Here is a 288,358-nt window from a genome sequence, read left to right as displayed (position 1 = left end):
AGTCTCACAGAGGTAGGTACTCTTTGTCTTCAGGAGCAAGCAGGCTCAGAATGACCTTCAGTTCTCAACAATTGTCATGAGCTCACACTCACTCAAGTCTTTGCCCTCCACTGGAATGCCACAGTGTCCAACACTGTTTATGTAGCTACACACTGCAAGCGTCAAGAGACAAAACGCCACTAGTATTTATTTTCCAAAGGTCATCATCCTAGTCTGCTCCACAACTCAAAAATAGTTTTTCACAACTTCATAAGTATTCATTGGCTGGCATCTGTTGACCAGGTTGCCACATCCCAAAGGACCATCCATCCTGACATTCTTGTCCTATAACTAGTAAAGTGGCTGAAACCACATAAGAAATTTAAAAATACATTCCTGTTTGGTAGAGGGCGTATGATCACTACCATTGTCACTGTCTTACATTGAAACCACAGCAGCAGCTGACCATTGTCTGTGGATCACCATCCAGTCAAGCCATCATGGATCATGGAAAGCTGTTATTCATAATCAGATACACCACATATCTGAGGCGTGCCAGCCTCTAACATTACTCGTCTATGTTAAGAATCAACTTGAACTCTGTCATCATCATCATTGTTAGCTTTATTTCGGTAACACACAAGTACCATAAAAGCACATCACAAATTCACAATTTTACAAAAATAAACTATGTATAAAAATCCTAGAATATAAAACATTTTCCCTTAAAAATCGTGCCATATTATAGATCATGCAAAAATGCGAAATTTTTCATAATAAATATCATAGATCAAATGTATTGCTAGCTAAAAACAATAAATAGGATAAAAATACAAAGCATTCCCATTGTAGGCTCCTATTTATGAAATTACTTTACATTTTTTGTTCTAACTCGCCAAATTTCATCTAAGTAGCTGGCTAAGGCAAATGCCACCACGCCCTGGGCATTAGACCTAAAAATTCTAAGGGCAGCAAACCAATTTTGGAAGCCCATGATTCTACAAAGAGGTACAATCCATTTGATTCGTTGTTTATCATAAGCAGGACAATGGAATAGTACGTGTGTGCTAGATTCTGGAAGGCCGCAGCCCATCGGGCAGAAATTGGCATGAGGATCATCTTTAGACCAAGTGCAGGTGAAGGAACTTAGCGTTAACGAGCCTAGCCTGAATCTGATGTAAAGGGCGCGGGCTCGAGGGAATGTGATCAAATCCATATACGATTCGAACTCGTAATGAAATTTGACTGATGTAAACTTATCTGTCAGACTACCTAAGGGGACCTCTGCAAATTTTCCCAATTTTAGCCACCGCCAATATACATCCTTTGCAATATGTACCGCATTTTTGGGTAAATCATAAGGGACCATCGAAAAGTGGGCCAACCCCAGTTTGGTCAGACTAGCTCTAACGTAATTGCACCAAGGGATTTTTCCTGCGTAGTTCTCAGTGATCAGAGCTTTCAACCATGTCCTATATGGGCTAAGTGTGTTCTGATCCACTATAATATTGGTTTCAGCGCTGCTATATGTGCAATAGAATCTAAATTCACGTCCATACGGGCAGGCATCGTAGGGGAACTAGTGGGTATTCTGAGGATAGACTTTATAAAAGAGTTTTCAGCAATCTCCTTTCGGTAAAGATTTTCTTTCTTACTTTGTGTTTGTTGTCACCGAAGATCATATACTTTTTTTTCGTAGAATTAACTTCAAGACCGTGATCATTACAGAAGGACGTGAATTTTTTTAGTAAATTTGTTAAGCCAGAAGCAGTTTGATATAACAATAATGTATCATCCGCAAAGAGCAGGAATGGTGTCTTCACCCCCCCTTGTTTGGGGGCATCATTGTCGCAGGCAAATAGATAAGGAATACAAGCATTTATAAATATTAAAAAGAGGGTTGGGGCCAAAACGCACCCTTGTCTCACTCCCCTTTTAATTGGGATCTCTTTTGTTACTTCCCCATTTGCTCCCCATCTGATTTTATCAAAGGTCTTATTATACAAGCTTTTGATTGTATTTAATAGCGTTCATGGGAGTCCTACTCTATCCAGTACCTCCCACAGCTTTTGGCGTGGGACCAAGTCAAATGCGGATCTAAGATCCACAAAAGCTATGAATAGCTTCCCTCCTTCCAGATCCACAGACTTCCATTTAATTGTGAGGAATCTGAATATCTGGTCGATTGTGCCAATTTTTTCCCTAAAGCCTGCTTGAAAATCTCTCAAGATTTGTGATTCTTGCATCCATTCCTTGGTTCTTGTCAGAATCTGGTGGCAGAATATTTTTGGGATGTTATCCAAAAGGCTAATTGGCCTGCAATTTATTGGATCAGATCTGGTTCCCTTTTTATAAATAGGTATGATAATAGCACCCCTCCAGGTGCGGGGATAATTTCCGGTGGCCAAGACTGCGTTTGATACTTTGTTTATGTATGGGACCCATGTCTCTGGGTCAGATTTATATAAATCAGCCGGAATGCCGTCGAGACCAGGAGCCTTTCCCGCTTTTTGGGACAAATGGCCTTTCTCGTTTCGGATTGTGAAAATGGCGTAGGATTATTCTTGGAGAGAGAACCCGTTTTGTACACCTCAAGATCACAAACTTCCTCTTCGTATAGTTTAGTGAAATTATCAGCCCAAGTATCAGAGGGGATATGGCAGTCAAGTCTATGGTCCTGGTTTCGCCCATTGGAAGCTACCAGGGACCAAAAGCATTTTGTGTGCTTTTCCCTGGCTGCTGTCAATAGCTTCTGCCAGGACGCTATTTCCCAATTATTTTTGGCACGCTTTATTGTTAGCGCATAATCTCGCCTGGCGTTAGTTATCAAGATTTTATCTCTAGATTTAATTGCTTTAATCAGGGCGTTTTTAGCATCCCTACATGTTTTGTCAAACCACCTGTGGCAGAAGCGCACTGGGGGTTTGGCTTCTTTACTAGTTTTTAGGCAAAGGTCCCGTAGGGTGACAAATAGGGCCATGTGGAGGCTCAGGATCTCGTTAGGAGAATGAAAAGAAAGGGTTTCCACTAGCTGATGTGTTGATACTATATCATGCATAGACCTCCGCAATTTGGTTTACTTTTGGAAACACTCCCATTTCAGGGTACGGTTGTTGGAGGAGACTGTTAGGGGCAGGGAAGCTCTCTTGCTACAATGGGTGTCCTTTCTTTTTTAAATTAGGCCCTCGTCAGTGACTAGAATTGGGGCATGGTCGCTAGTGTACTGGTTTCCTACGTGCATGTCGTGTATGCTATTCCAAATTCTTGTATCAATTACCGCATATTCCAATGTACTACTATACTGGCCTCTAACAAAAGTGGGCTTTGCAGGTGTATCCGAGGGAAAGCGCCCGTTCCCAGGGCGAAGGCCATGGCCGATCATGAAATTTATAAATTGGAGCGCTCTACCATTTGAATTGGCCTGTTTCTTTAGAGAGGAAAAAGGCGGAATGTTCCATGCGATGTCTTCTAGTTGGGTTACCTCCGAAAAAGCACAGTTTGGTTCAAGCGTTACATTTAGATCCCCTGCAATAAAAATGAAGTGCGAACTTATGTGTTCTGAAACTACAGCATTCAATGCATGGAAGGTTTTGGACAATTTGTTTGGGGGACCTGATCTATTGTAAATGTTCACGCATAATAGAAGGGAACCGCACTTCTGCTGTATGGATAACGCCAATATATCCTCTGAGTCCACTTCAATTTCTTTGATTTTCCCCTTAACTGTGATCTTTAGCCATGTAATAAGCCCTCCAGCAGCTCTCCCCATTGGGGAAGGGCTTGCTGATTTGCAGTAAGATTTGAAACCTTGCCTAAATACATTATCGATCATCCATGTTTCTTTGAAAAAGCAAATGTCAAAGTTGTCAATGTAGACCCCCCAATCTGGATCAACTAATTTAGTGCAAATTCCTGCCAAATTCCATGAGAGGAGATTAGGAGTTAAATACCCCTCACTTACATTCCTCTTCGGTGGAAGTGTAAGACTACACATGTTACCATTAAAGTTTTTAGAGGTAGAATCATGTGGAACTTTTTTTATGACTGACAGTAGAAATTTCTCCCTCCCTTGAGCGGGAGGCTCTAGTGGGGCCCCCTTTTCACCAGAAAATGTGGTATAGGGGGACTCCCTATGGTCCCGTTCAGGAATAAGTCAGTCAGACTCATCTGCCAGGAATAATTGGGCAGGACTCTTTAGTGTTGATAAAACGTTCTCGGGTGGACTATCCTGGTTGTTGGGCTGGTCCAAGGCTCTCTTTGGAGCTAGTAAATTCATAATTGGCACATGGTCATCTTCAGGCCAGCAAGTTTTGAAGTGGATCTTCGAACCATTTTGCAAAGGGTTACGTGTTTCTAAGGATAGAAGCCCTTTACCAGATCTGGGGTGAATAATGTCAGCTTTATTGTATCAGATTGACCCTCCAATGAGGGATATCCCTGAGCAAGGATTATGTCTGGGTATATTACAGAGCTGCATTGGCGAGTGTGCTGAATCCAATGTATGACTTTATTTTTTAGGGACATCATGTCTTCTTTAGTGTTTATTGCTAAGGAGGGAACTCTGCACATGTAAATTGAGTGTCCACAGTCTCTGAACTGGTGTGCATTTTCTCTCACTAATTGTGTATTTTAGGTGGCCTGCGCAAGTCACCGTGGGTAGTGAAGAACAAAACTGTGATTAAGGGGCAATTTCTAGTCCTCTCAACATGATGATATGGTAGAGAAAATGATACAAGAATAAAGATTATGCTAAGCCGGAAAACCACCTAATCTTCAGATCCTGCCATTACTGAATACATTCCACCTCATCCATGGTCTAAGCCAATGCTGATTTCAGTTTTCTTTCTTACTGGAGACATTTCCAAATTATCAATCAATGACTATTCTAAGCATCCAGAAATATTGGTACTCTTAACCACCTGAGCAGAAGAGGTCATTCTGAAATAAAATAGATCGTGGCCATTTGTGGTTTGCTGAAAGAACAATGCACTGACAATGGCCCTCCTTTTCAAATTCGAAGGATAGCAGACTACCTGCGTCCACACCTGCGTCCACTCAAGCATATCAGGCGAAACAGGGGGGCTTCCCTGTGACTTCAGGAAAAGGCAAGGCCAAAAGGTTTATAAGCACTCTAACCCAAGCTCCTTACATAGCTCATGTTGTTGGACACATTCCTGAATGGGCCTCGTACTAATTTCTGAGGAACCATTAAATGCCCGTCACATGACCACTCGAAACCCCTTTCACAATTCTGCATCTGCAGGACAGTTTCGGATACCAACCCACATCATCTGATCTGGAGTCCCTCTCCACCCGATGAGCAAGGAAGTCTGCAAAGATGATGGATCAACAATAATTGTGTCTGGTCGTGTGCTTGTAGAGAGCAGTTCTCCAGGGAGTAAAATCATATTCACTCATTGCAGAGATGGTGACAAAGTCACAAGAAATATGTTATTTAGGTCGCACTGGCCTATAGGGCTATCAAGGCAGTGACTGACTGGCTAGTCTGACAGGTAAGCGTCTGGGCCAGTGTTTTAATTGTTTGCGGGCCTGTTTTAGAGTTTGCTGGGTCAGTTTTTACTGTTGATTTTTTTAAAATATTAAAACAAAGATTCCTGCAGCAAACTCAAATGCATGGAGGCCACTTTTATTTTGGTGCATGGACTTATTTTCGGTCAGAGTCTGACCAAGATATTCTTTTTTAAAGAGTTCTATGGAGCAGTGGAATGTTAAATATACATTTATCAAGAGGGCTCTCACACATATTCACATTGCTGCACATCCCAGGCTCTGACAACACGTGCTTGCAATGTGAAGCACAACAAACAAGATGTCAAATGGTCATTAAAGCTGATGCTGCTACTGTTGCACCTGGATTCCACTGGAGATAGCAACAAAGATAGACGTTTGGCACCTTCAGTGATGTTATATCAAGGTACCTATCTGGTACCCTGCCCCACAGACGTATCTATCAATGGTGTATTGAGTGCTGTTTGCAGTGGGACCCAGGGGCATGAAGGGGGACTACTTATTATTACCGTATTTTATTACCCAAACAGCAGTCAATGGGGAGCCATTTTATTTGCTTGTACTAGGGCCTGTTGCTCCCTTTCTACTTCTCTGATCTTCCCTTCTTCTTCAAACAGCTGAGGCAAAAAGACTCCAAACCAACATATAAAATAAACCCATGTATTGTATCTAGTTTATCATCTGATAGTTGTGTATGGCTCTCATAGAAAGCCTCCATTGTTTATTTCAGTTTCTGAATCTCATAAGCCATTGCTATGACATAGGCACAGAATGTAGTGCAGGTGGGTTATAGGAGACCTTGTATTATTTTTTAATTTTGGATCAGGAGAACATTTCAGGTTATGTATGGCTCCCTCATTTCCCCTCTGCCACTGCTTAGCTGTTGATTGCAGGACAGAAGATTTTGGGGTCCTTACATAATATAAAATTATAGGTGGGTAACAAGTGATTTACAGGGATGTTTTTCACCTCATGGTTCCGAATGACTTCATAGACAACTCAAGCTTCACTCTCATTGTCTATTTGATATCACTCAGAACCTGTGCAAAAAAAGGGAGCACACTGCCTCACACTCCAGCAAAAAGTTGGCCCCAATGCATCTTGGTAAATGAAGTCAAATTCGTTTCACATTAACAAAAGTAATCAAAGACTTTCACCTTAGTAGGTGCAGCAAGTGCTGTGTATATCTGGACACGTGTTTCTGGGTTTTGCCCGTCATCAGCAGAGAGCGGCATATTTTGTGGGGTTGCTTGAAATGCCACCAAACGTCTTCTCAGGTTTATGTACCACTCTGGTGCGCAGGTGCCTCACCAAGGCTCGTAAGCCCGTTAGCTCAAGGGAGCCGTCATTCGACAAAGTGCAAAAAAAAGGGAGCACACTGCCTCACACTCCAGCAAAAAGTTGGCCCCAATGCATCTTGGTAAATGCAGTCAGATTCGTTTCACATTAACAAAAGTAATCAAAGTCTTTCACCTTAGTAGGTGCAGCAAGTGCTGTGTATCTCTGGACACGTGTTTCTGGGTTTTGCCCGTCATCAGCTGAGAGCGGCACTCAGAACCTCTTGGTGAAAAACATCTCTGTGACTCACTGTTACCCATCTATAATTCGAAAAGTAAATTTTGTGTAAAATAGTGACTACTTAATAGTGCTCACCTTTCTGCAGTTCTTTGTACCTGCTCTCCTTACTTAGGAACAAGTGAAAAAACACAAACTAACAGCTATGTACCAAAGAGTTTATTATTGAAAATTAAAAATTGTAAAATGTTAGTGATAACGATCATAATGTTACTTCACCAGTTCAGAATTAGTTGGCCTTATTAGTACTGAACCACATAATAGAATAGGGCATTTAAGACTATGATGAGGAAACTCATCAGGAAAGTCAGCAAACAAAATGTGACAGCGGACTTAAGACAGACATGGACAGAGATCTAGACTGGCATGGACTGATTTTAACAATACTAACTAAAGAACTGACTCCAAACTCCACATTTCTCACTAATTAGAATAACCACAATCCGTTCAATTGGTCCATCAGGTTGGCACACTTCGGACGTCAGATTCAGCATCCAATCACTGCAGTTGGCACCACCAAATTCCAATACATTTAAGAATCTTCTCAGAAAAAGTGCTTTGTTAGCTGAATTACTTCATACAATTCTGCCGAAATATTACATTTTCTGATAATTTGTTACATGAGATCCTTTCTCATGACACAAAATAAAATAAGCTAATTCATTTCACATGAGAACTACACATTTCCTGTCCTGTTCGACAGCTAGACCACATAATGTAACATTGTTTCTTCTAAAACATGTCTCTTGCCTACAGTACAATAGAACATTCAACATTCGCAACCTAGGAAAAGAATTCAGGTAGAGGGAACAGAATAAACAAGTGATTTTCCATTATTGCTGCAAAACACATTTCTTCAGGCCTAATAAAGCCAAGGATGTCTTAATACACATTAAATTTTTTAATACTTTTGCAAACCTATTGCGCACCTTACAATTCAAAGGAAATTCTTTATTCGTAAACATCATTTGTAATATGTGAGAACTAATTTTAAACCTGCATTTATTTTTCTCCACACAAAAAATCATTAATTCAGTATTAATCTATATTTTAATAAAACATTTTTATTGTACTTTCAGTTAATATGAATTTAAACTCTTGTGTTAAAATGTGGTGCACAATACGAATGGTGGCCACATGGCTCATCCTAATTCAAACGTGCACATTTACAACTCATGTTACTTTCTGTGTTAGGCTTTTAAATGCAGGTTAATTCATCACCAACTGCAAACTTCTATGCCACTAATTTATTAACAAAATGTGATCTTTGTTAGAACAAAACCACCTAATCTCATGAAATAACAAATATGCCAGTGACCAAATGATTGCTTAACCATAATGATGTAAATGATTGTTGGATATGGCCCTTTCTACAGGGTCACTGTGAAGGTCTTCTTCAATAAATATAAGCAGATGAGAAGGTCAAATTCAGGTTTATTCAAGTCTTAAGTAAAGGTCAAAGTCAAGACCTCATCCAGCCTTAAGTCCACCTGCTCTCTCTCTCCCCCACGCATTCCAGAACCTCCATGCCACATTCCAGCTCCACATTCCCTCTCTAACATCAGCTAGATACCACACACCTTCCCCCCAATAATAACCCACAGCAACAAAACCATAAAAGCCCACCAAACCAGATATGGCAAAACTCCACTGTGCACATTCTATAAGGAAATCACAGTATCATTTAAAACTCGTCAAACATAAAATCCACAAAGGAGGAAATATGAGGGATATAGCTACATAATCAAATGTAATCCTTCAAATAAGACGCTCTCTTTGCAGTACTGAGACTCTTCCTTTCTGTAGACGTGGAACAAGGATACCTCTTTCCTGTTTTAATAACTGATAATTGAGCACAGCAGAACAGGGGTTATCATTGTCCAAACAATGAAAAGAACATTTTACAAATCTACTTAAATTACAAATACTGTTATCTTCCATTTTGATCTCATTATTTTTTTAAAAATCTTTATTTAAGATATTTTCAAAAAGCAAAACATACAGAAGAACATAAAGGCTCAAGGGTAAAAGTACTGCAGATTGGTACATGACTAAGCATTGATAAAGGACCTTTCGTAGAGGATTTTCCATATGGGTGAACTGAAATAGTGCCTAATAGATGAAAGGATCACAGAAGCCAAAAGGGTGAAGGGGTACAATTCTACAACACATGATGTTGTGAATATTATCAGTAGTGAGGTCAATCCTGCAGGCTATGTATTGAAAAGGGTGATGGGGAGGGTGTGGAGGGGTGGAGTCTGTAGTCCTTATGGATATCGGCTAGTCTGAATCATCAAGTTCCAGGGATAACAAATTTTCTTGTAAAGGTGACCATGTGTCTTTGGGCCATGAAGTGTGAGGTTGCAGATGGCCATTTTCTTCAACAACCTTTTTGCATGGTTACATGTGCTTCAGCTAGTCAGAGTCTCTGGGTGGGGGGTTGCCTTTTGTCCCAGTGGAATGCTATTTCCCGCTTCGTCAGTAGAAGGCCAATGATGTGAATGTTCAGGTAGTTCATTGCACGATTTGGTGTACTCTAGTAGTGCCGTCTGGTGTGAGAGTGGTGCCAATCATGGTGGAAAAAAGGGATTAAATGGTAGCACAGAACTGGCTAATTAGTGGGCATGTCCTGGTAAAATGAGCAAAATCTGAAACCTAGGGCCTGGCATTTGGAGCATTGGGAGGAATGAGCAGGGTCGAAATGTGCTAAGGCCTTGAACATCATTTTGGCTCTTTGGAGGAATTTAAAATTCAGTACTTTATTTTTATGGTTCAGGGTCCATGGCAATAATGAAGAGTAGAGGGTAATGTGGACAGCCTTGCCTGGTCTCTCCAGCTATAGGGAAGGGGCTCATGAGGGAGCCATTCACCTGGAGGCAAGCTATTGATGAGGAATGGTGAAGCACGACCAGTGATATAAAATTACATGGGAGGCCTAGTTTAGTAACGCTTGCCCTCAGGAATGCCCATGCAAGAGAGACAAATGGCCTCTTGGCATCCAACAACACCACCGCCACAAGGACTGTGGGGGAAATTTTGCTAAACACAGCAAAGATCATTTGTAAATTAAGAGAGGTGGATCTATGAGGGACGAAGCCGGACTGAACGGGGGAAATTATCTGTTCCATAAAAAAGAAAGGCAAGTGGCGAGGACCTTACCTTAAATTTTGTTATCAAAATTAAGAAAAGAGAGGAAACTGTAGGAGGGACAAAGTTGAGGGTCTTTACCAGGTTTTAGTTGAAGCATAAGTACAGCTTCTGGTAAGGTAGGCGGCAAAAGGCCTGCTTCGAGAGATTCAGTATAAACAGCTATAAGACTGGGTGCTAACAGGTGCTTATGGCCTTTATAGAAAGCACTGATGAGGCCTTCCAAGCCAGGGGCTTTTGATCCATCAAGGGAGTCTATGGCCTGTATAATTTCCTCACTAGTAACTGGTACGTTTAAGAAGTGCCATTTGCCATTTGCCACTAGAGAGCCAAGCCATCATGATTTCTGCGAAAGTAATTTGCAATCTCATCTGGGTCGCCAGCGAGGGGGGAAGAATAGAGTTGGCTATAATAGTATGGCAGCTCAGCCAATATACCACTGTTATAGTAAACAATGTCGCCAGTAGTAGATCATAATTGGGTTATATATCCACTGAAACGGTTGGGGCAAAGCAGCCATGCAAGAGTGTGACTGTGGCGCTCCCCCTCACCATTTTGTCTAGCTATGGCATGCTTACTCAAAAACACCACCTCTCTATCTGCAAGGTCCAGAAAGTCAAACATAAGAGCCAAGTGCCGGTGAAGTTGCAGAGGGCCATTAAGTCTGCACAGTCTAACTCCTGTAGTTCCAATTCAACTCGGGAAAGTTGATGTTGTGTAAGATGCCAGTGTGTTTAGAAATGCATACACCATGAATGTACTCCTTGAATGCTTCCCAAAGAGTGGCCTAGTTTGTAACCAATCCAACATTGAGAGTAAAATACACAACAACAGTGTCCCAAAGCTCCCAACGGACAACTGGATCATGGAGAACCTCACTCGGGAAATACCAAAAGCGCTCTAAGCCGCAGTTGTAGGGGATGTGTAGTGTTAATCGAACTGGGCAGTCATCTGATAGTGTGTGAGGCAAATGTGTGATGTCTGTCATCTAGGTCATGACATTAGCACTGAGAAGCGAATAATTAAGGGGGTGATTCTGACCCCGGCGGTACTAGACCGCCGGGGCCAGGGTCGGCGGGAGCACCGCCAACAGGCTGGCGGTGCCCCGCAGGGCATTCTGACCGCGGCGGTTCAGCCACGGTCAGTAGAGGAAAACCGGCGGTCTCCCGCCGGTTTTCCGCTGCCCTTCTGAATCCTCCATGGCAGCGCAGCTCGCTGCGCCGCCATGGGGATTCAGACACCCCTTACCGCCATCCTGTTCCTGGCGGTTCGCCCGCCAGGAACAGGATGGCGGTATGGGGTGTTGTGGGGCCCCTGGGGGCCCCTGCAGTGCCCATGCCAATGGCATGGGCACTGCAGGGGCCCCCGTAAGCGGGCCCCACTTTGAATTTCACTGTCTGCATTGCAGACAGTGAAATTCGCGACGGGTGCAACTGCACCCGTCGCACCTTCCCACTCCGCCGGCTCAATTCTGAGCCGGCGTCCTCGTGGGAAGGGTTTTTGCACTGGGCTGGCGGGCGGCCTTTTGGCGGTCGCCCGCCAGCCTAGTGCAAAAGCCAAAATACCCTCAGCGGTCTTGCGACCGCGGAGCGGTATTTTGGAGGGGGGAAGTCTGGCGGGCGGCCTCCGCCGCCCTCCAGACTCAGAATGACCCCCTAAGTCTCTTCCAGGTGTTATTGGGGGAAGGATAAAACGTAAAATCAGAGGCAATGGGGTGTTGCACGTGCCAGGCATCATGAAGTATGTAGGTTTCAATGATATCACAAAGACCTGATACCCCGGAGCCTGCAGCTTACCAGCTTACCAATGACTTGTATGCTGTTAATGCCCGCCCGAGGTTCCTGTATCAGACTGAAGTCTCCTCTCATAAGGATAATGTCTGCTTCAACCCGCCCCATAGGAGAGTATACAGTCTGATAGAAATTAACCATAAACATTTGTCAATGGGACACAGTGGTACGCCAGCATGCCAGTCAGTAGGAGATAGCGGGCTGCAAAGTCTATGAAGCTGGCTGAGAGAGAGAAGGTGACACTCTTGTGGATGAGAATGCATACCCCCCTTGAGGAGCTGTAACAAGACAAATAGCAATGTGTACGAAGGGCAGGGAGAAAGGTGGGTCTCCTGAAGAAACTCTACCTTGGCTCTGAGAATGGAAGAGATAACAGAGAACTTGTTTCCCCTGACGTGGGTTGTTAAGGCCATGCATATTCCATGTAAGCAGGGTGATGTCTGTCAGATTCTTCCGGGTGTCGCGTGGTGTCCTTCAAGGAAACGAAGAAGAGGGAGTCATGCCATGTGAATAACAAATAGGATAAATACCAGTGAGCAATACAGTACAAACAAAACAGATAGCATCTAAATGCGAAATCCCGCCACCCACACCTGATGAAAGAACATCCAGCGAATTCCCAGACCATTCAAAACAAATACAAACATCCCAACAATAAACATAACGATGTACACCTCTGGGGTGAGGCAAAGCTCCAGAGACACACAGTCTCTCTAGGAGTACCTGAAAAAAAGGATTGGTAGCAAGATCCCAAGTATAAAACAGTAAGTAAATATGTCAGAGAGATTGCAAAGGAGCCCAATGGGGATAAACAACTACGGCCCTCCTACTAATGTAGGGGATCAATAGGCCTGTCACTCATGAGGTAAATGCAACGAGGACAAGAAGGAGTTAACCATCAAGTAGTTGAAGGCTGTCGATGAGGATGATGAGTGGGAGCACTCTGGTGTAGAACACCTAGAGGAGACACCATTTGCTGAAAATTGTTTACAGAAGGCCATAACGTCTGCAGGTGTATCAAACAGCCGAGGATGTCTGCTGATGTCAGCACAGAGTCACTCAAGGTACAACATAGTATATTTGAGGCCCAATTTATGCAAAGTATTTTTAGCATTAGAGTATTTGTGATGTGCATCCTGAATGGCGATTGTGAAGTCAGGATATAGTGAAATAGCAGAGCCGTGGTTCTGTAGTTCGTCACGCTCACAATCCAGGCAGAGCACATTGTTGATCTCATTCTTAAACAATTTTTTCACTTCAATGACTGAGACACTTTAAACGACTGGGTTGTTTTCCCTTAAAAAGCTCAAAGGAGATCTTCCAAAAGTGGAGTGCGGAGTTAAACTGTTTATTCTTCCTTTCTCCTTCAGTTCCTCCATCCAACTTTTGCCATAGATAATTGCATGCTGAATGTGCTCCTTTAAAACTTTGTTAAGTCTCTTAATCATCCCCTTGGCTTGGGGATGATAATGAGCCACCGCCTGTGAGTTATCGCCTCATCCAGCACATACTCTTTCATCTTACTTGAAGTTAACTGAACACCATTATATGTTGGCAAGGAAGAGGGATAACTTTCCCTATCATACAGATGATATCACTTGTCTCAATGGAATTCACAAATTTCACCTCTGGCCACCTTGAGTACATCTCAATGCATCTCAGCATATAGCGATCTACACTACACTACACTACACTACACTACTCATGGGACCCACAATATCCAGTGCTATTTCTTCCTAGCAATCAGAAGGCAACTTGTTTAACTTCATGGGCTTGGTGCAACATTTCAAGACTGTATCACTACTTAAACACTCTCTGCAATCCCTTAGCATCCTTTAAACCAGCAAATCTATACCAGCCCACCAATAATCTTCACAGATTCTCTCCTTGGTCTTGGAAATTCCTAAATGACTTTAATGAGCTCTGACAACTATCGACTCTCTCAGACATGTAGGGGGCACCAACCTACTGCCTCTCAACAGAATTAGGTCCTTCCAACAAAGTTAGGCTTTTGCATTCCAAAAAGACTTCAGTTTTTCATCACACTCATTTTCTGAACACCACCAACCGCTTACCATACGCTCCACCTTTTGTAATGCCTGATCAGTTTGTACTTCTTTTAACCAATCCTCTTCCTGAATGATTTTATTAATAATTTCACAACCTTTCCACTCATCCTCATCAAATTCTTCATCTAAAACATCTCCTTCAACAGTATCCTTCTTCTTCTTACTATTGTCACAAAGTCTTGAAAACCAGTCTGCTATTGAATTCTTAATCCCTGGTACATATAAAATAGTGAAGTCAATTTCTTGGAGATCTACCACCCTTTTACAAATTCTATTGGAAATACAGTCAGTGCCTTTTGGAGTAAAACTCTCCTGTGAAGGTTTATGGTCAGTCTTAAATTCAAAACAATTTCCCCACAAAAATGTTCTCCAATGTCTTACAGCCCAATGTATGGCCAGGGACATCTTTTCAATTACAGAGTAAATTAGCTCTGCCCCCTTTAAAGCTCTTAAGATAAACAGTGCAGATCCGTCTTGGCCATCGAACACTTGCAGAAGCACTGCCCGAAGTCCCTTAGAGTCTAGCATCAGTCATTAAGTTGGTCCTTCGAGCAGGTTCAAAATTACTCATACTCGGAGCTCCTCTCAAACAAGACTTCAAACATAATTATTCCCACTGTAGGATGGGTTCTCCTGGAGAAGATAAAAAGAAGGGAGGAGCATTAACATTCTACATAAATAATTAATAAGACTAAAATAACATATTGCAGAGACAAAGATATTAAAACAGAACAATTGGCTGAGGTATATGTATAAAATATATATGTAATCTTTCTTTCTTTTATTGCATTTCCTTTTTCTTTTTTTCTTTTTTTAGAAAACATTACTGTAAGCTTGATATACTGGTCCATGCAGTGTAATCCATTCTGGTATTCAAAGTAATACCCGAGGGTTGCTGTGAGCAGCAGGATATCCTGCAATACACACTACCAAAGATGATGGCTGTGATGCGTCTCAATGAGAAATGCCACCCCAAACAAAGATGGTGCAGCTTTGTGTGATCCAGTCAGAAGCAACCTGAAGAACGTTGTGGTGATGCTGAGTGCAAGCCCTAGCAGAATGAGGAAACAAAGCTGCTGATGTGAACAGTGCGGGCTGGCAGTATGTTGGAAGATGACAGGATACGCGGTGAAGGCGCGTGACCTTTAGAGTGCAGATCAGCTCAGAATTTGGAATTGCTTGCTGAGGTGAAGCCTGTCATGCAGAAGCAACCGCAAGTTAAGCCTCTAAATAAGTTGCGCTTAAAAAGGCAGAACGTGAGGGAGCAAGTGAGGCGTGTGAGGTGAGTTTCGGCTCGCAAAATGTTAGGCAGCTGGGCAGTTTGTGAAGCTGCTTGTGGGGTCTTGCACGAGGCTAACGGTGATGTATAGGGGACCAACACAAAGCATCCCAAAATATCCCCCAAAGTGTTGAAATACTGACTGGGTGGTATAGATGATGACCACATCCTGTTTTAAGTTGCATGATGGTGATTCCCACCTTCTGTTTAGAATTGTACGGTTCAGATTCAATTAATTTGGGTGGAAACACATAGGGCCTCATTATGACCCTGGTGGTCTTAAGACTGACAGGGTCGGGGTGGTGCTTTGCAGACATTGAACATCGCTACTGGTGCACCTTACGCACTACGGCATTGTCGCCGGCTTCATTACAAGCCGGCGCACAATGCTGTAGTGCATTTCCGGCTCGGCCAGCGGGCAAAAACACTGTTTTCGACCGTTGACCCAGCAGGAAACCCAGAATGGGGCCCAAGGGGAGGTGGCCACACTGGCGACAACCTGCCCATCGGGACTTCGGCGGCTGATGTAACCCATCCGCCGAAGTCATAATGACCCCCATAGTCAGGCTTTTGAGGTCCAGGTTCTTTCCTCATCATCGCCAATGTGAAATTCCTTCTTCAATAATACATTTAGATGAGAAAGTCAAACAGAGGTTTATTCAAGTCCTAAGATCTCATCCAGCTGCTAAATCCAAATGCTCTCTCTCTCTCTCTTTCTCTCTCTCCCCCATGCATTCCAGAACATCTACAGCACATTTCAGTTCCATATTCCCTCTCTAACATCAGCTAGATACCACAGACACTCCAGATTATTGCCCTCCTCTGCTTTTCTTTGCTGAACTGGTTTTTGTTGGCTTCTAGGACTCTGTGCCTGTTTTCCCAGCTAAGCAGTGGTAAAGTGCTTGTGGTCTCCCTTGTAAAATATGGTAAAATTGTCTTCTGCCTAATTGGCACATTTAATTTTCTTGTAAGTTCCTAGCAGATGGTACAACATGCTCCAAGGGCCAGTAAATTAAATGCTACTAGAGGGCTGCAGCACTCATTGTGACGCCCATTAAAGTTGACTTTTTAAAACATGCCTCAGACTTGCCACTGCAGGCTGTAGTGAGGTTTTAAAATACAATTTAAAAAAAAACTTTTGTCAGGCTGAGAACTTCCTTTTTAATACCTCAGGTAGGCCCTAAAGGCTCATAGGACAAGAAGCATGGTGTTAGAAATGGAGTCTCTAGTTGGCAGTCAGTTTGCACCCTCTCCAAGTAGGGACCCTCACTCTAGTCAGGATAAGGGAGATACCCGCTCAGACAACCCCTGCTCACCCCCTTGGTAGCTTGGCACGAGCAGTCAGGCTTATCTCAGAAGCAATGTGTAAAGCATTTGCACATAACACACAGTAATAAGTGAAAACACTACGAAAGGACACCCCACCAGTTTTAGAAAATAGCCAATATTTATCTATATAAAACAAGACCAAATACGATATGAATCCAACATACAGTAAGAAAAATATGAATTATGCAAGATTTACTCAAAACTACAGTTCCTTGAAGTCGATAGCTCCACCTGGGGCTATCACGGCGTCGTGATCAACAAAACCAACAGTTCAGGCCGGCCGCGGCGTTGTGGGCCAGCTACGGTGTCGGGAAAACCCGCAAACAGTACCTTGGATTTGCAGGACGTCGCGATCCTCGCGGTGAGCTCCGGAGGGCGGTGTCACTGACGTTGTGGTGCCGATCCGGAGTCATGCAGGAGTCGTCGGGCCCTTGAGGTCACACGTGTTGCAGATCGAACTCCAAGCTGATGAAGTCAGGTGCGCTGGCGTGGATGGCATTGGGGCTGCGGTGCGAAGTGGGACGATGCAACGTGCAGTGCCCACAGGTCATGGTGCAGGCAGCGGCTCGGTGACGGTGTCCAGCGGTGTCGGTGAGACCAGGGCTGCGGTGTGAAGCGGGGGGTGCGACATGCAGTGTTCACAGGTCACGGTGCAGGCAGCGTCGTCGTAGTTGCTGAAGCGCTGTCATCGGTAGGCCCAAGCCAGCGGTGCAGGACGGGACGGTGCTTCGTGACCCTCACAAGCGGTGTCCAGAGGCCACGGTGCAGGCAGGATGCTTGGGGGACGACACAGGAGTCGATGGTGCTGGCGTCGGTGGACCGGGGCTGCGGTGCAGGATGCGACGGTGCTTCGTGTACCTCACGAGCGGTGTCCACATGCCACAGTGCAGGCAGCGGCGACGGTGTCAGCAGGATCGTCGTCGTCGGGGATGCACAGGCTGCAGTGTGAGCAGGCGATGCCGGAGTGCGGGGCCCACAGGTCGCGGTGCGAGCAGCGGCTCGGTGAAGTCGTCCGATGATGGCGTCGGTGAGACCGGGGTCGCGGTGCAAAGTGGGGCAATGCGACTCCGTGTGGCGTCGGCAGGTCACGGTGCAGGCCAGTGGCGTCGTTGGCGGCGTCGCAGTGGTTTCTCCTCTTGAACAGCACAAAACACACAGTTCCCAGGGCTGCAGGTTGAGGAAACTGAAGTCTTTGGTGTCCCTGAGACTTCCAACAGGAGGCAAGCTCTACTCCAAGCCCTTGGAGAATTTTCTCAAGCAGGACACACAGCAAAGTTCACCCTTTGCTCTCTTTTCAGGCAGAAGCAGCAACTGCAGGCCAGTCCAGCAAAGCAAAACAGCAAAGGCACAGTACTCCTCCTTCAGCTCTTCAGTTCTTCTCCTGGGCAGAGGTTCCTCTTGATTCCAGAAAGATTCTGAAAGTCTGGGGTTTTGGGTCTTCTTCTTATACCCAGTTCTGCCTTTGAAGTTGGCAAACTTCAAAGCAAAGTCTCAAGTGTTTGCAAGATCCTTCCTTGTTCAGGCCAGGCCCCAGACGCACACCAGAGGGTCGGAGACTGCATTGTGTGAGGGCAGGCACAGTCCTTTCAGGTGTGAACGACCACTCCTCCCTCCTCTCTAGCTCAGATGGCTCATCAGGATATGCAGGCTACATCCCCGCTCCCTTTTGTGTCACTGTCTAGAGGAGAGGTGTGAACAGCCCAACTGTCAAACTGACCCAGACAGACAAAACACAAACAGGCAGAGTCACAGAATGGTATAAGCAAGAAAATGCCTACTTTCTAAAAGTGGTATTTTCAAACAGACAATTTAAAAACCAACTTCACTAAAAGATGTATTTTTAAATTGTGAGTTCAGAGACCCTCAACTCCACATTTCTATCTACTCTCAAAGGGAATCTGCGCTTTAAGGATATTTAAAGTCAGCCCCCATATTAACCTATGAGAGAGATAGGCCTTGCACAGTGAATACCGAATTTGGCAGTATTTCACTGTTAGGACATATAAAACACACTAGTATATGTCCTACCTTAAACATACACTGCACGCTGCCCATAAGGCTACCTAGGGGTTCCTTACATGTAGTAAAAGGGAAGGTTGAGGCCTGGCAAGTGGGTACACTTGCCAAGTCGAATTGGCAGTTTAAAACTGCACACACAGACACTTGCAATGGCGTGTCTGAGTCATGTTTACACAGCTACAAATGTGGGAGGCACAACCACTGCTGCAGGCCCACTAGTAGCATTTGATTTACAGGCCCTGGGCACCTCTCGTGCACTTTACTAGTAAATCAAATATGCCAGTCATGGATAAACCAATCAACAGTACAATTTCTATAGGAAAGACTTGCACTTTAGCACTGATTAGCAGTGGTAAAGTGCGCAGAGATAATAAACCAGCAAAAACAGACCTAAAAAAAATAGGAGGAAGAAGGCAAAAAGTTTGGGGATAACCCTGCAAAAAAGGGCCATTTCCAACCCATGGTATTTAGAAAGTAGGACATGTTTTACATGTCATGGCAATGGCAAATCCCTAATATTGTTTTTCACTTCAACACTAGCTCTCCCGTGGACTAACACTGGGCTACCTTATTACAGTTAATAAGTGCTAACTTCAGTTTGGGACCGGATAGGGAAATGCTATGCACACTCAAATGAATAGTAATTGAAAATCCACCTTATTGCAAAAGTTGGATTGTAAGATACTATTCTGAAAATGGCAGTTTTAGAAACATTGCATTTTTTTACCTAAGCAAATGTGCCTTTCTACTTGTGTCCAGGGTCACATGATTGTGAATTGTTCTCCTGTGATGTTGTGTGTATGCCTTCCAGGCATAGGAACAAAGGGCGCCTACCTGTAGACAGGTCTTCCTAGCAGGATGGCTGAAAGGAGTTGTGCCCTTCCTTCTGTTTTCACCCTTCCAGGACCCTGTCCGCAGCACACACAAAGAAATTAAATACCAGGCCTGCACTTTGTCACTGTAGACAATTTGGAGTGAATCCAAGGCAAATGGGAAGGACTGACCAGAACCAGTTTTAGGAATAAGCTAGGAAATGTCCCACACAAAGGCTGGCACCAAGTATATATGTAGCATCTTCAGAGCCTCTCATCAGAGAACTCCTGGACCTATGGAAGATTCAGAAGAAGAACTGCCCTGCTGTCTGAGAAAGAGGGTCTGTCTTGCTGACTAAAGAAGAAATATTGGGGCTGCTTGCCTTGAACCCAGCCTACCCAGAGTCTACTCATAGTGACTCTAAGGGTCAGTTGGCTGACCTGCTGTGTGAGAAATAGGGACACAACAAACTTCCAGAGTCCTCACTGCAACTGCCCAGCTGACTAGCACCAACTATCCCGGCCTGATCCTTGCATCTGGCCTCTGCTGGAGTGAGTCCTGATCCCCAAGAGGTGCCCCCAGGTCCTGGATCCTTGGTTGGTGTCATTGTGAAGGCCTCCTGAAGAAAGGGTGAAGATACAGATGTTTTGGGATCCTCGCAACCGCAAAGTAACCTCTTCACGCCGAGAATCGACAACCTGCGACGAGTGCCAATGCGAAGAGCCAGCAGGATCTGTTCTTCGCAAGTGACAATGACAGTCTGCGATGACCGCCAACACAAAGCTCTAGTGATACCTGCTCCGTCCACCAACTGCAACAGCCAAAGAGAATTCTTAGTGATGACCGCTCTTTGCACTACAGCAATAACTGTCTGCGATGCCCGGCATCCAGCACTCTCAACTAATAACCTAATTTCGTACAATTATAAGATGACATTTGGTGTCACAAGTGATATAATTATAATCAGCGTTGTGCACCTTGTATGAGTGCAATGTGGGTGAGTTATGGTTTATGCAGCTATATATAATTGGACAATTTCTATGTAATTTTGCTTCATTTCATGACCATATCATCACTCTCACTGTTTTTCACAGGAAATTTGTGATTTTTTTGACATGTGTTAATGATTATGATCAAAACTAACCATAATTTACAGTCAACAAAGATTGCTAATGAATTTATTATTTTTCACCCATATACAACATCCAGACTCCCATCTTTCTATATTCTACTATTCCTACACAATAAATGATCATTGGTTGTGAGCAGCAGAGATTGGCCACAGGGCCTGCACCCAACCAAGTACCAAACCCTGCCTGTCTACAGCATTTTGGCTGTGTGCATCAGGGTTTAGGTGTAGGATGTGGCCTGTAGTTAAGCACTGTTCTTTTCCCACCAGGAATCCAAACACCACTGCACATGGCCTTCAAACTTCCATCACTACTGTGCCCTGGCCATTCACCTGACCACGTGTGTGATCCACCTCTACTTCGTATGTGTGAGGCAGAGTTTGGCTAATGGGCCCACACACATCTACAAATGTGACCAAAAGCCTTCATCAGTTAAAAGTGAGGATTGTCCCTAGGCTTTTGTTATGAGGCTGTGTCACACGAATACAGTTGACTAAACCTTCAAAGTCTGTCTGAGGCCATTTTGCAATTCAAATATCTCAAAAAGTACAGAAATGATTAATGCCAAACCTCAAAAAGGCCATTTTCTGAGTGAAGTTTTAAGTTCAATTTTCTTATTATTTCATTCAGCATTTGTTGGCGTAGTAGTGAACAACAAGTCCTGTGGAACCTTGACTCCCTGAACTTTCACCCCCAGGAATTGATGTACCCCAAACTTTACCTGATGAAATTAGCCTGATGAAAAAGCGATTGTCAAATGTCATGCAGATTTGTCTAATGGCCCCAAACCAAAAACGTCCTTTTCAATGGAAATTTAGACTGTACTGATCACTCTTGTAGAAGAGATCAGGGTACAATAGAAAATGTTTCATATTTACACTGTCTCATTTATTTAATTCAAAATTGTCTTGCACCCATTTTTATATGAATCATATTTGTACATAAAACATGTATTTGATTCCACCACAGTCATAACAGTGAGGTAAGCAATTCTGGATATGGAAATTATATCATGATAGAAAGAAATTGTAATTTCCATGAATGATCTTAGTGGCTGAGTGAGGCGCTGTTTGATGCAAGATTCAGCTTAATCCTCAAAAAGCCATCGCACAGTATTTATTTAGATTTCAAATTAGCTGGTCTATTGTCAAATAAATGTCTGCTACACAGCGTGACTCAAAATCTGCATTAGCACTGCTCCTTCCCAAACCTGGAGATTCAGAACAAAACTGAACACTTTATTTCATCTTCCTTTCCTTTTTCGGTCTGGTTTTCTGGGTACTTATTGTCTCTAGTTTTCAAACTGTTTAGAAATGTAGGGACCTTTGGCAAAGAGTTCTTTTCTGACCAGCATGTTATTGTGAGTTTGGTGTATCACCCTCCCTCCAAGGAAGTGCTATTTCAATGCAAGAGATGTAGTTTTCACAGGAACAACAGATGATTACAGGCACTTTTTGTGAAAGCAAAAGCCACTGTAGAAAATCTTTCCCCACTAAAAGCAACACTTTCTGCACGCTTACCAAATAATAGCTTAATGTAGATAAATGCACTGAAATCTTTTTTCAGGTGTCAGTTTTTGTGCAAAAGAAACACAGTTTCAAGTAAATGAAAATCGTTATTTAAAAAAAAAATGCAATTTGCAAGTCTTAAATGCATTTGCCTTGAAGATTATACTTCAAATAGTCCTTTGGTTTTGTTTTGTTTTCTGCTTCTTCAGTACAGAGGGGCAGATGTATACTTTCTGCAAGGTAGTTTTCCCCATGCAAAAAATGACGTTACTCCAATATTTTGGAGCTAGACATGTCTAGCGGCAAAATATAAATATGGAGATAAGCTTGCGCTGGATTTACGTAAAAAAAAATGACGCAAATCCGGTGCAAACAGAGTATAAATATGGGCCAGAATGCATTCTGTAGAAACTGGCTTCTTCGCACCTCGTTTTGGTGGGGACACTCCTTACCAATCACCAAATGCGCTTTCTCAGCCTTCACTTGATCACTACAGGAGCTTGCTCATTCTGTGGCACCTGGGACCTCAAGCAAAGGTGCACTTGCCACCATCAGAGTTTGCAGTATACTTTCCAGCCCAACCCTTCTCCCCAGCAGTGCACTGCAGTACAGAATAGTCAGATTTTTTTTTTCAAAATTGTTTCACACAGATTGCCATTGCCCAGGTGATGTTACCCCTGTAACCACTAATTACAACATGGCCTAACTGAGAACAAATTCAGTTTTCAGAACATAAGTAATATCAGATTGGTGTCAGATCATTTTGATGTGAAACTTCTTTCCCCAAGTCTGTTTCACTTTCCAGTAAAATGGATACTTCCACCACCGGGCAGTCCTGCAGTGGGGGACATCCATGCATACTTTCACATTGGCATGATGTAAAACTTGGTATTGTTTAACAGATGTGCATGTTATTGAGATGGAAACAGAATTAAGGAATTAAGGTGTAATAAAGAATACACATTCCCATCTGACGTTAAAATATGGCACCACTTTTTCACACAAACAGACCACAAACTGGATATCAACATCTTCCACAGGGCACATGATATACTGTTAAATCATGGAAAGTGGAACATGATGTCTCTATAAAGGGACCATTCCAGATGGTCTTAACAAAAACAGTATTTTATACAATGACAAGGTGGGACATGTCAAATCTTATTCCATCATAGCTTTTTATTCTTTCTACCGAGAGTGGGGAAAAGATCGCAGATCATGAGCTCTGTGTTTAAAAAAAAAAAAAATCTTCTCCATATGTAACAACTGTTGCTAGAACTTATTGCTTTAACTACGAAAACACACACCACTCTCATATAAGACCATATTTATGGCTTCAAGCCACAAGACACATTCCATAAAAATGCATGACGCCACTCTGTGTGGAAGTGCTTGGTTGAAAGAGTGTTGAATGGCCATGTGCCTCTGTGGAGACTCTTGGTGCTTTGTATGAATGACCAGACTGGTGCCCTTGCCTTGCCTTGGGTCACAGCACCTAGGCGTGTAATGTTAGTAAGAGGAGTGAGAGCTAGGATATACACTCTGCGTTGGACAATTATTGAAAATGATTGAGTGGGTTCCTATAGAATACTCTCAGAGGTGACAGTGGAGCAGATTAGTGCACATACTTCATATAAGGATAGCAAGGGCAGATGTTCTTTATAATTCTTGAACCAAGAAGCGGGAGACCCAGAGGCATGCACTCTATTCATTGAGCCAAGGTTAAGGTATCAGCAAGAAGAAACCTGCAGGCAAGCACAGGAGAAATGCAGACTTAGTAAATGTCCTTTAAGAGTGACCTAGAAGAGTGCACTGATTACAGGTTAAATCTAGGAGCAACAGGAGAGATGCCTTGGCCAGTGACCTTGCTACACACAACAACTGTACATGCCCTAAAGCAGGGTTTCTTAACTTGTGACCTGGGGTCTCCTGGGGAACTGCTATGTCTTCTCAGGGGGTCCATGACTGTTTGGAAAATTAAATAATATTATTAGATTAATAAGGTGTATATAAATAAATGATGCAAAAGGTAAACTTGACTTTTTAAAACCATTGTATGAATGTGAAGGGAATTGGAATTGGAGGATAAAGATTGCCTTGATGACCTCAGATTGACTTGTGGGAGCAGTGCAACCGCATCAGGCAGAATACAGTATGGGTAATGAGTGGCCTCAGTTAAATTTAGAAAAGCCCCAAACTTTCCATAAAATGACAATTTAGATTTTTCACATTTGTGAATTAAATACATTTTTTTTATCACGTATGTATTTCTATATTTGCTGGGGTCTTCTTTTTTCGGCAATGACGCAGTAGGGCTCCCCATAGTCCAATAATTGTTCAGTAGGGATCCTTGATTTCAGTAATGATTAAGTGGGGGTCCACAGAGGCCTAAAGGTTAAGAAGCACTACTTTAAAGGGTATTTCTAGGAGTAACTGGCAACAGCATGCTCTGGGCAGTGACTGTAATTATTTAACTAGCCAGTTTATAAATTCCTACTAGTGTCCATCATGGACCTTCTAAAAAGAAGCCCACGGCATGCAGTGGACACATGCAGCGATCATGAATTATCTAAAGTGTGTTTTCGGGAGTGGTAAAGTATAACCTACAGGCGGGAGCAAGAGAAATGCAACCATAGTCAATGACATTTAAAGGCTTCTCAAGAGCAGTAAAGGGGCAGTAAATCAGCAGACATGCACTGGTTACAGACAGCCAGGTTCCTAAGGTCACAATCAGGGATGTGGCTCAACAAAGAATTTAGACAAAACTAGATAGATAAATTTAGCAAGTCAATGATCAATGAGGCTTTGAACTTGTATATAACTCTTACAAATACTATGTGCCCTTATATGCTCAGAAAACAGCAGATATCAGACTTAGTTTGCCAGAGATCATCCAGGAATGCTAGTAGGGCATTGCATGTAATGCACAAGTTAGAGGTAGTAAGGATAAATGTTCTGCAGGGTTCATCCAGGCAACTCAGAGGCGTGCACTGGAGACAGTCAGCCATGTTACTTGCTATGTACAGCTCACCATGGAATGAGAGGGCAGCAACCCATAGGAATGTGCTGGAGGCAGACAGCAGTGTTAGATGTTCTGTAGAGGTCCTGATAAGTGATGGAGCAGCAACTATTGTCATGTACTGAAGACACGGCCAAGACCCGCAACATACAAATCAGGCTGACACAAACAAAGCAGCTCACTCGGATGGTGTGCAAAATGCGTATCACTTGATTGGAATTAGGGACTCCAATTATTGTAATCACCAAAGCTTCACAGGATTTGAGACTATAAATTATGTTAGCCTTATCACACTGGGTAATTATGGGCATAATAAAGTCTGACCCTGGTATTAAATGTAAAAATGTCAAAACTGCTGGAATTTCACGTGGGAAAAATGTCCAGCAATTAGGTTACATGTGGATGCTGTTGCAGTAAGCTCCAAAATCGACATGCGATTCCCCATTAGTGGGGAAGAACCTTTTTTCCTAGGTGATATTTAATGCAACCAATAAAGGATCCCCAGTGTATCAGTATTTATCACATTTGCTGCATTTAAAATCAAGCAATATGAGGGCCTTTTAAGTCTCTTCGCGTACACTGTACACACCTTGAAGTATGACGTTGACTGCTAGCAAAGTGGGCAAAACAAACACAAAATGTCACCAATAAATTGGCATGCGCATACAATATTAAGTATCCAAACCTATTGGCTTTGCCAATGCTTGCCTTGACGTGTTGTTAAGAGGTGGCACGCATAACGAGTACAAACATAATCAAATGAAATACATAAAAAAGTATATATATATATATATATAAATATATATATACTGTATATACATATATATATATGTATATGTATATATATATATTCCCTTCACATATGTTACAAAGATTGGCCAGTTTTCTGTGCTTATACCAAAGAATGGTACTTCCTGCCCAGGTAGCACCAGCCTTGCCACTAAAAGATTTTGGATGCTGGCACTCTAGCCACTTACTGCTGCATCTGGATTGGGCAGCACATGGCACCATTTTCTACGCAAATGTCAAGACAGAGCTTCCTTTATGTAGCGGTCGCAGCAATTTCCAAGATGACCGACATTTTACCAAATTAGCACTCAGTACTAGGATGCTCCATTGTGAGTCGCGGTGCGCTTTGTAAGTTTCAAATCCATTAATTAATTAATTCATTCATTCTGTGGGTCTGTATCCTGGTTCAGTGGACTGTCTTTTACGCATCGATTCAGGGAGTGGTTTACAGCGCAATAGGGTGCGTTACAGGAATACTGATGCATTCCTCATACAGTTTGATCCTGAGCAGCCTTCTTGTATCATCTACTTTGACTAGTATAAAAAGAGTAGGCGAGCAAGGTTGGAGAACTTTTTAACAATCATTCTCATAGAGCTTCCATCACAAGGACTTGTAACCTAAGCACTGCAGCCATACATTGAGCAGATATGGAGAAAAGGAACATCTGGTTGCATAATACTGGTTGCAAACTGTTTTTGCGATCAGTAAAGGTTTTCAAGAATCAAACTACTAATAGGTCAGTTCTTGGAAATTGGAATCATAGTAGGTAGGAATCCGGGCAACCTCATGAATATTAATGAAGTAGGCCTCAAATTGAAATTCACTAACATTAGATGCCATCACAGAGATGGCGGCCTGCTGGGGGCAGAAGACCACCATGTCTGTGATCGCATTTCAATAAAGTAACCTTTTTTTTTATGCAGTCCTCTTCCTTAACGGAAACCAGGCTGCATTTAAAAACAAAAGTTTACGTTTTTTGTTTGTTTTGGAGTTTGCAGTGAACTCACAGACCCTTACCTACTCCAAATCTTTTTTAACACTCACAAAGGGGAAATGCTCCCGCTGGAACCCCTTCCCTTATTCAGGTGGGCTACCACCCTAACTTGGGGTCGGTAACTTTTCAGTGGCTTACAACTACTATGGTTAGCAGTTGCTATTCGAAGGGGGTGCCTGCAACAGCCCCAATGGAAATTGCAAATCCTTATACATTTTTAAAACCATTTTAGGAGCCTGTAAAAGCTACCAACTCCTGAAATAGGCTTAGTACATTCCTAAATGCAGTGTCTTTGGTTGCAGACTCCTATTGGAGTTTTTGTGACTGCAAAGCTGCTTGGTACATCTGGCCGAATGTCGTGGCATCCAGGCATTTATGGAGAGGATAGAGAGAAAAATGCTTAGTGCTGTTACTGTAATTTGTCATTATTAGTCCTGAGGCTGGGGGATGCACAGTCAAGGTTGGGAGGCTTGGAGTCTCTGAGTGGAGACTTTCAATGATATGGTTATAAGCCCAGAATCTGGAGAGATGGAGGCTACATTAGTGGAAACACACATGGTAACATTTAGGCATATTTTCATTTTTCTGTGGACTTGCATGATTTTGAGATATATTATAATAGGATCCATTAGGTAATAAAACAAATGCTGTATACAGTACAATACCATACACCCGTAGACCTATTGTATTTACTTATACTACACTTAATGCAAATTGCCCCTATTCGCAGGGAACCAGAAACATAAACACAAGGGAGATGACAAGAAGTGGTTGGTCCAATCGGAGAAGAGAATCAGCTATAAAAGGTGAGAGTATATGTACAAGATGGGTCTACTATGATTCTTTATGGATGGTGTCTTTATGATGCAACTAACCTTTACATCAGTTGCAGAACAAAACTGTGGCTGAGTCGCAAAGCGGCCTCTGTTCAAAAATAGCAACCCTTTTACCTCCTGACATTTGTACATCTGGCATTTTGCTAATAAACAGGTGACTTTGCTTTAGCTACATTCGGTAAAAGATGAAGGTTTGAGTCATTGCGTCAATTTGTCTATCAAAGGAGAGTGTGGCAACCGAGATGGCATTCAAAATACAAACCTTTCTATTGTGGTATTTAAGTGTCTTTAAAGGATGGCTAGAATTAAAAAGCAGAACATCAGTTTTTGTGCCCACATACATATAGCTAGATGTGAGCATTATCTACATTGCGATAACAGTGCAGATTTGGCAGACTAAATATGAAAAATATGAGCTTGATGAAGATATTAAACAGGACTAGTGAGTGGCTTGAGGCGGCAAGCACAGCACACAACAACGGCTTGCATTCTTCCATAGAGGAAGATTCTAAACTACCAAAGGGTTGACTCAGATACACACATCACAGACTTAAGGAATGGAAATAGATATGTTTAGTGCATCAAATTCCATAGACCTATTCAACATAACAAGTTCCTTTAACCTGCCACAGCTAGAATGTCATCAAAACTGTTATGTATTGGCCTCTGTGCTATGAACTGGGTGGCACAGAGAATGATTGCTAACTAGATGAATCAAAATGTCCAGAAATCTGAATACAGAACATCTCCAAATCTAGGGTGCCGTGAAAGACCAACAACTAGACTGTAGTTTGTAATACATTAAAGTCAAGAGAAGCTTTTTAAAGAAATTGGTTAATCTCTGTATTAAGTAATGGTTGGTGGGAAAACTGATTTTGATCATAGATTTACAATATCTAAGATAAGAGAAGATCTAAAATCTGTTTTGCCAGTAATGCTGCTAAGACATCAAAATCTGACAATTTAAGTCGAAGTTCGTTAAGCCACTAAGCAGTCTGAAAGACTGATCACTGAGAAGGAAAATGTGTAATTCTCATAAAACCGAGTTTTCTTAAGGTGTGGAAATCTTGCACTCAAGATCTAATAGCAGTAACCTGTGCTTCCACACTTTGATGAACCGCTGCCAGTGATACACAGATAATATGTAGGTTAGAAGTAGACCTCGGGAAAGGATAATGGGACAAGAGAGAGAAAGATAGACGGTGAATATAGTCACAGTGCCTTACTGCACAGCTGGGTTTGATCTGCACTGCAGGTGCATTGATAACTGAAGGCAAGAGGAGTCTTTTAGTATTGTTATTATAAAAGCTCTGATATCTAACCTCTTTTCTTCAGTTTAAAAAGTTTATTAATGAACAAAATAATGCAATAGATATAATTTTACATAGTAAGAATTGATTACTAAAATTTGAAATATTGAATAGAAACAATTTATTAAATACAATTTAAGTGAGAAAATGTAATGTAATGAAATAATAAATAGGGCTGGCAAGAAGAATAACCTTTTAAATTAAATAAATAAGAAATGTTTAAAGTCGAAGATATCAATAGAATGATTTAAGGTGGTTTGATACTTTCTTCAGAAACAACATCCTTACTTTCACCTGATAAACTTCATTTATTTGGAAACATTGTATCTTTTGATAGCTAATGATACAGGTGCTAGATAGTTTCTGTACAATCTATGAATAAAACAAGCACCATAACAGCAACACTGAAAATTGACATTTATTCGCAAGTTTATGACCATTGTCAACCCAACGTGGTGAAAGACTTCCAAGAACAATGTTTAAGAGGGTGAAAAGAATATAATCACAAACATCTTTAATTTGAAATTTCCCCCCCAAAAAACTATTTATATTAGAATACATAAATTACTCTTTGAATAAGCACAAGGCTAACAGGATATTTGTGCATCTTTGTTCAGTTTAGTTAAAAAGAGTAGTGTGAGCAACAGATGGTGATAAACAAAATACAATAATGATATCGTATTGGCAACTCAGGGTGACTCGTGAATTTTAATCCAAATTTTATTCCATAAGCCAATAGGACAAGAAACATTGAGATCAACCTTCCAAACCAAGGGCCTGATTATGACCTTGGCAGAGGGGATTAATCCGTCACAAATGAGATGGATATCCCACCCACCGTATTATAAATTCCATTTTATCCTATGGAATTTGTAATATTCCCCTCCACCACGGTCGTAATCAGTCCCTAATTTTGGTTTTGATTTTAATCTATCATCTTCTGAATTTAGAGTTTTATAAACTTGAGAAGCATTTGAGTGTGAGGATAATAACTTAATAACTCTGGTTGAAGCCCAACCGCTGATATCGTGTACAATACATCATTTGAGAATCTCTGTATTTCTAAATCTGTACAACCAAATGAACCTCTTTGCTTATCTAGAGCAAAAACATATTTTGAATGTATATAATGTATGCAAATAATAATTTGCTCTATTAGGTGTTGTTTGATCAAGAGAACTACCTTCCAAGTTATTTGATAATGTTCTGTGGTTTGGATTATTTACAGCATGAGTGGCTCAGAAATTGTAGCATGATAAGGCTTCTTTAATATCTGAATCTTCTAAACAACCAGGAATCATATACTCCTCTAAAGTAATACCTTAATACCACAGGTTTTCTAAGAAGGATAGAACAGTATGTAAAAGCTGAGGTTTCTATTGTTCCTCTAGCAGAATGCAAAACAAATGAAATATAGAGTTTTCATTCCCAAATAAATGATACCTTGCCACAACAAGAGCAATGCAAAAGTTTGTAATCCTAATAGATGGAATCCATGTGAAAACAAATAGGTGCAATATGACAGTTGGCAGTCCAAAATGCATGACTCTTTCAGTAATGATGAAAATGCAAGGTCTATATCAGCTGACGCAAATTCTATACTAGAATACTTCTTTGATTTCAGTTAGTTCTTTTGTAGACTTAAAAGAATAACAGATTTTAAGTTTTCCAAAATTCCAACAAAATCCCTGCTATTGCAACTTTGTACTTGCATGGCAAGGCAGTTATGACGTCTGTGAACCCTGGCTCACCCTTTGCTTCCCCTGGCACTGCCTTTGTGATCCCTGGCCTCAGAGGTGGTAAATTAAGTGCCAGGAACACAGGAGCAGCTCATCCATATGGAGTTCAGTTGGGGCTCCCCTCTGTTTGTTTTCTATTACACTGATAGAGGATAGTAAAATATTATTCACTATTAGTGTAATAAAAATTGAATATAATTAGATGGCCTATACCCCTCTATAGAAGCTGAGGTAAGTACAAAATGTTTTTAAATGAATGTTGTAGGTGTGTTTCTGGGTGAGAGTGTATCTATGTGAAAGAGAGTATGTAAGTGTGAATTTTTGTGTATATGTATGTGTGCGTGAGTGAAAGTGGAGGCGAAATGACATGGAATGTCACTTCCACTATGCCTGACAGTTCGGTGAATTGCCATCTATGTTCCTTGCAAGAACACCATGGATCATGAGAAATTTATACTCTAAGCATTCAGGATAGCACCACTATTTGCAAGGGTTGTGAACGTCACATGGCTTCATGGGCACGCAGCCATTCCTCTCTTCACTCGTGTGCTTAGGATAGCTTACCCATTGAGATGCAAAACTTCTTTCCAGGCAGTACCACACGCTGTGCACTCCCTCACTCTTTTCTATCCCTGAAATGTGTATGTTCAAGAGGCTTGGAGAAACAAGTCTCTGTGTGGACCCACCCGTAAGTGCACCCTGCGCATCCCTACAGTTGTTTAACTACTGAAGAACAGAGCAGTTCTGGTCCATTATTCAGCAATGGACTTCTGAATGTCTCATACTTTACTGATGAAGAAGATATTAAAAGCTTCATCTAATGACAGTTTGGTTTTAAACTGTGGGAAAATTAATTACGATTTCAGAAAAAATAGTTAGCCGAGAAAAGGTCTCTTGAACAACTGATGGCTTGAGTTAATTTTCCATTGAGGATGCTTATTTTTCAATGGAAAGCCAAGTAATTTTTAATTGGTTTGAAATGATTTTAAAGTCTTCAAATCACTATCCAAGTTGAAGTGACATCATGTGAACTCTAATTCGTACACAGACTGTCAAGGGAATCATTCAAAATTAGGGGTTTGTGATTCTACCAATTCTATTTGAAATGTACACAAAAATGCACAAGATGAGTGTGCTTTTTCCATAGTCATAATTGAAAGTCTCTCACATACATGTGGCAAAATTCTCAAAGAATAATACATGTTTTTGGAGCTAGATGAACATTAATTTGGAAGAGGGTAGGTTGCGTTCTCTGTCAGCATCTTGATCGTAAAGTAACACATATTCTCAGAGCATTCTAACTGAATGTCATGATGAAAAGGGTTGGCATTCATGGAACTGAGGTCGCTATTTCTTTTAAAATAAGATCAATTCAGTGTCATTAAACATGTGAGGGAGAGTTGGCTGTATGGAGGTTATGAGCAGCAGTCATTTGAAATCTCCCAACTGTACATTGAAATTTGATGGGATCAACAGGTGAGGGGCTAAAAGGGTCAATGAGGAAATTTGGTTCTGGAAACCATAACAGAAGCCATCAACATGCCCTGTGTGCTGTACCAACAAATGGTCTTCAGCACATATTGAGCAACCAAAAACATTAAAAAATAACAATTTAGATTATGAGATTGGTTCCTATTATGTTATGCTAGGTTATCTCTGTTTTCATAGTATGTTAATCACCAGTGTGGATACCCAGGTGCTCTGTAGTGGGTGTGTGAGGCCAGTTTTAAGGGCTTATTTTGAAAGGTTAGGTATTAAGCTTCTTGTGAAAGTGAAGAAGAGAGGAGGAGGCTTTGATTGTTGTGAGATTTTGTTCCAGGCTTTAGGGGCCAAGTGCAATACATTACAGTCCACTGCTCTGCTTTTGTGTATGCTTGGGTGTGTGCTAGTGAGAGACTGGCATAGTGGGGTTGTAAGGAGATTGGCGGAAGTGAATGTGGCTGTTCAGGTAGGCCAGGAGAGTGTTGGGGAGAGCTTTGTAGGTGTGGGTTAGGAGTGTGAAGTGTAAGTGCTTGTGTATCGGAAGCCAGTGGAGTTCCCTAAAGTGTGGTGTGATGTGGGGTCAGCATGGGAGGTGGAGGATTAGTCTGGCTGCTATATTTTGGATGCACTTCCGACTTCTTGTGAGCTAGTTGGCAATCCCTGCATACAGGGTGATTCCATTGTCTAGTCTGCAGGTGTTGAGGGTTTGGGTGATCATTTTCCTGGTGTTCCTGGGTAAGGATGACATTAAATAACACTTAAGTTACTCTGTATCTCCTCCCATACCTCTCTTGCATTATCTTCCCACACACCTTTGTCCCTATTTCTGTAATTAAGGACTTGTACTTTGTCCTATGCAGGCCTTTGGGCTTTGTGGGAGTTTCTGGCACTGTCCAGTTTTCTGATTGTAGGACCAACACAAAGAAGATAGCTATTATTCTTTGCATTGAAGCCCTTGTTTGACTGAACTTGCCTATCTGGGTATGAGATGCAAATCCCACTGAGCAACCTTTGAACGAGTGAGGTGTTCTTCCGCTGTTGATGGCAGACTTGCCCGTTGTGTCAGCCCCCAGTACCAAGCAACGTATCTGAAACGGTAACTGTGATGTTCAGGTAATAAAGAGAAGATGGATTCCATTACCCAATCATGGTAGTGTGACATCTGTTTTTTAAAGGTATGTAACTGGTTATGAACATGAGAAGAGAAAAAAACTTTTTTCTGAAGTTACAGTTGGATCTGCAGGATTTAAAATCTGAAAACTTCATCATTTCCATTCCCATGAAGAGTGCACATTACTGCTCAAATATGTAGAACGTGCCTGAGAACCATGAAAAACTAGGGTCACATGCAAGCTTTAATATGTGAAGGATAAAACCTTTGGTAGCTGTGAACTGAACATCAGCTCCCCCAGCGACAGGACTCCGACACTGCAACTTCTGCATATGTCTCTGCTGTCTTCACCCTCCGTCTCTGCTACCCAGGATTCAGCTCTATCTTGACTAGTCGCCTCTTTGCCTTTTTATTCCGCTTTAACCTCTGTGCTGCCTCTTCAACTGTGTTTTTAAATACCTCTGGTTGTGCCCCTTTTTCCGTCCTTCTGTTCCTTTTGCGGTTTCTTCCACTTTAACCTCTCTTTTTGCCCCTTTTTCCTGCTCTGACCTCTGTTTCTGCTTCTTTGCCCTTGTTTTTTTTCATTCTTGCCAACCTCATTGCCCCACTAGCCATCAACTCCGATCACTACATCCTACTTAGCAACCTCAGCTTCCACCTCGCCGATACCAATGATGCCTATTCTGCCACCCTCCTGGAGAACATGCACAACATCAGCCTCACCCAATTGGTCACCAAACCCCTGCACAAAGCTGGACACACACTCAACCCTGTCTTCACCTCCAGTGACAGAATCAAATTCAGCCACATCATAGAACTCACCTTGTCTGACCACAGCATCATCCTTTTCATGCACAGCATACCAATAACCATGCACCACAACTCCTCCCACTACACCTGGAGCAAAGCAGCAGAAACAAAATGGATGCAGGCCCTCAGCACCATGCAACATAAAGTCTCATCAGACCGAGAGCAAGCCGTCCAGAACTTCTCCATGTGGATCACCAAATGCGCTGATAGAATCGCCTCTCTGAAGCCAGCAAGATCCACCAAAACATCAAGACAACCTAGCTAGTACACCCCAGACGTCAGATTCAACAAGCGCAACTGCTACCGACTCAAGAAACAATGGTGCTCCTCCACAAATCCCTCCAACAGAGCCGCTCACAAAGCAGCCCTAAGCAAATACCACCTGCTCATCACATCCTGCATCAACACAGCAGCCAACTACACAAAGAACTAGTCAAAATAGTCAAGGAATACTCTAACCTGGCAGTCACAGAGAACACAATCCATCCTTCCCAAGAATTATGCAACCCCCCCTCGGACTCTTTCCACAACAGGATTGCCACCATCTTCAACTACTTCAACCCCTTGCACACAGCTCTCGACCTAAATACCCTCGGACAACCAGTTGCATGATCACTGATTGTTCCCAGATCACCACACAGACCACAATGACCATCATGTCATCTATCCACTCCAGGGCACCCACTGACCCACTCTCCCACTATCTTTTCAACCGCAGAGCCTACCACATCAGCTCAGAACTCACTAGCATCCTCAATGCCTCCAATACCAGAGTATCCTACCTGGACAGCTGGAAATGCACGGTGGTTAGACCCCTCCTAGCAAACCCTCCTCCGATCCCATCAAACTCAAATATATATATCTGTAGTGTGTAATCTTAAGTGTATATGTTCATGGACAAAAGAGATTCAGAGCCCTCTAACAACAAATACTAAGTCACACAGAACTGATCGCTGCCAGAAAACATAATCCTCGTGTAATGCGCAGGTAGTTCATGGGTTGCAGATGGTAAGTTCACATTGAGCCTATGCTTTCACCAGAGGATCTAGTAAACATTAGATTGAGATGTATTTTATATGAAAGCTGTCACATCAAAGTTTAGATCTAAGCCCAAAGGTAACTTTGTCTAGTGTGCAAAGTCCTGTCCTGTCACATGCACTTGCATGACATTCTAGCTTTGACCCAGTTCCCTCTAAAAAGTCCCATGCAGACATGATCTTTTTTTTGACTGACATTTAAATATTTCCTGAGACAACACTGAAGTGCTCAAACCTATACTTTTCCCAGTTGCCCTTTTTGAACCATTTATTTTTGTGATAGTGATCTAATACCATTTTACTTTTATTGAACTTGATTTAATTCTATTTAATTAATTTATGTTGTTAATCCGTGCATATCTCATCTCATCTGCATGAATACGCCGTTAGTCAGGAGATGTAACTAAATGGTGAAACAGGATACTTCATGGAGTTCTTTGGTTTGATTTTGTTAAACTTGCCTCAACAAGGTATTATGGGAGCATCACTCTAAAACATCCGCCTCAGCCTTTCAGGTTAATGTTTTGCAATATTACATTTTTGTATGTTCTCTAGTCTATTATCAACTGAGAGTCCAGACGCAAAACAAATATAATACATTGCAGTTAGGAGCAGCTGCAGGAGAAGGCAGGAATATATTTTCTATTGCCATTAGTTTGATGCACAGCCCATCCTGCCCTCTTTATCCTCCAAAGATTACCATGAGCAGAGCTAGAAACTGTTGCGGTAACGATAACCACGATGTTAGCCACACAGCCTGACCTTGGAAATTGCTTCGTTGTAAATGAATGATATTATTTCGGAATAATTAAAGCGGCAAGTGATCAGTTATCTTTAAAGACAAGTAAGGATAATAATAATCTCCATTAATGTAGGAATGGCTACAATTGATTTTCAAATAAAGTAATATGGTCAGAACAAGTATTATCTGTCAATTAAGCATCTTTTAAGAGACATATCTTTAGGACGTTCCAGAAATCCATGATAGACAGAAGTGATGGGAAGTGTCCAATGTGTTGTGGACGTGGTTCCATATTCTGCTTTTCTATCACGGTTTCTTTCTTTCTTACTGTATTTCATCTCTAATCTGATGATGTCCTGGTTTCTTGTGATGCAGTTACCCTGTAAATGGTCCATTTCTCTGCCAGGTAGGTGGAACAGTCCTCCGTTACCAATGTGTATGTGATGCAGCAGGCTTCAAGGGTGATGCTGGATTCAATTGCTAGTCATGGTAGGGTTTTCACGCTGGGTGATCCGGAACTCTTATGAGTTGGTTGTTGTCACCGTTCACATGGGGGGACTAAGGTTTGTCCTGTGATTCTGAAAGTTGCTTTAGGGAGGTGGGGGTTAAACTTTTGCCTTGATCTGGACTTGCTGGACTTGGCTGCTACCAGCTGCTTTGTGATTTGTTGGAAGTGAAAGCAAAAGCTTAAAAGAGAATATACCTTTCATCCAGTGAAAGGAAAACTAAAACCCAGGCAGCATGCCTATTCTGCACACAACAGTGAGACTTCATTAGATCATGTAAGCCTGTGTCCCGCACAAGCAATACATACATGCATAAAGAACTACATCACTCAGCAGAATGTTCTAAAGCCATTTGCATTACACCGACATATGCAGGAGGCTTTGCAAAGGTGGCCCTCACTTAAAGCTTCCTTTTGTTTGGCCTAGTTCAAAAGGTCTGCAAGACCTGTTGTCACCAATTCTATCAAATATATGTAGTGTGACCACTGGCCTGCTTAAAGGATCATTTCTCTCTTGAAAGTGCAAATATGCATCCTTTTGATTGCAAGAAACTATTTTACATTGTAATGTGCATCAATTTTCACGTGTGCATTCAGCTCGCTCTCATATCCACATTCTAGAGCGAAAGCAATCATTTTTGCAACATTTGCCCCAATATTGTCAAAGCCAATAAGCGTGCTTTAATTTGCTAAACAGCATTGCTGCAGGACAGTATTTGCATACATCAGCACGTGAAAGCTTTGCCAATACTTGTTTAAAGATCAAACATTGTATGATGCCTAACTACAGGATCTAAAATGAGGAAGAAAAGATAATACTGATCTGTATTTCTTCTTAGTATACTACAGCATGCATTATTGAAATTGTCAATACTAAACTTCACACAATTTTGGGAAATTGAGCCTAATTATTATTATTTTTTTAAATTAACAAATTTGCATTGATGTTACTGACAAAGAGCTCCCTTATCTGCATACAGAACATTACAACTGCTTATAGAATATTACAATTGATAAAAAAAATATATACCTTTTAACCGAAAGAGGAAATTACGATCTAGTACCCACAACAGGAACAATTCAAAACAAGGACCTTGAGAAGTCTATTTCCTCTTTGCATTATGCCTGATTGTTTCCATTCCTGTTGTGATTGGTGGACTCAGGCACACAAGTTGGTTACCATTTTTATCGAGAGATGTATTGGGAACGTAAGTGGTAGGAGTTTTGTGCTTTCAAAGAAATGCAAGGAAAATGGGTGTTTGAATCTAAAGTTTGAGGTTTGCAAACCCTTCTGGGTAAAACAAACATCATGGGCTACACACAAGTCACATCAACAGGTACTACCCCAGGTGTCTAATTTTCAGAAATGTTTGGACTTGTTGGGTTTCCCGGGGTGGCAGCTGAGCATGGGCACAAATATCCCAGTTCCCACTATAGACAAATGAGGCAATATATGACAGTAAATGTTGAAGTCTCAATGTTCCATTTTTTTGGACAGATGCTAGGCCAAGCCACATAAGATGGTTGGGTTTTTCTCTGGAGACGTTTTCGAATACAGCATAGTAGGAATTATAGAGCTCCACAAAGATTATGAAGCTTTCCCTCGCAGAAATAAGAGGGACATGCATATTTTTGTCAAGGGTTAAGGTTTGAAAGGGATTCTGGGTAAGAAATCATTGTATAATCCATGCAAGCCAGATCATCCTGGATTCACTGTGTCTCTCTGGTCTTCAGAAATATCTGGATTTCGTATGTATCCTGGTTGGCTGCCAGGTGTTTTGGGGCCTTTCCTTCTGTGGGCGTTGGACCTACTCACACAAATGGGGCACTGTTATTATTGGGACAAAGGTGGAAATGCTGGGTAACAGTAAATTCATGGATCTCTGCACATTTCAAAACATTGTAACACAGAAACATAAGGAAAATGTGTTTTCTTTAGCTAAAGTTTCAAAGTTGCAAATGCTTTTGGGTAGGAATTTTTGGCAATCCATGCAAGCCAGACCACCGGGGACTCCACGGGGTGGACTGTTTTTCAGAATTGTGTGGGTTCAGTAGATTTCCTTGCATGGCAGCCTAGGCCAGGCCAAAAATCCACAGCTACCCACATTGCAAATAAGGGTTGGTTTTGAGTCGAAAATGATGATATTTACATGTTGTATTTTAGGCCTTTCCTGTCATGGGTACTATGACGATCCTCACAGGGGGAGGGGGTACTGTTTTTATCTGCACGAGTATGGGAATTCTGGGTTGTAGGAACTTTGCAGAGCACCACAGATTTTGGAACTTTGCCTCAAAGAAATGTGAGGAAAGTGCATGTTTTAGCCAAAGTTTAAAGTTTGCAAGGGCTTTTGCGTTAGAAACCATGTGTGATCCACTCACGTCAGATCACCCTGAACTCCCCTGGGTGGCCAGTTTTCAGAAAGGTATAGGTTCCGTAGGTTTGTCTGGGTGACAGCCAAGCCCACCCAAAATCCACAGCTAGCCACATTGCATAAAAGGCTTGGCTTTGATTGGAAAAATATAATTTTTCCATGTTGTGTTTTTGGGCCTTTTCTGTCACGGGCACAGTGCCCACCCTCACATAGGGGAGTATTGTTTTTATATGGGAATCCATGGGAACGATTGGTGGCTGGGACCTTGCAGATCCCAGCAGATTACGCACATTTTCCACACATAAGGGTGCAGGAAAATGCATTTTTCAAGCAAACTTTTACATTTTCAAGGGCGTTTGAGTAAGAAATCATTTGTAATCTTCCTAAGCCAGATACCCATGAACTACCCTGGGTGTCCAGTGTTCATAAATGTGTGGGTTTGGTAGGTTTGCCTGGGTGGCAGCCAAGCCAGACCCAAAACCCACATCAACCAACATTGCATAAAAATGGTTGGTTTGGAGTGGAAAAATGTTTGTCCATGTTGCGTTTTGAGGTCTTTGATGTTGTAGGTGCCGTGTCCCACACAAGTGGAGTACCAGTTTTATTTTGACGAAGGTGGGAATATTGGGTAGTAGGAAATTTGTGGATTCCTGCACATTCCAGAACATACCCTCACAGAAACATGAGAAAAATGTCTATTTTTTTAGACAAAGTTTTAAGTTTGCAAGGGCTTTTGGGTAGGAATCGTTTTGCAATCCACTCAAGCCAGACCACTCTGGATTCCACTGGCTGGCTTGTTTTCAGGAATGTCTGGGTTTGGTAGGACTCACTGCATGGCAGTTGTGTCCAGGTCCAAATTCCACAGCTACCCACATTGCCTAAAAAGGTTGGTTTGGTTCTGAGTAGAAAATATGATCTTTCCATGTTGTATTTTGGGGCTTTTCCTCTCATGGGCACTGTGCCCACCCTCACGGATTTTTACCTGGTGAAGTGTTATCTGTTTTTTTATCTGGAGAAGTAAGGGAACGCTGGGTGGTAGGAACTTTGCAGATCCCCACAGATTTGCAAATTTCCCTTGAAGAAATGAGAGGAAAATGAATGTTTTAGCCAAAGTTTTAAGTTTGCAAGGGTTTTTGGGTAAGAAAACTTGGGTGGGAAAACGTTTGTGAACCACGCAAGCATGATCACCTTGAACTCCCCCAGGTGTCTAGTATTCAGAAATGTCTCGATTTGGTAGGTTTATCCAGGTGGTGGCCAAGCCCAGACCCAAAATTCACAGCTACCGACATTGCATAAAAATGGTCAGTTTTGAGTAAAAAAATGTGATCTGTTCATGTTGCGTTTTGGAGTGTTTCCTGTTGGAGGCGCAACACATGTGGGGTACTGTTTTTATCAGAACAAGTGTAGGAACACTGAGTGGTAGGAAATTTGCAGATTCTGAAACTTTTCCTCACAAAAATGTGCCAAATATGCGTATTTGTAGCCAAGGTTTTAGGTTTGCAAGGTCTTCAGGGTCAAAAATGTTGTTTGATCCATACAAGCCAGACCTCTCTGGACTCCATTTGCTGTATAGTGTTCTGAAATTTCTGGGTTTGTTAGGTTTTGTTTGGTGGCGGCTGACACAAGCGGGCTACCATTTTTATCAGAACAAGTGTGGGGACACTAACTGGTAGGAACTTTACAGATAGTAGCAGATTCTGAAACATCCCCATAAAGCAATAGGAGAAAAATACATGTTTTAAGCCTAAGTTTTAGATCTGCAAGGACTTCTGGGCAACAAAAAGCTCTGCAATCTGTGCAAACAAAACCACCCTGGACTCCATTTGCTCTATAGTGTTCAGAAATATGTTGGTTTGATAGATTTTCGTGGGTAGCAGCCGAGCATAGGCATACGCAAGGGGGTATTTATTTTTATGGCAAGACGTATGGGTACATAGAGTAGTAGATCATTTGTTATTAACATCAGGATTTCCTTGCACTTTTGACTTCCACGTATAAAGCAATGTGAAAAACTTAAAACATTTTGCAAAATGCACTCTGAATCACATAATAGCACGTGTAACCTCAAATTGAGAGGTGTACAAAAATTGCCTGCTCCTAAACGCAGTATCTTGTGCACATCTCAGAAGGACATAGGATTCTTTCATTATATGTTACCATACAAATTGTTTGGTACAAAATTAAAAATCATTATAAGCTGCAGCTCAGTTGTTGGCTCTGATTTCAAGTGCTGTTAGAGAACCCTATGACCAGAAGAGTACATTCAACATAACGGTATATTGTTTTTGTAAATTGGCCATTGTTACAAAAAAATATAGGTGAAAAGTATGGATTTATTTCTCTACCTATTTTCTTTATGTTTAATTTTAGTTTTAGTTGTTAGTTTCTTTGGTAAAACCTAGGGAAATCTATGCACATGACCCTTGATGAATTCATGATTTTATATTTTTTTCCATAAATGTATAGCTTTCCATAATAACCCTTAGGTTTCACACCTGTTTCCACCACAGACTGCAAGTAGGTTGAAACCACAGCAATTAGGAAAATAGACTTTCTCTTAGAAAAATACAAAAAATGTTTTTGGCACAGCTCTACTTATTTCTGAAAGTTAGGAAGATAGTGATTGTATTGCAGCAAACCATTTATAGATGTAATTTTAGGTAAACAATTATGCTTTTTCATACAGCACTTCCTCCTATTTTTCACAGAAACCCACCAAAATGTAGATATATTTTGACTATTTTTTCAGTTCCCTCAACGGGAAATCTACAAATCCCGGGTACCTTTGAAATCACCAGGCGGTTGGGAGAAAGGGACGCTAATTTGGCATGGATAACCTATGTGAAAATGTTTTATTCAGGTGTAACACAAAGTAGCCCAAATTTAAAAAATGGCTCAGCGATGGGTGTGGACAAATCTCACCACTTAAGGGGTTAAAGTACATTATTAAGAATGTTTTGGCTCGAAATCAACTATAAACAAACATTTGAATGGTGTGTGGTACCAATCATTCACTGATACATTCTTCGCTGGTTAAACTGAGAGTGCATTTTAAATGAAAATGTAATGCACGGCATGGGTGGCAGAACCTGTGAAGGTATGGCCGACATCCAAGCTGACAAAACAAAAACTGAGAAACACTTGTCAGCAATCGAACTTTCTTAAATATCCTCCCATGGCAAACTACATAACACACAATAGGAAACACCTGGGCGCTGTAAGATGTGTCCTTCTCATGCCTGGCACCAAAATCTTACCGTCCAGATGTTTAACTTAGACAGTCTCAGAAGCTTAAATGAGGAATTTGTATTTGAAACCCAGAGTGCATTGAAGAAAACAGATGTTTACTTTACATTGATCAACTTTTCAACCCAAAAGAAAGCATGTACTATCCCCATTCGCAAACCAAAAGATGTGCAAATTGCTAAACGACTGGTTTGTAAGTGAAGATGGAATTTGCGAAGTGACTTATGTACTAATAGACTTCCTGTGATTGGCTGTGAATGCAGGGTACAGTAGTCCACCGTTATGCATTCCATTCCTCAAAGGGGAAGCTGTGTTTTTTAAGTATCCTATGCCCATTAAAAGAATAGGCAGGGCAAAATGAAATGTTTCACATTTGGAAATAAATGGGGGAAGCACGATACGGTAGCCTGGACCAATTCCTGCTACCCCCAAGGCTGCCTGCCATGGATCTCGAAGGGGAGGGTGCCCCAAAGGGACAGTTTCCCCTTTGCGAATCAGGTACCACAATAATTTGGGGATTGGTTGGTAACTGATCAATGCTCTACGGCTTCAATTATGAACATAGACCATTGATAGATATTTCCCACATCGGAAATAAAAGGGAGATGTACCTTTCAGGCAGGGGCATAACAAAGACCCCCGCAGCCCCTCTGGTGCGGGGGAGGACCCCGAGCTCCAGAGACCCCTTCAGCACAGTACTCTGGCCCGAGAGCTTCTGCAAGTCTGGAGTGGCGCCCTCCCTGTTCTGTGTAGGGAGGCCCCCTCAAGTTTTGTTACGCTGCTGCTTTCAGGTTCCCTTCTAGTAGAACTCAGAAAGGACTGTAGAAGCCTTTTTGCAAGTTGGATAGATTGTTGGACCGAAAAAATGACTTTAGTAAACTTTAGTCCCAAACCCTGTCATTTAGTGAATCATAGGGGTTGTGACCGTTAAAGGGATTTACCAGTGAGCCTCTGTATTTGTATCTGTCCTCTAATATATGTTGTACTACTGATATCACAAGTCTGATATCATTCCTTTTTTCTCATGTTAGCTCATATCATGCACGTGGGTTGTGATTAGTGATCAGTGTTCCTTATTTTATTCCTATAAGTTTAGCTCTAATTATCTTCACGTTTTTCGAAAAGTAAATTTATAGGGCAAGTTCACAAAATAATAATTTCAATCCGAAATTGTCAAATTTATTACTAGATTATAATGTAGTGCATTTTGGGCATGGTCTAACTATCACTTTGGAATGTTCGTACTATTCCATAGAGTGTGCACAGGTTACATTGTGCTCTCAAAGACAAGCTATGTGAAAATGTGGGGCACGAGGGCCTACGCAGGGGTGTAGTGGGAACAGATAAAGGAATATCCTTGCCCTATTCTCACCCTGGCCTTCCCCTCTAGTGCAGCATCCTCCAGCTGGAGCATTGACCTTGGTTGGTGGTGGGAACCAGGGAATATACAAAAGATGGCATATTTCTTCCTGGTACAGTGATACTTGTGCTCAACTGGTAAAATATAAGCACAGGGGTTTTAGGAGGGATGCCACCATATCTGCAGAATGCCATGGTTGCCGAAGACCTAGGCTGACTAGTTGCACTTCTACCCCTTGCATCTTCTTTAAACCCCACCCACATTTGTTGTTTATTAATCTATCTCCTATCTTTCCTTTTCTTCATCTTTGTCCCCTTTTTATCTTTTTTTTCTGTGTTGCTCTGAGTCAAAGAATAATGATGAACAATATGTCTTGGTCTCCAAACATGAGTGCAGGTACCAGCACCGGCACAAACACGAAAACATAAAGCACTGAGTGCTGCCACTTACATAATTACATCACAGTCACCCTAGTTGAGATCAAGTGTCTTTGTCCCACACCAGCTGCGATCATTCCAGTGCAATGAACACCAACACTAATATTTTGTGGAAAATACTTTGGTTGGATTTTTATTGAAGGCTAGCTCATGGGAAGAGTCTCTCTTTGTTAAAAAAATCTCAAAATTCAAAGTTGAAATTTATCTCTTATTGTTTGACAAAATATCATTGCTATAAAAAAATAAGCATCCCTTTTTTGCCTGTAAAGGGCCATCTGAAATATTAATGTACAAGAGATTCCCTACAAGCTCTCAAGCACCCACTTTGGGTCTGGGTTCTGGACATCAAAGCCAGTGCATGTACTCCATTGCCCAAATACATCTCCCTCACCTCAAGGATCTGACAAGGACTGGTTGCAGGGTGGAAAAGTGAAGAGAATATTGTTAACAGAGCAGCCCAAGATCGCACAGGGAGTGAGAGGTGAAAAGGATTCAATAGGATGCTTTGCAAAAGGCAATAAGAAAGTGAACTACAGAGAGTACAGGTGCTCATCAGGCAATTCTGCTGTCAGAACACCTGTCAGGGCATGGCAGACATACAGACAACAACACATGATACAGAGAGTAATGGGTAAAGCAGCCTAGAGCTGCACACTGCAATACTGGGGTTATGTATATTCCTCAATCAGAACTGCTGTAGTGGATAACGTCTGGAAATATCAACATGTAAGACAACAGACAAAGGTAGGTTCTGTGGAGCTGATATCTATGATGATGTTATAAAGGGCAACATAAACAATAATCAGAGTGGACAAAAAATACCACCAAGGTTGTCAGATGTGCTCCCAAATGTTGACAAACACATTAGAACGTTTAAGGCAGTAACAGCAAGGTTGCAAAACCAAATACACAGCCACAGTAGACAAGGAGCTGTAGAGGACTGTTGCTGAACAAGGAAGAAACAAACCTAAGGGAAACACTTGGTGGAATGGAAGCAAACTAATCACACTAACAAAAAGGGATCTAAGGCAGCAGGGTTAAGAATGTAGCACAATATAAGGTGGGAACTAAGGAAGTGGGAAAGGGAGACAGGGACTGAGAAAGAAAGTAACTTGAAACAGTGGAAGTTCAAGAAACAGGGGAATCAAGGAAACAAGGAGATTGCAGGGCAGGGCTGAGTGAAACAAAGATGTATCTATAGTTTAGCAATCTTCTGGAAACAGAGGATAGCGATAGCTCATCGATCAGGGACTCTGAAACCAAACATGGACACCGCTACAATGGCCAAATCAGGACTGAAGAGATCACTAGTGATCATGTGTTAGCAAGCTAGCACTTGTCAGCCACACGTGTGCTGGTTTCTCTGCCCACCTAGGCCTGCAAGGGTAGAAACAGAGCAGTGAGCAGGAAATTTAATGAATTAAAGGCCTTGGCAGGAAAAGCTTAGAAAAAGCAACATAACCTGGTTTTCCTGGAAGCTGTAATTCAGGGCTGGTATATGCCAACATCTTAACGTTCTGAAAAATGTAGTCTTTACAAGGAATAGCATGCTGGCTATTGTAAAACATGGCATGGCAATAAAATGAATGGGAAAATCAAAATATTGTTCAAGAGGTTAAAACAGTATCTGGATATAGCAGAAGGTCCAGAAGCTTGGTGGAACACTGGCAAATCCTGAAGTTAGTCCTCTTAGGTGTGGGTATACAATCACAGGAAGTGAATCGTGACACTGTGGTGGATACTACCCAGCATTAATAGTTCCTGAAAACCTACCGCATACAGCTCAAAGAGGAGATGTTGAAGCGGGTCAATGTTTTCATGGAAACTAATTGAACAAAATTGGGTTACAATGTGCATTTAGAGAACAATTTTCAAATGAAATGGCTAACAAAGGGATTGTTTTTGCTAGCTTTTTTGAAGGGTACTAATTAGCAAGATCAGGCTTTTTCAATCCAGGAATATTGGTGTGGAGTGCTCAACCAATCAATTTTTCTTTCTTTCTCTTCATTTTTCTGACCTTTCTTTCATTATTTAGTCCCTTCTTCTTATTTTCATTCCTTTGTTTTTTCATCTTTCATTTTTGTTTCCATCCCTCCATCTTTTTTACGTCTTCATTTGCATCTTTTTTCTTTTTTAACCTTTCATTCCTCCTTCACTTTTATACATCTTTCTTCCTTCTTTGCTTCTTATCTTTCTTTTAATTTTACTTTACAATTTTCCTTCATTCCATCCTAATTTTTTTCCTTTGTATCTATTATCTTTCATTTCTATTCCTGTTTCCCTCTGTTTCCATCTTATCGTCCTTGTTTACTTCATTACTTATTTCTTTCCATTTTGGTTTCCTTCTTTCTCTTCATCTGTTTTCTGCTTGCCTTTCCATCTTTTTCTCCTGCTTTCATTCCCTTTTTCTTCTTTATCTTTCCTTCATCTTTTCTCTTCTCTTCATCTCCTCTGTCTTTGTTAATATAGCCCTCCTTCTCAAAATCCCTTTTTTGTCATTTTCGAGATTTTGTTTAATTACTTAATTCCATCGCTTAATTCTTCTTTCTTTTTTTCCTTCCACTCACCCTTCCTTCATTCCTCCTTCTTTGATTTTTTTATCTATCCATCCTTGCTGCTCTCACCCCTTTTGTCTTTTCCTTTGATTTCTGATCAACACTTTCTTTCCTTCATTCTCTCCATTCATCTTCCCATCCATTCATCACCCATCCTTCCTTCCCTCATTATCCATCAGTCCAACTTGCTCCCCGTCTTTTTTTCTATCCATCCTTCTGTTCACCATCCACCATCCTTTTCTCCATATTTAAATGTGTGTATTCCTGTGAATCCATCTTTCCATCCACACCTCTCTCTATCATACCTTTCTCCATCCATCCATCCATCCATCTTGTCTTTTCCCATCCTTTATTCTCTCATTCATTCATCATCATCATCTATCCTTCTCTTAATCCATCCTTCTTTTGTTTCCCTTTCCCCTCCCTTCCTTCTCTCTGTCCACCAGTTCATTAATCACCTCACCTTCTTTCTTTCCATCCATCAATCTACTATACATCTTTCTCCTTTTCCATCATCCTTTTCTTCAGTCTGTCATGATTTCATCCATCCATCCTTCATTCTCCATCCATTCTTTCTCTATCCTTTTATCCATCCTTTTCTCCACCAATCTCTCCATCCACCATTCACTCATTTATTCTTCTATTTACATTCTCTTCATCCACCCTTCTCTCCATTCATCAATCCTAGCATACCTTCCTTTCTTGCTCTGGTTCCATTTGTTCTTTCCCCCAGACCCCCACCATACTATTCTCTTGCAATTGCATCTATGAGATTTGTTTGGAGACAAGATCTCAGATAAAAGTCAAAGGATCCTTAATCATCAGTTTAAAGTTTTTAATATTGCACAAACCTGCCCAACAAGGACTACTTCCCGCTAAAGCGCCGTAGAATGACTTCGTAACATACCTCACTTCATACAATAATTAGTTTATTGATCCTTCTTAGACAATCGTAGCACACTTACCAACACACAGTGAGATTATTAAATTCTTTATATACATTTTACAAGTTGAGGTATCCAAAATAATCGTTTTATTTAGAAAACATCATTAACCACCTTACGGTACAACACTTTATTAGTTTCTACAAGATCCATCTCCAGTGATTTGTTTTTTTCTATAAAGAAATATATTTCCCAACAAGACCTGACACCAGTGATCTGGTTTTCTATAGAAGCACAGTTCCTATCAACATGCTTTTAAGAACAATAAACATCATCAGTTCTAGATTTATACAACTAAGCACTAGTGTCTTCTGTTCAATGTGTTAAGATTGAGTGTGTTAATTGTTGTTAATGACCTGTTCCATGATTACAGGCAGGGTGACCTGAAATATGTGGTTAAGGAGGACCCAATGATGCAGTATAGTGTGGAACATTAAGTGACGGAATTAATTGGCTGTTTTGTCATTTTACATACATTTATACAGTTTGGGAAAACAGTTCACCTAGGGCCTATGTATCATTAATTCCAATAACGATTACCAAATTGCTATTTTTTGCAAATCACAATTAAGTAATCACTATTGGAATTTTTGAAAATCTAGGAGTTTCATATAGCGATTCGCATGGGCTCGCAAATGGACCTACCTCATTATTATTCATGAGGTAGGTCTCAATTTGCAAGCCATTGCGATGTCTACAATCACAAGGATGGTGGTCTGCAGGGCTCAGCAGACCACCATGTCTGTGATTGCTTTTAAATAAAGCATTTTTTTTAAAATGCAGCCCGTTTTCCTTAAAGAAAAACGGGATGCGTTTAAAAAATAAAAATAAAAAGTTTTCTTGTTATTTTTTCAGAACAGGCTGTGGTCCGTGGGCCAACTGCCTACTGTTAAAAAAATGTTTTCACATGTATTCACAATGGGGAAGGGATCCACCCTTTCCACTTTGTAAATGGGTTAGCACCAATTTTAATTTGGTGTTAACAAGTACCGTAAATCTCTAACTTTGCAGAAAACCCAAATGCTGCCCAATTGCATAATTCTAGTGGCCCTAAACCTGGCTCCAGAATCATAGACAGGGCATTAAAAAGAAAGTTAAATATTAACTGTTAACACCCACAGAAACTGAAGAATAAGATTGTATACATTTTACTGAAAACAAGCCAGATTTGCATATATGTCTTCTGTAGAAGATTATCACTAAAAGTTGAATAAAGTGGAAACAGTACTTAATGCCACCATTCTAAGCATTTTGGTTGGCAGCACCAATCTCAGTCTTCCATACAGTGTGCTTGCAAGTCCTAAGATGCTTCTGAAATGTATTATACGTAATAAACATAAGTCAGCTCCTGTTCCATCATTGCTTTAAAGGTCCAATAACAATTAGTCCTATTCTCGTTCTGCTTCTGAACTCGAGCCGAGCATCACTGATGCCAAATATGGCTGAAATAAATCTGGAACTACAAGTCTTTCCCTGCAGAGGGCACATGAACTCGAGTTCATGCAGAGCGGCTGCTCTTCGCTATGGCCAAAATTTATATTCATGTGGTTTGTCCCCTTTTTTGATGGCTGAACATAAAGTCATGGAAGGTTAACCATTTGAAGTCCCATTGGTAAGGAAGTGCTGGCTCAAGCATTTGAATCCATCACTTTTTGGCAGTCTCACGATCAGAAGTGAAACACAGTGGTCCTGTAGACAGAGGTTTATAGCTGGATTGTACATTAGTTAGCTATTGACGTATTTCAGGCCTGTTTATGCACTCATGGGTTTATATGACCTAAAAAGATGCTTTGAATGAAGATGAGCGGGACACACCAGTTAATCGATGTGCTTTCCACATTGCTAAGTGATCTGCCATGTAACAAGGTGGTGTATCTGCAGAAGGAACCCTCTGGTGGGCAAGTACCACATTACCGTTAACCTAGTCTGACAGTGTGATGAAAAACCTTATGTGAGCTGCAGTTCCCAAAGTCTGCATTAAAAGGGTCTGTGGAGAAGTGCCTAACAATTCACTTAGGGGTGTGTAGCTAAGCAATGCATCCACCCCTTTCTTTTGGGGAGCACAAGCCCTTGCTGCTGCAGATACAAGTGTAAAAAGAACAGATGATGGATGGAATGCTGAACAATGTAAACATTTACCCCCAGTTACAAAGATCTGGGTTTAATCCATTGTTTGTTTGGCCACCACGCCACCCCTGTTTGGACCCAGTCAAATGCAAATCAGCCTTGACCCTTCTCCCCATGGGAACAGTCAAGCCTGAACTGCCAAGCCTGGTCCTCCCTGGATCAAAAACAAGAATCCTGGGATCGGTTTTGGGGTATCACCCCTCATAAGCCAGTGGGCCCACTGGATTCAAGCTAGCCTGGCTGATGAGGAGTGACACCCTGAATACGGTACCAGGATTCTTGTTTCCTGTCCAGGAAGGTCCTGGCCTGGCAGTTCGGGCTGGACTGTTCCCATGGGGAGGAGGTTCGAGACTGATGTGCATATGGCTAGGTCCAAATTCGGGTGGTGTGGTGGGCAAAACAGACAATGAATTAAACCCAGATCTTTGTGACTGGAGTGAATGTTTGCATTGTTCAGCATTCCAACCATCATCTATTCTTTTTGCTTTTGTCACCCTAATTGGGAAGGGTCTGTCCAGACGTGGGTCGCCTGCTAACTGCACCACTAGATTTAAGTTAGTCTGGCTGATGAGGGATGATACCCCCAAATTGGTCACAGGATGCCTGTTTCTGGGAGGACCTGGCTTGGCATTTTGGGCTGTACTGTTCCCATGGGGAGCAGGGCTATGACTGAATTGCATATGGCTGGGTCCAAACTTAAGTGGTGTGGTGGGCAAAAAAATGATGGATTAAACCCAGTTCTTTATGCCCAGGGGTGAATGTTTGTATTGCTCAGCATTACGCCCATCATCTGTTCTTTTTGCAGATACAAAACCAGCATTCTGAGCCACTCTACACTACCTTTTCAAAGGTCAGACCTTGACTAGTCCTGAAGAAAACCTCTGATTGCCTCCAAGGGATCCTAGTGCCACGTGTAGCACGGTAATTTTGAAGTACAACCTATCAGTGCAGGCTCAGGGGCAGGTCGGCCACACATGCAGGCGTTTCATACATATTCACACATCTACATGCACATTCACTGACACCGTTATATTCACAAGCATTCACACATACACCCCCATTCACAAGCACATACACTCATATGCATTCTCAGCATGCAAACAGTAATATACATGCATTTATACATACACAAATGCACATGTGCACTTCTCATTTAAAAAAAAGGAAATCTTACCAGGCAGCAGTGGTGATCTCGAGTGGCGGGTGGTAAGCCTTCAAGTTTCTTGGAGGATTTGAACTGCCCCGGATGAGCCAATCAGAGGAGGCATCATTTCCTTGCTCATCAAAGAGCAGGATGGGGGTCAGTGAGAGTTGATGATCACACTCCACTTTGTGCAGAGTCCCTGACAGGCTCTCAGCCCTGGGCACTTCAGGGCTTAAAACTGAAGTGCCCTTGTCGCACCCCTGTTCATGAGGGGAGGACGTCCAAGCACTTTTTGTGGCTGATGAGGTCATGCCTACAGGGCTTTAAAACCTCACCCCCAGCAAAGTTCAGCTCAGGCAACTTGGCACCCATACTGTTAGCACACATACAGCACCTGGCTGCCAGACCTGAACATGAAGAGTGTCCATCAGGCTGACCTCCGCTCTGCCTAACAGACACTCTTCCTGTTTGCGAAAAGGTGAGAGGACAGGGTCTCTTAGCCCTTAAGGAGGGTGAGCCACACCTGCAACCTATCCAGACCACCTATCACCATGTGGTAAAATAGTGAATGCCAAACCCACCCAGAGATTATATTCCATCACAGTTAAAGGGAAGTAGAAGCAGAAGCTGTATAGTTTACAGTGAGGTGTGCACAAACAAAATTCCTAGGTATTGGACACACCATATACTGTACTACTAACTTCATCACTGGGTCAATTGATTGCATGAAATGTTGAAGATTTCCTTTAGCTAGAAAAGTAACAGGGTTTGGCTTGGCTACTGCATCAAATGTTTGCGCTTTGAGGAACTCTGTCTCCACCCGGTTAGTGACTGACTTTTCAACAAGGATAACAAGTGAGCTGTGAATTTGCTGTATTGAGGCTTTGGGCTATTGGCTGTGCCGGACAGTATGCTTTATGATTTTTTTAGTGTCTGCATACAGATTCTGTTTTAGTTTAAGTGTTCTTGATAGATGAGGCGGTCACAGTGGCCATTTTGCATGTCAGCATGCACTTTTAATTTAATATTGCACATTTAAGAAAACTTCAGTTGGAGATCTGCTCATCATTTGAAAGTGTTTGAAGATTGCTCTCCCTTCTGTTTCTACCTACAAAGAAGGTATACTACATAATGATATTTTTTAGATACTGCTTATTTCACTATTTATTCTCAGAGTGTATTTATAAATTTGATACTTTTGGCATATTCTTCTGCTGCAACGATTCAGACTGGATTATTTCCAGGGCCAAGTAAAAACAGCTGCTTAAATTTCTCTCTTGGTATTCAAAAGTTCGACCTACATTACATATAGATTGCAGCATTGGGGTGGAGACTGGAGAATCCTAGCACTATTAAAATTAAAGGGAATGCTCAATGTAGGAAATTGGATTATTTTTGGGGTGCGTGTCTACCCATATCAAGGAATGATCACAAACCTTGTCAGGGTGAACCCTAAAAACCACTGACTTAATCTGAGGTCAGTCCCCTCGTTGCTATAGCACACAGCAGACAGTCTTAATTAGGGCAATATATAAAGTATTTATGCAGTACCAAAACAGTAATAAAGTCAAAATGCAAAACTATAATAACTCCAAGTTGAATTAGAAAAATAGAATAGAATTGAATAAAAATGACATTAAGAGGTAGAAATTCCATTTAGGGAACCAGGGGATACATAGTGTTTACGTTTTAAGAAGAGATAGTGCTATAAAGCACATAGTGCAGTTGATAGTCAAAAGTCACAGTGGGCAGAGTTCTGTCTCACTGTGGTTCCTGGTGGTTTCTTAAAAAATATAGCACGTGTAAATGCAGGAAGCTGGCCTGGTGAGCACCTATGGTGCTATCATCTTATACCAGGGATCCCCTGTTAGCGAGGTGTAGTCAGTGTCTAGGAAGCCGGGCTCGCTAGAGGTAGCTGTGGATGAGCAGCCAAGACTTATCTAGGGGTCATGCAAAACTCATGCAATACGACTGTAGTCACACAGCACTTGCACACATGAAAGAACCACACCCTGTTACAAAAATTAAGGTAGTTTTTTTAGTGACACAAATACTAATAGGCAATACCCCAACTGGAGGTAAGTAAACACACTATTATATGTACAGTAGCAGTCAGGAATTAGCATAAAATGCAATAAAAACCAGTGAAAGCAATAGACAAATACTGAAGGCCTGGGTGGGGCCAAACCATATACGAAGAAAGTGGAATGAGAAAGTCATGCCCCCACCCAAGGAAGTAAAATTGGTAGAGGGGAGCTGGAGGAAATAGAAAACCCACAAGGTAGGTACCAGAGTGCCCCCCAGCGACCAGGAGAAAAGAGCTAAGTATCTGGTTCTCCCCAAACCCACCAAGAGGACTTCAGAGAACGATATTGCAAGACGTGACTCTAAGAATCCAAAGGTGGATCCTGGAAGAAGAGGGCTTGGAAAAGAAGGGGACCAAGTCCAGTTTACGTTATAGTGTCAGGTGGTTGCAGGAGCAGGTTGATGGTGGATGAAGAGAGTCAGCAGAGCAGCCTTGGAGCATCTGAAGAGTTCCTGGTGTGATGCAGTTGACGTACCACGCCGGAAGAGGTATTGCAGTTGGGTAGTGGTGTGGAAAAACCACCATCAAGCCTTGGCAAAGACAAATATTGTGGATGAAGAAAAGTGGAGCTGCCGAGGACCAGCAAGGTCCAGGGGGACTCAGCCTACAGAAGGGTGATCCTTAGCACTGAGGAGAGTCACAGGAAGAGGAGGCATCCCCCACAGGCGACCCACAGGCAGCAAGCACAGGAATCGAGATGAGGCTCATGCAGCACACCTAGAAAGGAGTCCCAAGTCACTGGAGAAGCATGCAGAAAGATATGTGCCGCAGAGAATAGTGCTGCAGGCTGGGGCTACATGGAGCCTGAAGATTCCTTGGAGGAGATGTCAACAAGCCTTGGTAACTGCAAGAGACGCGATGCATGGGGGTACTGTCATGCGGGGAGTGGCAAGGACTTACCGTCTCCAAACTTGAACAGCTGGCAGAGAGGACAAAAGGGACCACTCCAGACCACCACCCATGATGCAGGATCCACAGAACTCTGAAGAAGAGGAGATCCACGCAGCCAGTCATCATTGCAGTTGGTGCCTGCAGATGCAGGGGAGTGACTCCTTCACTCCGAAGGAGATTCCTTCATGCTCCTTGTGCAGACTGAAGACTTGCCTCCCTCAGAGGATACACAGCCAGGAAAATGTTGCAGTTGCTGGAAAGATCCAGGGAAACAATGTTGCAGAGCAGAGTCGTCACTGTAGCTGCAGATTGTAGGTTACTGTTGAGTCCAGTCTAGGTTCCAGTAGCCAGAAGTCAAAGTAAACATTGCAGAGGAGTCCTGCTGGAGTCTTGTACGTCGAATCTGAGGACCCATCCAAGAGGGAGACCATAAATAGCTCTGCAAGGGGGATTGGTCACCTAGCAAGGTGACCACAAAGCAGGAGGGGGCTGAGACGTCACCTGTCTGACCTGGCCACTCAGATGCTCCCAGAGGCCTCTGCATATCTTGGATTTAAGATGGCAGAATCAAGTGGCCACCTGGAGGAGCTCTGGGCACCACCCCAGGGTGGTGATAGACAGCCAGCTTCGTGTCAGAGCAGTGGACTGGAAGTCCTTGATCCAGTGCAGACTGGGTTATGCAATGAGGGCACCAAATGTGCCCTTCAAAGCATACCAGTGGCTGGGGGAAGCTACCCTTCCCAAGCCATGTAAAGCCTATTTCAAAAGGGAAAGGGTGTTGCCTCCCTCTCCCAAAGGAAATCGTTTGTTCTGTCTTCCCAGACTTGAGTTGGTCAAGCAGAAGGAGGGCAGAAACTTGTCTGAGTGGTGGCAGCAGCGTGGGCTGCCTGGAAAAAACATGAAAACTGGTAGGAGAAATTCTGGGAGTCCTCCAGGGAACCCCCAGAGTACATGGACTCATATAGTCAATACTGGCAACAGTATTGGGATATGATTCCAACATGTTTGATACCAAAAATGCCTAGGTTTGGAGTCCCATTATGTAGCTGGACATAGGTAGTGACCCATGTCCAGTATACGCCTAAAATGGTGTCCCGCACTCACGAAGACCAGGAAAATGGAGCTGATGTTTGTGTGGGCACCTCTGCTCATGCAGGGGTGCCCTCACACAGGTACCTGCACCTTGTCCTCTGGGCTAAGAGGGCCTACCATAGGCAGTGGCCTGGTGTAGTGACCTGAAGTGAAAGAGTGCATGCACCTTTTCACGCAGGCTGGAATGGCAGGCCTGCAGACACATTTTACGTGGGCTCCCATGGGTGCCATAATACATGTTGCGGCCCATGGGGAGCCCCTGGTGCCCTAATGCCCTGGGTACCTATGTACCATATACTAGGTACTTAAATGGGGGCACCAGTATGCCAAATGTGGGGTGCGTGAAGTCCCAGCAACCAAATTTAGAGGGAGAGAGCACAGTCACTGGGGTCCTTGTTAGAAGGATCCCAGTGAACACAGTCAAAACACACTGTCATCAGGTCAAAGTGGGGGTAACCATGCTAAAAAGATCCTACTTTCCTACAGTAGAGAGCTGCGAATTTACAGTATTGAAGCTTCAGAGTATTGGAGGTGCTGGACAGTATGTTTTCTATTTTTTTACTGTGTGCATTCAGCTTCTATTTTAGTCTCAGTGTTCTTGATAGATGCGGTGGTCATGGGGGCCATTTTAGGTGCCATTGTGTGCTCTCAATTTAATAATAAACATTCTAGAAAACCTCAGTTGAAGATTTGTTTCTTCTGTTGAACGTGTTTGGGGACTACTTATACTTTTCTTTCTACTCAAGAAGAAAGTCTACTACTAACTATATTTTCTATATACTGCTTGCTGTACTATTTATGCTCAGAGTGCATTTATAAAGTTTTGACATATTTATATGCCTCAATATTTCAAAGAGGATTGTTTGCAGGACCAAAAGAACATCTGGTTAACATTCTTTTGTGGCAGCCATAAGTTCTACCTCTTCCAGATAAAGAGTCTGCAACATTGAAGTGGAGAGTGGATAGTCCTAATATCATCAAAATTCAAATGGATGCTCATTTTAAGAAATGTGATTATAATTTGGGTTTGATGACTACCCACTTCAAGGGGTAATCCCAACATTTGCTATGGCGAACCCTCAAAGTCACTAAATTAACCTGAGCTCAAGTCCCTGGTAACTATGGCACAGAGCAGACAGGAATAATTTACAGCAATATCTAACATATGTTTACTGTACCAAAATAGTAATAAAGTCAAAATGCATAACAGTAACAATCCCAAGCTGAATTTGAAAACTAGAGTCAAATTATATAAACAAAGCAACCTGAAAATGAAAAAAATCCATTAAGAGGGATTGGAGATGTAAACAGTTTAAAGTGTTTGGAGTAGGAATAATACCAAGAGGAACATAGTGCCAATGATAGTCAATGGTTGCAGTAGATTATGATCTAGGCACAGTTTGAGGCTGGCAACAATGAAGTGTGAGTTGAATACACAGCTATGTTCCACCTTGCCAAAGAGTTTACTATCTGATTTAGTCCTTTAAGTCCTAATCCGCCACAGTAGTACACTTCTAATGCCCCAGGAGCTCAGGGTATGCCCTTGAAAACTCAGAGGGTGCAGGCAGAAGCCAAGAGCAAAGCCCAGTCCAGGTCCATTTGCCACTGGTCAGCTGAGTACTTTCAGGAAAAGGTCTCTTGCAACTAGATGTATCCCTGTAGCTTGAACAGGAGGTCAGCCTTGGAGCCATCTTAATAGTCCTGGATACAAGAGGGGGCAGGTCCAGTCATTAGGGTCTCCTCCCAGGTTACAGACAGGTTGAGTCATCTTCCTTTCTTCCTCAGATACAGTAGTGTTGCCAAGTGGATTCCTAGAGATGCCACATTTATGCCTGGCACACCCTAGTGTGTGGGAATGAATCCTGGGCATGTCCTAACCAATGGGGGAAACTTTCCAGGGCCACCTCTAACCACTTTTGGCATTGTCAAGATGGCAGACATCTTCTGCCACCAAAAATGGGCTCAAAGGGCTCTATGTGTGTATGTGTGTGTGTGTGTGTGTGTGTGAGTGAGCGTGTGCGCGCGTGTGTGTGTGGGTGTGTGTGTGTGTGTGTGGAGTGCACTTTGGTAATCCCATTTTACTCTCACATCTAATACTAAAATCCAGTTTGAAGTAGGTGTGGGACCAGTACCCAGTTGTCACAATACCAGGCACAATAAACTTAGAGGTAGAAGTCTGGGTGGGCAAAGGCAGGAATTTTCAGCAACCAGACAATGAATATACAAGAAATGTCTTTGCATCCTATTCCCTCCTTGTCAAGGGCATCCCGTGTGTTATATGTAAAACCTAAAGACAGAAGTGTGGTAGGGAGAAGCAGGGTCCTTCAGCAACCAGAAAGTGGATACACAAGAATGTCTTGGCATTGTGTTTCCTTCCTTACAAATGCACCCAAGTATTATATTTAAATCCAGCAGACCTGTCAAGCTGGATTTGACAATCATGCAGGATTTGACACTGCAGTGTCAAAAAGGATATCCACAGCCTCTACATAGTCTGTCGTGCTCACAGGAGTCATCGTGCTTTTTAGGTCAGCTTCCTGGGAGGCATTTCAGTCATCTTTTACACCTATCCACATGCTAATTACTGACTGGGTGACGTTGGAGGGTAAATGCAAATTAGCCTTCATGAACCTCAGGCAGGAAAAGGTGACTTTATAAAAGTTACTTTTTGGTAATGTTTATTGAACATCAGACTTCATCATTGAATTGAATGTTTAATAATTATAAAAAATGTATGATTGATTTTTCTTGCTAGTTCCATTCTAAAAAAAAATATTAGGATTTTAGTCTGCAACTCTAGTTTTATACATAGGACAATTGGGGCCTGACTCAGTGAAAAGAGCTTTTGGGTGCTAGTCACTGTGAGTACATGTTACCAATACATTTTCAAGTGTCCTACTTTTAAATACTATGCACCCTGCCCCTTCAAAGGCAAATGTCAGAGCTTATTATTAGCTTACTGTTAGCTAATATGTTACAGTTAATAACCATGTACTGGAGCCTGGTATTGTACTTTTTAGATAGTCCTGTTGAACGGTATTTGCCACTGTTATTGACTTGATAGGTTAAATGTTTCTTCATTGGCTTAATCAGCTAGGAGGGATTAATTGTGGTCCAACTTGACCTCTGTTGTACCTAAATCTATACACTGTGACAACATAAGGAATATTTTCCAATTAAATACAGCAGTTTGTAAATCTAAATACAATTATTAGTTTTGACATTGTCAAAATGCTTATCCTTGTCAACTATGTTACAAAATTCCTCTTACTTTTTATAGTAAATCAGAGGTATTTACTGAATTTAAACACCAGTTTTCCCCTCCACTTTCCATGCTATGTCCATTGGTTTGAATTTCTTTTAAAGAGAAAACCTTAAACGCTTATACTTTCTATATGGTACCTTGTAATGGGTATTTATTTATATTTGAACACCCAACAATAATTGCAATTGTTCTTGTTTAAAAAGAAAATACCATGTAAAAGGCTGGGTTAACAGAATGGACACCACAATTTTTCTACCACCATGGGATCTTCCCTGAACACATCAAAAGTAAAAATCTCCAGCTCATAGGTTTAGGAACAACTTGCAAATGTTAATTAGCTTGTATCATTGCTATAGATTGACTGAACTTTCTAAGAGATTTTGTTACTTCAAAATGTACATGTACTTACTAAAGTGGAAAAGTTAGTTTGGCTCTCACGTGAACGTGCATCAACCATTCCCCCCTTTGTGGCTAGCCACCAACTTCAACATTTTGGGTAAACAGGAAAAGGAGTCTCACTTCTCATCAAGGAAGGGATCAACCATTTGAATACTTATATACCTGCCACTCCCAGAGGCTAGTGTGTCTGACTCCAAGAGCTATAACCTGCCACATATTGGACTTTTCAATTGTTATAATCATGAGGGCGACATTCTTGGTCTCATCAGTTATTTTTTTAACTTACCCCACTTTGCCTTGCACATGCATCTTGGGGATGGACAACACCTTCTGTCTTTCCTCTAACTCCTTGTTGTTTAATACAGAGGAAACACTATCCATAAAGCATTTGGTTGCACACATTTCATGTGTTATTAATTGAATGTTACAACACTAGACAGATTTGCGGAGTCTGTCTCCTAACACCAATTACGCATGAATAAACGACTTCTCTTAATGGCCCCTTATTTACATTCTCAAGGGACCGGAGGAGAAAAAATCTTCAACCATTACTTCAAACCACCAGGTCGGTATGCCCCTTTGGAGTTCTCTTTTAGTTTCCCTTGTGGTATCCTGGGGGCATCCAGGTTTATCTAATATGGGCCATATGAATTTTTTCTTGGTTTTTAGGGTATAGTTAAAAAAAGGCGCATCTCACAACAGTAATAAGAAACCATTTCATTAGAGTTATCATACATTTCATCAAGAAAGTACATAGAACTGCTTCATCTTGGCCTGTTCACCAAGAATGGCGGATGCCACTTGGGTTGTGTAAGCTGTCCATGTTCAGTTCCTCGTTGCATCAATGTGGACAAGAATGTCTGCTGTTCATGCTGCTCTATTTGTATCCCACTTCTGGGACCGCTTCATCAGTATCTTGTCAAACCAGTACCTGCTAATCAGACACCAGTTCCAAGAAGCATCCATATTTTTGTAACATATTACCAGTGCCGCACAATGTTTGTATTTGCTCATTTACTGTGATTTTCACAAGCTCACTTTTCACTTGGAGTGGGAAGCAAACTGAGGGGTAAGATAACGCAAATTCCTTTTGGGAAACTAGACTCAGACCAATACTAGCCGACTCCAGTGTAGCATGAAATAAATAAAAAACAATTGCAACACCCACGGCACACTTGTCAATGTTGTGTTGTACATAACATAGAATCTCAAGGCCATCCTCTGTATTTCATAGATTTATAAAGATACCATATTCAAAACAGCAGAACAGAGGTGAAGGCAGACCCATAGGGGCCAATTCACCATTGGATCCATGAGCAAGGGAAGTCGTACTACAGGAGTATTCTTTTATGTAGTCTTACATGCCTTCGCGAATCAGCCCTAAAATGCCCAACTCACTAATAGTAAAAGGGCACAGTCCTTTTTATGTGTACTAACTGTATATGTAAATTTGAAAATATTCCCATTTTAGATGTTTTGGACCAATTCACAACACTATGTAAGAGTACTTGTGGTGGGAGGGCAACCAGGATGACATTGAGCAATCAAACTTCTCAAACCCTTGTGTTTTTGTTTTCCTTGTTTTCACATACATTTCACATCCTGACAATCACAGATGCAGTATAGGCTAGTGTTGGTCTGTGCTATTATGCCCCTGTGAACATGTTGCCTGTGCCTTTGAAGTTGTCAGCAACACATGACACCAACCATGTAGGGTTAGCACATCAGTGGGTGAGGGACTACCAGATACAATGACTGGAGTGTTCACAAAAATAAATAATTTCTCAAAATGCGCGCAATCATACTCAAGTGCAAGCCTCTCCCGTGGTCTCCACATGACAGGGTGTTATGATCAAATGAAGAATTTTCCACACGATGAATGTGTTCACTATGCGTTTATTTCTTCACGATACAGAGCCACCTCAAAAGAGTGCTGACATCCGCCCCAACCGCCGTCTTCTCAACTCTTCACTCCGTCCGCCTCGTCATTCCCCCAACATTCCAAACTCCCGTCATTCTCCCACGAGCCCCGCATTCCACACACCAGGTTCCAAACACAACATACCATCTTCCCCTTTTTTTTTTTCTTTTTTTTTTTAAAACAAAAAAATACAGAGAATAAAAAACAAAATACTCCCTAAAACACACAAACACGAAAGGTACAACAAAATCGAAAGAACTAGTGCTCAGGTCTTAATTTCCATGGTAAAAATCTTTCACGGGAAGATCGGCGTGGAAAGTCTACCAATCCATCTGAAGCAGCCTTATGAGAATCCACTTTATGTGAATCTTGGGCATATAAATTAAAATTCCCACCATAGCTCCTTTCTCCATCCACACTGTCATCACGCTCACTACAAGCCCCCGAATCTGAATCTTCAGAAAGTTTTACAACTTTGGATAGATTCCACCAACGACCATCACCAACCATAACTGCATTCCCATAAACTTTTCTCACTCTGACTGGATTACTGAAACAAACATCACCTTTTTTAACAGTTACACTTTTCTTTATACGCACCCAGTCTCCAGGATTAACCATACACAATTTGGTGGCTTTAATAGTATCAAATCTTCTTTTCATGCGCTCTTGTCCTGACCTCACATTTTCCCACTCAACCACACTCATACCTCCACTGGATGTTTTGTTTTTCAAATTACTCGCTAACCACGACGGGAACAGGACAGTATTAGGTTTTCGACCTCTTAGTGCCTCAAACGGTGAGATATTAGTCAATGAATGAGGTGTTGAACGATATACCCACAACATAGTGCTCACAGCCTTAGCAACGTCATAATTATTGCATCTCGCCCATTTTATACAGTCACCAACCACTCTATTCATCCTCTCAACCAAACCATTAGTTTGGGGGTGATATAAAGAACTCTTCAAATGTATAATACCAGATTGTCTTAAGAAATCTTCCATCTCAGAACTCACGAACTGTACCCCATTGTCTGAGATAATAGTTTCTGGAAATCCCTCACGCATAAACACTTCTTTAAGAAACAAAACAGCATTGGACGTTGAAGGTACAGCACAAAAGCGAACGTCAGGCCATCTACTGTGATAATCCATAAGAACAAAAGCATATCGTAAGTTGTGGGGAAGAAAATTAAACGGCCCAACCATGTCTATTCCCACCTTAGACCACGGTCTTTCTGGCACTTCAATGGGATGCAAAGGTGGCGTACGTACTTTCAGACCCTTTTCCGCAGAATTGCATACCACACACCTTTTGACCACAGCATCCACCTCTTTATCCATGGGAGGCCACCAATAACTTTCCCTCAATCTCCTCTTGGTCATAGTCGCTCCAAAGTGTCCTTCATGTGCCAACTCTATCAGACCCGAACGTATGTCATAGGGAGGAATACACCTCTCACCCCTCAAAAGAATCTGATCTTCTATTGAGATTTCACTCGCAACTTTACAAAATGGTTGTAGTGTTAAAGCAACATTCTTTTCTCTCGGCCAACCATTGACGACAAATTCTCTAACTTGGACCAACACTGGATCCTTCCGAAAAGCCTCTTCCCAATCAGCTTTGCTAAAGGCTTTGGACGCTGGAAGATCCACAGTGGCAACAAAACAATCCTCTCTATCATCTTCAGAGTCAAAATCATCAAAAGTCGTTACAGGAAACCTAGATAGAAAATCCGCTCTCACATTGAATTTCCCGGGCAAAAATTTGACCTCCACATCATATTGTAACAATTTAGTAGTTAGGCGGGCGATGCGTGGTGTAGTATAGTTGGTTTTATCTCCACTAATAATATAAATTAGAGGTTTATGATCTGTCACAATGACAAACCTTCAGCCCCATATATAACTCCTAAACTTTTCACTCGCCCAGACACAAGCCAATAACTCTTTCTCTATTACCGAGTAGTTCAACTCAGCTTCTCTCAATACTCTAGAGGCATAACTGATGATAGCTTCACCACATTCAGTGTCCTGCACAAGGACAGCACCCAAACCGTACTTACTAGCGTCAACCATTATTTTACACCTCAATGCTGGATCATATGGACGTAATGCCTTAGCCTTAATCATTTCAGATTTTACCAAATCAAACGTGTCCTGACACCCCGCATCCCACATAAATTCAACCCTTTCCTTCAACATATTGGATAAAGATTTCATTTTGGAAGCGTAATTAGGAATAAACCTAGAATAAAATTCGCACAACCCAACAAAAGAGCGAAGCTCGTCCTTGTTCTTTGGCTGAGGACACTCTCGAATAGCATCCACCAACCCAGGTCTCGGCTTCACCCCTTCCGCAGAAACCACATGTCCCAAAAATTAAATCTCTTTTTTCCAAAATTCACACTTGTCCTCTTTAACCACCTCCCCATTCTCCTCAAAAATCAGTAAAACAGACTTAAGCACAGTGTCATGTTCAAATAGCTGTTTGGCAAAAATCAACACATTGTCCTGAAATACCAGGACCCCGTCAATATCTCTAAGGAGATGTGACATGATACGCTGGAAAACTGCAGCCGCCGAGGCCAGACCAAACGGCATCCTACAAAATTGAAAAGTACCAAAAGGTGTGTTAAAGGCCGTGAGATGTCTGGAATCTTCATCAAGGACAACTTGGTGATAAGCCGACGCTAAATCAATTTTAGAAAACCATACTGCCCCATTCAATTTCTCAAGCAAATCATTGATTCTGGGTAGCGGAAAGGAGTCGACCCAAATCTCTTTGTTGAGACTCCTCAAATCAACACACAAACGCATCTCGCCATTGCGTTTGCGTGCGACGACAATGAGAGATAACCATAAGCTAGACTCAATCGGCTCAATTACACCTGACACTTGTAATTTCTCTATTTCTGACTTCAGGTCATCCTTCAAACTGAAAGGTACTGCTCTTAATTTGTGCTTAATGGGTATGGCGTCACATTTGATTTTGATACTATGTTTAAAACCTTTGATACACCCTAATTTTTTCTCAAAAACACAAGGGAACATCTTATGAAGAGTCGATAAATCAAAATCACTATGATCTTTAACTACCATCACCTGTTCCGAAGTACCTGGTCTCAGTACCATACCAAAAAGACCTTGGTGGAACCAACCTAAAATATAAAGACCCTTGACCGCCACATATACCTTTCCACAAATTTTGCGCCCCTTAAACTCCAACACATCATAGATGAAACCCTCCAACTCAATCTTCCTTCCCTCATAGGAAACTGGTGCTCTGTCAGGAGGAAACAACTTCCTAGTACCCCACGTTTTCTTAAACAGGTCTGAGGTTATCATTGTGATGCGTGCCCCAGAATCCACCAGAAGATGGAGTGTTTTACCCCCCACACGAATATCCACATACGGATCCACACACTCCTCCGAATCTCCCGAAAGAACTTGTTCATCTGTGACTACCACAATCATGTCACGAAATTCATTCTCCAAACATTGAACAGACATTTCTTTGTCATCACACACACTGCTGATTTTAGCATTCTTATTTCCAGGATTCTGACACACCCTAGCGAAATGTCCTGTCCTGCCACATTTGTGACACACCACATTCTTGGCAGGACAACCTTTAGAGTCTTTTGGATGTGGAAAATTCCCACATCTAAAACATATATTGCTACATTTGAAAAATTGATTATTGCTGGTCCTAAGATCCTTTCGAGAAGAAACAACATTGATACAAGGTTTCTCTTCTTCCTTGCGTTGAGCCGAAAGTTCCTTAAGAGAGGCTTGAGCCAGTTCAATACTCTAATTACATCATCAAGCAACGGATCACCCATGGTAAGAAGTCTTTGTTGGATGTGTTTATCAAAACAATTCCCTATGAGCTGGTCTCTTATCAACTGATCACGAAATGTACCAAATTGACATTGTGCACACAATTTACGGAGAGCGCTGACAAACTCATCAATTGATTCACTCTGTAGCTGAACTCTCTTAAAAAATTTGTGGCGTAATACTACAATACTCAGCAGTTTATCAAATCTCAAAATAAGTTTTTTTACTGTCTCTTGATATTCGTCCAGTTCCTCTCCATCCACCACTTCGACATCCGGAAGGTGTTTCAAAGTCTCTCGTCCTTCAAAACCCAATGAGTATAGTAATAGAAATTTTTTCCTCTCTGGTCTAAAACGTGATGCTCCAATAGCTCCTAAATAAGTTTCAAACGCATCAAACCATTGAGGCCAAGACACCGGTGGTTCACCAGGTGTGTCAAGAAATGGAGGGGGGGCAGCCACAGATTGCATAGCGTTCAGTACAAAAATATCCCAAAAATTGCCTGGATTGGAGAATGATAAAACTTGCTGCCAACCAAAAATTGGTATCAAAGATAACAAACACGTACAGGCGCAGAGGAGTAGTCACTTAAAAGTGTGTTTCACACAAATACCCTCGTTAACCAGGTTACTATGTAACGCGATTGAACAGACTCACCCGGAAAATCTCCAACAGAGATATTGTGCACACGCACACCTTGCTCGTGAAGTACTGAGACGTGAGGCAATTCCAGCGCTGAACAGACTGAGATCTCGACTCGCGTGCAGGCTGTATTCAGTTGGGGGCCGCACAACCAATTTCTGAGGTCTCAACTCGCGCGCAGGCTGCGTTCAGTTGGGGGCCGCACATACCAATTTCTGAAAATATAGACACCAGGACGGTCGCTGCGTCAGCACATATCTCACCTTAATGGGAGAAGAAACGCTAACAGATGGTGAAGTGTCCAGCCCGAAAATGGCCGAAAATCCGAACGTGAGTTCCGAGGTGGCTCTTCAAGTACCACTCGTCGCCAAAATATGTTATGATCAAACGAAGAATTTTCCACACGATGAATGTGTTCACTATGCGTTTATTTCTTCACGATACAGAGCCACCTCAAAAGAGTGCTGACATCCGCCCCAACCGCCGTCTTCTCAACTCTTCACTCCGTCCGCCTCGTCATTCCCCCAACATTCCAACCTCCCGTCATTCTCCCACGAGCCCCGCATTCCACACACCAGGTTCCAAACACAACACAGGGACTACAAGGGAGACCTGAGCCTTTTAAAATTACACTGAGCTGGAATGGTCCCACACCACATCCCCTGCCCCACTTACTCTGAGATCCTCACAAGGGTCCTCTTTTTGCTTCCTAGCTCCCAGACCTGCACTTAGCAATGTGCTGGGTGCAGGGCTTCACTTTAACCTTCTAAGAGAGTACATGCAGCTGCACTGAGAATATCTTGAGCATTCTCAAACCCTAAACAATGGTAGACAAATCCACAAATAAACCATTTGTTCAACAGCTGCTTAGGTCATTTGGTCTTGTGTAAATGGAAATTTGACATTAGAACTCTCAGGAATCAAACACCATCAATGTATAATAGTTTGCAAACATCAGAATATTACCAAGCAATGCATGTGGATGAAGAAAGTATCAGTATACATGCTTTAGTTCATGTGAGTTTATTTTTCAGAAGCAATGTCTTTTGCTTTAGGGCTTGGGGGCATGAGTGGTCCTTTAAGAACATTGGCAATGGCCTCACAATGAGAATTGTCATCGTAATACATCGCAATAATTGGCATGTCAAGTGCATATCAATTGCCACAATATAAACTGAAATCCAGAGAAAGGCACCAATTATTCTGAACAGAGAGAAAAACAGAGAATAATAAGACCCTCATAAACAAGCTAAAACCTAAAAGTTTGCCAGCGTCGCTGCAACATCCATGGCAACTTCACAGGAAGATCCCCCTGTGAGGTTATAACTTGGGAAAAATATTTTACATTATGGCTTATGGGGGGTGATTTAATTGTTCAAATATGCACACACCTATAATTAGCTCTGTTTTATGAATTTACTCTTCTCTGTATTTCGTTTATAATAGTCTATTACAATTATTGTTTCATGGCTATACATTTTACACACTTTGTATTTGTTATCGTATATGCGATAGCAAACTAGGGCCATTCTTGAAGAACTCAGCATAAAAAGAGAAAAGTATATTAAAAAAAATAAGAAGAACGTGACCTTCGAGCTCCTGAAATGTTTCAGCCAAAATATGTTAGTTTCAGACTGTTAGCATCCTTTCATCATTGTTTTTTTGTTTGACATGCTTTTCAAAAATGACAAACATCATAAAATTAACCCATTCTAAATCCCATCAACACATATTTCATGGCTGCCTTTTTAACAATTCTGTTTTCATTTCATGTTGAAGGGTATTTGCAGTGCAACATATGAACTCAGCAAAGGTGAGCCAATGGATTTTTCATGCATCACATATGTATCCTTTACATTTTTATTTTCAATTGCTCCTTCAAGCTAGTTTTATTTGGCACATCACAGGGAAATCGGTTTCAGTATACTGCCTTCTGCTTTCACTTATTGCCCTGGGCAACAGTGGGGCATCAATAAATGTGTCTAGATTAAGACCTCTGTACAAATCCACCTAAAATCTTGTTTGAAGGTCAAATGTATAAGGTTGAGTTGTATTTTAACATGCCATGTGTTTCAAGGGCGAGAATTAATACCTCCCCAGACTGTTATATTGACATGTTGAAGTCTGTGAACGCTTTAGTGTTGTAATCACCCCATTATTATCAATAGCTCGAATCATAAATCTGTCACCATCTAGTTGGCTTACATGCTCCCCACTTATTGAGTGCACTTGTTCTTTAGAAGCTGCGCATGGCCAACTCAGAGTGCATTACCAGAGTACTTGTTACATGTGCATGTGGAAGCAGGGTTTATTGATGTGTGGAGAACACTGTCAAACAGAGCTCTGTTAAATCCCCACCTGCTGATCAAAAAGGGTTACCAGAACTGCTGTAACTACATTCATCACTGAAACTGATCCTGAAATGTGATGGAATAATATTTACTGACAAACCCACCCATTCCTACATATGAATGAGTAATACCGCTATTAGTTGCATAGACAGCAATAAACAAACATTGCCAAGGCCACTCTTTTTGGCTTTTGCATTTAAAAAGATGTTCACAAACTTGAGCAATGCACAGCAAAGATGGGAAGAGGATGTTTATTTCTATACATGGACAATCTTGAACTACTCCTGTGTGTGTGTGTGTGTGTGTGTGTGTGTGCTGAAGACACTGCTGCCTCCTGTATTATAAATGCTCTGGGTATGAGTGAAGCATGCACAGCTGTCTCCGTACTGTACCTATGTTGAATGAAGCGTGGTGACCTCCTTACCGAAGAACAGGCGCTATCAAGGGGAGGGGCAAGAGTTCAATTGGGTTAAATGGGGTGAGGCACGTAGGGTGCAGTTGGAAGGGAGCACAAAGGTGATGTGGACCAAATTATGGAAGGGCAGAGTAACATTGCGCCAGGGCAAGAGATCATGGGTCGCAAAGGTTGACTTCAGGGGACAAGGAGCCTATCAGATTGGGAACCGCAGTACAGGGGTTAGTGCAGGGTCTCAGTTGGAGTAAGTGTCAATTGAACACACAGAACAAGTACAAGCATGGTACCAGCAACAGTGTTATTTTTTAATACGTGGAATTTGATACTAACAACCAATTCGGCTTGCTGGAGATGTAAATCAAAAATGTGAACTTATCTCAAACTTTGGTTTGTAGTTCTATAGCCCAAGAGCTCCGAAAATAAGTCTATAATTTGAATGCACAGGTCCCGAAAAAGTCAAGTAGTGAATCCACATATTAATTGTTCAATGATGTTTCATCAACAAAACTTGTAAATTCTTTTGAGAAATCAATATTAATGTTATCCCTAAAGATCTTACCTTCTCAAGATCTGGCTAGCCACTACAAAAATCTATTTGACAATTGATAATGGAGATGTCATCAATACCTGTTCTGAAAAGAAAGTTTTTCGAATTTATGGCAAGCAAGACTTTTCTGAGAACATTAGGAGTACATTTATTAATAGCAAACATTAATATTCATAGTAGACATTTATCAATGATCTAAAGTTCAACCTAAAATGCAGTGTTTCACACATCCTACATTTGTGCTTCCCTCTATACCTTTTCAATATATTCCTTCAATATATCTCCTTTTGTGATGTGATTGAGCAATTGACTTAGTTAATGCATGTGTGTAATGTTCAACTTTAACATCACCAACAGTAGGGACAAAGAATCCCAGCTGAAAAGCTGCTGCAGAGTTTAGTCCAGTCAGAATGAGAAGCACATGAGTAAATTCACATGGGCTCACCAGGGCCTGTGTGTGACCCGACTGTAGTGTTCTCAGACAGAGATGCTCCTGAGGAAATCTCATGCTTATTCCCTTTACACATCCGTGGTCACCACACTTTCCCAGCACTAACATTATATGCATATATTTACCTGACAGGTTTTGAATCTGGATACCACAAGCATTAGCTCTGTCCTCAGTAAACAATAATAAAAATCATTTTGTCACCAATGTTATATTCATACGAGTAACTCATCAACTTCCAAAAGTTTTACAAATATATTTAAAATGTTGAAGCGAAACGCAAATTATTTAATCTTTAATGGCAAACAATAATTTCAGTCTCATTATAGTAATGACCGTTTTTAATACAAGGAGTACAGACTTCTGCAACAGTCTTCCACTTCAGTAGTAAGTGAACAGCTGATGAAGTGTTTACTAAAAGGCACCGTTTTCGGAGGCAGCATTAGTTAGATGCAGTTAACCAGCCGATCACAGAAAGCTAGCATCAATTTACATCTATGAATAGGAGTACATGCTTGTACCCACAAGCAACACATCAGGAGGCATACTTTGTATGTAGTGACCGAGTGCTAAGCATCCAAGCTTTCCAAGGCCCTACTCTAAGCCACTGTGAACCAGCCTCCCTCATTGGCATTAAAGTGACACCATGTCAAAGCGTAGCTTGTGTGAGCTAGTAACTTGTTTTAAGGAATTCTCATGTTCTTTATCTCAGCAAGTCAATATATTGTTAGGGTCGAGCCTGTGTCACATGCGCTTGCGCATGCATTTCACTTGCGAGTCGCTTTAGGAGCAGAAAAGGGCACGGAGCCCCGTTGACGTCACGTCAGTGTCTTTCATTGGTTCATGAGCTTGCCTGTTGAAATCTGCTTGCTTTCATTAGTGGAAGGCACGCATACGTCATGCCTTTTCCGGTGGTTAGCCCTCCTCGAGCGCAGTGACCAAGTACTGAAAACATGCGAGGCTCGCTGTTTTCCGTCAGGTTTGTGGACTACTTTTTAGGGTCGAGTCTGCGTCGCATGCGCTTGCGCATGCGCTTCGCATGCGAGACGCTTTAGGACTTAGAAAAGGACTTGGAGCCCCGTTGACGTCACGTCAGTTGTCTTTCATTGGTTTGTGGGCTTGCCTGTTAAAATCTGCTTGCTTTCATTAGTGGAAGGCACGCATTCGTCATGCCTTTTCTGGTGGTTAGCCCTCCTCGAGTGCAGCAACCAAGTACTGAAAACATGTGAGGCTCGCTGTTTCCCATCAGGTTTGTGGACTACTTTCTATCTTTTGTTCGCAGCGCGATCTTACTTAACAGAAGTTGAGCGCTTTGCATAACATCGACCCTGTTACATAGTTAGTTGCACTTTTGCCGGTTACCTAGATAATTGCACTTTTGTCAAAGGTTTCATTACGAGTGAACTGTAGCAGCGCGGTCGCGCTGTTTTTTTCTTTCAATGTGGAAAGAAAAATCGGGTTGGGAGTACTGATTAATTGCTAATAGCTGTAACTCGGAGAAATGCGAGACCCTAGTGCATTGCAAATGCTTGTTTTTAACTGTGTCACTCTGATATTGAACGCCCTACCCAGGGCCGGCTTTAGACTGGTGGTGTCTGGTGCGACAATCTTGTTTTGGCGCCCACCTCAATGACCTCCTAAACGGATTCCTTCCTATCACAGAGAGACCCTCGTCTCTCCGTAGCGCCTCTCTCTCTCACATACATTTTATTTTGTTTTGTAACACTAGTCCAGTGCTTAATTTGTGCTTGTTGTTTCCGGTGCGGAGCACCGGCACTTAATTCTGAGGGCCGGCTCTTTGTCTTCTGTCTCAAGCGTTTACTGCGAGCAAAAGACACATGGGAAAGACGGAGGAAGAGAAAAAACGAAAAAGCGTCAGAAAGGGGAAAAGCAGGAAACTTGACAGAGTGAGCTGAAGGGGTAGGGAGTGGCTATAAATGGACGAAGAGGCCCGAGGTGGCTTCTGGATTAGCTGCCTCAGTACTATGTGCTCGCACTTTTAATTGCAGCAGCCGCGTATTTAAAAGGAGAGCTGTGAGCACCGGCACCTTTTTATTTACAAATTAAGCACGGCACTAGTCATAATTTACGCACACGCAGTACAGTGATCTGCATGGGACAAGCTCTTTGCTGCAGGTTTATTAACCCTCTGCGCTACAGTATGAGTCAAACTACCACCAGACTGAATTGTAATCACTCTCCAGCAGAAACATTAATCATCAGAGTTATCATGACATTTTCATTGTTGCCTGAATTCTGCTGGGCTCACCAGGAGCTCTGCAGCATGTAATGGCAGCTGTCATAGTGGTGGGGGAAGTGGGCCTGTTCTGGGTGTGTAGGTCAGCGCTGAGGGAGCCCCATATGTCTCTGGGTTGGGAGCATGTCAGCATGAGGTCCCAATGTGTGTCTAACTGTTCTTGGTTGTATATAATGTCGCACAGCCAGGTGGGAGCTGTAGAGGCAGGACGGCTTCCCCAGTGCATGGCAACTCTCCTTTTTGCTAACAGGAGTAGCATAGCTGTAAGGCATCTGCTTTCAACAGGTACCTTCCCCACGTGGCTTAATAATGCCACCAATGGCATCTGGGATGGGTTGTGTCCAGTTATTTTGTGTGTGATTCTATAGACCTCCTCCCAAAATGACATTAGTTGCGGACAGAACCATGCCAGGTGCACAAAGGAGGCTTGCACATCTCCACATCTAATGCACTTCACATCTGAGACCAAGCCTACTTTAAATAATTGTAAGGGGTATCGGTAAAGGCGATGCAAATAGTTAAAGAGTATGAGGCGGAGTCTGTAATTGGAGGAAAGATATTCCACTTGGCTACAGCAATAGCCCCATTGTTCATCAGAGAGTGTAGTGGAGAGGTCTTTATCCTACCCAGCTCGGGCTCTAGATGCAGAGCTTGGGGCAGAAGCCTGAGTGGAGGTATAGAAGCGGGTGATCAGGTGCCTCGGTGATGGGGACGTGAAAATGATTTCTAGGGATGGCAGTGTGGGCGGTGCAACTGGGAAAGTGGGGTGTAGAGTGCGGCATGTTGCCCAAAGTTGGTAGTACATCAGTGCGTCCAGCAGGCTATGACATATCCCCTCTGCCTCGGGCTTTTGCGCAATAAAATGACCATCAGGGTATAAATCTGCAAAGTGAAATATATGGTATTTAAGAGCACAGGCTCTGGTGCCTGGTTCCTGAAGGGGCAAGATTGTTGGCTTCTTAAACAGTGGGATAGATGAGGCATACAGTGAGGACAATCCAGTTTGTTCAGGCAACCCTTCCCAAGCCCAGCTAACACAAGCAACTGTGTCAATTTCAGCTCTGGGTGTCTGAATAATGCCATCCTGAGAGGTCACAGCACTGCTCTATCCGCCTCAATAGCGGTATGTGGTTGATATGGGGTAGGATGCACTAGAAAGTGCAGATTCTGAGCTTGTGTGCAGTATGCGTAAAGAGCCATGTCTGGCGCACCCACACCTCTCTTAGTCGGCGGTAAAGTAAGTAGTTCCCAGGATATCCTAGGTTGTTCGCTCACCACAAACTAGGGTACTCAAGTTGGATTTTAGATGTTTGAAGAAGGTTGCAGTCAGAGGGATCAGAATGTTGAGGAAAAGATAAAGGAATTGTGGAGGACCACCATCTTCGCAATGGAAATACGGCCTGTGAGGGAGACCGGAAGCCAGTTCCATAATGGTATCCTCTCCTCTAACCAGGACATAGCCCTGCCACAATTTGCTAGCCATAAAGTGGTGACATCTCAGGTACGCCAAATGCCAAGATAACATCCAGCTTTACTGCCCATTGAAGGGGATATTCGGAGGTCAAAGGCAGGGTCTCAACTGTAAGGGGAACCAGCACCGATTTCCCCCAGTTTATCTGATTACCTGAGTAGCATCCTAATCGAATCTCCTCCTGTATCATAGGATTCAGATTTTCCTGTGGATCACGAGTATAAAGCACAATATCATCAGTGTACATTGAGACCGCCAGGGCTCTGGAAGTAAGATGCCCGTGTCGGCGTGGTGCTGCCTAAGTCGTGCCGCTAGTGGGTCCATCGCGATGGCGAATAAGAGGGGTGAGAGCAGGTAGCCCTGTCTCATCTCCCTAGTGATCAGAAAGGGACCCGAAACAGACCCATTTGTGCATACTCTTGACAATGGGAGGGTGTACAGTAGACGGATCTGTTTTATGAATAGTGGACTGTATCAAACACCTTGGTGGCGGGAACCATCCTTGATTGCCAAATGTATTGCCTTTTGCTTTGCAGCCATATTTTTTAGAGTAGGTTAACAGCAATCTGGATACAATATGCAGGGAGGTCGATGCAAATGTAGCATGTTAAGTTAGAGCTATTGGCATTGTAAATTCATAACTGGACTTTTCTTGCCACATACATTGGTCATTCCTCATAATTTTGTCTTTTCCTGCTATATAATTCCAGTGGCACTGCATGTTAATAAAGCATTTACCTTCTTCTTCTATCTGCAGCAAAAAATGTAACTGTTGCTGTAAATGTAAATGTTGCCATTTTACATCCTAATTTCAATCTGCCATTCCAATAGAATATCACTTTCACCACCCCACCATCAGAGTTGCTGGCTGGCTAACACAATTCCCCCAAAAAGACACAAGACAGCAACAGAGGAAAAATAAACCCGAAGTGTAACTCAAACATATCATGAGTGTTCAAACAGTCTTAATGTAATAAGGATGTTAAGTTAGCCTGAAGCATGGTCATAATTGTAATAAGGAGAGATTATCAAAACATATACAAATATCATATAAACCTTCAGAAATAAACTTTTGGTATTAGACTGTAATGCTCAAAACATCCCCTAGAGGGCACCATAACAAAAATATCATTTATAAAACATATGGTCATGTAACCATATTGTTAGCTCTTAGAGGGCATAACCCAATAGAAAAAAAACAGGAAAAAATAATGCAGTGTAGCCATATACTTAGCCCATAGAGGGCGTTTTTAAGGCTAGCCGGCCTACTGCAATGATATTACAAACAAGGCCTTTAAAACAATACTTCTTCCAGGTGTAAAACAAAGGTTCTAACCATGAGAAGGCTTAAAACACACTGAATGGTGGGAGGGGTTATTATTTTGGGGTCTCACTAACCTAGTGTGGGGACTCAGAGATGATGTAGGAAAAAAGAGGGTTTTGAAGGTGCTCCTATTTTCCTAGGACCACCACCGGCTGAGTTATGAGCAAAAATATTTTATAAAAGTAAATCTCTGCAATGCATTATGGGGCAACTTTCTGTGCCACAAATATTTTAGTATATTGATATAACTGTAATGCTTAGAACAGCCCCGAGAGGACACCATACTGAGAATTGGATTTGTAAGAAACTTTGTTATGTAACTATATAATTAGCCTCTAGGGGGCATAAATACACTAAAGGAAAATGGCAGAAAGTAATGCAGTGTAACCATATATTTAGTCCCCAGAGGGTGAAGTGCATTACACATTTTAAGGGGTAACATGTCTATAACAACAATATTACAAACAAGGCCCTTAAAACACAAGCTATTCCCCATTGTGAAACAAAAGTTCTAACTCTGAGAGCACTTAAAAAGACACTGAATGGTAGGAGGGGTTATTATGTTGGGGTTCCCACTAAACCAGTGTGGGGACCCAGAAAGGACCTGCCATTTCTTCTCTCTCCTTGCTTGTGGGTGCCTACAATTGGACATCACCCACTCTATTTTCTTTTCTTCAGCACAGTGCTACTGAGAAAAGATCTCCGGCAAAGAGCCCCCTTTTAGGGGTGCCCGTCAGACATTGCAGCGCCGGTATGACGAGGAGCTCGCCCGATGATGAAGCATGACATCCATTGGGATGTGTGAGGGCATTAGCTTCTAACCTAAGGGTTGCCCTGTGTTTTCTTTCACTATTAGGAACAGTGTATTTGTGTTTTGTTTCAGTAGGTTTGGGAGAACATACACTGGACCTTTAACCTCCCTGTCCCTCATTTTTTGCTTATTCTTGTCAATCTCTGTCTCTTTGATTCTTTGCACAAGTACGTTTTGACTCCTGCTACTGTGCTCCTGACACCCTGTGTCCACCACCCTCCAGGGGCAAGATGCATTTATAATATTAGGGGTGGTCATGCAGACACCCCCGGGCCCCAGGGACCACCACCTCCATGGGGCTATGTTTGTATATTATGTGAGGGGGCCACTACCTCCCTGGGCAAAATGTCCCACCAGGCCCTGGGGACCACCACCTCTCCGGGGCTTAAATTATAGTACAGCAGGGGGGGCCATCACAGAACACAACCTCCCTAGGGCTAAATTCTAAAGATGGAGGGGGTTGGCATGGCTCTCCTCATGGAGCCATTGAGGGCCCTGGGGAATAGCATCCCCAGGGCCAGCTCCTGCTACTTCTCGGGGTACCCACCCTTGGGATGTAGCTGTTTGCTTTTGCCTGGTGGGAAATAACAGCACTGCAGTTCCACCATGAACATTATCTGATGAAGACGATCGAGAAAAATCACAATAGCAGTTTATAAACACACCAGGTCACTGGATACATTTAATAAACATCCTTTACACAGCTGTAATGTAGGAGATGCACTATGCTATTACCTAAAGCGGTAGCACACACCAGCCAGTAAAAGGAATTCCAGTTGGGTAGAAATTTTGCAGAAAATGGTGGCCTCTTCTTAGAGAGCTACCCTTGGCAAGATTCATTCTGGCTTGATGCTCATTTTACAGAAATTAAATGTCAGTGTCAAGCACTTTCAGATATAAACAAAGCTGGTTCCCATGCTGAAGCTCCACTTCTGTAAAGTACTAATCAGCCTAACTTTGTGCGCATGGCCAAGGCAAAGCAAGTGTGTTGTCTTTGCATGTCCACCTTGAAAGCTTACCTGTAATCCTTGATGGAGGTATTTGCAGTCTTGCCTTTTTGAAGCACAATATGTCATGTAGTGACTGTGATGAGTGGGTTCTTTTTTGTCAGCTTCTGCTTAAACCCAACCCTGTCGTTGCGTCGTGGGTTTTGGTGGTTACAGGGGATTGGCTGCAGGGCCTAGCCTTTACATAAAAAAAACATAGAAAGTAACTGAAAAAACAAAGGTTTCAGGAACGTTATAGTTAGGTTTTGAATTTACTCGTACAAAACCATACAAACTTCAGCAGTTATAGTTACAGTTATTTCAAGTAACTATAACTCGTGCCCTAAGGTAACTATAACATGCTCTTGCCATGCACTGCTAATTACCCCAGATATTACATCACTCATGACAACTTCTATAACATCATTGAAAATATAAATGAAACATTAGCAGTCAAATGATTGGAGAAAAAACTATACATCGGTTGGGCGCAAGTTACAGTCACCTTAGGGCATACCTTAGGTTTATGTCCCTGTAACCCTTTGTTTTTTCAGCGAATTATATATATATATATATATATATATATATATATATATATATATAGTCATGGTTCAAGGTAAGTGTGCAGTTATATATTTTGAAGGTAGATGTTAAGTATGGTAAATACATACTTTCCATTATATTTATACTCACCTTCACAATATTTTTGTTGTATATATTCTTGCTGCGACATTTGGGACTCGAAATTCTGGTAATAAACCAGGCTACCATGCCTGCTGTTGGCATCAGAGACTGTGAGCTCCCTTGTTGATGTTAAAGATACTTAACCCAAATGCTATTATAATAGGCTCTGAGGCTCCTCTCTGGATGGAGGGTTTATGAAACCTGCTGGTGAAGTGAAAAGGATTTTGAATAGGAGCAACGTGATTTTATTTACCAGGGAGATATTCAAATGGTGGTTTTGTCATATTTTCCACGTTTCAGATTTTCCTTTCATGCAAGCATTTAAAGAAAAATCCCAAAATAGCCTCACATTTTCCAGTCAGAAATTATTATACTTAAACATCAGGCGTTCAAGTGAAGTAAAATGACTGTTGTACGATTAGGAGTTATTTTTTCTGACTGCTTCCATTCCGTGCATCCCCATTTCAATTCTTATTTATTTACTTATGGACAAATGAACAAAGTCATTTTATGATTGTAATCTCTGTGATTAGCGAAATCACAGAGTCTGCAATCTTAAAATGGCCTTTTTCCTGTTTACTAAACCCGTAAAAACCTTTCCAACTCGCATAATCAATTTTGATGCCCACACCAAATCCCTATTAGAAAAGGGTTAAAAAAGGGTGCAAAAGGGGCATTGATTCCTAACTGATTAGTGACCGAAGCCTCAAAAGAAGTGGTAACTTATTGGCAAATTGTCCTCTTTGTGACTAATGGCAAGTGACCTCAGGGGTAGCAGCCAGTGGTACATACAACTACTGTCTCCATCCCTGATGTTTCCAAATGGAAGCCTGGGTTGAAATGATTTTTATTAGTGTTGATAGATACATTATTTTATCATTTTTTATGAACAAAACGTTATTATCATTTTTGTACAGATACTGAACTCTGGGGGTAAAACCTTACAGTGCTACATAAATTGGGCATGTTATTCCTGATATCACAAAAATAGATATTCTACTTCTCTAACAGGTAATATGCATCCTGTAGTTAGAACCTTAGTTTCTGTCTTTTGAAAGGCTGAAATTGGTTTAGGAAAGTGTACTTAACTACAAGGTAATTTTCCTGAGGAATTATGTCTTAATGTGGAGGATGGGTATCTGAGGCCTGCATCTAATTGCATAAACGTCGGGTCATGACAGTAAGGTTTCACTGACATCACAACTTGCCAATTACATTGTAATTGGTCGGTTGCAATGCTAGAACTAAAGAATTCTAAAGAGTTTGGGGTAATGGGGTATGGGTGCATAGCTTCGGAACAACTCCAATTCTAGGGTTGAATGAGGTGGTGGGTATGATAGGTTTATAGTGGCTCGAAATGCCTGCAGTGGAAACCTTGAGTATTATGATCATCAGACTTCAGTACATTGTTAGCATCAACAGAGCCCTTGCAGTCAGAGATGACAATAACTGCCCCTGTGCTGCATCCCATTTGGCTGCAGGTCCACCTGGCAGCCGATTGAACAGCCACCCTGTGTTGGGAGAGCTGCCAGACATTTTGCAGGAACCAGAGCCATGTATACTACTATTTGGAGTACCCAGGAGTAAAGTGGAACTGTTAGGTGATGGGCCATATCCCATCATCCCAACATGGCGATTGAGTGAGCTGGGAAACTTTCTCAGAGGAAATATATTCCAAGACTTAAGACCCAGATGACACTTAGTTGATAACAACATACATAGGTTACACATTCCGAGACCAGTTAATCATCCATAGTCATCCCAACAATTGCATGATATGTGGGATCTATAACAATATTCTGATTGCAAAATATATTCTGAAGACAACAAACTTAAAAGAGCTTGAGAGAAAGAGTTTTTTTTCTTGCTGTGTCCAATACACTTTTACCAGCAACTCAGAGAGACAGGAGAAGCAGAGGACTCCTGTGGTATGGAGAGTTACTGAAATTATAATGTATTGGTTTTATTGAGATCTTAAATTGTAATGTAAGGGTGAGTGATTGCCTTGTTCCCCTTTGAAACTGTGTTTGATGTGTTTTGTTTGTACTAAAAGATAAGAAGTACACATAAAGAGGTTAAATCCAATGGCTATTATTAGTATTAAGTAAGTATGATATTTCAACATTATATTAACTCAAACTAGAAGGCCATTACACAAGCATGAAGTTTGAAAATCAAAGTAAAATATCAATTCATTTTGGGAAACAATACAATATGTTCACACATAGTAGAAGAGGATTGGGTATCACAATGCTACCAATTACACAAAACCTAAACTATTCCTCTTCATCGTCATTAACTTTATTAGGCTATAGGAGGTGGCACAAAAGGATGATCCAGCGAGTACCCTGTTTGCTGAATGCACAACAGAAGAACAAAAGGTGCTTGTGTTTCTCCACTGTCAGACACCCCATGGGCAGAGTTTGGAGGAGTTAACGATACTCCTCCGCAAGGCAGTAAACCAGGCAGTAGGTGAGATCCCCAATATACATTTGATGTAAAGAGATCTTAACTTAAGGGTATTCAGATAGTCCAAAAACATCTTCAAAGAAAGAACCACATTTAAAAGACAAATATTGGTCCGTTAGGCTACCTGTGGAACAGCATACGTTTTAAGGTCCAGAACAGCAATCCAATAATGATCTTTCATAAGACCTCGGGAACTGCTGGTCAGTAAAGTTGCTTGAAGTCAGAATTCAGACAATCCTGGCTTAACCAGCCATGATTTAACATAGGCTGTCTTTGGGATCCTAAGCACCAGTTGTTGGGCTAACATGTTGGTAAGGCGCTCTCTATAAGGGACAAGTTGCTCAGATGACCATAACCTTGCCAGAGTAAGATAGATTTAAGATGTGCTATGTCTGAAATCAGCCTCAAGTTTAGGTCAAGCCTTCAAGGAAGTAGTAGTGTGCCATTGGGTAGCTTCAATAGGGATCTTAAGAAGGAATTTTCACCTTTGTCTAGCACATCAAGGTTACAATATCCCCACAAATCAGAACCATTGAGAGCGGCACTGTCCCTTGGGCCCTATATACTTCCATAGCTGATCACCTATGGCAGTGGTTGCCAACCTGTGGTCCGGGGACCTCTGGGGGTCCGCGAAGCCTCCTCAGGGGATTGCTCAGAAAATTAAATAATATTAACAGATTAGGTCCCCAGCTTTCAGTAATGACTCAGTTGGGGGGTCCCCAGATTCCAATAATGATTCAGTGGGGGTCCCTGGGTTCCAGTAATGATAAAGTGGGGGTCCACAGAAGTCAAAAGGTTGGAAACCACTGATATAGGATAAAAGGAGGCTTTACTTGCACATCTAACAATAGACCCGGCTTTATGCTTAAGCGACAGAGAGCTTTTTCCTATCTGCACTGACCAACTGATGGCGTTTGACAATCTCACCCCTAGATAATCAAATTGTAGAACCCTTTGCTCTGGACACATTCCCTTTGACTTCCTTACTTTGTGTGAATATCATGTATTTTGTTTTAGACTTATTTATTTCAAAGCCATGGCTAAATTGGTTGAACTGCCCCAAACGCACGTTAAGACTCACAACAGTATTAGATAAGAGAAGTGTGACATCTGCGCATAGCAGACATGGTACTTTGGACCCAGCTATTTTGGGGAATCATACAAATTCATCAAATAAGGGATGCTTTCATTGATGAATAATAGGAATAGAGTGGGAGCAAGGATGCACCCTTGCCGTACACTATACCTTACTGGAGAATTCTCTGTGGTCCACCCACCCACAAACCCCCCGGGGGTCACCAGCAATGAACTTGTGGATCCCTGAACCAAAGTCTTCTAATACAGTGTTACGAATATCTAAAGTGTGCGACTACTTATTAAAAGGTGCAGACCTGAAATACACATTCACCAGAAGGTAGGGGATGCCCTGCTTAGGGGACAATTTAAGTGCAAGGAAGTCGGGGGAGTCAGTATCACCTTCATCAAACAATCAAACAATTAAGGGAAGCTTTAACACAAATGAGCAGACTGCCCAACGATCTACCTACGGTAGAGGAGAGGGAGTCAACATTATATATAGAACAGCCTTGCTTGTAGTGCTTATCAACTGCCCAAGTTTCTTGGAACATACAAATTTGAACCCCTCCAAAAAGCAGCCCCAATCCGTATCCATATACCTGTTACAATTCAACCAGCAACACATACTTTGGTTTTTGATGTGTTTAAAAGAATACAAATAGCATCACATCATATGGTCGCTATTAGAAATCAGAAACAAAGAAGACTTAATAGGGAGAAACCCCTGTTTCAAAGCCATTATGCATTGCTGATACTCTAATAAAGGACTGCATAAAATCCTCACTGTTCTGGAAATCTAATCAAAATAACTCTCTTCTTGCCTTCCTGGGAGTCATGGTATGAGCAGCTTTGAGTCCACAGAGGGAGACAAAACTCCTCTACCAAATCAATATTGAAGACTATCCTCAAGGTCTTTAAAAGTATCAACCAGGTACAAATTGATCAGGGGCCACAGATGGAGACACTGACAAGGAAAGTTGATGCAATGATGCAATAGAAGATTAGCTTAGGACCTTCAATAAGAAATCGACTGCCATCTAACATGTGGAAGACCAAGTAAAAACAATGTTAGATATACAGATTTCCAGTTTGTCCTGGAGGTGTGAGGATCTGGAAGACAGTTCTCAATGTTCTATTATCTCCATAATAGGGATACCTAAAGGAAGGAAGTGAAACAGGGGTTCAAGAAACATATTGGTCTCATACCTGCTGAATGACAATACGGGAGATGAGCTTAGATAGAAGTAAGCTATTTTGGATCTCCTGATCACCAGGTGCTTAGAGTGCCCACCGTAGCTATTAGATATAAACCCAAATCCATAATTTCCTACTTAAAGAACTTCAGGATCGTACTGACTACCAGGTGTTTCATTCTAAATAAAAAATGCAAAAAAATTGATTTTTTAGTAATTTTAAGTGTGCTTTAAAACCATTTGTTTTTCGATTGTTTAGTTAGACTTCCTGTAAAGTAGAAATGTGTCTGGCAGGTCCACTGCAACAAAACCAGCCCCCACACTCAGGTGCCTGCTAGCCAGTAGCCAGACTGGCCCTGCAGCACTACGGAATCAAGGAAACAGTGCTCTCTGCTGCTCACCAGAGAAAGAGGATTTCAATCAAGGAAGGGCTTTATTTCACTGTTTTTCCTGTTAAACAACAGGCCATATTCCCTGAGTTTAAAGCCTTGTTTATTCCTGCCACTATGATGGGATAATGTTTAATAATCAAATGGTGGGGGCTTTCTGAGATTTTGAATTTATCTGGATTTACACAGTTCCCCCAGCATTAAAAAACTCTTGCTAGTTAAATGCATTAAGTATTTAAGTATTTTTTTCTACCACTGGAAGATAATTGAATTCCTTTCAGGAAAACAGGCTGCATTGAAAACAGTTTGCCTTATTTAAAATCAATCACAGACATGGTGGTCTGTTGACCCCAGCAGGCCACCACTCACAGTGAGTCACAATTTGCAGCATACCTCATTCATATTCTTAAGGTAGGTCTGGTTGCAGGAATACCAGTAATTTGCTACCAGATATTTGTACATTGGGCCCTAAATTCTGCTCTGTGCTCCTACCGTATTTGAGTAAAGTGACCACTCACTATGATCCAGGAGCTTAAGGGGTATATCTATACTTGTTTTGTGCTGAATTTGCATCATTTTTTTAATGCAAATTCGGTGCAAAACTAACTCCATATTTATACTTTGGCGCTAGACCTGTCTAGCGTCAAAGTTATGGAGTTACTCATTTTTTGGGACGTGGAAACCTACTTTGCATCAATGAGATGCAAAGTAGGCGTTCCCGTGCAAAAAAGTACTCTATGGCCTTAGTGCCATATTTTTCCCCCCCTGCTAAAATCACGCATGGGGGAGGAGGGGTCAGATAATGGTGCAAAGCTTGCTTTGCACCATTATTTAACGCCTGGGTCAGGGCAGGCATTAGGGGACCTGTGGGCCTATTTCCATTGTGGAACACCATAGAATCAGCCCACAGGTGCCATCCCCAGGGACACCTCCACCCACACCAGAGGGGCAGTGAAAGATGGGGGACCCCATCCCAGGTAAGTATAGGTAAGAACAGGTAAGTATATATATATTTTTTTAAGGTGCAACTGGGGGCCCTGAAATGGGTCCCCCTACATGGCACTGGGTGCAGGGGCCATGCCCAGGGGACCCTGGTCCCCTGCGCTGGCCTTTAGGGCGGTGGGCATGACTCCTGTCTTTTCTAAGACAGGAGTCATGTGGTATGGATAGTTTTGTGTCAGAAAATTACGCTAGGCTGGTTAGAGTCATTTTTTTTACTGTAACCAGCCTAACGTCATTTTTTGGTGCAAAACCCCCTTCTTCCATACCAGCACCCCCACCCGGCTAACGTCCTTTTTTTACGTTAGCCTACCCTTTGCACCGGCTTGCAACATTTCATAAATATGGTTCCTGGATGGTGCTCAGAAATGGTGCAAGCCGGTGCTAACATTTTTGGTGCAAAACTGTGTTAGTGCAATTTTTCACCAAAAAGTATAAATCAGGGCGTAGGTTTATCCACTGCATGCTTGATCTCACAAGAACCTACAAATGGCAGAAAATTGAGGGCCCAGTGTTGTGTAACGACAAGACCCCAAGCTTGATGTCTTAATTAAACTACATTTGCTTCAGGAAGAATTTGAAAACAACTGTTTTTAAAGTTTACCTTAAATTGATCTCAACTTCCTTGATGGTTGGAATGTACAGCGCCAGATATCTGATCAGACTTTGCCCTCCCTGTAACCTTTGGATCTTTTCTGATTCTATTTAGTGCTCTGAAGTAACCTGAGGTTACACACAGCGAATTACATAACTCTTAATAAATAGCTTGCTTCAACTGGTGATAAATGCTATTTAACGAGGACATACATTTCCTGCAATTTCATAAATGAGAACGCCTGCAAGATAGAGATAACTTTAGCGCCTTCTATATGTGCCTCTTTTAAATTCCCACTGAAGTTTCGTGCAGAAATAAATCCCAATTTTAACAGCGCTTTTCGGCAAAACTGTGCAACTGAAAGAGCATAAGAGTATGCACAATCAGTGTGAAATATAAACGAAAAATAACTTGGCATTGTTGAATTTTTGGAGCATCACCTTGAGGCATGATGCAGTGATAATGATGATTTTCCCTGGTAAATACACATACCTTGACGCTGAATTTTTTGCCTTGAAACAAAAGTTCAACCGCAAATCTTCCAAATGCCAACATTAAATTCCTCTTTCCAACTTTTGTTCATTCCTCTTTCTGGACATAATTGGAGACATTTTCGTTTCTTCATCCCTATATTTTGATTTCATATAATGGAGACGCAAGATGAGCACATTTCAGATGGACCATAGTCTGAGTGTTCTGGTAATACTACTTCTAGCAGCTAATGTTGCCTTAAAAATGTTGTTCTTTCAAAGTGTTTCAAGAACGCTGATGCACAAATATGCATTTGTTTCCACAAGTGAAGCATTCCCAAGGTGTGAAGTCCATTTTTTGACACACCCCAGCAATATGGAAGGGGTCCATGCTTTTTCCATCCCCATCTTAACCACTCAGGCCCAGATTCAAGAGGGCCTAGCGCCTCCTCTCGCCACATTAGCGTCATTTGTTTTACTCTAGTGTGGTCCAAATAGGTCAAAATCGCCGCAACATATTTAGAAAGTGGTGCAATGCATACATTGCACCACTTTGTATCCCCTTGCGCCACATTATGCCTGCACCAGGCATAATGTATGCAAGGGAGGCGTTCCCCCTTTATGGGGGGACGGGGGGGGGCAAAAAAATGGCACAATGAAATCTAAAAGATTTCTTTGAGCAATTTTTAGGGCCATTTTTATTTCCTACACAGAGCAGGCGCTAAAAGGGGGCACCCCATTGTTTTAAATGGGCCTCAATGTGCTTTGCAGGATTAGCATAATTTGTTTTGCGCTAATGCTGCAAAGCGCCAAGCTAGCATAACATTTTTTGATGCTAGTTCCCTAACTACCGCCATGGAGCATCTTATGTTAAATACCGCTCACACAGGGTGGAGTTAGATGGGTGCGAAGCGGTGCAAGAAACTTGGCCCTTAGTTCTCTCTTTTTTAGTTGTAAGTTTACTGATGTAAAATGTACTGCACATGTTTGTGAATAATGTTGGATGCTCAGCATTTCTGCTAAAGGACCTCCATGGGATGTTCCCAAAATACCTAATTACTTGTCCCACAACGCACTTCGAACCATTTCAAAGTAGTAATGCCACGCACACCTGTAAATAACAGCAGAGCCTGATTTTGTGAATCATAGTGTGTAAGGAGCAGACACATATGGTGTATTTCAGTGTAACATAGTTGTTCAAAAGGTTTGTCAATATAGCCTCCATCTTTATAAGTGACAATATTGAAGCCAAAAACCTTGATGATAGTGAATGAAAATGATGTGAGTTGCTCAGTGAGAAATTTGGAATTATGTAGTTCTTAAACCTCATTTCTTTTTTAATATATTTAAAAATCATAGGAACCCACTAGAACATACTGTAGGGTACACATTTTGACAATTTTAATGAGCAAACAATTGATGAATGACATATTCATCCTATCTAATAATTGGACCCTTTGACGTTTGCATTACACCAGTGGTAATTTCACATGACACTTGTTATGTGAAATTCCTGAAATGTTGAATTTTTTGTACATTGTGTAATTTCATGGCAAAAATTTAGTACCAGCGCCCAGGCACTGTACAAAAGACCAGAATGCAAGCATCTGGTGTTTATGGTTTGCAATACATTTTCAGCAGCAAATGCATCCTCGTGTACATATATGTATATACACAAACACACATATATAAATATATATATATATGATTTCACTGAAAAAAAAGGTTAAAGTAAAGTTGTACTTAGGTGAATTTGTAACATGTTTTGAATTAAAAACACAGTAGTTCACCAGTTATAGTTAGCAGACCTAACTATAACTTGTGCTCCTGCCATGCACTGCTTATGACCTCACACATGACACCACTCATGACATGTTCTATGACATCATTTACGACATCACTGATGACATCTTAAATTACATCTCTGTGGCTAACCCTCGTAAGGGCGGAGGCGAGATGGTCCAACGGAAATTAAGCACCTTGGACCAATCAAACTCTCTATTTTTAGATTGCTTCTCCCACAAGAATCTCTTGAGTCTCTTGTTGACCCAGCCATCCAGATATACAATTATATTTCAACCTTAATTTCTCAGAAGCTACTTAACAGACTTCCACCACATCCAAAAGATCATTCTGTGGATCAAGATCTAGCTTCCTGCTAAATTTGGTTCAATTCCGTTCAGCAGTTTTTGCCGTAGTCCTGCCTAAAGAAGTTTATTGAAAATGCATGGGGATTTTGTGGTTGGGACCCCCTTTTTTCTCTGCCTCCGCTTAAAAGATCATCACAAAACTTTCCAGGCACAAACTTGTCAAAAAGAAGCACCTTTTTGGAAAGTTTAGTGGATGTACGTCAAATGGTGTTAAGTTATTAGCAACGCAAAAAAACGCATTTCCTTAGGGAAAAGCAGACCTATTACTACCTAGTGGCGACCATCACTGGGTGATATATATATGAAAGAAGTACACACAATATATTAAAAATAGGGTAACAAAACATAAGGTCCCAAGCCCCTGTTATAGAAAAATGGTGGGGAATTACAGAACCCTACTTTGTGTGGTTCTCATCTGGATGGAAGTACAGAACAAACCTTTTTTCAGACTTGTCTATCTAAGCTAACACGTTTTAAGCATCAGTGAAGCTATTAGTACCACCACTGTCCACAAGATTGCAACAAGAGATGGAGTTGATTGTGGCTAGAATTAGGCCAGGTGTATTTTGCAATTGTAGCATTGTCTGATTTGTTCTAAGATCAAAAACACCAGTTCATATTGTTCATATTGACATATTGTCAATGTTTCAAGAGATGTGTGGAGCTGTGTATCACACCTGGGGCTATATCTTTGGTGTCATGAAGCTCACAGAGTCTGAAATCCCTGCTCAAAATCTTTGCTGCAAAAAGCTCCTGACCAATAATAATGGTAGAAACATGAAAAGAATAGTAGTTTCTGCTTCAGGGCATATGGAAGAAGACAGCATAGACAATGTTTAGACAATTCAATGTATCATTTTAGAGTGACTGCAGCTGCTGAATCTCAGTGTTCGTTTTGTACTGCTAGAGGAAGCAGCAACCTACGTCTTTGGGCAATTTCAAGAATAGTCCATGCTTAGCTAATTGCCTACATTTTTGTGTGTGTTTAATTTCTCTAAGAAACTATATCATGTAATTCTTGGTGAGAAAAGCAAGGAAATATTTGCTGGCATTTGCATCATGCAGAATAACCACAGGCATCGTTTCCAATCATTTACATGAATCACAAGTTGGCCCTGCAGCAACCTGTGCAAGAGATGCCCACAAGGTGTTTGAAAGATTACAAGCTCAAATGAATGAGTGCAACACTCCATCACGCATTATATAGTGGCAGGCGTTGTTAGTCTTGCATAACCGCAGTGCAGCATGATGAAACGTCTTACAGCAAATGTGGGACTCTTTGTAGGAGTGACTCAGCACATCTGCAGGGGCCATACAGTGCTGAGAGAAGATATACCACCGACTATACAGCTTAAATATAAACTGAGAAGGAAGCAGTGTGGTCGCTTTCGTAGCACAGGAAATATTTGGCATAACTGTATTTAGTTATGTATTTATTTCATTATTAAGACGCTTCGAAGAGAAATTCACGTTGTTTTTGCAGTCATAAGGTTTGATCACAAAAGCTCCATCTGTAAATGTGTTTACAGATGAGCAGTTAATGTTTTGCTGTAAACCTTTCTCTAAGGCAAACGTAGGTTGGTTAAAATATCAGGCTTGGATTCCACAACCTCGATCCCTGGATTTGAATGGCCATGCCTCCATATTTGAGGTGTTTGAATACTGTGGATGGAAAGCTTCTTCAGATGGTCCAAGGGTACTGAGGCCTCCAGAGCACGTACATTACAATGCATGTCTTTTTTAGGGTCGCTGTTATATTGACTTTTTTTCTTGACCATTAAATCCAAGATAAATCTGGCGGTATAGGACTGAAAAAATACTAATGACCCCCAAACCCTAGGAGAAATCTCTCTGGATATGGGGTCATTACCTTTTTGTTTTTCTTTAAAAAACTTTTGCTTATGAGTGTGGAAAGTGAAACTTTTGAAAAGTTTGGTGAACGTGTGCCAAAACTGATGGCGGCCGTACTCCAAACTATTTGGACATTGAACAAAACCGCTGTGATATAGCCCCACTCAATGTCGAGAGATGACCACTGGATGGATGGCCATCTCTAAATTTCATTGCTGGTAGTCTGTCAGGATGTTGGAGGTAATGTCCTCCAGGACCCTTACAGAATACTGTCTGTCAAATTTTGACCCAGGCCTTAGGTTTTATGGACCATTCATCAAAAGATGGAATATGGCCTCACCAGTGCATCTGTCCTCGCAGGCCTTTTTGTTTCATTTGATATACCTGTGTTAGATTGTAGATGTATGTTGCAGAGTGGTTTGATCATCTTTCTTATGAATTTGAACCACTAGCTTTCGATGTTACAGCAAGCTGGTTACATCTATGCCAAGTCCTGAGACGTGCAAGCTTATCAAAAGGGGCTCAAATTGTTCAGTAGTTCTTTTCCAGCAAGGCTTCACTTTTAATGTTCAATGATTTGCTATTGATGTAGCAGTTGCTTGCCTCGAACTCCTCATCTGTTACATGTTCTTGAAATTATAGAGACGCTGCAGTATGTTGCTCACATGGGGACGTGGTTGTAAAAATGTTTTGAGAATTGTGGGGAAGTAAGGGTGTGATCATTCTATGTTGGGGTTTGCACTGACACTTTGAACATCCTAAACCATAACCACAAGGTATATTGTGTGCCTACATGAAACTTACATCTCATCTCAGGCCTCACGTTTTCCAGGAAGTAAGTTTATTGGTTGGAGCACAATTTGAAATCAATCATAATCAGAATTTACCTGACCAGTGCCTACAGCAGGAGGGTTAGTTCCAAGAATCCATCCATTGACGAGGAGCTGAATACAGGATGGAGGTAGATCACTGCATGTCAGTAATGAGCGATGCTGGCGTTATTGATCCCTGGATGGTTACAGTGTTTGCTCCACTAATGATTTTTGATCTCCAGAAAAGTGTTGAAGCTGGACCATATACAAGCTTGTATCCAACTGGCTTTTCGGGGTCTTAATTCCTGCAATTTTGCAGGACTGTTCAGCTGCACATCTTTCACTTCTCTTACGAACCACCATAACAGGAAGCACTGGTAATGCTCTTCGCTTCACAATTGTCCAACACAGGTGTTAGGAGTTAGTCTAACAGGTTCCGCTAGTGCTGCACAACAGACTTCTGCACAAGAATCAGGAGGAGCCTTCAGGATCCAAAGTGCAATCAGCTCAGTGGGTTCCAGAATGACAACCTAGAGGAGAATTCTGGGATCTTACTGATGTGCTTTCGCAGCCTTCAGGGCACCAATGATAAGCTATTAAAAAATGAAGGAAGTCATTTTGAACGTTCTGATGCTGAAATGCTGGTGGCCCTGGGTTTGATGAGCCACCTGCCATTGGTTTCTAATAGCAGAGCCAATTGAGGCTTTCTTGTCGGAAGCTCAGAGGTACCACCACCCCTAAATTAAGCAAACTAGCCCTAACACTGGCATATTTGGTCATTAGATGGTTTATAACCTTGATCTCGAATAGCACATTAGCCTTCTCCAGATGTAGGTACTAACAGTTTGTAGTGTTCATTTAGGGATAGAGCGTTTGCTGCTGTTCCTCGAAAATGTTGCTTCATTGGGGTAATTTTTCTATGTTGGCAGGCAGTCTTAGTTGCTTTGCTTATCACTGTAGTTGACCTATCTCGACTCTGGCAGCCATTTTGGAATTCCTTTTGTGTCAACACTATATTTTGTTCAGTGCTCTAGCTGACAGACCCTTGTGCAGTCACGGGCCGCGCTGTTAAAGTTGTGAGTCCATGCACTGGGCCTGTCTGCAGTGCACCAAAAATGGTCCGGAGTCAAGCCCATTTGTACCCATCAACACACTGAATGCAAACCTTGCCCCAGCCCTCCAAGGAACATACTCTATAGATGCACTTCAGAGTCTAGAGTGGAAAAATCATGGCAGGTGTCCTCCCGACGCGGCATGGATGCATACCGTTTGGTTTTTATCAAAGCTCCCCCTAATTTACTTTCTCTGCTTATCATTCTGTTCATACTTCACATCCCACGTCATCATTAAACCAACAAATACATCTGGCTGGGAGGAGGTGTTTAGTTGAGGCACTTGTAAATGTTCGGTACCTGGTGGAACATGCTGATTTTCCTACTAAATCCATTGAGGATCAGGGTTAAATTTGTTCTTTTTAACTGAGACATAGATTATGGAAACTTTGGCCCCAATATATCTATGGCCATGCTTGTAGGTTATAAAATCACCACTGGAACTGGTCAGACAAAGTAGGGATGGTATCATAATCATTTTTAAGGGGAACCTTAATCTTAGGTCTTTAGATAAGACCTCTTTTTTGCTGGCTGAATCATTATCTTTCTCTTTCTCACGTTCAGCACAAGAACCTTTTCTAGAACCTTGGTCTACAATCCTCTTAGCAGTCCTGTCATTTCTCCCAGTCATTTGCTGATATTGTATATACAACAGTTTGAGTGCCTAAAAATTCTTTCAGCTTGGTGATTTTAATTTTTGGGTTTATTCTACTTTATCGGATGACTCCTCAAACCATTTGTCCTTTTGATCTTAACTTTTTTGAGTTAACTTTGATCCAACTTGTATCTAGAACTATACACACTGTGGGTCACACTATCGACCTTATAGTTGTCTCTGATGATTTTATTAATGATAGCAATGATATCCAAGTCTTATAGTCGGACCACCTGACACTTACATTTCCTATAATATTTAATAACAGTGCTGGATCGGTCTCTGCTCACAATCAATTTCCGATTTCCAAGCATAACTTCACTACTACTTCACCATCTAAGGCTGGCTCCTGGCTAGAGGAGATATTTTGCAATCTATATGACACTGTTCCACTTAATCACAATACATGTAAAACTTGGATACACTGCTTTGGATGCAATAGCAGCATTAACCATTTCTACTGCTCACTGTACGGTGTATTCTGCATGCTTAGTTTCCCAGGATCTAGAAAACACCAAGAATGTGTGCAAAGCTCTGTAAAGGCAATGGCGCAACGGCTACTCTCCAGAAAACAGAATTAAATGTAGGAAGGGATTCAAATATTGGAGACTACAGTTTTGTGGAACGCAAACTAAGCCCATGCAAATTGGATTATTTCCAGCAATAATTCTCCATAAGCGTTTTGCACAATTGTGATGGAATTTCAAGCGCAAAACATGCACTACTGGGTGTCCTGCCTCCACAAAATCTATGGGACTCTGTCCTTTTTCTTTCTGTATGAAAATCCAAAAGATTTACCACTCCTTTCAATTAAGTGGGGTTGCTTTCTCCCCAATTTTTGTGGGTCTGACACTGGCCACTTTCCAAATTTAAAGCTACCACACAGAAACAAATTCTACAATTCATAAAACCCATTAAATTTGTTCCCCAGATGACACCTTGTCAGCAAGAATATTTCTCAAGTTTTGAACCTTATTTTTGTCTGCAATTACTACTTCTGTCCAGTCTGGCACATTGTCATCAACAGAAAGTAGACATGAATGGTCCCAGTGTCACAAAAACGCTATTGGCCTCTTGCGCTTATGCCGTTTTGCGCCAAAGCAACATAAAATGCTGCAATACGCAGTTGCCTGACTATGTTCTAGCCAATTGTCTCATAAATCCTTTCCAGGACCGGTTTCGTCCTTACCATGGCACAGAATGAACTGCATATGAATCTGGACCAAGGTAAAGTGGCAGCCCTCATTCCTCTCGATCTCTCTGCCGTCTTTGACACCGTTTGTCATCATTTGCTGTTGATAAGGCCAGAAGGTATTGTAGTATGGGTGGCTTGCTCAAATCTGGTTATGGTAATTTCTTATTGATCCAGTTCAAACTGTTTTCGTGCCACCCTTTAGATATCCTGCTAATCAGCCGAGGTGTGGAGTATGACAGGGATCTTCACTCAGTCCCCCCTCTTCAACTTTTTGTTGATGGAATGAAAGTAGTCTCTGATTTAATGTCCACCAACTGCTTGAAAATTATGCTACAAATGAGGTTATGGTTATTTTTTTGGGGGGGGCTCTAGTTGGGCTTATAATTTGTGGCCTCCCGAGTAGGGGCACTGGCCTATTTCAGTTCACACTGTAGTTCTCTCGCATTGTCCCCAGAAAGTGAGAAAGTAACTTTCTTTTGCGTTTGATAATTAAAGATTCTGCTTTTTATTCCCTAAGCTTCTCTCCATGCTATTGTCCAAACTGTGATAGCATGGCATCTGGATTATGTGAGCACCTTGTATCGTCGACTACCAGCTTACCAAATTCATCATCTTCAAGTTGCTCAGAATTGCAACGCTCGACTTCTACTTGATTTACCAGGCACCCATTTTCAACCAAATTTCACCCGTCCACTGGCTCCCAACAGATAAGCATAAACCTTTTAAAATTCTTTGCATTTGCTTTAAGGTGCTGAGTGGTATGTCCATCATAAGCACCAACCTGGGTAATATTATGAAAGGTAGAAAAGTCCTTTGAAAATGAGGTCAGACAAGAAGCCTTAAATGCTGTAGAAGTGATTACAATCTCCTCAATACCATATTGCAATGTTGTGGCTTACAAAAATCCATGTTTCACATTGATTCTGGAAGGCTAAGGCATGAGATCATATAGAGTTAGGATGGCTTGTTTAATGATGAGATCAGGTTTCTCAGAGACACCCTCAGGCTGTGGCTCTGTTAGCATACATTAACAATTCAGTCATGTAGACAGGTCAGAATTACATCACGGCAAAGGCTGTATCCTTACATAGTGCTTTAGAAGAACATGTGGCCCAAAGTGAACTAAGCCTCGGGTAGCTCATGTTCAAAGCCATAATGAGGCATCCTCTATTCCAGGTGCTTTAGCCGCTAGGGTTACCTCTGCAATCCACACAAGGTAGCCATGTGTCACTACATTCGATATGCAGATGTTTTGTGGTATAGATGGGGGCTTCCTCTTGCTCTCCTTCAATTTGTTGCTGCAAATGGATTGTGACTGGCACTTAGGTTTGTGTCTCTATTTGTTTGTCAGTGACTGTGGTGAGACTTTTTCACAAGCACACTTTAAAGCACAAAGTCAATAGATTTTAGTTTTGTATACAACACTAACACTGTAAGTATGGAACACACACACACACTGCCAGAGGTGACACATACTTGCAAGCAGACAAAGCAGCATACCCTACCTATAAATATACATGCACATACAGGACATCACACCTGCTGTCTCACACACCCATGCATCCCTACACCAACAGTGAAACTGACCATATAGACGGACCTTCAGCCACCCATTCATATAGCCCACATGACATGCAGTCTCACACACATAGAGACCAAGGAAAGTCAGACATTGGTTCCATGTATAGTGCTTGAAGGTGCTCTCAAAGCTAATCAAACAACTAGAAGTGAGAGGAGGCATGATTGGAGAGACAAAGAAAGAGGAGAGGAGTGAGGGGTCTTGAAAATAGAATTCTTTTTCTTTAGCGGAGTGATAGACAACCCTAAGCACCTTGTTGGCAGGGGGGAAGTAGAAGAAAATATATACAAATATAGGCTACAAGAGAAGGAAAGAGAGGGCAGAAAGAGCTCATGAAGGAGATCAAATATAATGCTGAATCAAAGTCAGACAGGGAGTTCAGAATGATAGACTATTACATGCCAGAGAGAGCCAGAAAGCCACGCCCACATACCAACACATGTAGGCAGACACATAGAAACCACAAGCATACATGCATGCTTAAAGTACCAAACAGAACAGATACTGTCGGGCAGCACATAAGCGGACCCACATTGTAGGACTGGATGAATGGACAAAAAGAAACATGGATGTATGATTGTAAGTTTCAGGTCCACTGAATATTTAGACCCTCACTTATGTGATAGAGGAAATATTGTTATCAATGACCACTTAAACTTACTCAGTTGTTGCCCTCTCTTAGAAAAATCATGATAGGATAGTATCACCACACAATACTTCAGTCTCCATGCCCATTCAATTGCTGCTGTTTTTGCAATGATCGCTTGTTGGTAGCAAGGCAGTACCCTCTGCTTGCCCATGCCATTATATGCCTCTTTTCCGTATTCATGAATATATAGTACTGTAATCCAGTACCTTTACGTCTTTAATACTAACATATAACACATGCTTGCAAGATGGATCCCTTTCAAATTAAATGCATGTTCGGCATTCCACAAGATGAAAACGTTCAAGAAAGTTCTCAACATTTGTTTGATTTCTTTTACAGTGCTAAACATCCATTTGGTATTTATGATGTCTTATTTTTGTGTTTCTGCTTTCAAAAAAGTCAAGTATTTTTCCCATTTTCAACAGTTAATCCTTGCCATACACGTCCTGTCTGCATGTGTTTATCATAATTCCTTACAATTTCTTCCAAGCAGCTTATCACGGTAAAAGGAGGGCTCTTTTCTGAAAACAGATATTTTATGCAGCAAGCCACTGACTGGTGCAGTCCATGTATCTATCACAAGAAAGTGCCTTAAAATAATCTGCATAAAAATCCTTGTTTATTTTTTCTTTAATATTATGTTGTTTTTTTAACACATATTATACTTGGAGGTGTTTAAACGTTGTACAATATTACTGGTAAAATTACAGCAAAAACGTACAATGAAAATACAAAAATACTATTTCCACCACTAGATATAGGGAGCTACTAAAGAAAAAAGCAGATAAAGAATTAGTATATAAAACATGTAAACACCATTCGTTAACCACGATGGTTGCATGCCTTTTTCTCTTGAAAAATTACAAAGCATTATTGCAGACCTGCCCCTCCATTCCCTTGTTGTATATCGCATGGAATACTTTGAGATGAAAGGAGCCAGAACCATTGCATCTAATCCCAAAACTTGAAAAAAGTAGGTGATTGACATGTAACTGTACATAAAAAAATAGACATCAATTTATATATACTTGCAGCAGGAGCATAAATAACTCACACACATATGGGTCCGATTTACAAAGCTATGAATGATCTCAGTCTTGTACAGGGCAGCTGTCACTCTAAAGAGAGCATCTTGGCGCTTCAACTAAAGATAACCAAAGTCCCTGAGAGCCAGATTTAGGAACAAGAAAAATATCTGTGGATTCGAGAAGTGCAGAGGACAGGCTATCTGCTGCCTGAAAGAGCCAGGTTTTAAGATCTTTTTTAAATAATCTTTTTCGGTTTGGCTGAATGCAGATGAGTGGGTAACAGATTCCAGGCTTTTGTTGCTGGCATCATAAAAGATTTGCCTCCTCGCGTTTTAAGTTCGTACAAGGGGGCCTCAACAGGTTTTGCATCTGAAAGTCTCGAAACGCTAAGGGCCTGATTTGTACTTTTTTTGTGCCGCATTTGCCTCATTTTTTGACACAAGAGCGGCGCAAACGTACAAAATTTAGGTCCATATTTAAACTTTTTTAGCGCCGCATTTGCGCCGCTTTTTGACGCAAAAGCGCCACAAAAATTACAAAATACAATTGTATTTTGTAATTCTGCGCCTCGTTTGTGTCAAAAAATGACGCAAATGCGGAGCTAAAAAAAGTTTGAATCAGGCCCTAAGAGCCTTATATCGTTGGAACCAAGCAGAAATGTATTTTGGGCCTGTATTGTTAAATGCTCTGAACCCTAATAGCAAGATCTTGAACAGAATTCTCTTGTGAATGGGACGCCAATGTAATTTCCCCAATGCAGCTGATGTGGAACTCCGCGGTGGGAGTTGCAGCACCAATCTCGCAGCTGCATTCTGTACCAATTTATGTATAAATTGTTTGGAACATCCTGCGTAAAGACTGTTACAGTAGTCTAGTCTTGCAATAATTAAGGCAAAGGCAACAGTTTTCCTTGCAGCGATAGGTAGGAATAGAATAACATTTTTGGAGGGACTCGATAAAGTTAAAACATGTTCCTGCCACTGTTAAAGCTTGGATAAAAGGATAGATCCTAATCAAATTTCACTCCAAGATTCTTTGCAACTTCAACACTGGCTGGGGGGGGGGGTGACTTAGGCTACCAAAATGAAGAGGGAAAGGTATTAGATTTACCAAAATGAAACATTTTGGTTTTGCCTGAATTGCATTTTAAATGCTTTTTCTGCATCCAACAAATAATGTCCGGTAGACAACTTTGAAAATTCTGTTCTGAGATCATTGACTTTTTTTCCAGGGAAAGGATTAACTGAGTATCATCTGCATAGTCGTAGTTTCAATGCCACATTCACTGATAAGATTAAGAAGAGGAGTCATATACCTGTAATAATGAAAAGAGTGGGACTGAGGGAGGAACCCTAGGGGAGCCCCGTGACGACTGGCCTTTCAGCAGAGTGGAGTTGTCCCAGGCTGTCTACTTGTTTTCTCTCAATAAGAAAATATCTTATCCATGCCAGCGCTTTATGCAGGATTCCAATTTTTTAATTCTCTGTAAAAGAATTTGGTGGGAAATAGTGTTGAATGTTGCGGATATATCCAACAGCACCGACACTGCATCGAGCATCCAGCATCATTTTTTACAGTTTCAGCCACCTGAACTGGTTCTGTAGAATACTCGGGTCTGAAACCGACTGTCAAAACAGAAGGGCCTTGGACTTTTCCAAAATGGTAATCAATTGTTGGTTTACTGGTTTTCCCAACACTGTGGTTAGCATAGGCAATAAAGAAATTGGTTTTAAGTTGTTGAGGGTGGTAGGGTCAGGTAAATGTTTTTTTGGAGAAGATTTATCACCACAAGTTTCCCTAAGGGACGGACCTCTGCTGTGGTTAAGGATACATTGAGGGTCTGTTTAATGATGGGGTTAACAATATCAATGACAGCATGTAGTATCTAAGGAGGGCAGGGGTCATGAGGAGATCGATATTTACATGTCAGGATGGCCTGCCGGGTTTGGGAGAGGGAGATTTCCTGAAAGGTTAGCAGATTCCTCTGGTCCCTATTGTTGGAGGTACAGAGACCTAGAGCAGCCGGTGGATCGCTGGCGGGGACTGCTGTGAAGCCCTGTTGTATCCTCTGCATCCTATTCTCAAAGTAAACAGAAATCTGATCACATTGTATCTGATTGGTAGGGATCTCTATGGAGAGAGCCTTTAGGTGTAGACATTTTTTGAGATTTTTAAAATCGATTTAGAGTTATGATGGGTGGAGAAATAGGATTTTTTTATGATACAGTTTCTGTGCCTCTCTGAATTGCACTGTCCTCACCCTCAAGTTGTTTTCATTTGGGTTTCAACGATGCTGCAATGAAGGGGAGAACCAAGGTGCTGAATATCTGGGCCTAGATCCAGTAATGCGAGCCAAAGGGGGAAGTTCCTTGGCTGTGTTGGACAGCCATGTATTAAAAGAGATAAGGTCAGTCTGTAGCCTACCAGACAAAGTAGGTATGATGGCTTCTAACTTGGAGCAAAGATTGGGATAAGCCCTCATGGCTCCCACTTTTTGTGTAGTAATTGCGGTTACACAGTTAGTTCGAGAAGGAGGATTAGGAGAACCCATCTTGAGTTTCAATGGGATCAGGCAATGGTCCAAACAGTGTTGCAAAATAGGAGCTTCAGAAGTAACTGAGGGATGATTAGAGCAAATCCAATCAATAGTGTGTCAATAGTGTGTCCATGTACATGAGTAAGGGCAGAAATAAGCTGACTAAGGATCATTATTTCTAAAATGTCCAGTAGATTGGCCACTTCTGAATTACCAGGTTTGTCAAATTCAAAGTTAAAATCCCCCAAAACCATAAAGATATTATGATGGAGTAAACAGGGGGCAAGTGCCTTTCCAAATGAGGTTAGAAATGCTGATGCTGGGCCGGGGGTGTGTGGTAAAGTAAGCAGCCCGGGGGCGAGAATGACGAGAATGACAGCGTGGTTTATAAAGAAAAGCCTATGCTTTCTGCTCCTGTAATGCACTCTGTGTTAAAACAACTGCACTGGAAGGACTCTTTAAAAATAATAGCAATGCCTTTCCCTTGACCTTCCTCTCTGTCCTGTTGTACTATTGTGTACCCAGGGGAAAGGGCAATGGCTAGATCTCTGTTACACCAAGGTTTAAGTTATGTTTCTGTTAAGAATAAGAGATCAAAATTAGAAGCAGTGATCAGTTCTTGCATCTCTTGTGCACGTTTACTCAGTGAGTGTGTATTTATCAGGCCGCAGGATAGGGATCTAGAGGCCAGCCGCGGTGTATGGGGAACCCACTTTATCATCATAAGTGACTCCAAATACCTCTTCGTAATATAAATATATAGGCCACTGAACCAAACAAGTGGGCAGGTTCAAATAGTGACTGCAAGGCCTTTGTATTTTTTAAGACTTTTCAAAAAGTTTTCAGAAAGAGCTTTCCTGGAGGTAAATGGGCATAATGGCTGGCGCTGGCCAAGGTCTGGACACAGATGGGAGCAGATGGGATTGTCCTTCGCACGCCTTTAACGTGCCAGTGGCGCGCCTGCTGCACATGTCCGCTGCACTTCAGCGCCACCGGCTTGCACATAAGGGCCGATTCAATCAAGCCCCACTTTATGAGCTCTTCCTGAACTCAACAACTAGTGCGGCACCCTCAAAGTATTTGTTTAAAGGAGTAAAAGGTGGAGATCCGCATTTGGGTATTCCCAAAATTTGGATTTCCACTTACTTACTGACGCACATTTTGATGTGGGTAGATCTTCCCACAGGGGCAGGGAGATCGTTTTATATTTTGCTAATAACTTTGGTGCCGTTTGTTGAATCTTCACAAAACATTCCAACAAAATACAACGCTTACTTCAGCTGCTGTCTGAAAGTTTTGGGATGATCTGTCAAGCAGAAGCTGCAAAAAGGGGAGGTCTCAAAACACTTTTGCGTCATGCATTTTTTCATAGGGATTTTGAACAGTGATAGCTCCTGAAACACTGGCTGAAATTACACCAAATTTGGCAGAAAGGTGGCCCTTTTAGTCATTTGGTGTAAATCCATTCAGATGTTTTTGAGAAATTAAAGAAAATCTAAATTTGTGTATATATATATATAGGGATGCAAAGCTTTTGCAAACCCTCTTGATCTTGTGCCGAGATCTGATTGGCTGCCAACACTTCAACAAGAAAGTGTTGGCATCCATCTCAAAATCCATCTCAGCTTCAGCTGAGTCCCAGAAAAGAAGAATTAAAAATAAAGGGCCAGGCTAGGGACACCCTGACCCCTCCCAGAGGGACCCCCGCAGAGCAAAAACATTTTTTTTTTAAATTTTCACAGTGATTCGTGGCAGATCTAGCAAACATTTAAAAAAAAAAACAAGTGCGGGCTCCCACGCTTATTTTATAAACAGCCTCTGTGTGAAACAGAACCCGGGGGCATTGCCATTTTAATGTGTGGGGGCCATCCATCCCCCTCACTGCCCCAGGACCACAACCTCCCTGGAGCTTTTATCCAATTCATTCCATGGGGGCTAGGAACTACAACTTCTCTTGCGCTCTAAACTAATTTGATGCAGAGAGAAATGGAGACCCCTCAGCCCCCAAGGGCCCCCACTTCACCGGAGCAACAGTCGTTGGAGGGGTCCGACATGGCCCCACTCGTGGAGCCATAGATGGTACTGGGGACTGCCACCCCCTAGGGCCGGCTCCTGCTAGGCCCCAGGGTGCCAACGCCTGGGAAATAGATGTTTGCTTTTGCTTGGTGGGAGTTGGCAGCTCCTACCAAGCAAAAGCAAACAAAGTTCACTTGGCCTAAGGTAACTATAACTCGCGCCCTCACCATGCACTGCCAATTAAAGCACAAATTACGGCACTCCTGACATATTTGATAACATCATTGATAATATCAATGTAATATTCGCAGTAAATATTTACACGAAAAAACTGTGCATGGCAGGTCATGATTTATAGTTTCCTTAGTGCACAAGTTATAGTTACTTGAGACAACTCTGACTATAACAGGTGAAGTTCTATGGTTTAGTATGTTTAAAATGTGAGCCAGCCTAACTATAAAGTCCCTATAACCTTTGTTTTTTTAAGTGAATTCTCTGTGTGCAGGGAACAGAGACGAAAACTCTGTTTTCTGACAGGGAGACCTGTTTGACAGGTTCTGCTGTCAGAAACCAGCTGCTGTGACTTGGCTGAAGCTGTGAAAACTGCAGCCACCCCACAGCAATTAGCTATGTCCCGGGGGTGGGCAACCCAGGACATAGCAGGAGCCAGCCCTCAGAGGTTGGCAGTCCCCAGGGACATCAGTGTGTCCTCGAGGTGGGCCGTGCAGCCTCCCTCCAATGTGATAGCCCCCGGGAGGTAGTGGTTCCCTGGGCTACAGGTGGTCTGAAATAGACACCGTTCACCTTTTGTTATTCTTTGCCCTGGGGAGGTGGTGGTCCCCGCACCCCCCACACACAATATAAATATAGCCCCAGGGAAGTGGTGGTCTTCGGTGGCATATGAGCCTCCCTCACACAATTAAAGTATTTTGCCTCTAGGAGATTTTGGCCCCCGGGGCTGCGGAGGGCTGGGAGCCCCCCCCCCCACATTCAAAGTTATGAATGCTGTCAGGACCTGGTCCACCCAGTGGCCTATTAAAAAACAATCGCGGGAGCATGCGCTTGTTGTTTTTTTATTTTTTTGCAGCCAACTCGAGAAGATTGCGATTTTGCAGCAACATTTTTAAAAAAATGCTTTTTCACTCTGTGCACACCACTAGAGCTAAGGGGTCCGGGTGTCCCTACCCCGACCCCATGTCTTTTTTTTATTGGGACTCGGCTCCAGCCAAGACCCAACATGGCTGCCATCACTTCCTGGTTGAAGTGTTGGCAGCCAGTCAGAGCTGTGCATTTCCCTGCACCAGCTCATCTTTTTTCCTGAACACTTCACGGCCAGAGATATACAATTTTGGATTTCCTCACATTTCTCAAAAACGAATGAACAAATTTACACCAAATAAGCGAAAGCACAATCTGCATAGCGAAAGCTAGCTTTCTGCCAAGTTTGGTTTAATTCTTTCCAGCGGTTGGAGCTGGAGTCATGTCTAAAGGTCCTTTGGGAATTAACCTGGGAAATTCAACTTTTTTGACCCCCCTTTTTCTCAGCCCCCATTTAACACATCAACCCAAACCTTTAATTGCGAACAAGAATCACCCAAACTCTTTTTTCCAATCTATTGATCGTGCTCCCAAAATATTGTTTCCCACAGTGCCACTGCAAAACATAAACAACAAGTCCTGTGTTGCAAGTAATCCCCTCCTTAATCAGGACTTCACCGCTCTCAAATGTATGAAACACTTTTTGATTTACACCATATTTACAGGCTGTACATGAGTTGCACTTAGTGAAGCCTTTCATGTTTTGTTGTAGACGACCTCCGCTCACTATTGGGGCCAAATAACTGCTTGTTAAAATGTCCCCAATAAACCTTGGTCTCTTGGAGGTGATGCGTTGACTCCACTCTTTAAGAATCTGGCTTCGTTTTACAAGCCGAATAGAGACTTGAGATCAGCCACAACAGCCTTAGCCACCATACCTAAAATTAAGAAAATTAAATGGGGCGGGTCTACACTGGCTTACTTGGGAGCAAAATTATGGAATTCGCTGCCTCTTAAAATCCGGCTGATGAGTCATGAACTGGAGTTCTGTAAGGCTTTGAAAACATGGCTATTCTAATGCTGCTCCTGCTTGGGTCACTCTCCCTGGTTGAGGTCCATTAGCGCTGGGAAACCTCAGGGTATCCATGCGCTCTACAAACTGTATAACATAACCTAACATAACATTTGACTAATATCCCTAAGCTGTTTGACCTTGCTGAGCACATGCCAATTCCTTTGTATTATAGTTCTTATTTGGGAATCATCCTCACTGAATTGTAAAAACAAACATTTCACATTGTCCTGTTCATTTTCTGATCTCTCCCCTTGTCCATAAAGCACCTGATCTCTTTGTTTCTCGTCACTCTACATTTTGCATCGGCCAATAAGCTCAGTGGGTAACCCCTCATCAAGAATCTCTTTATCACCCCATCAATCTCCTGACTAAATTCCTCATCCGTGGAGCAGATTCTTCTTGCCCTTAGCATCTGATTATATGGGATACTCCACTTCAACACCTTGGGGTGCCCACTGTTTGCTTGTAATATTGAGTTATCCGCAGCAGGTTTTCTGAATCATGAAATGAAGAGGTATGTTCAGGAGAAAGACATCATACTATAATTCCCACAGGGTCTCTCAATGTTTCATAGTTAACAGAGGGAGAGAACGACTTAGCCAGTTTTTTTTAATTAACCCACTCTGACAAAGCCGAACTGTCGAAACACGTTAGTGGGAAAGAAGAGCTGGTGATTACTGGTGATTAATTAAAATATACAAAAAAGGTGTACACTGTTCCAAATGGAAAAATATAATCACTAGAGGAACATTAAAGTTCAGGAGCAAGAGCCCTCACACATCCGAGAGGATGTCATGCTTCATCATCGGGTAGCTCCTCGTCAGACCGGCGCTGCAATGTCTGACGAGCTCCCCGTAAGGGGGCTCTTTGCCGGAGATCTTTTAGGTACCAGCCGTGGTAGCGGACACTACAAGACCTGGTGTTGCGGTCAGGCGCTAATCCTGGCAGGAGAGTGAAAGCTAAAATTGGTTCCCAGTCTTAATAGGAGCGAGTCAATTTAATTAGTCAATGGAATAAGACCGGGACCAAGATTAAAAACAGAAGGAAAGTGTAAAATGAGGAATAATGCTCAACCACTTTCTGCATGGTGCTGGATCTTAAGGAGATTATCGTCGGGCTCCTAGGACACGGTCAACATGTTTCGCGTACAGTGGTCTAACAAGATCTTATGACGCTTCTTCAGGACCAATGCATAATAAGACTTCTCCTGTCTATATTACCGAAAGTTTGCAAAAATGTCAAACAAATCATATAGTCACTTACATTGAAGTTCACTAATTGTCAGAAACCTCTAATGGTTGCCCATCCCTTGGTACAATGGGGGCCCCTTGGGAAGTAGCATGCCGAAAGCGGTCACTATATTGTGGATGACGGCAGTCTGCAGGGGAACCTACCCTGACGTGCTCTCCCGAAAAGGATTAATTAAAATAAACAGAGGAAGTTTACCCCTGGGAGTGCAGCGTTATATTTTGGCTTTGTGTCATATGATTGGGAAGTGTGGTCAGTCCCACCTCTTGCACCAGCAGTAAGGCTGCTTATGTCCACCTTTCTATTTATAGATACATATTCAGCTCCAGTGTCCAGGTATTCCTCTGCAGCTGTGCGGTGGTCCCGGATTGCCTCCTCTCAACCCAAAACATAAACAAATCACTTCTCCCAATGCAAAGGAAGGTCCAGACTCTCCTGTGTTTTTCAACGTGAATATTTACTGAGAACGCTTCTCCTAACACATTTTGGCTGTGGCCTTAGTCATCCATGTATAGGTTACGAGCAAAATATTCACATTGAGCAACACAGAGTGTCCCGTCCTTCCTTCACACTAGGGGGAGTGATGTGTGTGTGTGTGAGTGTGTGTGTGTGTATATACATAAAAAAATATATATATATACATATATATATATATTTTTTGTTTTTTGTTTCAGAAAAAAACAAAGGTGGCAGGAACGTTATAGTTAGATTGACGTTTTACCCACACAAAACCATACAAATTTAGCAGTTATAGTTATACGTATGCTAAGAAACTATAACTAATTTCCTAAAGTTACTTTCCGGCACGAGATATAGTTTATGGGTCTAGACTCTCCTGTGTTTTTCAATGTGAATATTTACTGAGAACTCTTCTCCTAACACATTTTGGCCGTAGCCTGGGTAACCCATGGTCAACGCTACGGACGAAATATTCACATTGAGCAACACAGGCCTGTCCGGTCTTTCTTTTGCACTAGGGGGAGTGATGTGTGTGTGTATGTGTGTGTGTGTGTATGTGTGTGTGTGTGTGTGTGTGTGTGTTTGTGTATATATATATATATATATATATATATATATATATATATATAATTTTTTCCGGAAAAAACAAAGGTTACAGAAACGTTATAGCTAGATTGACGTTTACCCACACAAAACCATACAAATTTAGCAGTTATAGTTATACTTATGCTAAGAAACTATAATTAATTGCCTAAAGTTACTTTTTCCGCACGCGATGTAGTTTATGGGTTTAATTCATCATCAAGACTAATTTACATTTGGCTGGGTCCAAACTAGAGTGGCAGGCAAAAAAACAATGGATTAAACCCAGATTCTTGTGACTGAGGATGAATGTTTGCATTGTTCACCATTCTGACAATCTTCTGTTCTTTTTGCTGATGTTGCCCTAAGTGGGAAGGGTATGCCCAGATGTGGGTCCCGTGCTCACTGCACGACTGGATTCAAGCTAGCCTGGCTTTATGAGGGGTGACACCCTGAAACCGGTCCCAACTGCTTGATTCTGGTTCAGTGGAAACCTGACCTGGCAGTTCAGGCTGGACTGTTTTCATTGTGCACAAGGTCTGTCCATCATCTGTTCTTCTTGCCATAGAAATATAACAACATCACCCTCAGTTAGAAAGAACTCTAATCTCCTATTACTTAGTCACATCATTAGCAAAACCAACTGTATTTTCTATAAAGCCTTCCTGGCAGACAAGTTCACCATCTTTGGCAGAATTTGGCACACCTGCATCACACACAAAATCAGGCTTGAGAAAAAGAAGTGCAAAAAAGAAAAGCAGGACAATAGGCCTTCATTTATATACTCAGGATCTGGAACTACATCGCTATAACTGTGTGGATGGTCGCAACCCTGCTCCTATTTAGGAAAAAGATGAAGATGTGTCTCTTTAAAGAAAACACCACCATGAAGCAGTAACAGCTGCCTTTTGTTCATGGAAAGCAGGTAGCCCACACACTTTGACTGTATCTTTGCCTTCAGCATTTTACACCACTCTGCTGCCTTCCCACTAGGTTCATGCTCTATAAATACCTTAGAGCATTCACTTTATTGTTGACAATTGACTTAAACAGGAGCATAACAACAGGAGGAGAACTAGAAACTATAGAAGAGCCTTTGGACAGAGTCAGCTGCATCTGCCTGAATGAAATCAGCAAGACCTATGATGACTGATTATTTGGCTGAATGGGGAAAATGCTTTTCCTACTTGAATCAATGGACAAGTTACCAAGGTTACACAACAAAAATATAACTTTGAGAGTTTCCAAGTCTGCCACACCTGGAGGTTTCCACAATCAAGCTTGAGGCTCTTGGAGGCCTGCAAAGTGTCAGGACTTTCCTTGGGACCCCTGTTTGGATGCAGCTCGTCATCGTATCCCTCTGAGAACCTTTGATTTCTAAAATTCTGACACATTTAATTTTATAATTTTGTAGCTTGTGTGGGCAACTTTGTAAGGTAGATGGGAGTGAGTGGGTTCATCTGGTTGGTGATGCCAAGACAGATTAGAGATTTTTTAAATTTTGCTGTAGGGACCTCTCATGCTTTGCTTAACTTGCCATTTTATTTGGGTTTTCACATTTTATTTCAATTTACAATTAGCACTACAACACTTTATGCCATCTGTGTTTTAAAGATCAAGGACCTGAGAAGGAAATGTATTCCCATACTTTAGATGTGAATTAATGGAAGTACCCTTCATCAGAGTCTTTTATTCTTGTGAGAGTAGGACGAGTATTAGCTACAAATTGCACAAATAATATAATTAAAACAGCTTCTGCATTGCAGTTCAATGAAATGACTACTAATTGAACTGAGAAGACCAAACACTTTATCCAACCAATGGCTTCCATGTATTAACACTTAGTAGCTGCAGCACATATAACAGATGGAAGGCTCAGTGGTGGTCATCATGCAATGCAATTTTACAATTTAAGTTTGATCAAGAATTCCTGTGATTCTATGTGCCAATACTGGGTCCAATTAACAAAGATTTTGCTATTTGGAAGTGAGATGTATTCTTGCAGTACTCTTGGTATCTTTTTGAATTGCAGAAGTACTCTTGGCTTACTCCTGGAATTGAGGAATAACCAGGAGCACAATCTTATGAGTCAAGCCCAAAGACTCCATTAAAAAATAATGTCTGACAATAATGATAATGTGAACACTACAAATATAAAGACCATAGAAAAATACATACACCTACAAAAATGTCGACTTGCTAACAATTGCCAAATTCAGCCAAAGACTCTTCCTTCGTGTTAAAGAACTGTCTTAAAATATTATTTTGATTTCAACCATTATATATTTGTACAAAGTAATTGATGGGGGGTGTCAATTTTTATAGCAAGGTATATCTGCTGGTCTGTTAATATTTTGCAAAGTATATTTTAGTCGCTATTTCAGGAATCTATAAGTGTGTGGTTAATACTGCAGACCTCTCATGGTTCTCAGGCCCAAACACGAGTTGCTCATCCAGTCCAAGGTTTTGTTTTGCATGCTGGGATTTGTAGTCCTGTTCATTCCATTGTAACATCAGTACTAGATATCCAGAATGCAAACAAAAACCTGGACTGGATGTCCTTTTCAAGCCCAGAGCAGGGAAACTCAAGCGCTGTTATATTTTAACTTGGCATGCTTACTGTGCTATCAGGCATCGTTTTAATATAATTTGTGGCTGTTGGAAATGGCCATTTTTGCAGGTTTACCCCCAGATTGTTGCCTTTGCCTTTCTCCTCCTCTTTTCATTTGTTTGTTGGCTTTAGAACTCTGACCACTTTGTAACTGCTGACCATTGCTGACGTGCATGTGCCCTCTTCACTAAACTTGGTAACATTGTTTCACACCTGTTTGGCGTATTTAATTTACCTGTAAGTCCCTTTAAGGTGGAATACCATATACCCAGGGCCTGTAAATTAAATGCAACTAGGGGGGCTGCAGCACCAATTTTGCCACCCACTTCAGTTGCCCTTAAGCATGCCTAAAGCTTGCTGTTGCAGAGACAGTGTGTGCTGTTTCACTGCCACTTCAACGTGGCATTTAAGACCTCTGGTCAAGCCATAAAGTCCCCTTTTATTACATATATGTCACTCCAAAGGTAGCATCTATGTAGGGCATATGGCAGAGTGCTATGTAAGTAAAAGGTAGGACATGTGCTTTTAAGTTTTTTTTGTGCTGGTAGTGACGACCGCCTATTTCATTTTCACTGTGAGGCCTACTCCTCTCATAGGCCAGCACTAGGAATTCCTTAATATGCATTTAAGATGCAATCCTGATCAGAAAACAGTAGCTACATTAAGTTTCATATAATTGGAATGGCAACGATAGCACCCCTTTAATGGTAAAGTTATATTTAGCATCACTGTTTTATAAATGTCACTTTTAGAAAGTAGACATTTCTCTGGTCTTACTGCTCTGTGTGCCTGACAGCCTGTCTCCAATACAAGTATGCACTGGGCTGGGTGGCAGCTATATTTGTGCATTCCCTCCACAACACTGGACACTCAACTACATCTGCATTAATCTGCATACTGATGGCCTTCTTGGGCACAAAGAATGGGAGGGGTAACACTTATACTTCAAAGGGTTGTTGCCTGACCTCATACAAAGGTCTGATTACCCCCAACGTATTGTCTGGAGGCAGGGCTGGGATGGAAGGGTGACCTGTGCACTTCAAGGAGCTGATTTGATGTCACCTCCACTTCAAACATCTGGGTATAAGTACTCGGGCTCTGACTTTATCATATCAGTACACTTCTGGACTTGGGAAGAACTCATCTGAAGAAAGTACTGCTGTGCTGTAAGGATTGCCACTCTGCCTGGAATAACTGTTATAAGGTACTGCTTCTCTTCTTTGCTGAGCTGTCCTTTCGCCTGCTGATCTCTGACCTGGTGAGGACAAGGACTGGACCCATCCTGCTTAACCCAGAGTGACTCCAAGGGCTTTCTGTCTTGCACGCCTGTTCTTCTGCAGTCTCAGGGACATCAAAGACTGCCTGCAAGTCTTCTGGTGCTGCTGGACTCTGCCATCTGTGAGTCCTACCCTTGCCTGAGGTGCCCCCTTCAATGCTGGGCCTCAGAAGTGGGTTCTGCAGCTGATTTCTGCTAAAAACGGACTCATCATCCCGAGCGCCTGAGAAATTCCATCCCATCTCTCCTTCATCGCAATGCATAAGCTACTCAACAGTGGATTTACAGCCCGCGTGGTCCGATGATGACGCTCTGTTTGTCGTGACGATGTCACATCGTATTCACTTCAGCGGAGCCCGACGACGGCACTGTGACCAGACTGTGAGGAAAATACCAATTCATTGTGCCCTCAACATCTACACTTTGCTCCATCAAAGGTACGGTTTCAGTGGACCCTATGTGGATTCTGTAGCTGGCCTACACTCCATTACGGCCAGCCTGAACATTAGATTTGCACAGGTCCCTTGCGACCTCAAGTAACTCTTTGATCGCTAGCAACTTCTAAGCTCTGTTTTGGATTTAGGACCTGATATTTTGTTTGGCGGAAGGGTTACTCCATCACAAACGTGATGAATATCACGTCTGCTGTATTACGATTCCTATAGGAATTAATGGAACCTTAATATGGCAGACACAATATCTTTCATGTCTGTGACGGAGTAGCCCATCTGTCAAACTCTAAATCAGGACCAAAATCTTTAAAAATTAATATCTCCACTTCAACTGATTGGATTTTTGTTGCTTTGGTCTTGTTTTACTCAGATAAATATTATCTATTTGTTAGCATATGTGGAGTTTTTTGTGGTGTTTTCATTGAGTTACTGTGGGTGTGTGTGTTGCACAAATACTTTACACATTGACTCTTAATCTGACTTTTCTGTGCCAAGCTACAAGAGGGTGAGCACGGGTTAATTTAGGGAATGTAACTGACTTACCCTGACTAGGACTGTGGCCTCTACTTGGACAGAGTGCGTACCTTTGCCAACTAGAGGTCCAGTTTCTAACAGTGCCTAATTGTGCAGGCAAAACACATGACAGAAAGCAAATATTAACATGGGAGACCGCGTGTGGTGGGATGGAGGAAAAGAAGGGCAGGACGATGACGTATGAGGCAATACCACATATTGTGAGGTTTAAAGTAAAACATCTTTCATTTGTGACAGGGCTAGTTACTTGAGGCCAGGAGAAAGTCTACTGAATAGACTACATCTGGTAAATTGAACATCTGCTCCGGTGAGAAAACTTTGCGCATGTGTAAGGCAGCACACTGAATACAGAAAACAAATATCGGTCAGAGAGGATGCAGGTACCTGGTTTGACAATAAAAAAAACACCGGAAGCAATTCAAGGTCAAAGGGTAAAAGACTCGGCTTTGATTGTTGTTTCCTCTGTTCAGGAGACATTGTGGAGGTTCAGGGATGGAACCCATTGGCACAGCTGGGAGGTCGCTGCACGTAATTACCGCCGCCTTTCGAATACTTTGCAGGCCTCTTTCTACAGTGCCTGGTATCTGTTAAGTTAAAGAGTACAGTATGCCGACAGCCCAGAACGTTTTATTTCCAGCTACAGATTACAAGAACCACATGCGCAGGAAACGCCCTCTCCACTCGCCTCTTGTTTTCAAAGCGAGCTTTCTGTTCCAAAACTGTTTTCGATAAGTGATGGCTTTCCGTGGCCTTTCATCTTTGAAAAGTGGCATATCTCCATGGTTTGGGCATATCACTGTGGTTTTCTCGTTTTGCTCTGAGAAGGCCCTCCCTTTCAAAGTCTTTAGTGCACTTTTTAACATGTACCCGGATTACAGCACATTTTGCCAGCAACAGCTGTGGTACTAACAACTCTCGGTCGTCTTCTCATCTCATATTAGACTGTAATTTCTGCAAAGCTGATAATGTCGACGGTGAGCTATTGTGTTTCATGTGGTTTTGCTCTGGATAAATTGCCCTGCAGGTAACAGATTGACTTGCCCTGGCGCTAATTACAATTTGAGGCAACGTCTCGGGGTGAAACAGGATGTCCTTTCTCGATAACAAATCATTCGCAGGTGTTCCAAGACGAAAGGCAAGCGCGCAGCACCGGGGGCTTGTTGTTGTGTTTGTGATGGCTACAGCCAAGCACCTGTACTAATGTGGAACCCGCCAGTTGTAATCGAAGCCAAAATTAATCCACGCAGTTGGCTGAAAATGCAGAGTGTGTGCGCAAGGAAGACAGAAGCAATGCTGCGGGGATTTGTGAAAACCACAAAAGTTTGGGAAGGATTATACAACATTGGGGTGTGCTTACCCCTTTAGAATTGTAACAAGATGTTTATAAGCTTTTGGACCAGTCCACTGAGAAAATCTATTTGAGTCTGGCTGTGGTGTGAGCTTCATTTCTTCGGTTATATTTTGTTCACAGACATGTGAGACCTATGATTTAAGATTACCAGATAACTCCATGTCACCAGGAACACATTTCCCAGTCCTGGCATTCCATTTACCAAACAATCGAATTCCAGAAGCTGTATTCCACCTTCACGTTTGTTGCACAAATGGAATAAACTTTCAGATTACCGGGTCTGCAAGAGTGGGCAGAAATGAGATGTCTCTGGCATGGAGACATCTCCTAATTCATTTATTTATCGTTTAATTATAGCATTTCTATTGCACAGACCCAGCCACGAGGACAGTAGAGGACTTTACAAGAACACAGTCCAATGTAGGACATTATGACTCATGGCAGTAGAAGAAGTAGAGAGCGTGCTGGGATAAATCAGGAAGGTAGAGTATAAAGATATGCCTTTTCAGATCTTTACAGAAAATCAGTAAATTGGAATTTAGTGTCACATGGCCAGGGATGGAGCTTTCTAATCTTGGAGCAAGGCATGAAAAGGTTTCGTTTGATGGGTCCATTTTTTTCACTCTGGGGATTTTTAGAGTTTATCTGTTTCTAGTAGTTAGATGGTCTTCTGCAAGTTTGTTTCTCAAGTAGGACAGTAGTCCATAGTTAATTGTTTTGGAAATTATGCATGCAGTGATCTAATCAATCAGGGCATCAAGGTGGAGCCTGTGCAGTTGTTAAAGGGTAGGTGAGATTGGATCACACTTTTTGGCTGCTGAAACCTCCTGGGCCACAGCATGGAGTAGAGCATAGGATGATTGAGAAGGTCTACTAACACCACGACCTCCATCCAGTTGAATACAATCAGCTACCTGTACAGTGTGTGTGAAGTCTGAACTTTCATCACTATAAGCTCTTCATGAGACGCACTCTGATTGCCTTGAGTACAGTTTCTCTGCTCTGAGTTCATTCAAAAAGCAGCTCTACACTACTACTCTCTCCTTTATTCCACTATTGTATTCTTTTTGTACCAGAATTGTTTTTTCCCATTCGAGCATAACATTTTCTCAAGTCCCATGGGTATGATTTACTGGTATATCAATAATTTTAGTAAATACATCCGAGGCTAAAAAATGGGTTCTATACAATTCAGAAAGGAATTGCTGATTCACAAAGTATTTATGAGTATAGGAAGTAGTACTGAAGGAGTACTCTTTTACATAGTGTTACATGCTTTTGTGAATCGCCCCCAAAATGTACAGATCCTTTCTAATGAAAGTTCAAGGAGGGTGCAGCTCTTTCTATTTCTAATAATTGTGTATGAGATGCACCTAAATATTCCCATTTTATTCCCATTTAAGGGATTTTGGGTCCATGTCACAAAAACATGCAAGACTACATAAAACAGTACTATAGAGGGACATGTTTACATACTCCAAAATGCCTTTGTGAATAGGCCCACACATTTCTGCATATTATCCTCTTTCTTTGGGAAGAGCAACATTGAAATTGACAACACTATAAATAAGGGGGCGCAGAACACTCTAAAGGGATGATAGGAGCACAGAAAGCTGCCTTTGGGGACCTGCAACAGTGACTATGGCCTGCAAAGGAGCACTGTGATTGGCTGGCTTGCTCCAAACATTCCATCCATGGTACTTATGGCCAGTATAAACTATTGTTGGGATGCCTATGGGAAACAATTTGCACTCTATAAACAAATAAATAGATCAATAAACACCTTTAGCCTGCACAAGTGGTCTATGACAACAATCCACTCTATGTCAGCAGAATGTAAAAAAATGCTAGGTGGCGAGGGAGAATGGGGCAGGGAAATAAGCCTCCCCCCCAAAGCTCTCTGGAGAGTTTTCTGAGTAGATGTGATTGGTAGGGAGCAGATTTAGTTTGTTCATTTGGTGATGAGATCATTCAGGGAGAGGTTTTGATAGATGCTTAAACTGAAAGACTTTACTTGTAGGACCAGGGAAAGGTAAATGCAAAGAATGTAGAGCACCAAGCCATTTCTTAAAGGTGCTGGAAGTAGGGGTGCAGGAGGTGTTGCAGCACCCCCAAATTAATCATGCTGGAGTTCAGAGAGTGAATGAGCAATAACAATTCCTTTAATTTTTGTTTTTGTAACCTTGTCACGGTTGCTGTGTGTTCAAAGACAGGAATGGACATAAGGCTATGTCTTTTGATAATTTGAGGCTTATTATTTTAACTTGGAGATTGGTGTTTACTTTTTCGAATGCAAAATTAGAGGATTTTTTAAGATATTTGACATTTCAATAGAAAATTGGTTGTCTGAAAGTACAGTGAGATACCAAAGCTTTAGTAATATTTGTGACAATGCTGTCCAAAATCCACCACCAGCTACGTGCCACACTCCTGCAGAATCGGTGTGACTCATTTGCTGTACTAGTTGTATGTGTCTAGTAAATCCTATCTTATTTTTGGAAACAGGAGTTAGATTAGCCTTTGGCTTGCAGACTTGTGCCCCCGTCACTCAGTGACTTTTACCCTACTTAGTGTGCTCTGTTTTAGCACATTTATTTAATTATATCTTTTAAGATGGCTGCCTTGCATCTAGTTAGGCCAATGTTTTCGTTTCACGTTATAAGTGCCACCACGCTAAGGCGTAAATATCAAGCAACAAAGATAAACAAACTGTAGGTTTTCACATTAGGTACTTTCCCTCTTCACGCCTCCGAGGGAATTGTTTACGTAAATGGCCATCTCAAGCCTGTCTTATTATCTATTGTTTGGGAACAGGCCTACGTCAGGGGTCTGGGCAGATCTGTATAATTGCAACTCACTTAGACAGATAGTCAAAGGGATTCCGACCAGATGCCATCACTGCAATCGATGCTGCACGTCGCCTAGACGCTGACCTAGTCTTCGTGTCCTTACGGAGTCTGAGCTAGAGACCTCATTCCAAGGTAACAAGGGTTGGGGGCTCTTCTCATGGACATGTCATTGGCAGATTAGGTTTTTCACACCTAGCTCTCTTTAGGTTAGGGGCTAGGTTCACCTTATTAGGGTATTAGGACATGTTTCACACTTCATGTCATTTCATGCTATTGTAAGACGGTGGGGGTCTTCGTATTAATGACTCTTGTTTTCACAATTCTGTTTTTTGCAATGTTCATTATCCTAATCATTGCAGCCCATGCAACTTATCGTAGATTGCAGCTTTGTTAAATAAAACCTATTGAAACCTTACTACATCTTCATTGCCTGTGTTTGATTGAGACATGTTGTTCATGTGAGAAAGGGATAATCTCCGTTTAACCACAACACTCCCTGAGATGTCACACTCTTGAGTCCATGCGTAAAGGCTGCCACAAATTACCCTTTACTGTTTGGGTTTGTGGTGAGGTGCTGTTTGTAAGCCGGGAGCATTGGGACGACAGTTGCGACCTGTTGTAGTACTGGCATAGTCGCATACAGACATAAGTACTGTCTTCCTCAAACCAGCAGTCTTGCCTAGAGCAAGAATCAAACTATGCCATGGCACCACCAACAATGGTGTTTAGGCACTAATTTACGGATACCCTGACTATCACTGTCTCTCATACAACAGGTCTCCTAAGTACAATTATACGGAGACGTCCGTGGTCTTGGGGAAGATCCTCCTCAGCTGAACAGGGAGCACCTAATTAGGCTGTATGTTGTTCGAGCTTGAACCATCAAAAGGACTTTTCTCCCCACTTGATGTTCCATCTCTTTACTCACTTAAAAATATGGCTAATGCCATAGACAAGCATTAACATTGCACCTTGTGGATGTCACATTCATAGTAGAAGTTAGTGAAGCTTACCAAACAGAAACATTCTTGGGTCACCTTTCCTGAGGAAGACCAAAGATCAATCACATTCCACTCATACAGAATTGTAAACGTACCTCAATGGTACCAAGCATACAAGTATCTTGAAATTCCAATTACTTATCAAGAACACTGGTTTAAAGGCGCTCTACTACACGTAATACAACCCGTGAGACTAGGTCCCTTAGGTAATGACGGACCAACGTGGCCTATCTTTGCCACATACACACCTCAACCAAGTATACAAAACATGCAGGCAGCAGACCTGCACAATCTATACATTGAGCTTGTAACACTATATAGACGACTTGTTCAGTTCGTAAGGCGAACTCTGAACACTACACCAGCGTGTCCAGCACCACCAGCACCTGCTAAATACCAATTGGCTACTGGGATTAGTCCACAAACAGTACATTCTATTATGGGTAAAGTACCCACAGAACAAGAGAAAATTCAGTTCTGGATAGCCCAGAAAACGAATCAGCTGGAAGCTGTGTTTCCCCATATAGGACCACAGGAGAAACATAGGATTCTCACAATGTGCTTGCCCTTCAGGATGGTTCCTTCTGTGGGTGACTGCGCCACACTGGGTACAGTCTTCGCTGCAATTTACATTACCACACATGGTACCCTGACACTTGCCAATTTACCGGAAGTGTTGAAACAAATTCAGAATGAGCACGGGGCTTCACCAGCCCTAGATTTGGGAATGAAATAATGCGTAACTTCAACGCAGTCTCCTCAATCATACTGAGTAACATTTAAGGGGAAGCAGTAGCACTGGCTATATGCTAGCGCCTTCGAGAGATTCCACACTTGGACCAGGAGAAACAGCTACCAAAAAATATTTCAGACACCTATACTAGTATAGGACAGGATAGTTTGGGAGCCAAGATGAAGAAGCTTGAAATACAGAGTACCACCCCTAAGAAAGGTACTAAGCAAGCACAGGAGGGTTCTAAGAAGTGCTGGAATAAACAAAAACAATTTAAAGATAGACAAAATCAGAGAGCATATTCTCCACACCCGGAGAACTCTGACAGGAGATATACTTTCAGAAATAGAGAAAATGTAAAAGCTCCTGACAGATATACTGATTCACATTCCTCTTGTTCCTTTCAGGACGCACCGGATAGACATAGCGAGAGAGGGGGCTGTCGTGATCGACGTCCTTAATACGTGAAACAAAAGAAAGACTCACCACAGTCTTCAGACAAAAAGGAAGATAAGTCCCTGCAACAAAAGCCCACAGTTTAAAAAGAAAAAGATGGCAGCACTGTCAATTAAAAATGCCAGTACACTTGAGAACATTTCTGAAGAATAAGATGTGGGCAGTGATATTGTTAGACATCGCAGCAGAGGTCACAACATGTCACCAGAATCTGAAAGATCATCTGGATGGCTGCGTTCTCCTACCCGACATGGTTTATGAGTTAAATATCCAAATTGAGGGAGACGTAGAGCGCACCATTGGTGTGATATTCTGGGATGAACTTAGTTGTGATATCTTACTGGCCGAAAGTGACTGGCCTCCCGAGCACGTCCGTAAGCTCCCACTTGGGGGAAGATGTCATTTTGCCTTCTTTCCTTGATCTTGTTCCAGAAGCGGTAAAACAAGCCTACGCTGTAAATTGGGATTTAGCGCAGGCACCTTCATTGTACCGCAATCATGTAGGTTGGGACAAGGATTCTACTTGCCATGTAATACCTATTAGGTCTACACCCCAACCTCAGCCACAATATCCTGTTAAACACGAAGCAGAAACTCCGCTGAGGGAGATCCTCACTCAGCTCGAGTACCAGGGAGTAATTGAGCCCTGTGTCTCTGCAATGAATAGCCCATTATTCCCTGTTGTGAACCAGACCATTCTAATAGAATATTCTTAGATTACAGACACTTAATCAGTCATACACGAACATACGCTATAGAAAATTCACATAGCACAGCACTAATTAATAACATAGTGCGCAAAAAATACAAGACAACCTTGGATATCTCCGATGTTTTTTTCTGCCTGAATTTAGCACACGAAAGTCGGGACCTGAGATCATTCTCATTTGGCTCAGTAAACACTTCTGTCGTTTGCCTCAGGGCTGTTCTCAGCCCATGTAACATCAATATTACATGATATTGATCCTGAGGCGTTGTCTTATGTGGACGATATCTATCTCACAGATGACGACCTCAACATTCATCTTGCCAGGGTCTATCAGATCATTTTAGGATTCGCAGCCCTAGGCTACAAATTTCATTTCAGGTAAACTTAAATAGCCTTTCTCAGCGTATTGTTCTTGGGATACATGCTATCAAATGAGGGGAAGAGCTTAGCCCTTCACTTTCCAGAAAAATGTGTTCAACTCCAACCACCAAATACAATCAAGAAACTTCAGTCTTTACTTTGTTTCTTTAACTTTGGCAGATTTACATTCATGACTATGCACAACCTATCAAGCTACATTATGACTTAATACACCTGATTTTTCTAGAAGACACTGTACAATTGAACACACAAGCATCCTCAGGGAGTTGCAACAGGGCATGCTAAAATCCAAACACTTGCACACATGACAATAAAAAAATTTGTTCCTCAGAATAATTGCTGGTGCTATTGGGTTCACTTATGTCACTTTTAACGAGGGCAACACAGTGCCCATAGCATATTATTCACATTTATACTCCAATGCAAAACAACGTTTTTCACCGACAGAAAAAATTGTAACTGCAGTTGAGATGGCTGTCATTAAGGAGAGGCCACTTGACCAAGGGAAACGCCTTAGAGGCTGTCACCAAAGCAAGCATTCCTAACGCTAAAGCATTACATCCACGTTGGAATCAGTGGGCAACCTCCTTGACTGCCACCGATGTTGACTACATCTTTGATCCAAAATTTCAGACACAAGAATTTTGCCAGTATGAACAGGAGTATCCAAAAGCATGGATTTTTCACAATCTCAATGACTTCAGTGATAGACATTGATGGACGCACCCCATTCTGAAAATTGTTTCAGTACCACTACCACTTCCGGGCTCGAAGTGGAGAGTTATTTGAGAAGACGACCAGTACTTCCATTTTATTTGGATTCCTTTTCAGAAACAGCAAGATTGTATTTTCAAATTGGTAGTGCTGGTGAAACCTGGAACGTGGGCTGCGTAACGTAGGGGGAAGTGCCACGCATAATGAAACCAGACAGGGTGAGAGAATGGAGTTTTGTGCAATGCCTAATGTAACTGGGAGCGTAGCTGATTCAATGTGTTCTAGTTTTCCAGTTGAAATCTTGAAAAGAGAAATTATTAAAACCACATTAGAACAGTATTATTTATTTCAATTCTTGCATTAATGATATGAAAGTGTAAATGGTGATCAGGTGTGTCAAATGCCACTGCAAAGTTTGAAAAGTGCCAACTGGCATGTGACTGAATAATCTAGTATTTTCAGGGCATCATCTCTTAACTGAATTGGGAACATTTCTGTCCTTTACCCTTTACACGTAACCGTGGACTTCAATTCACCGCAATGCCAGGGGCAGCAGAAGTGACATCACACATCCTTTGACCTCCACTTTCATTCACACACACACTCACGTGTGCACACAAATTCACACTTACATACACTCTCTTTCATATAAGCACACTCTCATCTGCAAACACGCACGCACACAGTATACATTTAAAAGCATTTTTTACTTACCTCTGCTGCCAAGGCATATTCCAGTTAATCGTAGTCCATTTTATTACACCAAGTCAATAATATATTATTATTCACTATTAGTGTAATATAAAATTAACAGGGAACAAAGAGAGTGGAGCCGCAACTGAGGTACATAAGGTCAAGCTTCCACTGTGTTCCTGGCACTGAATTTGCCACCTTTGAGACCTGGGGTCACAAAGGCAGTGCCAGGGGTAGCAAAGGACAAGCAAGGGGGTTACTTGTTATCTCAAGTTCACATAACTTATCTCATCCCGTCCTTTTGACATTTTTACTGGTTGGAGTAGTTCTTAATTTCTCAATTCTCTGCAAACGTTTTAATGCTAAAATATATGTTGATAAAATTGTCATTCACCTGCACTTGTGTGAGTTGGTGATGTCATTCATTGAAGTTGTTGTACTCCGTTTGAAACATTTTTAGTCTTCCTGTTTGCAGCACCCCTTCAAACCCTCCTAGATCTCCAGGATCAACTAGAATATTTTACAAAGAGCTCAAAGGCTGCGCCGTCTTCCTCTAAGAAGTGCATGTTTTCTAAGCAGTGAGTCGTTTGCTAAATATAAGGCATTTAAAAAAAGGCTGTTTTGCACTAAAGGCACATTGACATTCTGATATAGTTTTAATCTTAATTGCACAGTGTTATACCTGTCTGCCATAAGGTAGTATTCCCCCCAATTTTTAGCCTTCTTCCTCCATTTTTTTGACCTTGTTTTGCTGGTATTAGAACTCTGCACTTTACCTCTGCTACCCAGTCCTAAAGTGCTTGTACTTTTTCCTCTAAAACATGGGAATATTGGCTTAGCCACAATTGGCATATTCAATTCACTTATGCGTCCCTAGTAAAGTGCACTGCATGTGCCCAGGGCATGTAAATTGAATGCTACTATTGAACCTGCAGCACTGATTGTGCCAACCATTTAAGTAGCCCTTTTGCAGAGCATGTGTGTGCAGGTTTAAACTTCCATTTCGACTTGGCAAAATAAACCCTTTGCTAGGCCCTAACCTTCATTTTTAATACATGTAAGTCACGAAAAGTGTAGGACGGGGACAACCCAGAGGGTGGGGGTGCAACGTATTTAAAAAGGAGGACATTTACTTGTAAGTTTTACCTGTCCTGGTAGTGAAAAACTCTTACATTCATTTTTCACGACCGCAAGGCCTATCTTTTAACTTGAGATTGGAGGTGCCTTAGTACATTTTATAAGTGTCATTTCCAAATGTGCAGAGATAATTCTTTCAGGTTTGGTGTCCCTGGAATCAGAATTTAAAATCTTAACTTATAGTGAAGTTGTATTTGAAATTGCAATTCTGAAAATGCCACTTTTAGAAAGTTGGCATTTTCTTGCCTTAGCCATTTATTGCCTACAGCCTGTCTCTTGTCACATGACTGGGTGTAGTTAGCAGCTGGGCTTTTTATATCCCCTTAGACAGCCACGCAATGGGAGCTTAGGTGTGACCTAAAGGGCCATCTTGGCAGGGTGGGAGAGAGGAGCTGGACCCAGCCTCACTTACACCTTAATAGGTTAAGTCATATCCCCACACAAAGGGCTGCATACCTGTAGCCAGGGCAGGGAGGACAGGACATCTATGCACTTCAAAGGCATGTCTTTGAAGTCCTCTCCAATTCAAAAGCGCAGCTAAGTATAAGAACTAGACCTCAGACACAACCACTTCAGTACACTTCTGGACCTGTGGATACTCTTCCAAGAAGAAGGACTGCTGTGCAGGAAACATCCCGAACAACTAGGTCTAAACCACTACTTGCCTGAACCACTACTGCTAAACAACTAAAAAGTCTCTACAACTAAGTACTGAACAACTACTGTCTAAACAACAATTGTGCCTGCATAACAATTGCCTAGGTTTGTGGCAGCTGCTTGACCAAGGTTCACACTCTAGTCAACTGACAACTCAGTTTCTTAAACACAACCTGTTTACAGCTTTCAAATGTTATTGCCCAATTACTTCTGCACTTTTTGCTAAGATTCCAGCTGTGTTTTTTAAGATTAAACTGCCTTGCACTGCATTTATGTGAATATTTTATTAGTCCAATATTCTCTTTTCTTAGCATCTAGTAAAATGTATTAGACAGTAAAAATGTATGTATTGATGTTCATATTTATTGTATAAATTATTGGTACTAAGCATAATTATGTTTGATCAAAATAGACACTTGCACTGTTTGATTTGTTAAATGTACAGCCCCTATTTTCAGTGAAAGAGCTGCAAAAACATACCTCTGGGAATCCATAATGTTTCTTAGTGCTATCTGCAGTCCTCACTAGAGGAATCTGAAAGTAAACATTTTGATTATTGTACTTATCTGTTTTGTGGCTTCCAAATATAAATCGATATTGGCAAAGGAGGGCAAGTTGCGTTCCCTGTATGGCCACTGTCCAGTGCTTAATTTGAGCCAGTGGTAGCAGATGGTGCCCACCGGCACAGATTGTGGGGACCAACATTGATTTTTCTAAATCAGATTTTGATCCAGAAAAAGATGGAGAAAAACATACTAGGGAGAATGAAGGCAGAAGAAAAGGCTGGTGTCAAATGATGAAAGCAGGAACCTGCAAGAGTGAGCTAAAGTGGCAGTGATTGGCAGCGAATCAAACATGCATGTGGCGGACTCAAGCCTTCGCATCCTTCGTCTTCAGCATACGCTCTTATCAAATTTTTTTTTGGGCTGCTGTACTTATTCCTTTACAAATTAAGCACTGTCAGTGTCATTTTCGGATTATTGGTGCCCAGGTCATGACCTGATTTGGATCCCTCAGTTTGGAGCAACTTTGAAGTGTATTGCCTATTTTCTGATAAATCAAGCCTGTATGATGCCAAACAATCCTGTACCTACATTTTCACTCACAAACCACAAAAATATGTCTTGCTGAAGGACCAAAAATCCTTAAAGTGACACTGGGTATAAGGAGACACAAGGTAGAGGAAGGAAGAGAGAGGTTCTGATAGATGAAAAACCAGAGACAGAGTGAGAAAAACTAAGAATGATCAATTTGCTTAATTTGTGAAGCATTTTAAAGCATGCCTAACATAGCTGAAATTTCAAGTGGCATGAACGTTTAAGCTCTATGAATTTTGAACTCTTACATTCTAAGGCCCGTAGTTACACTTTTTTAGCACCGCATTTGCGTCACTGTTTGACACAAAAGCGGCGCAAACTTACAAAATACAATTATATTTTGTAAGTTTGTGCTGCTTTTGCATAAAAAATGACGCAAAGGTGGCGCTGAAAAAGTATAAATATGGGCCTTAGTCACCAAAGGATAGATAACTGGTTATGCTACATAGAGGACAGGCCACTCCTGTCCCACTGATGTCCAGAGGTTGCTCAATGCACCATGGAACTGATGATCAGATCAATAAAAGGTAAATCCCAGACCCAAGAGCATATGTCATGAAGTAACTACCTGAGCAGGGCAAAGGTGCTCTAATCGTAGGTCAAGCAAATGCAGCATTTAAATGACCTGGTACCACAAATCTGTGGCACTAAAGGTGTCTTTCACAGTATAATCTTACTTGCAGGGGCGTAGCTCCGGGGCGGGGGTTGTGGGGTGGCACACCTCCCTAAAAAAGGTACTCTGCAGTAAATCGTTGGGTAGAAGTGCTTTCAGTCCGGTATGTGAAGTGTCAGTCGGATTTCACCTGGGATTTTTACATGCCCACATTAACACAAAGACAAGCTCTTTCATCTATCTATTGAAGGTCTTCAAAAATTAGTTGAAAAATATTGCCTTTTAAGTACCCCTAACAACTGCATGCCTCTCTTTCCACTGTCTTTTAATCCCCCAGTGCTTCTCATATTTGTGTTTTTACACAAAGTCCCAGCGTGATTGTTTGGAAATCTGAATCCCAATCAAACTGACCAAGCTACTCCCCTGCTTACTTGCCAACCAAGCAATAAGTGACCCGGTGTGCCGCATGTGTGTACTTGTACTAGGATGGCAGGTATGTAGTCACAGTCAACATAAAACATTTCAATGGAAGACATTCTAACCACAAGCTCCACAGCAGTTGTGTTCACAAATGTTTCAGATACTTGCTTTCTGTGCCATCTGGATGCAAAGCAGTGTTTGTACTTAATGGCTGCTGAGCATCGTGTGGATATGTTCTTCCCTACCACAAGTATTTATAGCTCCGAATGTCTGAAAAAGGAATGCAGATGATGGGGCAGATGACTCTCAGGCCACTTCCCTTGTGCAAAACTAGCAGAGCAAAGAGTGACTATGTAGCCAGTCACCATTAGCACTTCACACACTGGGATTCCCCCATTGAATGAAAAGCAAGGGAGAGGTGTGGTCTAGTAGTTTGGGAATGTTGTTCTTAAAACCACAAATGATTGTGGAGATGCTGCAAGGGTGCCTTGGCACTGGTGCTAGGGAAGTAAAAGACCTGTTATTGCTAAAAGAGATGCATATTTAGGTGTGGGAGGCCATCAACACTCATGGCCCTCACTGCCAGTGATCTTACTGCACTATTAATAAGTACACCACAGAAAGCTTGCCACTTGTAACTGTTTGCAACAGCAGTCCACAGTGAACTACTTCAACACTGAAGACATAAGATTACAAGCTATCCTCCTCGGCCTGTTTCTTAACCTGTTACACAGGCACCCCACACAGCTTGAGACCTCAGGCCCTTAAAGGCCTTTCCCTTTACCCTACCCCTGTGTCTTTGGCAGGCTTCCTCCATCTTCAGCATTCAGCAGGAGTATCCTAATACCGGCCTTATCTCTCCTCCTGCAGAAGGCTCATTGATAGATCTTCTCGATCCTAACTGAGGGCCTAATTCACAAAGGTATTTGCACACCTAATCCTTGCTTAAGTGTGTAGTAGCAATATTTGTAGGTGTTAGTACAACTTGTGATTCAGAAATCACTCTTGAATGGATTTACTCTAAAGTATTTTTACTTCTCAGGCTTAGACTTTGGACTTTTCAGACTGTGATTTCTGCAAAAGACTGAGCACCGCCTAAGTCACAGGCTTATGAGCATTTACAGACCACTTTCAGGACGTTTTCAACCTTGAAAACAGTCACAGGCATGCATCTCGGTAGACCTTGGAAATTATTAAGGGCCGGGGAAGCCTTTCCATATCACTAGGACATGGGATGGCATCTTGTCTTGGTTCCAAGGTACTAGGCACATCTGGAGTGCTCAAACTGGCAACATTTTATTTTCGTGGAGCACTGAACATACTGCTTCCAGCAGGGCACCTCACACTCTCGGTGAATTCCCAAGAAAGTCAAACATTTGCTCCAATTGTAGGGGCACCTTACTGGACGAAAGTTATGACTTTATTTAAGATTCATGACCTCGAGCTTTGCTACCACTGCAAAATGTGGTTATTTCGGGTATCAACAACTTCCCTGAGCACAATGGCCACTCTAAGATCTACTACCACCTTAGGCGCTCTGATGCTAGTTGTTCAAGGATTAGAGTCGTTTCATGTCTAGGTCAGTCATGTTACAACTGCAGAGTATTGTTCCTTTGAAAGGTGGTCATCCATTTGGTCACAGCTGTCTGAATAGAATGTTGGAGTCCCAGGAAGCAAGGCCACATGGTGTGAAGGACAAAGGCACAATCTGTACTTGCAATCCCTCTCTTGTGTGCACGTAAGGGCACATCTGTAGCATCTGTAACATATAGTGCATGCATGTTGGTTGTACAAACATACTGTATTGTTTTATATGCAGACCCACCTGCTACCGACATTGACACCAGCTTGGGGAACACAAATATTCCACAATGGGCCTGAAGAACTATCTGGTATGTCTATAAAGAGGTCCAGGCTACATCACCCATGATGCACTGTTTGCATGACATGACAAGGCTGAAGATGTAGCCACATGATCATGAAAGTGTGCCACGTACAGCACCACCCCATCTTTGCCAAGTCTAGTGGGGGTTAGTGGCGTAACGGAACTTGAGGGGGACCCCCTGCAAAGTACGAGGAGCAGACCCTCTCCCCATGGACTCAGGCAGGGGCCTGCCGCCTGTGCACAATGTACTGTGCTGTACCACGGGGCCTGTGGGGGCCTTTGTTACACCAGTGGTGGGGGTACTGGCAACAGGTAGATATATTGTCCCTCTCTGTAGTGATCCAGAAGTGTATTCACGTTCTTGGCCCTAACACCGTTGCAACTTCAAGTTTTCTCACAGCTGAGGTACCAAGGGCACATTAAACCTCGCCAATCTCTCTTGATATATGGGAGTAAACATCTTTGCATGACAAAACTTTCTCTGCCACTACTTTTAATAAAGTCACAAACATGGCGATCTTTCTTTTCATGTTGGATCAAAAAGTGACAAGTTTCAGCAGTATAATATGTCCTCACCTTATCTGATCAATATAGTAAACACAACTAATTCATCTGGCCATTATAGACCTCCTAGTGCCGTTGATGTGGACAGTTCTTAAGCAGGGTTATTGAATTTAGGAGCTGAGATGTTGAGGGATGTATGCAATGGAAAGCAGGGTGGTGTGGCATGCCGGAAGTAGCTTGTAGCAGTTCACTGGATGTAGAGCTGGTCCTTCTTCGGAAACAAACCCTGGGAATAGTCTTGGGATGTGGAGGAGACATCATCCAGCGATTGATATGCAGTGTGGTTGCCTCTAATGGATATAGATTTAAGGTAAATGCCAGAAAATAGCAGGACATCGATGAAAATATGCACACAGATCCTTGCCAGTTGCACAAGATAATAGGAGTAGGCAGGGTCAGGCGCAGGTCAATCATAATATAATAAGTAGATGAGGTGATGACTGGATTAGATTCAGGAAACATGTTCTCCATGAAAGCCAAGGTCCAACAGGGGTGAGTGCAGGAGTGAGTAGCACTGCGTGAGACTCAGTGTACTAATAAGACAAAGCTCAGCCACACACACAAACCAGTGAGGTTAACACAAAGATGATGGATTAGTGTTGCAGATTTGGTGGAAAGTACATGCAACTGAGGGTTAACATGAACCAAAGGAACAAGACTAGTATTCTCCTGTCTGCAAATCAGTACATGGAATAAATGCTGTATAAGAATGGTTTTACGTTTGCTAAAAAAAAGAGCAAAAAAATATGGCTGTAGCAGCTACAAGGTGCAGCAGTGCACTCATTCTTTGTAAATTAAGCAAATAATGCACAGCTGATTATTTAGGAGAAAGAAAATGGTTTTATACATATATATATATATATATATATATATATATATATATATATATATATATACAAAATGAAAGGTTGTCCTGAAAAGCGTGTTTGCGGCGCACTTGTTTCTCCGGTGGTGCAGGTTTTAGGCAGGACACACCGGACCTTGTTCACGCGTCAGGAGATTCCTGCTTGTTTGTTCTGTTGTGATTTCACTAACGGAATTAAAACGGAATGATTTATGGCACAACGATGGAGTGCGTTTTTTCTCTTTTTGAAATTGAAAGAGAATCCTTTTCTTGCAATATATATATATATATATGTATATATATATATACATGGGGTCATTCCAACCCTGGTGGTCGGTGTTAAAGCGGCGGCCAACCCGCAAACAGTCAGGCGGCCCAAAAAATGGAATTCCGACCCTGGCGGGAACCGCCAACACAGCCCGCCACTTTACCACTCCGACCGCCACGGCGGTACAGACAAGCAGCGCGGCGGTCACCGCCAACAGACAGGCGGCAGACAATGTACCGCCCACCCTATCACAACTCACCAATCCGCCACCTTTTCCGGGGCGGGAGCCCCGCCGATAAAAACATGGCGGAAACAGACTTCGAACGGGAAAACGCTCACCTCCATACACCCCACGAGGAATCTGGACAGCATGGAACCCGAACTACACATCCTACCAGCTATTGTCTACCTGCTCCTCTACCAGGAGCACGAACGCCGGCGCAGAAGACAACGGTGAGTACTGCACCTACGACACAGGGGAGGGGGGAGGAAAAAAATTACGGGGACACACATACGCCACACACCCACCCCCACCCTCACCCACTACAACACACACATCAATGCAGAGCAACAAGTCAGAGTGACACCCCCCAACTCCCCCGGAAGAATACAAAGACAAAATAAAATGATCATTAAAAATGAAGTATAATATAGCATAATTGAAGTTAAGTGAAATATGAAAATATAAATAAAATATATTACATCATGAACAATATATACATAGGTCAAAAATCCGGCCCATATTGGCTATCATCCATTGTTCGTGGGCCAATGGGCCTAAACACATGGGCAAAGCCCACACACGAGACCCGATTCCATTGGAGAGAACACTGCAGGGGCATCAGATAATAAAACGACAGGCACCTCAGGGGGAAGGGAAGGGGGGCACCTCAGCCAGTTCAGTCCACGACGCCAGATCCACGAGGGGCCTCCATGCCCACTGTACCATCCTGGGGAGTGCAAAGCCACAGTCCATCAAGTGGATTACAGACTCCACTGGTTCTGGAGGAGGCATGGTGCCCAGAGTGCTTCGTGAAGCCCTGGCTGACACAGATCCGGCCCTGCCAATGGGCAAGCGGTGCTTGAGATGAAGGGCCCAGCGGAGCGGTGCTTGACAGGAAGGGCCCAGCGGAGCGGTGCTTGAGATGAAGGGCCCAGCGGAGCGGTGCTTGACAGGAAGGGCCCAGCGGAGCGGTGCTTGAGATGAAGGGCCCAGCGGAGCGGTGCTTGACAGGAAGGGCCCAGTGGAGCGGTGCTTGACAGGAAGGGCCCAGCGGAGCGGTGCTTGAGATGAAGGGCCCAGCGGAGCGGTGCTTGAGATGAAGGGCCCAGTGGAGCGGTGCTTGACAGGAAGGGCCCAGCGGAGCGGTGCTTGAGATGAAGGGCCCAGCGGAGCGGTGCTTGAGATGAAGGGCCCAGCGGAGCGGTGCTTGACAGGAAGGGCCCAGCGGAGCGGTGCTTGAGATGAAGGGCCCAGCGGAGTGGTGCTTGAGATCAAGGGCCCAGCGGAGCGGTGCTTGACAGGAAGGGCCCAGCGGAGCGGTGCTTGACAGGAAGGGCCCAGCAGAGCGGTGCTTGAGATCAAGGGCCCAGCGGAGCGTTGCTTGACAGGAAGGGCCCAGCGGAGCGGTGCTTGAGATGAAGGGCCCAGCGGAGCGGTGCTTGACAGGAAGGGCCCAGCGGAGCGGTGCTTGACAGGAAGGGCCTAGCGGAGCGGTGCTTGACAGGAAGGGCCCAGCGGAGCGGTGCTTGACAGGAAGGGCCCAGCGGAGCGTTGCTTGAGATGAAGGGCCCAGCGGAGCGGTGCTTGAGATGAAGGGCCCAGCGAAGTGGTGCTTGACAGGAAGGGCCCAGCGGAGCGGTGCTTGAGATGAAGGACCCAGCGGAGCGGTGCTTGACAGGAAGGGCCTAGCGGAGCGGTGCTTGACAGGAAGGGCCCAGCGGAGCGGTGCTTGAGATGAAGGGCCCAGCGGAGCGGTGCTTGAGATGAAGGGCCCAGCGGAGCGGTGCTTGACAGGAAGGGCCCAGCGGAGCGGTGCTTGAGATGAAGGGCCCAGCGGAGCGGTGCTTGACAGGAAGGGCCCAGCGGAGCGGTGCTTGAGATGAAGGGCCCAGCGGAGCGGTGCTTGACAGGAAGGGCCCAGCGGAGCGGTGCTTGAGATGAAGAGCCCAGCAGAGCGGTGCTTGAGATGAAGGGCCCAGCGGAGCGGTGCTTGACAGGAAGGGCCCAGCGGAGCGGTGCTTGACAGGAAGGGCCCAGCAGAGCGGTGCTTGACAGGAAGGGCCCAGCGGAGCGGTGCTTGACAGGAAGGGCCCTGTTCAGCGGTGCTTGTCACGGCGGGGCCCTGTTCAGCGGTGCTTGTCACGGCAGGGCCCTGTTCAGCGGTGCTTGCCACGGCGGGGCCCTGTTCAGCGGTGTTTGTCACGGCGGGGCCCAGTTCGGTGGTGCTTGCCACGGCGGGGCCCTGTTCAGCGGTGCTTGACATGTGTTCCCAGGGAACCAGATCGGGCCAATATTTTCTGCTCAGTCGCCATCCGACCTTTCGCTTGCGGGGCCCTCCTGTGCTGGAGTCCTGGGCCCGTGGGTGTCCTCCTTCACACCCGAAATGGGGCTGGTGGGGCCCTCCTGGGCAGCTCGCCTGCTGCCGGAAATGTCCGCCCTGCTGCCCTTGCCCTCCTTTGCCAATTCTCTGGGGCCCTTGCCTCCCTTTGTGGATGTGCCAGGTGACGGTGCCAGGGTATTGCCTTTGGGGGCTGCCGTCTCTGGCCTCTCGCGCCGGCCCTTCCCTTTTTTAGTTTTTTTCCCAGGGGGTGGGCTGGCTGTCCCCTTGCTGCTGGCCGATGTTGCTGCCCTAGAAGCTGGTGGACTCCAATAGCCCTGGACTATGGTCCTTGTAGGTGCAGGGCTTGTGGTGGCTGAGGTGCTGTTTGGACTCTTACGAGATGGAGGGGGTGGGTCAGGTGATGCAAAGAGGTTCAGTTTGGAGATGAAAAACTTTTTAGGAGCAGTGGGAAGGGTAGGTGCAGTGGGTATGGGAGTGGAGGAAGAGGATGTGGTTGTAGGAGAGTCAAGTGTGCTGTCTTTGGGTGCAGGTGCTTGTGACGGAGGCTGTCGTGAGGTGGATGGCTGTTGGGTGGGTGGCTGCCTGCGTTTGTGTGGTTTGGAAGAGGGGGTGACAGACACACTGGGAGAGGACACAGGGGACGTGTAAATGGCAGTGGGGGTGGTGACTGCACGTGTGCGGAGTGTTCTGGTGGGTGTGCTGGTGATGGACGTACTGGCTGATGGTGGTGTGCATGCAGGTGTGAGTGGAGACGTCACAGGGAGGGAGGAGGGAGAAGAGGAGGAGGGGGACACAGAGGAGGCAGTGGCTGTTGGCATGTCTGCATGTGGATGTTGCATGTGTGAATGCTTGTGTGATCTGTGGTGCTTATGTCTGGATGAGCTGCCCTTGGGCGTTGATGTTTGTGCAGGCTGGTCTGTAGGTGTGGCTGGGATAGGCAGAGGATCAGGGGAGTGGGACTGGGATGAGTAAATTGGAGGGGGGAGGCAGGAGACAGGGACAATGGCTGCCGTCAGTGCTGAGGCCAGAGCGTTGAACGATCGCTGATGGGCAGCCTGACCCGAATGAATGCCCTCCAGGTATGCATTGCTCCGGTGCACCTCCCTTTCTACACCCTGGATGGCATTCAAAATGGTAGACTGCCCAACAATGAGCGTCTGGAGGAGGTCAATGATCTCCTCACTGAGGGCAGCAGGGGTAACTGGGGCAGGGCCTGAGGTGCCTGGGGCGAAGGAGATGCCCGCCTTCCTGGCCGAGCGGGCACGGGGCAAACGCTGAGAGGCTGCTTGGAGGGCGGAGCTGGTGCGCGGGGTGGCGGCTGTACCTGTTGTAGCGGTGGGCACGGATGTTGCCGCCACCACAAGGGAGCTCCCTTCCGAGGACGTGTCTCCCGTTGTGGAGCTCCCCTCGCCCTCCGTCTCACTGGTGTACTCGGAGTCGGTTGCATGGCCCTCCGGGTCCATGTGAGATTCAGCTCCCTCGTGCTCCGATGCCACTTCTCCTCCGCCTGATGATGCTAATGCACACATGAACAGGAAGACCACAAAAAAGGGGGGGGGGAGAAAAAATGACATGTTGAGTGCATGCATTGGCGACACCGTTGGCGGAGAGGACAGACACAGAAGCCCCCTGCACTACGCTGCGCACTCGGTGTACACTACTCAATTATTGTGACTTGGCCTACAAGCCTATGGACGACAACTGCACACATAGGTGACCCAGGGCCATGGATAGCTGTACTTAGCACCCTACAGAGGTGGGGGGCGGGGGCACAGGGCCATGCCTTACGGAGGGGACCAGCCTACAGAAGTCGCCCTGGCCTAGAGATACCCACAGCCCTCCTCCCCCACCCAGACACCTCCACTGTGCGCTAACATAGCAGAATGTGCTGGTACTCACCCCCTTGTGTCTGCTGTGATGTCCTCACGCGCCCATCCAAATCGGGGTAGGCCACCGCCAGGATCCGGGACATCAGGGGGGTCAATTGACGGGAGCCACCCCTCCTACGTTGGGAGGCCATCCCCAGCAGAGCCTCCGCGGTCTTCTTGCTCCCGCGGCGGATGTCCTCCCACCTCTTGCGGCAGTGGGTGCCCCGTCTGTTGTGGACCCCCAGGGTCCGGACGTCCTTGGCGATGGCACGCCAAATGTCGATCTTCTGATGGGCACTGACCTATGTGACATGGACAGGGTGGGAAAAAAACAAACAACATTTTCTGCATGGTCGATGTGAGTGGCCCCCCCTCCCCAACCTTGCCATATGGCACATGCTCTCATCTGTCGTGCGATGCATGCCTCATTCGCTCCCCTCCCCACCATCTTTCATCCACCCCACTCAACACAGGCATTGCCCACAAAGCATGGTCCCAGTGTACTTACCTGTTGGTCTGGATGACCGTAGAGTAGCGCATACTGGGGGAGGACCCCATCCACAAGTTTCTCCAATTCCTCAGATGTGAAGGGAGGGGCCCTTTCCCCAGTCGCAGCAGCCATTGTATCTTCCAGACCGAGGTCACAGCAGCACTTGCAGTATAGGTCCTCTCCTGTGGATGATCAGGTCTCGAGTGATGAAGCAGATAGAAGATGGCGGTCACGCCCGCGGCGGTGCGTACAGCGGCGGTGCGTACCGCGACCACCGGCGCACATCGTCATTGGCTCCTGAGACCCATAGGGTTCAATGTTAACCAATGCTGCTTTGCGCCGCGGTCTTCGACCACCTACCGCCACGGTGTGCCACGCCAGCGCATTGACCTCACATCCCATTGTCACACTTCACAGGTCAGGCAGCCGCCATTTCAAGGGCCCACATGGCTTAATTTGTACTGCGTCACACAGGCCTAGGCCTTGCATTGCCACTCATACAAGCCATTCAATGCATAGCGATTCGTGTTCTGTGCAAGCTGTGGTTACGTACCTGTGGGTTGCTTGACTCTGTGCTCCATGTTGTCCTTCCTCGGCACCGTCCGCTGGGACTTGCGAGGAGATGGAGGAATGTTCCCGTGTACAGACCGCTGGTGGACCTGTCGACAATGGAAGAAAGACATGTCATACTGACATACAGACTTGACCGAGCCACTATACAGGAACTGTGTGCCCAGCTGGAGCCAGACCTGATGTCCCCCATTCGCCAACCCACAGGGATTCCCCCTCTGGTGTCAGTACTCCATTTTTTGGCAAGTGGATCATTCCAAACAACAGTGGCCATATCATCAGGGATGTCTCAGCCTATGTTTTCTAAGGTTTTGTCCAGAGTGTTGTCTGCCCTGATGAAATACATGTGGAGATACATTGTTTTCCCTGAGGTGGGCGAATTGGCTACAGTGAAGGGTGATATCTATGCCCTTGGCCATATCCCCAACATCATTGGTGCCATTGATGGGACCCATGTGTCTTTGGTTCCCCCCAGTGAAAGTGAGCAGGTGTACAGGAACAGAAAAAGTTATCATTTGATGAATGTCCAGGTGGTCTGTTTGGCTGACCAGTACATCTCCCATGTAAATGCAAAGTTCCCTGGGTCAGTGCATGACGCGTACATCATGCGAAATAGCAGCATCCCTTACGTGATGGAACAGCTACAGAGACACCGTGTGTGGCTAATTGGTGACTCTGGTTACCCCAACCTGTCGTGGCTACTGACCCCAATGAGGAATCCCAGGACAAGGGCAGAGGAACGGTACAATGAGGCCCATGGGCGGACTAGGAGGGTGATCGAGCGGACCTTCGGCCTCCTGAAGGCCAGGTTTAGGTGCCTGCATATGACAGGTGGATCCCTAATGTACTCACCAAAGAAGGTGTGCCATATCATCGTGGCCTGCTGTATGCTTCACAACCTGGCTTTGCAACACCAGGTGCCTTTCCTGCAGGAGGACGGTCCAGATGGTGGTGTTGTAGCAGCTGTGGAGCCTGTGGAGAGTGAAGAGGAGGAAGACGACGGGGACGACACAGACAACAGGGACACAGTGATACAACAGTATTTTCAGTAGCACACAGGTACCAATCAACCCCGCCATTTTACATTTACTTAAAGTCTCCTGCCTCTCTACTGTCTGTGTTTCCCCCCAGTTCCTGTTAACTGAGTTGTGACTTTCCCTTCCGTTTTCAGAGCTGTGGGCCCCACTGCGTGACCTCTGCTTTGTTTGTCCATGGACTACAGCTGTGTGACAGTGGTATGTTGTCATCACAATGTAACTGAACATTTTGGCACCGTTATGTCTAATACATTTGTTCAAAATACAAGCAGACTCCGGATTTTGTAAGTGCAATAAGTGATTTTATTAAAGTGCTAAATTTAGGGACATGATTGTAAAACGGTGATGGGTGATGGTGGAGTAATGTCCATGGCAGAGTCCAGTTTTCAGTCTCACAGGTGCATTGTCCATATGCCTGTGGAAGGATGGAGCAGGGCCAGTTTAAGTTTGGACAGGGTGACAATGTGGGACAGTGGGATGACATCAGGGGGTATCGTTTGCTGGCGGGGGTCTTGGCATCCTACTCTGTCTTCTTGTGAGATCTCAGGTACCGCTTGCGGGGTGGTTCTTCTTCTGCAGGAGGTGGGGTTCTGGTGGCCTGTCGTTGTGTGGGGGCCTCCTGTCCACTAGCGCCGGCGGAGGTGGTAGGCTGTTCCTGGTCCAGGCTAGTGACAGGGGCCCTTTGTGGTGCCACATGGTCCCGCAATGTGGTGACTATCTGGTTAAGGGCCACGACGATGGTCCCCATTGCGGAACTAATGTTTCTCAGTTCCTCTCTGAACCCCATGTATTGTTCCTCCTGCAGTGCCTGGATCTCCTGGAACCTGGCCAGTACCGTAGCCATCTTCTCCTGGGTGCGGTGATATGCTCCCATGATGGAGGAGAGGGCCTCTTGGAGAGTCGGTTCCCTGGGCCTGTCCCCCCCCCTGTCGCACAGCAGCCCTCCCAGTTCCCCTGTTTCCCTGGGCCTCTGTCCCCTGGACTGTGTGCCCACTACCACTGCCCCCAGGTCCCTGTTGTTGTTGGGGTGGTGGGTCAACCTGGGTGCCCTGTAGTGGTGGACACACCGCTGATTGACATGTCCTGGAGACCGCTGGGTGGGAGCTGTGCTGGTGTTCCCAGAGGGGGTTAGGTCTGCTGTAGCCTGTGGCTGTCTGTGGGGAACCGACTGTCCCGAGGTCCCCGATGGGCCGGGCTGGTCATCTGGGTCCAGGGAGACAGAGCTGCTGTCATCACTGGGGGCCTCTTCTGGGGGTGGGATGGACATCTCTGGACCCTCCTGGGCGGTGTGGTGGCGTTCGGGTCCTGCAGGGGTATAAGAGTATGGTTATTGCTTCTGTGTGTGCCATTTTGTGTAATGGGTGGGTGGCCGTGTACCCCAGTTCTGCCATTCCTTGTGGGGGCTTTTGTGACGGTGACTTGTGGGGGAGATGGGTATGTGCAGTGGGCATGCTTTGGTGATGGGTGTCCATGCTTTGGGGAGGCATGCAGGGCTAGGTTTTGGGATGGGTGGGTTGTGATGGTGAGCCATTTGCAAGGAGTTGGTGTGATGGGGGTGGGGGTGAGGGTGGGGGTATGATTTGGCATGCAGGTGGGGTGGGGGGAATGAAGTAGTGGAGATTTGACTTACCAGAGTCCATTCCTCCGCCTACTCCTGCGAGGCCCTCAGGATGCAGGATGTGCAAGAATTCCTCCTCCCATGCTGTGAATTCTGGGGGAGTAGGTGGGGGTCCGCCGCCAGTCCGCTGTACCGCGATGTTGTGCCTTGATACCATGGAACGCACCTTCCCCTGTAGGTCGTTCCACCGCTTCCTGATGTCGTCCCGATTGCGTGGATGCTGTCCCAAAGCGTTGACCCTGTCCACTATTCTGCTCCATAGCTCCATCTTCCTGGCAATGGTGGTGTGCTGCACCTGTGCCCCGAAGAGCTGGGGCTCTACACAAACTATTTCCTCCACCATGACCCACCATGATCCACCATGACCCTGAGTTCGGCGTCAGAGAACCTGGGGTGTCTTTGGTGTGCCATGGGGTGGTGTGGATGAGGTGAGGTGAGGGGTGGTGTATGTGTTGTAGAGTGTGGTGAGTGTGGTGGTGTATGGTGTTTTGTGCGTGGAAATTGTGTGGGTGATGTTGTGATTTGCCTCTGTGTGATGGTCTGCTCTATGCTGTGCTGTCTCTCTCTGTCCTTCAGTCGCAATTGTGGTCGTAAGGGTTTGTGGGTGATGTGGGTGTGTGTTTTATATTTAATTGGGTGTGTGGGAGTGGTGTGTGTATGTGTCTCAGGTGTGTGTATTTTGAATTGTCCAATGTGGTAGTGTTTTGTAAAGGTGTGTGTATTTTGACCGCGGCGGTGTGTACCGCCAATGGAATACCGCGGTTGAAAGACTGCTGCGGGGTTTTGTGGGTCGGAATGGCATGGGCTTATTTCTGTTGGCGTGACGGTGGAGGTTTGGTCATTGCCAGTTTTACGCTGGCCGTTGCTGTGGCGGACTTTTGTTGATGTCGGGTTTTTGGCGGTTTGCCAGTTGCGGGTCAGAATGACCGTGGAGGTTTACCGCGACCGCGGCGGTGTTATGGCGGTCTTCTGACCAGCGGTAAGCGCCTTTTACCGCCGAGGTCAGAATGACCACCATAATGTGCTGTTCACTTGCTGTAATACCACCTAAAAGTGTATGTCCGAATTTATCACTGCCTAACATACCATGCATTACCTGTCTGTCTGAATATGATGTATTCCGACAGAACATCAGCCAATCCTACCATTTTCTTCAAGCATCATTCGCATATTGATCAAAGCACATTCAGCAGCTATCGGTTGACTCCTACTGTCATTCATGTTTTAAGCGATTCATCATTGCATCCGTTCGCCAGATGAGTCCACCTGTGTGAGATTGACCTATTTGTTGGTTCCTCTTTTACTTTTGCTGAAACCCTGAAGCACTCCATTGTTCCATGTGAATGGAGTCATTTGTATGGAGTAGCTTGTCCCCAAGCCAAGCTAAGTGTGAGTGAACTTCATATTTGCCTTACAGCTGTCACATAAAGCCCTTTAACCTGTACTTTCATGAGGATACAGGTACTTCCTACGGCTATTGCTCCTAGAAGGTCTTAGCTCTGCCACTCCATACCAGGTTTTGAGCCTCTGCCTCTGCTGATTTAACCTCAGCCCAACCTCTAGCAATCCCTGTTAAGAGGATCTTAGCTCATGAGTGGGCTCTTACCTGTTGAATGTGGGAGAGGGATGCTTGTGCTTCTAATGTCCAGGTGTTTCCTCTGATGTGTTTGTGAGGGTAGCCTGGACTGCCCCATGATCAAATAATGCACATTTGAAGGAGAAGGGGCTGACAGGATGGATGGGAGCTCACACTATGAGGATGAAAGCTTAGTAGGGCCTGATAGCCAGTGCTGCAATGGTCCAATTTTAGCTTCTTCGGGCCAGGCAAAATAATGATGGGAATGTTCTTCCATTGCCAATCTCTACTATCTTATGTGTTTAATATGAGCCAGTGGTTTCCGGTGCTCAGCACCAGGACTTTATTGTCATAACCTGCACTTATGACACTCTGCCACATGGTGATGCTGTTTGTGTAATTTAGAGATGAGGAGAGCAACAGTTGTTTATTACTTCAAAATCCATTAAAAATTATTGAAATATTGAAAGCTGCCTTCCAATCCATTCTTATAGCTTTAGGAGCCAGAAATAGTCAGAATTGTCGTACCTGTAGAAGTGTGATGGTTAGGAGTGGAGTAGGTGCTATCGTTGGCAACTCTGACAGGGGTAATGGGTGGTGCAGACTGCAGTGACCTCCGGACGAGGGCCCTGGCACGTTTTTTTTTTTTTAAACCAATTAAGCACTGACTGTCTTTACCCGTACTTCTAATCTTCCCCATGACCACCCGGTCATTTTACCCTTTATCAAAACATAATATCTGTATGCTTCAGATAGGCTGACCGAGTACCCATTTGGTTATGAATGCTACTGCCTCTAGTTATTATATGTTTTATATTCTTCTTTTGACATAATGTGTAAATATTTGTAATGTCTTCAAGCGAAAGTCAGCTTCTGATGCTTAAAACACCTGTTGAATACAATTTATATGAAATATTAATCCAAACCACTGCTTACCATCTGCCCGGTAATGGCTCTGAAAATAGCTGACATTGCACACTGTGGGGTACACAGCTCTATAAAGAGCTGCACCTTTCCAAATTTACCGTATGCATATGTCCAGTTCTTAATATGAGCCGGTGGTTGCCAGTGGGGGGCACCGGCACTTATTTTTGAGGGCCGGAACTTATTTTTCTGCATCAAACAATTACTGCGAGCAAATGACACATATGGGAAAGGCGGAGGAAAGAAAGACGAAAAAATTGTCACAAAGGGAGAAAGGAGAAAGCTGCAAGACTGAGCTGATGCGGCAGGGAGTGGCTGTAAATGGATCAAAGAGGCCCGAGGTGGCTTTAGGATTACTCTTCCTCAGTATGCTGTGCTCGCACATTTAACTTTAGCAGCTGTTTGGGCACCAGCACATTTTTATTTACAAGTTAACCACTACACGTGTCCATGTAGTCTGATCTCGCTGTGTGCAAGTAAGCCAGACCTATAAGCTTTGCTAACTTGATATTTTTCCTGTCAGTGGAGAAGCTAAGAATTCTGTTTGAGTGAAAATATTGTTTAATTGACATCTAAATATGTTTTTTGCTTAATAAATGTAAACTCTGCGGGGGTACCTGAGGCTGGGACCTGCTGAACATGTCTGTTTCACTTGTCTCATGTGTACCTCATCAGGGTGCCAGTGGAACACAGCCTTCACCTTTGTCCTTTAAGTAATGGGCAACCTACAAGAAAATAAAAAGGGCCTCATTAAGAGTTTGGTGGAACAGGAGCAATTCCTCCTGCCTAGCCAAACTCACTGATCCCCTGCTCTACTTAGAGTTGGTGATCTTGGAGCAAGTGTACATTGGCAAAGGTAAGCCTTTGACCTGTTGGCCAACCAAAGAGCACCACAATCAGCCAAACTCAGTTTTACCAGCACGACGTAGAGTCTTTCTTAGAGTAGGTTTACATCAGCAAAGCCTCTGGTGGCTCTGCCAGTGTAAGCATTTGAACTGTTGGCCTGCTGAGGAGACCACAGGCCACTATGATTGTGTCCTGACCGCTTGAGGCCAGGGCGATTGTCAGACAATTTCCATGCCCATATTCTCATGTGACACATGGTGAACACTGCCTGGGAATCTGTTAAATGGCCCCTATGTGATGGGAGACAACATTTGAAGAATGTACCATCTTTTTAATTTACATTACTGGTGCACCTTCTTGTAGTAGCCCAAAAACAGTGAAAGGGTCGCCTAGATCCCTGGAGTATCTCTAATAAGTGAGATGAGCTGCCATTTAAAAAAATGCCTCCAGTCAGTCCCTATCACACACATACTGGTCAGTAGACGTATAGACAAGCATCAATATCTACTAGACATCAATACTTTTTTCAGCACAGTGTACACGGGCACAATAATATATATACATTTTAAGTGAACAGTGTTATCGATTTAAATCACTTCTGCTTCAGCATCGACACATGTTTGCAAGTGCATGTTTAATGATCAATCTCAAAATACCTTGAAGGGGATAGATATAAGAACCAGATGTTGACATTCAATCACTCTGACATCAGCTAAAGTTAGATATTATATGTTCCTTAAAGTTATGTATAGTTTGCTTTAGTGTCTCACAAAGATAAAATGAAGATTCTTCGGAATTTTATCTTCTCTTTTCCAAAAAGCCTAAATCAGGATCCTTAACGTTCTGAGGCCATAAAAAAGAACACATGGAAAATGCACCCTTTAATATACACATTTTTCACCGCTCTAATTTTCATAGCCTCCTTGTGCTTTAGTTTATGGCCACAGAGCCTTTAAAAATGACACTTACAAGTGTCTTAGCATAAAGCAGTGTGATTAAGGGCTGTCTGTGGTGTGAGACATATTTCTACAAAGTGTCTGTCTGGCTGGCAGGGGTGCAGCTATTTATATTTCAGCAGGTGATTTAGCACTGGAGGCAGTGGGTGTTAGAGGTCCCATGCGCCCCCAGGTATGGTCCTCTTTTGATATCCACTCTGAAGTTAGGAGACCCATTTTCATTGTTTGCATTAGTCCCTATGGAGTCCTTCCTATGCTACCGCTGGCCTATGCATTTCCATGGTGACCTTTACCCGGCAACCGTTCATGCAACATGGTAGCTACAACTCAAATCATATATTGGCTGAAGAGGTGTACAATTAAGGTTCTGCTTTCCCTGGGTCTCCACTATGTATGTAGATTATGAGAAATAGATAAGCAATCAGGTGCATATTTAGAAAACCATCACTACCTATCTGATTGTATAGCCATACTAGGATTCAGGAAGGAGACTCTGAATCCCACTCCCTAAAGCCAGACTGGGAGTCATAAATAACCCTGGATGATGTTTGCATACCAGCTCCATATTCCATAGATAAAGTAAGTGAATACAACGAAGGAGCCAATCCTTTGAAGATACGTTTGGAATGTTCTTGCCATGGGAGTTCTGAAAAATCAGGGCAATTAAGTAATCAGTTTCTCATGAATATTGGTTAAAAAGCTGAAGCTTCTACAGGGTTTTGTTTATATTTATCTGAGTGTTGATCACATATTACAGGTTGCAGTCAATTATATTAGAATTCTGCTCAAATTGGCAAAGGTACCAGAGATAATATGGTGCTTAAAGGTCCAGCCTGTCAGTTTTACAGCTGCTCAAGGTGCAGAGTGGGTGATCAGGTTGCCAGCACTGACAACGATAATTGTTCTCTTTCCTCAGGCCTTAAACAGGAGTGAGTCAGCAGATTGCCCCTGCTGGATGCAACGTCCCCCTTACTTACTTTTAGCTGGACGCTTAGTATAGATCTTTATCTGAGAGTGGCTGAAGAGATTCTTAAGCTGGTATGACAATCAATTAATTAACAATTTAGGAACAAATCTATCAAAGTATTTTGCATTCGCAAACGGTGCGAATTGCAAAATTCCACCGTCTGCCAATGCAAAATAGCCTTACAGAATGTATGAAAGGCATTCACAATGCAATGTTAAGGAATCACAAAAATAGTGTTTTCCTAAAATTGCGACTCAAATTTGCGATTCGCATATTGCGAATGTATGTTATAACACTCACAATGTACAACATATGAACCATTCGCAAATTGCAAATGTATGCAATACGTGGATTTTGCATGTGCAATTTACCACCAACTCAAATCAGGTGGTAAACAGGTGCAACCTACATAAAGAGGCCCAGAGTGCATCAGCCCTTTTCAACAATGGCTGCACCCAATGTCATGGCGAGGGGGACAAGACTACTGGGAGGTTTGAGGAGAGGGAGGAGGAGACAGGAGTGCATTTTCAGAGTGTGCATAACACTGTTTGACCAAACAGAGGAGGAGATTTATGAGAAGTATAGGTTGAATTCTGCCATGATATTAACCTAATAGCAGATTTGCAACCACAACTGCAGCGACACACACACACACAGAACCAATGCAATACCGACTCATGTGCAGGTGTTGTGCTCCCTGCACCTCTTAGCCTCAGGAAGCTATCAGGGGTAATAGCAGCAGCTTGAGGTGTGTTCCAAAGTGCGCTCTCTTGTTTCTTCCTTGCATTCCTGAATGCAATGTTATCTAAAAACAATGAGCACATCAAATTCCCCAACACCCCACAGGACGTGCAGCTCACAAAAGTACATTTCTATCAGGCAGCCCAATTACCACATCACTGGCTGCATTGATGGGACACATGTTGCAATCTGTCCACCATCTGACAATGAGCATAACTACATAAATAGGAAATGTAGCCATTCCATGACTATACATGTCATCTGCAATGCCTCACACATCATCACAGATTTAGTGGCCAGATTCCCTGGTAGTACACATGACTCCTACATCTTAAGGCATAATGGATTATACACATAGCTACTTGGTGGGGAGTTTAGAGAAGGATACCTACTTGGTCAATTTCCATAGAGCAATGTAGCATAGTGTACACGTGAGGTTAGAGATGAGGTTAGAGATGACAATGACTCAATATTCACTTCTGTCATTGTAGAAGCCAGGTCATAAGCAGTTCAGCCCTTCATCCTCACACCATACCTAAATCAAGCTACACCAAGTGAACGCCGTTTCAATGTGGCACGTAGGAGGTCGCAAAGTGTAATTGAGAGTACCTTTGGCCTGCTGAAGAGTCGCTTCCGATACCTGCACAAAAGTAGCGGGCACTACAATACAGTCCAGAGACCTGCTGCAAGATTGTGGCTACATGTGCTAAGTTGCACAACATCGCAACATCGAGAGGCATATGTCAACATCAGGACAGTGCGTGCTGTACGGGCGACGTAATGCAAAAAGCCAATCCTTATGTAATGTAATAATTCATGCATTATCTGTTAAAACAGTATGTTAACCTTTTGCATTGCAGAGATTCATCTTGAAACATCATTAATGCTGTTTGCAATGTATTGCTCATTTTCAAGGCTTTGCTGCAGGATTACAGGGTGTGTTTAGGGTGTGGTCCCTGTTCTGAGCCTTTCTAGAATCCTTTCCTGCAGTCTGGCTGGGTGTGGCATGTGGGCGGGGACTGGGTCTATTTAAGGGACCCAGCCCAGCTCCACGTGCTCACTATTCAGAGGTCCCGGTGCAGAGCAGAAACATTTTCTTGAGCTCCTGTTCCGGAGGCCTACCTAGGATTTCCAGGCTCTGTCCTCATTTCCTTGGTGATCTTCAAGCAGGGCGGTAAGGCGAAGGTCGGGGGCTCTGTTTTCAGAAATACTCGAGTTTTGGGCCTTTTGGTGAAATCGCGTGTGCAATGTTTTTTCTTGGCAATTAACCCTTGTAGCTCACATCGGCAGAGTGTGCGATCATATCTTGGCATTTTAACCTTGATGGTTGAATCGGCAGCAGTGGGCATGATTCATTCTTGGCAATATACCCTTGCAATTAAGATCGGCAGAGTGCGCAATCATTTCATGGCCTTTAAACCTTGATGTACGAATCCGCAACAGTGTGCGCGATTCATTCTTGGCATTTAACTATAGCAGTACAGATAGGCAGAGTGCGCAATCATTTCATGGCATTTGAACCTTGATGTACGAATCAGCAACAGTGTGCGCAATTCATTCTTGACATTTAACTCTTGCAGTACAGATCAGCAGAGTGCGTGATCGTTTCATGGCATTTAACTCTTGCAGGACAGATCGAACAGAGTGTTATTCCATGTTCAGAGTATTCTTGAAACCCAGATTCAATAGAGTGTTATCCAATGTTCACAGTATTCTTGAAACCCAGATTCAACAGAGTGTTATTCAATGTTCATAGTATTCTTGAATCCCAAATTCAACAGAGTGTTATTCAATGTTCATAATATTCTTGAAACCCAGATCCAACAGAGTGTTATTCAGTGTTCAGAGCATAAGATGTTATTCTAAAACGCCCATATGAAAGTTTGCATAATCCTTCTTTATTTTCCAGGTATCCCGAGTTAATAAGGTCTTGATATAAGAAAGCTCTTGATCATTCATGTTATCAGTATATAAATATTAGGAACAAAGTTCATGAAAGTTAATGTGAATAGTCTTGCTATTGTGTTCTTAACTTTTGCTTCCACAGGTCTCCTTCCCCGCTGTTCCCAACCTAAAACCCCATCCCCCACTTGGCCATTCTTTAACTCTGTGCTATAGTAGCTAGTAGAGTTTGGAGCTGCCAAGAGGTGGACATATTGGGAACAGGCGCAAGCCACGAGGATCCGGTCTCCCTGACAGTATACCTCTGGAACCCTCAGATACGGAGTTTGATAGGGATAGTGACCCATTATCACCCCGTCACCCAGCAGATGAATCAAGAGCAGCAGAAGGCAGACAAAGACGTGCAGAGATTACACACAATTGTTCTTAATGTAAGTAATGAAGAGGCCACATTTTGTTCCTTATTGCTACAGGTATCACATTTATTGCCTTAACTTCAGGTCAAATATGTGGGCATACAACATTGGTAGTACAAAATCACTATCTGTATTTAAATCAAATTCGTCATCATTAACATCATATCAGCAGTACAATGTCACAAAACAACAAGCCCTGGACCATATCCACATTACTTTTTGCATCCACGCACTCCCCCAGAACGGTCAGTGGGCTCAGCGCATTCTCTTGTTGAGGGTTCTGAGACAGCACTGTGTCTGGAACTGCGACACCTATACTCCATCACAGTGGAAGTCAGACTACTGAGGCTAGAGAGCTCCTCACTATCCCCACCACCCAGGTCGCTGTACCAAGTGATCCGGGCTGGATGCATGTTTTCCAATGCATTGGTAACTTGCACCAATCCCTGTGCAACGTCTCCACTGCAATGTGCCATTTCCACTTGCATGCCAATTGAATATCGTGACAGCTAAGCAGTTGTATTAGTGAGGCGATTGACAGATCACCTGAACCCATCCAATCTACACATCAATTGGTAATGTTGCCAATGGTGGGTGACATGGTTCTTCTGCATTACAGTGCGGAGTTCCTTGATAGCATTCATCATCTCCCTTAGATTGTCTGCTGTTGCTTTCTGTCCTTCCAGCACCATTGCATTCAGCTGGCACATGTTGTGATTGAGAGACACCAACTGCCTGTGCATTGATTTCATGTGCTTACATTGTAGGTGCTGCATCTTCAACATTGATGCCTCCTGACCACCAAACAGAGATGGGCCCTGACCTTCCTCTGAGCTCTGTATGACATCTGCTTTATGTCTCCTGAGGGGAGTGTTTTGGCGCACGAAAAGGGATTGACATCTGTTGGTATGTCTATCGACAGAAAGTGGTGTATGCATGTCTTCTGGCAAGTCATCGGGCTCCAGATTAAACTCAGGGAGTGGTTCCACTGTTGCCCTGCATCTGGGGTTGTGCAGGTGTTATGCACACAAGGTTTTCACCCACAGACCGTGGCTGGCTATCCTCATTCTCCAGTTTCTGTGTCTGCTGCATGTGGGACAGGGACATCTGCAGCATCAATGAGCAGTATTTCAGTTACATATTATGTTTGCTTGTCTCAGTCCACAGTTACATTTTGTAGCAAACAGTTTCCCTGACAAAGTGTTTTTAATTGTCATTTGTCTTGTCTATCTGTGTGGGGATGCAGTATCTCACAATACTTGTTCTAGGTTCACAGTTGGAGTATGGACTGCCACTCCCATAAGGCATTGTTGGCTGATTGTAATGTGTGGCATGGACTATTTTGACCAATAAGTGCTAACATATCTTTTCTCAAGGGGACAATTTTGCAAGCACATATGGTGAGTCAAATGATTGTTATCCTTACCTTTGCTGGTGCCTGGTGTGGCTGAGGGGTCTATGTTGCTGACCCCAACTATGGCTTCCAGCTGCAGAGTTGCCACCACCATGTCCTCCAAGGGGGTGGATGGTCCTACACCTGTGCTCCTTGTCTCCCTAAGGCTGGTTGCTATCCTCTCCTTTGCTTGTGCACACAAATCGTACAGTGCTTGCATATCTCCTCAATGGAGTGCTGCACCACTCAACAATTTCAGCTTTTCACTCTCCGGGACTTGGAGGGAGTTTTTACTGAAGAGCTTGTCATGGCTCTTCACCATCTCTTAATTGAGCACCTCCAGTTCCTGCTTACTGAACGTGAGCTTCCTCTTTATGCCTCCAGTATCATTGGCATTCCCCTCAGTGACCATGGTGTGTTTGGGTCCTGCCTGACACTCTTGACTGGCTCCCTTATGCTGTGCTGACTGTGTCTACCGTCTCATGTGGCTCAGGCTTCTGGAGAAGCATGCACTGATTCACTCCCTTGTTGTGAGGTCATCAAACTGCTCCAGAATGCCAAAATCACAAATCATGATTACCAAATTGCGATTCGCTATTTTAGGGAATCGTTATTTGGTAATGGCTATTTGCGATTGTGAATTTTAGGTAAACGCTAAATATTTTGCGACTAATTTGTTACATCACATTTTGCGAATTCCAAATAGCGATTTGGTAATTGCAAATGTGGTGCTTCATACATATGGACCCAAGATCTTTAAGACTCAATAAAGAGAGCTCTAACAGTTTTTAATATATTTATTTTTTAAGAATTAACACAGTTTTTATTAATCAAAGAAAAATCTCAAGTCACAGAAACACACATGAAGAGTGTCCTGAATAGTCCCTGCTCTACTCCTCCATTCCACAATTGTAGTACTTCTGAATGATACTGTCTCTTAGTCTGGGAAAGTTGGAAAAGAACATTCAGTCTGTTACACTAAACAAGATTCTCATAGTTATCTGTCTCCTGTGCTTACAGCTATCATACTATTCTGAAATAATTTATCAACTCTAGCACCTAATACAATCTCTGCAGCCGAATGATTAACTCTGTTGTATCTAGCAGCTCGGTAACTAGACAGTTCCCACGACCCTTTCTAACCTTGATCCTACTTGCATAAACTAATAAGCTCAGTATGGTCCATCTAAAATCTCACCTCACATCCTCCATATTGTTCAGATAATGCTTTCTAGTTACCTATAACTCTCAGCTACAACAACAATAACAGCAAGAATTAGTGGCCAAGGCACAGTGGTCGTCTCTTAGTCTCTTTTTCTCGATTGGTCAATCATCTGTCATCTCTCGTCTGCTTCTGCTCTCTAAAGAGGATATCTCTGTCTTTCCCTAGGGTACCTTCTATAATTGATTCAATTGATACAATTGTTAACAATGTATAATGCCCACTCTAATCCCATGATTAATGTAAAGTCAATGTTTCAAACTAGAGCAAAAAGTTTTTTCTAAATTCCCGTCAGCGCATTCCAAAGTGGTTCAGTAGGTGGGTAAGGGTGTAAGTAATACTGTAATACGCATTCAAAACGCATTCAAAACGCCTCGGCCCGCCTCATCCTCGACGTACCCCGCAACAGCCACATCTCCGCACACCTGAGACACCTGCATTGGCTCCCAGTCAGCAAAAGGATCACCTTTCGACTTCTCACCCACGCACACAAAGCCCTCCACGACAAGGGACCGGAATACCTCAACCGACGCCTCAGCTTCTACGTCCCCACCCGCCTCCTCCGTTCCTCTGGCCTCGCACTCGCTTCCGTCCCTCGCATCCGCCGATCCACGGCGGGTGGGAGATCTTTCTCCTTCCTGGCGGCCAGGACCTGGAACTCCCTCCCCACCAGCCTCAGGACCACCCAGGACCACTCCGCTTTCCGGAGACTCCTAAAGACCTGGCTTTTCGAGCATCAGTAACCCCCTCTTTCCCCTAGCGCCTTGAGACCCGCACGGGTGAGTAGCGCGCTTTATAAATGTTAATGATTTGATTTGATTTCTATTGTATTAAAGAAGGTTTTATCATTTCACAAGTCAAGAAGAGGAAATAGAAGGAAACAATTATGTGCCAGCCTAGCAAGTTTTGCAAGTCATGCAGCACGTGTTAGACAGAGCGCAGAGCATTCTTTTGAACGTTCCATCAATAACAGATTTTAGGCCTTACAATTCATTCTCATGTTAGTGATCACTATTATGATTCCTAATTTTCTAATTTTCTTTTGGGTCCTTATCACCCCAATAAAGTAAGGGCTGGAATCACAAAAGAAAGTAAAAGTACATGTACAGATTTACATCTCCACCTGAATGGACATTTCATTTTTGCCAATTCACAACCATCACCAGTGGTACTCCCGACAGTTGTTACAGGTTTCCAGGGGTGCTCATGGGAATGCCATGTCACACATACTATGCCTCCTATTATCACTGTACAGAAATTTACATAGAATAGAATTAAGCATCGGTGAATTAAGTCTCCAGTGCAAAAGCACTTTTTTTCCAATTGTTTTTTCTTGGCAGGGAAAATTTTTTCCTCCTTGGCGAAAGATCTTTACACCCAATCTGAGGATTCTCATCCTGTAAGCGGAGTACATTTCTGATCATTTCTATGGTGAGACGCGGTCAGATCATAGATTGTGAATACTCACAAATATACATGCTTGTGGGCATTCACAGAATCACAAGTCTAACCACCCCTTCCGAGGCTCTCTTCCAATCTCTTACATGGGATTTATTAAGACAAATTTCTCCAGGGATGTGGTGGAGAAATCACCAGTAGCAAATTAATTTACACCTGCCAGAAATACCTTTTATGAATTCCTAATAGAGTAAATTATAGAATATTCATCAATAAAAACAAATTATGCAAAAAAAACTTTTGTGAATCAGGCCATATATATTTATAAGATGCCAGAAAACACTTCACCCCAGGTGACAGAAAGACAGAGACCCAGTTGTGCAATCGCCCTAACAGGAGCTGGAAGGCAGTCATCCTCCACTATCTGTGTGACTGTAGAGCTGTTGACTGTGCTTATCACAAGCAAACATAGATGCCCTTGTCATCTGAAAATAGAACTTATGGTTCTGGAAAAAGGTATGAAGGTGTGCACCATATTTGAAACTCAGAATTATATTTTCTATTAATAATGTGCTTATAATGTGCTAGAAATAGTGTAGTGTCTAGAAGCAGTAAATTAGGGTGTATTACTATAGAAAAAATTATGATGGAATATGTTTCACTGTTCTTCTTACTCATGAACTTTCTTGCTGCCTTAATGTTTATTTTCATTGTGGTAAGAACTCGTTTTGTGTCTGTGTTATGTAATTTTAAATAAATAATTTAAACATTTCTTTCTGATCCTAGTGTGTGCAGTTCATTTATGAAAGAGGATTTGATATAGGATTTTGGGATCCACCAAATGTCCCTAAATGTCCCTGTCGTGTTACCTGAAACGCAGCCTATGTAGACATTGCTCAGTGGGTTATGTAAGGGCTAAAATTTCTGATTTTAATTTTTCTGATTCAAGTTTCCCTGATTCAACTTGGCACATTGACCTTAGTGCCAGGGAGTCAGAAATACAAGACCTGTGACTCTAGCACACTCTAGAGAACATAACAACCGCTCTGGTACAGCTGTACTCATCGAATGAAGCCTGCATGGTGGTGAAGCTTGAGCTGCGTCTCACGCGGGAGTCCTGTGGCACCTTCCAGGAGGGCCACACTGGGTTTAACAGGAGTATCATTGTGTTGGAGGCCCAGTAACAATGTAGTTGTCACTTTTGGCTTTGGGGTGCAGAGTGTGGTCCCCCTGAGCCATCCTCACAAATTCCTTGGGGCATGTTATCCCTTTCTTGCCCCCTTATACATTTGAAAAAAAATTCTAGGACCTTGGGACTGATTCAATGAATTCATGTAATGACTCCTGTAACATTTTTTTCGAAGTTGCGACTAGTTAATTAAATCACTCTGCACTCTGTACCACCAGACCGGTACCTGTCCTACACTACTCCAGATATACCTTTTTTAATCCTTTATGACGACCCTTAGTGTCCTTTTTAAGTGCACATTTCACAAATCTCTGAACTGAATAAAGTTCTAGCTTTCTGTCAACTTTCTGGTAATTCCATTCTGTTGTTTTTTTCTGTGGCTGAAACAGAAGTTTCCAATGGTAATTAACGTAAGAAATCAAGGTTCTTGCCTCCTCCTTTCACTTGGGCTCCGCTTGATTGATCGCCCCAAACCTTTGCAGGAAGGATCTGTACTGTTTGAACTTTTATTTTAATTTTATTTTTTTAAATAATTATAAAACAGCACCAAAGTTAGCAGGGAATCAAAAACAATATTGTCCTATGGTAACTCTGACCTAATGACCTAACCATAACCAATCACACCACAGTTTTAATTATATATATATATATATATATATATATATATATATATATAGCCACACACACACAAGCACACACAAATAAATATCTGCCGTTCAATTGAAATTAATTTGCAAATTATATATTTTTAAGTAAAAATATGCTGCATGCTGCATTAAATAGTTACAAAGTTACATATATTTAAATGTGGTAAATTAAATAAGTTCTAAATTAACATTAAAGCAAAGTTAAAGCTTGCTTCCATAAACCCACACATATAATTAGTGCCAGTTTCCTCTGTAGTGCAGTCCGTTTAGGATAATTTTAAACCTCATATGTTCCAGGCAATTAATATATTCACATGGAACCTGAGTGACTTACTCTTGTAGTACTCTGGCGCATCTCTTAGTTGCATAAGTAAGTATATAGTATTTTTGGCTTACTCCTGGAATTCAGGAGTAAAGTAAGAGTACTACAAGAATAAGTCACAGCTACTCAAGACAAAACCTTTATGAATCTGGGACTTCATGTAGAGTCACTGGTTTCACTAGAAGTGCCTACAATCAGTGCTTAGTTTGAGCAGGTGGTTTCTGGTGCAGGGGCACTTATTTTTGAGGTCCGGCAGTTATTTTTCTGCCTCAAGCATTTAATGCAATCAAAAGACTCATATGAGGAAAAGAGAATGAAGAGTATAACGAAAAAGCGTCACATAGGGAGAAAGCAGAAAGCTGCAAGGGTGAGCTGAAGGGGCAGGGAGTGGCCATAAATGGATTAAAGAGGCCCGAGATGGCTTCAAGATTATGACGCCTCAGAATTCCGTGCTCACACCTTTAATTGTAGCAGCGCATGTTTCAGAAGAGAGCTTTGGGCACCGGCATGTTTTTATTTACAAGTTAAGCACTATCTAGAATACATTTAATTGGCATTATGCTGTTGCACAGAGCTGCAAAATAAAGAAATATTGAAATAAAACCACAACCGTGTAACATGGTTGGACAAAGAAGTCAAATTGAATTACGAAAATAAAAAGGAATGAATCATTCTCAATCACAAATTAAAACACACCTACAAACTTTCTTTTGAGCTTAATCTTTCATACTTACCACAGTACCTCGGGGCTTGTACCCGGGTTTATCACTTCTTTGTTCAATTATCACTTTACAATAATTTTTGCTGGTTGATCCCTTTGAAACAAATAGGACATTGTGGATGCAACCACAGAAGCTGAGAAGTCTACTTTTATTGACAAGTTAAAAAGATTGACACTGAATAACAATACTCATTGTGGGTGTAAGTTTCTATTACATGCGCAAATAGTTTCTATTATGAGTGTGAAACCATGTTTGTGATTCAGAGAAGTTGTTTTCTCATAGACGTTGACTCACAAAATGCAAGGCGTAGCAGAAATGACATACTACTTTTGACCTTAATGATAAGATACGAATACTCTTCATATGACCCTGCACCTTCCCAGAAAACCATGCTACATGGCATTAACCTTGATAACATTAAATTGCTGAAATCCTTAATAACTGCTTGAATAGTATAATAACCGAGATAAACATCTACTTTAAATACCACCTATATTTTGGTGCTGACCTGATCTTATAAAGTGGTGAGAAGTCATATTTCTTTGAATTGAAGCATGGGAGTGAGGGGAGTGAGCTAGGACTCTTTTTTGGGGGTCATTCTGACCTCAGCAGTAAAAGCCGCTTACCGCCGGTCAGAAGGCCGCCACAATACCGCCGCCACGGACATTCTGACCCACAACTGCAAAACCTCCAAAAATCCGCCCTCCACTGCAGTCCGCCACATCAGCGGCCAGCGGTAAACTGGAGAAGACCAAACGTCCACCGCCACGCCAACAGAAATACGCCCATCCCATTATGACCGCAAATCCACGCGGCGGTCATTCAACCGCGGTATTCCATTGGCGGTACACACCGCCGCGGTCAAAATACACACACCTTTACAAACCCCTACCACATTGGACAATTTGAAAGGCACACACCTGAAACACATACACACACCACTCCCACACATCCAATACCATATAAAACACACACCCACATCACCCACAAACCCCTACCAACAAAAACCAGAGACGAAGGAGAGAGAGACACATCAGAGAATAGAGAGCCAGACACACAGAGGCACACCACAACATCACACACACCACATAGAAGCACAAAGCACCACACACCAACACACACATCATCACATACACCACCTCACACCTCATACACACCACCCCATGGCACCACAAAGGCACCCACGCTTTTCGGACCAAGAACTCCAGGTCATGGTGGAGGAAATCATAAGAGTGGAACCCCAGCTCTTCGGCTCACAGGTCCAGCACACCACCATAGCAAGGAAGGCGGAGCTCTGGCAGCGGATCGTGGACAGGGTCAACGCGGTGGGACAGCATCCCAGAAATCTAGAGGACATCCGCAAACGATGGAACGACCTACGGGGGAAGGTGCGCTCGATGGTCTCGTGACACAACATCGCAGTGCAGAAGACTGGCGGGGGACCCCCACCCACTCCACCCGAATTCACAACATGGGAGCAAGAGGTACTAAACATCCTGCATCCTGATGGCCTCGCTGGAGTACACGGAGGAATGGACTCTGGTAAGTACAAGGCCAACCACTTCACCCCCCCCCCCAGCATGCTAACCCCCACCCTCACCCCCAACCCCCCAGCACACATCCTCCCTGAGAATGTCTCCCCAGCACAACCCACCCAACACCAACCCCTGCATGCCATCCCCAAACTATGGACACCCATCACCTAAGCATGACCACTGCACATACCCATCCCCCCCCCCACAAAACACCCTCACAACACCTCCCCCAAGGGAATGCCAGCACTGGGGGACAAGGGCACCCATTAAACGCAAGCTAATGCACACACAGAAACAATAACCATACCCTCTTACCCCATGCAGGACCCGAACGACAACACACCGGTCAGGAGGGACCAGAAATGTCCATCCCACCCCCGGGACAGGCCCCTAGTGATGACAGCAGCTCTGTCGACCTGGAACCTGACGACCAGCCCGGACCATCGGGGACCTCTGGGCAGTCGGTTCCCCTCACCCAGACACAGGCCACTGCAGACCCAACCCCCTCTGGGAACAACAGCACAGCTCCCACCCAGCGGGCCCATGCCTCTGTCTCTAGGACAGGTCAAGCAGCGGTGTGTCTACCACTACAGGGCCCCCAGGGTAACCCACCAACCCCACAACAACAGGGACCTGGGGGCAGTGGGAGTGGGCACACCGTCCAGGGGACAGAGGCCCAGGGAAACAGGGCAACTCGGAGGGCTGCTGTGCGACAGGGGGGGGAGGAGAGGCCCAGGGAACCCACTCTCCAAGAGGCCCTCACCACCATCATGGCAGCCTACCACCACTCACAAGAGACGATGGCGACGGTACTGGCCAGGTTCCAGGAGATCCAGGCACAGCAGGAGCAACGCTACATGGGGTTCAGCGACCAACTCAGCAACATCTCAACCGCTATGGGGAGCATAGTCCAGGCCCTGAACCGTATAGAGGACACGTTTCGGGACCATGTGGCATCACACAGGGCCCCTGTCACTAGCCAGGAACAGGAACAGCCTACCACCTCCGCCGGCGCTAGTTGACAGGAGGCCCCACCACAATGACAGCCCACCAGAACCCCACCTCCTGCTGAACAACAACCGCCCCGCAAAAGGAGCCTGAGATCAAAAAAACCAACAGAGTAGGATGTCAAGTCCCCCGCCAGCATCACATACCCCCTGAAGTCCTCCCACTGTTCCACATTGCCACCCTGTCAAACCTTGAACTGCCCCTGCTCCATCCTGCCACAGGCATATGGACAATGCACCTGTGAGACTGAGAACTGGACTCCGCCATGGACATTACTCCACCCCCACCCATCACTGTTTCACTATCATGTACCAATATCTATGAACTAATAATAAATCACACATTGCACTGAAATCAATCAGGACTCAGCCTGTCTTATTTACAAATGTATGACACATTACATATCAATTACGTATTATTAACATTGTGAATTACACATACCGATGTAACTTAGCATTAGTCCATGGGCCAACCAAGCCGAGGTCACGCAGTGGCTCATACAGCACAGAAAAGGGAAGGGAAAATCAAACATCATGTTTATAGTTCTGGGGGGAAATCGACAAAGTTGAGATGCAGGAGGCTTTCAGGAAATGTAAAATGGCATGGGTGATTATTACCTGTGTGCTACTGGAAATACTGTTCTATTACTCTGGCCCTGTTGTCTGTGTCGTCCTCTGAGTCTTCCTCCTCTTCACTCTCCGCAGGCTCCACAGCTGCTTCAACACCACCATCTGCACCATCCTCCTGCAGGAAAGGAACCTGACGTCGCAATGCCAGATTGTGAAGCATACAGCAGGCCACGATGATGTGGCACACCTTCTTTGGTGAGTACATCAGGGATCCCCCTGTCATATGCAGGCACCTAAACCTGGCCTTCAGGAGGCCAAAGGTTCTTTCTATGATCCTCCTAGTTCGCCCATGGGCCTCATTGTACCGTTCCTCTGCCCTGGTCCGGGGATTCCTCACTGGGGTCAGTAGCCAAGGCAGGTTGGGGTAACCAGAGTCACCTATTAGCCACACACGTTGTCTCTGTAGCTGCTCCATCACATAGGGGATGCTGCTATTTCGCATCACATACGCGTCATGCACTGACCCTGGGAACTTGGCATTTACATGGGAGATGTACTGGTCAGCCAAACAGACCACCTGGACATTCATCGAATGATAACTTTTTCTGTTTCTGTACACCTGCTCATCGTCTTTTGGGGGTACCAAAGCCACATGGGTCCCATCAATGGCACCAATGATGTTGGGGATATGTCCAAGGGCATAGAAATCACCCTTCACTGTAGGCAAGTCACCCTCCTCTGGGAAAATGATGTAGCTCCGCATGAGTTTCATCAGGGCAGACAACACTCTGCTCAAAATCTTTGAAAACATAGGCTGAGACTTTCCAGATGACATGGCCACTGTTGTCTGGAATGACCCACTTGCCAAAAAATGGAGGACTGACAAAACCTGCACCAGAGGGGGAATCCCTGTGGGTTGGCGGATGGGGGACATCAGGGCTGGCTCCAGCTGGGCACACAGTTCATGGATAGTGGCATGGTCAAGTCTGTATCGAAGTATTATATGGCGTTCTTCCATTGTCGACAGGTCCACCAGCGGTCGGTACACGCGAGGATTCGTCCTTCTCCTCGCAAGTCCCAGCGGACGGTGCCTAGGAAGGACAACATGGAGCACAGAGTCAGGCAAACCACAGGTACGTACAGACAGCTTGCACAGTTAAAGAATGGCAATGGGTTGAAAGGCGTGTATGTGTGGCAATGCAAGGCCCAGGCCTGTGTGTCGCAGTCAAAATTAAGCCATGTAGGCCCTTGAAATGGCGGCTGCCTGACCTGTGAAGTGGGACAATGGGATGTGAGGTCAATGCGCTGGCGGGGCACACCGTGGCGGTAGGCGGTCGAAGACCGCGGCGCAAAGCCGCATTGGTTAACATTGAACCCTATGGGTTTCAGGAGCCAATGACGATGTGCGCCGGCGGTCGCGGTACGCACCGCCGCGGTACGCACCGCCGCGTGCGTGACTGCCATTTCCTAGCTGATTGATCACTCGAGACCTGATCATCCACAGGAGAGGACCTATACTGCAAGTGCTGCTGTGACCTCGGTCTGGAAGTGACAATGGCTGCTGCGACAGGGGAAAGGGCCCCTGCCTTCACGTCTGAAGAGTTGGAGAAGCTCGTGGATGGGGTCCTCCCCCAGTATGCGCTACTCTACGGTCCTCCACACCAACAAGTGAGTACACCGGGTGCACATGGAATGGGCTATGCCTGTGTGGATTGGGGTGGATGTAAGTTGGTGGGGTGGGGGGCGAATGAGGAGTGCAACGCACGACAGATGAGAGCATGTGCCATATGGCAAAGTTGGTTGGGGGGGCCAATCACATCTAACATGCAGGTCATTGATGATTTCCTCCTTTCCACCCTGTACATGTCAAATAGGTCAGCACCCATCAGAAGATCGAGATTTGGCGTGCCATCGCCAAGGAAGTCCGGAACTTGGGGGTTCACAACAGACGGGGCACCCACTGCCGCAAGAGGTGGGAGGACATCCGCCGCGGAACAAGGAAGACCGCAGAAACACTGCTGGGGATGGCCTCCCAACCTAGGAGGGAGCCAGTCACACCATGACCCCCCTGATGTCCCGGATCCTGGTGGTGGCCTACCCTGAATTGGATGGGCGCTTTAAGACATCACAGCAGACACAAGGGGGTGAGTATCAGCACATTCTCCTATCTTTCTGCGCAGTGGAGGCGTCTGGGTGGGGGAGGAGGGCTGTGGGTGACATTAGGCCAGGGTGCTTTCTGTAGTGTAGTCCTCTCCCTTAGGCATGGCCCTGTGCCCCCGGCCCCCACCTCTGTAGGGTGACAAGTACAGCCATTGAAGGTCCAGCATCACCCATGTGCGCGTTTGACGTCTCTTGGCCTGTTGTCCTAGTCAGTAGTACTGAGTAGTGTACCCCGAATGCGCGGCTTAGTGCATGAGGCTCCTGTGTCTGTCCTCTCCGCCAACGGTGTTGACATTGCATGCACTCAACCTGGTCTTTTTTTTTCTCCCCCCACCCTTTCTCTTCATCTTCTTGTGCATGTGTGCATTAGCATCATCAGGCGGAGGAGATTTGGCATCGGAGCACGAGGGAGCTGCAGGACACAAGGCCCCGGTGGGCCCAGGAACAGACACCCTAGGGCACCAGTGATCCGGAGGGCGAGGGGAGCACCACGACGGGGACCGCTGGTGAGAGCAGCGACAGCGACACGTCCTCGGATGGGAGCTCCCTAGCGGTGGCGGCAACATCCGGGCCCCCCGCCTCTACAGGTACAGCCGCCACCCAGCACACCAGCCCCGCCCTCCCAGCAGCCCCTCAGCCTACGCTCCGTGCCCGCTCGCCCAGGAAGGCGCGCGTCTCCTTCGCCCCAGGCACCTCAGCCCCTGCCCCTGTTGCCCCTGATGCCCTCAGTGCGGAGCTCATTGACCTGGTGAGGACGCTCATTGTTGGGCAGACGACCCTTTTGAATGCCATCCAGGGTGTGCAAAGGTAGGTGCAACAGAGCAATGCGTACCTGGAGGGCATTCATTCTGGTCAGGCTGCCCGTCAACGAGCGTTCACTGCTCTGGCCTCAGCACTGACGGCAGCCATTGTCCCTGTTTCCAGCCTCCCTCTTCTTACTGCCTCCAGCCTTTCTCTGTCTCCTGTTCCTCAGCCTATCCCATCCACACCATCAGACCAGCCTGCACACACCTCAACACCCAAGAGCAGCTCATCCAGACCCAAGCACCACAGATCCCACAAACACTCACCCAAGCAACACCCAGATGCAGACATTCCAACAGTCACAACCACCTCTGTGTCCCCCTCCTCCTCGTCTCCCTCCTCCCTCCCTGTGACGTCTACACTCACACCTGCATGCACCCCAACATCAGCCAGTGCTTCCATCACCACCTCACCCTCCAGTACAGTCCACACTCGTGCAGTCACCACCCCCACTGCCATGTACACGTCCCCTGTGTCCTCTCCCACTGTGTCTGTCACCCCCTCTTCCAAGACACACAAACGCAGGCAGCCACCCACCCAACAGCCATCCACCTCACGTCAGCCTACAGCACCAGCACCTTCACCCAATGACAGCACACCTGACTCTCCTACAACCACATCCTCTTCCTCCACTCCCATCACCACTTCTCCTACCCTTTACCTTGGACCTAAAAAGCTTTTCCTGGCTAATCTTAACCTCTTTCCCTCCGATGAGCTCCCCCCTCCATCTGCAAAGAGTCCCAAGAGCACCGCAGCCACCACCAGCCCAGCTTCGACTGTCACTGTTGCGCATGGGTTCTGGAGTCCACCCTTTGCCAGCAGTGACACATCGATCAGCAGCAAGGACACGTCCAGCCCCCCCCCCCGGCAAGAGGACCCGCAAAAACAAGGGCCGCCGTGCAAGGACTGACAGGGCTGCCCCCAAGGAGCAATGTGCGGCCACTTCACCAGCCACACCATCTAGGGGAGGCAAGGGCCCGAGAGCCCCATCAAAGGAGCGGAAGGGCAGCAGGAGCGCGGAGAAGGTGGACCCCACATGTCACATCCCAGCTGGGAAGGAGGACACTAAAGAGGCCAGGAGTCCGTCCCCGAAGGGTCCAGAAACGTCACGGTCCGAGGGCGACTGAGCAGGGAGTGCAGCACAAGTCTGGCTCCCTTGACCTGCTGGATGAGCACCGCTGAAAAGGGCCCGCCGTGCAGAAGAGCACCGCTGAACAGGGCCCCGCCGTGAAGATAGGCACCGCTGAAGAGGGCCCGCCGTGGAGAAGAGCACCGCTGAACAGGGCCCCGCCGTGAAGATAGGCACCGCTGAAGAGGGCCCCGCCGTGAAGATAGGCACCGCTGAAGAGGGCCCGCGGTGCAGAAGAGCACCGCTGAAGAGGGCCCGCCGTGGAGAAGAGCACCGCTGAACAGGGCCCCGCCGTGAAGATAGGCACCGCTGAAGAGGGCCCGCCGTGCAGAAGAGCACCGCTGAAGAGGGCCCGCCGTGGAGAAGAGCACCGCTGAACAGGGCCCCGCCGTGAAGATAGGCACCGCTGAAGAGGGCCCGCCGTGCAGAAGAGCACCGCTGAACAGGGCCCCGCCGTGAAGATAGGCACCGCTGAAGAGGGCCCGCCGTGGAGAAGAGCACCGCTGAACAGGGCCCGCCGTGGAGAAGAGCACCGCTGAACAGGGCCCGCCGTGGAGAAGAGCACCGCTGAACAGGGCCCTTCTTCTCAAGCCCCGCTCCGCTGGGCACTGCCATCTCAAGCACCGCTCCGCTGGGCACCGCCATCTCAAACACCACTCCGCTGGGCACCGCCATCTCAAGCACCGCTCCGCTGGGCACCGCCATCTCAAGCACCGCTCCGCTGGGCCCTTCTTCTCATGCACCGCTCCGCTGGGCACCGCCATCTCAAGCACGGCTCCGCTGGGCACCGCCATCTCAAGCACCGCTCCGCTGGGCACCGCCATCTCAAGCACCGCTCCGCTGGGCCCTTCATCTCAAGCGCCGCTCCGCTGGGCCCTTCTTCTCATGCACCGCTCCGCTGGGCACCGCCATCTCAAGCACTGCTCCGCTGGGCACCGCCATCTCAAGCACTGCTCCGCTGGGCCCTTCTTCTCATGCACCGCTCCGCTGGGCACCGCCATCTCAAGCACGGCTCCGCTGGGCACCGCCATCTCAAGCACCGCTCCGCTGGGCACCGCCATCTCAAGCACCGCTCCGCTGGGCCCTTCATCTCAAGCGCCGCGCTGGGCCCTTCTTCTCATGCACCGCTCCGCTGGGCACCGCCATCTCAAGCACCGCTCCGCTGGGCACCGCCATCTCAAGCACCGCTCTGCTGGGCCCTTCTTCTCATGCACCGCTCCGCTGGGCCCTTCTTCTCATGCACCGCTCCGCTGGGCACCGCCATCTCAAGCACCACGCCATCTCAAGCACCGCTCCGCTGGGCACCGCCATCTCAAGCACCGCTCCGCTGGGCCCTTCTTCTCATGCACCGCTCCGCTGGGCCCTTCTTCTCATGCACCGCTCCGCTGGGCACCGCCATCTCAAGCACCGCTCCGCTGGGCACCGCCATCTCAAGCACCGCTCCGCTGGGCCCTTCTTCTCATGCACCGCTCCGCTGGGCCCTTCTTCTCATGCACCGCTCGCTGGGCACCGCCATCTCAAGCACCGCTCCGCTGGGCACCGCCATCTCAAGCACTGCTCCGCTGGGCCCTTCTTCTCATGCACCGCTCCGCTGGGCCCTTCTTCTCATGCACCGCTCCGCTGGGCACCGCCATCTCAAGCACCGCTCCGCTGGGCACCGCCATCTCAAGCACCGCTCCGCTGGGCACCGCCATCTCAAGCACCGCTCCGCTGGGCCCTTCTTCTCATGCACCGCTCCGCTGGGCCCTTCTTCTCATGCACCGCTCCGCTGGGCACCGCCATCTCAAGCACCGCTCCGCTGGGCACCGCCATCTCAAGCACCGCTCTGCTGGGCCCTTCTTCTCATGCACCGCTCCGCTGGGCCCTTCTTCTCATGCACCGCTCCGCTGGGCACCGCCATCTCAAGCACCGCTCCGCTGGGCACCGCCATCTCAAGCACCGCTCCGCTGGGCCCTTCTTCTCATGCACCGCTCCGCTGGGCCCTTCTTCTCATGCACCGCTCCGCTGGGCACCGCCATCTCAAGCACCGCTCCGCTGGGCACCGCCATCTCAAGCACCGCTCCGCTGGGCCCTTCATCTCAAGCGCCGCTCCGCTGGGCCCTTCTTCTCATGCACCGCTCCGCTGGGCACCGCCATCTCAAGCACCGCTCCGCTGGGCCCTTCATCTCAAGCGCCGCTCCGCTGGGCCCTTCTTCTCATGCACCGCTCCGCTGGGCACCGCCACCTCAAGCAACGCTCCGCTGGGCACCGCCATCTCAAGCACCGCTCCGCTGGGCACCGCCGTCTCAAGCACTGTTTATGGTTCACTGTGCCCACCATGCCTCCTCCTTGACCAGTGGAGACTGTCATCCACCTGATGGACTGTGGCTTTGCACTCCCCAGGATGGTACAGTGGGCAGCCCACCCACTGTAGAGACATTGAGAGACTGTGGCTTTGCACTCCCCAGGATGGTACAGTGGGCAGCCCACCCACTGTAGAGACATTGAGAGACTGTGGCTTGGCACTCCCCAGGATGGTACAGTGGGCAGCCCACCCACTGTAGAGACATTGAGAGACTGTGGCTTTGCACTCCCCAGGATGGTACAGTGGGCAGCCCACCCACTGTAGAGACATTGAGAGACTGTGGCTTGGCACTCCCCAGGATGGTACAGTGGGCAGCCCACCCACTGTAGAGACATTGAGAGACTGTGGCTTTGCACTCCCCAGGATGGTACAGTGGGCAGCCCACCCACTGTAGAGACATTGAGAGACTGTGGCTTTGCACTCCCCAGGATGGTACAGTGGGCATGGTGGCTCCTCGTGGATCTGGCGTCGTGGACTCATGTGGCTGTGGTGCCCCCCCTTCCCTTCCCCCTGAGGTGCCTGTAGTTTTTACATCTGATGCCCCTGCAGTGTTCTCTCCAAAGGACTCAGGTCTCCTGTGTGGGCTTTGCCCTTGTTTCTCAAAACTTTGGCCCACGGACATAATGAATTCGTAGGATGTGCAGGACTTGTTACTTCAGTTATACACTGATGTGTATATCATTTGTTTTCTTGTAAATATCTTTCATGGTTGTACGATAATTTTCACGAGCTTTTTGGTACATAAATATTTATTCCAAATTTGATTATGTCAGCATTTTTCACGGGAGTTTGGGTGGTGTCACTGTGACTTGTTGCTCTGCATTGGTGTGTACATAGTTGGGGGGGGGGGGGTCGCATATGTGTGTGGCCGTAACCTTTCGTCCTCCCCCTCCAGTGTGTCGTAGGTGCAGTACTCACCGTTGTCGTCTGAGCCGGACTTCGTACTCGTGGTAGATGAGAAGGTAGACGAGAGCAGGTAGGATGTTTAATTTGGGCTCCATGCTGTCCTCCTTCCTCCTGGAGTGCGTAGTGGTGTGCGTTTTCCCGTTCGTAGTCTGTTTCCGCCGTGTTTTTATCGGCGGTGCTCCCGCCCCGGAAAAGGTGGCGGATTGGTGAGTTGTGATAGTGTGGGCGGTACATTGTCTGCCGCCTGGCTGTTGGCGGTGACCGCTGCGCTGTTTGTTTGTACCGCCGTGGCAGTCGGAGTGTTAAAGTGGCTGTCTGTGTTGGCGGTTCCCGCCAGGGTCAGAATTCCATTTTTTGGACCGCCAGCCTGTTGGCGGGTTGGCCGCCGCTTTAACACCGACCGCCAGGGTTAGAATCACCCCCTTTGTCTCTTCTGAGAGGGGAAGGGAGGTTCTCGTGTTGCATAAACTAGGGCTCTGCTGTGGCCTAGTTCTACAAGGTTTGGCTTTCTCACTAATAGAGGGCCAAAACATAGCTCAGTGTACCAACACTTGAACTTGAAAGTCCAGCTTCCTGTAGCCCTACACATCCCGCATACTTGTCTTTTTGGTGTTGGTGCTTTCTGGGTTTCTGTCTCTTTTCTTAGACCCAGACCGGTTTCAGACTACTTGTGCTTCTTCACTCAAGTGCAGGTTGGTCCCAGTGGCACAGTGAGCATGGGACCCATGTCTTGGATTACCTATCACATTGAGGAATAATATACAGTGCCCGAAGTATGGAGAGTAGGCCTAGGTGTGTGTCCCTTGCTGACTGTGCCATCGAACTCAAGCTATACCTCACTAGTGAGAATGATTCAGGTCAATAAATGGTCTGACGTTGCTCTTGTTCCTATCTATAGGGGACCTAGCCTGGCAGTTTTGGTTGGACAATTTCTATTGAAGAAGGACCAAGACTGATTGGCATAAGGCGGGCCTCTGTCTAGAATGAAACAGTGTGTGAAAAATAAGTGTCTGGAATTAAAGCATTCCTTTCATCACCATGTTTTTTGTACCATCCTTGTGATGGCCATCATTTGGAGTAAGTTGCAATTCGTGACCTACTTCATTAACATTCATGAAGCAGGTCAGATTGCAAGCCACTCCGAATCAGAATGATACAAACTGACCTATATTATATATTTATTGGTTGAAAATTATAAGCAGAAATGTATTGCCAGTTTTTTGTACATTAGGCATAGAGTGACCAGCAGAGTATTATTCTAAATTATTATAATAGTTTCCAGAAACCAAGGAGGGTGGAGTCCTGACATGCGTAACAATGAGCCAACCATGTGTTTCTGGCAATTATTTCACCATCTGTGATGCCAGGGGTTGCAAGGGCCAAGCTAGGGCTCACAGCTGTGACCCCTAAATGACCTCCATCATACAGGGAATTATCACCTCACAGAGGAAGTATTTTGCAGTCACAGTGCCTGTGAATCACAAACTCACAGGACTTGAGATACAGACATACATTGTACCAATTCACAATGCCCTTTTATGAGTTGGTAAAGTCTTTTTGGCACCTAACATGACTTTTGCAAACTTATCTGACTAGGAAGTGGCATGAAACGAGAGCTCCCTATTTGTGCTTCAGAGAGGAATGTATCAATGGCTGGTGACCACAATTACCAATGTAAACTATTGATAAGACCCTGATGTGTCAAACTGGGTGCTATCTGGTTTGCAATGGGGAAACTGTCCCAATACGTATTGTAGATGGGGGGGGGGTCATCTGAATATATGAATTTCTGATAGAGGTAATTCTGGAAAGGATCTCTATCCATCAGGGTAGACCACTATGACACTAAATCAAGCTGGTTTATCAATAATTAAAATTATTACCAACTGTTGTTATCTTGGATAAGGTTAATGCAGCTTGTTTGGTGACAAATATACATTTTTCTTAAATTGAACCTTGGTACTTTTGATCAGATGTAATGATATGTATTTAAATTCAGCTCTACTTTCCACCTTTCATACTAGTGTCAATCCACAAATTGTTAGATTTTAACTGGGTCCACGCCTGATGCTTGGAAGATATGTAGCATGGAGCAGTAACACTGCATAGGGGTTGCAGGCATGCCTTTATGCATTTTCTCTTTTTCCAAAAATTCTTCCTTTGACCGACCAGCAAATGAATATTCATCTGAGGCTACGTTCCATTTCACTACAGAGACTATTCGGAACGTTGTATGAATATTAGGGGAATTTATGTGTATCTTAAACACATGGGAATTGCATGTCACTTTCATTTCATGTGTTTTTTGTCTCTGATAGACTTCGAGCCAGCCATGATGTTCTTAAGCTGTTTTTAGTATATGTTCCAGTCTGCTGTACATCTAATTTTGGGCTCATTGAGTATCAGGTATGTTTTTAATTTGGATGTGTTTTAGTCGCTCTAACAAACAGCGTCTGAACTTTTATATTCAATGTGAATCTTAGGTAAATAATGTTGTAACACAGATGTTCCTCTGTATCCTCTACTAAATCCATTTTATAGAAGATTACCTTTTGGATCCATTACAAGATCTTTTCATTTTCTGTGAGGCTTTTATTGAACCAATATTTCTACTAGATGCAGTTTAGTCCTGGGACATACACCATTGTAGGTTTTTAGAAATGTTTGTTATTAGAGGGATGTATCTGAGCAGTCGGTTTGTGTCAAGTGATACCTGTATTTTATGGTGTGTGCATATGAGCTTTTTGTTTGTTTATTGATTGTTTTTATTCAATTAGATTTTTCTGCTACTATATATAATATGAAGTGTGCATGAAAATCAGTTTCAAGAGATTAATAAAACGTGCCTTTGCAATATTCACACATACTTGAGCAGCTTTTACTATCCTGATTTTATTTTATTTTATGTCTATTGTTATTTGACAGTTTCTTTTTCCTAATAAAATAGCAGTAATTACAGTACCACTAGTCCCATTTTTCAAATGGGTTCTGCTCATTTAGTCCACCAGGATTTTTTGTTTGATCACCCGTTTATGGACCTTTACTGTGGATGAGACTCTCTACCCGAGTCTCATTCGCAATAATTCATGGTAATTGGACTGGTCATGTTTACCACCAGTGTCCACCTTTTAAAATAAACCTATTGCTCCACAACTAGGGTAAAGGGCACTCAGTTGATTACACGTGAAAATCTGTGCACACATGTGTGCACGTATGCTAGCTACACGTGTGAGACATGCGATAATTGCGCACATGTGCATGATAAAGAAGGGAATCTGTACGGATAGCTGCTAACCAGAGGTAGGCCTTATAATATTAGTGGGCATTCATAGATAAGTCAGTAGAGTTGGAAAAAGTTTAGTGCCTTTGCTGCATTACAAACATAGGTGAAATCTGCCTTAAGTTCCGTTTTGCTCCACTTAGGCCTACACAGTCCACCAAATGTCAAACTAGAGTAAAATGTGCACATCGAATCATAATGTGCAAGTCCCAATTACCTACATATACATCTTATAGGATGCCAATAATTTCATATTTCTCCTAGTCAGCTCATAATCATATTCCAGGCCCTTGTTCCACCTGCTAGTACATGTTAATTATTCTGCTCCCCAGCAAAAGGAACAAAGGCCTCCCCACACAAGCAAAGACATTATCTGTGATTGATCCATTTCATTGAAAGAAATGGGTGCGGAGGAAAATCTGCATCTAATAATTAGCTGTTGCACAGCACCTGAGCTGGGACTGCTAGGTCCCACTGAACACATGAGGAACACCAAGCATTGGCGCCAACCCTGGAGGGAAGCCCCTTTAAAGTTTTGGGGGAAAGGGATCTGTCAGTAATGTCAGCTAAGGGTGTAGCTGAGACACTCAGAGACACTCTTCACAGAGAAAACCTGGTGGCACCAAATTTGATTGTCCCAGAATGCTGTGCAGGAGGGTTGGGGCAGGGGTGGATGGGTGATGTGGCGCCCTAGGATTGGTCAGTAATGCTTGCCATCTATAACTTTCCACCCTGCTTATAAACCCTTGCACATGGAAGAGATGATGAAGAAGATCTGGGAAGTAACAACAGCAGAAGCAATGGGCAGCTGGAAAGAAGAACCTCCTGATGACCTGCAAGATGGACTAAGGTCTTTGTCACCAGCTTACCCCGAGGACTAGATGCGTCCCTCAAGAGCCAGTAGTGCCTGCCCCCTTATGCCCCCTGAGGACCAGATGGTGAAAGACCCGGACTCCGCTGGACTCCGCTGTCCAGTTGCAAGAGCGTGAACTGGGGGGCTGGAGAGTCAGGTCATCAGCATGGGAGTGTGCCACCAATATGCCAGGGTGAATGGCCAGTGGGTGGCCAATGTGGGACCGGGACACCAGTGGACACAATAAAAGGAAAAAACTCACAGCTTGAGGTTGCGGCTGCCGGCAAAGCAGCTCATCAATATCTATTGCTCCCAGACCATGGAGTACCCCATAATGCCCTGTAAGTGGCCATCTGCATATATTCTTGTACTTGTTGTGCATGGAGTGGCATGGGGACCACCAACTATGTTGAGGTTGGGGCTGCGAAAATGGCAGTAGCCCTCAAGAGGTTGTCAATAGAAGTTGCTCTATGTTTCTAAGAACCTCAAGAAAATGACCCGGGAGACGATTTCACTTTTTTTTAAAAGCACTCACAGAGCTGGAGTTTCTGTTTTTGTCCTCATGAGTACAGGGACTGCTAGTGGTTTGTCCTGTGGCTGTGTTATGTGATCTAAGAAGTGGAAAAGAAAGACACTGTACTTATTACTGCATTGGGATATGATTAATGTCTCTATTGATTTCAATGGCGATACGTTGCTGTAGTATCAAACATGATTATTGGTATTTCTATTGTGACATCCTGACAAAGCCTGTCTTATATGTTAATGTTCTTAACACATGGTAAAGCCTGTAGGCATGCTTTATTTAAAATGTCACACCCTTTTATTATGATGTTGCATCTGGTAAAAGTGGGGGGCATTGTGATTATAGGTTTCAAGACTGACGATGGGTGGAAGGTGATACAAGGGTGGATCCAAAGGTATTTCCATCTACCTGATGTACATATTTGTAACTTAATGCATAGTATTTAGCAGTGAGTATGCAATAAATGTACTTTTTCTTTTTCAAAGACACACTGACAATAATTTATTGAATGTCATTGTTGTGTACCTGCAAATTGGGATTGCTATCCCACACCACCTCTCCTTAGTAGGCCTTGGGCTGCTCTCTTTCACTACCCTGAGAGAGTCAAGTACTACAATGGGAGACTTGGTTGCCAGTAAGGAAATAATTGTGGACCTATTACTTGTGAAAGACTCACGTCCTTACCAACTAATGACCAAATTTCTTGCAAGTACTATATTAAAACCTCACGCATTACATGTAGCCATTTAATTCTGTGATGACTCCACCAGAAAAATGCAAATAATGCAACAAAACCATATTACAATGTCACTGACCTCCTCTTAAACTGTAGGCATCTGCATCATAGAACATTGGATGCAGAGCACTTGAATTGCAATGCACAGTCCGACTAAAACAAATTCTCACTCAAATGATCATGGCCACCGTGGTGCATCCCCTTTCGTTCACTGTCCAGGGGCGTAGCTTTCACCGGTGCAGCAGGTGCATGGGCTCCGGAGCCCAGACGGCTGAGCGGCCAATTGAATCTTTATTATTGGCATGACCTCGATCTAGAAATTCAGATTGCTTTATGATTTTTTTCGAAAAACCCCAAACTGGCTAACCTATATTTGTGCATCCTCAAGTGATTGTCTATCAAGCTGAAATGCAACTGAATTTATTGCTGCTGAGTACTTCAGGGTGATGTCACTAATGCAAAAAGAGACTTACCAAGAAACATTTTGTACAACATTAGTAAGCAAGTCTTATGTGTTATTGATCATCAAAAGCGATTATAATTGTGTATCTTACAATTTAATTCCCACACTAGTCATACTTATGAAAATAAACAATATGTCGCACAGGAATAATCTTATTTTTTCGTTCAATTATCAGTTTCATAATTCATCACCATTACATCTTTATTTAGCAGTTTTTCCGATTAAAGTTTCAAAATACACCTATAAAAGAATATTACACATATAGGCAAAGATTGTAAGAGATGACAGGCAACGCAGAGTATCACTCAATGTTTCTGCACTTGGTTGTGTGACATGGAGGGAGCAGGAGAGTGCCATATTCCCATAGAAATGTCACTCTCCTCCCCTTTCTCTGGTGCCGGCGCTGATTGCAGCTACAGTGCGCAATGTACACACCTTAGCGCCATAGTGCTAGGGTGTGTGCATGAGTCTAGCATAGGTTTTGTACAGGAAAAGTATCCTTCCTGTACAAAATACTATGCCTAGACAAGTGGAAATGCTTTGCTTACTTTGTATGTGTGCTGCACGAACGAGCAAAGTTGGAAAAGCATTGAGAATAACGCCTGTTTTTCAGCTGCGATAATGTTCGGCGCTAACCCTTTCTACTGATGTTTCAGAATAGGTTTTAGTGTCAAAAAGCATGGGTGGTAGCTCAGGTACACGCAGGTACCCCCCATGTAATGCCCCCTTGATGAAAAGTAACGCAAAGCAACTTTTCACGCTTCATTGCATTACTTTGGCCCCCAAACCCATGCAAATACGAATTTGCATTGTTTTGTGAATCCCCCAAAAAGTTTAGCGTTGGTTTAGCATTGCAAAACGTTTAGCAAAACCTTTGAGATTCTGAGCATCAGAGAGCAGAAATAAAAAAATACGAGGTGCAAAAACGACACATTCCCCAGCATGAAATGTTTGAAATATTCGCCAATGAAGATTTTTTAAAATTACAATGCACTACATTGGCATAATGTATTGAGAAGCACTATTGCTCATAGGCATTACATGGTTGCAATATAAATTGACAATAACTGATTGGGAACAGGCACAGAAATCACAAGCAACAAAGCAGGCCAACACTGGTCTGTGGCTGCTTGTGTTCCATCTGCAGGGGGCCGGGCCTAGCAGTTTTGACAGGACTTCTCATACAAGAGTCGGGCAGAGACTGATTTTCAAATGGCTTGTCTCTGTCTAAAGATGCATTGCGGCACAGTGGGTTATAAAAGCTAGTCTGGAAGGTGGCCTCAAGCAATTAACAATGGATGAGATCTTTTCAAGCATTCCTTCCATCACTTTATTTGTTGCAGTAGATGTCCTAAGTATGATGGGTATGCTCAGACAGTGGTCTAGTTCTCTTTTAACTCCTCACATCACAGCTTCCCAGTTCTGCATGGGGTTCTCAGGATATTACAACTGTGATGTAGATTTAGGGAGGATCAGGCTGGAACAGCAAGGTACTCCCCGTGAGTTATTCTCAGCATTGTAGCTCTCATGGCAGGCTCATTGTAAACACAAATAGCCGCCATTTGACATCTTTGTGTCACTTGGTTGCCCTTCAACTTCAAGGGTTAGTGGATGTTATAATACCTTCAGGAGTGTTCAGTTTAGTCTTCACTGGCTCTTGTTTGTGGGCTCAGGGGTTGGTCATTGAAGGCTGTATAACCAAAAAGGGGGGGCTAGGAAGATCTACTGGCCCAGTATACAGTCTCCCAAAAGTCAGATAAATCAAACAGGTACACTGTTCCATAAAAAGTAAACGGAACTCCAAGGGGCACACTTCAAATTTGAAGCAAGAGCCCTTGCACATCCATTGGATGTCATGCTTCATCATAGGGCGTACTCCTCGTCAGACTAGCTCCGCAATATCTGTCGGGCCCCTCAAAGGCGCTCTTTGCTGGAGCTCTTTAACAGTAGTGTGTGACGTTATTAACTAGACATGGGAAAGAATCTAAACCTACGTCCTGAGAGGAACTAAAGAGAAAAAGAGGATAAAATTGGCTCTGGACCCTCAAGAAACCTAAACTTTATTGGGTCAACGGGCTCTCAGTCAAGGTCAAAAAAAGGCAATTGGGAGTGCAATGGAAATAATGTTCCAGCACTCCCCCAGAAAAAAGGGGGGTGACAAAGGGAATTCCCCTTAATCACTACTCTGCGTCAACATGTTTCACGCCCAACCAGTCCCTACGGATCTAATGGCGTATCTTCAAGACCAACAAAAAAGAAGTCTCCTGCTCTATTTCACATGTTAAAAAATGTAATGACAAAGTGTAAGAAGTGGTATCAACTTACTAAGGAACTATGGGCCAGATGTAGCAAAAATTAGAAAGTCGCAAATGGCCCGAATCGCAATTTGTGACCCCGCAAAATCGGAAATGGGATGCAAGAACCCCATTTCCGAATCGCAAATTGCGACGCAAGCCATTACCGACTCGCAAATTCTGCGACCCCATTGTGTGACTCGCAAATAGGGAGACACAATTTGCGAGTCGCAAACCATATGAAAAATCCACTCGCAAATTGCGACTAGTCGCAAAAAGCCCATTTTGCACACCCAAATTACCACTAACTCAGAGCAGGTGGTAACCATAACCAAAGTATAAAAGGAGACCCAGAAGGCATCTGGGTTACTCAAGATGGCTGAGATATATGTGATAGCAAGGAGGAGGAGAGTCCACGCCGCCCAGCAGAGGAAGAGGAGGAGCCAGAGAAAGGAGAGGATATACAGAAACAGGCAGACACTTTTCCAAAAAACTGAGGAGGCGATATATGATAAATACAGACTCAGCAGTGCAGCAATATTAGAAATAATAGATCTACTCAATCCGCAGCTTCAACGCCAGACTGTGTGCGGCAGCGCCATCCCCACACATGTGCAAGTGCTATGCTCACTGCACCTCTTGGCCTCGGGTAGCTATCAGGGGGTCATTGCTGTGGCAGGTGGGGTATCCCAAAGTGCACTCTCACGGTTCTTCAGATGTTTCTTAGATGCCATACTCACACACATGTCCAGATACATATACCTACCCAGGAATGAAGCAGAAATCAACAGCACCAAGTTGGAATTCTACAGAATTGCCAACTTCCCACATGTGATAGGGTGTGTAGAAGGGACACATATACAAATATGCCCTCCTACAAATCTGGAATATCTGTTCCGCAACCGGAAGTGTACCCACTCACTGAACATCCAGGTGGTATGTGACGCCCATTATGTCATCACTGACATGGTAGCCACATTTCCAGGGAGTACACATGACTCTTACATTTTCAGGCACAGTGGGATACACCAACGCCTAGAACGTGGGGAGTTTGGAGACGGATATCTATTAGGTATTGCTGAAGACACCCTGAAGACATACACACAGGTCACTGTAGAAACCATCCATGCCCTGCTAACATTGTTCATTTTTGCCAAACAGGTGACAGTGCATATGCGCTACGACCATGGATACTTACCCCGTACCTAACACCCAGCAATGAGAATGAGAGGCGATATAACAGTGCACATAGGAGGACCAGAAATGTCTTAGAGAGGACCTTTGGACTGTTAAAGGCAAGATTCCGATGCCTCCACAGAAGTAGAGGTGCGCTCCAGTATGCCCCAATAACAGCATTCAAGATAGTTGGCGCATGCGCTATACTGCACAACATTGCCACCAGACGTGGGCTACATCTCACCCCTGAAGACCCAGATTCAGAGGATGAAGAGCAAGAGCTACCACATCGCCATCCTGGGGATAGAAGCATTGCAAATCAAGGCAGACAGAGACGGGACCACATTGCAAACCAATACTTTGGAAGGTACGTGGTAACTGTCACCACACACACTAATGTCACACACAAAGAGCCCAGTTGTGAAGTGGAACAAACAAGAAGTTTTATTACGTGAACCTAATAAGTGAAGAACTGAACTTTTGTGAATGGGCTGTAAATATCCACCTGCAATGAGGACACATTCACTTCATGTGCCTCATGTGTCCTGCAGTGCATGGGCCTAACGCCTCCGCCTGGGACGTCCAGCATGGCTAGTGCTCGGTGTGTCAGCAGACCCCTGACGTGCACTGCGACTCCTTAAGACAAGTGTGTCTGTGGCAGATGCGCTGCTGACGGTGGACCCCTCCTCACTATCCTGAGGTGTCTCTGCTGTGCCCCTAGCCACCTGTCTAGCCTTCAACATGTCCACAGCGTGGCTAATGCGACCCAGTCCCCGAGCCACATCCCCTCCAAAGTGGCCCAAGTCCACCTGCAAACTCATAGTACGGCGTGACAGCCCTGTGGTGTTGACTGCGAGACGGACGATGGATGCAGCCATGCGGTCTAATCTGTGTACCAGTTGCCGCTCGCGGCGCCTTGCACTCTGTCTCTCTGACACTAGTTCTGTTACCAGTTGCCGTATTGAGAGAGCAAGGTCACCAACATTATCGTTCAGACGTGTGAACTGTGTGTTCACTTGTGTCAGCCCATTGGTGAAATTATGCTCCATCCGTTGCATTGCCACAGAAATGATTCTCATCTGCCTTGTTTGCAGGCGCTGACCAGATATGAGGGCTGCCTCAACTGCGGACATGGATGAGTCACCTCCATCCTCCTGGGACACTGCTTGGACATGGAGTCTGCGTCTGCGACGCGGTGGTGCTTCAGGGTCCTGCTGTCTGACACTGTGGCTGGGACCAGGTGCTGTGTCTATTTCCACCATGTCCATTGGTTCAGCTGGAGGGAACTGTGGTGGTGTGGTGCTGGGCCCTGTAGCGGCTGCTTCAGAATCCTGTGTGGCCTGTTGGCTGCTTTCTGCACCCTGGACGGTGTGGCTGGTGGGGGTGTCTTGTGGGAGACCTGTGGGACATAGGGAACACACTGTCAGTATCTAACATCTGTTGTATGCCTCCTAATAAACAGTTGTCTATAAGCTGACTACTGTACTACATTGCCCATAATGCACCATTCTGGTGGGTGCAAGTCTGGAATGGAGCTAGTTTGGTTGTGCATGCTGCTGTGTACTGGGTGGGTGGGGGTATGGCAGTTATGGGTGTACATGCATGTTTCATGGTACTCACTTTTTGATGTCCCTGGCGCTGACGTGTCCAGTACTCCCATTCCTGACACTGCCTCAGGCTCAAGGGTCTGTTCCACCAGTTCCTCCATGGGTGTGGGTGGTGGGACGGTGGATGAGCCTCCTCCTGTGCCCCTCATCTCCCTGAGCCGCTCTGCCACCCTCTCCTTTGTCCTGGAGCGCAGGTCAAACCACCGCTTTTTTATCTCTTCTATACTCCTGTGGCTCACCCCTATGACGTTGACCCTCTCCTGATCCTCCTCTTTTCCGTTTCTGGAACACTCAGTGCAGCCCTTCCAAAAAGCTGGTCATGGTGCTGGCAGCATTCCTCTGTCAGCACCTCAAGTTCCTTTTCAGAGAACTTCAGTTTTCTCTTCCTGCCTGCACTGCCTGAGTCTTCCATTCTTGCTGCTGTTCCTCTAGGTGGTTGCTCAGCAGTTAGAAAAGGGTTGTGGTCCTCCCTCCTCCCAGGTGTATTTGATAACTTCCTGGCTGTGATGTCATCAGCAAGAGCCAGGAAGTGTTTTTCAGACTGTTTTGCTGCACCTGCATGCAATTTGCGGCACAGTCGCAATTTGCGACACCCACTCGGAATTTGCGAGTCTGTTTTTAGCGAGGTCGCAAAAAGCGACCCAGCTAACAGCGGACTCGCAATCTGCGGTGCAACTTCATTTGCGAGTCGCAAAATAAAGTCGCTTTTTCTTGTTGGATACCATTTTGCGAGTCGGAAATTGCGAGTCGCAATGACTCAAAACGCAATTTTTTGGCTTCCTACATCCGGCCCTATGCATCTAGCAAACTAGATAGATGGGTGCCTGTGGAGAAAGCAAACATAACAAAAAAACACATTAACATGTTTCAAATATACATACCATTGAATCACACAAAAACGTGTTGTGACACTCAGTGTTGACATCCTCCCATGCTGAGTGAAGAGGTAACAATTGGGTAATAGCCGCTTACCATCCTACACTGGGGATGATGTTCCATGGGTCCATGCATACCGTGGACTGAAAATCTGTGAAATTTCATGTAGCAAAATATTTGTTTACAGCCTTTAAAAGTGTTGTACCAATACACCCCAAAACACACGCTTTTCACAATGAATAGGCCCACCCTACTGTCTCTGTTGTAATTGTTCATCATAAACAGATCAGACCTATGGCATCTAACATAATGTTTCCCAGTGAAACAAAGTACAGCTCTGGCCTTTAACACTGATTTGCCACTTAAGCAACTCAGGCCTAATGTATTGAACCTAAACTTTCCCAAAGGCGACAATCAGACATTCAGGCCCTCATTACGACTGGTGGACGGAAACGCCCATCCGCCGAAGCTGTGTGGTCAGAAAACCGCCAATGTGGTTATCTGACCGCGAGTGCTATTGAGAGTTTTCTGCTGGGTTGGCAGGAGGGAAACATAGTTTCTGCCCGCTGGCCCAGTGGGAAACAGCCCACAACATTGACGCCGGCTCATAATAGAGCCGGCAGCAATGTTGAGGTGCGTCTGGTGCGGCAGCACCCATCGTGCTTTTCACTGCCTGCAATGCAGACAGTGAAAAGCGTGACAGGGCTGGCCACAGGGGCTCCCAGTGCGCTGTCTCTGTCAGCTTTTATAAGGCGGTGCTACCGCCGCGTAAAATCCGGTGGAGAGGGAACTCATAATCCCCAGGGCAGCGCTGCTTGAAACTTCCGGCACCGCCAGGCCATTGGGCGGTGAAAATGTGGCAGTGCCAGCGGTCCAACTATGGCACTTTGGTCACGGTCATAATCTGAAGGTCGGACCGCCACCGCGAGTCTGTGTTACTAGGACCCCCACGCTTGTAATGAGGTGCTCAGTCATCAAAAAACAAAGATATACAAAATTAGAGTAAGCAAATCAAACAAACCCTCTAGTAAGTGGGTCCAATAGTGTTATCACAGTGCAAACATTCTACCCAAAGGTTTGTCAGACTGGGCAACAACACAAAATCACTTGCCTAATCTTCGAGATTCCATGTAACAAAATCCCTGCCTTAAGGCTTTAAAACAGTGTAATAATGGTCCACCCTAAACAACTGATTTATTTAAAAAAAATGTTGTTCACAATAACAAATCTAGGCCTTCTTCCTTTTTAATTGTTTTTTATAATAAACTAATCAGGCCTATGGCACTGGATAGACCTTTTCCCAGTGAAGCAATTAAATATATAGCATTTGTCATTAGCTTGTCACGATATCCAACTCATACCCACTGTAGTGAGCATAAGTATTCCCACAAGGCAGCTAACTGGATTGTAGTAATAACATTACAAACATGTTGAAAGTGGTTCCTACTCATCTTTGTGCATTAGCAGTTCCAGGTTGCATTTGCCATCACATTGGCCTCATGGTTGCGTCCTCTCCCGCTGCCATGTCTTTCCCCTATCTTGCCTCTGAGGGCACGGAGGGAATAGCTGGGAAGCCTTACTTAGGAACCATATAATGGACGAGTTCCTCTCTCGGCCCATTGCTCGATATCCTGTGGTTATCAAATAATTTTATGCTAATTTGTAGTGGGATTAATGAATAATTTCACGTTATTGAACTCCTGATGATGTAATATTTTATTATTTATGTCCCAATCGAAGATAGTTTACACCATTCTGAATTATTTTACCTTCTTGTTTTAGGACTATTCTAGGGGGCTCCATCCTGTGTCAAGTTGTGTCTCGATTGTTTCTGTCTCATTGCTCACTTACATGACTCTGCATTCTGCCTTCTCCTGTTGTTTCCGCCTGCTTATTGTCTTTGCTGATTGGCTTGGTCAACAGGGAGGTTTTTTCTGTTCTCCACATTTTTCCCTTTCTGATTAATTATTTTCTGTATACTGCCTGCTGAGGTAAAGGCCTGTTTCTATGATCCAAGAAGACAATACTAGCATTACCCGGTTCACCAGCTCTTGATATATGTAAAATTGCAGTTAAATAAAGAAACCTCCAAACAGTGGTCACCAAGGATTCTCACAGTAAACAAAATCTTCTCTCACGGTTTGTCAGAATGGGTTACCAACACCAAAACACTTAATTTATAGAGTAATCTGTGAGATTGCACATTACAAAATATCAGCTTAAACCTTTAGACAAGTGTAATAATCATCCTCGCTTAGGTGCCTATAGGCTTAAAAAATAATTGTCAAAATACGCTAGGTCTACTGCCTTTGTCAAGGCTTTTTTAATAAGCCGTTCAGACCAATGGCATTGGACATAATTTTTCCAGTGAACTGAAAAGACTTGTAGCCTTTCATTGGCTTGTTACCAAAACAACAGAGATCTACTGTATTAAGCATAAATGTTCCCACGAGGCAACCTTCAGGCATACCATCATAAAATTACAAATATATACAAAATGTGTCAGCAAAACAAAAAACAGTCCTCCCAAGAGTACCTAACAAAGGTTATTATAGTGCAGATCTTCCAACCCCAATGTGTAGAAGAGTGACCAACTGCAGTAATCCGAGTGATTCCATGCACCAAAATACCAATCTGCAGGCTTTAACAATCCTACCTTAAATGCTTAATGGCTTTAACATATTCTTTTCACAATTCTTAAACTAGGCCTACTGCCTTTGTCATAACTTTAAATAATAAACGGGTAGGCCGGTAGACATTGAACCGAAACCATAAATAACTTTGAGGCAAATTTATCAAAGGCTTGTGCCGCTTTTGTACCACGCAACAGGGTGCAAAAGCAACGCAACCATTACAATGTGATTTAGCAAGCCACAAAAGGTCATCTTCAGCATATTTACTTTCTATAAAAAAACGCAATGCTTGTATGGCCATATATATACTACCATGCCTTGACAATAAGGTCCATATCTTTCCTATTATTTTGTGGTGTGTGTCATAACACTACCACCAATCTCTAGTCCACTCATCCACTCGATTTGCAAAGACAATGGGCCACATTACGATTTCAGTGGACGGAAAAGCCTGTCAGCTGACATTCCGATGGGGAATTTGGCGCCATTGTGGCTGCGTCCCCACCAGGCCCATTATGAGTTTTCCGCTAGGCCAGCGGGTGAAAGCTTCAGTTTCCGTCCACTGGTCTAGCAGGAAACGACCTACAGAATTGTCTCTGGCTCGTAATAGAGACAGCGGCTATGCTGTTGTGCGCAGGGTACACCAGCATCCTTGCAATGTTGAGATGGTGCTGGCCAGGGGGGCCCCTGCACTGCCCATGCCAAGTGCACATTGCGATGGTGCTGGCCGGGGAGGGCCCTGCACTGCCCATGCAAAATGCATGGGCAGTGCAGGGGCCTCCCTGGGGGCCTCTGCACTCGTTTTCTGCCAGCCTTTTCATGGCAGTGAAACCGCCATGAAATCGTGAGTGGAGAACTTAGTCGTAATCCCCAGGGCAGCGCCGCTTGCAGTGCTGCCCTGGCAGATTAGGACCGCCGGGACTGGCAGATGGCCGGGATGACTAATCCTGGTGGTGCTGATGGACCGAAAGCAGCGCTACTGCTGCAGTTGTAATATGGCACTCGGATCGCCGCATTGGCAGCGGTCTGACCACCACCGCGAACCTGACGGTCATGAGACCGCCAGGTTCGTAATGAAGGCCAATGTCTGGTTAAACATATCTGTGTACTTTTAATTCATTTCCCACCTTGCTTAATTTTTTCCATAGCAATGCATATCCATCCTGCGATCTCTAGAGGAGTAAATGATCTGAGTTTGTCCAGAGAATCCACCACCAGCTCTAATTTCATCATCCCTAGAGCACCCCTAAATGACTGGTTCATGGGTGCTTGATGGTGCGGTGTTTTGTCTGTAGATAATGAGCACTGCCTCCAATTTATTTTTTCTGTTTCAATATAGATGATCTACAGTTTATGCTTTACTTTTCAATACCCTGCCACAACCACCAGCATGCCTTCATTCAAGAAACGTATAGATATTAAAGAAAGTTGGTCTAGAAGTATTCCACCCCTCACTTTTCACTTGAAACTTCTCCCCCACCCCATCAAACCATGTGATGCTGAGTAAATGTATAATCATGCAGTTGTGTAAGTAAAGGTAGGCAATCATAATTTATATTCTCAGGGCATTCCATAGCAAATTACTGTGCTCCAAGTATAACACTTTCTTAGTTGTTTTATGATACCATAGGTAAGTCACTTTTTGAAAGAGAATCATTTTGTCACATTTAAGTGTAATGAGAGTGATTGTGCAATGGTGCCTAGCCCTTTTTCAAATCCTCTTGACAAGTGTAGAGTACATGATTTTCACAAAGCAGGCCACAGTGCAGGATAGGATACTGCAGAGAGCATTGTTACTCCCTAGCCATATGTTTGAACTATTTACAAAACAAAGTACCAATTAAATCAAATACTGAATTAGATGAAACTTTAGATGATTTTGCTTTGTCACATTTTATTAATTGGCATTATCACTACTTCCTGAGAGATGGGAAGACAGCAATGCTATGTTATTTGAGTTTAATTTACAGAGCTCAGCAATTGCAGACTAGTAGACATCTTAGGGCTTAATACGGAAGACCAAGTTTGAACACCCATGATTTTTCCCAATGGTGTCTTCATGGCGGGTAGGTTATTCCACCCGCTGCTGGGCTGCATGAGTCTGTTTGTTAAGGTTTAGTGACTAAGGGCAATAGCTACAGTGGTGATCCAATTAGTTAGGTTTCTAACACATTTTAATACATATGTTCATGGTATGTCTTGATTAGTCTATGCAAGAATTTCTCTTTGATGTAAAAATGAAACTCAGATGCCCAGTCAATATCTAGAGTGTCAGTTGCATCTAACAATGCCGAAAAGATCCTCACACTTCTCCAACTTGACCATCTGAGAGCTGACTAGAGGCACTAGGATGACACTTGAGGTCTTGAATCTCTAGGATGTGGCCTCATAAAATGTACCCTAAAAGTATTTCACTGTTAAATCTCTTGGCAAATGTAATGAATTCCATTATAATTTAAAGTTCCTCTATAGCTTGCACTAGGCACCTGGTATTTTAACCCCTACAGTGCTGCTCCTTGCTACACAGACAACAACATATGCACTGCTTATATGGACAACTGTTTTATTTCTCAGTTGGTGCACCTATCACTATGGTAAGTCATCTCTCCCTTTTTCATGCCTCCTGTGCAGTTGTGCAGAGGGCAGATATGAGGCATAGGAGAGATTAAAGTATTTTCCTATCTACACCTAAAACATAACTTTTATTGTAGAGCAAATTTTTCAGAGCACAACGTATTTCGAATGTGTTACATGTGTTTAAACCTTTACCCACTGATGTTTTATAGGGAAATGCTATCATAACATTGTCAGTGTATTAGTATCCTGGTCCAAAAAGGCAAGCAGTGACGTTAGTTGTGTTTACCAATAACCCTTCTACCACTTTAGAAGTATGAAATATATTCCACCAGAGCTGCTCTGAGTGAATTCCAAAGCATTTAGATTTCCGACTGTGGACATGCCTGTGACACCTGGTTTGTCGGACAACCTATTTCCAACTTCTAAGGACTACAACAGAGTAGTCACGGAAGCAATCTGACAAGTAAGACATTAGAGTTTTAATATACCCTTGTGGGACTAATGCTATTCAGAAAAGCGGAATTTTCATCTTCATTGAAGTCAGTCACTAAACAAGGAATAGTTCAAGTGCTCGATTTGACGGAGAATTCCTCTGTACTAAGTTGAGAGGGGTGGTGCTGGAGTTAGGGGAGAGTCTAGAGTACCACACACCTGGAGGTGCCATATTGGTTTTCTAGGACAGTTTTGTTGCCTCAGAGCATGGTCTCCACATTGTTTTAAAATGAGGAGTAGATTAGTGATTGGAGACCCTCAGTTTTGGACTTTTGGTCCTGCATTTTTTCCCCATGGCTATCTGAATCAAACTCTTGATGATTAGCAGGCGGGTCCAGCCTTAACAGTGAATATTGCTTACCTGTTTGAATCTTCTTCTTGTGACTGAATGATACAGAGAGTCCTGAGGGAGATTAACTACTGTTTGCCTGGAAGCATACTAGTGGACCAGTTTCTCCTGGTAGCCCAAATGGAGCATTCAATCTGTGACTGGAATGTGGCAGTGGAAGCTGTTGCCTGCTGTGGAAAATTTCAGTGGGCCACCTTAAATTGGACATTTTGCTTTGCACCTGAAAACTGAGTTGTGTTAATCCCTGCAGCTGGAAACTGTCTGGTGAATGAGGAAGTCTTCCTGAAGATTGGATGAATATTTCCTCAAAGTGGCCTTGTACTAAATATATGCACCTCTATGCGAGCCATCATGCCCAGCTCATGCTCAAGGATGGCCCCTACATGGAAATGCATAGTTGAGGCTGAATGTTTAATGTTACACTGTCTGGCACAGGTGCCATAATTCACAGAGTGCTCACAGGGTTGGCAAGTTTACTGCAGACAGAACATGTATTGTTGATGTCAGATCAGATCAGGACTTGCTAAGAACCCTGCTGCTAAGGGAGTGTTCAGTTTAACAGCCAGATCTTGAGGCCTTTCCTGTATTCCAGCAGAGAGGATGAAGTCTGTAGGCGTAGGAGGAGGTCGTTCCTGGACTTCGCATTGAGGTAGGTTAAATAGAGTCCTCCAAAGTTACTTCGGCAGATGCAGGGGGTGAGAGCGAGGGAGGCAGAGCGCAGGAGAGTTGGTGAAGGTTAAAGTAGTGTTTGATGTATGCTACTTCTTGGTTGTGTAGGGATTTGAAGGTGCAGATCTGCATCTTGAATTGACATCTCTTCTGGAGCTGGTGGAGCTTCTTGAGGTGGGGGCTGATGTAGGTCTGGTCTGCTGTAGCAGGTCAAGGATGAGTCTGGTCACTGAATTGTGTATTGGCTGCAGTCTCTTCAGGAGGTATGCAGTGATTCCTATGTAGAGTGCTTTGCCATAGTCCAGCAGGCTGGTGACTAGGGCTTGTGTGATTGTTCCTCTGGTGTTGACATGGAGCCACTTCAAGATCTTATAGAGCATGCAAAGGGTGAGGAATCAGGTGGAGGAGACTTCATTGGTCTGGCTTTTCATGGTGATCTTGCTGTCCAGGATGATGCCAAGGTTGCAGACTTGGTCTGTCGAAGTGGGTGAGGCTCCAAGTTCAGAAGGCCACCAGGAGTCGTTCCACAGGGAGGTGTTGTTTAAAAGATCAGCACTTCTGTTTTGTCTGTGTTGAGTTTAAGGCAGTTGTCTTTCATCCAGTTGGCAACGCTCATCATTCACCTGTGGAAGTTGTCCATCGTGGCAGAGGGGTCTTCTCATAATGAGAGGTTGAGCTGGATGTCATTGGTGTAGCATATGATGTTTAGTTCATGGGTTCTGACGATGTTGGCCTAGGGGGTCATGTAGGTGATGAATAGTGTAGGGTTGAGGGACACCACAGATGATGTTCTTAGGTTCTGAGGTGAAAGGAGGTAGGCAGATTCTCTAGGTTGTTCTGGTGTGGAAGGAGGCAATCCATTTGAGGGTGTCTCCTTGGATTCTAATGTGGTGAAGCCTCCTGATGAGGGTGTGGTGGGATATGGTGTAAAACGCTGCTGAGAGGTCAAAAAGATCAGGGCTGCCATTTTTCCCATGTCAAGGAGGGTTCTGATGTCATCGCTGGCAGCAGTCAGGGAGGTTTTGATGATGTGGTTAGTGTAGAATCTAGATTGGGAGGTGTCCAGAAGATTGTTGTACTCCAGGAGTTTCATAAGTTGATGGCCTTCTCGAGGACTTTGGGGGAAAAGGGGAGCAGCTAGATGGGATGGTAATTTCTGTGTTCACTGATGTCAGCGGATGGATTCTTGAGAAGGGGATTGACTTCAGCATGTTTCCATTCTTCCGGAAGAGTGGCCATGGTGATGGAAGTGTTTAAAATGGTGGTGAGCTTGTTTCTGATCATCCTGCTCCTGAGGTTTAAAAAGTGGTGGGAACAGGGGCCGTGAGTGCTTCTGAGTGGATAGAGTTCATGATTGCTGTGGTGTTTTGTGTGGTGAGCTGGTCCCTAGTAGTGCGCAGGTGGCTGGAGCTAGCATCTGTGGGAGCAACGTGGTTGTTGGATGTGGATGTTGGCAGTGGTGGGTTGGGGGTTAGACGTTTTTGTAAATGGTGGAGATCTTGGCATGGAAGTAGTCTGCCAGGGTATCGCACAGTTCCTGGAAAGGAGCAATGAAGTTTTCAGTGGATGAGAGGTTGGAGAACTCTCTGACAATGTTGAAGAATTCTTTGCTGTGGTTAGAACTGACTTCGATGAGATCGGCAAAGGGGATCCTGTGAGAGTGAAGTGGATGATGGCATGGTATGTCCAGGTGGGCTCCTTGACATGGCTGTACTTGACTCTGTCGCTGGCCATGAGGATGAGGTTGAGAGTGTGCCCTGTGATGTGAGTGGGCTTGGTGACTAGTTGGATGGGACCGCTGGTGTTCATGCTTTCGAGAAGGTTGACAGTGATGGTGTTGTTAAGGTTGTTGAGGTGAAAAGGGAGGTCTCCGAGGAAGATGTAGTTTTTGGAGAGAATGATGAGTGGGGCGATGAATTTGAGGATTGCGTTGCAGAAGCTGGGCCATGGCTCTGGAGGTATGTAGGTGAGGGCGCATCTGATGGTGGTTTTGCCATATATTTGGAGTTGGAAGTTGAGGTGTTCCATGATCAGGATGGTGTCATCTGTGGTGGTGGTGAAGTGGATGGTTTCTTTGTGGATGATGGCATTTCTACCTCAGTGCTTGTTGATGTGGTCTCGGTGTGCTATCTTGTACCCATTGGGCGTTGCTGAAGCAATGTTAAGCGCAGATGCAGGGTTGAGCCAGTTCTCAATGAGGAAGATATTGTTGGGGTGAGCAAGAAGATGGTGTCTGAGAGCTCCATGGCATGCTTGCACAATGATTGTGCCTTGAGCAGAAAGCAGTGGAGTTGTTCTGAAGCATTTGTGGTCAGCATGATGGTGGTAGTCATGCATGCAGGTACTCTGGTGTTGCAGGTGAAGAGACAGTGCCAGCAGGAAAAAGGTCCTACCATTGATCATAGAGAGGTGCAGCAGCAATTGTTGTTGTTGTGGATTCTGAGGTCCAGGGCTCGGCACTCAGTGGCAGTGTATCTGTGAGTAGTAGGAAAGCTAGGGTTCCTGGTGCTGGGCACAGTCCAGTCGCTGATGGGCGCAGATGGGCTTGCCTTTGGCGTGTGTTAGACCAGGCATCCTTGGCATGGTTTCCCCTGACTTTTTGCCTTCTGGCTTCCTCTTTTCTAACCTCATTTTTGCTGACTTTAGGATGCTGCATAATTTACCACTGCTAACCAGTGCTAAAGTGCAGGTGCTCTGTACTCTAGATATGGTGACATTGGCTTATCCACAATTGGTATTTTTAATTCACTTATGAGCCCCTAGTAAAGGGCACTATATTTGCTCAGGGCTGGAAATTAAATGCTACTAGTGGGTCTGCAGCACCAATTGGGCCACCCAGTACAATAGCCCTTTAAATTTGTTTCATGCCTGCCACTGCAGAGCGTGTGTGTGCAGTTTTAAACTGCTGTTTCGACCTCGCAAGTGCACCCACTTGCCAGGCCAAAACCTCTCTTTTTATTACACGTAAGTCACCCCTGAGGCTATCTGGCCCCTATGGCAAGGTGGACTGTATTTAAAAAAGTTGGACATGTACTTTTAAGATTGACACGTCCTGGTAGTGAAAAACTATTCAATTTGTTTTTCACTACTGCAAGTCCTATTCCTCCCTTAGGTTAACATGGGGATTACCTTGAAACAGCCTTTAAGTGTAATTTCCAAAAGGGAAAAGAGAGAAATTTGGAGATGATGTCTAAATTAACAATTAAAAACCTAAACATATGGTGAAGTTGGATTTTAAATTGTAAGTCTGAAAATGCCACTTTTAGAAAGTTGGCATTTTCTTACTTTAACCATTCTGTGCCTCTGACTGTCTCTGAATACATGGTTGGGGTGGGTGAAAGCTGGGCTTTGTGCATTCCCTCTAGAAAGTCACATACGAAGGGACATTTACATCCTGATGACTCATCACCAGGTTGATGGGTCTTTCTGCGCTAGATGGGAGGGAGGAGCTGACACTTGCATCTGAATGGGGATGTTCCTGTCTCCACACAAAGAGCTCCATAACCCTCCGTAGAGTGTCTGGAGCCAGGAAAGGAAGGTCAGGGACCTTGTGCACTTCAAAAGGCCTCTCGTTTAAGTCTCCCACACTTCAAAGTCTCAATTGGGTATAAGTAATGGACCCCAAACCCCACAAAATCAATACACTTCTGGATCTGAGGACATTCTGACAGGAAAAAGGACTGCTTCCAGGAGGGACTGTCACTCTACTGAACTGCTTTGCTGTGTTGGCCTGCTGCCTGCTGCTTCTTGCCTGGGAGTTAGAAGGACTGGACTTAACTCTCTACATCCTCACAAGAACCAAGTGACTCCAAAGGCTTGCTGGCTTGCCTCCTGTTCTGAAGTCTCGGGCCATCGAAGACTTCCTCCAACTATGCTTCAGCTGCTGGACTTTGTCAACTGTGAGTGCTGTACTGTCAAGAGGTGCCAATCCAGTCCTGGCCCTTCAAAGGGGACTCTGGAGCTGTTCTGCAAAAATCAACGCATAAACGCCATTGAGCCGATCAGAACTGCTGCATCCTCCCTCGACGCCAACACATCACTTCTGCTGCTGAGGTCGAGGACTTTGCATCGCCTATTGCACTGCTCAGGATTAATACATCACCTCCAGCCCCGGTGGATTGCCTTTTGCTGCGCAGCTCAACGACGAGGCATCATCTTCATCGCAAGGTGTTAGAAATGGGGTCTTTGGTTGACAGTCAGGTTACCCCCTGTTCAAGCAAGGACCCTCAGTCTAGTCAGGGTAAAAGAGAATCACCCTCAGCTAACCCCTGCTTACCCCCTTGGTAGCTTGGCAGAGCAGTAGGCTTAACTTCAGAGTGCTAGGTGTAAAGTATTTGTACCAACACACAGAGTAACTTAATGAAAACACTACACAATGACACAACACAGATTTAGAAAAATAGGAAATATTTATGTAAACAAAACAAGACCTAAATGACAAAAATCCACAATACACAAGTCAAGTTTTCAATTTTAAAAAAACAGTCTTTATGTAGTTTAAAGCACACACTAACACTGTTAGCGTGAAAATGTACCTTGGGTCTGTCAAAAATAACCCCGCACGGACGAGTGTGCGTCAAAAAGGGCTTGTGATGCGTCAATTTCACTGACGAGTGAGACCGTGCGTCATTTCTCCTTTCGCCAGGTCGGGCGCATCGTTTCTTCTCCCGCAGGAGAGTGATGTGTTGATCCGGTCAGCACTCTTGGGTCCGGGCAGGCCTTGCGTTGTTTTTACATGCCCAGCAGTGCTTGCGTCGGAAATCCAGCTGCACAATGATTCAAAAGCCACGCAGCGTGGGTTGCGATCTCCCAGCCTCCGTCAGTGATGCTGCGGATTGTTTCTCCAGCTCCGTGCGTCGATTTTTCAGTCGCGTTTGTGGCGAGCGTTGATTTTCAGCCGCAGAGCCGTCGGTGCGTCGTTTCTTCAGCCACAGATCGGAGTTACGTCGATCTTTTCCCCGCACGGCACTCTGTGCGTGGATTTCCTCCTTTTAGGCTGCCAGCTTCTCCTTTCAGGGTCCCAGGAACTGGATGGGCACCACAGGGCAGAGTAGGAGTCTCTCCAGAGACTCCAGGTGCTGGCAGAGATAAGTCTTTGCTGTCCCTGAGACTTCAAACAACAGGAGGCAAGCTCTGAATCAAGCCCTTGGAGATCTTCACAAGATGGAGGGCACACAAAGTCCAGTCTTTGCCCTCTTACTCTGGCAGAAGCAGCAACTGCAGGATAGCTCCACAAAGCACAGTCACAGGCAGGGCAGCTCTTCTTCCTCAGCTCGTCAGCTCTTCTCCAGGCAGAAGTTCCTCTTGGTTTCCAGAAGTGTTCTAAAGTCTGTGGTTTTGGGTGCCCTTCTTATACCCAATTTCTCCTTTGAAGTAGGCCTACTTCAAAGTAAAGTCTCTTTTGAATATGAAATCCTGCTTTGCCCAGGCCAGGCCCCAGACACTCACCAGGGGGTTGGAGACTGCATTGTGTGAGGACAGACACAGCCCTTTCAGGTGTAAGTGACCACACCTCCCCTCCTAGCACAGATGGCTCATCAGGAAATGCAGACTACACCCCAGCTTCCTTTGTGTCACTGTCTAGTGTGAGGTGCAATCACCCAACTGTCAAACTGACCCAGACAGGGAATCCACAAACAAGCAGAGTCACAGAAATGGTATAAGCAAGAAAATGCCCACTTTCTAAAAGTGGCATTTTCGAACACACAATCTTAAAATCAACTTTACTAAAAGATGTATTTTTAAATTGTGAGCTCAGAGACCCCAAACTCCACATGTCCATCCGCTCCCAAAGCGAATCTACACTTTTATCCAATTTAAAGGTAGCCCCCATGTTAACCAGTGAGAGAGACAGGCCTTGCAAAAGTGAAAAATGAATTTAGCAATATTTCAATGTCAGGACAGATAAAACACATTACTATATGTCCTTCCTTAACCATACACTGCACCCTGCCCTTGAGGCCACCTAGGGCCCACCTTAGGGGTGTCTGACATGTAAGAAAAGGGAAGGTTTAGGCCTGGCAAGTGGGTACACTTGCCAAGTCGAATTTACAGTTAAAACCGCACACACAGACACTGCAAAGGCAGGTCTGAGACATGATTACAGAGCTACTTATGTGGGTGGCACAACCAGTGCTGAAGGCCCACTAGTAGCATTTGATTTACAGGCTCTGGCACCTCTAGTGCACTTTACTAGGGACTTACTAGTAAATCAATTATGCCAATCATGGATAAGACAATTACATACACATTTTGTAAAGGAGCACTTGGACTTTAGCACTGGTTAGCAGGGGTAAAGTGCCCAGAGTAACAAAAACAGCAAAATCAGAGTCCAGCACACATCAACAACCTGGGAAACAGAGACAAAAAGTTAAGGGAGACCACACCAAGGATGAAAAGTCTAACACAAGGGGTTTGACGCCACACATCAAGGACACTGCATCGCCATCTGCAGAGCTCGATGATGACGCATCCCCCAGATGTGCGGATCAGAACTATTGCATCCCCGTCACATTGCTTCCTCAATGTTGCTGCAACACTTTGTCCAGGACACTTTTCAGCAGGGCCTACGTAGGTCCTGCAGCTGGCCTGCCCTCCATCGAAGTCGGCCTGAACTTTGGATTTACCCCAATCTAGCACAACCTCAATTTACCTTTCAGTGCTATTGACTTCGGAGTGCTATATTGCAGTTTAGTCTTTAAAAATGTATATCTTGAGTTCAACTTATTGGATGTTTGTCATTTTGGTCTTGTTTCCCTCAGATAAATACTCTCTCTTTTACTAAACTGGTGTGGAGCATTTTTGTGGTGTTTTCACTCTGTTACTGTAATTTAAGTGTTTCACAAATACCTCACACATTTTCTCCTAAGTTTAGCCTGACTACTCTGTGCCAAGCTACCAGAGGGTGAGCATTTGCTCATTTATGCAGTGTATCTGTCTTACCCTGACTAGGATTGTGGTCCCTATATGGACAGGATGCATACCTCTGCCAACTGGAGACCCAATTTATAACAGCACGCTGTGTGCCCCGCTGCAGCCTCCATTACGTAGGTCCTTGTGGGAGAGCTCTGGGTGGCAGGAAGCGGGAGCGTAAAACAGGCGGGAAAAAGAGCAAGGCGAGCCGGCTCCAAAACACAAAAAACAGTGTGGTACAGCGAATTTAACAACAGTGACTGAGTTGGTACAAATTATACTAATTACAGGTTAACAGCAGAAAATAAAATTGACAACACTGAAAGGACTAAAATAAATAATGTAATCAGTGACTGAAACGGTTAGCAGAATGGATCAGAAACACAGAAAAATAATTAAACCATGAAAGGACTAAGGCTAAACAATACAGTAAAGGAACAAAGCGATGTTACGGGGTGGGCAGTTTAGGGCGGTATGGGGACAAGGAGCGGCAGAGTCAGGGAGACCTGCTGAGTGAAGGCAATGAGAGGGGAGCGGATCAGGGATGTGGTGCATGACCTTGTTTGCACCAGGGACACCTAATACAGGTGTGTACTGCAACTGTGCCTGTGAGGCCTTTTTTGTAATACTGCCACAAATATTTCTTGTCACCCTCCAGAACCTTACCAGTACCACTTTCTCTATAAAAGACCGCTTCTTTTGCTCCATTCTCCCTTAGCATGTCCCTCCACTCTTATAGCTAAAAGTGGTAGCCTATATTCTGCCATTCTCCTTCACGTCCCTCAACGTCTCCCGTCAGCGTACCTAACAATATATGTTCCATCCTCCTGCAACATCCTTCTCTGTCTTGATCTCCCTTCTTTACCAAGTGATGGGGCTTCACCTATTACTCTCTTCTCTGTGCTCCTCGTCCTAGTATTTACGTGTGTGGCAGTCAATTTCATGCAAGCAAGTACTGGGACGAGGAAGGCATGGATTTGGTGTAATGAAGATTACTGGTAAAGTACTAGGGACATTCCCTGATATAGGTGCATCATTCATGGCACTCGACAACAGGTCTATCTGAGTGACAATGTGTCAGCAGAATGAACCCCCTTTTCATCTGCTCTCTTCGAATCTCTACAGACCAGGGGATGGCAGTGAATGCTGAGGGGAGGCAATGCCCCAAGATCTGAATCTTCCTCACTTTCGTTGCTTTATCAGACACCTGATAGTGGTGGTGGTGGTGTGGGTGAGGGTGGGCGGCTGAGTGCACCTGACACCTATCCACCACTCTAGGGTCTTCAGAGGCCAGTGGAAGGTCAAAAACGCCCTACTGCCTCCTAATTATTTCCATTCCCAAGAGGCAGTGGACAGTGACATGGCTTCCTTTGGCACAGCAGGTGCAGTGGCACTGGGGCTAAGAGGCCTGAGGGACCCACTGAACCCTGATTATTGTTGCATTTCACAGTCTAAACTGCAGCCAGGGGTTAATTTCCTTCCTTGCATTAGGGGCCGTAACACGCTGGCCACGCCCCTGGGAGTGGAGAGCAACCTTCACACCCTGTGACATCACAGCACCAGACAATCATTTTAGTGGTGCAATAGTGTTCATTCACAGTTCACAGCAGCTGACATAACACCAACACAACACAATCCTAAAAATAGCATTGCACAGAAGAGAGGTTGTGGCCTAAGGGGCAAAGCTGCAGTCTTGGGAACGAGGTAGCCAGGTTTGAGTTTCTAAGTCGACTCAACATCCTGTGATTCTTGGTAAATCACTTAGGGCCAGATATAGGTAGGTAGAAATTTGCGACTTGCAATTTGCGAGTCATAGCGACTCGCAAATTGCAACTCGCAAAACGAAATGCAGAAAGGTGTCTCAGACACCTTCTGCGACTCGCTGTGGGGTCGCAAAGACCCACCTCATGAATATTAATGAGGTGGGTCACAGTTTGCGACCCCATAGCGAGTCCATGCACTCACAGGGATGGTGGCCTGCTGGAGACAGCAGACCACCATGTCTGTGACTGCTTTTTTAATAAAGCAGTTTTTTTTCTTTTTGAAGCCCGTTTTCCTTAAAGGAAAACGAGCTGCAAAAAGAAAAACATCCGAAACCATTTGGTTTCGTTTTTTTCAGAGCAGGCACTGGTCCATAGGACCAGTGCCTGCTCTGAAAAAATATTTTTTTTGGCCTTCACAAAGGTGAAGGGGTCCCATGGGGACCCCTACCCTTTTGAGAATGAGTTACCATCCACTTCAAGTGGATGGTAACTGCGAGTTGGTTTGCGACGCATTCACGGTCACAAAGCAACTCAGCATGGCGATGCGGTCGCAAATAGGAAGGGAACACCCCTTCCTATTTGCGAGTCGCTGCCTCAAATTGCGAGTCTGTACCGACTCGCAATTTGCGGTTGTGCATCGCGTTTGGCCTTTTGCACCTCGCAAACTGCGTTTTTCGCAGTTTGCGACGTGCCAAGGGCAACCTACATCTGGCCCTTAATCTCCCCATTTTAAAAGAAAGAAAACTTAATGTGCGCTTGTGTAATGGAACTGGTGCTCAAGCAAAGCCTCCAACTCCTTCGGGGAGAATTCGCACTGCAGAAAAGGTTAGACATACAAAAGTCTACATAGAAACTCGTTCCTCCAGTTCATAGTGGTAGACAGCCTATGCAATTCTTTCATTTTTTTAAGAGCTGTTGCACGCGAAGACATCATTAGTCTCCTGCCTGAATGCATCACATGGCAGGGTACCTCCATATTTATGTCCGTGCTGCAGGAGCCAGGATAGGCTTCTGCAGTAAGTACCAGGGTTTGATCTATATCGACTCCAGTACCGGGAAGTCGTTTCAACAAATAAATGCTCCCCTCGCCGGCCTGCACAGATTACTTGCTTTCATCTCCGGGGAACACAACAGAAAAACAAAGTCTTCAGCAGAGGGACGGGCCTGAGCCACTGCCTCTCAAGTATCCGGCATCCCAACATCATGAAAGCGCCTTTTATACCCCACCGGGGAACGCTTCAAAGGGCGGTGTGATATATGCGGGTCTCCTCTTTCGAGGTCACACACTCCTCAAGCACCAAAGTCAGAAAAACTTTGTCAGCCCTGCTTTGTACCCCCCATTTGCCCCCTGAGCTCAACTTTCGCTCCTGAGACTTTGAAAAGTCATCTTTCAAAGGGCACATGTTTTGCTTAAAAATGCACATCTAATTTGAAGGGGTCTGCTTGTACCCTCTTTATCACACTTGCACACCCGATGGCAGAAAACTACTTAAGAAGCAATCAAAGCTAATATATTAATTGGTGGTAAAGGATTGCATTCCGAACTAAGATTTCTTGCTAAACTTCCAGCGGTTTATGTTTCAGGTAACTAATATCTCTTTTGTGAGTTAAAATGCTATGCTGGAAGAAGCCAATTGATGTCCCGCAGACGAGTTGCACATTTGTCTGAGAGTTAGGCCCGATCTCAAAACATTTTTGACTGGCGCCATTTCACGTCCTTGGAGGTAAAGTAAGGTAGTGCTTCCTCCAAACGTTTTACCACCGAACTATTAAGACAGGATTGAGGAGCTGGTTGAGCACTTTTGTGCATATCTGCGATGTGTTATTTTAAATGTAATGCTGTTGTGGTTTTATGCTGCATTAGTGCAATGTTATTTTCTTTACTGCAGTAGTGGTGTTCTGTTTTGTTGTGGTGTGCCCTGTTATGTTCTTAATCGATAGTTGTGTTACTTTGGGTACAGTTGTGTGTTATTTTCTATTGTTTACTTTTTATATGTTAAAAAATTCTGTTAGAGTTCCAGCAAGAAGTAACACAGGCCTGGAAAGCTATTTTCACAATTAACCGTTTACCACTATTGCAGATGGTAAAATAGTGCAGCTGTTCCGTAGCTCTTCAACTACTTAAGACACCAGTCGGCCAACTGTGGCAGTGAATGAGGGCTTGATTTAGAGTTTGATGAAGGCCAAACGCCAAGTAGCGGTGGATGTCCTATTCACCCTATTTAAGCCCAAATTTACAAGAATCTGACGCATCAGTACTCATGCTCCAGATTTCTTGCGCCTCCCCAACGCCGCCTAATGACACTGTGGGTGGGCCTTATACAATATGGCACACCATGACGCATGTTAGGCTAATAGCTTCAACATTTTTGACGCTATTGTTGCCCTTTGCTGCACTAGCGTCAACAAAAATTGACGCTAGTGCAGCAAAGAGCAAAAAGACCCATTGGCTTTAATGGGTGCATCCTTTTAATGCCTGCTTGTAGATTTCCTTGCGCCATTTTTCTGGGCCTCCTAATGCTGGAACGCCCCCCTTGCATACATTATGCCTGGCGCAGGCATAATGTGGAGAAGGGGTCGCAAAGTGGTGAAATGCATGCATTGTACCTCTTTATAAATATGGCGCATCGATTTTTGCCTCGTTGAGCCACATTAGCATAAAAAAAATACATTAATGTGGTGCATGGTTGCAATAGGGCATTGTAAATCTGGCCCTTATAGTTCATAGACATCCCTACAATGTAAATAGGGTAGAAAGGACATCAGTGCTTAATTTGAACGGGTGGTCGCTGGTGGGGGCCATCAGCACTTATTTTTGGGGACACACACTTATTTTTCCGCATCAGATATTTACAAACCCCAAGAGAGAAACGTACATATTGGAAAGACAGAGGAAGAGAAAGATGGCAAAACTGTCACAGAGGGAAAAAGCAGGTACATGCAAGAGTGAGATAAAGTGGCAGGGTGTGTTTGTAGAGGATAAAAGAGGTATTAGGTGGTTTTCAGTGCTTAATTTGTGCTTATTGTTTCCGGTGCTGAGCTCCAGCACTTATTTTTCAGTGCTGGCGCTTATTCTTCTGCCTCAAGCATTTACTGCAACAAAAGACACACAGGGGAATGACAGAGGAAGAGAAAAACGAAAAAGCGTCACAATGTGAGAAAACAGAAAGCTGCAAGAGTGAGCTGAAGGGGCAGGGAGTGGCTGTAAATGGATTAAAGAGGCCCGAGATGGCGTCAGGATTACACTTCCGTGCTCGCACATTTAAATGCAGTAGCTGCGTGTTTAAGAGAGCTGTGGTCACCGGCGCATTTTTATTTACAAATTAAGCACTGGTGGTTTTAAGATTACTAACCTTAGTATTGGGCCGGCTAACGTTTATTTGCACTGGCCTCAAGCTTCTGAGCAGAGCTTCGGGAGCCGGCACTCTTTCTTTTATAAACTAAGCACTACAGGGCATCCCTTGCGTTTTTGGCAAATGTCCTGTATCTGCCAAACCTTAAAGGAGGCTCTCAGTCTAAACTGAGTGGTCACAGTGCTCGCTTTATGTGATGGGGTCCTCAGACTCTGCGGCTCTGCTCAGAAGAACGCGTTAGCCCTCTCGGCTCTGGCTACCCATCTAAGCTGGAAAGAATGCTGCAATCTGATCCTCAGGCGCACACTGTGGGAAGCATTCGGAATGTTCACAGCACTGGTGACAGGAAGGAGAAGTGAAATACCACAGTAAATCAACTTATATGTGTGTCCTTTAGGCTTCTTCTTTCATTGCTGCTTATTTAACTGAGATATCCGCTTCTCAGCGACTGAACAGGAGCTCAGTGTTCAAGGCCCTGACCGCACTCTCTAGTACAAATGCCGCACTCTCGAAAGAGGGATGGCTGTGAGGGTGGGTTAGTATTTATTGTGTACGATTTTCTCAACGCAGAATTGCGGAAGAGGACAATGCAGAAATAGTGGACATACTCCGACCCCCCCCCCCTCACCAGGGGGGACCCACCAAGCGCTCCTTTTCACACCAGTTGCGGTGGACACACTTGTTACGCATCCAACATGGGATTCGCATCCAGATTTTTGTACTGGGCCTTAGTCAAGGATTGGGTTTAAATGTGTGACACCTAGCTTCTGTATGAGGGCTAATTTCCCAGTTACTGGTGTTGTCATAAAATAATTGTATTCATTATAATGATAATGATTATTATCTAGTGCTTGCAAGCACGCTTTTGTCTTTTGATAACACTATAATTACAGGAGCTTCTATTCGCCATTTTCATGGAAGTCGAGTTAGCAGTCCCGAAAGTACAAATGAATGAGTCAGCCCAGGCTGGCACTGAACTTGCGACCTGCAGGAAATCCTTTCAGCAGCGCTAGTTTCTTTAGTCATTTTCTCAGTAAACGGTTTTGACTGCTTTCAGTTGCGGTGAACATTTTTGGGACATTGGGTTATTGATATCAAGCTGAACAAGTGGAAAGGCTACTGGTCACGCTGAAATCCCACCTGAATGAACAGACAACAATAGGTTCCGAAAGCCAGTTTCAAGATGCAACTGGACCTTCTTCCCGGCAGTTCAGGAGATGTCCAGGTCACCTGTAGAATGAGTGCTTCTGGTAGAAAGCAGATCTGGAGGCCTGGTTTCATACTGACGATGGTGTAATTTGGCACCACATTTCCAGATGACACATATTTCAGAGGCACTGGTAACATTTTGCCCTGATATGTGCACCAGCATTTGAAACAGCCAGTTGCTGCAGATTTAAATGCGACGTTGCACTGTCACAAGTGCTATATAAGTGATCTGGTATTTTTTGGTGCAAACTTACGGCAGAAGTGAAATGATCAACTTTTGGATCCCAGGAGTCTGCACCAGGGTTCCTTAGAAAACTGAGGGCCAGATGTAGGAAGCGTTTTGCACGTTGCAAACAGCAAAAATCGCTGTTTGCGACGTGCAAAATGCACTCTGCAATGCACAAAACCCGTTTTGCGATTCGGTAGCCTGGTTACCGAATCGCAAAACGGGTGTGATAGTCGCAATTAGGAAGAGGTGTCCTCTTCCTAATTGCAAGTCACAGTGCAATGCAGGATTGCTTTGTGACCACGAACGCGGTCGCAAAACAATTGCAGTTAGCACCCATTTCAAATGGGTGCTAACCCATTCGCAAAAGGGAAGGGGTCCCCAGGGGACCCCTTCCCCTTTGTGAATGGGCTTAAAAACATTTTTCCTTTTTCCAGAGCAGGCAGTGGTCCTATGGATCACTGCCTGCTCTGAAAAAATTAAACGAAAACGTTTCATTTTTTTAGTTTTGCAATGCATCTCGTTTTCCTTTAAGGAAAACGTGCTGCATTACAACAACAAAAACTGCTTTATTTAAAAGCAGTCACAGACATTGTGGTCTGCTGTCTCCAGCAGGCCACCATCCCTGTGAGTGCCGCGATTCCCAAGGGGGTCGCAAATTGCGACCTACCTCATGAATGTTCATGAGGTGGGCATTTGCGACTCCCTTGCGAGTCGCAAACAGTGTCAGGGACACTGTTGTGCATAAGGTTTTGCGACTCGCAAATTACGAGTAGCTCTGACTAAAAATTTGCGAGTCGCAAAACCCAACGTACCTACATCTGGCCCTAAGTCCCTTATTCGGAGTCCTGAGGGATTATTGAAAATTAAAATTGGAAGGGGAAACCCAGTATCTACCTTTACATGTTTTTCAGAGGACAGTTTTAGTTCTCTGTTCTAATCTCCACAGGTAAGATTTATAAGGGGGCAGGCCAAAACACTTAACATGGAGAGCAGAGCCGAGCCAAGTCTCAGTTCTGACTCCAAGAGCCCATGAACGAACTGAACCCTGAAAATAATTACCATGACACTAGTGCAACAAAAATCATAGAGAAAATGATGAGGTGTCTTAAAATGAATAAAAAGCGTATTAACTACCTTAGTACATCAGAGGGTTATTAAACATGAGCTAAGAAACATTCCTGCCCTCAGCCTGATGACAATGCTATTCATGAACTAAGAGGCAAGTCAGAGGTTCTGTGTACCATGTTTGGGGCTTAGATTCTTATTAAAGTTGAGCAACTTTATAGGCTGTTAAATCAAACACCAGAGGTTTTTGTACATTGCACAACCTGAAATCATGAAAGTGCTCTCATTTGGGATAAGGAAGAAAAAGAAGGCTCAGTGAAAAAAAGAATTTGCCTTGGCTCACACCATTTAGTCAGGCAAGGAAGCCAGTATTGATCCCAGATTTTCCAGTTTCACACTGTGCAGCTCAGCCTCCAGACAGGTTATCTCTACCTGACATCAAAGGTTAATGCTTTGTTCTAAATTCTTGCCAGATGAAATTAGAGTGTGAGCACCAGATCAAATCCACATTTGATTTCTGGCAGTTTTACCTACCGCAAACCTTGCCCAAGGACATAAGAGAGCTTCACAAAATAAATAACCTACGTTATGCTTTATTTTTTTCAGCACAGGGAGATACACTGGGATTCATAGAATGCTGAGATGGCCCTCCCATGAAAGCTTGGCTTGTTTTAGGCTCTAGGCTGCAGGTGGACCTCGAGCTGAGCCAGAGCCAGGCATTTGACTTGAGCCTGGCTTGAGGTTGCAGAGGCTCGCCCGCGTCTAGTAAGAATGAGCTATAGCTGTTTTCCCATAGCTTCTTGTTCAGAAAAACCCTATACCAATGGTAGAATTCATTGATTTACAGGAGCCTCAGCATGGGTCTACCTTGCGTAGACCCTCAGTCCAGAATACGCGGGGGAAACAGAAATCGGACACAAAGGCTTTTAGGGCACATTCTCATTCGGGTCTTAATTTTGGTCTAAGCCACTGTTTTCACTCTCACATATTCACCCAGATTTCACCCTTGCTCAGTGATATGGATTCTAAACTCGAGTGAGGATTCTCATGCAGGTGTTCCGCGCAGTAAAACCAGAGCCGCACCTGCAGCTGCACATTTCATCATTCGACATCACAAATGGCTACCCATAACTTGTTGTAACTCGGCTCTTTAACACCAGAATTGTAACTAAATTGACCAGTAAAACTATAAAAAAGGACTCAACCTGAGCAGCCTGAATAATCATACCTCCTCTTTACCCCTATAAAAGTCGTCAATGATGCTTCAGAGAAGCTAAAAAACAGCAGACATTTTTATGGGCGTCTAAAATGAATGTCTGTTACGAAGACTTATCGCCCGGCCTCTGGACTTTTTCCTAACACTGAATTAGCATCAATATGCCAGGAAGGTAGTAATCACAGCCTCTTCTTCTTGAGAAGTAAAGTCATTTGTCATGTTGTGCTCATGAAACTAGCCCCACTCATGCAAATGTCTAAAGCAGTGGTTCCCAACCTGTGGGTCCGCGAAGCCTCCTCAGGGGGTCCGTGACTGCTTAGAAAATTAAATAATATTAACAGATCAGGTCCCCCGCTTTCAGTAATGACTCAGTGGGGGGTCCCCGGAATTCAATAATGATTCAGTGGGGGTCCCTGGGTTCCAGTAATGATAAAGTGGGGGCCACAGAAGTTAAAAGGCTGGAAATCACTGGTCTAAAGTATCCGGAAGAGGAATAACACTGCTTTCAATTCACCGGATACTATTGAATCCCTCCCGGGATCAGGTGATGAGGCCTTCCAGCAGGATCAAGTAAAGTCACAACATGATTAATTCCGATGATGATGATGATGATGAGTAGTAGTAGCAGCAGCAGAAGTAATAGTAGTTTTGGCATAATGCAATTATTATTAGTAGGAGTTTGTATGTACTACAGTTAATAGATATAAACCTATTATTGTTATTATCACAGTCACTATCATCAATAGCAATAATTATTACTATAATTGTCTAAGTAGTAGTAATGGTATATTACTACTCCTACCACTAATAATAAGAGCAAATATTATTATTAATAATAGTATTTATATGATAATACGACTACCAATATTGATAGCAATTATTATTATTATTATTATTAGTAGTAGTAGTAGTAGTAGTAGCATTACCATCGTTATTAAGTATAATTATTATTGTTTTTATGTATTGCTTCATTGTACATTTCCAATATTTCTAAGTGCTGTAAAACAGAGTATAATTGATATTTAGCAGTTATGCAAAATACAATCTGTCATTCATATGGTATCACTGTGATTTTTTAAAGATTGGGGGTGACATTTCCAAAATGATTGTTGTGATTTCCTAATTTAAAGGTACTCGTTTTTACCAACCTCAAATGGGTGGGGGCTCTTACTATCCACAAGATGAATCTTGCTGGAAAAGCAAGTGAAATCCCAAATTATTAACATGTCAATTCCTGCACAGGTCTGAATCCCTGTGTTACCGTCTCACACTTATGTTGTTTCAAGGTCAACGAAATGGTGACTGCTGAGTGGGGTAGGAACCACATTTATACATCAGCATCTCTGACTTGTTTAGTTAGTTTGATATCTCTGGTGAATTGTTTTGTATATAGCGTTTTACATGATCTAGAACATCTTTATTCATCTGATCGCAGGCGGCCTATGCTCTCTTGGTGGCATCAATTTAGAGACGTTAGAGACAAGCTTCACAGACTAGCTTCTAAAGAAGGAACTCCTTAGTGGCATAACCTGAGCAGAAGCTTCCCGCCTTTAGATGTATACAGCAAACATTCAATACTCATTATAAATGAAAAATGACACAGTACAAATGGGGCAGCATAGTAGTACTTTCATAAATCCTTACATAAGAGATTCAGGTAGAAGTGCAAGGTAGTGCATGCCAACACAAAAATCACAGGTGTTGCAGTGGTGATGCAGGGTACATCCTTTTTTTATTTCAGTGATCTGCAGGATGTTTTGTATTTCAACCAGTGGACTTCAACCAATGATAATCACAGGTCACAAAATAGGCTGATGGTACGTTGTAGGTAGGCAGATCCCCTTGGCAGCAAAAATGGTAGCACACTATCATGGTTAACTATGAAATAGTTTACCTTCTCCTGTCTGCTAGTATGTGTGAAGGTTAATCAGTCAGTTCATCTATAAGCAGTGCATGGAGCCAGTTAGGCACTTACCTGCTTCTAATGAGGATCAAAAGATTGTCAGCAACATTCACCTCCCCCAGCTAATGATGTAAATCGAGGAGCATCTCACAGCATCTGTGCACACTGTGAACTACGCCTGATGCTGTCGGGATCTCTCAGAGGCTGTAATCAAGGATTGGTGGCCGGGAAAACAAAGTAGAGAGAATACTGGGTGCACAGCTGCCCAAGATCAAACAAAGAGTCAGAGAAGAAAGAGGATCCAAAAGGGAAGCACTAGTCATTGGATTAAGAGACATAAGGCTCAGAAAGAACAGACATTCACAAGGCAATGTGGCATTCAGACTAACTAACACCCAAGGATGACAATGCAAGACATATACATTTAGCAACATTAACAATAAAGGGAATATGGGGTAAAACACTCAGGAGCTCCACTTGGTAGGGCTGAAGCTCCGTAAGTTCCTCACCCACAATTGCTGTTACAGATTCTGTCTGCTAATGCCCCTATATTGGATATACAGGCAAGGTCAGGGTTTGTGGAGCTGACATCTATGGTGAGGGTATAAAAGTAACTCAATGACAATACTCACAGTGGACAAGAAACACCACCTAGGTTGCCAGCTGAACCCACAGATCCTGGCAATCAAACAGGAAGATGCAAGGGGGTGACAGCTAGGGTGTAGAACTAAATGCACAACCAGAATAGAGGGCTTAAAAGAAAAGAAGGGAAAATAAAGGGCACACTTGCCAGAAAGCAAGTAATAAATACACAAAGAAACTAGGAGCAAAACAGCAGGAAGATGGCAAACTAGGAACTGGAGAAAGTAAATGGGAAGGGCTGGAAAAAGATCAATACAGAAGGAGAGGCTTCAAGAGAGCACTAGAAGTGCTGGTTCAGGAACCAAGAAAACAAAGTAGCATTGCAAACAGTGTTAGTTCAAGGAACAAGAAGATAGCTAAGGCTCCGAGGTTAAAGTTGCACTGCAGAGAGTGCTAGTTCAGAAACAAGGAACAGCTACAGCTCAGGAACAAGGAATACCTATGGCTCAGGAACTCAGGAAATAAGAATAGCAAAAGCTCAGGAAACAAGGGTGGAATAAATAAGGCTCTGGAACAGGAACAAGGAATAACTATGACTCAGAAACTTCAGGAAGCAAGGGTCGGCCTCACTGGAACACATCTGCAATGACCAACACTGGACTGAAAGGTGCTGATGCTAAAATAGCTCACAGAAATCACATGCATCAGGTGTGAGCAGGCTAGCAACTGTCAGCCACAGGTGTGCTGAATTCCTCCTCCCATCCTTAGCCTGCAGGGGAGGAGCCAAAGCAGTAAGCAAGGGATTACATGTATTGGAGTTCCAAGCATAAGCAGGCGGGTTTCAACAAAAAACAGCATAGACTGGAAATGGATGGTAATTTCCAAATAGCGGCCAAATTGCTGGTAGTCAGGATATGCCTACAGGAGAAGGTTCCGCAGCTTATTAGAGCATTGGAAGGTCCCATAATTCAGCCCCTCGTAGTTGGCACAAGAGTGCAGGGAGTAAATCTTGACAGATGTAGGCATCCTTTCTATTCCACTGCAAGTTGCAGTGACTGCAAGTCATTCTTGTAATATCCCAGGGGCATATCTTTTTCAATGGTCTGGTTTTGCAATTTGATGACAGGAACCTGAAGGCTTCTTAGGAGGTTGAGAACATCAATGCCCGAGCACACATGATCATAAGGACATGAAGGCTCCTTACTGGTGAACATGTCAAGGTTATGTCTCAATGCCAGTGCCACCGACCTTGTCAAATATTTCAGGACATTGTTAATGTGGTGATGCTTGGCTCATTAGATGTGGTGGTGATCCACTATTGAAGGTCGTAGACAGGTCTAGCATTAATACGAAGGTAGCCATTCCCATCATCATTGAATCAATGTGCATCATTCCTGAGGCCCACAAGAGTACTTGCAGTCTAAGTGCAACAAGAATTGTGAATTCTCTATGCTGCTTTATGGAACATGATGTAGATGTGTGTAGCGTGCTCTCTGCATTCAGTATTTGCATTGGCCTTTGCTTTCTGTACTCATAGATTTATATTGCACACAAAGAGATCTCCAAAGTGTGCCTTTCATAGTATTTCTATTAATTGGTAAATCATGCAATCAAGCTAAAAAAAGTAGTTTGGCTTCAATGCACACCCTCTAACTTTTGAAGTAGTGCTTGTGAAGCCTTCTTAATAATTATCTGCAGTTTAAAACACAGAAAGTATGCAAATGTTTCAAGTAAGGTGGCGAAGTAGAGAAGCCTATCAAATTAATTGTTCAAAACCAATGTTCCCTCTTTTAAATAAATCAAATAAGTGAAACTTAAAATATATTGTAAGCACAGCAGCCAAAATGCATTTGGGACTTTGTGTGTGTGTGTGTAGGGGTGGAGGTAAAAGAAATTTCAATAAAAATAGGTGTTCATACATAACTTTTATTTTGTCGCATTATCACATAATATCATATAAAGTTAAGTCCCGGTGTTTTAGCCACAATCATGTCCTGGAATATTTTAGCTCATATTAGTCTTGGTAAAAAGTGAAACTTCAAGTCATAAAGTGTAATGCACTTTTGGCTAAAACACCTGGACTGGCAAAAGTGTTGCACAAGACACGGGGTGTACTTACAGAGGTAAATTTACACATGTAGATTTACTCATGTATAAACTTATGAGTGTAAAGTTACTAATATCTGCAGCCTTACATATTTCCTTCCACTCAAAACTGGAGTAGGAACCTGCTAGAACAATTTTTATGAGTGTAATGTTACTGCTTGTTCCTTATAAACATGTAGGCCGGAGTCTTTTCCCCTATAATCTTGCTATGGTAAAGTATGGGGAAAATGTGTAAACTTTGTTAATTATAATAAAATGTCAACACTATTTTAATGTAAAATAAAAATGCAAGCAACCTAAAATACTTTTTATTAAAATTGAACTTAAAAAGTAAAATGTTACAGGACATTAACTCATCATATTACATTTGTGATAAACAATTAAATAAATAAAAGATATTAAATTCACTATAATTTATATATTTAATCATTATTTAGGAAATTGTTATATATACAATATATATGTATTGTAAGAAATTCGGTTGGTGGTTGACTGAGGTGTGAACCCTGGTCAAGCATCAACCACAATCCTTGTCAGGATAGGACAAAAAGACACAAGCAAACCATAAATTAACCTGCTCATCCCCCAGTAGCTTGGCACAGAGCAATCAGGCATAACTTAGAGGCAAGGTGTAAAGTATTTGTGCACCACTTCAAACAGTAACACAGTGAAATCACACCACAAAAGAAGCCCACAACAGAGTTAGAAAAATAGAGTAGACTTAAATAAATAAAACAAGACCAAAATGACAAGAATCCAGTTAGGAGAACTAGAGATATAGAATGTTAAACGTTGAAGTAGAAATAGTGCAAAAGACGTGCTATTGGGAATATCTGGTCCTGCTGGACTGGTACACAGTCACAAGTTCAGGCTGACTGTGTTGGAGCACAGGCCGGCTATGGGGGCCCAGTTAGGCTCACTGAAGAAAGTCCTAAATTTCTGGCTGTTGAGCGTTGAAGATGACACAGTCCTGAGATGCGGTGAGGCTGCCTTGTTAGGCCCTGTAGTGTCAGCGTCAAGAATCCTATCAACGAGGCATGCGATGCAAAGGCCGGTGTAGAGGATGGGAGGCAGAATTGAGGTGATGTGTCAGTTCCAATGATCAGAGAACCTGCGATGAGGGGCTGCCTGCGTCAAGACTGCTATTGACGAGAGGTGTGAGGAGCTGCTCTAGTAAGGCATTGCCCAGCTGCAGTACCAAAGATGATGTGTCAAACCCAAGATTAGGAATGCAACTTTGATGCAAGGCTTTTGTGACAATCCCAATTCAGGCAGCAGCGATGATGCCTCAGGTCTGCTAAGGGATGTGCTGCTAAACCAAGGAGATGTGTACTGACACAGGTTCTGATCAGGGATGCATTGCTCAACAGAGAGGATGCATTGGTTCTGCTGAAAAACACCTTAGGCTCACTTACAAGGGTCCAGGATTGGTGTAGCACCACTTGGCAAGGGAGATTCACAGAGTCTAGGTGCAGAACTAGTGTGGTTGGAAGTTTTGTATGTCCCTGAGACTTCAGATCAGGAGGCCAACCAACTAGCCCTTGGAGTCACTCTGGGTTCTGGGTTCCAGTGATGCATGTCCAGTCCTTCTCACCCAGGCAAGAGGGTAGTAGGATGCAGGTCAAAACAGCAAAGCAGGAGTCCAGCAAAGTCTAGTCGAGCAGAGTGGCAGTCCTTCTGCAGTACTGCAGGCGTTCTTCCTGGTGGAGTATCCACAGGTACAGACGTACTGAAGTGGTGGTGTCTGAGGTCCAATCTCATACCCAGTGATGCTTTTGTTGGGGAGACTTCAAAGGTATGCCTTTGAAATGCCTAGATGTCCTACCTGCCTGGCTATGGCTCCAGGCTAACTACAGGGGGTATGCAGCCTTTTGTGTGGGAATAAAACACTACCCATTCAGGTGTAAGTGAGGCTGTATCCAGCTCTTCCCTCTCATCCTGCCAAAGATGTCACACCTAAACATCAAGTCACACCTAAACTCCCATTGTATGTGGCTGCCTAGGAGGAATACACAAAGCCCAACTGCCAACTGCACCCAGTCATGTGAGGAGAGACAGGCTGCAGGCATCAAATGGTTAAGGCAAGAAAATGTAAACTTTCCAAAAGTAGCATTTTCAGAATTGCAATTTAAGATCTGACCTCACCAACAATTCAGATTTTAAATTGTGATTCCAGAGACACCAAACTTTAAGAAATGATCTCTTCTCATTTAGAAATTACGCTCACAAAATGTAACAAGACCACTCAAATGTTATCCTGTGGCAGAGATGTGCCTTGCAGTGGTGGAAGACAGATTTAAGAGTTTTTTATTACCAGGACATGAAAAACTCAAAAGTACACTGTAGGAAAGTACCCTCTTTTTTGCATGGTTACCCCCACTTTTTGCCTGATGTCAGTATGTTTTTACTGCATTCACTGGGATCCTGCTAACCAGGACTCCAGAGACTGTGCTCTCTCCCTCTAAATTTGGTTGCTGGGACTTCACACACCCCACATTTAGCATACTGGTGCCGCCATATAAGTCCTGAGTATATGTCACCCAGGTACCCAGGGCATTGGGGCACCAGGGGTTCCCCATGTGGTGCAACATTTATTATGCCACCCATGGGGGCCCATGCAAAATGTGTTTGCAGGCGTGCCATTGCAGTCTGATTGAAAAGGTGCATGCACTCTTTCACTTCAGGTCCCTGCACCAGGTAACTGTAGGTCACTCCTATGGTAGGCACTCCTAGCCCAAAGAGTTGGGTGCAGGTACCTGTGTGTGAGGGAACCGCTGCATTAGCAGAGGTGCCCCAGAAACTCCAGCTCCATTTTCCTGGACTTCGTGAGTGCGGGATGCCATTTTACGTGTGTACTGGACAGAGGTCACTACCTGTGTCCAGCTACATAATGGTAACTCTGTTACCATTCTCTCTCCGATGTTTAGTATCAACCATGTTGGAATAATACCCCAATACTGTTGCCAGTATTGGTTGTATGATTCCATGCACTCCGAAGGCTCCTTAGATGAATCCCAGCATTGCTTATATCAGCTTTCTGGGGTATTCAGTGCAGCCCATCTGCTGCCACCCCTCAGATGGGTTTCTGTGCTCCTGCTGCTTGACCAGCTCAAGCTCAGGAAGGCAGAACAAAGGATTTCCTTTGGGAAAGAGGGGTAACACCCTCTCCCTTTGGAAATTAGGTGTTACATGGCTTGGGAGGGGTAGCCTCACCAAGCCACTGATATGCTTTGAAGGGCACATTTGGTGCCCTCTTTGCATAAACCAGTCTGCACTGGTTCAGGGACCTCCAGTCCCTGTTCTGGCACAAAGCTGGACAATGGAAAGGGGAGTAACCACTCTCCTGTCCATCACCACCCCAGGGCTCCTCCAGCTTGCCACTTGTTTCCACCAGCTTTGAACCAAGGTGCGCAGAGGCCTCTGCGAGCATCTGAGTGGCCAAGTCAAGCAGGTGACGTCACAGCCCCCTCCTGATAGGTGGTCACCTTGCTAGGTGACCAATCCCCCTTCAAGGGATTTTTAGGGTCTCCCTCTTGGGTGGGTCCTCAGATTTGACATGCAAGACTCCAGCAACATTTACTTTGACTTCTGGCCACTGGAACCACAACTGGACCCCACAGGAACCTACAATCTGTAGCTACAGCGAAGACTCTGCTCTGCAACACTGTTTCTACGGCTTCTTCCAGCAACTGCAACATTTCCTTGGCTGTGCATCCTCTGAGGGTGGCAAGCCTTCAGTCTACCTCATTAATAGGGGATACCTGGCATAAGGTGATAATACCATAGGTACTCACCACACACCAGGCCAGCTTCCTACATACACGTCCTACTTTTTAAATGCATTACACCCTGCCCCCTGGGTTTCCAGGGTTACTTTAGGGGTGACATATGTTGTATTAAAAAGGAAGGTTTGGGCTTTGTTAAAGTTTTATTTCGTTGAAAACTGCACACACAGGCTCTGCAATGGCATGTCTGAGACATGTTTAAAGGGCTACTTAAGTGGGAGGCACAAACAGTGCTGCAGGCCCACTAGTAGCATCTAATTTACAGGCACTGAGCACATGTAGTGCACGTCACTGGGTCATACAAATAAATTAATTGTGCCAATGGTGTGGTGGTGTTTTCACTGTGTTGCCATAATTTAAGTGTTACTTAAGTACTTTACACATTACCTCTTCAGTTAAGCATGACCTTTTGGTGCCAAGCTACTAGAGGGTGAGCACAAGTTAATTTAGTTAATTTAGGTTGTCTGTCTGACTTACCCTGACTAGGATTGTGGTTCCTACTTGGACATGGTGCAAACCTCAGCCATCTGGAGACCCAGGGCCTTATTTGCAAGCTCTTTGTACCATAGCTGCATCATTTTTTTTTATGCAGAGGTGGCGTTAGCAGTGCACTACGCTGCTCCACATTTGCAAACTGACTCATTGGGCCCAATGTGTCAGTTTGTAAAACCCTGTGTCACTTTATACGTGCACCAGGTATAATGTATGCAGGGTAGACATTCCCACAGGAAAAGCTATGCAGAACTGATGCAGTGTGATTTACATTTCACTGAGTCACTCTGCAATTTCACTGCATCAAATTTTACTGCCAGCTCAGGGCAAGCATAAAATTGATGCAGGTTTTTTTTCCTATGGGAGTATCCTCGCATTGCAGGAGTTGCATTAGTTTGACAAAACTACTACAGCAATGCGTGAGTTTAGCACCAACAGATGCATCAGATTTTCTGACCCATCTGTGAAAATGTGCGCCATGGAGTTCTGTGTTGTAAATACAGCACATCCATGGTGAAGTTAGGGGATGTGTGGGAAGTGCAAAAATCGTGACACATCGATGGCGATGTGTCTGATTCTTGTAAATGAGTCTCCCAAATTCAAACAAGTAATTGGCAGCATGTTATTGGATGACTTGCCATTACAAGGGTTCCATAGTATGAGCATCTCTCATATGGGAGAGAAAAAGTTGTTTGAAGGCCACTTTTTAACACTAACTTCCTGGCCAGGAAATGACCAATTAAAGATGTTACTGTGAAAGCCCATTACAGGTTGGCTGGTGTACACTTGCTGCTCCTTTGTCCAGAGGCTCCCTCCCTCTTTGATAGCCTTTCACATTCCCAACTGGGGGTATCACCCCACAGTCGGTATACCACTGATCCAAGCATGTAGCTAATTGTTAGTTCTAGTATATATTGTGGTGTGGTTCGTAGCACTGGTGATGTGGGCGTGATTGGGATGTGCATTAATAAGGCATGGTTGATTTTGGCAGGATTGTCACCTGAGTGCCCCTTATTACTTCACTCTATCCTCTTTGGCATAAGTGTATCTTGTTGCAATTTGGTATCTTTCCAGATCTACCTTAGTGTTTTGGCATGTTTAAGCAATAAGTGAGGTTGCATATGTTACCTGTATTTTCTCTCTACTTGTTGAATGTGTGTATGTGTGTTGCACATTGACCATTATCTTGGTCTTATGTGCTTGACCAGAATTAAGTAGTGACTTGGAGCTGGATGTGTGTGTTTGGTGGACTTATTGCACATACCAGCTTGGCTGAAGAGTGGCCAGGGGGTCTTCTGGTGCAAATTCTCAATTTGTGTCAATGTGTTGGTGCTGGAAGGGCACCAGGCTGATGTTATTGGTTTCTGTGTGTATGTGTGTGTGTGTGTGTGTGTGTGTGTGTGTGTGTGCGAGTGTTAGAAATGGGGTCTCTAGTTGTCAGTCAGTTTACACCCTGTCCAAGTAGGGACCCTCGCTCTAGTCATGATAAGGGAGATACCCAGCTCAGATAACCCCTGCTCACCCTCTTGGTAGCTTGGCATGAGCAGTCAGGCTTATCTCAGAAGCAATGTGTAAAGCATTTTGCACATAACACACAGTAATACAGTGAAAACACTACAAAAGGACACCACACCAGTTTTATAAACATAGCCAATGTTTTTCTATGTAAAACAAGACCAAAACAAGAAAAATCCAACATTCAGTAATAAAGATATGAATTTTGCAAGAATTAACTTAAAAATAACATTCCTTGAAGTAGCCAGCTCTGTCTGGGGCTATCATGGCATCGTGAACATCAAATATAACACTTCAGTCCGGCTGCGGCATCGCGGGCCAGCTACAGTGTCAGAAAGACCCACAAACAGTACTTTGGGAATGTAGGGCGTCATGATCCTTGCGATGAGATCCAGAGTGCTGCTTCACTGGCGTCGCAGGCGTCGGTTCCGGAGGTCAGTGCAGGGGTTATCTGGCTTTTGAAGTCACACATGTTGCAGATCGAACTCCGGGCTGATGACGAAGGCAGGAGCGCTGGCGTGGATGGTGTCAGGGCTGCGGTGCGAAGTGGGATGGTGGGACGTGCGATGCCCACAGGTCACGGTGCAGGGAGCGGCTTGGTGACGGCATCCTGCACCGTCGGTGAGACCAGGGCTGCGGTGAGAAGTGGGCGGTGCGACATGCTGTGTCTCCAGACTCATCAGAATAGGCAGGCTCCACCCCAGCTCCCTTTGTGTCACTGTCTAGAGGGAATTCACAACAGCCCAACTGTCAGTCTGACCCAGATGTGGAATACACAAGCGGACAGAAGCACAGAACTAAGCAAGAAAATGTCCACTTTCCAAAAGTGACATTTTAAAACTGACAGACTAAAAACCAACATTATCAAAAGGTGTGTTCAGAGACCCCAAACACCAACGATATCTCTGCTCCCAATGGGAAACTGCACTTAAAAGATATTTAAAGGCAATCCCCATGTTAACCTATGAGAGAGATAGGCCTTGCAACAGTGAAAACCGAATTGGGCTGTATTTCACTGTCATGACATTTAAGAAACATCAGTACATGTCCTACCTTTAACATACACTGCAGCCTGCCCAGGGGGCTACCTTACATGTAGTGAAAGGGAAGGTTTGGACCCTGCAAGTGGGTACACTTGCCATGTCAAATTTGGAGCACGAGACTGCACACACAGACACTGCAGTGGCAGGTCTGAGACATGATTACAGGGCAGCGCATGTGGGTGGCACAATCAGTGCTGCATGCCCGCAAGTAGCATTTGATTTACAGGCTCTGGGCACACATAGTGCACTTTACTAGGGACTTATTAGTAAATCAACTATGCCAATTATGGAAAAACCAATCACCAATACAATTTACATAGGAAGAACTTGCACTTTAGTACTGATCAGCAGTGGTAAAGTACACAGAGACAATAAACCAGCAAAACCAGAGTCCAGCATACTATAAAAGCAGGCGGTCAGAAGGCAAAAAGGCAGGGGAAACACGCCAAAAGATGCCAGGAGAGAAAGAGAGTGAGAGAGAGAGAGAGGTAGAGAGAGAGAGAGAGAGAGAGAGATGTCTGTTCGGTGGATTTTTTCTACAAAGTACAGGTACTCACTATTTAGAGTATCTGTTTGCTTCTGAGAAGTGCTGCTACTCTCCCTTTCAGATTAAAAAGAAGTGCAGGTACTGAGTATCAGAGAGTAACTGCCCATTAAAGCACTGCTGGTGCACCTATGCCTATAATGGATTGACCCAGGTATAATGCCCAGGAATGTCTTTGGAAGAGTGAGTTTGTGGGTATGTTATTGGTCAATGGGTTATTGTTGTGTATTTTGAATCTTTCCGTGTATTGTAAAATTACTTTGTCATCTGTCTGTTTGCCGGATTGCAAATATCAGCTTTTGGGCTTGGATGTCTAATTTGTGAAGTGTATAATGTTAATTGCTTTTTGACCTTGAATGGCGTATTTTTGGTTTTCTCTGTCAGGTCTTAACTGTTTTGTGTGGTAGAATCATTAGCACAATTCCAATTCAATCCATTTAAATTACACTTCATGACCAATGTGACCAGAGAAGGAAAATTCCAATAAAAAAATTAAATTAAAAGGTTTATTACAAACTCAAGCTCAAAGTCATGTGGGCAATTAACAAAGCCATTCATTCATTAAATCAGCAAACAATTAATTATGCAGAATATGCTGTATAGATCACGATACTCAGATTTTTTCCATTTTAGGCAAACGTAAAACATAGACTGCAGTGTTTAGTGGCAAAAGCTCACTTGCCCTATCAATAATTTAGTTACAAAAGTGCGACCTAAGCTCCGGTCCCGGTGACAGTCCCATGTTAAGTGCAAAAATCCTGCAACCGCGAAAAGACATCTTGCAGACATATAATGAGGCCCTTATAGCTGAAGCGTTGAAGATGTCCTCATAGTCCCCCATCTCTCAGTTCTCCTGGGTAACGATTTGCCCAGATGAAGTAATTCTTCAAAGTTTCCTATTCGTACAAGTAAAACATTTCCTCCAACATTTAATCAAATGTGATCTCCATTAGAGGCACATTAGAAATGGGCAAATCAGATGAATATGTCTCATTGTGTCTCATATCACTAACAGGCTATGATATGAGATCACTGTGTATTACACCTACTGTACCTGCAACATGTCCAGACTCACACACCCTCTTCAGAGTGTTCAATGGTATTAAATATGCTGTCACTTTATGTAAGTCTAGTTGTGTAAATGGTACAGTCTATAGTTTAAAGCCTCCCCGGTTTTACTAGTTGACTTAGCGAGATTAGGAAGTGTCAATATGGGTAGTGGGCAGCAACTACACCCTTTAATCTCTATCAGTACTTCAAAGCTGAACCTTGACTCAACTCAAGATCAACTTGACTCTTTACAATAACTATTTGTAGATGGAATACAGGGCAATCTGATCTAGCTTCCCACAATTTACTTTATACCCTCCAGTAGATTCAGGTAATTCTTTGTGTACAGGGTATTAGTTCTATGAGCAATGATGACTTCATTATTGTTCATTTCCTTCACTGCCCAGTTACAACAACCCTCCCCTCAATGTATTAATAATCAGGTCTACTCTCCAATCCCAATGAAACCAGCGGAGGATGCATTTATAAAGAGATAATATGTGAATGTACATATACCGAAATCTCCTTGTCTTCATGATGCAGCCAAGCATTCAGAGGCTGAGCAAACAATTTAAGGGGAGCTGCCCTAGTACCTGTTTCTATTCCTCTCTATTGCCACTACAGAGTGGAACAAATCGGATGCAAATCCGATTTGGCCCTGCGACAAAAGGAGCACTCAAGAATAAATGTAGTGGCCACTTGGCCTCTGAAGAGGAACACAAGCGTTCTCAGAGAGGGTTGTCACTGCTGGGCGTCATCTGTGAGGCACAGCTAGATTCCTGTGCCACAGGGAGCTTTAAGTGAAAAAAAAAAAAAGAGAGAGGGGGGTGGAAATCTTGGATCAATATCAACCACTAGTAGTTACCATGGATGACTTCAACTCAAGCATTCCACTCATCACATTTTGTGCTGCATGAACCTCAGTGAGTAGGAGGGGTATGCCCAAACATTTGTCCTGAGTTCTCTGTACCATATGATTCAAACTACACCTCCCTGTGAGGCTCCGTAAAACCGAAACCGGATTGGGGTTTAAAATGTTCCCATAGAATGGATAGGGCCTAACAAGTCAGACTTGCTTATGGTTGGACCCCCCCACCACACCTGTAATGGCACAGATGATGTAAAAACAGTAGACTGTCATGCACCCCATGTCATGCATCACCAGTCGCTGAGAAGAATTCAAGCATTCAGTCCATAGTATATTGTGCCGTCAAATGGGTTTAAGTCAGAATGAGAGTTTTAGGCAGACGCAAGTCCTGAGCTCACTGGGCCGTAGGACTTAAGATGCACTTTACTGGTGAGACACAAGGAGCTGAAACCAATCTAGGCTTCCATTCAGATGAGGCATGGCCTACCAGTTTAGGCTGGAGCCTCTCTTGTGGGGCAAAGCCAAGAACATTAAACTGTGAACAGGCTGCATGCTCTGTGTGTAAAAGGAATCAACCCAAGATGGCAGTCTTTCTCAAAGTCACAAATAGAGGTAGACCTCTTCAAGTTAGAATTGTGAACCATTTTCATGGAGAAAGGATATTGGAAGAGATGCCAGCACGTAAAAAGGCAATGAGGAAAGGACTCCCCGCACATCCTTCACTGTGTATTCGGCTTGACCGCTACTTCCCTGATGGCTTCCGCTTGTAGTCTGTTCTTCATTCCAGTGAATTGCTTTGTGTACTAGTCATGTGCCATTTCATGTGTGAGTGATGCCCTTCTCTGTCTACCTATGATGGCTTTCCACCTGCATCTATAAGGTTCAAGTCGTAACTAACGTGGATGGTAGGTTTAAGTCATTCTTTTTTTTCCAGAGAACCTGAGATGGCTGGGAACAGTGTTTAGTTTAATAATTGTCTTTGTATCTTCGCAGGTCACTGTACGGCTCCCCTGTTTGGCACCCTTGTATGTGATGGACCCGCCTTAGTTTTCTTTGCCTTTTTCCCACTTTTTCTGAGCACATTTATGGGTGTTCATGTCATCTATGGGAGTTTAACACTTCTGAGCCCAACAAGGGGATGTGTGGCAAGCAAGGTTCTATTTCCATCTGTTACAGTCTCTTTTCCAGGGGTCATAGTCTGGGTCAACGTTGTGCTGCTCTTAGTCTGTGGTTGCAGGCTTTATTGCCCTTGACATGCCTGCTTTAGTTTCTGTTGAAAGGGGTCAGTTGAAGTGGGCGTGTGTTGGGCGCATTGGTTTGTGGTGTGCTTTGGCATGAGCGCAAGCTCAGCGGCCTTTTTATTATGGAAAAGTGTTCCGCGATTGAGTGTTTGCTTCTGTGGGTTTTCTGATCTATGTTGTTGTTGCCCTACCGTGTTCTACATGTTTTTGCCACACCACTGTGCCGTGTGTGAGGCACACTGGCATGTAATTGCATATTGAGTCATATTTATATGTGAGGACTTTTATAAACGTGCTGGGAGCTTGATTCAGAGCAGGACATTTCTGCGTTTTATGCGTTTGAATGGGATTCGGGTGTTTTGCATGTAGCCCTAAGTTCGCATTTTATCAGTTGGTGGATTTGTCAGGGGGTGTCCTCCTGGCCATGCAGGTGAGAGAATCAACTTCAAACATGGCCTCATACTTGGCTTAATAATTACAACTAAGAGTTTCCTTCTTCAAACTCTCTCGATGTGATCTCTGCAAGCAAATGACCAATATACTTGTTTTTGTTCCGCACAGGACGTGTCACTGACACTGAGGCCTCTTTTACTCAATCGAGCCAGAAATGCCTGTCAATGTGACTAGAATGTTTGACGCACATGATAGAAGTCCAGGGCGGAAGCCAGTGGACAGAGTCCCCTCTCCGTTCCCCTTAGCCCGAATTTGAGAGGTGTCACTTGGAGCCCCATCCCTGCATCTAACACTTCCTAACAGTGTATGTGTGCAACTTGGCAGTTTGTACACGTCCGGCCGACTGGCAGAATTCCATTTTATTCGTGAAAATGACCGAGCACTAAATTGTGTTTTAATCTCTTATCTGAATGGAAAAGCTTGACTCTGTTAACCCTTTCAGTGATATTGATATGTGGAAAAATATATGTGCTGTAAAAAAATAAAGCATACCTTTTTATATTCCTTTGTGTTTATGTAATTTGTTAGTTTTGTAAACTGAGCCCTTTATGTTTTAAGCGGCATAACACAAATTTATAGGAGTTATTTCTAGTGACGTCATTGTGAATTACAGATCATAATTAGGCTCCACACTATTTTCCTTTGGACTTGTGCCCTAATGCAAATAATATCTTCCTTTGTAATAGCATGCTTTACATTTAAGACATAATAAAGGCATAAAGAGCTCAAATAAAGCAATAGGTCCGAAAGGAGCCCTCGCGTTCCAGTTAATAATTGCATTATTCTGTATTGATACAAAAATGAAACAGAGGGGTTTAATCCTGAAAAAACAGCTTTACACAACTTTAAGGAACCCATATGCATTTGTGTTTTCAATTAAAGTTTTAAAAAAACTCCAGATTTCAGGAAATGGCTAAAAAAAATGTAAATGCTTGAATCGTTCAAACTTTTTATTTACTCGCGCACTTGCTACCCGGGTACCATCTCTGTGCAACAGAAGCATCAATTTGCAGCAGTCTGATAAGATTTGCCAAGCCGTTCTTTCCTCCTGCTCGGATATACGATGACCGCTACTACAGAGCTCAGACCTGCTACCGTAATTGCAGCTGGAGGAGGGCCGCCATTTTGTATTATAACTTTCCACGGCATAATTCTATGCCTTCCAGACATAATTATGGTAAAGGAAGACACTCTTGGGATATTGGCTGGGGAAAAACAGTACTTTGGTATTTCCACTTCAGACATCACTCATTACCAAGGCTATTCTGAGCTGCTTTCGGATTTAGCAGTGCTGCCGTGCAGAACCGACATCTGTGATTACAGTTTGAAAGACAGGAACAGAGCGAGCCCTCAGACGGCAGCTTCCTGTCCCACATTTCAGATTAAACATTCTGATGCGATCTAATGCTGCCTCTCTGAAATCAGTGTCATGAGCTTACATGTATTCTAAGAAACTGATATAAAGTCGTACAACATCCATCATTTATCAGGCCTGCACACACACTTTTTTTGGCAACGGTACGCCTGCATCTTTCCTCCTCCCTGATTTCCCAGCAGCAAATAGATTGACCTGCTGAAGGCTACCATATGTCAGAGACATTTTCGTCCTTTTGTCGATAAGGATAAAACTCATTCCGTTTTGTATTCAAGATACAAGTCATTAACAATGCAAGTGGGAGAAGTACCTAGCATATGCAATGCACCATATTCAATGATGTCATGGGAGGTGATTTCATAGGAAATAGCATGGGGGTCCATTTTTCAAGCCACAGCACTTTATATTTTGCAGATTCACCTAGGGAGGCTTCTGTGTAGTCACCTAGACAGGCAATGGTTTATGTCCATCATGTTATGTATTTATTTTGTCTACGGCCATAAATTGTATGTCTTGGAACCGGCAACACACAAATATGCTTTAATAATGCTGAGGGGTAAACTCTCCCTGATCATATCTGCCTGTGACCTGAGATTCTGATCTAGGCATGTTCACCCAGCCCTTTGTCCTACCAAGGTCAATTGCATTGTGTAATAATAATAGCACATAAAAATGCACTGTACACAATTCATTATTATCAAAACAAAGTATTATCTTTGGTATACGTTTAATGCTTTTGTTCTTGAGTGGATTTTTTAAGTAGACAACCCCAAAATTGCATCTCTCAATAAAATAGAGAAATACCAATATATAGTGTATATGGTGGGTGGATCTATCTTCAGACAATTAGGATCTCCAATGGTGTCCTCAACTGCGGCAGTCTCAAAGACAAAGTGGACGCTGACAGGGGTTGAAAAGCATCCATAAGTCCAGATTGAAATGGTGCAGAAGATCTTGTACTCATTACCCAGGATAATAAACATGGCGGTGGTAAGTGTGATACTACTGCTCAACTCAAGTTTGCCAGATACTGTATTCTTCACCGTCTTCTTCTTCTAAAAATTAGTCTAAGGAGTGGCATTTTCCACATGTGCTCAGAATTTATGCACAACTATGAGAAGAGAATATGGAACATGTTGAAAAATGAAATTAATGTAATATTACATGCTGAGAATGTTTGCGATGTTCTATGTTGGCTCAGTAAAATTTTCCCTATGCCGGCGTAATCTTGATTGTTTTTTGGTATTTGCACTTTACGCTTGTTACATGTAATTACACTATTATGCCACATTGTATAGTTTAAAGCCCCTTCAGGTAAAAATCCTATTTCAGTTGCATGGGAACAATGTGAACGACTGCAGCGGTTTTTGCGGCTTCACTTACAAAATGGAGGTGAGGAGGCATTTCATCCTAAAATATAGTGATGGGTCCCAGATTTGCATTTCACATAATTTTTCCTTAATTTCAAGAAATTAGGCAAAGAAAAATGATGTGAATTTCGCACACCCCTAGTTCTAGGTGCCACGTTTGCAAAGGAACATAAAGCAAGGGACTGTTTTATAAAGCTTTCTTCAGGAGCAAGTCGGATTACACCTGGCAAAAGCAATCTTCTGTGCATGCACACTTTATGTACAATTCACAAAGGGTGAAATGTACTAAAATGCAAGTGCATAGTTAGAAGTAGCTTGAAAGTGATATAAACAAGTCATGTGGCTTCAATCTGCAACTGCCTTTTGAAAAGCTAGACTGGACCAGAGGGTTGGAGGAACGATTATGGAAACATAGGGCCAGATTTACAAAGCCCTATCACCAATGCAGCGTCACTTTTTGCAATGCTCCAGTGGCGCTACCCACTGCTAGATATTTACAAGGAGATGTAATGCCACTTTTTGTGGCGTTACACCTCCTTGTAAATATAGGCCCCTCTGACGCAGTTATCTGCGTCAGAAAGGCATGCAATGGATGTCGCAGTGGGCCATCCACCGCAACACCCATTGCCTTTGACGCTGCCCCAGATTTATGAGAAATCATAAATCTGACGCAGCCCCAAAAACTAACTCCGCCCCAGGGGTGGCGTTAGCATGTCAAAACGAGGAAGAATGTTTTTATTCCTCCTCGTTTTTTGCTTTTCTATGTGTGCTGCATTCTGCAGCACATAGAAGAAGCAAAATGCCATGGATGATTGTTTATGCGTAGGAAGGTGTCTCATCCTGCACGTAAACAATCGTTCGAAAATGACGCTTTGGTACTTCGATGTGCGCTGCATTCTGCAACACACATAGACGTGCCAAATCGCCATTGTAGATCGTTTATGTGCAGGGAGGGTACCTTCCTGCACATACACAGTTAGTCCCCTAAACGCAGACACGCTTGCACTGTGGTGCAAGGATGCCTGTGTTGGTGCAGGCAGCTTAATTTAGCACCTGTGCAGGGGCAAACTCAGGGCTGCGCCGTATTCTTGTGAATAGGGCGCAGCTCTGTGTTTCGAAGCTGGTGCGGCACTGCTGATTTTGGCGCAGCACCACGCTGCACCAGTTTCTTGTAAATATGGTCCATATTTCAAATGGCTGGACATCCCCACAGTGACTTCTCACAAACTTCCTGTAGTGCACTTTCCACAATCATCTGAATATCTATTTCCTACCTGAGCTGATCAGGCTTAAGTAATGCAGATAATGTGTCAGAGTACCTATGTGCCCCAGTGTCCCATGAAGTTTAAAGAAAAATCAGCTAAAATTGTGTTTATTCAGGGGAAACATATTTAACTAAATCAGTATTAAATTCTAAAGCCCTTATATGCTTTGCCAGATGAGACACTCCATCACAAACATTACAGATGTCTCTTCTGCTGTATTGCAAGTGAATTTTAACCTCTGGCACTTGTAATACTGCAGACACAGTATCTAGCATGTTTTGACTGAATATCCTGTGGACTGAATTCTGATAAGGCCCTTAGACTTAATTTAACGCCCACCTGAGAAATGTATGTAATGCATAGAATATGCACCCCCAAGGATAACACATTAGAAAATATTCACAAAGCTACAGGCATCAGGCGTGTAGCTTCATAGGGGGCGTTTGGGATGTGACACCCCCCAAATAAATGCATTCTTGGCTTGGTCATTGGGTATGGGGGACCTGAGTTGTATCTGCTATACCTTTGTTGTTTTTTCTGTTGTGCACCAATAACAAAAGACAAAACAGTGAGCTGTGATGTAAAACAGGGGAGAGAAAGAGACAGAGATGTACTTCTAGTGACTAAATTTCAAAAGGTGAAACCAGATAACCTGGAATAAATATGGGCTTCTCTGCTTGTCCAAATTGTCTGATCCTAGGCGTATGTTTTATTTCACAGAGCCTTCTTTTTCTTTATCAGATCTCATTCTTTCACTTTCAGACAACGTAACACAAGACATGGCCAACTTTCATAAAGGAATGCTTGCTGTTGCTAAGTGGATGAATAACAACTGTATAAGACTTAGGACCTGACTTAGAGATCTTAATACGGTGGATGGGATATGCGTCATGTTTGTGATGAAGTAACCCGTCCACCAAACTCTAAATCAGGCCCTTAATGCCATAAAAACTGAGATACTACTGTTAGGCAAACAAACTCACACTTGGGGAGACCACTGGTGGCCGCTCACCCTGGGCCCACCCCCAAGCCCAAAATGGTCATTAAGAACCTAGGAATATGAATGAACAACACTCTTGCCTTTGAGGCCCAATCCAAATCACAGACTAGTACCTGCTTTGGTCTTTTATGAAGCCTTAAAAACCAATCTTTGACTTTTTTGATCCCAAACTAGGCAGACCATTATTCAACCCCTTATCCTGTCCTGACTACCCTACTGAAATGCCCTATACTAGGAGCCTTCAATGAAGACACAAAAAGACTTCAGTTTGGCCAAAATGCCACTGTGAAGCAGCCCTTCATCCTCTCTCAAAAGTTGGCTCCATAACCAGGCTCCTCCAGAATCTCCTCTGGCTTCCTGTCGACAAGCGTGTGGACCTTATTCTCCTGGGTATAGCTTGTTAGATTCTTCAATCCCCGGGGGCCCCATCCTCACTGACCTTATGTCACCGTACCTAAAATCTGGATCTCTTCAGTCGGCCTATCTTAACTTGGTTGTTGTTCCTTGCATTAAGAGGGTAAGAACAGGAGGATGCTTCTGCCGAGACTTGGCCCCTGTCCTATGGAACAAGCTGCCTCTCTCCCTCAGAAAAATTCAGAACCATCTGCACTTTACGAAATCGCTCACGACTTGGTTCTTTTCAGACTAGCTTCCCTTCTCAGATCTTTTACTTGGTGTATATATTGTTCCTGTACCATTTGATTTGCGTTTAGCACTGGGAAGCACTGTTGTTGGGGCAGCTATATGCTCTATAAATTCTATTATCAGAACATATTAGAACACTTTAAATACTTGTGCAAAGAATGTGAGCTGTACATGCACCTTTCATGTTTGATTTATTATCCATAAAAATCTAGGCTACTTTTAAGGTTTACACGACTGATGAGGTGCCTCTTAGTTCATTAATGACATTTTCTTTATGGGGGGCAGAGCCATTGATGTTTCTAAGTTCATGTTTAAAAGCTATGACTTTCATTTTCTGGCACACCCACTATTTGTAAAGTGGGTCTAATGCATGAGGCCAACAGTCACTTGATAAAATGATTTGTGAAAGGGGCAGAAAGGAAACCTGGAGACCTCGCTACATGCACTGATTCATTTGACAACTCTACCATCAAGGTTTCTTGTAGAAACGAAGAAAGGTGCATGCAGTGAAAATGCATTTAAAATAAGTAATGCCAGGTCTTGAACTCCGGGCTGTTGTATTGTACATGACCACAGTAATGAGTTTCCGAACAGAACTATTAAGCCTAGAGGGGACAGGCAGGGCTATAGCTTAAGGAAGGGACGTTTGACGTGTCCCCCCCCTCCAATGCATTCTTGTCTTGGTAGTTGAGTTTGGGGCCCTTAGTCAGTTGTTATGTCTGTGTCAGTTTTTCATATCCTTCTCATTTTAGCTTTTAACTTGTTCATTGTTTGGAGAAGAAACTTAAATACCTATAGTGATTGGTTTACCACAAATAAAAATAGTAAATCTGCATCCCTAGAAGTACTCCTTGGATGGGTGCAAATTGACTACTTTGTGGAATTCACAAACATCGACAGTTGTAGGCTTAGCAAACTGCACCAGTCTCAGTTTCGAGGTGTAATACTGTCAATCAAACACCCAAACGTTGCTAGGAGGAATGCTTGCAAATAGTCTAACTAGGGGCAATCACCCGGGCTGCAGTCAAGCCTATCATTTTTTGCCCTCTTTGCCACTCAACCCTGCAAATTAGTACTAACCCTGTTCCTCAAGGAAACAGTCCACTCCTAACCTAAGTTATCTCACCCCTCCATCCTGCATGCATTCAACCGCTTTCTTAGTTGGCAAATTTGAGGTTCACACCTAATCCCAATCCACTGACTAAACTATGCCCTTGACAAGCATACAGTTAGTTAAGTTACACATATTCATAACATGTATTCAAGCGTAGATCATACATTTGACTGAATCATCAAAACCTTTTACACATGCTTATTAAGTGTAAATCAACGCTGAATGTTATGCACTGCACACCTTATATTGTTTTACACTTGCATGATGCAGTCCTATTTACTTTTGATGGGAGACACGTTTCAGCAATTTCATTAAAGATTATGGTACCACTATGGCTTCTGATATTCAGAACACGCAATTACAAATAAAATCACTTTACATTTCATCATCATTCATATTGAATGCAAAGTTTATAAAGATATTGTATTTTAAAAGTCTACTAATAGCAAAAGTCCAACCTGGTGCTCAGATGATCCATGAGGAACATTCAGGAGATACATTTATACATAATGATGAATTTCACTGACATTTTTGTTTTATTATCTTTGACCATTCCAAAAATTAGACCAGTTTTTACTAACCATAGCAAAAGAAATCCTAAAATAAGTAGCATGTGTCTCCTCAATAGTACACTTGAGCCATGTGATTGAACCAGGCCACATATCATCATATCAATCTCAGAATCCGTCATGGTATTTAAAATATGTTTTGAAATGTTGTGGTCCAGGTGTTTTCATTTTTTTCACCAGACGTGCTTCGGTCCCTAAAAGACACACAAAAATAGTCAGAATTATAAAATGCACTCAGACCCATAGTGTGAGATTCTTTTTAATTAAAGGATGAGGGCCGGTAATTAATGGTGGGAATTAGAAGGGCTGGGGGTTAAGTCTGTGCAGGCTCTCTCCAGCCCGGCAGCTGTGTTGCTGGGCTGGAGAGAGCCGACTCCGCATGTGTGTTTGGCCGGCCCAAGGCGGCCAGCCAAACATACACTGCTCATCACCTCCGTGGCCCCGCCCCTTTAAAAGAAAACAATAATAAACAAAGTTTATTATCATTTTCTTTGAAAGGTTTTGCAGCTGTCACTCCTGCACAGGGCCACGCTCCTTCACTCTAAAGGAGGAGCCGCTCCTGCCTGTGCATGCATAGCCAGTGTAACTTCGAAGAGTGCTCTTGAGAGAGGACCGAGAGAGTCCAAGACCCCACCAGAGACCACCCCTGAGGGTGTTGAAGTTATAAACTGCAAGACTTGTGTAGAAGAAGTTTGCCTCTTTCTCAAGACAATCCATGCATACCCTAAGTGGAACCTCATTCGGATTCTGGAGGGAATTAAAAATTATCCACATACAGGAGGAAATTTTAAACACAAAGTAGAATCCATCATTTGAATTTCCTACACCATCTGGGTGATACGGTGGACGAACTTCACCTGGTGGGTTATGCTCTTCATTGAGAGTTTCAGCTAGAGATTGGACGATTTTCAGTTCTTCCCAAATCTAAATGTGGCCCTTGGTGTTTCAGTGAAGGCGCTAGTATGAGCCAATTTGCAGTTAGTGAATGCACTCTTGGTAGTCATTTGTAAATCTGGCTTAACAATGCAGCTGTTACCAGACACTTTGAGATCTAGCAAAAAAGCTTTCAGAGTACTACTAAGAGATGCTCTTAAACTGCACCCTCATGTCGGTGTCACCGAGTACAAGATTTTATTGTGTTGAGCTTTGTGATTCAACTGCAAAAAGTGCTTGCTTTGGCACTTTTTGACTTGTGGCAAAGCTCATACTCATTACAGCAGGACTGGGTTGTGTATGGTGGCGTGCCAATGATCATGGTTACAGCCTGACCTTTTTTATTTACTAAACGATACCATAAAGACAATTGGCATGATGATTTTATTGGGAAAAGTAAGTTTACGTCAATACATTTAGGGCAGATTATCATTACTCTTTATGGAAGCCTACACAGAAGAATTTTGTTACATAAAATCTCACAGAATACTATAGTAGGCACGGACCTTGGTGTGGGACAGACCATGGATATAGAAGTTTTTCTGTATGAGAATCTCTGTTGGGCACTCTTAGAAGAGATAGTTATTTGCTTAAGGCAACTGTTATTTTATATAACTTTGTAATTTTACAACTGTGTGACTGATGTTGACTTTTGGGAAAGCTTACACTCAAAACAGTAGGACTGAGTTGGTTATGGTGAGAAGCTACAGGTATGAATACTGCACATGGAAAAGTTATGGATGTGCCATAGGTCTGGTCTGCATATTATGTAAAGGTATGACAAAGGCATTAGAGCTAGCTTTTTTATTGTGCACAACATTTGTTAAAATCAATAAGCTTTTTTACAGTTTGTTGTTGTTGCATTGTGTTAATGGCTGTAGATAGGTATTTGTTTACAAGTGATCTCACAGATTACCATAGAAGGCAAGGGTTTTGGAATGGACTGCCCACTGTGACAACCCTACGGTTTTTCACTGTGATGATTCTAGACAGGTGCTACTGAGAGGGGGTGTGTATTGTTTTGTAAACTGTATTTTTTTAACATATTTGTTATGTTTATTGGTGTGCATTATGGGTGCCAGGTTATGTCCCTTTCAAAAGGCCTGTGTTGTTTATGGTGTCAATCCAATACTAGAGTTTATAGGCCTTCTCCATTCATTAAGCCACATTCTATAGGTTTTCTCTGTTTATTATGAAACATTTTGACAAAGTTAGTAAGTCTGCCTTAATTCATAAAAAGCATGTGTTAAAGATAATAGGCATTGAAAGATAGATTGTTATTACACAGTGCTTAAGCCTGTTAAGCAGGTACATGTTACATGGAACCTCACAGTATGCTCGAGTATCGTCACGGGAAACTCACCGGAGCTAACTGTGGCGATTGAAGATGTGAACTAGGATAATTCTTATTTAGCTCTCTTAGAGGAGACTTTATATTATTTTGACAACTGTAATTTTGTACATATTTGCATTGAGGTATACCTGATGGTTGCCTTGTGGGAAATCTCATGTCCAACACAGTAGATCTGGGTTGGTTATAGTGACAAGCGAATAATAAAGATAATAGCCCTGACTGCTATGAAAAGTTATGAAAAAGGCAGTAGACCTGACATATGTATTGTGAAATGCAATTTGAAGTCAATAGGAATTTCAGCATGGATTGTTCAATCCACATTAAGATAAGATTTATATTAAACAATACACATCAAAAACAAAGCCACGGTTCATCTATTTACATAATACAATGCCATCATGCTATTCACTTTTTTATACTAAAGTACGGTCGGAGTGATTATAAGTTCAGCGATCTGACCTCCCGAACTCCAATGTGGCAGTGGTGAGGCGGCGGTCAATCCGGCAGCCCCACCACGGCCTCACCACTGTCATATTACGATGTTTCTACCGGGCTGACCAGCCTGTTGGAAATAGTGCTGCAGCATTGCCCTTTGCTCCGTCAGGGAGCTGAGGCCAATGCGGTCGTACTACCATAGCAACAGTGCGCATTCCGAATGTGCTGGCAGGGGGGCCCTGCACAGTCCATGACATGGTCATGGGCAGTTCAGGGCCCCCCTGCGGCCCCCAAATCTGCCTTTCTGCTAGCCTGTTCATGGCAAGGACTCCTCCCCTCCACGCCCATTATGACTTTCCCCTGGGGCTGATCGGCAGAAACCAAGATTTCTGCCTGTCAGCCCAGTGGGAAAGTGGCAGCAGCATTGTTGCAGGCTCATACTAGAGGCAGTTGCAATGCTGCCACTGCAGGGGGCACCACCACCCTCGCAATGCTGACTGTCTGCACAGGAGACAGTCAGCATTGTGAGGGTACTGTGCAGGGGGACCCCTGCACTACCCATGCTAAGTGCATAGGCAGTGCAAGGCCTGCCCCTGTGGCCTCTTGCCACTGTTCTTCACCAGACTTTTCATGGCGGTGACACTGCCATGAAAAGGCTGGCGGAGAACCAGGTCGTTATCAGCAGGGCTGCGCTGAATGCAGCGCTGCCCTGGCTGATTACCACCTCCGCCACTGTCAGCCCATCAGGATCACCGATTCTGACAGTGATGGTGGTACCCTGGTGGTTTGACCGCCAGGGTCGTAATGTGGTGGTCAGACTGTCACAGCAACGGCGGTCCTGACCACCACCAGCCTCGTTATCAGGCTCGCATTTTTGCTCCACAATGTGGCTCCCTAATGTGCTTAGAATCATTGTTTAAATCACAGATACTAATGGTTGATCCGTGTGAAAGGCACAAATTTACCCCTGTCTCGCTGGGCTATGAGAGTACTACACAACCTTTCCTGCGCTTCCACTTCCCATAGATAATTTTCACCCTTGTGCTACACCCATTGATTTCTTTCACAAAGACAAGTGCTGGAGAAGAAACAGGGTAGTGGAGATTCCCCTGCCCCCCTGCATCTATAACACCCTATGCCCAAGAACTACAATCCTTGTTTTATGCAAAAAGAAACAGGCCAAGGCTAACGAGTGCCCGATCAGTAAAGTCTTTGTTCACAGTAATACTGGTATTCCAAAAGTATTAATACTGACTTCAACCTCAGTCAGTGGCCCTCTGTAGTTGGCTAAATCAAAGCCTTGATCGTGCACCCTTCATCCTGGAGTGCCCATGTGGTGAAGACTTGAGGAGGAGAGAAATATAGGAATGCATCCTGAGCACAAACATTGTGGCACACTATTTCTGTGCCCTTTCATTGTCTGAGTGTCCTTGTGAAGCCGTCATACTGACCAATGTAGAGGGTAAAGTATTGGCATGGTGACAAAGCTGAAGATGTACTGGTCTGAGACGAGCATTGAGAGCAGTTGGAAGATAGGGTAACATGCAGAGATGACCAATGAACAGGAGTGGAGGCACTAGTCAATTATTTGTTGCTAAAAATACGATTTTATTGCAGGAAAACTACATTTTTAGGTTGTCCTGCAGCAACTTCTGTTCATACAGGCATATAATTGTGTTGACATTTGACACCCATACCTCTGATCTGAGTGTAAATGGCTGTATAAGTGGTGATATTACAGCCTTGGTGGGAGTTGGTGCTTCTCTAATCCCTAGCAGCAGGTGAATAATGAGGCTGTTCAACACTGCACTAAAATTGTCAAAATGCAAGCAAACATACCACCTCATGCACTAAAATGTACACAAACACACATTGACACACACTGATGCAGTTTCCATTTATTATATTTTCTTGCTCCAACCTTTCAGTGAAAGAGTGATGACCACTTCCAACATGCCAAGCTGACATAATTTCCTGTGTTTAAATGTGAAGATAATCCTGTATATTTACATGTAAATGGAATTTGTAAGGTATATTTTCCAACAATACAATACTAGGGGGTGGGCGGAGCTGATGGAGTTTCACTCCACGGAATTGCACAGTGTTGGTTAATAACTCCGTGGAATTCCACAGAAGTGGAGTTCCGTGAGCTGCAGAGGGGACATGAATGCGCCTGATCTCGGCAGCGCTAAGCAGGGTCGGGCCTGGTTTGGCCTGACTCTGCTTAGCGCTCCTGAGATTGGTTGCATTCAGGACAGGGCCATAGGCAGCAAAAGTTGTCATTTCAGGCCTCTTGTGTACCGGCCTGCCCTGTGTGCAGTAAGTGCACACGGAGCAAGCCGGTACACAAGAGGCCAGAAATGACAGCTTTCACTGACTATGGCCCTGCCCAGGTCTAAAATCAGGCCTAGGCCATAGTCAGCAGAAAGCTGCCATATCAGGTTTTTGTGTGCACCAGTGTGCACATTGAAAAACAAAATGGAGGACTTACGTGGGTCCTTGTTCCCAGGGGGTCCTCATTGCCAGTGGCCTGGCGGGCTCTCTGCCTTCTGGCCCTGGATCCGGAGCTGTTGGGCTGGTCTGCCAGCAAGCAGCTCCACACCACGTCGGGTGAGTGCGCACTGAAGCTCAGTTATGGGCTACAGAGCGCAAGCGCAGACTGCGGTTGCGCTGGATGCCTCATAACTGGGCTGCAGTGCACACATGATGAGCTCTGCTCCGCTGGCAGGGCTAGCTGTGTTTTTGGCTGAACTCCACGCTCCAAGCAGAGCGCGGTTTATCATAATGTCAATTGTTCTATCTTTTTGAAAGGTACGTAATTCATGATAATATTATCTCTAGTTATTATTTTTTTTCAAATCACAAATTTTAGGTGTTGTCATGAATAGATTGAACACAAAAGATGTACAACTTGTACATTGCATTTGAAAAAAGTAAAGTATAAAAAAATTACACAAAACTTTCAACTTAGTTAATTTATATGATGTGATTATAGTGGGGAAAAATGGCAACAAAACTTTGTATGGAAGCGCTCCCTACCGAAGATTCCACATTGACTCACTTTATATGGTACCTGTGTTTGAACATATTGAGAAACATTTTCACAAAACAAAACTTCTAAAATCCCCACAGGAGGAAAAAATACATACTAAAACAACAAGACCAAGTTACCTAGTTCTTTTTGCAAATAGGAGTCATTTTTCTTGGCTTAGGTGTAACTTACAGCAGAATTTTGAGGAGTAAGCCGTACTTAGGGCCTTATTCTGAGTTTGGCGGTAGGACAAGCAGACGGCCAAACTCATGTGGAAGACACCACCGTCATGGTGGTGGCGACCCCCCAACCATATTACAATCTTCCCGCTGGTCTGACCGGTGGGAACATTGTACCACAAGGATCCCACATGGCAGCCCAGGAGCCGTGGCCAATACCATAGTACACCAGCACCATCGGAATGTGCACTGTCTGCAAAGCGATGGTGCTGGGCTGGGCTGGGCGGGGGGCGGGGGGGCACGGCATGGCAATGCAGAGGCCCCTCGTGGCCCCATGCAGTGGCTTTCCACCAGTCTTTCTATGGCAGAAAGCTGGGTTGTAATAAGCATAGCAGCTCTGATTTCAGTGCCGCAGTGTCTGAGTACAACTCTGGCCGTCGTCTACATGTCGGGTATCCCCTCCACAGAAATCCAAATCGAATTATGTCCTATGGGACATATATTTTGGTGGATGGGATATCTGTCACTGTTGTGATGGAGTATCCCGTCCGCCAATATCTAAATCAGGCCCTAAGACAGGAAAGGGACTATAGAGCAGGCGTACACTGAAAAAAGCACAGAGGAGAGGAAGGAAAGCGAGAGAAAGGAGCAAAAAATAAAATCCAAAACCTTGGTAAAGCAGAATGCTTCAAGAGCAGGACTGTCTAATCAAGAGGAAGGACTGAGGTAGAGGGGGACATAGCAAGACCAATGCAACAATGGTCTCTCCTGGTGACCGTGGCATCTGCAACCACAATAACAGTGTATAGCTGTCAATGTTGCTTTAATGGCAGATTCCACAAACATAATTACATTTTGAATTTAAAAGATAATTACAAAGCCAATAGTCAGGCCTTGGCAAGCTGGCATTTGTTCAATTTATTTCTTTTGTTGCAAACATATGCAATAGGCATTAACAATGTAAAAGCAATCATTCTGGCATCTAAACTTCTTGTGCATAGGCCATCTAAACCTGGTGTGCAAGGGCTAGTAGGGTGCCCTATTAGCCCTGGCACCGAAGAGGATAATTTTTAGGCAGATGTGCACATGTGCAAGAGCAAGATTCCATCACCCAGACAGGAGAGACAATGGTTGAAGTCAGCTGACTGAATAGCCTATGCTGTGTGCTTTGGTAGGCAGAAGGAAAACATGAATGACACAACAACAGACCAGTGGAACAGTTGGGCTGGTGGAAATCTCCTATTATGAGTATATATATATACATATATATATATAAATATATATATTCATTGTAAAATCAAACATCTTGGCTAACACCAGACCTAAAATGGCAACAAAAAAAACTTTATAATAAAACTTATACTATACTTGATAATGACTTAGGCCTATGTTTAGAAGCTATAACTCTCCAAAGCAGTAGAAAGGCAATTTCCTCCTATGGCAGCATGAGCCAGTATGGCAGTGGTAATTTCTCCGGTGAAGAAGGGCCCTTTTTAAATTATACTTATAGAGGAAATCCCATTAACATTCTTTCAGGTGGTTTTATAGGTGCTACCATTCACTGATCTAGGCGTTTAGTGATTTGCAGTCCCCTTTTTAAAACACAACCAGTAAAAGTATTTACAATACTTACATTTAAACTTCCTGAATAAATTAGCCTTGCAGTAAGCTTGATCACCAAGGCCAATGATGCACCCAGGATGGTCACACTTGAGCAGACATCTATGATTTGTAATATTAAGTGGTAAGGCTCATAGTGCAGAGGATCGATGCACACTGACATGTATTTGCTATATGGGAAGGGAAATGTAATAGCATATCCAAGGTAGTTGGTCCCGGCTATTCCAGCAAATGAATAGTAGCAATAGGGGCCAATGAGGATTGATGCAATGGCAACAGCGAAGTGTAGCGAGGATCCAACGATGCTCAGCATCCCAAAGGTGAAGCTGGCTTCCCACTGAAAAGGAGAAAGGAGTTGATATTACATTCCCTGAACAATGTGTGTTAATATGTCATATTCTGTAAAGACCACGTAGGACACAGCTAAACAATGCTCCAGTAGGGAGCTGTATCTTACTCCTGACTTTGTGTGATTTACTGAAGACCTTCTATGCTTGATTCACAAACGTTTTTTCTGTGAGTAACTTTACCTTTCATTTCACTGACCCTTATTATGAGTTGGCCCGCTTTTTTGATGCAGGTATTATAGTATCAACGCATTTGTAAATTATTGGATGCGCTAATTATCGCCCATGTCGAGTTATTCTCCTGAAATGTGGCACAAGACGCTGGTTTTTCTGCATTGTCTCTGCAATCATTTTTCGGGCACTTTTCGGTCTTTAAGTTCCGGTAGGCTTTACCTCCCGAAATTTAACAGGCGATGCGTTTTTTATTCACACCCACTATCGACCAAATGCAGTAAAAATGTAAAAGTCATAATTGTGGTTAAGTGTTAGTTGATGCATAGTGAGGAACTTAGGAGTGAAATTCTCATGAGTAACAACATACTACCATGCTGAATTAAAGTTTTATGACTCTGGTCTGTAAGTAAGCTAGTTTGCAAATTCATTAGTTATTCATACCTACGGCTTAGCGTATGAGACAACTATGCACAGGAAAAAAATAGTGTGAATTGGGGGACAGTAAGTCAACATACCTGCTCTTTCTTATGAGCTTCTATTTGGGGGCCTGTTTATAAGTTGTGCCAAGTGGGATCCCCATGCAGGTTTCTGCTCCAGACAACTTTAAGGGGTTCAATATTCCAGCACCCGGATTTTCCAGGTGCCAGAATACCAGACCCAATTTTTTCCACTTGAAAATTAGGCTGGCTCATAATCTCCTGATATAGGTCATACTATGTTGAATTAGGCCTACTAACTCCAGGCCTGCACCGTTATTCCTCATTCGAGGGTTAACTAGCAATTGCAGGAATTCCATATGGAAAGTCTGTCTGGTATGGGTAATTCCACCCTCCAAAAATTGCTGTGTTGGAATTCCACAAGACGGTAGTCTAGGTGGTTTCGAACCTGTGGTCCAGGGACCCCTGGGGGTCTATAAAGCCTCCTCACGAGGTCTGCGACTGCTTAGAAAATTAAATAATATTAACAGATTAGATCCCCAGCTTTCAGTATTGACTCATTGGGGGGGTCCCAGGATTCCAATAAGGATTCAGTGGGGGTTCGCAGTTCCAATAATGATAAAGTGGGGTTCCACAGAAGTGAAAAGGTTAGGAGCCATTCTAGGCCCTTTCTCCTTGCACTGTTATTATGTCTGAATTTAAAAAGTTGTAGTGTATGATGCTTGTCAACGAGGACATAATGATAGCTACTCTTTCAATGCTGAGTCTTTTTGCTTCAGTATTATTTTGAGGTTTCATTTAATAGGAGAACCTAAAGTTCAATCATTTTTCACCTGTGTGAACACCTGTCTGTGTTCTGCTGCCTCAAGTCCTACTTTCCAGAGCTGCAGCTTGCATCCTTTGGAAAAGCGAGGACATCAATACACCTCCTAACTTTACCTAGCAAGCATAGCAAGCCAGACAATTTAAAGCCCTCTCTCCGGGATCTCTCTCTCTACAACATTTACAACAAGCATTGGAAATTCTGATAGATCTCATCTATGGGAGAACTACTGGCTTTGTCAATTTACTTTAACTATTTTGCAGCATGGCTGAAAGTTATGAAAAAAGCACTGTGATACAGCTAGTGCTGACTGGGATGAGCAGTGATCTCTTTTCTTAGTATGGGATTATTCTCTACATTCGGGAAAAAAGATGTAATTTGATTATCGTACTTCAGAGGTGAAGCTCACCATGTTGGCCCAGCATTAAGACAATGCAAATAAGACCATGCTGAGCAGGGAGCACAAAGCCTCTGCATCTATCTAGTATCTTCCCATTGATTCACCTTTTGGGTGCTTTTTGTTCTGGCAGGACAGGAAGGGGCAAGCAATCAAAGGGGAGGTAGTTGGGGTAAATGGGGCAAGAGAGGAGCTGGGTGAACAGACTGTGGTGGAACAGACAACAATGCAGGAGGAGGGTGAGGTAGCAGGGCAAACAAGAATCCAAGGTTGGTGCAAGGCAAAGTAAAGTAAAAGAAAATAAATACCTCTGATAGAAGCAAGCAATGGAAGGACACTGGACAAGGGAAGCAGCACTTGGGTCAAACACTGAAAGAGGAAGTGAAGCTGGCTCTTGCTGACGAAAACGAAGCAAAGAAAAGTAAGTAATGATAAAGCCAACCAATGGTAACTAATGGGCTTTAAGCCTCCTGTAAATAAATGTGCAGTCTCAGGCGAGACCTAAAGTGTACGGTGTGAGGTTGAGGGAGCAAACTGCCAAAGAGGCAAAAGTGCCCGCCAAACATACTGAAGGGCATAAAACAACCAACAGTGCCCCCCAAAAATTTAGTGGTGCTAGGGTGAATGCAGGTGAGTGTTTATGGAAGGGCAGGGATTTAGCCTGCCTCTGAGGAAATAACATTTCCCAAGCAGCCTTTACTTTCTATTTTATTTAAAACAAAGCAATTGTATGGTTTAGGAGTGGGTATTGATAAAGAGATGTAAGGGTGACTTTAGAGTTCTGGTGTGATTAAATGTAGATGGTATGAGAGTGACTTGAGTGTTCAAGGGTGTGTAGAGGTAAAGGGAGGTGAGGATGACTTTATGAATCAGAGGTGGATAAAGGTAAAGTGAGGTGAGGATGATTTCAGGATTGAGTAGCGATAAAGGGGATGAAGATAATTTTAGGATTTGGGCTCAGTAATGGTAAGGTTGAATTTAGGGTTGAGGAGTGTGTGAGAGTGTGAATTTTCTAATATGTTTATTAATGATTTTGGTGTAACTAAATGAATGATGAATTATCATGTAAAACGGGTGACTTTTGAAAATGGTTGCCTCAGTTCATTTTCTGTTCCTAACCGAGCAAAACTCTAATTAAATGTTGTGGTTATTTACCATGATTCAATGCTTACATAAAAGTGCACTCGGAGCTTTAGTAGATGTGTCCACAGCTACGTCTAGTGGGTTGCTGCATTATGTCTTACAAGGTCATGTTTTAACCGAGCATTGCATACGTTGAATGTTCTATTGTTTGAGAATGTTACTAATATGTGATTTTTCGTCGAGGATGGAAGTAAAGTCGATACTGTAAACTTTTCTTACTGAATAGACGTGTTTGGATGGGGATGGAACAATAGAGCTACAGATGAGACGGAAGAGGAAAAGAAACTGTTGAAGAAAATGTTCTAGTTAATGTAGTATTGTCGTATTTTAGGTTATCAATTTAGTTGTTTATTTGCTGAAGCGTAACCACCCCATAGACTGGCCAATCAAAAGCTTTTTAGAATTTAGTATAACAACCTAGGTAGAGTCGGAGGAAGTTCAGATGACGAGAGAGAGATGAGAAGCAGATGACCAGAGTTCAGATGACTAGAGTCAAGATTCCAGTGTTTCCGTAGCAGTGTGGGTTTAGCTGTTGTCAGGCCTACTTCTTCTGAAGACATAACTGATGGTGTCCCCTAGCTGAAGTAGACTGCTTGTTGCTATCAATTTTGGGGTAAAGTATGTGATTGTAATGTTATATATGTCTCTTTTGCTTTCCAGGTACCAGCTGCAACTTATGATCCGATTGCTGCATATCAATGTTTTTTTATTAACCCGAGTTAAAGAGTTTTTCTAAATTCATGTTACCAAATTCTTTTCACATGAAGCCCAACATGTTGATGCTAAATTGTTGTTAGTGAGGGAATTAACTTCAAATGCTCATGACTTACTTTTACATCTTTTGAGTGTTGAACTAATGTATACTTTGCCAATATCACCAGTTTTGGTATAATCAATAAGTGTAATTCTCTTGGAGATTATTTGTTTGGTTGTCAAATAAATTGAGATATATAAGACGTTCTAATCAACCGTTATTTATCTCATACACTTACCATTTGTGTTTGAGAGTTATTTTCATGACATTAGCATTGTTAATCTAGGGAAATACATTTTATAATTCTTCTTAATAAACAGGTGTGGTTATTGACAAAGGTTTAATATTATTGATTATGTTGATTATTATTGATGTTCACATTACGCATTGATGACATCCACTCAAAACCTATGCCGCTTTGATCCATTGTCCTCTAGTGCAGAATCCACTACTCAGTGTAAATAATAGCTAGGATTCCGTGGTGCTGCAGCAAGTGATTAGAGGTAAAGACCGGGAGATCGAATTTAGAGTTCAGGTGTAGGTAGAGGTAACGCAAGGTAAAGGCTGATTTTGGGGTTTAAGATGGGTAGAGGCAAAAAGAGGTTAGTGTGATTTTAAGTGTTGGGATCGGTGGAGAGAAAGGTGAAACATAAACCTTGTGAAATTACTGCGAGATTGATGCTGAATAAAACATCCTCTACATTATAAAAGAGGTAGCCAACAAATAAGTAAATGTGACACAGAGCAAAGGATAATTCCAAAAAACACATATTGTATTGGAATAATCTTAAACGAAGGGATTATATTTATAGCTTCATCATCAATAAAAGTGGCAGGCAACCAAAAATATGTCTCAATGCACAATGTTTTGTTATTGCAAGTTGTTTGCTTTCAGCTCCCGGAAATACCAGGAAGCATGAGAATCAACTTAAATGCTTTTGTGTTGTCTTGCAAGCAAAAGGGAAAAAAACATTTTGAGCACCAACAAAGTGGAACAACATGATCAGTGCTTGATATATGCTCCAGGGAAGAAAATTACTACAGGTGTACAATGGTAGACAAAGAGAAACTGACATGTGCTAACCTGTGCACATCAAACAAAGGGAGAAAATGAGATTGACAATGAATCCATTACCTAAGCTCAATTAAGCTCAATTATGCTAGAAGGAACAACTTTAATCACTTTAGCCACAAATTATAAATCCCTCAAACAGAATATGGGAAAAAGCATGTTTCATTTAGCAAAAAGGTTCACCTCATCTCAGGAAACAATCCACAGCTCAATAGTTAAAAAGGTGACCAATGTGAACTCCGATTGATGGGCTACTAAGTAACCAAATTTAGGCCCAGATTTATACTCGGTGTGCGCTGAATTAGCATACATTTTTTTAATGCTAATTCAGCACAACCCTAACTCCAAATGTATACTTTGACGCTAGACCCGACTAGCGCCAAAGTTATGGAGTTTACATTATTTTCTGGACGAGGAAACCTACCTTGCGTCAATAAGATGCAAGGTAGGTGTTCCCAAGCAGAAAATGACAATATGGTCTTAGGGCCATACTTATACCCCTGTGCTAAAACCTAGCACAGGGGAATTTGGGCCTTAAATAATGGCACTAAGCTGTCTTAGCACCATTATTTAACGCCTGGGTCAGGGCAGGTGTTAGGGGACCTGTGGGCCTTTTTCCATGATCAGAGACCATGGAAAGAGCCCACAGGTGCCCTTCCCTGGCCCCGGGACACCCTCAAATACCCCCACCCACACCAGGAAGACACCTAAGGATGGGGGGACCTCAACCCAGGTAGGTAGAGGTAGGTATGGGTATGTATATATTATTTTTTCGAAGTGCCAAGGGGGGCCTAACTTGGGGCCCCCTATATGGCACTGGGCCCAATGACATGGCCATTGGGCTATGAGGCATGACTCCTGTCTTAACTGAGACAGGAGTCATGTCCATGGGGTTCTAACGTCAGAAAATGACGCTAATTTGGGCAGAGGCATTTTTTTGCCTCTGCCCATACTAGCATCATTCTCTGATGCTAAATCCCCGTTTCCCCTACGTCTCCCCCACCCAGCTAGCATCCTTTTCTATGATGCTAGCCAGGCCATACCATAAATATGATGCATCTTGGTATGGCGCTAGCCGGCCGTAAACTTTTTGATGCTGAACTGCATTAGCGCAGTCAAGCGTCAATAAGTGTGAATATGGGCCTTAATGCTTCCAGGATCTTGTTCCTTTTCAGAAAGTAATGGAATTGCACAATGTCTGTGATGTCACGTGAATGTCCTGCTTAGATACGTTGGATATAATTTATCCTGAGACTAGCTGTTGACCACCTATGATTCCCCAAGTAAAATATCATATAGGTAGCTCTAGCGTCAATGTAAACATTTAAGGTTGATTATCTGAGGAAATAGTGTAATCACTGGACAATTCAGTGCGTTTAAGATAATTATTTATGTTCCACTTCTATGATTACACTGTTCCAGATGAAGATTTAATTACCTTGCCTACCCCACAGAGACTGTAACATGAACGTTATGAATTTTCATCTTTCTTGATATACTAAATAGGGATTCGATCAAAGGAAGCTTGTACATGATAATCTATTTCTCAGACATTTTTAAAAAAACAGTTTTTTTTGGTGACAACATAATCTATGTAAGTACATTTTAAATTTCCTTATGCATAACAGAAATAATTCCGACCCTGGCTCTTCCCAACTCTACTCCAAATGCCTCCTAGGATCTCCTCTCCAACTTTGCTTATTTGCTTTTTGAATGTCTCTCTTGTCCTGTTCCCTACTGCACCTCCTTCTTCACTCCCTCTCCTATATGCCTTCTTCTGCTTACTTAAGGGTACTTGATCTCTTTCCCTTTCTCTTTCCCTGCTCTCACAGTTGTCATTAAGGGTCAATTTCTCCTTCTCACACGCTCCCTTTAATGAAGCGTTTCCATATCCGCTTCCTCCACCCTCTTCCAGGGTTTTGATGGATCCAAAGATGTCAAAAGGAATATTGCAGAGTTTTAGAAAAGACAGTAAATGGTTAAACACCTTAGATAAATATTGTGATTGTTAATCCCACTTATTTCTTCCCTATACTCCCAAATAACTCCTAACATGTTCTCAGTCCACCGTTTAACAATTATACAAAAGCCTTGAAGACTGAACATTTTGTCAAACAGTATTGCACTTTGTTTCAAGCACAACCTTATTGCAAACCTAATTAAATGACGATAATATAAACAATATAAATAATTAGTTCACAAAATTGATGTTTTTAATATTAGCTCTCTGCATAAAATTAAACAGCATTTTTTTAACCAGTTTTAAACTACTGCATGTAAACACAAGAGATATGCTTCCATCACCGACAAAACTCCCCAAAAAAACAAAAACGTATTACGTTGAGTTGGAAATGGCCCTTTCTGCAGGGTCGTCCACAGACTAGTTGCCTTCCTCCTCGTTTTTTCACCTTATTTTGTTGGTTTTAGGATTCTGGGCACTTTACCACTGCTAACCAGTGTAAAGTGCATATGCTCTGTACTCTCAACTTAGTAACATTAGCTTGTCCACAATTGGCATATTTCATTTACTTGTAAGTCCCTAGTAAAGGGCACTTTATGTGCCCAGGGCCTGTACATTAAATGCTACTAGTAGGCCTGCAAACAGATCAGAAGCAAAAAGAACAGAAAATGAGCCCACAGGGCCTGCGTTTGCAGTTTTGAACACCATTTTGACCAGGCAAGTGCACCCACTTATCAGGCCAAAATCTTCCTTTTTATTACATACGTGTCAGCCCTAAAGTAGGCCCTGGTTAGTCCCAAGGGCAGGCTGCAGTGTATTCAAAAAGTAATACATGCACTTTTAAGTTTAACATGTCCAGGTATTTAAAAATCAGTTTTTTTACTACTGGAAGGCCTATCTCTACCATAGGTTAACATTGGGATTACATTAAAACATCTTTTAAGTGTAATTTCCAATTGGGAAAAGATGGAAATGTGGAGTTTGGTGTCTCTGGACTGATAATTTAAACGCGTAATTTATGGTGAAGGCATTTTTTAAAATTATAAGTCTGAAAATGCCACTTTTAGAATTTTGGCATTTTCTTTTTTTAACCATTCCGTGCCTCTGCCTGTCACTGAATACATGTCGGGGGTGGATGATTGCTGGGCTTTTTGCATTCCCTCTAGACAGTCACACACAAAGGGAGCTGGGGTGTGACATTTTCATCCTGATGGCCCATCACCAGGCTGATGGCTCTTCCTGGACTAGATAGGGAGGAAGGAGCAGACAGTTACTCCTGAATAGGGCTGTGCCTCTCCTCACACAAAGGACTGCATGACCCATGTACATGATCTGGAGCTAGGGAAGGAAGGGCAAGCATCTTGTGATCTTCAAAGGCCTCTTTGAAATCTCCTGCACCTCAAAAGCACATTTGGGTGTAAGTACTGGACCCTAAACCGCACCAAATCAGATCTGTACTGGAACCAAGGATACTTTGCCAGGAAGAAGGACTGCTGTGCTGCCAGGAAGGTCTGCCACTTTGCAACTGAATTGTTGTTTTGGCCTACTGCTCGCTGTGTGCCATGCTGTAGGAGGGTCTGCTACTTGCTTTGCTGTGCTGGCCTGCTTCCTGCTCCTTTTTGCCTGAAGTGCGAAGGACTGGACTTGCTTTCTTCTTCCTTAAACCCAAGAATTTCCAGGGGCTTCTCAGCTTTCCCCCTGTTCTCCTGCAGTCTCAGGGACATCAAAGACAGATTGCAAGTCTCCTGGTGATGCTGGACTCTGCCCTGTGTGAGTCCTACCCTTGCCTGAGGTGCCTCCCTCCAGTACGGGGCCTTAGAAGTGGCTTTCCTGCAGCTATTCACTCTTGACGTTGACGCATCAGGGACTTTTGTGCCAATCAGAGCTGAAGCATCTCCCCGCCGACATCAATGCAGCAGCATTGGATCCACAGTCTCCTCGGCACGACAACGACACTCGGTGTGGATCGACGTCAACGTTTTTTCTTTCACTTCAACAGAGGTTAACAGTGATTCGTGGCTTTCTTTGCTCGGCTCAACAATGACACAGTGGATCCTCAACGTCGATAAAAGCTTTATCGAAGATACTGTTACAGCAGGACCTATCTGGGTCCTGTAGCCAGCTTAACTTCCATCACAGTCAGCATGGATTATGGATTTGGTTTGCTACAATTTCCCTTGGTCTCAAGTAACCTTTTGACTATTAATGATTTCTAAGCACTGTTTTCACTTTAGGGCCTCATTATAAGTCTGCCAGTTGGACAAGGAGACGGCCAGACTCGCGGTGAGGAGACCGCTGCAGAGCTAGTTGTCTCGCCACCATCCCCATTATAAGGTTTCCACCGGCACAGATTAATTTCGGGTGTGGATCGGATTTACCCGGAGTAGGAGTGTGGTCCCTACTTGGACAGGGTGCAAACCTCCACCAAATAGAGTCACAGTTTCTAACAAGTAGCAACATAAGAATTACCACAATAGCCTTGCCATTGGGGTGTTTTTCTCACTAAAAACAACTTAACCAGTTTAAATCATGAAGTTCCATAAATCTTAACCTTCACTGGAAAGTTACAACAAGCTAAATGTGTACACTCTGAGGGGCGCATATGGAACATGCTAAGTTAATCAGCAATAATAAGAATGAAGTGTGCTATTGAATATTTTCCCAGCTTATAATTCACAGGATCCATTCGTAGAATGGTCAGGTCAGTCCTATTTTATGCTGAGATGTGTGGCATAAAATAAGCAATTGGTTTTTGATTGCTTTATATGATTTCAACAAATGACAATTTGTATATATAAACTTCAAATTACACGTACAATTGTAATAAGCAATGACATGACCATAATGGGGAAATGCAACAGACGTACCTCAGTTATGCTTATTTTTATATTATAGTCTTTGGGTATATTGTATATTTACCAGTGATCTTTGTGTCCACTCTCTGTACGCCAAGAGCAAAAGTACTCCAACAATAACTGCCTGTGGGAATAAAGTACTAATTCAGGAGGAGCACTAAAACAGTAGTCATTTTATTTGATGGACATGCACAAACAAACATTTATATATTACAGAATATGAAATAATTACTGTAATTATCTATGAGCCACAATTACATAGGAAAACCACTGTAATATCTTTTCTCACTTTCAAGGAATCTGCGTCAAACTTGCGCACACATTTTCATCCACCTTAAGAGTTTTTTTTTACAATTTCATGTACCTTATTTAAGGTAAACAACTGCCAAGTGGGCCATTGTTAAGTTTGGAATTATAGAGGTAGATTTCTTGTTAGACTTTTCATCCTTGGTGTGGTTTCCCCTAACATTTTGCCTCTGTTTCCCAGGTTGTTGTTTTGTGCTGGACTCTGTTTTTGCTGTTTTTGTTACTCTGGGCACTTTACCACCGCTAACTAGTGCTAAAGTGCTCCTGTATAAAATGTGTATGCAATTGGCTTTCCCTGATTGGCACATTTGATTTACTGGTAAGTCCCTGGTACAGTGCACTAGAGGTGCCCAGGGCCTGTAAATCAAATGCTACTAGTGGGCCTGCAGCACTGGTTTTGCCACCCACATAAGTAGCTCTGTAAACATGGCTCAGACCTGCCACTGCAGAGTCTGTGTGTGCAGTTTTTAAACTGTAAATTCGACTTGGCAAGTGTACCCAATTGCCAGGCATAAACCGTCCCTTTTCTTACATGCAAGACAACCCTAAGGTAGTCCCTAGGTAGCCCCAAGGGCAGGGTGCACTGTTAAGGTAGGACATATATTAATGTGTTTTGTATGTCCTGACAGTGTAATACTGCCAAATTCATTTTTCACTGTTGCAAGGCCCGTCCCTCTCATAGGTTAATATGGGAGCTACATTTAAATATGATTAAAGTGTAGATTCCGTTTGGGAGCGGATAGACATGTGGAGTTTGGGGTGTCTGAGCTCACAATTTAAAAATACATCTTTTAATAAAGTTAGTTTTAAGATTGTGTGTTTGAAAATGCCACTTTTAGAAAGTGAGCATTTTCTTGCTTAATCCATTTCTGTGACACGGCCTGTTGGTGGATAACCTGTCTGGGTCAGTTTGACAGTTGGGCTGGTTGCACCTCTCACTCGAAAGTGACATAAAGGGAGCTGGGGTGTAGTCTGCATTTCCTGATGAGCCATCAGTTCTAGGAGGGAGGGGAGGAGTGGTCACTCACACCTAAAAGGGCTGTACCTGCCCTCTCACAATGCAGTCTCCGACCCCCTGGTGTGTGTCTGTGTCTGGGGCCTGGCCTGGGCAAGCCAGGATTTCACAAACAAGCCTACTTCAAAGGGCAAAATGTGTATAAGAAGGGCACCCAAAACCACAGACTTTAGATAACTTCTGGACATCAAGGGGAACCTCTGCCTGGAGAAGAGCTGAAGAGCTGAGGAAGAAGAGCTGCCCTGCCTGAGACTGTGCTTTGTGGAGCTATCCTGCAGTTGCTGCTTCTACCTGTGCAAGAGGACAAAGACTGGACTTTGTGTGCCTTCCTGCTTGTGAAGAAATCTCCAAGGGCTTGAACTAGAGCTTGCCTCCTGTTGTTGAAGTCTCAGGGACAGCAGAGACTTCTCTCTGCCAGCACCTGGAGCCTCTGCTGAGACTCTGCTGAGACTCCTACCCTGCCAAGTGGTGCCCATCCAGTTTCTGGTTCTCAAACCTGGTCCTCTAAAATATGAAAACAATCTTTGATAAACGTTTTACTCTGTGAGTAAAAAGTAAAAGTATGTAGTCTCAGGCCTATCTGTCACTACAAAATATCTATGCGACTACCCTTCTCACAGTAGAGTGGGGGGAAATATAAAAATACATCTATTTGGGGGACATGGTTTTCACTGCAAAATGAGGGCAAGAAAACCTCATTGACATCATATTCCTTTCATAAAATAGAAAAAGCTCTTTGAGGGGACCTGACGTTTTCCAACATAAAGGGGATAAAAAAACACATCTATGGATGTGCCCATTAAGCACAATATACTTTCATCCCTAGGGCAGTTTGATTCCATCCTCATGAATATATTTTATTGAATTATGCTCCTTTGAGCATGCTCTCCTTGTAACGATGAAACATTATGGTGCAGCACAGTAGGCCATTACTGCATGCCCTGGTGGATCACTTACTTACCAACATGCTTGATGAATCTCCACATGCTTTTATGAAAAAACCTATTTGGCCCCTAACATTATCTTGGAAAATTGTTATGCAGATTGAACTATAGCATATTTGGGTTCTATCCATTTAGACACTTTTAAATGTTAACATTGAGATATTCTAATGATGGGGGAAAGGGAACTCCTGCAGAGCTTCTGATATCATCCCTCCAGAACACTAGTGGCACTAATTTAACAGAAGAACATGGAATGAGGCAAATGTTGCTATTATCTTTACTTACAAGTCTGATTTGTGAGAGTCCCAATGGCCTTGAAGCTCTAATCATTGCACAAAGTGCTGCAGCTTTTTGGAGAATGGGAAATTTCAGTCCTGTTTTTTAATCATGGCTAGTGTCAACTCACAACTGTGAAAATTAAGCCAACACACTCTTAACCTTATCATTCAAAATATTAGTATTTTAGGCCCACTGACACAATTTACAAAGTTAGGCCCATATTTATACTCTGTTTCTGCCGGATTTGCGTCATTTTTTTAAAGCAAATTTAGTGCAAACTTATCTCCATATTTATAATTTGGTGCTAGACCCGTCCAGCGCCAAAGTTATGGAGTTTGAGTCATTTTTTGGACGTGCAAACCTACCTTGCGCTAATGACATGCAAGGTAGGCGTTCCAGTGCAAAAAATGACTCCAAGGCACGTGCGCCTTATTTATCCTCTGGCGTCAAAACGAATCACAGGATGAGGCGGGCCTTAAAACATGGCGCCCAGCCGGATTTGCGCTGTTTTTTAACGCCTGGGTCAGGGCAGGCGTTAAGGGACCTGTGGGCTCATTTCCATGGTGGGAGACCATGGAAGCAGTCCACAGGTGCCCTTCCCTGCACCCAGGGACACCCCCTGCCACCCTAGCCTACCCCTGGAGGACACCCATGGAAGGGGGGACCCATCCATGGTAAGTGCAGGTAAGTGCAGGTAAGTATGATTTTTTTTTTTTTAAGTGGCATAGGGGGGCCTAACCTGGGCCCCCCTACATGCCACTGTTCCCAAAGGCCATGCCCAGGGGACAGAAGTCCCCTAGGCATGGCCATTGGGCAGTGGGCATGACTCCAGTCTTTGCTAAGACAGGACTCATTTCAATGGGGGTTGTAGTCAAAAAGTGGCACAAGTCAGGTTAGAGTCAATATTTATGACTCTAACCTGACTTGCACCATTCTTTGGCGCAGAACCCCCAGTCTTCCCTTCGCCTCCGCTGCCCGGTTAGTGTCATTTATTTTGACGCTAACCAGGCCGCAGCGCCGGCTAACCTTATTCCATAAATAAGGCACCCGGCTGGCGCGTTGGAATGGCGTTAGCCGGCGGTAAACCTTTTGACGCAAATCTGCCCTGGCACTAAGTATAAAGCGCCAGGGCAGATTATATAAAGTATAAATATGGGCCTTAGTGCTCTCCTGCTTGCATTCGATAAGACAAGTAGACCAAGGAAGATGTTCCAAGTGTAGCTAAGTTGATTGAAGAAATGGGTTAGCCTTCCACCCACTATCACATATCTCACTGAACTGATGGAGAAATTAAGCATTTCAGACCTGAGAATTAATAACCCATAGAACATGTAAAGCATGAAACCCGGCGCTCCTTTAATCAACAGTAAATTAAGACTGTGAAGCAATATGCTCTGAAACACTGAATATATGTTAAGACCTGCTAAGCCTTTCTTTCTTCTCACGAAGGAATATATGGCAGCAATTCAACCTCCTATATTCAAACTAACCTACACATAGAATCTCACATATTTAACATTTTCAGATGTTAATTAAAACTTTAGGGCTTAAATACCTCAGCTTCCTCAGTTCCATAGAACTCTGTATGATTTCAATTCCTGTAAAGAAGCTTGCACTGAAAATGCAGCTTCGAATTGCGCATGTTTATATTTATAACTTTATAAAAAAATGTCATAACCTTAAAAGCAATTAGCCAATTATGATATTGAATATAAAATTGTCATTACCATTTTGAAATCATTATCTTTTACTTAAATTAATCCTTGAATATTTCCAGTATTTATTTTTCCAATTTTATAAAGAGCTTTGGCTTCAGGTTTGAACATCATAGCCATTACAGTTAATGTGATCAAGTCATGTTTAATTCTTCTTCGTTGCTTTGAAACTTAAAGTAAATTATAAAGATTCACATTTTCATGTAGTGTGTCTATGTGTCCATCTTATGAGTATTCATTGATCCAACCCTGGCAAAGTGTGCCTAAACTATATAGTCAATATGTAACTTATTGTGCCTTGGGTGTACTTTTTTGCTAGCTGTCCTGATACATCTTTAGAAAATTTGTTATAACATTCATTTGTTCATAAGTTCCAAGCACGAACGTTCCCAGATTCGGGAGGCACATTCCTAAACATGGCATTAACAATTAATATTTGCATTTCATTATGTAATTCTCCTTTTAATTTCTATTTTTTTAAAACAATACGTTTAGGTATTGAAGGCATTAAGAATTCCTCAATATTAGCAACACCTGAACATGTTATGTGATGGGCAGTGTTATTCAATCTGAATCTTGTTAGGTACAAATACTTGAAATTCGAAAGTTTAAATCTGATTCACTTTTGTTTTCTAAAGATGGTGCAGTTGACAATGCTATATTATCAACAGTTGTGTTTGACCTTACTACTTGTTGATCTGAGCTAAGGACAGATTGTTGTTCTTCCATTTCATTAGTAGTATTTGAGAATGACACATTCTGTAATAGAGTTGTCAATGTGCACATTCAGCGGTGACTTACGTAACTTGCACTGTTCCCCTGTATAGAATAAGCCACTCGATATGGCTGTATCATGTCCACAGAAATCAATGATGTTCTTTTTCTCCTGGGGAATAGTGGTGATATCACCCTTCTTGTTCCTTTCGTCCTCATCGCTGATACAGATCTTGGCAGCTTGGCTGAACTCTTCCTTCAGTCCCAATACCTTTACTATAAGTTCATCATCCTTAGGCAGCCAGCCGGTCACTGGATTTGATGCTATAGTTGTAGTATGTCAGAGGCTATCCTGGGGATGCTGCAAATCCTTCAAGAAAGCAAGATGTGATTAATCATGTGGATCCCTTCATCCTGGAAGGAGATGTGCAGTTTAACAGTGCATGTCTTGGCATAATATTTAAATCTCTGTGCACTCTGTAAGTTGGATACTGATGATCCATCATTATCTAGAGCACTCTTAATGACACAGTTCAAACTGAGCCTACATTGTTGTAAGGTGTTAAACTGCAACTTTAGAAAGTACTTCTGCAGGTAAAAGCTGCTCTTGATCAGAATTAACTGTATGTAGTCTGCCCCTCTCTACAGAGCCTAACAAGTCTTTTCGGACTGTGTGACCTTTGACTTGCCTTGGTGCTGGTGCCACACCCATATGCATCATGCACGCTAGTGACCTCTAAATATATATATATATATATATATATATATATATATATATATATATATATTAATCTACTATTAAGCAGACTGATGTGGTCCAGGCACACAATTTGGAAGGGGCATGCTGTTTTCTCCAGTGGAGCTTGTGTGAGTCTCAAAAATGTACAATGGTTTATTTCTGGACATATTTCACACTGTAGTACATATTGATTTGCATGTTTTGGCATCAATGGGCAGCAGTAGCGCTTCTCTGTTTGTCTAATGTTGCTGACACCACAGCATGCTCACAGCCTATCCTTAATGAGCTGGGTTTATTAGGTTTCATCAGCTATACTGATTTGGTAACCAGCATTACCCTGATTTAGGAATATTTCCTGTAGGGGGTTTATCTTGTCCTAGGAAATAGATACACACCTTCAGAAAGGCAGAAGGTGGGGCTTTTTAACTGAGTGATGGCTTTTTACTGTCTGATGCTGAGTGTATATCAGGGTTGTTCATTGTTTTTGACTCAGTCATTACCTGTTTGTTGGTTTTCTGAAGGGTCTCCATCCCACTCCCACTCTGCCGAAAAAAAGGACATTATTCATGTGGCAAGTTTTAAAGTGTGTTGTCTTTCTGTCTGTTTGCAATGAACTTCTGCTTTGCTTACTCGGTGGAGCTGCAGCTCTGCTGACAGCCATTGGTACACTCAGCACATACATTCCTGATGTGGCAGCCTCACTTGGGTCACAGACTGTTGGCAGAGGTCATTGTGGCAGGTGGAGCTCATGTTTGGCAGTTGAGGTCTCCCAGGCCAGTTGCAGATGGATACTTGGTCAAGGTAGTTGCAGCATTTAGGCTGGGTCAATTTTGGCAGTTGCAGGTTTTGAGCAGGTGGTCATGTCTGGCATTTGAGGCCTCTGGGGTCAGAACATGGCATCAGCAGCTCTTCTGCTTGGGGCGGTTCCTATGTCGGGCAACGGTGGCACCAGTTTTTTGGGCACACAACATGACACTGGACAACACAAATTGCCTATTGCTTGAATGGCGATGTTCAGTTCACAGCAAGTACTGCTCTGAAAGACTAGGACACCCTCAAATAACCAAGGTTACTCTTGGCTTCACTCCCACTGGCAGCCATGTGTTTCTAGGTTCTCTTTATGCTGTTAACATCCTGGGCTCCTTCTCCAGGATAGTTTGTCCCACTGCTTGCCTAGGCACTCTCCTTCCCTCTTGAGCAGCATGCAGACAGGCAAGGTGATGGATCTCACAGCAGGTGGCAATGATGCCTACTCTGAGCAGGGGTACCAAAATCAAGTGGACAATGAAGTGTGAGGTCTTTGCACCTTGTTCTGCTCAGCCTTCCTGAAGCAGTAATCAAGGACTGATAAAAAGGGAGGGCCCTGCCTGCAGACTCACCTTGGAGAAACACAACAGCTTGACCACGCCTACCATCTACAAAATGCAAACTGCTGAGAAAATCAAATCAGCAGCCTTTTGCTAACAAGGACTTCAATAAATTTCTAAGGGTAGCACTATCTTCACCCTCCCCTACATCAACGGCTAGCCCTCAACATGGAGAATGGTTCTAATCCTGTGGTTGTAATCCACATCAGTGGCTAACCCTTTTATGGGGCATGCTTGTGCTCCTCCAGGTCACACTACAGGTTGTGACCCTCACATTACCATGAACAGGCTTACGGCTGTGGGCATGTTCTATTAGGGCATTCACTGGTCCTAAGTAAAAGTCGCAATACCACTTCCACATGCGATCAAGCACTCTTGGCAGGGGTGCATACCTGTTTACAATACAGGGGACATTTTAATCCAAACAGCCAATTCAATAGAAACGTTTATACATCAAAATACTTTAAATTATGTAGATATAGTAACCTCTGGTGCAATCATGCTAATAAATACACTATGCCTGTCATAACATAAGAACCGTAATCAATCTTTTCATCTAATGACAATACCCTGTCCACACCCATGATGGGTAAAGCATCCAACTTCTATTCATGTAACTCTATTGCTTTCACTCATAGTAGCACACCACGGTATTTTGTAATTTATATTGTAAATATGCTTTAATCTTGTCGTTTTGGTATGACTGCTGTTGACAGGGCATCTTACTCAATTAATTTATCTAGCCTCGTAAGCATCTATCATTGTCTGTCATACTAAATAATTTTACATTTGTCATTCATAAACTGACACGCACACATTATATGATCTGCATCCAGATCAGAATTTATAACCCAATATAGTTTAGCCAAAAATTCGATTTCGTAAAATGTTAATTGTTTTTTTGATCAATTAAAATGGCATACTTTTTCATGGAAATAATATTAATTTATACATTGTTTACTTTGGGTATGCAAACCTTTAAAACTCTGGAAGAAACGTTAAACAAATATATTGTAGAAATCGTAAACACTGGAAAAGGCTACACATTAAAGAATTCCCCAACCATAAAGGATGATTTAAGTACTTAAAACAAACATAAATGCTAGCTATAGACAGTAAATAAAATACCCCAAAATACATCAAGAATACATTTTCACCTAATAATAGAACAAAAACAAAACAAGAAATAGCTAATCTAGGTATTACGGTACTAGGATATGACAGCATCCTTCAAGCAGATACCATCAGTACATTCTTAAGCTACTTAAAGGTAGAGAGGCCATGGGGTGGTTGCCCACCTCCCTGTTCCACATCTACCTTCTACTGCTGCGTCCGCTAACGTAGTGGCAGACTGCAATAAACACGACTTTGATGTTGCAATGCAAAAGCAGATGATAAGAAGGGACAGGAGGCACTAGACATGCAAAGACTGGCCAGAAGCCTATCCCTGCCACATTTCACCGTGGCATTTGGCTAGATTCTGTAGTGTGGCTCATGCTGTTTTTTTGATTGTGGGATACTTAGCTAAGCTCGGACTATCGACATTTACTTTCCTGTCTCAGCTGCTGTGCACAACATACCACAAAGAGACAACTGTCTTGCGACAATGACAGTCTGTTCACAAAATCTGACCAAGGAAAAACTGGGCAATGGGGAAGACGTCACCTCATTGTGCATTTACTGCTATCACCATCTGCAGGGGTACTCTTTAATACTCAGTATATCTTGCTTGCAGAACTCATCTCTATCTGTGCGTCTGTGCAGGTAGGTGAGTGGTCTTCAGAGTCTGCCCCTCACAAATACGGCTGCTGACTAAATCAAAAGCTACCCAGCAAATTGTGGTACCACTTGGAGTAGAGACAAACCAGACTTCCTAAGTATTGGTGCGTAAAAGTTGCAGATGAGCCCTCCACTGCAATGAACATTTCTTTAATGAACTCTTCTGCAGTGGTGACTCGCCCATTAGGATTTTTGGGTATTTCTCTCTGCTGATTAAAACCTTGTATACTGTGTGCATAGTGTGTGTGTGTGAGTGTGTGTGTGTGTGTGTTTGCACAGTGAACATGTAATACCTGTATGGTAGTAAGAATCTATTTATGTGTGAGTTGGCATACTGAACACAATGGGATCCATCTTCAATGGCTTTGGTTTGACATAGCACAAGACTAAGGAAAACAACAGTTTCCACCGACCGTGGAAGTGTATTACCTGCATTCCTGTGGCTGGAGGCTCAGGCTAGATATCCAGATGGTGAAGTTAGTAGAATGAAGATAGGGCTATATTTTGAAATTCCCTGGTGACTTCATTAGCAAAGGTCTGTAGTTTAGTCCTTCCAAAGCACTGTCATTTAGTCGATGGTAGGAGTAAGATGTATGCCTGCACTTTCTGATCAAGGTGATAAAGGTATTAGGTCAGGCATGCCCTTTGGTCTGCCCCTGATTACTACAAGAAGACAGGTGGAGAGAGATCATACTTCATTGTGTCCATGCTTTGAAACGAGAACCCTTTCTACTTGCCATGACAAGCATTACTTTACATAAAGACTATCTGGAGAGCAGCCTGGAAACACATTTGAAAAGGAAACAACCAAAGCCATTTCGGAAACATAATATAAGGAATTCACATCCCCCATGTGGAAAATGTGTATAAAATTAGGAACCAAACCACACCATTTCTTTCAAGTTCTTTGTAGCTAAGAAATTGAGGGGCATATTTATGAGCCCTTCGTGCAGCAGTTGCATCTCTTTTTGTGATGCAACATTGGCGCAATCCTTGCAACCATATCTTTGAGGCCATGCAAAGCCACTTTGTGTAGATTTGAATGGCCTCATAGATATGGAGTAACGCAAGGGCAGTGCAAATCGCTGTGTTGTCTTACTCTGCACAAGGGAGGCGTTCCATGGCTGTTGCGGTGGGTGTTCCAATACAACACCCATAGATTTCGATGCATCCCCAGCTTTACCAATCCTGGTATACCTGAGGAGGCACCAATACCTTAAGCCTCCCCAACTGAGCTGAACAAGGAGAAATATCCTTATTTCTCCTCATTGTTTCTTCCTTCTATGTGTGCTGCATTCTGCAGAGCACACAGAAAGCGGAAAAAGTCTCCCAGGATTGTTTTGTGCAGGAAGGTGTCCCTTCCTGCACAAAAGCAATCCTGCATGCAACACAGGCACCCTTGCACCATGGTGCAAGGGTGCCTGTGCTGGCGCTAGGCAGTCCATTGTGCGCCAGCACAGGTGGAAAGGACAGGAATGTGCCGTATTCCTTAAATACAACTCATTTCTGCCTTTTCCAAGTGAAGCAGGGCAGCAAGGTGACTTACCAAATCAGGCCCTGAAGGTTCCCAGAGTAATTGAAAGATTGCTGTGTGTGCAGGACTGGTGCCTGCCTGACAGCCAGACTCCCTAAGGTGACAGGTCATCACCTGAAATCTTTGTTCATGCTGTTTAATGATGGAAGAGCAGAGTGTCTGGATAGTGCCTGGACGCCTTCCTGCCCCAGAGAGAGGAAAGAAGTCTGCTTGGCCATGTACGAGGAGAGAATGTCAAGGAGGAGAAGGCCAGCATGTTCAAGGCATGATGAACAACTAGAAAAAGGGATGTTATCACTAAGGGCAGCCAGGAGACAGAAGGGCTTGCACTGCCTATGTGATCACATCAAATCATTATAGCCACTGAGTCCTTGTGCTTCCAGAGGGTGAGAGTGGTTACCAATCACTCCTCAGTGGGATTGCTCCCAAATAATTTAGCAGTGGTACCCGGAGCACTCTTCTCTTCCAGTCGTCCAAAACCTCAAAGCATCAGTCTCTAAATATATTTTAGAGTTCTTCTTTTTTCACTCGTCCATTCTTGCCAATACATGTTTCATCATTGATGACTTTATCAGGGCTAGAAAAGCATATAGTACATATTAAAATACAGTATTCAAAAGTAACTGTCTATATTCTCCCAAGCACCAGGGGACATGCTTAGAAACAAGGAAAGTGGCGCAAAAGAGCCTTCCAATCAGGTACTCTGTCAGGAAGAGTATCATCAAATACAGTAGAAGCAAAAATCTTAGGGGCATATTTACAAGCCCCTTATCCCACTTTAGCTCTGCCATTGCATCATTTTTTTGGCGCAAAGGCGGCGCTTAGGTGGCTTTTCTGCCGTGCCATATTTACAAACATTGCACAACTTTGCGACCCCATGCGCCACATTATAATTAAAAAGCATTAAAAAGATGCACCCATTGTATTCAATGCCTCTTCCTGTGCTTTGCTGCACTAGCATCAGAATTTTTTACGCTAGTGTAGCAAAGCACCACAGTGGCAGCAAAAGTATTGACGTATTATGCTAACGACCGCCATGGTGTGCCATACTGTAAATACAGCACAACCATGGTGACGTTAGGTGCAGGTGGGGGGGCGCAAGAAAAGCGGTGTATCAGCAATGATATGCCACCTTCTTGTAAATATGCCCCTTAATGTGTCTCAACAAACAAGTTAATCTCCTGTGCATGTGTTTCGTGATGCTGTAAACAGTTCAAGATCTTCGCTTTTATATACGGAGGAGTAACCCCCTTCAGTTTCTAACGTGAAACCTCCTAACGGAGTACTCAATGAAAATGCCCCTTTATTACATCTTTTTTACTAGAGTACGTCTACACAGACTCCTAATGTGCCACACCCATTTGGGTGACAGTTTTGAGCTTTATAAATGCTTAAATCAATAAATCAATTAATCAAGGCAATCATAAGCACTACACAAGGCCCACAAATGGTGCTGTAACACCCTCAAGTGAAATTAAATTAGTTCAACATTTGAACTTCTATGTAAAAAAGACAGGTAGTATCCATTAGGAGTAATGAAAATGCTGCTGGATATTCTGCCACATTTTGAGAGCTGTAGGGAAAAATATGCAATCTGTGTTCAGGTTTTCCATTTGAGGACCACCCGCATTTTTCTGGTCGAAATGACAAGTGATTTTTGCATATGTTATTAGGTTTTTACTTTTTTCATACCACGGATGCAGCAGAACAACATCCTTTGCAGTGGTAATATTACAAAGCGCTAAGTGTAGCGAACCTAGAACTTTTTTTGTAAATGGTACACACCTTTCGCTGTAGAGCTCGGTTATCGTGCATCTCTAAATGAGGCTGGTAGATCTGTGCTGGGCTATGGTATTAGTTACATCTGCTGTTATATATGATGCTGGGCACTTCATGACCTGGAGTATGTGGACAGCTTTACAGATATTTAAAACATGAAGTTGCCTATATGTGGCACATTGTTTTCCACATACCCTAACATCCATGTAACAATAAAGCAAATCACACTTCTTCCAGCGCCTTTAATTCCAATGATGCCTGTAACATGAATTACCGGCCCAAAATATATTTCCCCTGGAAATTTTGACTGTTAAAAAAATCCAAAATCTCCAGGTGAAACTCTGGGGAGAAATGGGATTTGACAGGAATCGGGTGTGGTATTCCAGCCTCTCCAAGCAAATCCATTTCTCAAAGTACCCTCGGGGTACACCCAGTATTCCCACATTTCTACTTCCTCCAATAGTTAAAGCTGAGATGTGCATGTGAGGGGCGTGGCTACTACAAGGTGCAGTGTCAACTGGTCTAGGAATATTTGGGTCCCACTTTACTCCACTTAGGGATGTGTGTTACTACCCAAATGCAGACCCAATTTCATTGCTTGTATCAGGGCTGAGGCACCTTTAGGGAACCGGTGTACGTGTACATGAACCATCACCCATATATTAATTTCTTTTCAATATTGCAGCACACATTTCAAACTTTTGGAAGCTGTGCATTTGAAATTATTTGTTAAAAATGTGCTTTCATGTGCTTTAATGGGGTCTTATTACCAGACAACTATTCTTCGACCAGCTTTCTTGTGGAACTGGAATGTATTAACATTATGTTTTAGTCTTTTTCTCATTAGACACTTTCATCGCTCTCTCAAAATACTCTAGAGTCGTATATCCAACCATGTGTTCATGTACCACAGCAGGAGAAATCCGGCTTTAAAATTACATAGGTTTAACAATGTTCCCGAGAGAGAGGGAGGAGGACCAAATGTCTCTGTTGTCCATCCAATACTGCAACTCTCCTTCACACTTTGTTAATCTGTGAAATAACATAAGTTAATTGCAATAAAATCGTGCCAAAACATGAAAAACTGTGCTGTGAATTGAGCGTATCCCTGTTCCCACAGTTTAAGAAAAGATTTTCTAAAAATATTTCCAAACAGCAGATTCGTAAGAAATACGCCACTCAGCCAAAATGGAATATGTTGGTAAGGTAAGAAAAACACAATAAATGTATTTTTATTTATTTAAGCGCAAAATTGCTTGGTTGAGAACATAGATTAGTTTATTTTTATATGATTAATTCAGTTAAAGCAATGAATGTTAGTTAATTGCTGTATTATAAATCTAAAAATGTGAATTGTGTATACACACACAGACACACACAAAAAAATTATATTTTTTTTTACCAAAAAAAGGTTGCAGGGACATTATAGCTAGGATCAGAATTCACATGCATAAAACTGTAGAAATTCAGCTGTTGTAGTTATTTAGTTATTTCAAGTATCTACAACTCGTGCCCTTAGGTAACTATAACTCACGCCCCGTCATGCACAGTTTTCAGATCAATAATTTTACTGCCATTGTTGCAATGATATTATCAATGAGGTCATAGAAGATGCAATTACTGATGTAATATGTGGGGTAATTAGTAGTGCATGGCGAAGGCACAGGTTATAGTTGCATTAGGGCATGAGCTCTATGTACTTCAAATAACTCTATTAAAGCTGAATTTCTATGGTTTTGTACATGTAAATGGGGATCTTAACTATAACGTCCCTCTCACCTTTGTTTTCTTAATTGAATTTCTATGTTTTTTTTAACCCAGCTGGCAGTTGGCCACCGGGCCAGACCTGTGACCAACCCCTATGTGCATCCAGCCCACCACCACAAGGGAAATGCAAGGAGAAGTACTGAAAAAATAGGGGAAAAAGCAAGGATAAAGCAGTGAAAACAAGGGGAAAAACAAGGAGAGGGAACACAGTGAAAAAGCAAGAATAAGACATACTGCTTAGAGAGCTGTCTGACCACTCCCCTTTGTCCCTTAAGTTACATAGTGGCACAAATTGTCCAGTCTTCTGTTGGTGTCTGTCCACGTGGCACCTACACGACCCTCAATACAAGAACCTTCTCCTTCTCTCCATTACAGAAAACTTCACCCTTAACATGGCATGGCGCCCATAGCTTCTTCAGTTACATTATGGGAGGCATTTAAAGTGACAATTTGTAGTGTTGACAGTAGTAATTGTGTGTGTGAATGGAAAAAAAGGAGCAAGGCTCTAACTCACCTCAAAATGCAAATACATTCCCTTGATGAGCACTGCCGCCACAAGGATGGTGGTAAGATCAGGCATCAACTGGCCCTCCCTCAACAGCAATATCACCAATTTCTCCTAGATTATGCAAAACACATATGGCAGACCGCATAGAGCAGCATATACCAGTGGGGGGGCAAATCCATCAAAATATTGCATAGGCAATGCCAAGGCATGCGCAACGCTCCCCCTGTCCCAGAGATTTGAAAAGAGGAGCACACACAATAGCCCAAAGCCTTGCCACCTACTACAAAGCAGTCTACGCCCCCAGGGCAGGGGTGGGTATGGACCAAATGATTGAATTTATTGAGGCTCTACACCTGAGTGCCCTTGCTGACAAGGCTAGCTCTAATTTGAATGGAATTATAACTGAAAGCTAGTTCTCATCAGCATTGAGTGACCTACAGGTGCGGAAGGCCCCGGAACCCCATGGTTTCCCCAGTGAATTCTTTAAAGCCTTTATGCCCCAACTGAAGAAACATCTCCTGGGTGTTTTCCATGCTGCACTTGAGGAATCAATCCTTCCACCAGACTGTAGACATGCCAAGATTGTTGTCTTTCTCAAACCTATTCGCCCCTCAAAATAATAATCTTCCTACCACCAAATTTACCTCCTAATCTCAAAGCAAAGATCCTGGTCAAAGTGCTGTCCAACAGACTGATTAAATAATATTGGAACTGTTCCACCCTGACCAGGCTGGCTTTATGCCCCAACGAGCCACATGCCATAACATGTTATGGCATGTATATGATGCCCCTGCTTTAGCCGATCGCCTGGGAAGACCGGCGGAGGTGCTCCTGGCTGACATTGACAAACCCTTGGATTCAGTCAGCTGGGAATACCTCTTCGCTCTCCTTGAGCATCTCAATTTTGGCTCGAAATTCCTCACATATACTCATCTGTTATATACGGACTTGACAGCCACAGTGTGAGTGCCTGACACTATATCCAACCCATTCCAAGTCAGTAGGGGGACACGCCAAGGAAGCCCGCTGTTCGCCCTGGCCATGGAGTCCTTGGCTATGGGAGTTGGGGAGGATGCCCTGCTAAGAGGCTGCTCCACATCATTGTCTGACAGGATAGCGCTCTATGCAGATGACATCCTCTTCTTCCTCACCAATCCTGCGACCTCAGGGGCTCATATTTTTAAATCAAACAAATCATGCAGATTTTTGGTGAAACCTCGGGTCCATAGATCTTTCCAGCTAAATCATTCATGTTCCCTGTCAGAGGTGGTGTGGCACCCTGCATTGGGAGTCAGGTCTTGCCCTAGCCAACGAAGGGTTTAAATACCTGGGGGTATATGTCTCCCCAATTCCAGCCCTGGTGTGTATGCATAATCTTGTGCCAGTATTAGGGTGAGTGTGAGAGGAGGTGCGTGGATGAGCCCTCTACCCCTCTTGTGTAGGTCGGCAATATTTAATGTGGTCTCTCTACGATAACTAATACACCAGCGTGAAAACTCCCTCTCCACAATCCCTCAGTTGTGGGTTCAACAACTTAAAGTGATCCTGAAAGTTTCCTAAGGGAGGGGAGAGGCCAAGTGGCCCACTGAACCTGCTTCCAAACCACATACTGCGGAGGCATCACTGTCCCAGATGTGAGCTTTTACTATGCTACCTCTCACCTGCAAGTTATCAACAACTGGTGGTTTTGCTTCCGGTCAGACCTAGCACATGCATCAGAATGGTGGGTCATGGGAGACATCTCTATGCTAGATTACCTATACAGTAGCAAGAAGACAAGGTCCTTACCCCCAGAAACGCAAGTAGCCATAGACATTTGAAGTTGCTTCTTTCATCAGATGGGGTGGTAGGGTAGGCTGACACACTGGACCTTCCCCCCCATCCCCCCCGTGGCAGGGCTCTACCCTTCACCACGTTGCCCTCTTCAAAGGCTTTCAGGAATGGGACAATATTGTTATATCCACATTGGGTGACGTCAGCCAGGGTACAGTTATGAAATTGTTCCAAGAACGCCAAAGTGAATTCCAGATGCACAGCAACTGATTTCACCAATATTTACAGTTCTGTGACACCCTAACACCATATCTCTGAAATGCAAGAACTACCTGACTTCAGCCCAGTAGAAGGGAAACTTCTATTGGGGGACCTGGGAGCACATAAAATTACCAACATTTACTGATCTGTGATTATACACAGACCCTCCAATATTCAGGCCCTGCGAACAGCATGGGAGACAAACATAGCTAACTTAGAAGAATGATTTGTCCAAAGCCCTGGCAGCCCCACGTGCAGCGGTGATGTCTGCGCGCCTTAGGTTAATACAATTAAAATGTTTGCACAGGGCATACTACACACGGCAAAGCCTGTGGCTCATGGCTATGGTCACTTCACCAATGTGCCTGCGATGTGGGTTGGATGTGGGTACTTTCCTCCACACTGTGTGGATTGGTACCACCTTGACACACTTTTGACTGGCTATAATGTCCTGTCTTGGTTCAGTGCTTGCATGGAACGTTCCACTGGACCCTAAAGTAATTCTCCTTCACAGCACAAAAGGGGTAGGGGGAACTGAAACAAATGTAATTTTTTATATCTTACAGTGCCCAAAAGGGATATTGCCACATTATGGAAGGATACATCCCCTCCCTCTGTCGAGGTTTGGCAGAAGGGTATGGATCATTGCATGGGCCTAGAAATTGCAGGCTAGAGGTTGTCCCCAGACCCTCCCCCAATATTTGGCAATCCTGGGCCGAATTTCAGGGCAATGTTCTGCAGCTGGTTTGTGCACCTGCCATCCTTCTGGATGCTGAGGTGCGGAGCTGTAGTCCTATACGAGTGTCATCATACTATAGAAACAGTGTCCACAATAACTGAAGGATATGACAAGGTTGATGTGCTGGTTGGATAGTGGATTGCAATAAACTGTGTCACTCTCTAGTTACGCAGGTACTACATACTGTGCTCCTGTACATGCACATGGCCATCCAGGCCTTGCTTTCCTGCTAAATGTCAATAAAATATGTTATGAAAAAAAGCAAGGATAAAGCAGTAAAATGAGGGAAAAGCAAGGAGCTGGCACATAAAAAAACAGGTGAAAAAGCAAGGCTAAAGCAGTGCAAACGGGGGAAAAGCGAGGTGAAAGCAGAAGACAGGTGAAAAAGTAGGATGAAAGCAGTGAGAACAAGAGAAAAGCAAGGAGAGCACATTTAAAAAACAGGGGGAAAAGAAAGCAGAAGAAAGCGGTGATGCAGCAGCATGAGGACAGGTGGAAGTTTTTAAAACACTTTTTATGTGAACACTCAAATTTACTGCGATTTTGCTGCAAAAAGTTTAAAAATATTTTTGGCCCGTTGTGGTGGGGGTGGGGGGGTTCTCTCCGGGACCCCACCACTAGCCTGAGGGGGTGAGAGTATTATTCCCCGCTTAGTCTTCGTGGGACTTGGCTAAGTCCAAGTCCCAATATGTGTGCCAGCACTCCCTGGTTGAAATGCTGCCAGCCAATCAGATCTCGTCCTGAGATCTGTTCGATCTGCGAAGGATCCGCATCCCTAGATATACAAATCTTTTTTATTCTTCAAACTACTGAATGGATTAACACCAAATTACATAAAGCTGAGTGTTGATTTTTATGGCATCTTGTGTGTGTGTGATTGAAGAGAATGACCAAGGTTTGTTTCTAATCACCATGTTGACCCTGGATTACTGTAAGGGGACTGTTAGTAACTCAATAGCATTGATACCACTTCAACTAGTAGTAGTAGTAGTAGTTCTTCATTTGGTTTCACAAAGGAAACCATGAAAGTACATTCGAAAGAACAATCATTAAAAAAAAAGTCATGAAAAAAATTAAAAGACATTTTTTTTAAATTTCATTTTCAGAATACACAGGAGACACCAACAATAGTCACTAAAGCACCTAGGTGTGGAATTCTTATCCTCTTCTATTGGGGTGGTAGGAAAGGAATGCATCTAGTTTACACCCAACATGTATAGCATGTATTTGCTTTGGAGCAAGACCCACTTCTTGGAAGGGCAAATTATCTATTTTGTGTGTTAAGATTATAAAGAAATGTAAAAACAAGATACTCAATAAATACATTTAAAATTACCAAAGCTATTTAAGTCGAATTACCAAATAGTACATTAGGATTCTCATTTATATAAGTAATAGGGCAGTGCAGGTAACCCCTCATAATACTCATTCTAGGTATATAAAGTGCATATGGTTATAGGTTCCATTTTGTGCATGAGAAAAAAAAAGCAATTTTATGATTCAGTGAGGATAAGGATAGATTCATCCTTGGCTTTGATATCAGTTTTTATGCCTTAATCGCTATGCTTGCAGAAAATATCTAGACATAGCAAACAGTAGTCAAGGTGTAATATCGCTCATAAGACTTCTGAGAGCATCCTTCAAATGTCTTAATGACAAAGCGCAACAGGCTGGAATTAACCAAGCCTTCCTAGCAGCAGAGTAATTCAGACAGAAAAATAAAAAGTGTTCCAATGATTCGTGAGTAAGAAGGCAAAAAATGTAGTTTGATGAATAGTTGCAGCCCACCCATTTGCTTCTGAACACATTAATATGTGAAATGCCATATCTGAAACTTAAGTACAAGGATTTAGCCTTTGGTGGTTTAATACAACTTTAAAAATCCTCAAAATACATTTTGTCCTTGTTCCAGAAATCTGCGAATTAACTCTCCAACAGACGTATGGTATAACCATTGATCAGTGATATCTTCCCAATATCTGTTCTTAACATGAGTTGTGTGTTTTCTGTATTAACTCAGAGTTTGACCATAGTTCAGGCATCCCTAAATCAAATACCATGTCTTAACATAATTAAACCAAGGAATTTTCCTTTTGGAATCAAGAGCAATTATTTTGGCATCTGACTCACGTAGCAGGAGTGGTAAACCATTAGACCACATTCTGATCCAAAAAGTCAAGAGCCTGAATGCAGCAACATATACTATGTTTTTCAGGCCAACATCCAAATGGATAGGGGTTAGGGGCGCATTAAGGGATAGCTCAAACACAATTGTTATAAAGGTTTTCTCTACTCTTTCAATGCCACCTAAATTGTTCAAGGTTTATAGTTTAGCTCCAAAAGGGCTGCAGCAGTACCTTTGGCCTGATAAAGTTCCATTGCTAGGGCTACTGTCCTATAATGTTAGGCCTTTAGCTTTTTAGATGTGGCACAACTGACATGCTGGAGTGTTAGCTGACTCTTGGCTGTTTGTGGGAACCATTATAGCATATTGGTGAATCTCATCCCCAAATAATCAAATTGTTTTACTTGCTCCAGGTAAGTGTTACCCAATTTAGTCTTGCCTTTGAATGACCTATGGGGGTTAAAAGTCATGAGTTTTGTTTTAGCAGCGTTAATTTCTAACCCATATTTGTTATAAGAAAGTAAGAACCAGTTTAAGAAATTCTGTAGCCCTATAGAGGATTTGGAGACTAGAAAGGTATCATCCGCAAACAACAATGATGGAATCTTCTGTTCCGCAACCAAAGGGGTATCACCATTGCAATCAACTAGGGAATCTGCCATCTCATTAACTTATAGTATTAACAGGGACGGTGCCAGAACATAAACTTGACATCCTGCCCCGTCACCCTAATTTGTTTCATCAGTTCACCTTTTTGCCCCATCTAATTTGAGTATAATTATTTGTATGGAATCTTATCATAATGTGCAAAAGATCTTTAGAGACTCGTATTTGATCCAGGACAGACCAGAGTGAACAGAAATCAACGAAGACTACATATACATTTTCTCTCTTAATGGTCACATATTTCCATGGAATTGTTAAAAACCTAAAAAATTGATCGTACTCATGCCCTCTCTGAACCCAGCTTGAAGTGGTGATAGTTCCATGATTATAACCTCTCAAACAGGTGCCCACAAAACAATTTCTGGGAAATGTCAATCAGACTTATGGACCTATATTTTGATGGATTCTTCTTATCACCTTTTTTTATAAACGTCGACCACCTCAGCTCCTGGCCAAGTGTCAGGTACCTACTCTCCCTTTAGAATTCCATTGATGCTTCGATTGAGAATAATGCTCCAAACTTCGATTTCTGAAAGGTAGAGGTCACCAGGGATTTTGTCAAGGCCAGGGGCTTTGACCCTTTTTAGTGTAGAGAGGGCTAACTTTGTTTCATCAAGAGTAAATAAAACCAGATCTTCAGCTCCCAGATCCCAAGGTTGCTTAGAACGACCTCTAGCATTCCCCCCAGGCAGGAAATCTGTCTGTCCAGTATATAGTGCACAAAAATATTTTACACAGGTTTGCGGTTTGATGTGAACCACCTTTTCTTTTACTCAATTCTTAGTTCTCTTCACTACCATATGCCAGCACTATTTGCTATCCTTTGAATGTGCTGCCTGCAAAATATCTCACCAAAGGATGTCTTCTCAATTTCTTTTGCCAATCCTTTGTGCTGCTCTATATTTTTTCCTATTTGTGGCCACTAAATTCCTGTCACTGAGTTTTAAAGCAGCCATCAGCTCAGGACAGCAAATTTTACAATTTTCATCATACCATTCAGCTTTGTTGTGACTAATCATCTCACCCCCTGATCTCTTGTAGAAAAATGTTTTAATCTCCCAACATAGTCTATTATATATTTTAAATTACAGTATGGGCTTCTTCTTTGTACTTTTTAGATCCTGCAGTGATTGAACCACAGCAATATAAATTTGCACTAAAACAGCTGCATTGCCTCCAATTATGGACCACATGACCCTTTTTCTATTATTACTCTGCTCTGTGGGGATAGCTTTGTTCCCCTCTGCTGGTCTCTGTACTGGATTGAATAAGTGAACCAATTCAAGTACCACAGCATTGTGGTTACTGTCTGGTCGGTCTATTACACACGTCTATTAGAAAGTGTCAATGTTGTGTGTCTAGCAGGAAATGATCAATCCTTGTCTGGCAGGTTTTTAGGTATAGCAGAGATCTCTATCAGAGCCAGTGCGTCCATCACAGGCTCTAAGGCCATGTTTTAAAGCAAGGGATGTGATCTGGAATGCCACTTTGTGTTTCTCGCAAAGCCAACCTGGGTTAATTGTGGGATCCCCGATTACTTGTCCTCCTCCTCAGTAAGGTTTGACACCACTTCAATTATTTATTGGGTGGAGTTCTGTGGAGCTACAAAAACCTGTCTTTCACAGTCACGTTTTGGTGCATGCAACTAAGTTCACTCGTGTCACCCATGGGTGGGGAAGCAAACCTTGTACACCTGAGCCAGAGATTCAGTTTACACCTGTTCCCATCACCATTCCAACTCTGAACTTGGAACAAGATGGTACCAGAACACATAAAATCATCCTCTAGCATAACAGGAACACCACCCACGGACATGCAAACTAACGGCAAATAGACAGGTGGTAATGGACCAAACGTTTCTATCCCCACTAGTCTGCCTATACCTGGACTTTTATACTTTATTCTGTCACTGTCTAGTAAATGAATAGAACCAGACTACCTCAATGTTGACTGACCTTCCTGTAGGCTGTAAAAGTAGAGCTTAAAAGGGATATTATGGAGGTAGGGAGATGGGGAATGTGGCATGGAGGGATAGGAGTAGCAGCAGAGAGAGGAAGATAGGTTAACAGGCAGTGTATGAAGGAGAAGGAGAGAAGGGCACTTCGCATAGACATAGCTAAGCAGACTATGTCCATGTTATGTATAATTCTTCAAAATGCTGTTTGTCTTTTGCAGAATATTTATGGGTAGAAGGAGATAGATAGTGGTTTGAGGGATCACAGCTAAAAGATAATGAGTAGAGAGTGAAATTGTAGTAATTGCATAAACGCAAACCTTTTTTGCATATTCCAAAATTCCATCAGTTATTTGTAATTCCAAAGGTGACTTACAAATGATTCACAATTCGTGGAGGGCCATAAAAAATGGAAATTTTACTCGCAATTTAACATCATCTTAACCTGCCATCATCCTAGTGCCTGGAAGCACACCACCATAATACCTCTTCAGAAGAATCCCTCAGCAGACCTGAAGACTCTTGTTAACTAGAGAACATCTCCTTGTTTACATACTCAGGTAAAGTCTTGGAAAAACTTGTCAACAAATGGTATTGGAAAAACTTGTCAATAAATGACTGCCAGAAAACCTCAAAGACAAACACCTCCCTCAATCAGGATTCAAGCCCAGCACGATACCTCCCTCATTGCCACTATCAACAACATCTTGGCTGATCATGCCAGCAGCACTCATCCTTCTCAACCTATCAACTGCATTCAACACTGTCTTCTACCTGATCCTCATCCAATGCCTTTGAAATGGCCATATGCTGACCAGCTCTCTGACTTATTAGCTTCTTCATCCGGTTGGTCAGCCTGTTTCAATGCACCTCTCCCATAGTTAAACTGACCGTCACTGAGGGCCACTCTTTTCAATGTCTACTTAAAACAGCTCACCAACACCATCAAAGCCCATGGAATCAAGGTTATCTTGTGTGCCAATGACATGTAGCTCATCCTATCTCTCTCCGATGACTCCCCTAATACCCCCATGAAGTTTGCAAACTGCATGTGCGAAGTCTACAACTGGATGAAGGTCAACATTCTCAAGCTCAACCAGACAGAAGTGGTACTCTTGAGAAAAGACATCCCACTCTGGATCTCAGACTGGTGACCATCTGAAATAGGACGATATCCAACCAATCCAATCAAATAACATTTGTTAAGCACGTAGCTGCTTCAGCAGAAGTGTCCAGGTGCTCAAGGTAAACACAGAAACCCCGCCACATAATCCAGGCAACTAGGCTGCCTCAAACAGCCAGGTTTTTAGCTCTGTTTGATAAAGGGCCACAGACTCAGCCCTATGCAGCTTAGCTGGCAGGTTGTTCCAGAGCTCAGCAGTAAGCACCATGAAGAAGCTCCCTTCTCAATGGACCTTGGAGAATTTAGGAGTCTGCAGCAAACAGAGGTTGTTAGACCTCAGCACTCTCTCTTGAGTATAGGGGGGTCAATCTGCACCTAAAATAGGAAGAGCCTCAACCAGCAACATTTTAATCTGCTTTACCACAGTGAGTCAATGCAGCTGCTTCAGATGGGGGGGAGATATGCTGATGCTGAGAATTGACTGAAACAGTCTTGCAGCTGCTTTCTGAATTATCTGAAGTCTGTGTGTCAAGCAAGCAGATAGATCATGTAGAGACTCTTAGCACCAGCTAAGTCCTTGAATTCCGCAAGAAACAGAAAACCTGTTTTCTGCAATATGTCCCAACAAGAACTGCTTTTCCTTCATGAGGTTCCAGAATACTCTCCGGGGTGATATGTGCAACGTACATGTGATATAAAATAACTAAATTAACATAACATGCCAACATATCATTGGTGGTGAAGAGGTGTGCACTGGGAACTTTGCAGTGCAGAAAGAGGAAACATAAGAGGAGTTTTACTTAGAGAGTCACCCTACTTTGACTAGACAGAGGATAAACCTTATGCTGGAAACAGACTAAGTAAGGCTATTGTTTTGGAATTAATGGATGATCGAAAGCCTATGCTATAAAAGGGCGCCGAATGCAGCTAGGCCATTGTACCTCATGTTCATGTTCTATGCTCCCTATATCTACTTGTATGTGCAGGGGGTATCTCAGAGTGCTCTATCATGAGGGTTTTGCAATTCAATGGATGTACTCCTAATTATAATTAAAGATATTACAAACCCACCTAACTCTGATGAATTACAAAATACTAAAATAACATTTTACAAAATTGCAGAATTTCCAATGTGATAGAATATACGAAGAGAAAATACATATTGATGTTTTCTTCATTTGTAAGCACTGGGTCCGTTCATGAGTCTTTTAGAACCTGAGATTGAGGGAGATGTAGTGGAAAACTATGGGACCATAGTACCTCCAGTAACTGTCTACGGCATAGCATTAGGTTTAATTGGACAACCATTATTCGATTCCACTACACAATCCAAACAGTCCAGTGTTACTCAAAGTTGTGCCCCCTTCTTGAAGCTGGTTGCCCAAAGCCACTTAATTCGGAACAACACTCCACACAGAGGCACCAACGAAACAAGTCATGTGTTAAGTAAATGCAATGAGCAATTAGTTAAAAAAATGCTTCTTTCAAAGATCAGTTGTTAGATTTAATTGAGCCCAACAGTATATATTGGTAAAAAGAACGAATGCATGTACATGTAGATACATGTAGCATGTTGTTTCTTAAATTGGCTGTGTTTTTATATGAATTCATGGATATGTTTTTTTTTTAATTTACAGCTCTGAAGAAGCTGTTTTTTAAGACCGAAACACGTTGGCTGTATGTCCATTGATGGACTATTTCTTGATGATCAAATACAGATTTAATGGATACAAAAAATCTTTGAAATAAAGTATTTATGTATTACTAATTGGTATACTCTCATTGAGATTCCTTGCCATGTGAACCTTTTTGTTGGTGTCTTTCTGTGGAGTATTATACATCATAAGGTTCTATGTCTGAATATCACTAACATAAATATTTTATTACAAGACTGGAGGCTCATATTATGCTTTACAATCATTGCTTTAATTGAGTAGCAGCCAAGATAAAATTCCTTTCTGACAAAGAATCAGGAAAACAAATACCATATCATGTAATAAAGTTGCAGCCAATCAGTAACAATTTGCAACAATAATAGACTTGACTTTGAACAGCTCTATTTCTGCTGCCACTATCAAGATAAGTAATCCTATCAATTTCTTATATTTACATGGTATCCGCTGTAGTTACTGTTTAGTGTTTTATGTATCGTGCCTTTTATTATCTTGTAATTTTTTAATTTGTTAAATACCTCTATTTGGCCCCATTACTGCTGGCACCTGTGGGACTTTCACCTAGAGGCCTACATCTTTGCTCATCACACACCCTTGGCTCTCACTGAACGAGGAGACGTGCAATGCATTTGTGGAAGCTGTTTTTTTCCCACTCTCTGGCTTTCCGTGGTGACCCCATACACTCCTTCTTTGTTGAAAAGTGTGGGTGTGATTCCAGTTGGAGGCTTAAAACCTTCCTCTTTGTAGAAGGCTCGGTTTGCTCCATTCTGGCCTTTTGGTATACCCTTTGTGGCGTTTCACCCTCACAGCTGGCACCCAGGAACATGCCATTAATGCAGGAGTTTGGTTCTCCTGTTTACCCTTTTTCATTACCACTTGCAATTGCTCTATAAATGTATTTAATTCAAATTTTAGGTGTAATGATTTATAAATCAGTAGTTTATTACTATTTATATTAAATTACCTCTTATCTTATTTCCAGAGGTCTACCGCTAGAATCCTCTACATCTGATTTTAATCTGTTTGGCAACATCTATATCGTTTCCTCATATCCAAAGACAATACATTACTTACTGAGGGCGAGGAGGCGCAAATATTTAAAGATAATTTCAATTATTTTACAAAGGATTTCATCCAGCATGCAGTTTCCAACTCCATGTCAAATATCTCTTCAACATGGATATTGCAATGAAAAAACATGTCATGCAGAAAGATGATGCTGGTGTAAAAAGAGGCAAGAAACAAGCCATACTAGAAAATAAAACAGTCCATACCCCTAAGAAGCTTCTAATTCAGAAGATTATCTGACCCTCCTTATCAATATAGCCAGTTTGTGGGATACAGATGAAGATGTGGATCAGAAATGAAATGATAATGGGATAATGACATTCAAGCTCTGGGTCTTTATTTGAAAGAAGGGCTTCCAGAGAAGAGACAAAAAGATGATTTTCTCTCTTAGTGAATGTTCTCAAAACATAAATCATAAAACTTTCCTGGATTTTATGGGGATCCCATGCTTTTTCCCACCTTAATTAATCACCATAATTGTACGGAATGGAACCCTTCTGACCATGTAACAGATTATATTTCACTACATCTACGTCAAACTATAGATAAAGAAATTAGAAACTGATTGTACTCCGAATGTCCTTGCCCCTCTTTAGCCAACAACATCACTGCTACAACAGATATAACCCTTATATGTTTTTATTCCTTATCAAGTTTCACAAACACCCCTAAGGGGGGTGGACAGAGCATAGATGAGTTGCCCGATAGGTTCTTGGAATTATCATGCCTATTAACTAGGATTCTTGACCTAGCAAAAGACACTAGAGCCGAAAGCACTTGTGGACCCAGAAGTCGAGTGAAGTTGGTTACAGCGAACAATATACATTTTGGACTTTGGGAACGTTGCCATTTGTAAAGAAGATCCAAAAGTTTACTATTAAAGATGTAGCCAAAGCTGGGCATTCTACTTTCCAAGGAGGAGTGTCAGCTGACTATTGCCTGTTATTTGGAGACTCTTCCATCAAAGAGATGAGAAAATATGTTGCAATGTTTGCATCTACTGACAAAGCGCAGTAGACACTGAAGAAAATATTGGGTTCCATAGTTTTTGGCAGTCCCGGCAAAGGAAGAAGTCGCTTTGCCGGTTGTTTCCTCTCGATGGGAAATAACTATTGCAGAGGCTCCTTTAGTTATTCTCAGGTATTAAACCACAATTCTACCCTCAAAGTGGAAGAGATTTCAGAAGGGGTGAGGGTTCTGCAACAGAGGAGTCAAAAGCTCAGGAAAGAAATGTGAATTCTGGTCCTCATCCCATAAGGGGGTTGTTTAATTAATTTTCTTCTAGTATTGCACATTACTCCAGAAACATGGACTCTACAAATGGTTAAAGGTTATTGTACAGACCTTTTCTGGAAAAACAAACATTTTCATTCAATTATAAACCGGAAATCTTTCAACAATTTTGTTGCTTACAACCATCCATAATGAAGACAATTATATACCTCAGAGATTCACTTCTTGAGGGCAACTCGAAGGTTTGCTGGGCTTTTAAGATGCTTATCTGACTGTTTCAGTACATGTGGATTTCAGGAAATACTGTCCATTTGAATTGAATCATTGAATTCTTTTGTTCAAAACTATTCATTTAGGTCTCCCACCTACACCTTGGTTCTTTATAATGAAGTTGAAACCAGATGTGGCTTATCTAAGGGTTCAAGGGACATATTTGATTGTCTATCTGGACGACTTCCTCCTTATGGCTCAGTACAAGGTTCAATTATTATATCAGCTAAACATGTGCCTCTGATTAATTCAAGATCCAGGCTTCCTAAGAAACACAGAGAAATCTTCTTTCACTCCTTTCAAACAAAGTTGTATTCCTCAGTTTTCTCATAGATGCAGGGAACTGAATTCTGAAGTTACCTCAGCAGAAATGCCTATTACTAAGAAAGAGATTCAGCACACTTTAGATTCCTCGCTCATCTCCCTAAGGTCTTCAGCATGTTTGGTAAGCATTCTAACCTCATTGATTACAGGTCTCCTTCACTATTGAGCTCTAAAGAGACTAAACATTCAACATTTTACAGAGGTCCTTCATATTCAGACACAATCGAACTTGATCAAGAATCTCATTGTTTTTGTCATGTGATAGTTGTTTTCATGGCACTATCTGAGAAAAGTAGTTTGTTTTAACTTGGCTGCTATTCAATTAAAGAAAGAAAAGGACTGCATAATACTCAGCTGTGTGTCTTTAAAAAAAGCCTAGACCTTCTTTCACTAAAGCTAGAGAAATCTGCATTGTTTAATATAAATATTGTGTTCTAAATAAATATTGTTTACAAAGATATTGTCCCATTGAGTTTAGATTTTCTATGATGATCTCCAGTTGAAAGACATTTTTAAAACGATGCATAGGATGCAATATCTATGTCAGTCGATGTTACAGGAAGGACTTGTGTCTGACTCAAGAGACCTCTAGCAATGGGTTAGGCTACCAGGGTTTGCACCAGGAATGTGGCAATAGCAGTTTTTGTTTATTTCAGTCTCATGTCTTTGGGGGTGCGGAGTACGTAAAATGTGAACAAGCATTGCCAAAGCTGATGGGTCTGACCTGAATTTTGACAGCTTGCATGATGCTCTAATAATTCATTTCATACCCCCGTCTTACTAATGCCCTACTAATCATTCTGTTTTCCTTTATGTATTTTAGCAGGAATCCCATACTAATGTCTTACAGGAACCCTTAGATAGATCTTTCTCACTAGTCCCCTTGGTGTTTCCTGGTCATTCATTGGATATGAAAGTGGAAGAGAGGAGATTATTTAGACATGTTGGATCTTACTAACACAGTTTCAACATCTATGTAAAGAAGTCCCCAAAAGAATTGTCTTGATCACATATAGGAACATTATCCACAATTGAGAGTAATTTTCCCTGTTGATATTTCTTTCTGATCTCTATTTTCATATGTTCATGTAAGCTACTTTTGTACTGCACTTAAACTGAAAATATATTAAAAAATAAACACGAAACAACATTCTGTTTTTAATTTAATTATTATTTTTCTGTCATTTTGAGGCATTAACAGAGGTGGGTAAGGAAGAGATGCTCAATTCAGGTGAGTAAGGGACAGCCAAGGTAAAACAGAAAGGCAGGTAAGACAAGATGAAACAGTGAAACACAATCAGGGCCATCTAGATGTTCATAGATGTTCATAGTGACTTCCTTACCTCTATTTCTCTGGAACATTTCCTTACAAGGACATTACCAGGTGCCTCAACATACCTCTGCAATAACGCCTATAGGAACCAAATCAATCCAGTTAAATTTAACACGATTCGATTGATTCACAATGGCATCGTTTTGGCCTTGGCTCTCTCTTGCTCTTTTAGTTACATCAGCTGCATCTCTGCGCCTCGTACTGACAGCGCAGCTGTTACAGCGCCAAAAAGTCGCTTCTCCTCCTGGGCGCTGTAATTCAGACTGTCAATACTGTTTTGAAGCGGGGCCAAGGAGGGCAATTTCCATCACCGCTTCCTAAATTTGCAAATTAGCAAAATATGTAACCAAACTGCAGAAACACAATTGTTTTGGATTTTGCTCTGTGCTCTTCATTGCCAGATTTATATGAAAAAAAGTTAGTTTCCTGTACTAAATCTCAAGAGAGCCCCTTACGCAAGAACTGGAATTTGAATAAACCTTAAAAAAAAGGAGCAACTATTCTGAGGCACGAGAAGCCCAGCACCTGGGGCACCGTGACTGCGGGTTCCTATTTGTCTTAAATAATTGTGATGGCCAGGCCTTGACAGGTTGTCCTTCTAGAGCATTCCCTTTAGTTTAGTTTTAGAAGTCGTGCGTATTCTCAAGAAGTGGAGACTGAAATTCGAATCTAGGCACATTGCAGTAATAAAATGGTCATGGATAAAAGCAGAAACATCTGGAGCTTTAAGTGGCTACTGGCTGATTCAACAAAATGAAAGTCTGTGAAAGAATTCCAGAGAATTTAAAAACAGAAAGAGGGAGCAGCACAGAGTTGATAATGCTCAGGATATCGGTGCACAGAGCCAACAATCAGTTCTGCTTTAATGCCTTAGTACAGCACTACAAAACCAGCGCATGCGCGTTGTGTTACATGTATGTAATGCCACGTATGTGGCATGGTATGTTGTCTTATTAGAATATCCTTTTAAGTAGACTAACTCAGAGTGTTGAATGTGTGTCAGTTTATCTTTTAATGTGCTGTTGTGACGTAGGATACTTGTGAAGAGCGGGGTGCTTTTACCCACAGCTGGTTCATGGGTTGTGTTGTTTGCTAATATTTAAGAGAGAAAACGTACTTTGTCTGACATTTTTAAATATTGATGTCCTTTAAATACCAATATTTTTATTTTGAGCACACGCCATAAAAAACTTGCAACAGTTAATCTATATGAAACTCAATTTAAAATGTACATGTACACATCAAACTCAAGCTTCTATAATCCACTTCTATCAAGCAATGGAAAAGGCAATAGGTCTCATCTTTAAATGGCAAAAACTGACCTACTGCCTTTGATTTGCCTTGATTGAGCAGTGTTCCATGCGAAGTGCATACACACATAACTTCAATCCTGGAATGGTAAATTCAAGCAGTCCAAGATGGTTGTTGAGACTGTGGATGTGGTTGAAACCTTTGTGACACATGCATGTAACACACCAGTAGCCATTTTACCTTTTTAGGTTGGAGCCTACCAGACAGCATAATCATCTGGTTTGCTAAAGACATCTCGAGGACATTCAGAAAGCTTCCCCAGTAGCTTTGTGGTTTGTAATTCACATTTTCTGGCTTGGCTTTGGTTTAGGCTGTCCAGCTTGAGTTTGTTCCTCCCTTGCAGTAAAGCCTATTTACTATATTCTTTGAGTGCTCGCTTTCTGTAAAGAGGCCTTTAAATCTTGTTCTTATCTTGTAACATTTGCTGTGCATTTAAGACAAAGGTCAAATATCAGGCTCTGTCTTCAAGGGAGCTTGGTGTTTACGTTTCTATTCTGTGACTTCAAAGAGAGAGAATTTATGTGACAGGTGTGCTGTGAAAGAAAGACTTTTTCTAGCACACAGCAAAATTTAAACATCTGTAAATCAACGGTGGAGATATTTCAGAATATATCAGAATTAGGAAAGGACAAATGAAGCACATTTTCTTCGGTCGCAAATGAACTTGCATAGCGTTGCGAGTCCCAAATAGAAAGGGAACACCCCTTCCTATTTGCGAGTCGGAAACGCATTTTGCGAGTCGGATCCGACTCGCAAAATGCATTTCTGCATCACGGAGAGGCTTTTGTTCCTCGCAAACGGCGTTTTTCGCCGTTTGAGAGTCGCAAAACCTTTCCTACATCTGGCCCTAAGCCTCTGCACTCTCAGAGGTACTTTGTACTACCTCACTCCATGCTACTGCACTCTACTCCAATTTATTATATGCCACAGAATCAACTCCGCATCACTGCACTCTACCCTGCACCACTCCGATCTACCCTGCACCACTCCACTCTATGCCACTTCACTCTACACTGAAACAATCTATTCCATTGCCCTGCACTCTACACCTCTGCACTCTATGCTCCTCTACTCCACTCTGTGCCACCTCACTCTACACCACTCCACTCTATACAACTGCACTCTATGCCACTGCAGTCTACACCACTGCAATCAATGCTGCACCACTTTACTCTGTGCCACTGCGCTTTATGCCACTCTGCTTTACTCTGCGCCACTATACTTTACATTAGTCCACACCACTCTACTCTGCGTCACTGCACTCTAAGCAGCTGAAATCTATACCAGTACAATCTACTCCAGTGCATTCTACTCTCTACCAGTCCCCACTATGCACAGCACTTTACTCCACTCTATATTGCTCTACTCTATGTCACTGTACTCTTCCCTGCACCACTCCACTTTACTCTGCACCCATCCACTTTACGGCACTTCACTATACTCTGAAGCAGTCCACTCTACGCCACAGCCTTATGTATCACTACGCTACAAGCCACTCTACGCCACTCTAAGCCACTCCACTCTAGGCCACTGCAATCTGTGCTGCTCCACTACACTTTACGCCACTGTACTCTATGCCAATGAACTCTACGTCATTCTATTCAAAACCGCTGCATTCTTTGCAACTGTACTCTACATCAATGCACTCTACATCACTCCACTCAAAACCAATGCACTCTACGTTAATGCACTCTATGCCAATCTACTCTGCACTACTGCACTCTACAAAACTCTACTTTATGCCACTGCATTCTACTCCTCTGCACTTTATTCTACTCTATTATACTGTGCACCACTGTACTCTATACCACTGCTCTCCACACCACCCTACTCACCACTACATTATACACTAATGCATTCTATGCCACTCTACTCTAGACCACTGCAATCTACATCCTACACCAACGCTGCAGTCTCCACCACTCTACTCTATGCCACTCTACTGAACTCTACGCCAATGCACTCTTACACCACTACACTCCATGCCACTCTATTCTGCATCACTCCACTCTACGCCTCTGCAATCTATGCCACTCTACTCTACAGCACCCAACTCTATGCCACTGTAGACTATTCTACTGTGCACCATTCTTCTCTATGCCACTCTACTCTACTCTGTACCACTCTACTATATGCCACTGCATTCCATGACACTGCACTCTACACTACTTTACTCTGCACCACTTTACCCAACGGCATCAATGCCACTCTATGGTACTGCACTCTGCACCACTGCATTCTATGCAACTCTACTCTACTCTGCACCCCTCCATTCTTCACCACTGCACTGTATGCCACTGCACTTTAGGCCACACTGGTCTATTCTGCACTACTGTAATCAATGCCACTGCACTCTATGACGCTGCTGAAATCCAAGCTATGACACTCCACTCTATGACACAACACTGTACGATATACCACTCTATGCCACTCTACACCACTCCACATCACTCTCCCCTATACAACAAACTTTTAGCGATGCTGAACAGCAGCCATGCTGGTGTACAACATGGGTAAAACCAATAGCTCTCACATAGGCGAGACCTATTGGCTTTGCCAAGACTTGTTTGCCTTAACGACCTTCACAATATGGTCAATGGCCATTTACAAATGGTGATGTAAAATTAAACAGTGGTGGAGCATGTTAAACAGAAAAAAGAGCCCACTCAGCAATTTAGCCTGTTACATTATTGAAAATCTTAAATTTAGCATTCCTGTTGCCCCCACCTTCTGTCACAGCTTGCCCTGTTTACGGAATTAAAACAATCCTAAGCTCTGAGGGTGGTGACCAACAGTGCTTAGTTTGTAAAAGAATCATTGCTAGGGCACGATGTTTTATCAAAAAGCCTTGGCCTGCACTATCAAATGTCAGGGTGCCAAATTTCAATGCTGCATAGTCTTGATTCTACTTCATAGCACTTTTCTCCACCACCGGGTTCGCCCTGCCCCTTTATTTCACTATGTCTGGTTATTTTTTCTCTCTGCTTTCTTTCTTTGTCAATGCTTTTTCTGTATTTCTCACCTGCCTTCGTTTCTCCTTTCCTGTTTTTCTGTCTCTTGCTCTGTGTTAAAGTGTGATTGGTCCCCAGAAATAAAGTTGGAGTTTGCAGGAGATGAAGGAAGGAGTGGGTCTGATTAAAGCCTATTTGCCCAGGCTGCGTGTGGTTGCCCAGTTCAGCCCTGACCGGCTCAAATTAAGCGCTGGTGGGCAGCTGTGGTGAGTGTGCCTTAGCTGTGTGGGAGACATCTGGAGATACTACCTGTGAAGTCTTTCCAGACTGCTGTAGTCACGCGCGTCATTGTGGGGTATGCTCTGCTCTACCTTGATGGAAAACAAAGAAACCAACCCTAAGGCAATATAGAGCTCAGGTCAGTATCACAGGACTTTACATCCCTCTGCCGCAGATGGAGGCTGGCGCCCTTTTGTGCTCAGCTCATTTAAGAGGAAGAGGCCATCAATACTGCTGCTAGTACTGATACTGCAGTTGAGGAAGGGGTACCAGAAGAAGTAGTGAATGGAGGAGTGGGATCCAGGCCTTCCCATGCTACAGACAATTCAAAGGGGCCTGGTAATAATGGTAGTAACACTGTTGGAAGTGCTGATATTGTAAAAGAATAATGTTCAGCAGGGGTATGGGAAAGTGGTTCCAGCCCTGGCGCTGGTGGCGCTGAGCTGGTACTGCACCGGATGTTGGTACTGCCGTAGGTACTGGTGCCGCCACTGCTGCACACACTGAATTTTGCTGAAGTCATTGCTGCTCAGTAGCTATATCAATTACTAGTACAGCTCCTACTAGCAGTGGCAAGGATACTAATGGTAATGATTCACCTCCTGGCACTGGTCTTGGTACTAATACACCTCTTGCAACTGGTCTTGGTAGTGATACTATACTATGTGCTGGTACTAGTCTCTGTGCTGGTGTATCCCGGTTTCAATCTTAGATAATGCTCCTCATATGTTCCAGCTCATGTTCCTGGTACTGGTCTCAGTACTGATGCTGTTTTTAGGGCGAATTCCAAAGGCCTTCTTTTACTTTCCCTGGTATCGACTGTGGCATTCCGCCTTTCGATGATCACGGTGTAGGTCATGTCAATTCAGACGAGTGGTAGCACCAAAGAGGTTCCTGGTGTTATTATTACTGCTACTGGCAGCAGTGGCATAACGCAAAATTATGCCCTTCCCCCCCAGAATGTATAATTAGTTCTCCATGATTGGTGTATTTGAATTATTAGCAAGTCCCTAGTAAAGTGCACTAGAGGTGCCCAGGGCCTGTAATTTCAATGCTACTAGTGGGCCTGCAGCACTGGTTGTGCCACTCACATTAGTAGCCCTGTAAACATGGCTCAGACCTGCCACTGCCGTGTCTGTGTGTACAGTTTTAAACTTCCAATTTGACTTGGCAAGTGTACCCATTTGCCAGGCCTAAACCTTCCCTTTTTATACATGTAAGGCAGCCCTAAGGTAGGCCCTAGGTAGCCTCATGGGCAGGGTGCAGTGTATGTTAAAGGTGGGACATGTACTGATGTGTTTTACATCCCCTAACAGTGAAATACTGCTAAATTATGTTTTCACTGCTTCAAGGTCTGTCTCTCACATAGGTTAACATGGCTTCTGCCCTTAATTTTAATTATTTAAATGTAGATTCCCTTTGAGAGTTGATAGAAATCTGGAGTTTGGGGTCTCTGAACTCACAATTTAAAAATACATATTTTAGTGAAGGTGGTTTTTAGATTGTTAGTTTGAAAATGCCACTTTTAGAAAGTAGGTATTTTCTTGCTTAAAACATTTTGTGACTCTCCCTGTTTGTGGATTCTCTGTCTGGGTCAGTTTGACAGTTGAGCTGATTGTGAATCTCCTCTAGACAGTGAGACAAAAGGAGCCGGAGTGTAGCCTGCATATCCTGATGAGCTATCTGTGCTAGAGTGGATTGAGAGACTTCGCCTTGAAGTTTACCAAATTCAAAGGCAGAAAAGGGCTTAAGTGTTGGACCCAAAGCCCCCGAAAATTAGATAACTTCTGGATTCAAGAGGAACCTCTGCCAAGGAGAAGAGCTGAAGAGCTGAAGAGCTGAAGAGCTGAGGAGAAGGGCTGCTCTGTCTGTGACTGTGCTTTGTTGGGCTTCCCTGCAGTTGCCGCTTCTATGTGTGAAAATGGACAAAGACTGGACTTTGTGGTATATTCCTGCTTGTGAAGAATCTCCAAGGGTTTGGACTGAGCTTGCGTCCTGTTTTGAAGTCTCAGGGTCATCAAATACCTCCTCTGCCAGAACCTGGATTCTCCGCTGAGACTCCTGCCCTGCCAAGTGGTGCCCTATACATTCCCTGGGCCCTTGAAAGGTGAAGTAGGCAGACCAAGAGCTGAAAATCCACTCACAGAACGCCGTGCAGGGAAATTTTTGATGCACCATAAATGACACGTGCCAGCTTCCCGGCTAAAATCGTCATCCCACCTGCAATGCGGCTGGGAGATCTACGCATCGTGGCTGGAGAAATGACACGCAACACCCGCTTATGGCTGCTGATAACAACACAAACCCCATGCAGCGTGGTTTTCTAACACCGTGAGACCGGATTTTCCACAAATCGTCCCTGGGTGGCAAAGTAATCCCGACTCTGTGCTCCGTGGGGCCCCGTCCGGAAATCGATGCATCACTCCCTTGCGAGGGAGAAAAATGATGCATCACCAATCTGACTGGAGAAGAAAGGACGCACAGCCTCCCTTGCAAGGAAGGAATCTAAGCATCGCTGACTTTTCCAACGTACGTTCGCCGGTGCGGCTTTATTTTTTATGCAAACCAGGTACTTTGTGGAAAATCATCGTTTTCACTGTTTCCTATGGAGTAAGACTTATTCTTTTGAAAATTCATATTTTAACTTCTGTATGCTGGATTTTTGTCATTTTGGTCTTGTTTGATTTAGATGAATATTGCCTATTTTTCTAAACTGGTGTGGTGTCCATTTGGTAGTGTTTTCACTGTATTACTGTGTGTGTTTGTACAAATACTTTACACATTGCTTCTGTGCTAATCCGGCCTGCTTGTGCCAAGCTACCAAGGGAGTGAGTGGGGGTTAACCAGGTGTGTTTCTCCTTTGCCCTGATTAGAGTGAGAGTTCTTGCTTGGACAGGGGGTTAACCTGACTGCCAGCCCAAGACCCCATTTCTCACAGAGAACCACAAAATGTCCCTAAATCAACCTGTGCTTAAGGATAGAGAGCTTGGCACAAAAATTAGTCAAGCTTAACTTAGAAGCAATGTGTAAAGTATTTATGCAGCACAAAAACAGTAATAAAGTGAAAACAAAACACAAGAAAAATCCCAGCCCTATTTAGAAAAGTAGAGTACATTCTAATAAACTATTTGACACCAAAATGACAAAAATCCTATCAATAGAACCGAAGGTCTGAATTTTCAAAGTTTTAGGTAAAAACTAGCACCTAAAAGATCAAAGAGCCAACCTTGACCATCTAGTCACGTGCGACTGGGCCAAAGTTGAAAAAAGAGACCGACAGCAATGGAGCACTGTTTGAATACAGGAAGTAGACTTGGCCCGGTCATCTCTTACCTTCAGACTTGAAAGCATTTTCAACTTTATTTTTTCAAAAAGGTGCAATTCAGCGAATCAAGGCTTTAGGCAGTGACCGAGGATGAGGCGTCGTCATTGGGGAGCCACTGGAGGATGTCTCAGTGAAGATTCCTACGTTCTGACTTAGCCACTTTTCTGGAAGTTGAAACTCTCCCGTCGGACAAGGCAGAAGGCTGTAGTCAAAGGCTGTTTCAGGAGTGGGATACCCCTTTTGCAATGATTGACTACTGAACAGGATATGCCGCTGCATGCAAGAACGTAGTGAGAGCAGCCACGAAGTCAGGCCAACCAGGGTGTGGATCAACAAGCAGGTTGGTCCCGGTCTTCCCTTGGTTCTCAGAGCAGGTTTTAACCGAAAATGTTATCAAAGATTTTGATTTTGGCTATCTGGGCACATTTAGCACCACAACCAAGGGACATCACTTCAGTGTTCAGGACTCAGTCAGTCTGTGTCCAGATGCAGGTTAAGGATGGTAGAAGCCTGTTATGTCCCTGTGACTCTGAACAGGAGGGCAGGAAACTAGTCCTTGGAGTCACTCTGGTAGTCCTGGGTTCAGGTGAAGAAGCAAAGCTCAAACAGCAAGGTTGGCTTCTGAGGGTTCAATGCAGGCTCCAGACAGCAAGGCAGTCCTCCAGATGTAGCAAAGCAGTCTTGTGGAGCACACAGCATGCCACAGAAGAAGGCACCAGGGACTTTTTAAATTTTATTTATATTGATAAGGGGGGTGACCCCTTTAGGCAAGGTTCACTCCCAGGTGGTAATTTTCTTATTAGGCCTTTTCTGCACCCCTGGGGGCAGATCGGCCTATATTAGTTAGGCCGATCCGGCACCAGGGATTTTTTTTTTTTAATTTATATTGATAAGAGGAGCGATCCCTTAGGCAAGGGTCGCTACTTGGAGGATTTTTTTTTACTAGGCCTTTTCTGCCCCCCCTCCCCCACCGGGGGCAGAGTGGCCTATATTAATTAGGCTACTAGACACCAGGGATGTTTTTATTTTTATTTATATATTTATATTGAGAAAGGGAGCGACCTCTTAGGCAAAGGTCGCTCCACGGGGGGATTGTGTTTAGGCCATTTCTTCCCCCCTTGAGGGCAGATCAGCCTATTTCTATTAGGCCGAGGGGGGCACGATCCACTTAGGCATCAGGGAATGGTGTGTGTGTGTATGTGTGTTTTGTTTGGGGGGCAGCCCCTTGGGAAGGGTTGCTCCTCATGGGGGCACATTCCTGTTGGCCATATCTGCCCCCATTGGGGGCAGATCAGCTATTTTTGGCAGGTCCATCTGCCCCCCAAGGGGGGCAGAAAGCCCACCAGAGACCAGGGAGGATTTTATTTTCAAAATGAGAGGGTGTGGGTAAGGTCGTACCCCCCACCCCAAATAAATGAGGCCAAAGTTGTTCTGACACCCAGTGGGCAGATGGGACAATTACCCCTGATCCACACCTGGGGGGGGGGGGGGCAGAAAGTCTACTAGATGCCAGGGAATAAAAAAAATAAAAAAATAGTGTGGTGGTGGCTACCAACCAGTATGGGCATGGTTATGCCCCCACCCCAACTGAAGGGGGTAACAGTCTTTCAGCTCTCCCCCCGCACACTAAAACATCTTATCCCATGGCAAGCAAGAGGACATTTGATTATTTTGGGGTTTGGTTTTACATTTGGGCCATGAGAGCTTGGCTAACTCCAAAAATCTGTCGAACATTCGGCTCAAGACGCAGCCGCAAGCCGCGGCGGCAGGATGTGCCACGCCCCTGCTATTTTATATTTTCATCGAAGCCCCAAATTGGGCATGGGGCCGCGACAAGTTACGGGTGCGGCGCGCCCCTGCTAGTTCTTGCCTCCCTCCACTCACAATTCACCCAAACTCACTTTCTGCTTCTTTTTTCTTTCTTCTTTTCTGCTTTCCTTGTTTCTCCCTGTATTTATGTCCTGCTTTAGTTGCCATGATCCTTTCTCCGTCCCAGCATGCCTTCCTTCTCCCTGCATGCCTTTGGAACCTTATTTAACATGGTGACTTTTTCTATAGGTTTTTTTGCTATATTCCCAATCCAATATGGGGTCTTTTACTTCCTGTTCTTTGGGTATGTAAGTTGTGTGATTCCTGTTCTCTTTGCGCTGCAACACTTCCTTTGGGTGGTGATCTTCGCTCCTGTTTCTTCTGCGTCAGTTACATGTTTTTCTGAGCCTGTTCCAGCTTTTTTCATTGTCATTTTTGTCTTTTGTTCATATTTACTTTTTACTTTTTGTTTTTGGTCCAGGAGTTCCTGTTTGAGGTTTTTTCCCTTTTTGGTTTTTTTCCCTCGGGGACTGCTTCTGGAGGGCACGGACTTCCTTTGGCGTTCCCTCCGTCAGCAGCACCATGGCTACCAGAAAGGGTCGCCCCTACTTGGGTCAAGGCAGAACCTATAGGAACCAAGACCTCGCCACACTTCCAGTGGGCCACAGACATAGACAACGAATTGGTCGTGACAAAATCGTCCAACTTGGAATGGTGAGGACTGCACTTTTTGGACATTGGGACGCTGCCATGTAGAAAAATTCTCAAGACCTAGACACATCTGAAAACTAAACATCTGGGTGAGTCCAGGGTGGTGTGCTTCACATGCACCCCACTCCATTTTCTTACCCACAATGCCTTGCAAACCTCCAACTTTTCTGGAAATCACACATTTTTTCTACATTTTTGTGAGGGAACCTTCCGGAATCTCCAGTTATCCACAAAATTCCTACCATCCAACAATGTCTCATCTATACTGATAAAGATTCTTCCCCACTTGTCAGCCTAAAAATGTTTTTTTCAAACTGCCCTTTTGGACCCGCTTTGGTTCCCCCACAATTTCCACATGGTTTTGGCTATTCCCTGTCACTGGCACTTGGCCCACCTACATAAGTGAGGTATCATTTTTACCGGGAGACTGAGGGGAATGTTGGGTAGTAGGAAATTTGTCCCGGTGTGGTGGTCCCACACAGAAATGTGGGAAAAAGTTGATTTTTTTTTTTTAGCTAAATTTGAGGTTTGCTGAGGATTCTGGGTAGGAAAACTTGGTGGATCCACGCAAGTCACACCTCCCTGGATTCCCTCGGTGTCTAGTTTTCAGGAATGTTTGGGTATGGTAGCTTTCTCTATATGGCTGCTGAGCCCAGGACTAAAACCGCAGCCCCCCCGCAAAAACAGGCAGTTTAGTATTTATAATTTTGATGTGTCCACATAGTGTTTTGGGGCATTTCCTTTTGTGGGCACTAGGCCTATCCACACAAGTTAGGTTCCATTTTTATCGGGAAACTTGGGGGAACACTCGGTGGAAGGAAATTTGTTGTTCCTCTCAGATTCCAGAACTTTCTGTCACTGAAATGTGAGGGAAAAGTGCTTTTTAGCCAAATTTTGAGGTTTCCAAAGGATTCTGGGTAACAGAACCTGGTGAGTATGGGCACCTCGGAATTCAGAGATGTGCAAATAACCCCTGCTTCTCAACACCTTATCTTGTGCCCATTTCGGAAATACAAAGGTTTTCTTGATACCTATTTTTCACTCTTTATATTTCAGCAAATGAATTGCTGTATACCCGGTGTAGGAGGAAAACCCATTGGAAGGTGCAGCTCATTTATTGACTCTGGGTACCTAGGGTTCTTGATGAAACTACAAGCCCTATATATCCCCGCTACCAGAATATTCCAACAGATGTAAGAGTATATTGCTTTCAAAAATCTGACATTGCAGGAAAAGGTTACAGTGTAAAATGTTGAGAAAAATGCCTTTTATTTTCACCTCAATTTCAATATTTTTTTAGATCAGCTGTTATTTTCTGTGGGAAAACCTTATAGGATCTATACAAATTACCCCTTGCTGAATTCAGAATTTTGTCTACGTTTAAGAAATGTTTAGCTTTCTGGGATCCAGCATTGGTTTCACACCCATTTCTGTCACTAACTGGAAAGAGGCTGAAAGCACAAAAAATAGTAAAAATGGGGTATGTCCCAGTAAAAAGCCAAATTTGTGTTGAATAATGGGGTTTTTTGATTCAAGTTTGCCAGTTCCTGAAAGCTGGGAAGCTTGTGATTTTAGCACTGTAAACCCTTTGTTGATGCCATTTTCAGGGAAAAAACCACAAGCTTTCTTCTGCAGCCCTTTTTCCCTTTTTTTTTTAAAAAAAACGAACTTTTCGCTGTATTTTGGCTAATTTCTTGGTCTCCTTCAGGGGAACTCACAAAGAGTGGGTACCTCTAGAATCCCTAGGATATTGGAAAAAAGGATGCAAATTTGGCATGGGTAGCTTATGTGGACAAAAAGTTATGCGGACCTAATCCCTAAATAGTCAAAAAAAGGCTTGGCACCTGATGGGGAAAAGGCCCGGCAGCGAAGGGGTTAAGAGCAGACAATGGTTGCATGAACCATTGCCTACTCTTAAAAAATGAAACATCCAAGTTTCATTTTTTTCTTTTCAAACGCATTCTGTTTTCCTTTAAGTAAAACCAGCTACGTTAAAAAAAAGGATTGTTTTATTTAAAAGCAATCACAGACATGGTGGTCTGCTGACCTCTGCAAGCCACTGTCCCTATGATCGCTGAGACTTCTAATGGGTTGCAAATTGTGGCCTTCCTTATTAATATTCATGAGGTAGTTTGATTTGTGACCTACAATGAATCAATATTTGGAAATAAAACATTTCATACATTAGGAATGCAGATTTCCTCATTGCGATTCAGAGATGATCGCAATTAGAAAATCAGCATTCCTAATGCTAGTACACCTGGCCCTTACTTCTAAGCAGTGGCAGACTCATTGTAAAGATTACCCGGACACCTTTCAGTTGCTCATGGCTGCTTCAAATGCCAAAATAGTACTACCTAGGTGTACCTTTTGACTAAACAGTATTAGTGCGTTAAAAATGAAAAATAGTGAAATAATACTGTCACAGAACAGAATGAGGTGTGACGTGGAAATGCTTCATAACTTAGGCAAACTTAATGAATAATTTGGTCCTTGATTGCCCCAAAATTCCAGTAGCCCCAGTTAAAATGAATACACAGTGCACAATTAGAACACGAAGAAAACACTCATCACTAGGCCACTGGAATTATGCTGTCCATATTATGCGACAGGGTTATGCAGTAGTGGCGGCTTGCAGGAGGGAAATGGGGCAGCGCGGCGAGTGGTGGGGGAGGGGTGGGCGGACATGACTTTGAAAAAATGTATAATGAAAAAAAACGTACCTTTTTGCTCTGCGCCTCGCTGCTCCCATCCGCTCCTAGACTGGACTGCAGGCACAGGCTCCCAGCCTGCCATGCATCCAATCCTAAGGGCTGCTTTCATGCTGCTAGCAGCATGAAAGCAGCATTAGGATTGGACAGAGCGCCCAGCAGGGCGTTCCGTGGCAGAGTGGAAGTCTCTACCTGCTTTCTCCAACCCAGCAACGCAGTGCCTGCATTGCTGGGTTGGAGAGAGCCCAGTGCTCATGTGTGTTTGGCCGACCTGAGACGGCTGACCTGAGAGAGCCGGCCAATCATACATGCGCACTGAGGGAGAGTGCTGTGCACACCCCCTTGTCCCCGTCACAGCCCCATGGCCCCGCCCCTTTCACTATAAAACAATAAACGTTGTTTATTATCGTTTTATAGTGAAAGGTTTGCAGGTGCTGCTGCTGGCGGGGGGTGGGGGCGTGGGGTGACGCTCCTCTGCCATAGTGGAGGAGCCACCCCTGTTATGCAGCAAGCAACAGGCAAAATAAAAAGCAAATCTATCAGTATAATGCAGCACGTTTTATGATAGCATACGTCATTGTTCGTCATTTTAACACGTTAGCACTCTTACCATAAATGTCACCTAATTAGTACACTTTAACACTCAAATGTAGCAACAGGCAGCTGAACGGTGTCCTATCAGTCAATCTTTCCGACGGGCCTTCCTCTGCAAGTCACTATCCGTTTGTGCTGGAAACAATTTTTGGGTAACATATCTAAATTATGCGGCAGATAATGGATTATAAGGTAAACGCGTAAACTCCATACTTATACGAAAAAAGCCGCGGAAAAGCATAATTCCAATGGGCCTGCCTTTAGCAAAAGAAAGCGCGGTGGCCTACCGAGTTACAAACCAAAGAGTCCAGTCAAAACCGTAATACAAAAAGGAAATGAAAACATTGTATGAGGGGGATGTGATTCCAATTTCAGTGAGATCTTCGTGGACTCCATGCTGCTTGCCACACAGGGTCCAAATGTACCTAAACTTAGAAAGCAGCATCTTTGTTTCGGGATGATTGCTAGGAAAGGTGTTTCCCTATCTACAACGTCACATTATTCCCTACCAGAGCTCCGTTCCAGATCGGGCAGGCGATGCGGGCACTCCAGCCGGCGAACCAGGGCTCGTAGGTGAACACCGGGAAAAAGGCGAAGACACCGGAGAAAATGCTGACACCCCCGAAGGCAAGTAGCGTCCCCCCCGCGCACTTATACAGGCTCGGCATTTTCTCTTCCCTTCCAGGCAGCTACATTCCCATGGACTTTCTATAACCAAAGCATAAGCCCAGTCCTTTTTTTGGGTAAACACAAGCGCCTTGGCGACTGTAGTCATGAAACAAGCCCATTGTTTACTAATTAAGTGAGGCTAGGTTTACCCTGAGAGACTTCCTCATTGAGTACACATGTACGATAAATCATGCTTACAAATAAGCACTCTCTCCTACTGGGTCCCCTTGCCAGCTGCAAAGAGAAAAGTCACTGTACGTCTGTCAGTTATGTTTTTTAAATGTTTTTTACGCACTCATTGACAACCTGGGACAGGGCACGCGGCCTAAAAATCAAGCGGTGGACTAACCAAGTTGTGCAGTATGTAAGTGACATTATGGTGCATGACATCACAGCACAACATCACAGCAGGAAGTGACATCACAACCCATGACCTCACAGGAAGTTTTATCACAAGAAGTGACCTCAGATCTTAACTCTTCACACGTTTTCCCAGGTCATATGAGAGCATTATGAGATTTAACAAATGAGATATTATGTCTGGGTTTTGCCAAAAACATGACAAAACTCTGATGCTTATTTTTCACACCGCGGTTGAGCACACCCTGATAGTATCATCTTACAAGGGTGGGATGAGGTTGCCTATAATGATGCATGCCACAAAAATGTAGGCGAGGCTTCCTCTTTCAACATAATAAGTACTGTCCTCCTTATTCCCAGGTCTTTACAGCATACTCATTGATCCTTAACGTTATCACATTTTTGTGTTGTGTACTGTAAAGTTTAAGGAGGATAAGTGATAACAGTAGACCCTCTTAGTCTCTTTTTGTGGTACATACACTTATTTTTCAGCATCACACTTTGACCCAGAGCAAGAAAGAGAAAGGCCGGAAAGGAAGAAAGAAGAAGGAACAAATATTTTGGGAAAAAAGTATAAAAGGGAGAAACAAGAGATAAAAGAATCTGCATGAGTGAGATAAAAAGGAAGTGTATTCTTGTGGGATGTGGTACAGGGTAGTGGGGTGGGGTGTGGTATAATGTAGTTTAAAGACGTAGAGGAAAAATGGCTGAACCTATGTAGATGAAATTTGGCAGGAATCTAGATCTTGCAGTGGAAAGAGTCCTTTTTTGGTGGTAGATCTAAATTGGTACAATGTGATATCAAAACTATAAAGCCGTGATATCCAGCAGTCTAGACATTCAGCAGCATTGGTGATGGGCTCCTTCAAAAAACCTTGGCCTCCTGCACTTATTACCTTTTTACACATTCAACAATGGTTGTGAGCGGCAGACACACAGAGAGACCATTGGGAGAAGCAGAAAAGCAGGTCTATATCCAATTTTCTTTGACTGAAATCAGAGAATGCAGACAAAACACAAAAAGCTGCATTAAAAAGCCATGCAGGGCCTTAGGGAGACTTGAATGCAGGTGGAAAGGGGGACTTTGGGAAAGCACAAGAGCTCCTAGAACATGTTATTCAATGATGCACTTCAGAACAAAAACAGAGGTTCTTGAGCCCAAATGCCTGTATTATGGGTATCTAAGCACTATTATTTCATAACAAGTGGCTCTGGGTTGTACCTGCATTTCCCCAATAAACTCTACAGGTGTGATGTTATAACCATCTGATATCTGGCCACCCTTCTATCACCAAAACACACAACACAGTAATTAAACATGCTTGTTCGAAAAGCATGAAGCCAAATATCAAAAACATGTTAGGAGTTGAATGGTGTGCAACAACATGTCCTTTCCATGGCATCACAGCTATGCAAATCCATACAAAGAATGTCATTATGTTTGTTGCCGATGGTTATCCAGTTATGTTTGTAGTTATGCATATACTAGCCAAATGTTGCTGAATTATTATCCAACTGTCTGACATATTTTTGTCCTCAACATCTAACACCTCCATTCATTTTCTATTGTGATTGGTTCCAACTGTGGATCACAATGTCATGTTGAGGGAAGTGTTTTAATTTACTAGTGGGGGTGGATCTCTGCTACCCATCTGCATCTCATCCCAAAGCGAAGGGCAAGTGGAAAGGGGATAGTTCAGCACCTGTTGCTGTCCTGAATCATATGGAGACAAATGTGCGGAACATCTGGTCCATGGTAAATTCACTGACAACAGCGCATGGTATTTGGCCAGAAATGTATTATTCTTCTATAAGTAAGACACACGTCCTAAAGTATTATTTTTTGCCATATCTACCTCTGCATGAGCCCACTCTATTGTAGACCTTTTCTCCTCTTCAATGCCTGATCAGCTAAGCTGATCATCATAGGAAGCGTGTTGCTAAATACGACATAGACCAGTGGTTCCCAACCTGTGGTCCGGGGACCCCTGGGGGTCCGCAAAGCCTCCTCAGGGGGTCCGCGATTGCCTAGAAAATTAAATAACATTAACATTTTAGGTGCCCAGCTTTCAGTAATGACTCAGTGGGTGGGTCCCCAGATTCCACAAATGATGCAGTGGGGGTCCCCGGGTTCCACTAATGATAAAGTGGGGGTCCACAGAGGTGAAAAGGTTGGGAACCACTGACATAGACAATTGAATATGGCTGTCTCAATTATGCATCAATGTCAAAGAGGTGGCTCAGATTTTTTGTCTACGCTTCAGCAGATCGTATCTCGTGCATCACATTATATTTTAAAATGTGTGTCAGTGTGACTAGGGTTCCCTCTACACCTGAGCATGCATCACAGTTTTCATCATGTCATATAGCCACAGTCACTGGATGATAACTCAAAGCACTCAATAGTTATCCCCAATCCCGGTTCTGATGGTTCTGAAGAGAAATTCCAAGTCTCTCGGGAGGTGGTTTCACAGAAGAAGGGGGATGCGGTACATAACCTGCTGCACTGGCAAAGTTATGAACCTGAAGCCAACAATTCATAAGTTGTTGCATAATAGTTTACTCCTTAATTACTAGTGGCTGGTGTAATTTGCTTAATTCAATACAGTTTAATCAAGTGGAATTACCTAAGAATTCTACAAGATTACGCATAATTACATGAGAAGAGTAATTCTGCATTTAGTGCTATTTCTTAGCACAAAAATGCCCCTTGCATCATAAGTGGGTTTGAAAATGCATTTTGTACTGAGGAATTGCGCTAAATGAAAAAGAACAAGAATATGGAGCACAAGCAGCCTATCGCTAAGTATGCTCTTGGGTTGGATTTTTCTGCAATTTACTCTCTTTCTTAGCGCAAGATGTTCCCTTGCAACCAAAATGGATACAAGGTTGCATTTTACACTGAGAAATAGGGCTCTATGCAGCAGAACATGAATAGTGGGCAATGTGCCTGTGCAGTACGTTTTCCCCCCCAAACCTCACTTAGGGGAAGCAGCCTAAACCACGACTCCTTAACAACGAGGGTCGGTATCCACAAAAGAAGAACAGCGCTTTCGTGAACAACGACCCTGTTATCTTCTGCCATAACCATGCATGTCCGGAACAACGATCATGCGTGGTTAAAGCAGAGGAAAACAGTCTCCGGATCGGAGAAGGCGCAGTCAGGAAAGTGGGGATGGAGTAATGTTGGGGGTAGTTTTAGGGGCAGGGGTGGGGGTAGTTTTAGTTTTTAAGGGAGGCGGGGGTCAGGGTAGGTTGTTTTTTTAGGGGCGGGTTGGGGTGGTTTTAGAGTCGGGGTTTGGGGTAATTTTAGGTTTTAGGGGCGGGGTGGGAGTCGCAGTAATTTTATGGGCTGGGTGGGGTAATTTTAGGTTTTAGGGGCGGGGTGGGGGTTCACAGTAGTTTTAGGGGTGGGTGGGGGTTGGGGTAGTTTAGGTTTTTGGGGCGGGTGGGGGGTTGGGGTAGCTTCAGGTTTTTAGGGGCGGGGTGGAGGGTTGGCTACTTTTAGGTTTTAGGGGTGGGGGTGGCGGTGTTGGGGTAACTTTAGGTTTTAGGGGTGGGGTGGGGGCTCGCAGTAGTTTTAGGGATGGGGTGGAGGTTGGGGTAGTTTAGGTTTTAGGGACAGGGTTGGGGTGGTTTTAGGTTTTAGGTGCAGGGTCGCGGTAATTTTAGGGGCGGGGTGGGGGGTTGGGTTGGTTTTAGGGGAGGGGATGTGGGATTGCAGTAATTTTAGGGGTGAGGGGGTTGGGGTAATTTTAGCTTTTTGGAGTGGGCTGGGGGTCGTAGTAATTTTAGGGGCGGGGTGGAGTTTGGGGTACTTTTAGGTTTTAGTGGCAGGGTGAGGGGTCGCAGTAGTTTTAGGGGTGGGGTGGGGGGTTTGGTTAGTTTAGGTCTTAGGGGTGGGGTGGGTTCTGGTGGTTTTAGGTTTTAGGGTCGGGGTACTTTTAGGTTTTAGGGGTCGGGTGGGGGTTGAGGTAATTTTAGGGTTTAGGGGCGGGAGTGGGGGGTCGAAGTAGTTTTAGGTGCGGGGTGGGGGGGTTGGGGGTAGTTTAGGTTTTAGGGGTGGGGTTAGGGTGGTTTTAGGGGCAGGGGAGGGGAGCTCGTGGTAGTTTTAGGGGCAGGGGTGGGGGGTTGGGTAGTTTTAGGGGCGGGTGGGGAGGTCGCGGTAATTTTGAGGGGTGAGGGCAAGGGGTCGCATGCTGGAACCATGCTTGCCATTCCATGCATGCCTTTGCCAGGAATGCATTTACAATGAAAAATCCTTGTTAAGGCATTCGTGGTAAAGGCATTAGTGGTAACAACGCGGTCATTGTTCCGACCGCGTTGTCCAGGCTTGCGTGGTTCCAGCATTCGTTGCTACGACATACACTCCTCACTTAGTTTTGCAACCAAGAGTAATTGTATTACTTTTTATAATTCTGCTCCAAAGAGTAACTCGGAATTACTAAAATTACTCCAATTACCCAGGCATAATTGAAATTCCACCCAGGCCTAATAATTACTTAAAGTGTTTCCTCTTTCTCAGTGAGCTGAGCATGATTAGGGGAGGGAAAGGAGCCTGAGAAACAACATACTTATTGATACCTGACAAGACTGAGTCTGAACTATCCATGACCATTATGGAAGAACAGACTCAAATTCTGGCATTCAAAGGTGAAGGATTGGACTGAAGAGCCAATGTTTGGTCGGTCCTGAAAGTCCAGGGGCTGTATTGTGAGTACAGTGTACTTTCGTTGTTTGTGGCATGGCGCACCTTCAAAAGGTGCGCCATGCACAAACAAGCAAAGTGCTCCGTATTACAAAGAATGCGCTGTTCTCAGGGCAGCACATTCAAGTGCTATACTGAGCAGCTGTTTAAAGCAGTGCAGGCGGCTCCCGCTTGCGCTTTCGAGGGGATTAGAGATCCTCTGGTAGGTGGGTGCAGTGAGTGACAGCACCTTCCTTCAGGGGGGTGGTTAGGGGTTCCATGGAACCCTCTTGTCAACCCCCCTGAGGGCTGCCTTTGGGAAGTGCACTGAAAGTGCATCACCATTTTTGGCACACTTTCAGTGCTCCTCCTAAAGTCATATTTGCCCGTGTGCCTATGTCAGTAATACGGCACAGGCGTACAGGCAAAACGATCTCTTCATTTGCTTGGGACAAGGTGATGCCATCTCATGATTGCACTGGCGCTGCATGTGTGCCAGGCCTATCAGTATTACAAAAGGGGGCGTATAAGCATCTGTGGCCCCTTCTAAGCATCTGTGGCCCCTTCTGTAAGCCCACACAGCGGGCGCTCATGCCCATTGTGCCCCTGGAGCACAATGTAGAGTACGGCCCTGGTCTATATATAAGTAATATTTAAAAAGATTAGCTCTATTTGAGCACCAGTGAAATCATACTAACTATGTACCTAAGCCAACTTTAAAACAAACCCTTGTAAGGCAACTCTTAGCTGTTGATGACATAATGAGAAAGTCTCTGCATCACAGACTCGCAGTCAATGGCTTGCCATCCACAAATCAAAAAATGATGCTCATCATGCCTACTCCTCCCACATATGTTTTGTTTTATTGCCACATGTGCACGTGGATATGCTTAACCCTTCTGAATAATGACTAACCCTAAAGTGTTTGTTTGGCTTTGTAATATCGTCTATCCCTTTATAGCCCCCAGATCCCCTCATAGGCCTTCTGCTGTACATCGGATGCCCCATTTTTGTAACTTTTCTCTGGACAATCTTTCGCGTATCTATGTTTTGTCTTTTTATGTTCAACATCTTACACCTGAAACAGTGGGCCACTTCAGGAAAAGTAGTTAGGTTTGGTAAAACAAACAATTGCAATTTTTAATGAAAACGCTTTCTGTAAGCACATTATGGAGCGTTGTTTGCTCAAATCTAGGCCCAAGTAAAAATTGCTTTCTTACCACATAAATGCTTCTGCATCCATCACTATATTTGCAAAAAACCCTGATCTTTGATTCTGATATTCTATAAGTTTTCTTACATTTTTAGATAAGGTAGGGATTGGAATAGAGGTACAAATTCAGAAGGTTTGCGTAACCTGATGATCACAGGATTTAAATCTTATGCTCCCACAAGTATCCCCTTCTTTTGAGGATGATAATATGGGTGGTAACTTACGCATGTTCTTATGTACCAAAATGCAATTCAGCTTGTGGTTGCTACATCTTAAACAATTGGTCAGTATTGTAGTTATAAGTGTTACTTGATAGAGCGTGTGTATTTACCCTTAACCCCTCCTATTTAATTAACTCTCACCAGGGTTCGTCTTTAGTTTTTTTTAAAGTCCTGAACTCTTATTGTTTAAAAACATCTGGGTGTTTAAAGACATTTTAATGGTGACGTTTATTATCTTTAGGATGAGCTGTGGCTGTAAAAGTTGACACCTTCTATCTGGACCTTCATTTTAGGAGTGGCTTGCATTTACTATGGATTGATCTCGACAACTAGTGGTCCAGTGGAAATGAGGAGAACACGTCGATGAAAGAGAAAAGTGTATCATTATGTGCCTATGTCTTAAGAGGCAAGTGGACTTGACTCACAAACGTTCTTTGTGCCTGTGTGGATATTCTCAAAACCATGGGTGTTGTGTGTTTTTTTTGCCTCTAAACAGTGTAGCGCTATAATTCTGCGCACAAGCTCAGGTTTCCCATACTCCTCCCCCACCCAGTTAGCATCCTTTACAAGGACGCTAACAGGGCATTAGGGCCGGCTAGCGTCATTCCATAAATATGGCACCCGGCTGGCGTCCACGAATGGCACTAGCCGGCGCTATACTTTTACACGCAAAACTGCGCTAACGCAGTTTTGCGTGTAAAAGTATAAATATGGCCCTTAATCTTTCAGATCATACTTGTTCTTGTGGCTAATTGACCAGGTTTGCAGATTGCTTGTGGCCTGAAATATTTAACCATGAGCAGGAAATGTGGTGCTTATGGAAGGTGTCCAAGCCAAAGGTCTGGGTCCACTGAAAAAGTTCCAGCTTTGTGGTGTTTCTCAAACTTTTTGCAAATTCTTCATAGCATGCAAAGATATTCTCATAAACAACATGGTGGGAAAGGTTTAGTAAACTCCTCCACTTCATGTTTTTAAATGGGGCAGTAGAAAAAGAAGCACTGAAAGAATTATTTTCTCTGGGTGAAAAAATAATGTAATGTGTTTTTGCTAATTTTCACCCGGCTCCAGACAATTGTCCGCCACATGCATTGTGTGCATTGTGGATGATGGGTATCCATGGATGTCTGAGATTTGCATGCATGTCCACGTAAATAAGCACCCATGCTTCGCCTTGGTACGCAATGAATATTTGGCAAAAACATATTTGGTTAACAACCATTTACTCCTCATGCTTAATTAGGACACCCCTAATATGGCATCAACCACGTGAAAGCTTATACATTATTGTTTGAGGATACAGGTTTGAAGACCTCATTTGGTGAAGTAATTGCTAACTATTTTAGGGCAAAACAGTTCAACATCCTCAGTTGTGACCAAATAGAAGCTCTTGAAAGTGATGGTAAGAAGTCATTGCATTGCAGATAGGGTTCGGGTGAGACATCAGTTGCATGCAGATGTAATTCAGGAGGATCAGCTTTTGGGCATCCTCAAAAAAGATTTTATAAATGATACCATAACAGACAAACAGCTCTGTAATGCTAGGAAACAACCAATGGTATTGGTCGACAGACTTAGGGGGTATGATCACTAGGCCTTGGTGAAATTTGAACTATGCCTGAGTGATCAGTTTAATTCCAGTAATTTTGGGTTACTCTTTTGAAACAAAATTACTAAAAATTATGCGGTTACACTAGTTTGCCAAATTATGAGTAATATGGCACAAAATCCAACTTCAGGAGCACAGGAACAATTAATTTAGCAAGCACAACGCTCCTTTTCTCTTGCATTTAGTGCTGTTTCCTTAAAGCAAGTTGCATCCTAGGGTCCATTTTGCTCTAAGAAAATGTAAGTAAATGCTGGGTTACATTCCTCACTTAATTCTGCATAATATAGTGTAATTTTGCTGTAATTTTGAGTAATTATGCTACCGCAAATTACGCGAGATATATCGAAGGCAGTGACAAGGCTGGGCGGCTGGCTTAGCAGCCAGAACAAGACAAATGCTCCAAAGAAGAGTAATGATTAGTCTTCAGTCAAGCAGAGATAAATGAAGAATTAAAAATCGAACAACAATATATTGTATATATAGCTAGAGAAGCTGGGACTGTACAAGAGCTTTGGAAATATATGGTGGCTACCTCACCCGGAGGAAGTGACATTGCTGGGTGTGGATATCAAAGTACAAGAAGTGCGGGCGGAGTGAAGGAGTTGGCTAGAGGGGAAGTTCCAGGTTCTGATGAACTGCCCTGTGAGCTCTACCTGTCATATACAGACATACTTGACCCCAAACTGACCGAAGTTTACAATGAGCCCAGGATGCAGTAATACCTCCCAGACACTCTTTGCGAGGCTGTTAAGGGTGTCTCTTCCAAAGAAGAATAAGGATGCAACATGTTCCCTCAAGCAGACCAATGTCAAAGCTTAACTTGGCAACAAAATACTAAGAAAAATGCTAGTGAACAGGCTCCTTACTAAGGTGAGTCGGTTGATTTACCCAGCTCAAGTGGGTTCATCCATAACTTCTGGATGACCCTCTAGAAGAGTATCCCAGGTCATTATTGTTATACACAGATGTTGAAAAGCATCCAACTCCCTCTTCTGGAACTTCCTATACACCAACAAGCTTAGTGTGGGATTGGCTCATGGCTTTCTGTCCAGGATCAAACTATTATGCACTAATCCGACAGCCCAGATTAGAACAGGATTTGTGATCTCCGTACCCGGTAATAGAGCTCAGGCATGATATGGGATTGCCCTCTCTTTCCCACCCTCTTTACATCGGTGGTATATTTCGCTCTATGCAGACTATGGGACATATTTATACTATGTTTGCGCAGGATTTGCACCATTTTTTTTTACGCAAATCCGTCGCAAATTTAACTCCATATTTATATTTTGGCGCTAGACATGTCTAGCGCCAAAATATTGGAGTTAAGGTCATTCTTTGCCTGGGGAAAACTACCTTGCGTCAATGAGATGCAAGGTAGGCATTTCCAGGCAAAAAATGACACTAAGGCCCTAGCACCTTATTTATCCTCCCGTGCAAAAATCACGCACGGTGGGAGGAGGGGTCAAAAAATGGTGCAAAGCTTGCTTTGTACCATTTTTTTAATGCCTGGGTCAGGGCAGGCGTTAGGGGACCCATGGGCCTATTTCCATGGAATAAGCCCACAGGTGCCCTCCCCAGGCCCCAGGGACACCCCCACCCACATCAGAGGGACAGCGAAGGATGGGGGACCCATCCCAGGTAAATATAGGTAAGTACAGATAAGTATATATAAATATTTTTAAGTGCCATTGGGGGCCCTGAAATGGCCCCCCTTCATGGCACTGGGTGCAATTGCCATGCCCAGGGGACCCAGTGGAGTACCCGCACCATGGAGCCCAGGTGCATTCAGGTGAAGTTGTGTTGGAACCTTCCCTTTGAAGTCAATGGGGACCCTGACTGTCCAGCTGCTGCAGTGACCCGTGGACCAGGTCAGTGGAACCCAGGCATGGATTCCAGACAAGGAGTACCAGAGGAGAGATAAGACAGAATCCAAACCTCTCGGGGTTTGCCCAGGGGGTGCATGAAGGCAATGGCCACCCTTATCATGGGTGCTTCTCTGTTGGACAGTTGTTGTGAAGAGGCAGCAGCGGCATCGACACAATGGATAAGGATCCCAGGGGTCATCTACAAGCTGTCACATGCCGGTCATCGAATTGCAGAGAGGTCACTGACCAGCATGACCATGAATAAGCCTTGACAAATACAAGAAGAAGGATGCAAGATGAGTTGCAGAAATGGGGACCAGCAAGGTCCAAGAAACTCAACTTTTGTAGGTACGTCAGGGACAGCATGGCCAGCATGAGCATGGAGGAGAGCCAGGAGGAATCAATGGAGACCCCAGAGGACCCTCTAGCAGCTGACACAGGGAGTTGCAAGGAGGCCTCAGCAGCACATAGAAGATGGATGCCCACGTTGCAGGAGCTACAAGGAGGACGTTAGTCTTAGAGCTGTAGATGCTGGGGGCTGGGGCTTCTTGGAGCTAGAAGTTCTTGGGGCTGAAGAGCCAACAAGCTTTGGCAAAAACAAACAGATGCTGTGCACAGGGGTTTTGTTCTAGCAGCTCCAAAGAGGGACCACCACCTTCCCTGTTGCAGAAAAGACAGGTCAGACCTCTAGAGAGACACAGAACCACCACCTGTGTTGCAGAGCCTTGAAGAATCTTGCAGATGAATCTAGGGTCCCACTATCTGGGGAGCCCTTACGTAACCCAGAAAGGTGGTTGGACGACTGCTACAATGACCCACCTATCAGGGGGATCAGGGACGCTACTCCATGGGACTGATCAGTCAGATGCTCCCAGGGGTCTCTGCTCATCTTGTTTCCAAGATGGCAATATCAAGTGGCCACCTGGCAGAGCTCTGGGTACCCCCCTAGGGGAGGAGCTGGACAGGGGAGCGGTCACTCCCCTGTCCTTTGTGTGTTTTACTCCACAGCAGGAGCCTGGGGGCTCCTGCACTGAACAAAGCTGGTTTTGCAAGGAGGGCACCAATTGTGCCCTTCAAAGCAATCTGATGGCTTTCAGGAGCACCCCCACCCTAACCCAGAGACACCTATTTCTAAACGAGAGGTGGTAATACCACCCCTCTACAGAAAATCCTTTGTCCTGCCTTCCCATGCCCAAGTTAAGCTCAGCAGCAAGAGGGTAGAACAGTGTCAGGGGTTGGTGGCAGCACTGGCTTGCATGCAGACCCTGCAAGACTGCAAAGGCAGACATGGGGCATCCTCTAAGTAACCCCCAAGTACATGGTATCATGCAACTAACACTGGAATTGGTGTATTTACGTGATTCCAACATGTTTGATACCAAACATGTCTAGGTTTGGTGAAGCCATTATGTAGTTGGACATTTTGTGATGACCAGTGTCCCCTACATACCTTAAAATTGCTTCCCCTCACTTGAAAAGCCCAGAAAAAGGAGTCTGGGGTTTGAAGGGGTACCTCTGCTTATGCAGGGGTAGCTTCACACTTAGAATCATGCACCCTGCCTTTGGGCCGAAGGACCTTCCTTAGGGGTGACTTATAGAGTTAAAAGTGCAGTGACTGCAATATAAGGGAAACCTTATATCTGGGGTGACTGGTGCATGCACCCTTTCACACATGCTGCAATGGCAGGCCTGTAGACACAGTTAACATGGGCCTCCATGGGTGGTGCAATACATGCTGCAGCCCATGGGGAAGCCCGTGTGTACCAATGCCCTAGTTACCTAAGTAACATATACAAGGGACTTGCAGGGTTTCACCAATATGCCAATTGTGGGTTGTAGAAAGTACTCACCAACCAAATATAGAGGAGAGAACCTAAACACTGGGGTCCTGGTTAGCAAGACCCCAGTGTACTACAGTCAAAACACACTGACACC

The 288,358-nt window shown here is 43.6% G+C and overlaps 1 protein-coding gene and 1 long non-coding RNA gene across 3 annotated transcripts; one reads left to right on the top strand and one right to left on the bottom strand.

The window, feature by feature from the left end:
* The first annotated feature begins 69,835 nt into the window (after positions 1 to 69,835).
* On the top strand, positions 69,836 to 227,351 carry LOC138265382 (uncharacterized). Its single transcript, XR_011199354.1, has 3 exons — positions 69,836 to 69,879; positions 160,727 to 160,814; positions 227,140 to 227,351. It is a non-coding gene; the product is annotated as an uncharacterized lncRNA (long non-coding RNA).
* Positions 215,263 to 276,532, bottom strand: TMEM212 (transmembrane protein 212). 2 transcript variants are annotated; one of them, XM_069213039.1, is made up of 5 exons: positions 276,309 to 276,439; positions 238,181 to 238,463; positions 233,185 to 233,244; positions 223,172 to 223,495; positions 215,263 to 215,800 (listed from the first exon to the last, which is right to left on the bottom strand). In XM_069213039.1, exons 2-5 carry the CDS (start codon positions 238,310 to 238,312, stop codon positions 215,780 to 215,782), a joined length of 537 nt encoding a protein of 178 aa, XP_069069140.1. In that variant the 5' UTR covers positions 238,313 to 238,463; positions 276,309 to 276,439; the 3' UTR covers positions 215,263 to 215,779. The 2 variants fall into 2 exon arrangements, with proteins under 2 accessions (XP_069069140.1, XP_069069139.1); XM_069213038.1 differs by lacking the exon at positions 238,181 to 238,463 and having other exon boundaries at positions 276,309 to 276,532.
* Between the last annotated feature and the right edge of the window lie 11,826 nt (positions 276,533 to 288,358).

Source organism: Pleurodeles waltl, chromosome 11 (assembly GCF_031143425.1).
Source record: "Pleurodeles waltl isolate 20211129_DDA chromosome 11, aPleWal1.hap1.20221129, whole genome shotgun sequence".
In the NCBI taxonomy this organism is placed as follows: Eukaryota; Metazoa; Chordata; class Amphibia; order Caudata; family Salamandridae; genus Pleurodeles; species Pleurodeles waltl.
The sequence above is the reverse complement of the archived record's forward strand: the minus strand, read 5'-3'. Positions and strand labels throughout refer to the sequence as shown.

Coding starts and splice junctions, on each gene's coding strand:
- TMEM212 (XM_069213038.1), bottom strand. CDS start 276,467: ATGCCGAGCCTGTATAAGTGCGCGGGGGGGACGCTACTTGCCTTCGGG. Junction 233,245..276,308: donor CGATCTGGAACGGAGCTCTG/GTAGGGAATAAT, acceptor TTATTCCCACAG/GCAGTTATTGTTGGAGTACT. Junction 223,496..233,184: donor AGTGGACACAAAGATCACTG/GTAAATATACAA, acceptor TCTCCTTTTCAG/TGGGAAGCCAGCTTCACCTT.